At 38.7% G+C, this 244437-nt stretch overlaps 10 protein-coding genes and 2 long non-coding RNA genes across 21 annotated transcripts; 6 read left to right on the top strand and 6 right to left on the bottom strand.

Moving 5' to 3' along the window:
* Positions 1–5353: 5353 nt before the first annotated feature.
* Positions 5354–8330, bottom strand: LOC124167952 (thioredoxin reductase-like selenoprotein T homolog CG3887). Its single transcript, XM_046546021.1, is given in 4 exon segments — positions 5354–6423; positions 7578–7773; positions 7883–8012; positions 8129–8330. Coding segments are annotated over 4 exon segments (624 nt in total). The 5' UTR covers positions 8302–8330; the 3' UTR covers positions 5354–6298.
* Positions 8331–15301: 6971 nt separating this feature from the next.
* LOC124167716 (small integral membrane protein 4) lies at positions 15302–16022 on the bottom strand. The gene is made up of 2 exons (XM_046545722.1): positions 15729–16022; positions 15302–15605 (listed from the first exon to the last, which is right to left on the bottom strand). Exons 1-2 carry the CDS (start codon positions 15880–15882, stop codon positions 15532–15534), a joined length of 228 nt encoding a protein of 75 aa, XP_046401678.1. The 5' UTR covers positions 15883–16022; the 3' UTR covers positions 15302–15531.
* A 70-nt stretch (positions 16023–16092) lies between these two features.
* On the top strand, positions 16093–30817 carry LOC124167715 (protein YIF1B-A). The gene is made up of 7 exons (XM_046545721.1): positions 16093–16240; positions 18283–18423; positions 21652–21914; positions 23513–23649; positions 25592–25747; positions 28711–28804; positions 30238–30817. The coding sequence occupies exons 1-7, from the start codon at positions 16219–16221 to the stop codon at positions 30382–30384; spliced, it is 960 nt and encodes a 319-aa protein (XP_046401677.1). The 5' UTR covers positions 16093–16218; the 3' UTR covers positions 30385–30817.
* An 11215-nt stretch (positions 30818–42032) lies between these two features.
* Positions 42033–56140, top strand: LOC124168206 (NADH dehydrogenase [ubiquinone] 1 alpha subcomplex assembly factor 2). Its single transcript, XM_046546338.1, has 5 exons — positions 42033–42144; positions 42250–42382; positions 44277–44366; positions 53928–54076; positions 55990–56140. The coding sequence occupies exons 2-5, from the start codon at positions 42253–42255 to the stop codon at positions 56053–56055; spliced, it is 435 nt and encodes a 144-aa protein (XP_046402294.1). The 5' UTR covers positions 42033–42144; positions 42250–42252; the 3' UTR covers positions 56056–56140.
* A 5836-nt stretch (positions 56141–61976) lies between these two features.
* LOC124167735 (40S ribosomal protein S25) lies at positions 61977–63356 on the bottom strand. The gene is made up of 4 exons (XM_046545745.1): positions 63252–63356; positions 62941–63039; positions 62577–62760; positions 61977–62111 (listed from the first exon to the last, which is right to left on the bottom strand). The coding sequence occupies exons 1-4, from the start codon at positions 63252–63254 to the stop codon at positions 62032–62034; spliced, it is 366 nt and encodes a 121-aa protein (XP_046401701.1). The 5' UTR covers positions 63255–63356; the 3' UTR covers positions 61977–62031.
* Positions 63357–71342: 7986 nt separating this feature from the next.
* LOC124167733 (zinc transporter 7) lies at positions 71343–74126 on the top strand. 2 transcript variants are annotated; one of them, XM_046545743.1, is made up of 2 exons: positions 71343–71487; positions 71830–74126. In XM_046545743.1, exon 2 carries the CDS (start codon positions 71898–71900, stop codon positions 72966–72968), a length of 1071 nt encoding a protein of 356 aa, XP_046401699.1. In that variant the 5' UTR covers positions 71343–71487; positions 71830–71897; the 3' UTR covers positions 72969–74126. The 2 variants fall into 2 exon arrangements, with proteins under 2 accessions (XP_046401699.1, XP_046401700.1); XM_046545744.1 differs by having other exon boundaries at positions 71343–71545.
* A 6473-nt stretch (positions 74127–80599) lies between these two features.
* LOC124168223 (SNAPIN protein homolog) lies at positions 80600–84560 on the top strand. The gene is made up of 3 exons (XM_046546361.1): positions 80600–80934; positions 83801–83966; positions 84115–84560. Exons 1-3 carry the CDS (start codon positions 80783–80785, stop codon positions 84232–84234), a joined length of 438 nt encoding a protein of 145 aa, XP_046402317.1. The 5' UTR covers positions 80600–80782; the 3' UTR covers positions 84235–84560.
* A 10874-nt stretch (positions 84561–95434) lies between these two features.
* LOC124168321 lies at positions 95435–96420 on the top strand. Its single transcript, XR_006866903.1, has 2 exons — positions 95435–95705; positions 95876–96420. It is a non-coding gene; the product is annotated as an uncharacterized LOC124168321 (long non-coding RNA).
* On the bottom strand, positions 95925–105248 carry LOC124168319 (solute carrier family 25 member 45-like). Of its 6 annotated transcripts, none has more exons than XM_046546493.1 (6): positions 105157–105248; positions 104657–104772; positions 104478–104590; positions 104135–104396; positions 99013–99261; positions 95925–96805 (listed from the first exon to the last, which is right to left on the bottom strand). In XM_046546493.1, exons 2-6 carry the CDS (start codon positions 104691–104693, stop codon positions 96543–96545), a joined length of 924 nt encoding a protein of 307 aa, XP_046402449.1. In that variant the 5' UTR covers positions 104694–104772; positions 105157–105248; the 3' UTR covers positions 95925–96542. The 6 variants fall into 6 exon arrangements, with proteins under 6 accessions (XP_046402449.1, XP_046402448.1, XP_046402450.1 ...); XM_046546492.1 differs by having other exon boundaries at positions 104657–104776; positions 105157–105246; XM_046546494.1 differs by lacking the exon at positions 105157–105248 and adding an exon at positions 104990–105150 and having other exon boundaries at positions 104478–104607; positions 104657–104776.
* Positions 105166–203075, top strand: LOC124168318 (luciferin 4-monooxygenase-like). Of its 3 annotated transcripts, XM_046546486.1 has the most exons (8): positions 105166–105432; positions 115514–115742; positions 116945–117320; positions 148116–148287; positions 152073–152372; positions 161649–161876; positions 183836–184001; positions 202618–203075. In XM_046546486.1, exons 1-8 carry the CDS (start codon positions 105316–105318, stop codon positions 202737–202739), a joined length of 1710 nt encoding a protein of 569 aa, XP_046402442.1. In that variant the 5' UTR covers positions 105166–105315; the 3' UTR covers positions 202740–203075. The 3 variants fall into 3 exon arrangements, with proteins under 3 accessions (XP_046402442.1, XP_046402444.1, XP_046402443.1); XM_046546488.1 differs by lacking the exon at positions 161649–161876; XM_046546487.1 differs by lacking the exon at positions 183836–184001.
* Positions 203076–207662: 4587 nt separating this feature from the next.
* On the bottom strand, positions 207663–227806 carry LOC124167676 (histone-lysine N-methyltransferase 2D-like). Its single transcript, XM_046545660.1, has 4 exons — positions 227320–227806; positions 223908–224185; positions 223359–223499; positions 207663–208436 (listed from the first exon to the last, which is right to left on the bottom strand). Exons 1-4 carry the CDS (start codon positions 227804–227806, stop codon positions 207663–207665), a joined length of 1680 nt encoding a protein of 559 aa, XP_046401616.1.
* A 6838-nt stretch (positions 227807–234644) lies between these two features.
* Positions 234645–236028, bottom strand: LOC124168364. Of its 2 annotated transcripts, XR_006866919.1 has the most exons (4): positions 235829–236028; positions 235629–235754; positions 235354–235446; positions 234645–234879 (listed from the first exon to the last, which is right to left on the bottom strand). It is a non-coding gene; the product is annotated as an uncharacterized LOC124168364 (long non-coding RNA). The 2 variants fall into 2 exon arrangements; XR_006866918.1 differs by having other exon boundaries at positions 234651–234879; positions 235629–236028.
* Positions 236029–244437: the final 8409 nt, after the last annotated feature.

The following is a 244437-nucleotide window of genomic DNA, read 5'->3' as shown; positions in this document are numbered from 1 at the left end:
TATCTCCTGAAAAGTGTACCTCAGGCAGTCGCCGATCGAAAAAAAATTTCATAGGGGGGTCATTCCACCTCAAATCACTCTGAAATTTTCAAAATGACACCCACCGAGTCAGATTTTAATGAAATTTTTGTCACTAGCTACTATCACCTATCTAATGACCCATGTAAAATATTTCCTCTCTCACTCTCATAGTTTGCAAGATATGAGGAGTCGAAGTTTGAGATGTTTGCTCAGAAGTTGCGCTAGTGTGAGTCAAATTCCAGAGTGCAGGGCACAGGGTAAAAATTCATAACTCAGAAACAACATAATATATTTGGTAAATGAAGAGCAAACTTAGTGCATGTCCACAGTAATTTTATTTGGTACGACGCGTTTCAGCGACCTTACTTCGCTATCATCAGGTACAAAATGCCATATTTTCGTCAAGAAGTCATATATATATATACAATCATGCAAATGGGAGGGGTATATTTATGAGTCGGCGGAAGTGGGAGAGGGTTTGGGGGGGGTAAAGGATGGGGGAAGGGGGTGGGGAGGTGGTTGGGATACGTAAGGATTTGGAGTTCGGTTGAAGGTTTTGAGAGGGGGGAGGGCTAACAACGGGGAATGACTCAGGAACTCAATGTCATTCAAAAGATTTTCCTTGCGTTTTCTCCTCCTGGTAATTTCCCATTGCTCGAGTGCGTCGAGCCGACGTCCTTTTCCTTCGAAGGCCAGTATTTTAGGCTGGAAACTGCATGAATGGTTCTCGTTGATAAGGTGAGTGGCTAGCTGGGATTTGGTGTCTTTCTTATCAAAACATCTTTTGTGCTCTGCTGTCCTTACTTTGAAATTCCGACCAGTTTGTCCTACATATGTTGAATCACATGAGTCGCAGCTGATTGCATAAATGCCGGATCTTAAAAGAGGGTCCAATTTATCTAATGATTTGTCAAATAATTTTTTAAGCGTCACTAGGGAATAAAAACAGAATTTAAAACGGTCTCTCGGGAAGCACTTGGAAACTTTGTATGACTCTTTACCTACGTATGGTAGCTTCACCCACTTCTTTGTGTTTGAGGTCTGCTTAAGGTCTGTGATTTCTTTAATGGCTTTTTTCCTTCGTGAATTCTGCAATATCTTTTCAATTAGATACCCATCGTAGCCGTTAACAGTAGCAATGTGATGAATGTGGTTTAGTTCTTTGGCAAAGGACTCCCGTGAAAGTGGAATATTCATGAGTCTATTAATCATAGAGTGGAATGCTGCCATTTTGTGACTGAAGGCATGGCACGAATCAGATGGAATGACCATATCTGTAATATATTTGAATGAAATTTTGACCCCTCGTCTATCCAAGTACAGAGCTTCCATAGCAATGTTTTTTATTCCCCTTGCATTGTTATGTTAGCCATAACGATGCCAACAGTTGTTAATTAACCGATTTTTTTAGCTCAAAAACATTTCTTCATATTTTCAGAATTATCACCTAAAGGCAGAGTAGTTAACTCATCCAATTTTTTTTTAATTGAAGGTTAATATGTGCTCCAATATACTGTGAAATAAAAATGGTGGTGTTTTGACTGCCACTATGAGTATTCCAGGTTTTACTTTTTTTTCTGCCTCCGTGAGTAGGATTTTGGACACCTACTGTAAGATAATAAGTTTAAGTGTATCCATACCTTCGTGAGGATATATTTGAAATATTGGTAAGTAAATCTAAGACCAAATATGTAGTCTAGTGAATGTGGCTCTTGTTCATACAATTTTTTAAAATAACAATACTTGGCTTGTGGCAGCTGAGGGGAAAAGAGTCCAAATGGCTAAGAAATGTGAAATGATGATTTTTTCCTGGAATTTACCCATTTTTCAAGTGTTTAGTTTATGGAAAAAATGGTATCAACATACATTATACTCTTACTGTGCATTAGAGGATAAATGGAAATACTACTTTAAATAAAATTATTTAAATAATACACTTCAATGTGTTTAAGGCATCACCTGAACATCTCTGGAGGCTCTCTCGGGCAACTAAACGCTTTAAAGTACCACCAATTCCATTACATGGGGATTTTCCATATAGGTGCATTAATTTCAAGAATAGAATGTTTCAATGTATCACAGTGAGGGCATGATTGTTGAACTGTGTAGCATTGGAAAATTAACTACATCTGATTGCCACAAAAAAAAGCTACACACCAGTGGTGGAACTGAACAAAATTGAGATCATGAGTATGCTTGAATAACAGCTGTTATCTCTCAGAAGTGGTGTACCTGGTGAAGTCTCTGCGAACATCACAGAATATACTATTTGAAAAAGTATGAAACCTACCAAATATATTGTCTTGATCCTTTTAAGAGCCACAAGAAGAAAATATCAAAATCACTGAGAAATGTAAGTCTTGAATTTGCATAATAGGCCTGTAAAATCCCAACTCTTCGGAAATTAGTGCCAGGAATGAAAATATGCCAGCCATGTAGGGAGGAGTTATAGAAACACTCCAGGTTAGAAAATGAATTTCTGATGTTGAAACTAATTGGTTATTTAGTGTGCTCTAGAAATAATAGGGACTGTATACTGCGACATTGCTCTCAGTGTCCTTCAGGTGAAAAATAAAAGCTTACTGCTGAAAAAGTTTGAAGAATGTGACCCCGGAGATGAAGTTTCATACAGTTGGTGGTTTTCCAGTGACAGATCTCAATTGGTGAACTTCACTGTGACATTTGATGAGTACCTACCGATCAACTTAAATCGAAAGAGTGGAAAAACTGGTGCCCCATTCATTTATTACGAAGGTACAAGCAAACTACTTTAAGCAAATGAAAGAAAATCTTGGACCCCATGCAGCAGCTGTTCTCTTTGACTTCAGTGAGAACTACTCATATGTTATCCAGGATGAGGCACAAGGGTATCACTGGACAAGTGATAGTTGAACGGTAGACCCTGTTGTGATTTAAACTCGAGATCTCATGACTAAACAGCTTATTATTTCCAGTTTATGCATCTTGTCAGATGATTTGGATCATGATGTAGCCTTTGTTTACGAAACCCAAAGAATAATATTTTGCTTTGTCAAAGAAAATTTTACTTTGGTCAAAAAATTGAGTTACTTTAGTGATGGAGGACGGTACGAGAACTGCAAAAAATTTCTCAATCTTTGCAAGCATTACCAGGATTTCTCCTTAATGGCATCATGGGCATTCTTTGGTACAAGCCATGGAAAATCCCCATGTGATGGAATTGGTGGTACTGTAAAGCGTTTGGTTGCCCGAGAGAGCCTCCAGAGATGTTAAGGAGATGCCTTGAACTCTGTGGAAAAAATAACTAACTTCTGCAAGTGTAGAGTAGAAAATATCAAGTTATGGTTGATTAAAAAGGAAGCATTTCATAAACCTGACAACAACATAAATCCAGATTCTACAAAGCAAAATCCATTCCAGGGACACGTGGATTTCATGACTTCACCCCTCTAACTAAAAATGCCATTGGAGCAAAGAGGATAAGTTCTAATGAAAACTTCAGCATCACATTTTGTTTTACCAATAACCAACCAATGGCTGCAATTAAGTTTTCACAGGTCTTAACAAACTCATACATTGCATGTGCTTATGATGACCACTGATTTTTTGGATTATTGATTTCTAAATACGAGGAAGAACATGATGTGAAAGTGAAATTTATGCACCCATATGGAAAATCCCCATGTGATGGAATTGGTGGTACTGTAAAGCGTTTAGTTGCCCGAGAGAGCCTCCAGAGATGTTCAGGTGATGCCTTAAACACATTGAAGTGTATTATTTAAATAATTTTATTTAAAGTAGTATTTCCATTTATCCTCTAATGCACAGTAAGAGTATAATGTATGTTGATACCATTTTTTCCATAAACTAAACACTTGAAAAATGGGTAAATTCCAGGAAAAAATCATCATTTCACATTTCTTAGCCATTTGGACTCTTTTCCCCTCAGCTGCCACAAGCCAAGTATTGTTATTTTAAAAAATTGTATGAACAAGAGCCACATTCACTAGACTACATATTTGGTCTTAGATTTACTTACCAATATTTCAAATATATCCTCACGAAGGTATGGATACACTTAAACTTATTATCTTACAGTAGGTGTCCAAAATCCTACTCACGGAGGCAGAAAAAAAAGTAAAACCTGGAATACTCATAGTGGCAGTCAAAACACCACCATTTTTATTTCACAGTATATTGGAGCACATATTAACCTTCAATTAAAAAAAAATTGGATGAGTTAACTACTCTGCCTTTAGGTGATAATTCTGAAAATATGAAGAAATGTTTTTGAGCTAAAAAAAATCGGTTAATTAACAACTGTTGGCATCGTTATGGCTAACATAACAATGCAAGGGGAATAAAAAACATTGCTATGGAAGCTCTGTACTTGGATAGACGAGGGGTCAAAATTTCATTCAAATATATTATGTTGTTTCTGAGTTATGAATTTTTACCCTGTGCCCTGCACTCTGGAATTTGACTCACACTAGCGCAACTTCTGAGCAAACATCTCAAACTTCGACTCCTCATATCTTGCAAACTATGAGAGTGAGAGAGGAAATATTTTACATGGGTCATTAGATAGGTGATAGTAGCTAGTGACAAAAATTTCATTAAAATCCGAGTCGGTGGGTGCCATGCCTGGGTGAACTGACATGGAATGACCCAGGGGGTAAATCCCCTCCCCAGCTATGTTCCTCATATGAGTTCATATAAAAAACAGCTCAAAAGGTAAAGATAATCTTACTTTTTATTGATGGGGTTTCCCAAATTAGCAATGTACAAAGAAGGAAATTTGGTGATTTTAACTGCTGGATAAGATATTTAAAAAGGTCCTCCGCAATAATTCTAATACTCAATGCCATTTAAAAGCTAGAGAAAATCATTATTTAAAGGTCATAAGCCACCGTAGATACTAAAATCAAATTAAGAAACGGCTGTTTTATTAGTTAACTACAATCATGCGTTGATCAAGTAGAAACAAGTATTTCTGAGGATTTTCAGCCACAGGTTTTTTTTTAGGATATATGTCAAGTAAAATTTTATTTTACCAGGATTGCATCACTAACTTCCGTATTATGAAATGATCATGTTAGTCAAGAAGCACATGTACCCCTAAGAATGCATTCCTTGTGCTACGTAAGGCATACGAGTGTAAATATTTTAGATCTCAAATACCATCTAAAATCCATCTAGAAACCTAATTGTTCATTTCTACTACATATTTGTAAAATCCCTCATACATGAAGGTTACCTTAAGCTGTGCACATCAAACTTCACACTACAGAATGTTTCAGGTATTTCATGGGTATTGATGATGAAGTGAAATGACTACTACGGACAACAGATATTCAATTAAGAGCTTGTAATCATATTTGTATACTTAACGCTAGAGTTACAGCAAAGTATAACATTTCCATCAACAAGAGTTCAACTCTTAAATACTTTAAGAACACATAGTATACATAAAATTTACAATGCAATGAGGAGGTAAAGCAGCAAGAGGTAGTCATGACAAGAGAGCAGCCAATAGAGGCCTGAATGAAATACAGCATGACATATTAACTCAAGTCACAAATTGCACGACTATCAAAGAATGGGAGCCTCGGGCATCCTCCCACGTTTAGACACCGTTTTACGAGGATGCCGTCATATGCCAATCTTAATGGTCGCGACACAATGCTCGTGCAAGCATCAATGACTGAACTTTGCCAAGGCTACTCATTGGACTGCGGCTAGGAGTGGAATTTGAAATAAAAATCAAATACACAATGGGAGAATAGTCTGAGTCTATGTACAAAATTCATGGCAGTAACAAATAACAAAATTGCGAAGTATTCTTCCATAATTATTATATAAACAAATACATCAAACAAAACTGAGAACACAAAAAGCACTCCCTACATAAACCAAAATGTTTGAGTTAAAAAATGTGATGGCATAAATTACTTTCCAATTTTCAAGGAAATCCTAGAAAAATCTCAATATCCTCAAAACAAAACCAGATAAGGATTTAAGGTGGAAATTAGATTTAGACAGGCAAAACTCATTGGTTGACACAATTTTTGTTTCCAGATCTTCTTCTGTCCAATCATTTTCTAAGCTATGAGCCAGCGCTCTATACAAGCATCAATGATGCATGAACTGAGAATTTTAGATAGTTTAAAATCTAGAAATAATGGAATTCATAGAAGAAAGAAGAGATTAGGGAGAGCCCCTTTAGCCAAACCTCCAATAATTTCTTTGTTACCGTGACAAATCCTTTCGATATCTCAAGATCACAACCAAGCTCCTCTTATTGCAGGTGCACACCTTCACCCACTGGCCTTGTTTGAAACTGCAAGTGATTGTCTATGATCTGAAACAGTTCAGAAGGCTGAGGTATCCGTCCTGTCTCCAATTTCGACCAAACTGGCACATCTGCAAAAATGTAAGATCAAAAATTATATAAGAGGACCAAACATCAACATAGAAAAACAAAGAAATTACAATTACTGTAGACTAAAAGAGAATTCCATCAACTGTCAAAAATATTGAACTGTATAGTAAATTTCAATTCAAAAAGGTACAAGGGAAATACAGACCCAACATCATAGTTAAAAAAAAAAAGAAAAAGGAGATAATAAACTTAGAAATATTTTTCACAAACTACATAACTCAAAAGCAGTACAAATGCAATTAGAAACAATGATCGAATGAAGATAAGAACAAAATGAACATATTTCTTCGGCTGAAAATTTTTTAAGCGTTCAAACTTTGTGTAACTACATCCAAGTGTATTGGAATTGCTGCTTACACTCTTGATACTGACATGCATCAAAATTGAATAAGTGAAAGAAAATTTCAGTGATTTTACACACTGACAGAGTCAACCTTCAATATACACTCAACACACGCAGGATTCCAATGGCATTTTCAGCATCAATAATTTTACTTCTTCACTGGGAAGTCTTACGTCTTCACTAGCAGCGATTGTGCCAAGAAATAAAGACTTACATAACAATGTGGAGGAGAGGAATTCTACATGTACTACTTCACTGCTGAATATGTTTTCTCAAGCAGGAAATGAACACCCACCCTTCTCTAATTCAGAGTATGTCGTGCAATGTACAGAATCAGAAGAAAACATTGGAAATGATTGAAAAGATTTCAAGCTGATGACGAAATAGGAAATGTACCACTCCGTTCTGAAGTCACAATTGGTTTGTGGGACGGAAGCATACAAGAAAAGGATAACATGACGCACATCAATTTTACCAACACCATTGTGAAATAAATTTAAATAGGTCACGTTATAGTCGAACAAGGAGTAAGAGACGGGTAAATGTGTGAAAGGCTACTCAACAACCGAATTCTCATATTTAACCAATGAAATCATTTCAAATCTAATCATTTATGAGTTATTCCGTTGGTGAGAACCCATTGGCCATATTGTTAATACACAGTGTCGGCATTGATTCGAAAATACAAACATTAGGTCCGAAGAACTTAATGCTGCCATATGGCGCAAAGCGTCTCAATACTTGCAAGGTTATAATTAATGTATTAACGGAAAAATAAAACTTTTTACTAACCGTTGAAAGAAATTTCGAAGGCTCCCGTAGAAACAAGTTGTCCTTCCACAGCATTACAGAGGAAAAACAACATCATGCATGAATAGACTTTGTTGTTCACGCACCAAGTCCACCATCCTGGTACTGGTTGACGAATATAGTTGAAAATAGGAATACTTCCAAGGATACACATTATGAGCAATATTTTAACAACTCCCTGTCGAAACATAATAGGCAAAAAACACGTTAGATCAACAATTTATAACTTGTAATATACCACTTGGATCAGAACAATTAATTTCTTTAATTGCCGATATCGAACTTACCAGAAATTGAGCTAAATGAATTTTTAAAGCTGTTGGTGGAAAGTTGTCGCCTTCCACAATAATTTCGGGGTACTTCTGTTGCAGAATAGTTGCATATTGCTCAAATGCCTTCTTGTATCCTCACGAATAACTAGGAATTGTTATCAGAAACATTAATCCACAATACAAACAATAATAATTGGGTTAATCCAACGTTCAGCAGACTCTAATGAAGATAGTGACGATGCAATTTCGGTATTTACTTACCAATATAAAAATTTAAGAGTAGGGCCTATAAATTTATTAACTCCGAGTTTGGTTATAGGTATTTCTTTTGTATTGGTCGCCGCAATTGAAGACGGAAAAAATATGTCTTTCACAGTCAAAACGACAAAGAAAGTGAAGAGAGAAAGACATGACATTCTCGCCATGTCCGCCATGTCTCTTCTCGGAACTGACAACTGCTGGAATTAACAAAGCCAGTTTCAACACTCCAGTTTGACCAACAGAAAAAAAGTTTAAGATCCACAGTGGCGTTTTCGAAAACATCGCCATAAATGCACTATCGCACTAGCTTTGCATTATTACTTACGCATTGTAAGTAATATTGCAAAGCTAGTGCGATCCTCTTTCAGGCTGTTGTCCAGAGGAGTTGAAACTATTCTTAATGTAATGTAAATTATGCTAATGATCACTAGTAATAATGAATTCTGTGATGGTTTTGTGGGCTGATAATTTTTTCATGACTATAATACGAAATAGAAAATAACCACAGATATTTTTTTCTGCGAGGTAGAAATCGTAGAAATACATTGGCGTAACTATCGGAGGGGGGACAGATCCGCCAAAGCGTCAGAGAATAGCAAAATTATTTAAAACTATATAATATCTAGTTTAGACTTATAATGTATAAATTAATTTGATATATCTTTTCAATGAAACCTAAATTTGATATATACCTGACCAAAATGATATAATATGTTACTCCAGGCATGATTTTTTTTAATTTCCCGGACTGGGGGAGGGTGGTCGCTCCCCCATGGAGGGCGACCAACTTCTCTGATGACCTGCAGGTCCCCTCGCATCCCTCCCCCAAAGCATATCCTGGTTATGCTGCTGTTTTTATGATAACTAGATCGAATATCTTGATATAAAATGACCGATTCACCCTGCAGTGTCACATAAAAGACACTTTTGGAATGGAGGTGGGAAACCCTACCAACTATCTTCTTTGTAAACACGGAGTAAGTTCAATGGAACCTCAGAAACTTATATAACTGCAGGACCCATCCAGGGATGCTGACACAAAAAATATTGGGGGGGCCAAAACCAGGGATCTTGTCCCGTGAAGTTTTAAAATTAGTGAGTTTTAAGTTATTTAAGCATTTTAGAAGAGTCATATGATCAAAATTAGAATCCTGATAACTCTAATCTCAATATCTGGATACTCCAGGGAAAATCGACAAGCCTGAGACATTTTTTCCTCACTCCCATGACAAATTTTTGAGGGGCCCCATGGAGTCGGCGCCACTGGACTTTTCTGCAAAGGGCACATGTAGTTGAAGGCAGCAAGGTTGGCTTAAGGACCTTGAGGTTGCCATCATGTGAAACTCTGAGACTTACCATCATCAGCAGCAGCACCCAAGAAAGAAGACCAAGATGATTGAGAAGAAGGCATCAATGAATGTAGGGACATGAAATGTCAGGACAACGATGAGAGTGGGTAAGCTGGAAAATATCAAAAGGGAAATGGAGAAAGGGGAGGATAGATACATATCTTGGGACTTTCCTAAGTGTGGTGGAAGGATGGTATGGGGACTACTGGATTGATGGGCAAAGGGTTATATGTAGTGGTGGGGAGGAAAGTCAGCGAGGGGTAGCTTTGGTATTGAATGGGAAGCTCAGTAAGAGAATGGTATGTATAGATCAGGTAAGTGATAGGATTCTGGTGGAAGAAATTGAGGCGTGAATCACCGACCTTGGAGTGGTTCAAGTTTACATGCCCATCAGCAGTCATAGGGAGAAAGAATTAGATGGAGTATAGGGACAGCTGGTGGATATTATAAGGGAAATCCGAGGCAAGAAAATTCCAGTAGTGATGGGGGACTGGAATGGCCCAGTGGGGGAAGGGAGGGATGGATTGGGAAGGCAGCACGACAGGTGAGAGAAAGCAGCGGAATTTTTAAGGAGAAACAAGTTATTCACAACTAACACATGGTTCAATCATCATAAAGGGTGGAGGTACACTTGGAAGAGTGAGATGTGGGGAAATATAAAAGAGACATCATGGTAGGACAAAGGTTCCAGAAGAAAATGAAAAACTTGTGCAGCTTCCCTGTAGCAGATGCTGATTTAGACCACAACCTTGTGCTCTTGTAATGCAGCATAAAATCCAAAAGACTAAAGAAAATTAGTAAGGCAAGGAAATGGAACAGTAGAGGCACTGGACTATGAGAAGAAAAAAATTAGGAAAAAGTCGAAAAGAGTATCTGGGAGATTGAAAATGCAGAGACTGTTGGGAAAGGGTAGGACAGTATTATATATGGAATACTGAAAGTGGCTGAAAAGTCAATAGGGTAGTTTCCTTCATCAAAGAATACGAAAGGCATTGATTGCGATTCGTTACCCACCACTAGTGTATTCATAATATACAAGTTATTTGGCTTCAGAAATCCCAGTTTAGACAAATGGCAATGGTCAATTTTAACCGCATTTGAAAAAGGCCAGATTGGCGCCCATGCCATGCCACTCCACGTGACGTCACGGGGACCTAGTTTCTATACGAGTGGATAGGAGTTTTACATTGTCTGAGATAACCAATGCATGCATGAAGCAGAGAGCTCAGGGAAACATGCCTTAATAATGACCTATTAAAACTGCTTAAGGTCGGAAAGTTTTCTTCGTTTGATAAGGTATTAATAATTCTTATTTAAGCCAAGTGCTACCTGCTAGCACCTAGCTGGGAAAACACCTAGCTATAGGTGTTTTCCCACCATTCATACTTAGCCGTCGCATTTTCGCACACTTGAAAATTTTCACTTTTCATTTAATCACGAAATATAGATATCGTCATTGGAAAATCTAATTGTGTGAAATACGTACTCCAGGAGTATTAATCTTTCGATTTAGGCAATAAAAAAATAATAGGAAACCACCCTATTGGCTGTGATGAAAGCAGAAGGATAACAATGTAGTAGATAACAGAGGAAATGATAACAGAAATGGAAGAAAGGAGGAAGTGGAAGAACGTGGACACAGAGCAGTGCAAAAGGATGTATAGGAAATTAAATATTGGATTACCGCACGGAAATAAGAGGGTGAAGGAGGCTTCATGGAAAACACAGTACAAGGAAATGGAGAGGTTACAGAAGAAATGAGAGATTGGTGCATTGTTTGCCCTGATTATGTTGCAAATGAGAGCAGGCCATGCCAAAAATTAGGAGTAAAGATGGAAGGACGCTAACTGAGCAAGAAGAGGTTCAAAGTAGATGGAATGAGTACCTAAATGGAGGATCTATATGACAAATGGAATTGGCCCAAAAGATTGAATTAAGAGGAGTAAAGTGTGGTGAAGGAGGATAATCTTGGGCCAGGGATCTTGAATGTAGAAATCAAGAGTGTCCTTTATGATATGAAGGCTAGGAAAGCAATGGTTGAGGACAATGTGGGCGTGTGAGCTTCTGAAGAATCTAAGGAGGGATAGTAAGAGAAGGTTTTTCGAACTAGTATGCAGGATCTATGAGAAGAGATGTTGGCCTGAGGATTTCGTGAAGACAGTTCACATGATTGACTTCCTTGACCGAAAAGGAAGAAAGGTGTGGAATGGGGAGATTATAGGACTATTAACCTAATATGGCACGTGGCAAAAGTGGTACTGAGCATATTAAACCGACTAATGGAGGCGAGGGCTAACGAGGACTTGGGTAAAGATCATCAGTTTGGGTTCAGAAAAGGAAAGTCAACTCGAAATGCAATAGCGTTAATGAGATCCCTAATGGAGAGAAACCTAGAATATAACCAGTATGTGTATGCCTGCTTCATGGATTTTGAAAAAGCATTTGATGGACTGGATAAAGCTAATGGATATTTAAAGAAAATAGATGTAGATTGGTGGTATCTATACACCAATCTACATCTAATCTACATCTATCTATCCATGGCCCAGACTGCACAAGGGAGGGAAGCAGTTGGAGAATCGGGTGGGTAAGTGTTGGACGAGGAGTGAGGCAAAGCTGTCGACTATCGCTGTCACTTTTTAACGTGCATGCTGAAAAGATGGAAAGAGTGTCATGAAAGTGCATTGGAAGCTGGATTATAAGTGGGGAGAATCATATTTATATCAGTTAGGGGTGCGGATGATCAGGCATTAAATAGCCAGTCAGTGAGAGGGCTGGAGGTTCTTGTGGATGCTTTGGACAAGCTCTGCAAAAAGTATGGCATGAGGATTAATCACAAGAAGACCAAGGTTATCAGTTTTTGTAAAGCGTTGTGACTAAAGGTAAAAGTCAAGTAGGTAGAGCAGTTCAACTATTTGGGAAGCACAAAGAAAAACCTAATACAGGAATAAGGACGTGAGGAAGAGAATTGCGTTAACAAAGGAGGCATTCGTGAACAGGAAGGAGCTTAAAGAGGATCATTATGTAAGAGTTAAAAAAAAAGTTAGTGAAGAGTCTAACCTGGGGTGTCATACATAAGTTGGTTCAGGAAGCATTTGTATTCTCCCTTTTGATACAATTCTGCTTGTACAATGTAGAATATATTACTATGAAGAAAATAGAGAACAATGACATGTTTGTTTGTTACCAAAATTATAGTATTACCAGGCAAAGTACTTGAATACAAGTATGTACATTTTAATTAGCAATGAGGAGGAATTGATTGGTTTTTCCCTGGTTGAAGTTAGCCAAATGCATTGTGTGGTATATTGGGTGGTTATAAACATTGGCGCATTTAGGAGGGCACGCCCCCCAAGACGCTTAAAAAATAGACAAGATTTTCAAAATGGTTATCATTATGTTCGTTTTATTTTGTGTATTATGGAGCCTCAATAATTTTAATGCCATATTAATAACGTTCACATCAAAATAAAGAGAATATTGTATACATTAATAGTTGTATTTTGCTTTTAATCTCAAATATGAGAAGACAGTCAGACCCTCCCCCCAGAACAAAATCCTGGATCCACCCCTGGTTATATATATAGTTTTATGCTGGCAGACGGAAAACGAATGGCTTACGATGATGTTGATTAAAAGTTAGGCTATCAAAGGAAACTACGTTTAAAAAGCATTCTGAGTCAATTTTTTATTAGCTAATTCATCTTAAAATTTGAGGTGGCATAACTGTATTCTTTGTCTAAGAAACAGTAGGTTAGAAGAAATTCTTATTTCCTCACATGGTGTATCAAAGTATTGGTAACCTAGCTTGTATACCCTACATTCCTGATAACTGTAAAAAAAATTTGCAAGTCTATTAATGTGACCATTATCACATGGAAACCAGATTACGACGCAATACTCTTAAGATGAAACGAACTAAAGATTTATACTATACCAATAAGCAATAATTTTAAGGTCCATAAAATGTTTGGTAACTCTATGTATTAAGCCTATAAATTAGGATGCCTTATTGCAAATAATGTCTATTTGATCATCAAAAGTGAGATCATACTTCATGGGGACACCCTTAATCTTTGATGCAAATTAGGTTTTGAAGTGGTTTATTGCCCATAGAATATGTAGTTATATACGATTGGATTTTTACCCTAGCAATATGAACCTATGCTACATTTTCCTTGATTTACATGCATATTATTGTTACGGCACCATATGGTTAAACAATTAATTCCTTGCTATAGCTTACAGAGCCGCCCACAGACTTCATGTGGCCCAGGGTAGAGTTTGGATGTGATGCCTCCCTCCCCCGAAGAGAAATTGCACTTGAACTCTTATTAATCTAAATTATCAGCCCCTTAACTCTGTCGCGTGGGGCAGCCTGCCCTATCTGCACCCTCCCTATGGGCGGCCCCAGTAGCTTATTACAATCCTCAACTCCATAAACAATAATATAAAATTTTAAATCATCTGCAAATAACAATTTATGAAGAGTATTTACTAAGAATGTCAATCAAGTAGGTTTTAATGTAAAGGTAACCGTGGTGGTGGCATGAGGCATTGGTTGGTAGAAGAGTCTGGAGGAATTATGCTTATATCACAAGATTACAAATTAGCAGAGGAGTAGGTACTGAGGTTGAAAGGATACAATGTAGTGAACAGAAGAACAAGTAAAATTTGAGGTTCAAAGGAGAAGGGGAGAGAAGGTTACAAAAGGTAAGGCACGTGAAATGGTCGGACATGACTGTTTTATTCATTTTGTTATTTGATTTTGTGTATTCACTCAACTATCTCCAGTTCTTGTGTAGATGTATCCCCTTTATGGTATACCGCTCTGTTACGCCCACAAAGAAACAGTTGAACATAGCCATAGTTACACAGACTAAACACATTGGTATAAGTTACCATTGTTTCTGATGACCTCAAAATTTCCACATTTCTAAATTTATTTCACCATTTAAGGGTAAACACTTCATAGGGTTGATTCTGCTAACCATTAATGCGACAGTTGTTACTTAAAGCCTAAAAAATTTGGGCCACCTCACCACGAAGTTAATGAGACTGTACACCCCGGAATAATAATGGAGTACTCTTGCCCTGCACACAATGCCTATGTCAAATCACCATTTAAGTAGATTAATATTAGCTTAATTAATACCGTATGGGAGTATGATAGCCTAATGTAAAGAGTAATCAGCTGCTGACCTCCGAGTTTAGGGTTCATATGCTGGCCAAAGCCTTGGCACACCCTAAAAAAAGTCCTTGAAGTATGAGGTGGCCCTGGGAAAGGAACTGCCCCACCTGCCCTTGATTGGTGAAGTTCACATGCCTGTGGCCCATTCTGGTGTTTTCTCCTCACAAAGCCAATCGTGCTGAATAATTGAGTAAGTGAATGGTACCTACTTTAGTTACTACAAGTCTGCTTCGATATAACCACAAATTTTTCAAATTCAATTTCCCTGACAAAAATATCAATTTCTCCTAACTCTTTGACACCCTTTTCTATCATTATAAACCATTTTGAACATTATAGATATTATATGGGAAGTTAAAAAAAATTAAGCAGTACACTGTACTCAACCGGTGTGTATCAAGTAATCCTCCTATCTCAGTTAATTTCCATCCCAAAATACTAATTCTTTCGTACTAATTTACCTATCTTCTTCTTTTCATTCATTTTCACGCACCAATGACCTATTTTGAGACCAATAACATGGAATATTCTTCAATTCACTGAGATAAAAGGACCTGGAGTTGATGGAAGCTTATGGGTATGCATAAACTTCAAGCCAATAAGCAATAATAATTAATATAGAGGCCAGATAGGTAAATTGGAAAAAAATACATTATATTCTAATAAATAGTTTACATCGCCTACTTCGGCTCACCACGCAATTTAACTATTTCTTTTTGTACCATATCATCCAAGTCATTCAAGGGCTTGTAATATTCGTGGACTATTTGAGAGCCAGCAAACATGGATAACATGGCAGCAGTGAAAAACTTTAAGTAATTTGGCCAAGACGTCCCAGCAGGCATAACTAACACGGTCCACAATTAAACAACACTATTTCCTTGGTTCAGAGTCGACTCAGCAATCTCATGAGCCTTCCTTCGTTTGAAAGTTCTATCTAGAAGAGAAAAGGAGACAGGTTGCAAACGTTGTAACCTTGGATAAAAAATCACATAATCTACGTTATTACAGAATTCAAAAATGATATCCATTTTAAAATCGAAGCCAGAGCTCAACTTACAGAAATTTGTCTCTCCAAAATGCCAATTTATCATCGAAAATTCTAAGGCTGCTCCAAGGACAAAAAATAAAGGAAGAAACCTATAAATACCGAAGTACTTCTTTCCAGGCCATTTGTCAAGTAAACGCTGTAACGTGGGATTTGCCGTCGGCATTTAATATTCACACGCAAGAACTTTGAGACAAGATAATTGTCTGAAATAAGAGTCTTATAAGGGATATTGATAAAATCACACTAACTTTTCCGATTCATCTCGAAATTACGCCATCGAAAACAATTGCACACAACTATGCGCGATAGTTTTTCCAAGAAAGAACGGATCAGAGAGTCGAGCGGATCTGTGAACTGGTCTTTCCACAATACTTTCGAATGTCACATGTTTGGTTTTGTTTTGATGAGATGTGGCAATAGGGATTACATGTTGTATGTAATTTTTACGTGACGCAAGGACGTTAAATTTGTCATTTTCTCGGTCCATACTATTTGGAGAATGAACTTCAATGCTAGGAATCGTAAGTGTATTTTTTATTTTGACATTTGTATTTCCAGTGGCAAAATGTTTTTCTGCCGGGTGGTTTTTAGCATCATCACACAGTTAACAGCAGTTTTTTCAACTTTACTGCCTATGATTGAATTGAATCTAATTATTTCCTGTTTTAATTTTTGATGGAATTTACCGGTAATTATAGCCCCCAGGTTTTCATGTTGAAAACCAGATTGGCCTCGGTAAATGGCTGAAAAACCTGCCAGCTGCAGTTGCCTGTATTGCATTACCTCTTTTCTCCTTTAGATCTTATAGTCTTCCTTTATTTGATTATATTCGAGTTTGTGGTTATTAAATTACCTTTTAAGTGTGATGCATTTTTACACATGTCTAAAATTGGCCTGACCGTGGATATACCTCCGTTTAGAGGAGAACTAATCACTAGAATGGAGCGTCACGGTGAAAAGTTCTCTCGGTTTTCCTCTCCATTCATATTTTTTCACGTTGCCAAATGTTAAAATCCTGTTGTGTTTTATATAATAACTATATTCTCAGTGACTATGTTTTCCGTAATTCTTCCTTTTGCCTTCAAATTCGCCCTGTGAGATTCCAAGGCATCTATCCTTGGGCATCTTATCTCCATCCTTGTGTAGACTTTCGCGGTGTGGTGAAGATTCAGCAGACTGGTTTTCGGGGTTAGTATCGCGTAGATTCATCTCTGCAGACGACAGTTTCGCCGGCATTGCAGCAGGTTTCTTCTGGTCAATGAAGATTCATTGACCTGAAGAAGCCTTCTGCAATGCCGGCGAAACTGTCGTCTGCAGAGATGAATCTACACGGTAGTAACCACGAAAACCAGTCTGCTGAATCTTCTCTCCATCTTCAGCCTACTCTGTTGCGGAGTTAATATCTTACGAATGGCTATTTGGACAGGGCATAAAGTTTCATTGTGAAGAAGAAATATGGAAGCATGGAGGGAAATAATACGATAGCTATTAATAAAGGGAAGCGAGTAATCATTTGGGATGATATCCTGCTTAAAAGTTAACGAAAACGTTTTTTTTTCTTTTACGCATTAGATTCCATTAATCCTTGACAATCTGAAGTTGTCCACATTATTCACTATCACGTAAAAATGAGACCTTAATTTCCGACAAGTTCCACGTTTGAAGTTCCTCGATCCGAAATTCATTATTTAATGCAAGTATTGCCTCCCAAGAAAATTTCTATTTCAGGGAATGAAAATGGCAATGACTTATCATGTAAATTATTTGGGTACAGAAAACGCAATGATATAGGAAAATTTTTCTTTGAATGAAAATCAAATGCTAAATAAAGAAATTCAAGTCTATTGTCCATCCCTAGTACATATAAAAATTGCAACTGAGTGTGTTAATAAAAATTATGCCATTAAAAATATGTATGCATCATCTTCATGCTTTTCTAATTGGTATAATAACTCTAAGAGTTATGTTATTATCCTGAAGCTTTTTCCACATTATAAAATATTGACTTTCTTATTTATATAAAATATTAATGTTCTTGTTTTAAAGATCAGGGGAGTGTCCGTGTAACTTTTTGGATGGACAGCGGGAACGGATGTCAGAATCCCATTCTGACTTCAATACTATGAGAAACCTAACTTTGTCGAATTGACTTCATATTCGATCGAAATCAGTCTGATGTTCATGATGTATCTTCAAGGATAAATATTTCTGAGAAAAGAGCTTTGAAAACATTAGGAATGGATGCAACATAATTTATTGTGAATGTAGGCTGTCAGCAATATTGCACTATTAGTTATGTTTTTTAACTTGTGCTATGGTCATACAATGTAACCTGTAAATATAATATTTTAGTGTCAGATTCCCTGTGATGTAATTATGGGAAATATTTAATCATATTCCGTTAGAACTTGGGATTGGAAAATTATGTGGTAATCTCACATATGAAAATCTGAGGAATAGTACTTACATACCAAGTTATATGCATTTCTTTTTTTTTTCTTTTCCAATCCAAGTCTTAATAATGATTTTTTTTTATTTATGAATTTTTGTGTGTTCCCTTTAGCTTCAAGGGCTGGTGGCAGAAAGAGCAAGCAGTATGCTGAGCCTGTTAACAACGCATATCCACCTTATAATCCCTACGATCCCATGAACAATCCAAATATGCAGTCGTATGACCACCAGATGAGCAATCCATCATTTACAGGTATGTGGTGACTTCCATTTATTTATCTCTGGAAGGACACTTAAGGTCCATTTTTGACCCTTATTATCATTTAATGCTTTTGACTGTGTCAGTGAATGTTTGATCAACATGTAGAGCATACAGTAAAATAACTAGTTAACTTGATATGATGTGTTTGAAATTTTTTTTTACTTAATGATCCCCTCCCCGCGGAAAGGTATCGTTAAAGTACCTATTGTTCTTCAGCCTCAAGCACAAAGCATGATCGTATGTATTCATAAGGCCATCATCATTAGAGGCCACCTGCCTTAGTTATTCTCTCCTCCCTTTCTTGGCCAGGGGCATCTTCTCACTTCTTACACATTGTCTTGCATGCTCTTGAGTGTAATGTACTTATTCCCTTACATGTGCATTCAGGCCGCTTTCCAATCCACGTCGTGTGCACTCATTCCCCCTTTCTCCCTTGCACCCTGCTCCCATACTAAGTAATGCTCTTCTGGCGTCATAAAGTGTGAACGCAAATAATGCGAACTATTGACTGCAACGAAATGTGAAGCGCAGGGTAGTGTCAAGGACAACTGATGGTTGATTTAATATTCTCGGTTTGTTTTCTTTGTAATTTAGACTGCTTAGTACAGTAGATTCCGGTTAATTGGGACATATCGGGACTTGTGCATTTTGCCCCAATTAAGCGGCTGTCCCAATTAGGGGAACTATCCTGTTTATGGGCATAAAAATCTTTGAAATGATAGAAAGAAGACTAAAGAATGTTTAATGCAACATAAGTTTATTAAACTATAAATTTGATTGATAAATCAGCGAGTTTAGTTAATTAATTATCATTTTAAAGAGTTATAACAATTTAGCTAAAAATATTTTTCACAGCCTCGGGTGACGCTTAATGAATGTCTTATACTAAGTCCGATTAAAGAAAAGTCCTATCCTCTTATGGATACTATAAAAACAAGAGCTTTCAAAATAGGGCAAGAATAGGAACATTTGTGAAAAATAAGAGTAAATCAAAGGAGGAAAATAAAAAATAGTATTCTGAAAGCAAAAAATTTTAATTTCGTCGCAAGTACAGAATCTACGTCGCCGACTCATGGCCCAGTAAAGCGGCATGCTGCCCCAATGAAGCAGAGAATACTCTGGGATATTCCCCTATTCAGTTCTGTTCTCGGAGATCTGCCCCAATTAAGCGGCTGCCCCAAGTAACCGGTGGACCCATTAAGCGGAATCAACTGTATTTTGACTTTTCTGGCACCGATTGGACACTCTCTCTGCACATAATAAACACAAAATTACTCACAACTCCAGTTCAAGATTTCTGAGTTTTCCGTTGCTGCCATTTTCACGTCTGCTTCCTAGGAGGGCATGTTAACGAGGGAGCATCCGCGTTCCCTTGTTCACTTCCCCTTCGTTCCCTTGCGCCCTCGCCGATTGGATCCACCCTTGCCGTCGTCACATCCGTAAGTTGAGGAACGAAAAGTGCACGAAAGGTGAATAATTGCAAATTGGGAAACGGCCTGAGTCACTCCTGGTGGGAGGTAGTGGGGATTGGTAGGGGAAATATGCGTAATGCATTGGTTAAGGTGGGAGAGGGGTCGGGGAAGGAATATATATCGGTCACCTCACACAAATGTTTCTGCGATGTTGTGCAAATCAAAAGGAAAGGGTTCAAAAATGAGTCCTTGTTGCACAGAGGCTGCAAGTTTTTGCTGAAAGTATTGAAGTAAATCTAGGAGAGGAATTTACACTGCCTTAATTGGTGAAAAGTCACCATTTCCTTGGTCAATTCATGCAAAAATTAAGAAATAGCAAAGCACGAGGAGCTAAAGGGATTAAGAGTAACCCTCTTCTACTCCTTTATTTAGATCAAGGGACTTAAAAGCTGAGTTTAATACCAAGGTTTTTACAGGCGAGGGAGAAGTCATGGGATATGAAATGTTTCTGAATTTTGTCATTGGTATCAGGGAAAATTATTGTCATGATGCTTGAATGAAAACTTCTGAGCTATCTGCTAGCAGTTCTTCACTTCTTGAGCCCAGAGCTTGCACCTTTGACTGTGAAAGATGCTGTAAATTTGCATGAGGAAATATTTTATTATGATATCAAACCAGATTACCCCTAGCTTTAGGAATACAGCCCACTCCCAATGGATAATCCCAATGGCTAATGATGGTGAGAGAGAGAGTCGGCACAAATACCTAATCGGAAAACGCGGATAACCCAAACTTTCACTTAAATGTGTTGCAATATTCTTAATTTACCTAAAAAAACAATATATTATTATTTATGCAGTTTTTCTGTTATTTTAGAGTGCTTCTTGGACTCAATGAGAGCTTTTTCACCAGTTAATGATCTTTTTAGCGGCGATAACATGACTGTAATCTTAGTATTAATGCTCCATGTAAGGCCTGGTTTCGAAAACCACACATCTGTGGCTGCGTGATCATGGATGTAGAAAAGTGGTTTTAATAATGAAAAACACTTTGTTGTCTCCACAAAATTCACACAAATAGAATTCTGTGGAAGCAACAAAGTGTTTTTCATTATTAATATGGAGCCCTTCCACCACGTAAATGCTTCAAGTTTCGATTTAAAAAGTGGTTTGCACGAACGCTTCAAAACCAGTGCTCAACGTCGGAAACTACACACACCACGGTGTTGTGTCTCGAACAAGTTGCCCGGGTTGCAACTGCCGCAGGACGTGTATCGGTGATCACGGAGCGTGGTCGCGCACTGCAGAGCTTGGAAAACGGTGGTGGCAGCATAAAGTCTTCACCTGCCAACCTGAAGGTTGCGGGTTTGATTCTTGCCTGGGTACGTTGTTCCAGTTCAGGGCGTGAGTGTTTGTGAAGCCATCGTTATCGATTGTTAAAAATCCTATTGTGAATGACTTAAACGGGCTGTTTTTGCGGAGGTGAAGATAAAATAAAAAATAAAGTTATGGACTGTGATTAGATGTATTAATTTACATATGGCACCATAATTGACGGATATTTTACTGAAATTGTTTTGTTTAGTGGCCATTGTAAGTAAATATGTTTTTCAAAGAATTTTAGAAAGTAGTATTTTTAAATTTTTGAAATAATCTTATATTTATTTGACTCTCATTCCTAAAAAAAATCCTGTAATGACCTAAAGGAGAGCTTGAAAGAAGAGAGAGGAGAATGAAGATTTTTGTTAGTGAAATAAAATTCTGGAATCTTGTAACTATCCTGAATGCATACAATAATGCTTTTCCAGACTATCAAATGAATGCTCATCAACGGCCTTACCCCAACGCTGCTGACCAAGGCTTCTCAATACCTTCTCAGTTTCTGAGCGAGCCTCTGGTTACAAATGTGGCAATGCAGTATGGACACACAATTGTTGGCCAAGGAAAGCAATTGGTTGACCAACACATCGAGAAGTATGTTCCTGTTTCACGCTTAAAATATTATTTTGCTGTTGACACTGGCTACGTGACAAGAAAACTTTGTCTTCTCTTCTTTCCATTTACTCAGACGGTAAGTGCACCTTTGGTTTAAGGAAAATGTTATCTCAAATCAGGTGACCAACGCCAATGTCTCTTAAAGTTACATATGTACATGAAAAATACTTATGATGAATTTTGGTGGCTTTATTCAAGCTTAAAACCTAAACCATGGAAAGTCATGAACTTCGAACATAAGTGTGTGAAGCCATAGGGCATACAATGAAAATTCATGTACATAAATGCTTATAAGTATGGAACCAAAACACGTGGAGCAGTGTCCCTTATTTTGAAGATAATGCATGCATGCACATTTTGGCACATTTTTAAAGTAATTTGAAGGGATAATAAACAAATAGGACTAAATTAGTTCTTTCAAACATAACTTTATGGAATCTACTTGGCATAATGAAAAGTAAAGAAAACGTTGTAATTCCACATAAATATTTAATGGATGACCTAGGTTTTGATGTGGGACGTCATCATCTCATACAGAAGACAGACGATAATTCTCTTGTCTTCTGTGAATCTGTACCTGACGATGACATGCTGTGTCGCAACCTAGGTCGTACATTAAATATTTATGTGGAGTTAAAAAGTTTTCTTTACTTTTCATCATATAAATAGGACTTAATTAAACAATGATATGACCAATTCTTTTCTAAAAAAGGCCAGCTTTTATTTTCTTCAAATTTTTGCATTAGCTGGTTTTAAGTTTTTTCCATCAATCAAAAATGTAATGGTAGTGTTTTGATATAGTTGACCACGAGGCTGTCTGAGTTTGTTAACTCCTGTGGCAATTTTACCAAAGTTCATCAGTTCTTGATATCAGGCTATGTAAAGATAATATGTATGGGTTTACAAGAAGCCTCTACCAAATGATTAAGCACATTCCAAGGCTGATGCTGTGCCTGCTGGTAAATGTGGTTTATGTATAATGAATGTGGTTTATTTGCACAGTGACCCGGAAAGCCTAAGGCCCTTGGTTTGATTCCCAGTCCAGATGAATAGTTTCTCATGGCTTTCATTGTTAATTTCTCCATCGTTAACATATCAGGCTTAAAATAAACCACATGGACATAGTGATATATTACCATTATTAGCCTGCAAATATATGATATATGTGAATAACCGTCTGAGGAGTTAATGACACAATGGTGTATAAATCAGTCCACTTGGCTTGAGATTCACTTTCACTCTGGTTACTGTCGTTTTAACACATTCAGCACGGAGCACGTCAATTGACATGGTCCCGTCCAAGCCAAGATACGGAGCACGTCAATTGACGTGCTCTGCTGGTCAGGCCGGGAGCCCTTACTCCGCCTCCGTACATGACTAATATCCTCTTCTGAGTCTTCTGATCATGTGCATGGCCTTCAGCAAAGCTTCCCTCTTTCGACCCGTGTGCGCCGTTTGTAAATAGAACTATTTGAACAGAAGTTATGGCACAAAAACCTCTCTCTATTTTTCTTTCTTATTTTGTCGGCGGATACTGACGACATTCATGAAAATCGGGCCCGCATCGAATGTGTTAAATGGCACAATATTTGACGCATTACATTCAGGAATCCTAAATTTCCTGAGGATAGTGATAACCCTGGAGTTTGTACTTATATTTTCATTTATTTTCAGGACTGGTCAGTGAAGTATGAGCAGGATGAGCCAGTGCAGCCTCGATATGATATAAATGCACCCGATCTATATATCCCCACTATGGCTTACGTGACTTACGTTGTTGTGGCTGGTTTAGTCCTGGGCACCCAGAATAGGTAGGTGGAGGGCAGATTTATTTTTTTTTAACTGAAAAAGTATTCATGATTGTATTAGTATACTTTGTAATTTTTACAGATTTATTTCAGACTCTCTCAATGTGTTTCAGCACACTGTAAAATAATCATATGCTCTACCCCAGCACTTTGCAGGGTAGTATATTGGCAATATTGGAAGGTATTAATGAATGAATCAAGAGTTCTAGGTCTGATTAAATTTAGATGGCGAGTTATAAAATGATGGGTGCATACTGTGGCATTTGACAATGTATGAATGAACTAGTATACAGTAAAACTATGATTTTACACACTTGGATTTTACATCAAGTCTAGTTTTTACGCAGGGACACTCAAGTCCTCAAGGGAATTTCTGTGGCGAAACTTCGATTTTACGTCTTTTCTTGATTTTACACAGTTTTTTGATTTTGCGCAGCATAACCCCAGCCCCAAGGAGGCCACTAATTTTGATTTTACGTTGTCGCCTTTTGACCTTGCACAGAACAAACTCAGTATTGAAGATAATTCTAATCTCAAATTCATCTAATTATCATCAAGTTTCTCAAAGAATAACACATGCCTACATTAGGGTTCAATAGACCTAATCAAAACATAGGAATGGCATTACAATAAGCATCGAACGAAGGTAGACTGATGGCAGCGACAGAGCTTACCATTTACAATCCATGTTGCTCCTAATCATGTTCCCACTTAATTACTTCATATGTTCCGTGTGGTAATTGCGTATAATTGCATAGTCGGAGCCCCAGAACTGTTCGTATGGCCGTCTGCGAGATGGTAATGACATTAGAAGCTTTCAAGGCAATCCAAGGTTGACTTTCGTCCTTTGCCGGGAGCGTCTAGGAAACGATGCGGCTTCATTTATATCAATGTGTGGCAAAGATGAATGACATACATGATAATGAATGATAGACATGACGTCATGCAGTTGAGCGTGAAACTGAAAACATCACGAATCTAATTATTGCTTGTCATTATGTAATTTTTTTTAAATATTTAAATCAGACTGCAGAAAAAATGCTTTCTCCATTTGTTCATGGTGCCACAACCACTGTCCTGGAAAATTGTATACTTTTGCTTTGTGAAGTACCTAACTGGTTGAAAATGCAACTATGTAATTGGTCGCAGCTGAGGGGTATTCGACTCTCATTAATGGCTTACACTTGTGGAGAAATGCTTCGGAAATGGACAAATATGGATATATATATATATTAAATCAGTATGACACCACAGTTCAATCTCCATTTATTGAAGAAACAGTAGTATGAAAGAAATCCACGCATCATTACTTCATCAAAACAGTTTTGGCTGCAGCTTACCTCAGAATAAGCAAAGGTCATGTGGATATAGTGTGAAGTATATTCCTTGCTAGTTATAAGTTGCTGTGACATAGTACTTTTTATCCGCATAAATTCTTAATACATAAGCTCTTGTGGGGAACTTGCCAGCTGCCTTTGCTGGACCCATCTCTCCAGTATATGATATCTTAATGCTATTATGAGTTAGGGATCACGACATCATTCCGATAATATATTTTTGAAAATGTTCAATTATCTTCTAAAAGAATCTTGAAAAATTGGTGCTGATGTGTACCAGCATAACAGCAATTATAAAAATCATCTGACTCTGTCAAACTCTGCTCTTTTTTACCACTCACTCAAACAGGCCATTGCCAGGCCAGATATTGCATTGCTAAGATTAAAATGTGGTCCATTCTTAGCTTTTGAGCAAAGCTCTCTATTCTCTCAATGAATTTTTGGGAAACCTTGTATTGGATCTTTTCTTATTCTTTTATTTTGTTGAGGACTTCCACACCGTTTTTGTCTTCAATGTAGAATAAAGTATTATTATTTATATTACCATTTCATATTATTGTTACCGTCAGTGAGCATACTTACATGATTCTTTTGTACTCTGATTATAGGTTTTCCCCTGAAATGCTTGGGATTCAAGCAAGTTCTGCCCTTGCTTGGTCACTAGTGGAGATAGTTGTGGAGTTCCTCACCCTTTATATTGCAAATATAAAAACTAATTTAAAAACTTTGGACCTGCTGGCATTTGCTGGTTACAAATATGTTGGGTAAGTATTTTTTATTGACTCTGGATGTAATGTTCAAGTGACCCAATAAGCTGTTTGGTTTTAATCAATTACAGTCAGATCTGGATTTAACATCTTTGCATTTAATGTATTTCCGCATTTAGTTTATTTTTTGGGGTCCCAATTCATTCCATTTTATATAATGTAAAAATTATCCTCATTCTGCAATTTCCACGTTTAAGGTCTTAAAAATTTTTCCCACTCAAGATTTTTTGTCAGATTTAACATTTTTTTTTCATGACGGTTCTTCTTCATCTGCATTCCTCTGTGAATGCAGTACTGGGACCTCCAATTGCAACCTAGGTTATTTGTCTTCATGTAATGTTTCGCTCCTCTTCTGATCCAAACACGCTTTTTGTATCAAATATGATCTAATGGAGTTATGTCATCCCTTAACAGCCTGTAACAACCTTATCTTTCACGTCTTGAACTAGACTGCGATGATTACATGACGACTGATGACACGAGTTATTCTCCGAGGGCCACTACTGTGATGGTTTTCTGGGAATATTTTTCACTGATGGTTTATGCCACTTTCAACTCTACTCTCTATGGGAAGTCCATTGTTAATTCAATATTTATCCAGTCCACTACTTTCCTTTCAAAAGATTAGGCCCAATATTATTTGCGTAGTTCACCCATAGATTATTTTTATAATCCATTCCTTGGTTAGTTTCTATGGATGAACCTTGAAAGAACCGTGGAAGTATTTCCTCTGATATGATGGTGAGTTGAGAGCATTCTTTCTCTGAGGAGCATCACAATATTACATTGCAATTTTTATCTCCGGGAGCCCAAGTTACGATATCTGGATGGCTATTATTGGTGTTGATTCAAAGACCTGCCACTATTTTATGTCGAAAGAGAATGACAATCAGAGTTTTGATGCTTGAGCGTACCCAGCGAGGGCAGCTGCCCCCCCTCCCTCCCCCCTAGAGGTAAAAATCGCAAATGTCTGTAAGGAAAATAATATTTTTTCAAGCAAATAATTTTAAAAACTAATTTTCAACTAGAGCTGTTACAATTTTCTTAAAATGTTGATATCATTCACCTTTCCCATGCTTAAATCTTACCTACAACTTGAACAACCAAGGCTTGCCCCCCCTAGTTTTGACCCTGGGTACATTCTTGTTTTGAAGGCTGTATCGCGGTCCAGGACTCTAAATAAATCGCTCACGCTGGAAAAAAGTAAAATATATGAGCATGGAAAAATACAAAAATCCAGCTGGAATTCCTTGGTGGTTGACTTTTACATAGTAACTTTGACAAAATTTCCAAACTCCATAGGCAATGACAATTTTTTAGATTAACTCCAGTACTGTTAAAGATTTATAACCCTCTACTTTCAATAAATTTCCCCCACATCCCCCTAGTTTTGGACCCCCCCCCAATGAAATTCCTGGCTATGCCACTCTATGGCACCTTTTACTGTCTTCAAAATATATTATTTATTGATAGGAAGCCATTCCAATCATTACAGATCCTAAAACCTGAAGAAAATGGCTGGTCCTCATTTAGTGTTTCAAATTTTGTCCCCCATGAAAAATGTTAAATCAGGATTCTACTGTAATTGGATGCATATAAAACAAAGGTATCCCTCTCCTAACACTGTAGATATGTTCCTAAAAGGTTTTGTGTTAAGTGAGATGTGTAATTCAGGCAGTGCAAGTCACACTTGGGTGCAATAGACAGACTTTTCTGGTGACTCTTTTGCATCCATGAGCATCACCATAGTTGATGTGATACAGTCACAGAGTATTCACAAAGGACAAAAGTTTTAAAGTGGGTAACTCTTTGCTATATTTCCCGATTATAGTTGTCATTCCCATGCCTCTCTATCATTTAGAATTGAACCCGACAGCGGAAAGTAATTCCTCCATTGTTAATTCATATAACTTTCCCACTGCACAAATGGCAGAGTTTGAAACGCGTCAATATTCGTAGTCTTATGAGGTGTATTTATTCGAGTCAAAAATCTTAAGCAATGAGAGTACTTGAAGGAAAGTATATTTTTATCCAAAATTAAGCTAAAATGAAGCCAAGAGGCCGTGAAGTATGAGTAGAGCATGATATGATCCAATGATATGAGCTAATATACCCTATGATATTATAGATGACCTGACAATAGTTTGTACCCATAGTTTAACTCATTTGCTATATGTTTTGGTTAACTATGTAGTATGCATTTCAGTCTGAAGTTGGATATTTCATCCACTGTGCCTCTGGAACGATGTACATTTAACCAATTTCAAAGCCTAGCGTGTTGCCTTAATCCATAGGCAGAGACCATGGGAGAAAGGGGGCGGCCGGAAAGGCAGAACCTGGTAAACCCTGAGCACAGCGACGCTCGCCAAAGGAGGGAGGGGAGGGAAAGGACCCAACAATCGTATTTGAGTAATTAATCATGAATTACCTCGAACAAAATATATGGAACAAGTGAAGAGAGATGTGAAAGAGAAGAAATACGTAGGTGTGAAAAGATTAGCTGAAAAGAGAATAGAGTGGAGAGCTGCGTCAAACCAATCCTAGGATTGTTGACCAATGATGATGATGAATCATGAATTGTGGAGGAAAACCAGATGCTATTCTAGAAGTCTTTTTATGATAAATATGGAACAATTTAAGAGAATGCTTGTTGAATTTTGCAGTAATTAATGCTAATACATATGCAGCATCAGTCGCATGTTCTATTATTCAGCCTGGCCTAAAAATGGGAAATCTCATGTGATTTTATACTTGAGACAATTATTGGAAAATGTCTCTTGCCCCTGGATCACTATTCAGCTTGGCTGATTGTAATCAACAACCATGCCATTTTTTTAAAGGTTTTGTCTTACTTACTTAAGTACATATGATTGTGATAATTGCTCTTCTTGGCTGTTACATATTTCTTCTCTCATTTTTAATGATGATGAAAACTTTGTCATAATGTCATTTCTTTTCAGTATTATTTTTGCAGTGCTCTTGAGCTTGTTATTAAGAAAAGTGGGCTACTATGTTGGACTCATATACTCCAGCATTGCACTCGCATTTTTCTTGGTAAGTGTCTGAATTTGTACTGAGCGTATTCCTGTGTACCTTTTACTTTAATTCTTAAAATCGAAAGATTGAATAAGCATCTTTTTCTATATTTATTCACTGTATTTGTAGTTAACAATGAGTCAATTTTATAAATTAGCAACTGCTCTTTCTTGTGACAATTATTACTGAGGTGTCAGTTCTATGATATTGGATTCCCTCTATTTTATACTCAGTTCCAAGCATCTTTTTGGGTGAGAGAATGGGGCCGAAGCAAGTGTGGGAGGTTTCCCTTAGTTCTAGCCACTGTCAGTGAGTTGTTCGGAGAGGTGGAGTATTAAGAGGAGGGCACAGAGCACGCTCAGGAGTCACAGAATGTGTATATGTACTGGCATCTATGTGTTTAAGTAAAAAAATAAACTGTGGGTATCTTAGGTATAGAGTTGATTCTATTTTCAAGGATACTCCTTTGGATAAGAGCAATGATAATCCCTACTTTGTGTCCGAGGAGAAGGGAACCTTGCCGAAACTTGTCCCTGAGGGGGTGAAAGGCATACCTGCCTTATGGGCTTAGCTGGAAAAAAGGCAGAGGCACAAATGATATGGAAATTCAGCTAGTGGACTCACAAAGTTGGCTTGAGAAATACATAGATAATACATCGAATAAGCTTGTATTGTATCTAATGAATTAGATAAGTATTACTGTTAGCAAGCCGATGGAATATTAAGTACAGAGTTCATGCCAACTCTCCATTTTCATTTTCTCTGATTTCCAGTCCAATTTTAACAGGTTTTCTTTGACTATATATCAAACTCAAAGCAGTCATATATGTATAAGGATTTAAGGAAAAAGGCAACTAGGAATACAGCTAAATACTGCCTTGTAAGTCATCTCAATTGGCTTGTGGGGGAAGTGTTAGGTTACCAGCCCTTCGCAATGAAAAGTCCCTTATGGCATTGTTAAATATAATACACATGCTGTCTCAATAAGTGTTTAGCTGGGGGTGTCAGTTTACTGTCTGTTTACAGGAAAAGAAGGTGCAGAAAAAATGGCAAAGGCACCGATGGGATATATTTGGCTTGGCAACACAGATATGTAGTAGACACACTAAGTTAGGACAACTGAAGTCTGTGAGGGATTTAATTTCCAATGCCTTAGGCCACACTTATTTTCATGTGATTGGTTTCAGGAATGTCTATTGCTGAGAAACTTTCACTAACGCCCACTTTTTTTAGCCATATCTTGATCCTCACCTGCAGAGTTACTTGGAACTGAGTAATGCAACCGTTATGATTTTAAGTTGAATTTAAAAAACAGTACATATTGGCTCTTTCTATCCTCGTACTTTATTTTCATACTAATGTAACCCAGCGTTGATGTATGTAAAGCCTTCATTGTCTAGTTATTTTTGAGCCCCTTTTGTTCTCTTGATTCCATCCCTCTTTTTCTGCAGGTTCGAACTCTTCGTGTGCAAATACTCCCGGAGTCTGGTCAAAGTGCATACTCTGGTGGAGGAAAGCGGAGACTATACATTCTGTTGTTTGTGGCTGCCATTCAGCCAGTCATGATGTGGTTTCTGTCTTCTCATCTGGTCTCATAGCCTTATAGACATTGCGTGGGGGTGCCATATATGCCAAGAAACATCCTAAGTGTATCAGTAACTCTCTCAAGATTAGGGTTTGTGTGGACTCCATAAAGTTTTGCTTGAAGTTTGTCTTTCGTTGGTGTTCAATTTTGGTTTTAACTACTGAAAGGCTCAGTGAGGTGCAACAAGCAAAATTTGTTAATCTCTCTTCTTTGTTGAGGAAAATGAAATATTTTACGCTGTGAGTTTGGAATTGCAAATTATAGTATTTTTTTTGGAATCCAGCCTGGTACAAATGATTCTCTCATTGATATTAATTGTGGATTTATATTTGTTTTCTAACTTTGATTAAGTCATTGTGGCATTCAGATATTCATTTGAGTGATATATCAATTGTTTCTTGACCCATCCCAGGTTTTATGTACATTAAAGTTTAAGGAAAACATGACATTTCTTCTTTTGAGTGCTAATTTATGAATTTTATTCTATTGTATTGTAGCTGCAGTAGGGAAGCCCTCCATACTAATTATCTGGGCAACCATGTATGTTTTTTGTTGGCTTAGATATTCTTTTATTATATTGATATAAAATATTTGCATTTTATTCTTTTGGATTTTCTGGGAATGTTTAAATACTTCAACACTATATTGGGAGGGTTCTTTCGAACAGAACGTACCCGTAATTGTATCAGATTCTTAACTATGAAGGTACATAATATGTAGCAATGAAGGGACGATTTCTGTCCAGTTTATTTTTCTTACTATGTATGGTTTCATCCATTTCAATTATGTACTTCTTTTACTGTGGAAGTCTCAGTCTCTTCATTCCTATTATTGAGCCCTTCTACAACGTCATATCTTCCGATTTTGATTTAATTTACTATCAAGATATATTCAACTAATCTGTGACTTATTTGTTGACAACTATCAGAATTTGGTGCAAAACTTCATAAAACTTTGGCCATAATATATGTGAATAAGCTAGTAAAAAGTTCCATAAGTTTTTTAAAGTGCTTTTTGGTTTCTCCTTTCATTTAAGTTAAACTTGAGCCCTTCCATGTCATTAATGATTTCACTTTATCCTGGGATTTGCAATCGATTGTGTAGCACTGACTACAAATCGATTTGCAGTTAAAATTTGGAGAAAAAAAATTACATTTTCACCAATTCCAAGTTACGTCATTTGTAAATCTTACCTTAAATCATGTGTTTATATCTGCATTGGTCTAAGTCTATGATGAGCTCTACCTTTTGCTACCCAAACCAACCCTAAGAGTTGCTGATCTTGCTATTTGCAGAAGGCATTTATTTTAAGGAAAGAATACCTTAATGTATATTATTCTTCACACGTATTGATCTTCATATGAATTTTAGGATCATTTTTTAACGGAGAAAAAACCGTTTCAGGAGATTGGCCAGAACATCCAATCCTGTTAAATTTTTTGAACTAAATTTGCCAGCAGCTGTTAAATTAATATATGTTTTAAATTATTTATGAACCTTTTATTGTTGAAATCTGGAAATAATGAGAATTAGGTAATCCTTTGATTTGGATGAATGCTTAGCGGGATTCCCACCAGGTGAGCTATTATATCAGAGCTGACATTTCTGTTATCCTAATCTGAGTCAATGTCCTGAGAACAATGGCAGAGTTAGCCATTGAAACATCAGCTCTGATAGAACAGCTGACGTGGTGGGAATCCTGTGAACCACTCGTCCACATTGTTCGCCAGGAAACCACCAAGTCTTAACATCCTTTGATTGTCTATAATTTATGTATTATATTAAGTAATTGATTGAAGTTAATAGACGCTTATTTTCATTTATTCATTTTGGATTTTGTAAGATTTAATGTGTAAGGCATCAATATTGAATTGGCTTACATATTTTGCTTTAACCAGTCGAATTTGTCCTTTTACAAGTTGTAATTCCCTCTGAGAATTTTACTTTAAATAGTCATATAACGGAGCTCATCAATCTCGGATGACTAAAAGACACAAACCACAAAGAAATGTCAGCTTCCCTGTAGAAGATGCATATTCAGACCACAACCTAGTTGTAATAAGAAGTAATGTAGAAATTGAATAATTATGAAAATTAGAATTTTGAGAAAATATAGAATTTGAAAGCCCTCAAGGTGACTAAAAGCAGGTAATACCAGTAACTTCAGGAGGATTTTTTGTGAGATTGGGTGGCAATGAGATTGTGGGAAAGAGTTCGAACAGGAATAATCAATGCAACAGAGTGATCAAGTGGATAGGCCTTAATATAGATTGTAGAAGGATAAGGAAACTGTAGATCACTGGGGAATGAAGCAAGTACAAAAATGTGGATATAGATCTAGGGAAATCGATGTGCAGGGCAATGGCAAGAGTTCAAGCTTTTTGGAAAGGCCAATCAATCAATCAATTTATTAGTCGTTAAATGATATAAATCAAAATAGACATCGTCAAAAATAAAAAATATGTATAATATACACTTACAAACAATAAAACGGATTACTACATAAAAAACAATGTAAAGTTCACATATTAAAATAATAATTGGCCCATTAGTCACAAAGACCTGTGAAGTCCCCGGACATGTATTCTTCAAAAGAATATAGGGGTTTCCTACGCAACCATTTCTGGATCGTTTTTTTTTATTATTAGTGTCTTTTAGTTTCACCTCTCTTGGCAGTATGTTGAATGCCTTAATAGCCATGTTTTTAAAACTGTTTTTGGACTTTGACAATCTATAGAAAGGTGTATCAAGGTCTTCTTTATGCCTGGTGTTATGTGTGTGTACATCAGACCTACTAGTCATAATTGTAAGGTTGTCTTTGGCAAATTTTAAGAGCTCAAATATATAAAGAGAATACACAGTCATAATTCCTGACTGGAGGAAAAAAGGCTTGCAGTGGTCCATATGCTTTAGATTGAAAAGTGACCTTATTGCTTTCTTTTGTAGCAATAGTACCTTATTTGCCTTGGGAGCATTACCCCACAATATAATCCCGTAGCTGATGTGACTTTGAAAGTATGAGTAATATACATTCATCCATACTGCCTTAGATACAATGGGCTTTAATTTTCTAAGAAGGTATAGAACTCTACTTATTGTATTGCAAATTTTATCGATGTGGGTATCCCATGACAGCCTCTGGTCTAAGTGAAAGCCCAGGACCTTGACTGACTCTACTTCGTTGTATGTTTCTTTAAGTGCAAAAGTGTATGTTAAGGTCTTGCTCTTATTCAGGAATAGTTCATTGCCTTTGAACCATTCGTTAGCCCTGCTTAACATATTGTTGGCCGTTTGCCATGCAATGTTGTAATCTTTGCTGGAAGTGATTAATGTAGTGTCGTCCAAGTATAAAATGGGAGCTATTCTTAGGTAGTTGGGGAGATCGTTTACATACACTATAAATAAAAAGGGACCAAGAACAGACCCCTGGGGTACCCCACACTCAACTATTGCTTTTTTAGATAATTTACTATTATACATTGGGTGCATTCATCCAGGCTAGCGCTGAGCTAGCGAACAGCGCTTCTCGGGATTGAACGCTCTGCTGAGGGGTTCGCTACCTCCAGCGGACGCCATTTTCAACAGCGAAATTTTCCTATGCTCGTGGACTTAGCGGTGATCCCTGATTGGTTGCTATAGCGTGTTTACTGCAGACGAGGTTATTCGAACGAGGTATTTCGAGGTTTTTGTTGTTGAAAGGGAAACTGCACACTTTTAAAAAATAATATGGCCAAGGAGGATGTGATAACTCTTGAATTTACCCACGGTGGAAAGACCTACCATTCCAAAATATCTTCGGCGTTGCTTCCATTGATGGATTCCGGTAATCATCAATTTTAACTGTTCGCTCTATTGCTTTACGGTGAAGCTATTGGATGGACCAGGTTTCATGTATTACCAATCTTGAATTTTATTTTTAAACCCTATTTAATTTTATCATTTTAGACGACTCGTTCAGAAACAGCGTTTTAACGCAAATTATGAAAGCATCTTCGGACGGCGGGAAGGAGAGGAATGAAAAAAAAACCGAACAGGAAACAACTAGCACTTCAGCAGAAGATTTATCATTCAAATGGGACGATAGCAGCACCAAACTTTTAATTTCAGAATACAGGAAAGAAGCTTCAAAATTTCGTGATCCAAAAATTTAAAAAAATCATATTTGGCAAAAAATATCAAAGGAAATAAACTTGTTTGGCCACAAAACCACCCCAGAAGCCTGCGACCGAAAATTTAGGAATTTAAAAGTCACATACGAATCAGTGAAGGACAATGCAAACAAAGCGGGACGTGCAAGAGTCAGCTGGCCATATTTTACAGCGATGGATGAAATTTTTTCCCCAGATGCTACTATAGTATCTACCCACAACACCTCATTTCCTCTCTCCCTTCCAATCATCCTCCCGTTCAGCCTTCAGAAACAACCTTGCTTGCCTGTGCTTCACAGTCAAAACCATCCACATCCAGTGAATTAACTGATCCTGTCAGCAATAGCCAAACTAGTGAAACGAGGGAAGTTATTGATGTGAAACGTCGAAAAATGTCAGAATTGACAAACTTTAGAAAAAGATTCATTGAAGTTCAAGAGAAAATTTCTAATGAACTGGTTAGTTTGAATGAAACTTACAGAAAGAGTGTTCACCTTCAAGAAGAAAAGAACAATTTGCTCAGGGAAATACTGGAGGAATTTAAGAAGAACAGTGCTAATCGTTGACCAATATTTCAATGTTTATTTAAATTTTTCCTGTTTTTTATTCATTTATGATTGGTTGCACAATATTTTAAATACATTACACGTATTAACCAGAGTTGAGTATGATTTCATTTAATAACGTATTTTTTAATTACATTTTAAGCATTGTTTTTATTTTCCGTGCATTTAAAACTCTTGCCTATTCTCAATAGCATTTAATATTTAATATATTCAACATTACATTAGGGTGCAGGTTGAAAAATATCCCTCATTATTCTACTTCTCTTTTCGGCTGCAGTTGGCGCATTTCTCATCAGGGGCTCCGCTAAATTTCTATGTATAGCATTGTCAATGTTTTCTTCGTCTCCTGATGGTGGGTTTTCATAATTTTGATCAACTTCATGTTGAATCAAAAAATTGTGCAAAACACATGCTGCTGATACTGTCAAACTAGCATATTCTAGATTCGTGTCAAGGTATTTCAAACGTCTAAACTTCCCTTTCAGCCTCCCGAACGCCTGTTCAATTTTGCTCCTGGCTCCACTGAGAACAGTTAAAATTTGTTTGTTCATCTGTTAAATGTCCATTGTCTTTAAATGGCACAAGGAGATTCATCATGAGAGGATAGGCACTGTCACCGATTAGGTGGAATTGCGGAGAAATCAAGGGGTTATCCTCACGATTTATGTGGTCGTAAAAAGGGCTCACTCGAGCATCATGCACACGGCCTGGCATCCCTATAAAAATATCTAAAAACTTAAGTCTATGATCACACACTGCTTGCAATACAATGGAATGAAATGACTTCTGATTGAAGTAATCAATAGCATTATTTTGAGGACACTTTATGGGAACATAGCACCCGTCTATTGCTCCTATTATTCCAAGAAAACCAGTTCTTTGTTCAAAGTGTTCGGCGATTAAATGCGATTCATTTACATTTGGCCACTTTATGTAATCATTGATCATTCTTCTTAAAATTTTGCATATAATAATAATAATAAAAACATTTGCATAGTTTCGTCAAATTGAATCAAATTAAATTTACAGAATTACAGCATATCAAAAAGAAGAAAAGAAAAAAAAAAATTTGTTTACAATAAAGGGCCTCTGCCCTTATCATACAATACATTCATATCACATTATATATACATAAAATAGTACAGTTGTATTATACAGACCTTGCCTTACAGAGGACCCTCCTTGCAAAGCAAAAAAAACTCTTCCGATGCATAAATTGGTTTTTGGAGCATAAAATTCCTCAGTTCAGCTTTGAATTTATTCAGAGAGTCTATACCCTTAATACTGTGAGGGAGTACGTTATGCAGCTTAACCCCTTTGCGATATGGTCCATCTGAATTTAATGTAGAGGATCTTTGCTCAACATGTATATCCATCTTAGATCTTGTGTTATATTGGTGAATGTCACAATTTAACTCATACATGCTCATATTCCTTTTAACAAACAATATAGCTTCAAATATGTACAGAGCAGGAAGAGGCATGATTTGAGATTTGCAGAAATAAGGTCTACAGGACTCTCTGTAAGGCAGGTTAAAAATAATCCTTATGGCTTGTTTTTGCAAACGAAAAATTTTTGTACAATGATTTGATCCTCCCCAAAATAAAAGACCATAAGTTAATATTGAGTGAAAATTAGAGAAATAAAGCATTTTAAGAATATTAAAACTAGTACTAAGACGAAGATATCAATACGTATATTAGGTGGCCTGTACTCTTGGCTAAATAGAATCGGCCGCAGCATGCAAGAAAAGATTCCGGTTTTGACAACATCCAAACGGCAAATAGAACTTTTTTTTCTACCGGAATTACCGATTGCTTCTCCATTCTATTTCCTACTTCAATCAGAAACTGAAAAATATAATAAACATTGATGAAAAACCCATTCATGAGGGTCTACTATTAATAAAATTAAAAATTGAAATTTTGAACTTAATGATTAAATTTGAACGCTAACTAATAGCGTCAATCAAATCTAAACTATGTGAACTAAACCCATATTTTTACCCGATTATCATATCTTTTAGCGGTAATTTGAGAAACCCTAAGAACTTATCAAAAATATATACATGGAAATTGTTAAATACCTGCATGGTAATTCTCGACATTCGAAAATGTTCAAAAAAATCTTTAGGTGGATATATGGGAATGATATAGTTTCATAATAGTTCACATTCCGGACCGGTGTTTCCTCTTCTTCCTCAAGAATGTTTACAGCATTCGCGGCATCATTTAACTGACGAATTGCCGGTACTATGCCATTTAAAATGTTGTCATTATAATCGTCCAACTCATTAAATAAAATGTTCCGCACAATATCCATTTTGGTTGTTATCCAAATTTACTCCTGAAACTGTTGTCAGAGTGTCGCTTTTGGTTTTACATCATTCCGCCTTTACAGGCACTCTGATGTTGATGAGTATGCAGCCATTAATGTTGAATGAGTTCGTGATGTAATTGGTTACTCGGAGGAGCGCGTGCAGTGTGGAGTGCCGACTTCGAAATCCATATTGAAAAGCTGGAAGAATACTGAATGTTTCAGTATGATACAGCATATATTTTTGGATTAGCCTTTCCAGCATTTTCCCCATGCCATCAAGCAGCGATATTGGGCGGTAACTTGATATTGCGGATGGTGTTTTGCCAGGTTTCTGCAGACCAATAATTTTGGCTTTCTTCCAAGTGCTGGGGAAATAACCAATTTTTATGCAGCTGGTTAATATGTATGCTAGCAATATGCCAGCAGCTCTCGGTAGTTGTCGCAGGATTTCATTTTTTATGCTGTCCGGTCCAGGTGCTTTCTTCTTTTTTAAAATTTTGAGCTCATCGGCGATTGCTGATAGAGATACTACCGGCGGATCAGCAGCAACGGGTGGTAGAGGTGTTTCGCTGATTGCCAGTTGGTTTATGTTTGCAGCAATTTCCGTTGCTTCATTTGGTCTGAAGCAGTCTTCGAGGTAGTCTGCGAAACACGTCGCCTTCTCGGACTTGCTGCAGGCTGTTCCAGTCTCCGTTCGAATGGGCGGGACCGTAATGAGGGGTGCTCGTAGGTGCCTCGCCATCTGCCAAAGGCTGCCGTCATCAGTGTTAAGGGAAGACAGTTTCTTCTCCCAGTTGTACTGCCGAAAGTCAAGTACTGCAGCGTGCACCTTCCTTTTGAGGTCTTGAAATTTTCTTTTGTCACCAGCTTGATGTGTTCGCTGATATTTCTTTCTGGCCAGGTTTTTCCTTTGGATTAGTTGCTTTATTCCGTCGGGGAGATTTAAATAGTCTGGCGGACTGCGTGTCGTCAGCGGTATTGCATGATTTGTTGCCTGCTGTATGCTGAGTGTCAGTTCTGCAACCAGATTGTCCACTTGTTCTGGCGTGTCTGCGGAGTATACTTCCGGCAGAGCTGTGGTTATGTGTTGCCTGAATAAATTCCAGTCAGCTTTTGCAAGGTTTCGATGAGACGGTAGTGGCAGTTTTGAGGGCTTAATTCCAATGTGGCATATCACTGGATAGTGATCGCTCTCCAGAGATGGTATTGTACGACATGAGACAGAAACATAGATGTTGGCCAGTAGAAAGATGTCCAGAACGCTGCTGGATCCGTTGGTTGCATAATGCGTTGGCTGGTCAGGGCCTATTGCACGAACAGCACTTGTGGTTAGCCACTTTCTTAGGCTGCTGCCTCTCGCGTTTTGAGCGGTAGAGTTCCAGTAGGAGTGTTTAGCGTTGAGGTCTCCGCCGAGTACCGTTGGAGGTCCTTTGTTCATGAGTTCAGCGTAGTCTGCTTCGCAGAAATCATTCCCAGGTCTATGATACGCCGCAACTATGTTGAAGTATCCAGCATCAGTTTTTACCTGCACTATTGTAGATTCAACGGAAGAGTTGGTTTGGGCAGGAAGTTGGTGTCCAGTTAATCCGTTTTTTAATAAGATCGCGGTTCCACCGCTTGATCTCCTTGCTGGGTCTAGACCAATTCGGTCTACGCGAAAAGTCTTATATCCAGGAATGTTCCATTTTTGAGTTGGTGTTAGCATGGTCTCGCAGATTAGTGCAGCATCTATTTTGAATTCTTGAAGAAATGTCAGCAATTCCGGGGATTTTCTCTTGATCCCTCCATTCGCGTTCCATGTCGCGATGATGAGGCGTGGTTGCATCTTATTTTGTCTATGGAACGCGCTGGTTTAGGGCCGCGAGAACCTGAGACATCAGAGCCTGTTGCTGCAATAGTTGTTGTTGTATACTCTGCGTTACTGCAACGAGAGCCTGGATAGCCGCAGTCAGATCCGGTACACCTGGATTTGTATCTGGTGCAGGTGCAGTCTTTGATCTTCCCGCATTGATGCCCGGGAATTCCGCATCGGAGCATTGGTGGGGAGTGGCAGATGGCCCGCACGTTGGAGCGTTTACGTTTCTTCCCCAGGGGTTTTGTCGCCCAAGGGTCGGGATCGGTGCAGGAGTTGGCTTGGTTATGACTGGTTGCGCTTTTTGCTGCAATGCTCTCAATTTTTCCAATTGTTTTTTGTAGACTGGGCATTTCCGGGACATAGCCGGATGGTCGCCTTCACAGTTGCAGCAGGTGGCGGGTGTTGATTTAGGCACGGTACAGTCGGAACCGTAATGAGGGCCTGCACAGGACCAACAGCGTGGTGTTAAGGTGCAGTGTACGCTGGAATGTCCAAAGCGATTACAGCGATAGCACATTTGTGGTCTATCGTGTTTATAGGGAGTCAAGCGAAGATGGACTGGGCCGATTCTCTTGATCGCTGCAACATCTTTTCGCGTCCATTCAGCAGTGGGGCGGATCGTGATTTGATGAAGATCACGTTTTTCTTTGTTGCTGTTGAGTAGAGTTCTGACGGAAACAACCGGAACTCCTTCAGCTTCAAATAATTCCTTCAAGTAGTCAACGTCGAAATCTGCTTCTAGTCCGCGGACTAGATACGACGTTGTGCGGTCGTCTGGTAAGGCGTATGACACTGCTTGTGCTTGCTCTTTAGCTAGTAGTTGTTTCAGTGCAGCATGGTCCTCAAGAGTTTCTAGGTGTACTCTGGTAAAGTCTCGGCGGATGTCTAATCGGAATTCTCCTTTGACAACCGTTTTTATGAGCTCGATGGATTTCCTGTAGTCCGAAATTCCAAAGATAAGGTACGGTGGTGGGCGCTGACGTCTTGGTGGACGTTTAGGAGCAGCAATTTCTTCTTGGAGAATAGGTGCTTCTGGTGCTAATGCATTTGAAGCGTTTGAAGCTGTTGTTTCTCCTTCAGTGGATAATGCAACATATCTGTTGCTTGTGGCTACTTGTTTAGCGGGCTGCAGCATGGTAGGAGACTTACGGCCTCTCTTCCGGTTGTTCTTTACTGGAATGAAAGCTCCAGTAGGAACATATTCATCGTTTGTATCCATAAGGTCCGAAAGAGGGCCATTTTGGTCGCAGTTCATGTACATACGGTCCTTAAGAGGGCCGTTGGAGGTACTTGGCTGCGATTGCAGGCTTTCAAGTGAAGGCCGGGAGGCAGTAGGTGCTATTTGGCCATCCGGAGACGAAGTTGCAGTAGATACGGGCCTAAAGAGGGCCGGTAAGGAAGATCTTAATAAGGCCATTGCCGATTCGTCTGATGCAGCGGTTAAGGCATTGGCGTTTTCTTCGTTTGCTGATGGCGCATTGGTGACTAATTCTTGCTGCGGTTCCTTGGCTGCCATCCGGCTGCTGTAAAGCGTTGGATGTCCATCAATTGCAATGGACAAGTCGTCGTTGGAGGCATGGGCCGCCATGGATTCCATGGCGGCCAGTCTGCTCGTTGTGGAGGGCAGGGAGGGCTGGTTGGGGCCTAACACCCTAACGAGGGGACCCGGTCGGGTCCCCCAGGCGTGCAATGAGTTTTACCTCGTGCCTGGGGTAGCGACCGAGAAGACCTGGGAATTGTCACCTTGTGCAAGGCGCCGACCCGAAGGTGATAACCACGGTGACCAGGCTTGAATTTAGGAACAAGCCTAGCCAGCCGTGGCCCCCCGGGTGCCCTATTGGCGACGGGAAGGGCGTTGACGGGGCGGGTTTTCACCCGCTGATGCTGCTGATTTCGGAAATGGACCTCTTAAGGGCCTAAGAGGCCGATTTCCTTGAGGGCGCTCAACGTCTTGCGTGGTCAGGGTGCCCTGACGGCAATCTTGACGTTTTCAAAAATCTGGTCGCAAATGGTCCTCTTAAGGACCTCTGGCCGGAGAACGCGACGTGGCGTCCTCGACGGCCCGGGGGATGGCGCCGGTGTCGCTCGTAGGCAGCTCCGATGACGATGCTGGGCTGAGTAGGCAGGTTCAGGAGGCTGCTGGTAGTCCAGTTGACAGAGCTGACCGGCGTATCGTATCCCTGAAACTGTTTTCAAACATACGCGCGGTGTTATGTCGTTCCCTTGGCAACAGCACGGCGTTCACCCGAACCTAGCGCTGTTCGCTTCGCTAGCTCAGCGCTAGCCTGGATGAACGCACCCAGTTTGTTGTTGTCTGCTGTTGTCTGTTAAATAGAAAACAACATTGATATCTTAAGATAGAGTATTCAGTGTTGATATATTCAGTGACAATAGAGGATATGTAGACATATCTATATAAATAATGGAAAAGTTACATAATGGAGGATAGGTTGGCATAGTGTATTCTGAGGTAAAAATCAATATTTGAAGTTCAAGGGCAATGCAAACTTGTAGTTGCTAACGGCTTCCGGGTGCAGCTGCGTGTTGCGCTTTGTCGTGCAAACTTTCGCGACCGTTGCAGGGCGCATCATCAGGCGATGAATGAAATTACGGAATTTGTAGTTTTTTATGCCACCAGGATCTAAAATTATACCGCTGTTAATATTTTTATCTTTATTATATATCAAGTACTTATTTAATATTGGCAATTGAAGAGGGACGGATTGAATCGTAACAGGTGTCGTTTGAAAAGCCGCCCATTGTTAGCAGAAAAAGGCTGACAGGCGAACAACGACTGACAATCGAAATCGTCAAAATTACGAATGTCAGAAACAAGGCCCTTGGTCAGAAACAAGGACGTTATACGTGAATAAGTTATTTTCAGGTATTCTGTTGCTAACGTTTCTTAATTTTGGTATAAATAGGTATTAAGTTACATAGCTATCTGATGAATATACCCTGTTCTGTGATTTTAATTGGTTCGCTTTAGGAAATGTCTGGTTCACGCAGTATAATTGGGACTATAGTAAAAAATTTCATCCAGTCGTTTAAACCGAGGCAGCTGAAAGGAAATTTTGCCGGAAAGGATTATTTCGGCAACAAGTATTACGAAATCCCTGCAGGTAAAAATTCAATATTTTTTCTATTTAGCCATTTACAAGGTCAACTTTTGTTATCCATGCAGTGAACCATGGAGTCCATCAAGACGGAGACCAGGAAATTATTTTAGTGTTTACTAATTAAAACTCAACTCCCAATAATTATGGGAGAGGTTTCACCAAGTTCCAGTCTTGCCTAGAATTTTCCCGAAAACTTATTTTTCGTGGTTTGTTGGATATCTCTTACATTGCATTGTAACCTTAAAACAACCATCAGCAGCAGCTTTCGCATGTAACTTCTTTGCTTTCACTTACAAATAAAAGTTGTCTATCACAAATAAGGCTCAGAAAGAGCATAGCTGTGGGAGTGTTGGGATACTAAACTTGGTCTTCGCTGGGTGTAAATATGGATTGTGCAGATTTATTTCATGGTGTGCATTTAGAATGAAAAATCACAATTAGAAACAGGGGTATTTACGCGGCACGTGAGACTGCGGTTAAGCGTCAATTACACATTCTATTGATAAAGCCGAGCATTGTTCGCTCATGGTGTTTCTGGGATGCCTAACCAATTTCACCTTCAATTATGTATTCCAAGAGAAACATATGGACTTCATGGGGCGCTTTTGGTTCCCTTTCTTAACATGTTGAAGGATTTAAATTTGGGCTCTAATAAGTACAAATGACTTGATTTTCCTACTAATGACGTTCATCTAAGTTCAGAATCATCATTCCAACTATGCAAATGCACTGTATAATGCATAAGAATTTGTTGGTGTGGAAAGAGCTTTGCCAGTTGTGGCAGTTGTCTTTGGCTAAAGCTTTTTGGTTCTTGGAATGAACTTATAAAATCTTATTTCAAACTGAAGAGTGAAGGTTAAAGTGAAGAGTGAATACCAACACTTCTTTCGTGGGTCTCAATGAGTACCCAGGGGATAATCCTAGAACATTCTTTTTATTTATTTATTACTTTGCCAGTGAAAACAGCTCCATTGGCCTTTTACATCGGGGTTTATAAATTAACTGTCTAACGTACACGAACATTCAAGCCCTGGATAGTGGCAACCTACCCTGCTGGACTCGAACTCTTGACCTCTGGTGTGGCAGGCAAGGACTTGACCGAACTGCCTCCGAGGCGATGTGATATCAAAACAGCCTGCTAATTGGAATTCGTATGAAGTTGGTCACTACACTTACAGCCATTTTGATAACTGTTGTGCAGCATGTAATTATTCTTGTAAGAAAGTAAACCACAGGTAACATTGGGTTAATATGAAGAGTACCAAGACAGTTCTTTATTGGGTCTCATCGAATAACAAGAGGTTAATCTTAGAACATTCTCTTTACTTATTGCTGTACCACCAAAAACAGCTCCATTAGCCTAGTTTACTGTGGTACTCACTCTTTAGTTTATGATCTAAATGTGCATGAATGAGGTTTATCTACATATTTCCGAGGTATAATCACATGACTAGATTAATCATGTTTTTTTCAATTGTCCACTTTTGTGTATAATTTCTAATAAAATTGGGCCCTTGCCCATAATAAATGATAATAATTATGAAAAAGTGAAACTACTATAAAAGCCAAGACAAATAAACACATAATCACAAATGACCGATTAAATATTAATTATATAAACATCCAATATCCATACAGTCCATTTGTGCCCTCAGGTAAAATCAAACAAAGAGTTAATCATGTCTTGCTTGGAAAGCTGCCTTCAAAGAAAATTTTCTTGTATTAATCAATTTTTGGTACGTACAGGAAACTGTTTTTTAAAAGAAATATTTGTCTTTCATTATTATTGTAATGGATTGGAATGTAAATGTGAGAGTAAATTTATTCTATGAATTCTAATGTATCTGAATTTATCTGAGGTTATGAAAATAAATTCTATTCCATTTGTGATTTTCAGATCCACAGAGAGGCCGAAGAAAGCCTTCCAGATGGTTTGAACCCCTCGATAAGGAAGAGTATTGTCAAGAATTACCAGCTGAGTGGGAAGGTGATTATAGCATATGAATTATTTGTATGCCATTTATATTTCTCTCAATGGATCACTTTCTGCTGCTTTTCAAAACGTGTGTGCAATAAGGTGGTTTCAATGGTGTACAGGGAAATACACATTTCGTAATATCTTCCAAAGGTTAACCATAAAAAAATAATAATTGGTCAAAAAATGAGACAGGAAAAGTTTCAGCTCAACATCACAATGTTTTAACCCATTCTTCTATGAGATTTAACCTCTTCCCTACGCAGGGCGTGATTTCACGGCCTGAATTTTCTGATGCTAAAGAAGGAAGGCCGGATTTTCACGGCTTGAATTTTTCGAAGCAAAAGGCCAAAAACTGTGTTTTCACGGTTTCGTGGTCAAGCATGCCAAGTAGGTCCCAACCGCCATTAGGGTCCCTCGGCGCGAGAGGTCTGACCCTTTCCTATTGTCCGTGTGGGGATTACCTCGGCCCATTCCGTCTCTCAGTGTCCCACTCAAGGAAGGTGCTCATGGTCCCTTATTTGTTTATGAGTTAAAATAGCTAAAAACGTTCATGTTGCATTTATTGAAAATCAATGCGAGGAATTACATTCTGTATGTTCTGCTGATTGGTTACAAATTTTAAACGGAATTCTAGCGTTCATATTAACGGAGTTGATCATCACCTAGAACAATTTTTGGAGATGCTAAGGTTAGATGTTTAATTGTTATTTTTATAACTTACTAGCAAGTTTATAGGAGCGATATTGTAATGATTTACATCTAAAAATATACGTTACTATGTTAGCTACATTCTAAGTGTACATTTGCGGTGAAATTCGATAGAATATCCAATTTAACTTCTATGAAAAAAAGCCCTCGTAATGTAATAAAATATGATTCTCTCAGTTCTTTGTCGTGAGCCAAAATTACAGCGACTATTTTTAATAACCTCTTACCAACCTTTGAATACAAAGGTATTCTAAACGAATTTCGCTATAAATACTGATTAATGCATATCCTAAAAATTCGTAAATTTAATGTACCAATAGGGAATGTTTTACGTAGACACATGTTGTGAGAAGCATTCCATACCATTGCAGGAATAAGAACTGCTCTACACAGGTAATTACTCTCATATCTTGGTTCTCTGGTCAGGATCCATTAAGGTGGTCTGCCCTGTGCACCTCACGGGCTTATTTCGGGACACATTAGCACATTAATGTTTTCTTGGAAAAACTTATTATCCTCCAACTGGCACACCTATGAGTATATTGGTGTAAGTATTCTCCTACTGAAATATGTACGTGGAAGATGATAACCTCACTCTTCTCGGAAAAGCTCATTTGGCTATGATATAGTGCCGTTTTACTGAAAACCCTAAAAATAACCGTAGAACTTCGTTTAAAAGTTCCACAGGCATTGCAAAATGAAAGGAATACATTTATGAACTGACATTTAATGCAACAGTAACAATTAAAAAAATTAAAATTGCACTGGTAACAATAAACTGACCGCAAAAGTACGCCGGGATGGGCTGCCTTCGGGGAAAAGGGTCGAGGATTATATTTGCCCAGTTGCCGAGGAAAGGGGCCGGGACCCCGCTCGGAAAGGTCATTAAGGGGAGCAAGCCACTACCTGGATAGTCCCAAGCTGAGAAAAAACTCCGTACGGGGCGAAAAAGAAATTCTCAAACCCTTCGTAGAGCCAAAAGCAACTTACTGTGAAGGAGCTCGGCGCGAAAAGGTTAAGTTTGAAAGAATATGATTTTAAGCAAAAAATTGCATTTTTTTGTATGAAATTAATAATAACTATATATAATAAGGTAATTTATTAAACTGACATTGGTTTTTGCAAAACATAACACAAGCCAGATAATAACAATAGAAAAAAATTTGACACTTTATGTATTTTTTAATGTTATACATTGTATGATTGATGACAATAGCAGTAGAATTACAAACTGTTATTATCTCTCATTTTTCGAAAAATAGGAGGATAATACATATAATTTGTGCCTACTTATGAATGTGCCATAGGTAGTTGGCTCTTGGCTAGATGTAACCCTTAAAGTAATAAAAGATAAGAACACTCATTATGATAATTCCATTGTGAGTGTTAGAATATAATTCCCATTTGTTTCCTACATCCAGAGAGGGTGTGAAAATTTAGATAATTATTTCAATATCTTAGCATATTCTCCACTTTCCCTTTCAATTCCAGCCTTAAAAGTAGAGTACATCAATATATATGGTGAAAAAAATCATAAAATTAGTTTTGAAGCCACAACCAGCCATAGGAGCAACAATGCCTTTATTTATGAGGACCTTTGGGTGATACATTATTGAAAAGTGATGATGCCCATTACATGTCCGACGACGTCAGCTCTCAGAATTGATATTCTTGTACAAATTATGCAATAACTTCATTAACTGTCCACCATTATTGGAATTAATACCTTTTAACACCACATACCCATCCACCAGGAGTACTAAGTTATTCCTCATAAAATTCTGCAGTAGAAATTTCACTTTCCATTCCCCAATAATAAGGATGCTTTGGTTGTACAATACTATTATAACTAATGTTGATATACATAATGATACCGTTACTGTTTTTAAGAATAAGTGTGCAGAAATATTATTGTGAGGATGAACCTATGTACTTTCTTTATGTTTACGAAATTTTGTATTTTGGCGTACATGATGATACGGTTTTTTAAGATGAAGCATGTGGAAATCTTTTTTGCAAGACTGAACCAATGAACCTACTGTATTGTTGTTCAAAGTATACCGGAACTAGCCGCGGTGATAACTTTTACGGGAGTCACCCGCAATGCACAATGGTTCGAAAGATCCACAGAGAAAAAATCATTCGCCTTGACCGGGATTCGAACCCGGATCCCCCGATTTCCGGTCGAGTGCTTTAGCCAGTTAAGCTACCGAGGTGTCATTCTTCCCTGTGGATATAGGCGTCATTCTTCCCTGTCCGGTAGTGTCCGAAAAATATCCACTGGGAAGAATGACGCCTCGGTAGCTTAACTGGCTAAAGCACTCGACCGGAAATCGGGGGATCCGGGTTCGAATCCCGGTCAAGGAGAATGATTTTTTCTCTGTGGATCTTTCGCATTACTGTATTGTTATATATGTATTTGAATGTTGACAAACATAATGATACCATTACTGTTTTTATGAATGAGGTGTAGGAAATATTACAGTTAGAATGAACCAATATACCTGCTATATGTTTATATATTTGAATGTAGACATTCAATGATACCATTATATGTACTGTTTTTAACATTGAAGTGTACGGAAATATTAATGTAAGAATGAACCAATGTAATTACTTTATTTTTATATATTTATCTTTATTTTGTGCAATTTTGTAAAATGGGCCTTTGCCCGTAATAAATATTATTATAATTATTATTATATAAAATTCAGAATAGAACATAGACTATAGAAATGGCATCTGAAGCAAATTATAGTGGCTCATTACACAACCCACACAGCACAAAGTGAATAATATGCACATAATACTTAAGTAACTATCATGTGCACTGTTGTCGTTGCCGTAGTTATTCTGTCAGTGTAGTACATATTGTACCTGACACAGCTTGCACTCCACCTCCGTGCATGGAAGTTGATGCAACATATCAAACAGCCTGAAGAAATGCAGCAAAGTTACCTTTTCCCACGTGGAGCATACTTAAGCCAAGTCTTTAATATGAATCAGTTCCTTTCAAATCTTTGCTGCAATATTCCATAGTGATGAGTATATGCATAAAAGATTTCACACATTTGGGTAGTAGAGGTAGGATTTCATGTATGTAAACCAATATACCTACCAGAAAATAAAATAATATGTAATGGGCAAGAAATATGAAGGAAAGGTGACATCCGGTAAAACATTCTCTGGTGAGGGTATGTTAATAGTTTCCCTTAACCTCCACTTCTTGCCCACATTATAGAAATGAATTACAACGGAATGCCTACAGTCCAGCTGTCAAGAGTTGTCCGATGACAGGCAGAAGGGTCTAGTTTGGGGAAGGGGGCAAGCATAGAAAGGGAAACGCCCTCATTACGTGTAAACAAAAGGCTTCCGTGAAGAAGGGAGTCAGAAAGGACGACAAGTGTGAAGGAAGGACCCAAAGGGAAAATCCCTTGTTTCAGTGGTGACTCGAAGAAAGGGCTTGTTTTGGTGATTTAGGCTTGTTTCGGTGCTTCATATGCATGCGACAGCGTTGTATGAGTAGGTGAGGGTGTGGAGTGAGTTTGGGGAACAGAGATTGGCTGCAAACCGTGCTGATGCAGGCTTCTCCGCCCCCGCATTTGTGCTGTCATCGGACAGCTCTCGCCGCGTGGACTGTACTTAATGTGTGTAGCTTGAAACCTTTGTAATATATACCCTTGGTTTTCCTCCCACTTTCCGAGAGTTTCACCAGGAACCCCAAATCACAACAGTTGAAAGAAAAGATAAGAGGACAGGGGTCACAAATTCACTCCATTACAGCATCTTGAACAGGTTGTGCATCATTACATTCTAAAAATGCCATAGGTACCTTTAGTGAAATATGGTAACATATAAAGCTAATGAGTACCTGGTGTTAGTTTCACCAAAACATGAGGAAAGTTATTCAAGTTTGCATAGTCTTGTCACCAAGTCAATCATAACTATCATTCGAATGATTGCAATGAAGATAGCATTGGCAGGAAATACACAATGAAAAAAAAGAGTTATCAGAGTATTTCTTCAGGAAATGAAACTTGAGTTCTTTTAAACAGATGGAAGCTATTTATTATGAGATATCGAGGAAATATATGTGTAAGGAAGCTAATGATACAGATATCGATGGCTAAGTTCTAACAGCACGTATCTCAAAATTTGGCCGGTTCGACATAGGTATCTTAAACAAAGTGTAATAACATTAAAAAATGAAATTCAAGCAAAAAACAATTCTTTGTTGGCAAATTTATTCTTCGTTTTCAGTTGTTTGAATTTTTGGTTTTTAATTTTAGCGTACAATTAGAAAAAATTAAGGATTTTTTTGCCTTCCTGAAAAGTTGCTATTTTTGAGTTACGTGTTGTTAGAACTTAGCTATCGATATACTCAATGTATTTTCAGCAGACACTTTCAATCCAAAAATATGGTCATATCTCTAATAGGCAGCTAGGAAACAAGGCAGTTATTGTGACTTCTTGGGGTTTTTAGAAAGCTTCTCTTTTCTCCCACTCTTATGAGGACTTCTTGATTACTTTATCAGTCAATCCATTCAACATTCTTTGGTAGCAGCCCTTTAATATGCTTTCACTCTTGACTTCTCTCTACCTGTCAACGTCCAAGCCTTGCACCCATGGGTGAACATGATCCATATGTGGCATCTGATGAGTAATGCAATCTTAGAAGATTTAATCCGAAGGCTAAATTGCTGGGAGTGAAAGTTTTCGGTATTGTTATGGTTACTACGTTTTCAATAACATATGTCTTGTAGTTCAAATGAAGGCAATTTGCCTTTTATGGGGAATTTTACTCTCATAGTATCCATTCCGCCTCATCCATATTGCCAAACATAAGGCCTGATGTTGTCCCCTTTTTAAAAAAATTAAACATAATACCTGTGCCAGCTGTTACATTTTTTATATATACAAATAGAAACTTTTCTGATCATGTTAGAAACAATTATGTTCATGAATATTCAACAAAGCTGAGGGATCAGCTGCATATTTCTTACGTAAATGGAAGGAGTCCAGGCACTGGACCACATTATTTATGGCCCTGAAGTGTAACAAAATCTCAATAAAGCTTTAAACTCATAAAAATATGTCTTCATTTAAGAGGATTTGTCTTGAGTTTGAAATCGAAAATATTTGACCCAATTGATGAGTGATTTAGTGATGCCTGATGTGTGGTATGTGTCTTATCAAAATACATATATCTAAATATCCAAGTACACATTAAATACCCAAAGAATGCATCTTATTATAATATTGTTTGTTTTTATTCTTACATTTTATCACGTATTATGATACTCGCTTTCTTGTTTGTCCTTCTGGGAAAAATCTTGCAACTCAAATTTTGACCACTTCTTGATTAACTGGAGCTGAAATTTTCAGGATAGCTCATAATTGGATGACAATGCAATGCTCTATCACTTTTACCACGATTAGAATAGTACATACCTCGAGTAACATTTAGAAGTAAAAATTAGATATGTAGTTTTAAAAATAGCCACTTAAATCCAATGAATGGAGGTGCTGCAATCACAGTAGGTGAAAAAGTATCTGTTTGTTAAGCGTTAAGTACCTGTATATTTTTCTATTGTTTATCTTCAACAAGAGCCTGTGATTTTCCATTCCTTTTATGATTTGCTCTGGAAATTGGATATTGCTACGGGGAATTTTCGACTTCGCACATAACTTCTGCCATCTCTATGTCCCAGTCAATGATTGAATAAACTAAAATTTTCCACAAAACCATTTCAAATTGGAGGAAGAAGTTAACAAATTGAATTTAGAGATGAAAAGATTTTTAAGAAACGGGAAAGTGAAGGACTGCATAATAATACAGCTTGTTAAGGCATCAATTTCTATACATCAGACAAGGAAGGTTGGCAAGATAAAACAGTTTAATTAGAATCCATGATGAAACTCTTGATGGCTCTTCATGAAACTTTAACATTAGTTCTTGAGATCTCTTGCCGATTTAGAATGTGAATCCAGAAATAAATAGGTACCTAAAATGGTTGAAGTGCAGAATTAAAAGTGAAGTGAAAGAATGTAAAGAGAAAGTGAAGGCAGCAGAATGATACTGTCTGTTAAGGTATCAGGACAAGACAGGTTGGCAAGAAATAAGAAAATTTTATTAGATTGGCGCTTTCGGACCGATATGTTTTAATTAATTTTAACATAGCAAATACGGGGCCTGATAATTTTTTACAGGATATCCATTACGATGCTCGTGATGGAATTGTTGCATTAGCTCTTTATTTCTCTTGTCAATTAAAAATAAAAGAAATTATAAAAAATGTTACAGTCAGATAAATGATGAATGAAAGTGAACCGAAATCTATCCATTTTTAAAGGTAAATGGAAACAAATGTTCTCTCACGATGACTGCTAATTTTCGGGTTCTCCAGCCGCGTCTGTCGTTTATGGTTGACAACAGTTTCAGAAGCCATCCTGCTTTCGCCTTCAGGTTGAAGGTGAGAAGTTTTCATTTTTTGCCATCTTATATAGCACTGGCCGATCTCCTCCTGTGCGCTGATTGGTCAGAAATGTTCTTTTACTTGGTTCTAAAAATGAAGTGAACAGAAGTAAATGGAGAAATTATGACTATAATTATTATTTAAAGTGCTTGTATCATTTAAAGGCAATCCTTTCTTGCCAACCAAGTAGGCTCTGGCATTTTGTTTTGAGTAGCTTTGAAAACTTTTCTTGCTGCTTGAAATTATAATAATCGTTATCGCTGTCTGGTATAAAATACAATATTTGAGATAACCACTTTGTGGTTGTACTTAAAAGTAAAATCGATTGTAATAACCACTTTGTGGTTGTACTTAAAAGTTAAATCGATTGTAAATTCCTCTCCAACAAAACTAAAAAGTCTAAAATAATATTGACTGATAAAAATTGCATTTTTATAAAAACCTCATTTTCTTAAAAAGAAGAGTATGACTCCCTATGCCTTAAATTGTTGAAAATTTCAAACATGATCAAGGGGAAAGTAAAATAAGTTTTAGAAGAACATTTCAGATAACAAAAATGGAAAACGCGGTGTACATATGAGATTATAAAAAATATAACTGCTGGTCTATATTGTAATCCATCTTGTCGGGTTTTGGGGGTGGGGGAGGATTCTTTGGAGGGTTCGCTCAAGGCGAGCGGGTCGTGGTTCAGGAGTTAGGGGAGGTGGGGGAAACAAAAAGGGAAAAGTAGGTGTGGGGTGGGTTTCAATCGTTGAATGGAGGCTGGTGTGCACGAAATAACGAAGGCTTACATGGCAATTTACAATTTCAACAAAACTTTTAATACACAATTTAACTTTGAAATGAACAACAAAACACATAAATGGATTATTCTTCTGCATAAAAAAATAAAACTACTGCTACTGGCCAGTTAAATACTAAATGACAACAATTATCAAACAATAAAAGAAAAGACACTCTGTTTTTAACAAATGTTGGTGTAAATGAAAGAAAACGGAATAGTTCATGGAGATGGCTTCCTTGGCTGGCTCCGGTCAACGTTGCTGCATCTTCTCTCGCTGTGGGATGAGAGAATCTCTTCACTGGGCATCGTGGAGTGACGTTTTTCTATTTTGCGTGCTGGAAATCTCCCTCTCGCCTCATCTTTCCTTGCTACCGCTGTAATTAAATTCTAAGTCAACTTCCACGTCTCGCTGCGTCTCTCTCACTCTCATCCACAGGTTTACGGGAATGCCTCAGATGACCGCCAGAGCCTCCAGCTGCATCTCCATGCCGAATAGTCTCCTTTTCGCCGGCTGTACTCAGCTTTTATAGCCCCATGGGCCACTTTCTTGGGGTTGGGGTAAGGAGGAGAGATTCCGGATGGCAGGTTCTTCGACTCTTCAATAGGGGAGGGGGGTTTTTTGCCAAAGTTTGTGGAGGGTGGGGTTAGCGGGTTACATCACCTTCCGTTTGCTATGTGCAGGTGTTCTCTCGCTGTGGGGTGGGGTAAACTTACTGCTAGTCACATACACATAGGAAATTTCCGCTCTCGAACTAGGCGGAAGAGGGGGGGGGGGATGGAAAAATACGGCACCTGGGTCATTCACGCTTCACTTCACATGCACACGCACACATTCACACAAAATTACATAAGCCTTCCCTACCGCGTAAACGCCGATTTAGACGCCCATGAACCGCACCAAGCAGCATCGGTTACAATATATATCAGATTTCTCTCTTAGAAAAAGCAAATGTAATCTTACATGTGCACCACCTCTTTTGTTTTTAATATCTGAAATGTTCATCTAAAACTTATTATACTTTCTCCTTAAAGATATTTGAAATTTTCAATAATTTAAGGGGCTGTAGGGAATTATTTTCTCTTTTTTAAGAAAATGTGGCTTTTATAAAAATTTAATTTTTATGGTATGGTACATATTTGGAGGAGGCGACCGACAGCTGAAGTCATTTGCACCATGAGGGAAGGGTATGGAAGGAAGGATGGAGAGATACCCGGCGTCGGCATTAGCCTGCTCTTAACCAAAGGTACCAAGGGAAACACGGTTTTACGTCCCATCCAATGGGCGGAGTGTTGCGCTTGAAATGTTCTCCGCACTACACTCAAGCAGGGATCTGGCAGTCTCTGAAAATTCTCTGCCACTGCCGGGATTTAAATCTGAGCCCACCAGCCGGGAAGCCAAAACACTAGCCACCACACCAACTCGATCCCCTTGATTTTTATCCTTTAATATTATTTTTGTATTGATGTTTTACATCCAATGTAACATGTTACAACTTGATCACTGGGCAAATAAAACAATTCTTTTTATTCACTTATAATTAGGTAAAATAGTAGAAATGGTAAAATTTAATTTGAAATATATTCCTCTTTGTGATCTTTTAGCGTGGCTGAGGGGGAGACGGGATTTTGCACCAACTGAAGAGGAGCTCCAGAAAAATCTGGAGTTGATGAGAATGAAGAAACAGAATGCTTTGCTTATTGCTCAGGAGCAAGCTGCTGCCACGGACAAACTTGATAAAACTGAAACATTGGTAAGGCACTGACTGTAGTGTTAATTTATTTTAATACCTTGAAGCTAGTGCTTGTTATGCTGTACCTTAATGGAAAATTATGTACTTAAAAATAGGGGATTCCATTAATTAGTGATGTTATGTTCTAGTAGTGTCCATTATGCGTCATGATTTGTTTTTGCAAGTATGCTATGGAGGATCCAACACTCCACAGTCCAATAGCTCCCTTACACCCCCCAAAACCTTCTGACTACACTCCTCATGATAGATGACTCCTGCCTATATTTTTCTTGCCTACCAAATGTGGCCGCTCATCCATTTCGACTGATCTTTTTATTATGATAGCACTTTCATATCAATTTATTATATCACTTTTGCAAGCCTCTCGTATCTATTTTGAATAGACCCCCCCACAAATATGTTACAGGGCCTCTGTGAGAAAGAATACCTTGCACTAATTTCCAAACATTTTTTTACAAGTCCTCATGTTTCAATGCATCACACCATCATCAGACTACCTTATCTGCAAATCAATATGGGATATATGCACATATATGACATGGGTAAGCCGAGTGGTCAGGGAGAGTTAGAAGAAAGGATGAGGGAAGGGTTATGACTTATACCCTTTTCCTGAATATCCCTCCGTTAATCCCATTCATAATTCTCCTCAAACCAACGAAAAAATGGACAGTCATATGCCCTTTCCTCATTCTAGACCCATTCTCAATGCAAAACATTCCCAGCCCTTCCCCCATATAGCTCTCCCCAACCAATCAGCTTACCCAGAATATATATTCTGTGTTGTTGGACTGATAATGCTGTAGAGACCTACAAGCAAAAACGAACTCTGTGGCCACCTCTGTGAGAAATATAGATATCCCATATGTTCCCTACTGTATGTCATGAATATTTCCGAAGGTTTTTGACTGCCTGTGAGAATGATTGCCAGCAAACTGAGGAACTGCATTGCGGTCCATTTGCAGAATAGCACTCACCCTAGGGCTAACCTTTTTACAGGCCTGCTGTTGCCCCATGTTTCTTTCTGAAGGGGTTCCTTTCATACTGCCGGCTAGAAATAGGGAGGCCGGGTGAAACAAATGAACTTTTATGGAACGCCACCTCATTAATCCAGTTGTCTCCCAACACAAACTCAGATGGCCAAGTGCCATGAGCAGTGAGATTTCAGGTTTTGCAGTAGCTTGCAGGCCTCTACAAGATAGTCTTGTTGATTCTGCAGTGCAGCGAAACATGTGGACTCATAAAAACATCTTAATATTTGGTAATTAGGGCAAAGTATATTGTATGTCCTTGCAATGGAATTCCAAAAAAGCATTGAACTTTACCATTCATCTCATGTTCATGTGCCTTAAACAGCTCCTCCCCTCTTCCAGGCCCCCATATTTACAAATTATGAAAGAACCAACCTTACACATTACAAAAATAGAATAATTTCATTTCCTGCAGCTACGTTAACTGCATATAGTAAGAAACTGGGAATGAATAAATAGTTGTGTTTTAGTTGGTGCAGCCCCTTTGGTGAGAATCACACTTGAAGCAATTGTATGCTACTTCGCAGAGTGGAGAGTCTCATTGCTGGTGAGGTGATAACTCTAGGGGGTGGGGATCTCGGTACACATAATCAGGAGATAGTGCAGGCAAAAAAATGGTCCTTTTTGGACTGTAGTTGAAAATATGAAAATTTGGAATGAGATATCTAAGCAAAGGCTCATTATGTATGTGGAAACGTTGACAACTTTGCGAATGTGTTAGTTTGCGTCTTAAGTTATGGTTGGTACTGAGAATATTTTAACCATTTAGCAAGGTTAATTACATTCAGTGCCATAAATGTTATTTTAATTTTTCATGTTGAACTCTTTAATGCCTGCATGATTTATGAACTCACGGTGTACTCATGAAGTAAATATTTGTTACAGAGTCGGCCAACTGTTCCATTCCCTAAGTATGGCGAATATGAAAATTACCCTGGGGAAAAAACGTGATGGCAAGCTCCATGGGATTAAGATGTATAAAAATGTAAATAGCTTGTTTTTTTATTATTAAAGTTTATTTGTTTCAATTCCAGAATTGGCTCATCCATTCATTTTTCAAATTGTTTATTGTGATGGTTTGAAATAGAAAGGAATTTTTATTTTTGCTTTGAATTCGATTGCTACTTCTCATACTACTTGCAATGAAAAACTCCCAGGCTTAGCCCTATTGCAGATACCTATGTTGATGACAGAACTGACCCCTATGAGTGGGTCATCATAGCTTCTCCACCTCGCACATGTCTCATCGATCATTATCAACACCATTGAGTGGTTCTTTACTTCTTGCGGATGGTAACGATGGAATTTTCTTATTTCGAACATGGTGAGAGGACAGAAGCTCTTCTTCATGTGTATTAGCATGGAAGCTTTATCAAGCAGTACAACAACACATTTCATTACAGCTGAGTTAACATTTACTTTAGGGTCATTCCATGTCAAATCAACCAGGGTCCTATGTCAACCATCTCAGATTTTAATTATTTTTTCCCTGAGGTTAGTTTCAACCTTAGTTGGGAGAAATGCAAAATATTTAAGACCCATTGCAAGTGGGATTGGGTTGGTGTGGTGGCTTCCCATCCTGTTGGCTCTGGTTCGAATCCCGGCGGTGGCAGAGAATTTTCAGAGACCACCCGATTCCCGCTTGAATGTTGTGTGGAGGACATTTGAAGGACAACACTCCGTCCGTCAGATGGGACATTAATCTGTGGTCCCCTTGGCGCCTTTTCTTAAGAGAAGGCTAATGCCGATGCCGGTATTCTCTCCACCCTTCCCTCTTGGCAAAAATGACCTAAGCTGTCAGTCACCTCCTCAAAATACCTCTACCACCCATTGCAAGTAATTACCAAGATAAAATAATCCTAGACATTCCATTAAATAATAACTGTAGTACTGTGATGTGGAAGGCAAGGGGAAACCACATTATTATCCTGAGGAGTCACAGCTACTCCATTCGTTTTACATAATAACATGATGGAATTCTCTCAAGTAAAATATTCCGGAGGTAACCTAGTCCCCCATTCGCATCATCTGGCAGAGGCTACTCCTGAGTGTATATCAGTGAAAATTGATAGAATGTTAAGGACAGAGAAATGGAATGTCAGATTGTATCGCACCTGTGGTAGGCTGGAGAACTTGAAGGTGGAAATGAGAAGAATGAATCTCAATGTATAAGGAAACAGCAAAATGAAAAGGCCTGACAAAGGGGACTTATGGAAAGGAAGCTACTGAATAATATGCACAGGCAGGGGCACAGCTAGGAATTACAGCTGGGAGGGTTTAGGTGCAACTAATAACAGGGTGTGTGGGGGTATGGAATACCTACCAGGATAAGTGGTAGGTGCGAGATTGATGAATTACGGAATTGTAAAGATAAATGGTGAGTTTTATGGCATTCTGAGGGATATTTTAGTAATCCTTACACCATATTCTATTAGTAATATCAATCCAATTAAAAATTTATCTGAGCTCTGGGGGGGGGGGGGTTTTATTGCAAAATGGTAATGCTGGGGTGAGAACAATGATTGGAAAGTGTGTCCAAATGCATGTGAAGAGCTACCTGCAGTTTAATCAGTGGATAGTAATGGTGAAGATAGAAACAAAATGAATAGTTAATGTAGTGGTGAAGGTTTGCCTGCCTACATCAGATTAAAAAGATGATAAGGTAGAAGAACATCAAACAGATATCACGCAAGTAATGAAGCTGGTAAGAGGAGTGGAAACTCTTATTTCCTGGGTGACTGGAATACCATCATTGGCGAAGGTCAAGATGGAAGAACAACTGGAAAATATGTATGTATTAGAAAACCAAAATGATAGAGAAGAAAAGTTAAGTTGAATTCCAGTAAGAACACAGGCTAGTGTTACAACAATGTGTTGTCACCAACACATTTTTGAAAATTCCTATGCAAAGAAGACACATGCAAAATGCCAGGAGACCTGAAAAGATTCAGGAACCAGGTGAAGGACTGTAAAAGAGTTCCCAGAATCCCAGAAAGTATCCCAGGGTAGATATCGACAGTGATCATAACTAAGTTAAGATGAAATGCCACTAAAATTGACAGCTATATTGTAAAGAAAAAGCCTTGGATCACACACGGAGTCTTAGATCTTATTGATGAAAGAAGACTGAACTAAGAAAACAGGAAAGACAGGCTAATTACAAAGAATAGAAATGAGAATGGTCGTAGAAGTGAGAAAGGCCAGAGAATCTTGGGTAAAGAATACTTAAAGAAGAGAAAACTCTTGTGCATGGAAAGGTATAGACTGCCTAGGGGATAGTGAGGAATCACATTACAGAAGGGGCATAAGATGCAATACCCTATGGAACAAAAATGGAGAACTAATGAAAACGACCAAGTAAAGAGATGGAAAAAATATGTGGAAGAATTGTACAGCAGCAACATACTAAAAACAAAATCCATCAAGAACAAATGGAAAGAGGATGACATGGAAGCCCCAAACATAAGATCAGAATTTGATGCTGCAGTAAAGGCCTTGAAAGCTGCCTGCAGAGAAAAGGCCTTGGTCCAGCTGTACTTACTTGAAGTGAGATATATTTAACCAATGGAATACCCAAGGACTCCAAAAGGAGCATCATAATCCTGATTTCCAAGAGGAAAAGAGAGAACTGTGAAGATTTTAGGGCCATAAGCCTGAAAAGACATACATTGAAGATACTAACTAGGATCATGTATACAAGAATGGAAGGAAGAGCAGAGTGCTTCGATAAGGACCAATTCAGAGAAAGAAAAAAGGCACAAGGGAAGCAATATTGGCTGTTATGTTGCTCACCGAGAAAGGAACAGTGAAGAGCATTTGAGGACTTAGAGAAGTGTTTAGAACCCTGAAATAGATTAGAGTTCTATAAAATGACAGGTAAATCATCCAAAATTTCACGAAAACCAAATAGTTGTCATACTATCAGAAGCCAGGTGTGAAGAGGCAAGAAATTGGAAAGACAAGGCTGTGCTTTATCTCCCTAAATTTTCAGCACTTACATTGAGAAAGCCATTAATGAAATTTTGCTAGCCTAGTGTATGAATAGCCATGGATAAAAATTAAGCATAGTAAAATTTGCCGAAGACAGCTGTCACAGACAGAGAAGGATTTAAAGGTTCTGGTAAATATGAGTGGGTAAATAACAGCTGAAAATAAGCACGAAGAAAATTGAGATATTAGAATGTAACTGTAGAAGAGATTAAGTAAAGACTAACATTAAAATATGAAGAAAAAAAACTTAATGGGGTGGGTGAATTCTGCATGGGAAGCAGGATGACAAATTGTTGGAAAAGCAAGAGAGAAATTATCAGCAGAATAGTCCAGACAGAGAGGATTCCACGAAAACAAGCCCTGCTTACAGCAGGAAATTCATGAATCAAAGTGGGTGAGCAATATATCACCGCTTGAATTTGGAGTACACGTGTCTACAGAAGTGAGACATGGGCAATGACAGCAGAAGAGTAATCAATAGTGGTGGCTTACAAAATGTGGTGCTACACAAGCATGGTGAGGTGCATCGACCAAGTAGATAACAAGGAAGTCCTCAGGAGAGAAGCCCCAATAATAATAAGAGGAAAAAAACCTAATCAGCAGTATCTCGAGACATGATGGCCTGATAAAGACAATTGGATGTGGAGAATGAAAAAGGAAGACCACCATTAAAACATATGGAACAGGCAAGCGATGTGAAAAAGAAGAAATACATAAACACGAAAAAGTTATCTGACAAGAGTGGAGAGCTGCACAAAATTGATCCATTCTGATAGATCAGGATTTTTATAAGTATCATCATGTAGGTATTACAGAAGATAAATGAGGTGTCGCACCATAGTTAGATACCACCTATTTGCAGTAGATAAAGGAAACTTAAAAGTAGTTTTTCAGAAAACTGAAGGCCCAAATATATCCATGTCCAAGAGAACTACAGATCTCGACAGCCTATGTGAATTGAACATAGATCAGTTGTACCAAGGATTGATTACATGGTGATGACAACTTTTGCATCAAAATCTCATTAATTCGAAATTTAACCATACCATAGTTCAAGGGTAGGCTCTAAGTAAAATACTCATTGAGGTATTACTATCATTACAAATATTTAAGTGTCATAAAATGCAGCACTTAGTGATATGGTCTGCAGTCACTTCTCAAATGGTGTAAGGTGGACAGAACCACTGATAAATATAAAAGTAAAACTCCTTTGCTTCTAAAAATACAGAAGTATCAATAATGCAATGCTTCTCTGGCTCTTAATATCACACAGTACATTACAGTGCCAACAACAGGGCATTCTACCCTACAATGACTATATCAAAAATCATGCACATCAGCCATTAGAATAATAATATAGCATATGGCACTGTCTTTACAGAGTTAACCAATACCAGGGATGAGAGGCAATATAGCCTGCAATGGATTTTCTAGGGGATTGGGTTGCTGTGGTAGTGTTGTCTTCCCACCCTCTGATTAAGCCTGGCACAGAATATTCAGACTGTCCGATCTCCGCTTGAATGTTATGCGGAGGACATTTCAAGTACAACACTCAAGTCTGTCCAATGGGAGATTAAGCCGGATCTCCTTGACATTTTCCCTTTAAGAGCAGGTCGATGAAGATGCTGGGCTTCTCTCCACTCTACCCTGTTGGCGCAAGTGACCTCTGATGTCGTATGGCTCCTCCAAATACCATGAATTATCTAGAGATAAAACACATACCCACAATCCAAAATGCCTTCGCCACTGCAGGAACACTGTACTTTGTTATAAGCAGAAAAGTGCTTCCATGTTCCAGACTGTCCATCATTTGCCAATTGCAAGACTAGACATGGGGTTCCTCTTATACAATAACAGAATTTTAGACAAAAAATCGAGGCAAAGATCTGAAAGACCTGCAAGTTTCCCTTGGGAATACTACTTGCTTCGCAAAGAGCAGAAGTAAGGAACCCAATTAGGAGATTCCAATCAAGTCATTTCTTGCATCAGTTAGTCTGTCCTTAATGCTGACCAGAGTATTTTTCCCCAGCTTAAATATCAAAAGAATCATATCAACATGAATAGCATTTTATAAATGTGTCCACGAATATTCAAGTCTCTTGTAAAATAATGACCCTAGCCAATAACATGACAGTACAATTTTTAAGATTGCAACCCGAAGATGTCCATTTGATCACTTTGCTTTAATTGCTAATCAGGCCCCAATTATACAAAGGCACAGATAAATAGCCTACAGAATACCAATTAATAATAGTACAAAGATAGGGAAATGAGTTCACAAACAAGGAAAAAAAGCTACGCATGAAATAGGTGAACTGAAACTGGAAAAGCCTTGGGTGCATCAATAACCTTATTTACTAGAGACACCTTTAAAGATTTAATGTCAATTATCCAGCACGTAAGAGCAAAGAAATGGAACGTTTAATCACTTCTCACCTACTTAAGGCTAGGGAACTGGAATGCAGAAATGAATCTATGCCTTAGGAATCATCAAAATGAAGTGGTAGACGTAAGGAGTGCAAAAGAAGTTGGTTCTCAAGCTGCACATTAGATGCGATAGCACAGTAAAGGGTTAATCACTGATAACCCATAAAAGATCAGCGTAATTTAAAGTTTATCACTTGTGGTAGTTATCTTTGTTGGTAACATGAAATCGAAACTTGACTGGAAATAACCTGATTTAATCCTATTAGCCCCGACCTTTCATTTTCCTTCACTTCAAATACTACATAAGACGACATGAAATTTGTACCTCATGGGAATGTCAGAAATGGAAGCTCAAGGTAATCATAGAGTTATGACACATAGTACTATGCATTTTTAATTCGCCTAAAACTTGGGACAACTAGGTAGGAGGATAGAGGAAAAAATAAATGCATAGGGTGATTTTACTTTATATTGTAAGTTCACATGTACACAAAAAACCAATGAAAACACTTATGCAGGAGGATCATCCACCTTTGTCGTCCTGGTGTATATTACTTGGGCATGGTGTTTGATGACCTGCTTAATTTGACCTGTAACAGAAGAGAGAAGACTCAATTTTATAGACGAAATGCCTGTTTCATTGAAGAAGAAGAAACTAATCACCGAAAAGCTTTAACTACGCAAAATTTGGGACCTCGTAATCAGTAAATAAACTCTGATTCCACTCATGAAATAAGTTAGCGAAGCAAAATCGATGCATTAGGAGCCACAGACAAAGTTAACACAAAGCAAATTCTTTAATTACAATGAGCGAAAACAATCCTTCGTTGACTACTGAACAAATAAATCATTCCAGACTTGAGAGGAAATTTTTTCCTTGTAAAGAATTTCAAATTTTGACCATCGTCCAGATTAGAAGCTATTCTACCGAATTAGTATGTATGAATAATTTGCTGAATCGTGAAATAGATACATAACTTGACAGTAGCAGTTACTACGAGAAGGTTATTAGTTCAGAAAATGACACGATCGACCAAGGCTTATGCTCCTCTTACCTTTGCGGAGAAGTTCTTCCAGGGCACGTCTAGCTAATGATCCTCGGACTTTAAGCCTTTCGCTGACCACGGATGGAGTAATTAATTTATACGAGGGAACTTCCTTCAACAGCTTATCATACGTCGCTTGATCGAAGAGAACATTGTTGTTCAGCTTATCACGAACCTTTCCCTTGGACCACTTCTGCAAAGGAAGATTCGATACTTGAGAAATTGTGAAAAGAACAAAAGAGCAAATGCCACAGGAATTGTCAACTCAGACTCATTAAATCAGTTTTGACCAACATAATTAATTCTGGAAAGCTTTGTCATCATCAACCATCGAGATGGCCACATGGCTGATATAAATAAAGGAATTACGAACCTTCTTCTTAGCTTTCCCTCCCGAGCTTCCACCCTCTTTCTTCTTTTGGGTTTTCTGTGGTTGCTTAGATGCTCCTCCTTTGGCGTCTTTTTTGGGTCCCTGAAAATAATACAACACATTCCGTAAGAATGAGCACGAGAGATAGACCGCGTAATAATACACATTAGGTAAAAGGAGACATTATTTAAGAAAATACAACGACAGTAGCCTATAAAACAGTATACTCTATTTCACGCAGAAAAAGAACAGTGCCACATCAGGTAATCACGAAAATGTAAACTTTTTAACAATTACACATGCTCCCAACTCACCATGATGGCGACGTGAAAGAGACATGAACGGAAACTGTGAAACCGGAAACCCGCAAATCAGCAAGTCGGTGGTGCCATCTGGAGGTACGAGAGCGTTGTTGCCACGTTGTTGTCAATAGTTGAATTGTTTTCATGTCAAGCATAAATATCATATCAATATCGAGAATTTATTTAACACCCCTACGATATGAAAAATTAAAAATATTTAATTTAAGCAATTAGTAAACGGTGCAACGGAGTCATATAGAAATGCAATGTTGCACTCGTAGACACCGAGTGGCAGCCGAGTCGTTCTTAATGTAGAAAGAGAAAACATGAAAGCTAACCTAAATTTGGCAACAGCGCCCGTTGCAGACGATAATCATATACCGTGAAATATAAACGTACGATTCAAAAAGCAAGTGTAAACGTTAAATTGGACGAAAGACAGAAGAAATTGTTGTAACAAATGGAGCACGGATTAATTACAAGTGAAAAAAACACGTAGGAGTTTAAAAATTGTTATATGGTTAAATATATTTGACATTTCCAAGTGACAGAAAGTGAAAACAACCAGGTTAACCTCATATTTGAGTGCTAATATCTAGTTATATAATGAAGGGAACCAAAAAATGACGAGAGAGATGAATAAAGTTGCCTATTTCAAGTGAGAGAAAGTGATAACATCCAGGTTAACCTCATATTTGAGTGATAATATCTAATTTTATAGTGAAGGGAACCAAAAAATAACGATAGAGTTGAATAAAGTTGCCTATTTCAAGTGACAGAAAGTGAAAACATCCAGGTTAACCTCATATTTGAGTGCTAATATCTAATTTTATAATGAAGGGAACCAAAAAATGACGATAGATTTGAATAAAGTTGCCTATTTCAAGTGACAGAAAGTGAAAACATTACAGGTTAACCTCATATTTGAGTGCTAATATATAATTTTATAATGAAGGGAACCAAAAACTGACGATAGAGTTAAATAAAGTTGCCTATTTCAAGTGACAGAAAGTGAAAACATCCAGGTTAACCTCATATTTGAGTGCTAATATCTAATTTTATAATGAAGGGAACCAAAAACTGACGATGGAGTTGAATAAAGTTGCCTATTTCAAGTGACAGAAAGAGAAAACATCCAGGTTAACCTCATATTTGAGTGCTAATATCTAATTTTATAATGAAGGGAACCAAAAAATGACAATAGAGTTGAATAAAGTTGCCTATTTCAAGTGACAGAAAGTGAAAACATTACAGGTTAACCTCATATTTGAGTGCTAATATCTAATTTTATAATGAAGGGAACCAAAAACTGACGATAGAGTTGAATAAAGTTGCCTATTTCAAGTGACAGAAAGTGAAAACATCCAGGTTAACCTCATATTTGAGTGCTAATATCTAATTTTATAATGAAGGGAACCAAAAACTGACGATAGAGTTGAATAAAGTTGCCTATTTCAAGTGACAGAAAGTGAAAACATTACAGGTTAACCTCATATTTGAGTGCTAATATCTAATTTTATAATGAAGGGAACCAAAAAATGACGATAGATTTGAATAAAGTTGCCTATTTCAAGTGACAGAAAGTGAAAACATTACAGGTTAACCTCATATTTGAGTGCTAATATCTAATTTTATAATGAAGGGAACCAAAAACTGACGATAGAGTTGAATAAAGTTGCCTATTTCAAGTGACAGAAAGTGAAAACATTACAGGTTAACCTCATATTTGAGTGCTAATATATAATTTTATAATGAAGGGAACCAAAAACTGACGATAGAGTTAAATAAAGTTGCCTATTTCAAGTGACAGAAAGTGAAAACATCCAGGTTAACCTCATATTTGAGTGCTAATATCTAATTTTATAATGAAGGGAACCAAAAACTGACGATGGAGTTGAATAAAGTTGCCTATTTCAAGTGACAGAAAGTGAAAACATTACAGGTTAACCTCATATTTGAGTGCTAATATCTAATTTTGTAATGAAGGGAACCAAAAACTGACGATAGAGTTGAATAAAGTTGCCTATTTCAAGTGACAGAAAGTGAAAACATTACAGGTTAACCTCATATTTGAGTGCTAATATCTAATTTTATAATGAAGGGAACCAAAAAATGACGATAGATTTGAATAAAGTTGCCTATTTCAAGTGACAGAAAGAGAAAACATCCAGGTTAACCTCATATTTGAGTGCTAATATCTAATTTTATAATGAAGGGAACCAAAAAATGACGATAGAGTTGAATAAAGTTGCCTATTTCAAGTGACAGAAAGTGAAAACATTACAGGTTAACCTCATATTTGAGTGCTAATATCTAATTTTATAATGAAGGGAACCAAAAACTGACGATAGAGTTGAATAAAGTTGCCTATTTCAAGTGACAGAAAGTGAAAACATCCAGGTTAACCTCATATTTGAGTGCTAATATCTAATTTTATAATGAAGGGAACCAAAAACTGACGATAGAGTTGAATAAAGTTGCCTATTTCAAGTGACAGAAAGTGAAAACATTACAGGTTAACCTCATATTTGAGTGCTAATATCTAATTTTATAATGAAGGGAACCAAAAACTGACGATAGAGTTGAATAAAGTTGCCTATTTCAAGAGACAGATAATGATAACTTTGAGGCTAACCTCATAATTTAATGCAAATAATCTTATTTTAATGCCAATGGTAACACCAGCTTATGTTTCAGTGAAATATATATGCCTATTGCATATGAAAGAAAGGGATAACTAAATGGCAAACCTCATGTATACATTATTTAAAATATTATATTTCTTTGTGAAGGGAATGGCTTTGGGAAGTAATTTTTCCTTGTCAGCTATTTTTTTCTTTTTAGGTCTACAAATACCTGGTAATGAGTGTTCTATCATCACTTTATTTTTATTATGTTGTACCTAAATGGTTTTTCAAGGGACCAATGTTTGAATCCAGTTGAAACCTATTAATGTACAGAGTGAAAATACTATCAGCATATTTTATTACTACAAAAAATCCTTTCAAAGCATCATTGCAATCTTAAGTGTTTGCATAAATCTCACTTTAGTTAGTAATACTTAAACAACCATGCAATCCACTAAAGTTCTGTAGACCAGTACTCAGACAAGTGGTATTGTATAAACATTTAGGCGTATTATAGGCACGTCTAAAATACAGACTACATAAATTCATCACTCAAGAACATACCATGCTATAGTAGCATTTATGAAATAGCAGTTCTTTTAATTTATTTTAAAGGCATATTTTTTGACTATTTTAATTCGAAATGGAATCTTATTGTAGATAATTGAGGCTGAATTATGAGGACCTCTCTTGCCTATGTTTAGTGGCTGATTTGCCAGATGCATGGGGGCAGCTAGGAATTAACGCAGGTGGTGGTGGGGGTTTAGGTGCAACTAATAGTGCGATGTGTGGGGGGGGTTGTATATAATATCCACCAGGATAAGCGGTAGGTGCGAGATAAATAAATTGCTGAATGTTAAGATAAATGGATCAAAATGGTGAGTTTTACGGCTTTATGAGGGAAATTTTATTAATCCTTACACTATTCTATTAGTAATATCAATCCAATTAAGTATAATGGATTAAATTAAAAAATTTCTCTGAGCTCTGAGGTTTTATCCCCCATACCACCACCCTTGCTGTGCCACTGGCCATGAACATTTTCTCTACCATGTCTCATTGCTATAATGTGTTGCAGAATTGGGCATAACTAGGTATAAATACATGGCAGAGTGAGTGACATGAATTTCAAGAATATTTTAGTCTTCCTAGCACCCTTTTGAAAAGCAGAATATGGATTTAACAGCCATCTTTTGCATTGAAAACGACTTGGACGCTACACTAGCATTTCTCTGGAAGACAATTCCGTAGGTATGCTAAATAGGGATGAATTTTGGCATACTCTTTAAGGTTAGTGAAGGCTTTTATCGGGAGTGCAGCTCTTTACAGTGTGGAAACATGGGCACTTAGGAAGGAGGACGGGAGAAAATTGTGGACATGAAGGCAAAGAATGGAAAAGGTGTAGCGGATGGAGAGGAGGAGGAATGATGAACTGCTGCATAGGATGGGTGAGGAGAGGCAGCTCTTATATGAGAAATGGAGGAGACAGAAGGTATGGATGGAGCGAGTACTTAGTGGGAAGGGAATGCTGAAAAAAGTGTAGGATGGTTGAATGTTAGGTAAACGAGGGAGAGGAAGGAAAAGAATGGAATTTTTAGATAGATTGAAAGGGAGTAGGCCTTATTGTGAATTGAAGAGGGAAGTGGTTGAGGGAAGGGGAGACTCCCAGAATGCTTCTTAAGTACTCCAATGAAACCTACCTTAATCTGTAGAATACTATAATAATAGATAAGGCTCTTATAGCCTGTGTTGAGGTAGTTGGTATAAGTTTATTAATCATGTAGATCGCAGTAGTTATTTTAGTGATTATTGCAGTACTATTATAATATGTGGTTGTAACCATGTTGCAACCATTCATATGTGGCATGCCAATCAATATTCAGATTAAAATATAATCCAAGAAATTAAGTAGTGTCTTGTGTGGTCATTAGTATCAAATACTCTTTATGTGTAAAAAAAATCCGATGATGTCTTTCTTATTAGAAAGCCCCAAATTATCTTATTAATTAGGTGAAAGGCTGCAGTTATGGTTGAATATTCATTTGAGAATCCATTATGAGAAGGATGCCCAACTGGAAATTTTTCCTACCGGTTTCAGTAGGCTATATGCTTTTTGAAACATCCTACAGGGTTCGGTAGGAAACCGAACCCCATCTGTAGCCAACCGGGTTCGGTAGGCAACCAAACATCATCTGTAACCAACTGGCAACTGAACGTCATCTGTAGTCAAGCAATCACCTTCAGAAGCTCACCAGATTTTGTAACCTATTACGAATTTTTAACAGAGTCAAACAGTTAATTGAATATCTCATAAGACCAACCAGGAGCTCTTATAACCTCTGTGACACGAAACGCTATTAACTGTATCAAAACATTAACTATCATTTCATCTAATGTGCAAAATAAATCACTAACTATAACGTTTCAAGAGGGAGATTGAAAATACATATTCACTCTCTCACTGGAAATGCTGAGAACAGTACCGTATATGTCTGAATATAGTCCCCCCTTTTTTTCCAAAAATGCCCGTGATAAAAGTTATGGGAGGGGACTATATTCAAACCCATTTTTTTTATATTTTTTTCCAAAACTGAAGCCTCAAAATTAGGGGGGGACTATATTCAGAGGAATATGTTAATTATATGCACATAATTTACATACGGTTTCATATTCAAATGGAAAATTCACTAGAAAATAAGTAATGAACCCAATCAAGAGAATATAAAGATCAATTTCATTGAAAAAGTGATTAGAAACTGGCATCGTTAATTTTAGATGATTCATTTTATAGCAAAAGTTAGAAAAAATCAATCATTATAATGAAACTCATTTGATGGTTATTAACAGAAAAATAAATTCTAGTACTTTTATGCATTTATGTAATCACAAATCTATTTATTTTTTAATTTAACCTTTACATATGTAAAAGGTTACATTTTTCATTACCTGGATATAGTCATAACATAGCTTCAAAGACTTTAGAAAAAATAAGAAATGCCAATGGTTCTTTAATTTTCATAACCACTCCGAGAACCTTTTTCTATGGATGATATAAAACATGTTATGAGAGCTTTAGGAAAATGTCCAATCAAGAGAGAAAGATTTAATATATAACAGAGAGGCAGATATATAATTTTTAAATGGTAAACAGATAAAAAATGGCATAGGTATCCATCCTAACCCACAGACCGATTGTTGTCAAACACGTAACAATAACAATTTTAACTTAAATCAGATCTGAGGGAGCCAAAAAAAAGACAAATAAATAAAATGTGGATGGACAATATATCAAAGTAAGACTAGAGATGCAGTGAACTTCACAGATTGGCAAAATTGTTAATTGAAGTGATTGGAAATCTCTAGCAACTACCACACTGGAATACTATTGAACTTGATGATAAAATGAGGAATACTTTTGTTGACATCATTAATTGTTTGTAGGTTGATTGTATGCCAATCAGCTTTGCTGTGCTTATTTGATCTTAGAATATGGCGGCTAAAGTATTTTTTTCAAATCATTAGGTAATTTCAGTCAGTATAATATTCCTAAAGACTTAGCCAAGGCTAGTTGCTTCCCCTATGAAAAAATTGTATAAATCTGTTTCAAATTTTTATGCATTCTTATACATTGCCATGGCAATGTATAAAATTTTGAAACAGGTTTATACAATTTTTTCATAGGGGTTCTCATAAACACTAAATTGCTGAAGCTGCCCAAGTTTTTCAAAGTATTCCTATACCTCTGGTTTACCATGGTATAGTCTATCAGATATCTCCTCAAAACCTCGAGGTCCAGATCTGGACTTATCCAATTGGATGTGTGTACTTACACTGTGTGTGGACACTTAAGTGTAACTCTGCCCAGGAGAATTAACACAAAGGGGGGCTTTAGGCACAACTAGTTCTGAAGGGTCTGTGTGGTATGGAATACCCACTGGGGTAAGCGGTAGGTGCAAAAGAAACCTTTTAAGATAAATGGTTCAAATTGGTATAAAGTTTGCGGCTGGGTGAATAATTTCATGTGATGCTTGTGAGCCACCCGTCCCCCTCATATTAGTTACTAAAAATGCCATAATAAAATATATAAAGTTCAACAGATTCAGGACTCAATTGGTGAAAGTTAGGCATATTTAAATAAATAAAAGATCGTAGCACTTTTCCACAAAATTATTCCAAATATTTTGTGGAAAAGTGCTACCATCTATTATTTATTAAAATATATTAATAAAAAAACATTCTCTGAGTTCTAAGGGGTTAAATCCCCTAAAACCACCGCTCGCTACGCCTCTGCCTCCACAACTAATGTGATGCCTGGACCGTGGTTTTGTTATGACTAATTTGTACCTCCAACAAATTTCTTATTTTCTCCCCACTGATGGCTTCCCCATTTCAAGTTCTCCTTTTCCCCACCTATCTCTGACTTCCAGTCCATCGTAATTAGATATTTCCTCCCCAAGGTTTTTGGTTGAATTGATATGAAGATTAGATTAGCAATTAAATTAGGACCAACAGTTTTCTGCGTAAAAACGAGAAATTTGTAATAACGAGGACTCGTTAAATGAGAACTTCGTAAAAACGTGGACTTCGTAACAACAACGATGTCGTTAATTAAGACCTTCGTAATAACGAAGACTACGTTAAATGAGAACTTCGTAGAAATGAGACCTTCGTCAAATAAGAACTACGTAGAAATGGGGACTAAGTAAAAACGAGGAATTCGTAAAAACGACTGTACTCGTTAAATCGGATATCCACGAATGATTGCTTATCTACTTAAATTAGGAGATTTTAAAATTAAATATACGGTTTGCTGTCTAGTTATCTCTTTATTTCACTTGCAATATGCAAATACATTTCACTGAATCATAAGCTGGTAATACCGTTGAATATTAAAATAAGATATTAATAATTAAACATGACGTTGGCCGTCTTGTGATCACATTCTTTCGCTTGCAATATGCAAATATATTTCACTGAATCAGAAGCTGGTGTTAACTTTGACATTAAGATATTTTTAATTAGATATTAGGTTTGCTGTCTTGTGATCACTTTCTTTCACTTGCAATAAGCAAATATATTACACTCTTCCATCATTTGTTGGTTCCCTTAACAAAGAAATAGGTTTGTCGTCATCTGATCACCTTCTTTCAATAATTACTATTTGCTATCGTAGAACATCGGAATATCCATATAGAACACATTAACTATTGCAATGTATAGTATTAATACATATAACAATAAATAGCAGGGTGCATCTTAAAATTCACAATATAAACACATTTCAACAAGTATATCCACCGAAAGAACGTGTTTGTCAAACGCTTGGCGCCATAATCCCATTCCCCGCATTTTATAATTCATTTGTTTTTAGTTCCCAATGTGGCCATAGGGGCGCTGTCCCTTATGGAAATATGGCAACACTGCGGTTAGCATGGATGTTTTCTCTTTCTCCAGGGAATGAAAATCGTGGCAGCCGTGGTAGCAGACCAATGGAGAGTTCACTGCCGGTGATTGTAGAATTATTTAATGAAAATTGAAAAAATAACCATTCATAGTGCTAATGTTTTGCCATTCATCTCAAGCAGTCTCATATTTGGACTGCGACGGAAATATTATGAATGGTTAGTGACCAACTACATTTTCCTAAACTAAGTTAATGATATTACTCAACATGGAGTGGTAACTAATTATTTGATTCTTATGTGAACGATTCTTATTGAAATAGACTATTTTGTAAATGCAGAACTGTTTTAATCAAAGCACATCATTCCAAGAGTGTGCCATATTATTGATTATTGTGGTTAATACTATCATTAAGTGGAGTTAGCTGTCATTGGTTATGCTTGAAGGTGTTATGTCAGGGAGAGGGGTGTGAATTTTCCTGTAGGGAAGTCAATTTTTCTTGATAAAGAGTACCATTGAATGCATTAATAATACGATTCTCAATCGTTTTATTTTCCCAGAACTGTAAGCGGATTCACAATATAATAGTGGCCATCCTGCCTTTTGGACCTTTGTTTTGGACGACATCATGTTACCTGTGACTTTGAAAGATTCACCGAGATCTTTCTCCTCTCGGATGAAAGAAAAGGTTCAAGGATGGATGCGTTTGATCTTTTCCGACAGAAATTCGAGAAATCTATTTTTGTTCCTTCTATTGAACCTTACCTTTGCATTTGTCGAGTTGGCATATGGGGTATGGAGTAATTGTTTAGGTCTGATATCGGACTCCTTCCACATGTTTTTTGACTGCACTGGGTTGCTAGCTGGATTGGCAGCCTCTGTGATTACCAAGTGGCGGGCAGACGATAAATATTCCTATGGTTACGTGCGTGCTGAAGTGTTAGCAGGTTTCATCAATGGCTTATTTCTGCTCTTCATCGCCTTTTTCATTATGTCCGAAGCTGTCGAGCGGGCAATCGAGCCCCCCGAAGTGAAGCACGAGCGTCTTTTCCTGGTCTCCGTGGCTGGCTTCATTGTAAATCTCATCGGCATATACGCTTTCCAGCACGGGCATTCTCATGGTGGAGGCAGCCACGGTCACTCCCACGGGGGTCACGGCCATTCCCACGGTGGTCACGGACACTCCCATGGGGGCTCCGACAGCCACGGACACTCTCACGATGACAAGGGGCATAACCATCAAATGCTTAGCGGAAATTCTCAAATCATGAAAGGGGTCTTTCTTCACATATTGGCCGACACTTTGGGAAGCGTTGGTGTCATTGTTTCTGCGGTTCTCATGCAGACATTCGGTTGGATGATTGCTGATCCCATTTGTTCCATGTTTATTGCATTGCTGATTGCCCTCAGTGTACTTGCCTTGATTAAAGAATCGGCGATGATCCTGATGCAGAGACAGCCAGTGTCTTTGGATTCGCAGCTTCCAGGGTGTTACAGGAGGGTTTTGCAACTACCTGGAGTGCTTGGGGTCCACGAATGCCATTTCTGGACGTTGTGTTCGGATGTCTTCGTAGGAGCCCTCAAGGTCGAGGTTTCCCCTTCCAGTGATGCGCGGTACATCGTCTCAAGTACTCATTCCATTTTCGCTGCCGTGGGCGTGCGGCAGCTGTATGTGCAGGTTGACTATGCCCCCATGTGACCTCCCGTTGTGACATCTGTGAGATTTCAACCTTGAAAGTCCAGGTTCTTGGCAGAATTAAGCTAAATCTCATGATGTAGTTCGTTCTGAGAAGAGCTAAATGCGAATCAAACTGTGGGAATAGGGAGTGTAATGTGTGGTTTACTCGTGAGTTAGATGAAAGGTGATCAGGACGTTGCGTGAATCTTAATCGAAGTGCTATCATTCCACTACCCTGTGAGTGATTGTTAAAAACAAAGAATGGTGTGCGAATATGATGAATGGAGGGTATTGTTTGAGAAGCCTTTTTGAGCATTTAAATTAATTGCATTTTTATTATTTTTTTACTATCAATGGTCTTCCCCATTGCTGTCTCGGGTAGAACTATCTACTTTTCTTGTAATTGTAGCATTGTGATACGCAAGGTTGTCTTTTATACATATGCAGTATTGGAATCGTTTGCATCAGGAGATTTTTGACCATTTTTATGTAGAGTTGCCTATTCATGAAGCTTCAGATCAGCAGATAACTTCGTGTGCCCAAGGTAAGAAAAAATAAATTGTGACTATTTTTGTGAAGCATAGGTGACCCTGTCTGTCAGTGAGGACACTGTTGTGGATGTGCTACTACCACATACAGCCCTGTTGAACATACAGTTGGTCCAGAGAGAACCGTTTCACTGGCAAAGTGTACTTCTCTGGCCTTTGGACATTCATTCCTCTCATTCGAAAGATAATCTCTCATTTTAAAGTTAATCAATGGCATTAATAGCAGATCATAAGACTATTAATACCTTTAAGTTAAAATTCAGGTGCAGAATTGGTGATTGTGACGGTTTTTACTGATGGCAGCCATCCTTAACATGAAAGTGGTAGTGGAAATTTAGGAGTTTTTATGCGATGTTACTTTGAAAATTCAAATTGAAAAACAGGTGTTACAGTAGCGGTGGATGTTGTTGGTTGGAGTGTAAATTTGTTACTCTCATTTGTGTCAGAAAATGCCATTGTTTAATGTCTTGAGAATGATGTTATTCTTTTATTTGTGATGTTATTAGTTTTTTTTACAAAAGATATGCAGTGATACTGGAAGCACTATTGTTTAAGATATACATATTGGTTACTCCTTGGCAATTTCATTGTTTTGTTGCTCAGATGGTGTAATAAAATGAGCAGAATGTTATTAAGTATTGATTTAATCTTAGTTAGTGTTTGGGCGAGACATACACTTTCTTGCTAAAATCCTCGTCCACTGATTCCTTGCTCACAGCTCACTAATCTTGTCTTTGCATTACACTCGTAGCCCAGGCACCCACATGTGATCACCAAGAGGCTCCCAGCTAGCACTGAAAACCCTAACAATCCATGTGGTTACTTTGATCCTAAAACCCTGACATAGGAAACATATTTCCATACGGCTGCACGGATTGCAACCAAAGTTAGTGCATAGGTGCATCTCATACTCCAAAAGCCCGAAGCTCTACTTGTGGTTGTCAGATGCGCTCTTTACGTCATTTTCTCATTAACGCTCGTTAGTTCACGTCATACAACCTCTGTGGTTGGACATCCTGCTGGGTAGGCACACCTCTTGACACGCTCAAAGGAATATTAAACTCGACTCATTCGACTCTTCACTACTAATGCTCTTGGTGCAAACCTTTTGCTGGGGTGGGCATTAACACGATGTTTTCGGTCGAATCACATTCAGACACACATAATGATCAATATTGTCTATTGGGGTATAAGCTGATCACGTGTATGGTGTACTGAAATTGTTTTTTCCATTTGCTGTTATTAATGTATTCCATAGTCATATGTGCTTTGTTCCTTTGCCTAAAAATCCTGCCATATGACCATGAGTTCCAAGTTTCACACTTCTCTGGGTACTATCCTTCCAAGCAAAGCTGGGTGGCCTACTAGTCATTCTGATTATAATTGGCCAAAGTATAGAGGTTCTCAATGCCTGTTTACATGATAAATTAGCAGGTAAAAGTTAATGTATGTTTTCTTGAACGATTTTTGTAGAATGGAAGGTATACAAATGCATGATCCAAATTGGAACTGGTTATATTTTCGATACATGCATTTGCATAAGTTAGATGGGTACATAGTGCATTTTCGTGTTGATTCACATATTTTTGCATATGTAGACATTTACTCGTGTGGGTTAATATATTGTTTAAACTGGCCTTAAGAAGCCCCCAAGGGTTGCATTTGAAAAAATCCTTAGCATGGCTATGCTTTCACTTCTATGCGATAAACTAGGTCAAGGTGATATAAGAATAATAATAATAATAATTTTTATTGGTCAATAGTATTCAGAAATACATGGACCTCGTCAGATAAAAGTAGTACAAAAATATACAAGAGAAATGACATACAATCAAATATATAGGTTACATCAGAATACAATGTCATCAGTACTATAAGTAAAAAATTCATCAATAGAATATAAAGGATGAGTGACAAGCCATGCATTGGTCACCCTCTTGAATGTAGATAAACTGGTCATTCTAGCTGTAATGGGTAGGTGGTTAAAAAACCTAATGCTTTGATTAGGAAAGGAAGATTTGGTTTTCGTTAATCGACACTGGTTTATGGATAAGAAGTCCTTATTTCTCGTACTATAAGTGTGCGTTTCACATCTTTTAGGGAAGATATCAAGATTTTCTTTCACAAATATCAGAGCTTTATACACATACATACTATAAACAGTTAAAATTTTCATTTTCATAAAAAGAGGACGACGGTGATCCTTAGACAGGGATTTGGTGAGTATTCTAATGGCCTTTTTTTGTAGCAGAAATACAGATTTTATGTCAGGGGCATTCCCCCATATTTCCAGACCATAGTCTAAATGGCTGTTAAAAAATGAAAAATATATACAACGCATGAAATCAGAAGGGATTGTCAAGCTTAGCTTTCTTAGGATAAAGAAAGCTTTGGATAGCTTTTTGTTTACTTCAGTGATGTGATAGCTCCAGCTAAGTTTAGTATCGAGGTAAAACCCAAGTAACTTAGTAGGCTTCAGGTTACCTGAGGTAGGCTTCAGGCTACAGATAAGCTTTTGCATTTTTTTCCTTGTTTAGTAGAAAGCCATTTACTCTAAACCAGTCATCAGCTATTGCTAGATGATTTTCTGCCCTTTCTACAGCAGAGGCAGTACTTTTACAAATATCCATTAGGGTTGTATCATCTGCGTAGAGAATGCAATTAGAGGGATTACTATGCGGTAAGTCATTGATCATTACTACGAACAAGATAGGACCCAGGACAGACCCCTGAGGAACACCAAATTGAGTAGGGAGGAAAGAGGACTGCACTCCCTTCATTTCAACACACTGTTGGCGCTGCGAAAGATATGACTGAAAGAATGTTAACTCCACTCCTGAGGAGGAAGCTTATGGATGCTTAGGATATTTAATTTAGACTGTAGTCTATGCTCTTTAAGTACGGGTATCCCTCACTTAACACTGTACAAAGGTGTAGATGTATTCCTTGCTAAATTTTTCCTTAAATCCTTGTACATATTTGACTGCTTTGAGTTTGATTTATAGTCATGGAAAACCTGAAAAAATTGGAATGGAAATCAGGGAAATTGGAAATGGAAATTTGGTTAAAACTCTGTATTTAATCTTACATTGTTTGCTGACAGTAGTACTTTTCTGTAAGTATTTAATCAGTCTTGATGCATTTCTTTAGCTAACTCTTTGAGTTGCCCCAATTTGCTGTTGTTCCATTGGTGCCCCTGACATTTTTCCAGCTAATAATCCCATATAGCAGGTATGCCTTTCTCCCCCTCAGGGATGTGGTACAGCCCAGTTCCCCTCTCCTGGGTCGCCAAGTTAGAATTGTCATCATTCTTACATTTGAAAAATGTTTCACCACTGTTCTTAAGATACCCATGGTTTGTGTTTTTACTGTCTACATGCCCATTCGTTGGCATATTAATGGCTCTGCCTGGTTTCGCTAATAGTAGGGCCCTCTTCGCTTCTATAGCGTTGAGGTGTCTTTCCCTCGTCCCGTCCCTTTCCTTTCCCATAGGCGTTGATACATTTGAAAAATGTTTCACCACTGTTCTTAAGATACCCATGGTTTGTGTTTTTACTGTCTACATGCCCATTCGTTGGCATATTAATGGCTCTGCCTGGTTTCGCTAATAGTAGGGCCCTCTTCGCTTCTATAGCGTTGAGGTGTCTTTCCCTCGTCCCGTCCCTTTCCTTTCCCATAGGCGTTGATGGGCTCCTATCGCGGCGGCACCTCTTTTCCTTCCTCTCCTCCCCCTCCCCGGGTGATCGGGCGTATAAGCCACGGGCTTGGTTCCCGGCCCCGATGTGATGTATCCTTGAAGGGCTCCCCTGAGCCCTCATGCATTGTCTACATGCCGTACATACTAACCCAATTTTGAGGAATCTGGAACTATTCCCAATGTGTCCTGTTTATAAATGTAATCTCTGAAAGGTCAGTAATTGAAATATAATTTTAAGAATTTAAACTGTTTGGGAATCTATAAATATGTACTGAGAGTGGCTGAGTCGTTGGAAAGTGAAATAAGTGTGGGGGTAATTAGGGTCATAAGGAAGGAAGGGATCCGGCAAATGTTGGAGGGCTTACACGAGAGGAAGTTGGTCTGTGCAAGAAGGGTTCCAGATGAGATGGGGGGCCAGACGGACAGAAATGGACGTCTATAGACACACCTTTTCTCCCTTTGATCATCATCTCCTTAGACCCAAGTTGCTCAACGTTAGAGGAACCCGTAGGAGTTTGTCTGATTGCATGCATAATTCTGGTGGACTGAAACATAACATGTATGGATGCATGAATCAAATTATAATCTTAGATGTGGTACTGTCTAAAGGATTTTGAAATTGTATAGAAGAAGGTACAGTTTGCAAACGACCACCTTTTCCCTTTCCACTCCCCCCTCCTACACATTCCACTACTGCACCCTGGATAATCCCAAAGACATCAACCCAAGCCTTGGTACTGACCCTTTCCCACAAACCCCCTCCCCCCCCTTTTGCTTCCTTCCCTCGCTTCAACACTGACCTCACCCTCCTCCACCCCTCGACCATAACCACCATCGGGCTGGATATATAACCAAGTAAGAAAGTCTCTGTACCACTAGTCTTGAGAATGATACAGTACATATATCGAAACTAGTTGACGACAATATAGGTGTGTTTGTAGAAAAGCAAAGTTGTTATTTTTTCCTAACCTAATCAGAAGGAAGAATAGTACCACTTCTCCTCCCACAACTTTTGGAAGATATACACACACACCTGAATGGAATTGAATGCCTGCGGAACTATTATTGAATAGGTAGAAAGTGTGTTGTCAAAATAACTTGCTGAGATCATTCGATATTGTGACTCACTAAAGCACATTCCATAATGTATCCAGTTCAGTTACACATTGGTTGCTAGTTGCCATAGTTCCTCAGTAAGATTACAGGTTCTTTTCAGTTAAAATGTAGCTGGAGGCCCATAAAATTTTACCTGCACTCCTTCATAAGACGTTTTTAGCCTCTGTCCCTTTAAAAACTTCTTATCAGGTTTCCACTGTACATACTAACCCATGGTGATGGAAAACCCATCCAGGTGGGATTCAAACCTATGACCTCTGGATTATGTCTGTGAGGACTGTATCTCACTGTAGATGGTCAGATTGAGGGGTTCTCGAAAGAAGAAGTGGCTGAGAATGAGGAGATTAGAGGGAGTGACAGGGGCCGACGACATTATTCGGACATTTTTATGTAGGGGGATGAACCTGGAAGGAGACACTATTGGGGTCCCTAGAAAAACATAAACCCCAAAAAATCTTTCAAAATATATTATGCTGAAAACATGATTTAGTGACTTTATTTTCATCATTTTTTGTTGGACTGCACAAAATTTATGAACAATTGTACAATTAAAAGCACATTATGTTTACATTGTATAGTCATTATCATACTCATGTTGCTGAACTGCTTCATTTACAAAAACTGTATTGTTTTAAAAGTTACTATTTAAGCAATTAATATATCTGAATACTATTGTTAGCCTCTGGAGGTTGATTGATCACTGAAGGTGGAAAAGAGTTGGGGAAGGAGGGGGTATAGGGGGATAGTGCTGCCTGATGAGATCGAGAAAGGGCCAAGGAGGTCTAGGGAAAGAATGGGCCTGCAGTAATAGAGTTCTTGTAAGTGAGGGGACATATTAGTACTCAGTTATCTGAAGTGCCACTTAGGGCACTGCAGGGAGAGTGAGCACTTAGAGCTCTTTCGCCCCCCTCAGGAGTGGACTGCTTTGCAATATATTATTCTCAGCATATGAATGGAGGAAGTTGAGTAGGCAATATGTAAGGTCTTTTGAATCATATAGCAACACACCATTGGCCAACTAGTGCTAATATTTGTAATTCGCTCATCTGCTCCGGCAAGTACATAGTGATCAGAAAGACCGCTCTTGAGTAATCACCGAGAACTCACATGGAGCTGTTGCATTAAGCGGGAAATTCCACAGCTGTTGTGGTGGAGCTCTGAGCACTCTTCACCCTTAATGTGCCAATTAAAACCAAGTCTGTACCACCATTCTCCCCATCTCAAAGATATTTGTTGCTAATACAATGATCCTGGTGGTTTCCGACCAGGGAGGATTTTTGCTATTGCTGATGTATCAATGGGTGCACTCAGGGGGACAGGACTCAGCTCACAGCTTTGCAATTTCCCCCTTAATGTGACCACTATGTAGCAGCTCACTGTGAACACTCAGTCATTTCTCGAGGAGGGTTTTTCAGCCACCACTTGCCTGAGCACTTGTCACTGATAAGTGTGACTTCAATTTGTTTATTCAAGTGGCCAATTGTGTGTTGCTAGATGATCCAAAAGGTCCTCCAGCACCCTTTCAACTTTTTCCACCGAGGGAGGCTGAGGATATGGCAGTGGTCGACTCCTACGGTGAGCAAGAGGTCTGAGCTCTCTCTCCCCTGAATGCAACCAATGGCCACATCTGCTATTGCAAAATGGAGTGAAATCATCACTTCCTCAGCCCTGATGGAAACATCGGCCATTAAATGTCAGCGGCATCCATAATCTTGACCCAAATGGACACCTAAGAGAACTTTGTTATCATCATGCACCACTGAAACCTTTCAACCCTTCTCGAGTTATCTTTTTACTATTTAGCCACACACCGGTGGAGACCATCATGCACAAACGGAAGAGGATTATGATATCTTTTGGATCTTGTAGCTATGACACCCTTTCCCCCCAGATAAATAGTATATTATCACACTGTGTAGTGCTAACCTTTTTCGTGGAGATCCCATGAGAAATGTAGAGGGTATTAAGTAAAAAAATATACGGCACCTAATTATAGGAAAAGAATGCTATTTTTATGTATCCACACACGGTTTTGTATATTAATTAAGTTAAAATAGATAATTTTGATAAAAATTTAATTTATATATGTATTATGCCATGTGTTTTATCTTTTAAAAGCCGTTGGCTGGCTGTCTACTCGATAAGTTTAGCCAAGAACCCTATGTTTAGCTCTCGAAGGAACAGAGGTAACTCAAAATTTCCGGGAAATGGCGATAGCAGCGCCGCCAAAGATGCTGTGCTTTACGCTCGTTTGATACTTGCGGTGAAATAGTGTAATACATTCGTACAGATTTTGTTTTGCTAGTGGATGGGGCGGGGAGGAATGTGGTTTGAGTCAATCCGTCGATCGATTTTGTTTACAGGGTACAGTGATTTACTCAGGAATTATGTTCGGAAAATCTTGATAATGAAACTCTGATATCAGCTTTGGGTGATCTTATAAAGTTTTTGATTTGGGACATAAGCTTCACGCAATGGAATTGGACACGGAAAGCACTAACACATCACTAGATGACAAAACTGAAGACTACGGGGAAAATCCTACTAGAGATACCCTTGCAGAGGGATTTATTTGCTTGCTGAAACCCACAATTGACCAATTAGATGAGAGGGTGAAAGCTACAAGGTGAATATTTTGTTCTGTTTGGCAGTTCGTCGTAATGAGTTATGACGTTAGTTTTATTCTATCAGTGACTCCACTTGAGGATTGCGAGTAAAGTTTGACGAATGTTTGCAATGATTTCTTTCTGACGTTCTAAATATTACTTTTGTCGTTTTTCTGTAAAGTAAAATAACTTGATCTTTTTAAAATCAATGTCCCATCAATTTATAAGTAGTAGATCCTCTAAATTTAGGGTGACTTCACGTCTGGATTAGTCAGGGCATGTCATCCTTTTAATATGTTCATCCGGTGTCCGGGCGGATTTTTTAAGAATCAGTAAATGCTCTCCTTTTTGTTAATCTTGGGGGATTTCATCTCAAATCAGTCAGGCGGAGGGGTGTCAGGTGACCATCACAGATTTCTTTGATAGTTATATGCATATGTGAAAGTAGTCTCCTTATGTTGAATAGTGATCACTTTATCTCAGTTTAGAACTGAACTTTTATAAAGTCATTATCCTTTGAACATAGTTGAGTCAGGCCTCTGAGTAAAAAATGAAAAATCACATAAATGCTGATTCCTAAGGAACCATATGGCCTATAAAGTAGTGGTTATTGTTTCATTTTGAAAAAAAAATGCATTTATGATCATTCTGTCATAAATTTAAAGTAATAATAAGCAAATGGGACTTGTTTAAACAAAAATTAGTAATCATTTAGCGAGTAATTTCTAAAAAAGGCCACCTTTTATTTTCTTTGAAATTTCTCAGTAGTTAGTTTAATGTTCTGCTATCAATTAAAAAGAAAGAGGTAGTATTTTATACTTTTTGTTTTAAGGCATGTTTTCGACCCAATGCACTCCTCTTGTACACCAAGATTGCAATAATTCAAGGTGAAAAATGAAGATCCATTATATTATAATGGATAAAAAGTTCATATTTAAATGATTGGTAGCGCCCATTTACTAAATGCAATTTCAATTTGGGGAGTTCCATGGCATCAAATGTGTACAAACACCCACTCATACGGACTGGAAATGGTGGATGAGTCGCAATTTTCACAGAGTAATTTTCAATGGCACTTCACATAAGTCTTCTAATTTGGGCCACCTGGAGCAATATTCATGAATTATTACAGGGGCGGATTCAGGATTTTTTCTGGGGGGGGGGGCACAAGGGTCCGACAGGTCATCCCATATTTGAGATTTAAAACAAGATGCAACAATTTCTGTAAAAAAAATATTCTCTTGATGAATAATGAAATTAAATGATTGAGGCTTCGAAATACAAAACAATTGGATATACTCTCTGTTCCATGCGTTTATATATTTCATGTTCTTGTAAATACTAAAGAAATCTAACTCAACATGGTTGTACCCAGTGAGGGCAAGGCAGCTCCCCCCCCACCCTCCCTTGAAGCAAAAATCACAAAAGCCTTTAAGAAAAATCAGTACTGAATTGAAACAAAAGTATTAATCGAATTCTCTTTAAACCCACAAAAAATTATATGTATTAGTATAAGATATTGATACCTCCACTGCATAAACACTCAACAATCGCCCATCGAATAGAATCCGCTCATCTATAGATAGTAGCCCTTACTCATAGTACTAGATGAGTGGATTTGATTCGGTGGGCGATTATTGAGCATTTATGCAGTGGAGGTATCGATATGTAACTAAATTAAAACTATTTTTTCAAGGAAATGATCTCATTAACTAATGTCATAACTTGGCTTGCCCTCTAGACCATATGGCTTGCCCCCCCCCCCCCCCACTAGTCATGATCCTGGGTGTGCCCTTGTAACTCAATATGCTAAGAACTGTGACATTCACGATTATTCCACGAGATAGATGGATCAGCTGCATGTCTCTTAATTATGTACGCACTAGAAAGCACAGGTGCTGGTCCAAGTTGTATGGTCTTTCAAATATAAAACAAACTGCCAGCTCAAGGCTCATAAAATTGTAGCCTCTGTGTTTAAGAGTAACCTGCTGAGGTACTTGAAATTAAAAATGTAGTACATACTCAATTGATGTGTTAATTTTAGCTATTTAACAAGCGACCTGCATGTTGTTGATAACTGTGTTTATCCTGACGTGTCCTATATCGGTGTAACTATTGTAACATCCTGATCTCTGGACAAATAATACTTGTATTATTATTACACAAATAAAATGAACAAAATGATAACCATATTAAAAATCTTGTCTACTTTTTAAGTGTCTTTGGGGGGAGGGGGAGCATGCCCCCCCTAAATCCACCTATGAATGATTGCATGTAAATATATAGTAAATCTGTTAATAGCCAGTCAACACTTATCAAGTTCTGAATATTCATCAGCATACCAGGGCACTATACAAATGCAGAAGGGTATTTTCTCTGTTTTAATGTCAGTGGAATGCTTAGAGAAACAAATTAAACATTGCCTCAGTAAAAATTTATAATAAGAGTTCTGTTATAAAAATACAAAAATTGCTTGGAAAAATGAAATCCACTGAAAAATATACAAAATCATTGTGCTAATAAATTTTTATTGTTCTAAATTATGAAATTGTCATTATTTTTCAAGTGTCCTACTTTTTCCCCCATTATCCTCCTCTTTCTTAGTGTGCTGTCCTCTTTTTTCACCTCTTCGCATCTGGTAACCTTATATAAATTATAACCAGATATTATGCCATCTTTGAGAAAGCCCTCGATGTGCTGTGTTGGTGACTTAGCAATATAGGATTTTGATGCGATGGTGGTTGGTGTAACATGGTGAAACTCCTTCATGATACACAAAGGTTAAGAAAAAGTCTTTTTCTTAACCTTTGTGCATAGGATTTTGAAGTCAATATTGTCAATCGTGTTCTCCGTGCCTCTGTAATACTTTGCTTCATTTTTTTCCAGAATTAGCCAGGCAGAATTAAAACAGCAGATAGATAGCCTGGCAGACGAATTAAGGAAAATTGCTGAGTATCATCACTTATCGATGGACTTGGATGGGTATGTGCAGAAACTTCTTGGTGCGAAGCGACGTGTAACTGTTGTGACAAATATTCTGCAAAATACTCAGGTCAGTATTGGTCAGACATTTTTACCCATTGTCTACACTTGCAGACTAGGAGTATCTGAACAAATACATATGATGTTGAATGTGGTGTTGTGAGCAATGTAGTATTCCATGTTAATCTTGTATTAGAAGTTTCAAATTTATTTTTCAGGACCGTCTGAACAAGGTACACCAACTCGTTGAAAAGAATGAGCAGAAACACTTGCAAGAAAATTCCTCGGTGACCAAGTCTGCCTCTAGTCCTACACAAACTAACCCAAGTGTTCAGTGAGAAATCATCTGTATCCTACCAGTTCTAATGTGATAACGATACATGGAAGTTGAAATATGGGTTGTTAAATTATGTATATGACCTCCCATTGAGTGTCCTATTTGCCCCAGCTTTGTTGTAGTCGGAGGATTTCTGTTTGGAAAAATTCACAAACAAGACATTTGCTCGAGCTAGAATGGAACTCTAAATTGAAACTGGTAAGCTGTGCATATTTTATTTACCATCGTATATTTTAAGGCTTTGCTCACGTATTGGTGAATGCTGTAAATATTGCGTGGGTCATGAAAGGGCCATTTGTATAGTATAAGTAAAAAAGTTACCAAAGATCATGTTTTCTTTTGTCTGGGGAGACATTGAAGTGTACCTGATAACTTGAGGTTGTTCTATTTTTCATTTAGTCATCTGAGGCTCAATACTGGGTGAGTTATTCAAAAGCAGGTGATTATTCTATTGCTACTCATCCCTAATTATAATGCATACTTTAAATTAACATTGGTATTAGGAAGTGCACGATTAGTTGAATCCTGTTTGCTGAATGGAATGAATCATTGACCATAGGGGAGGTAGTTCTGATGATCTGAATTATTGTCAGAAATATTTTCCATGAGCTGCTGATCATGTAACCTGTCATAAGGGTTAAAAATTCTTTCTCTCTAATGTTACCTCTTGTGATTCCGAATTAAGTAATCCATAAGTTGCCTAGGAGCCTGTAAAAAAATATTTTTATCCCTTTTGATCTCATGGTCCAGGCTTAACCGGCGCTCAACTACTGTCGATTCTTCAAGTTTACATTGCTGGAAATGTCTGCATTGTTTCTTCAGTCTTGTAGAAGTTGATCGGCCTGTTTCACCAAAGTAGGCTTTGCCACATGAACAGGTGAAACTGGGGTGGTGTAAGAAATTTTAATTTTCTATTTTAAAGTTTTACGTGTACATGTTGAAAGGAAAGCTATGCTTGTCAAAATTATCATGGCATTTTGTGATGGCTGGAAGTGATGAATTTTTTTTAGCACTCTTAGTACAAGTAGCAAGTTTTTTATGAATTTTTTTGTTAGCTCCTCCTCCTTCAATAAATTGAATTACGGTAGCCTGAAATACCCATTACTATTGCAAAGTTCTCATATGACAGACTGGAGTGAGAAATGATATCTGAGACAAAAAATGAATTGCCAGGCTAAGAGTTTTTGTTTTTATGCTTTGAGTCCCATTTTTTCCCCTGAGCTCATGCAGGATAAAACATCAGAAAAAGTTGAGGCTAAGATTTTTAAGGAAGCTTCATGTACACCAAAATTGATGGAAGAATATTCGGCCTATAAAATGGGTTTGTTGTTGAGTAAACCAAAAATAAAAGAGGCCTGAAATTTTCTGTTTTTGATGATACAATAACTATATCATTCTTTCATTTTATCATACCAGTTGAGAATCAACAATACCTCTGCTATTACAATATATGCAAGAAGGTTTTTGACTCAAAATTATAATTCACTAAACTATGTAACAGCTAAAATAAAAAAAATAAGTACAGTCAAACCTCCATTTGGCAGACAGTATGGGAAGAGAAAAACTGTCTGCTATTCCGATAGGGCTGCTGTGTGGACAATAGGGTAGTTTCCTTCATCAAAGAAAACGAAAGGCTTTGATCGTGTTTCGTTACCTACCATTAATATATTCATAATATACAAATTATTTAGTTTTAGAAATCCCAGTTTAGACAAAGTAAATGGTCAATTTTAACCTCATTTGAAAAAGGCCAGATTGCCGCCCATGCAATGCCACTCCACGCGATGTCACAGGGACTTAGATGCTATATGAGTAGACAGGAGTTTTACATCGTCTGAGATTACAAATGCATGCATGAGGCATAGAGCTCAGGGAAACATCTCTTAATAATCACCTATTAAAATTGCCTAAGGTTACAAAGTTTCCTTCGTTTGATAGGGTACCTATTAATAATCCCTAGTTAAGCCAAGCGCTACCTGCCAGCAGCCTGCATCGTAGCGGCGCTCTTAGCCTCGCACCAAGGTGGCCTCTCACAGCGGCGGCTGAATACAGAATGATGTCACACGGGCTTTTCCCAGTATTCATACTTAGCCATCATGTTTTCACGCGCTTTTAAATTTTCACTTTTCAGTTAATCGTGAAAAATAGATATATCGTCATTTAAAAATCGAAAAGCGTGAAATATGCGCTCCAGGAGAAATAATTTTTCGATTCAGGTAATAAAAAAATTATAGATGGGCCGAATATGCCCAATTGTTTCCATAAAATTAAAATATTCCATTAATCAGCTAAATTCCTGTTCGAATCCTTTAACCACTCATCTGGGTGTTTAATTTTCCCATGTCCAACCTACGGTGGGTATTTAATTTTACACTGAAATTTAAGTTTTATTTTAGCAGTAAGAAGATTAAGCACAAACGTTTCATTATTTTTTTCACTATAGTATTAATATTTTCAGTATTCGTTTGAAATGTTGAACATTTGTGGATTAAAAATTAATTTTAATGATAAACATTAATTGTTTAAAAAAGCTACAAAGGATAACACCAGAATTATTCGTACAAGTGATGAATACATTCGCATAGAATGAATATTAACAATTTTTGTAAACATAGTGGTAGCAGAATGTTTAGAAAAATGACAAGTAAATTACGATGTTCGAAAATTTTTCATATCAAGGGGCAACGTAGACAACCACACCTTACACACATTTTTTTACTCTTTCCTCTTCTATGGTAAAAATTTTTCAATGATTACAATACTTCATCTCTACTCAAAAAACACTTCACAGTTTACATTAATATCAAATAAACGCTAAAAAAATGAAACTGAAGTATAAACGAAGAAAAAAGAAATTATAAATAAATGGTGCGGTAAATCATGACTATTGCTTCAAATTAGCTCCGCATCTATTTTTATAGTGCATCTGTCTTACAAAAGAACATTTATTTAAAAATTCAATGAATATATATTTTTAGAAATCATTTTGAACATGATATAATCTGAAGCATGGAGCAGGGCACAAGCCAACAGAACAATTTGAACACCAATATTTTGTTTCCTTCCTTTTCTCCTCTTTGAAGCACACAACACATCTTTTTGTGGGGCACTTTTTTGTTGTTGGGGGAACAGCATCAGGAAAATGTCTCTCGGTAAGGCGAGAAGGCTTAGGGGATTTAGATGGCCTTCCCTGGGGTGCTTGGGCATCTACTCCATACTTTGCTATTAGAATTTCAGCAAGCGAGATTAGAAAATCTTTTCGACTCAATTTTCCCTTGTTCTTTTTGCAAATCGCATAGGCATTCAACATTGCCATGTCCAACAAGTGCCGAAAAATTTTTTGATAGTATTTCTTTGGTCGATTTCTGGCAATTTTGTACATATTCATGAGTCCATCGCTTCTATCAACGCCTCCCATGTTTTTGTTATAGTCTTTTACCGCAATTGGTTTCACCACTTTTTTACCCCATTTTTCAGTTTCGGACATTTCAGTTCCATGAAACGTGCTCACCATTATCACGTCTCTTTTGTCCTTACATTTCATCACCATCTGTTTCCCACGAAATGGCGCCACCATTTCTCCTTTCTTCAATTTGGCAGATTTTACGGATTGAGGAAACTCCTTTCTATTTGACACCATCGTCCCAACCACATCCGTTCTATTCTCGGATAACTTGTCCACTAATCTAGGGCTAGTGTACCAATTGTCTAAATATATAGTATGCCCCTTACCTAGAAGCTCATCGGATAAATCAAGTACGATCCTGGCGGTGATATTTTCTCCTTCATATTTGTCAGAATACATTGTGTCCTTTCCCGTATAAATCAAAAAATTCCATATGTAGCCTGACTCACTTTCACAAAGCACAAAAAATTTTATACCAAATTTACTCCACTTTGATGGAATGTACTGCTTCCAAGAGAGTCTACCCTTCCACATCAGAAGAGATTCATCAACAACAATAGCCTGATTGGGCGAGTAAATTGATGAAAATTTATTTTTCAAGTACTGTAGCACTGGTTCAATTTTAAAAATTTTTCTATTGCTGACATCAGCATTGAAAGTTTTATTGTCCACAAAATGTAAAAATTTCAGAAGGAGAAGGAACCGTTTTTCACTAAAAACTTTAGAAAAAAGGGAGTTGCGATGCTTTCTCTTTTAGTAAAGTATATCGCATAATCGGGTTTCAGTACAATACCCTGTAGAATAAAAACTCCTAGCAACACTCTTATTTCATTCACAGTTGTCTCAACCCAACTCCGTGCCCTAGATCGCGGCTTCAGGTTAACATTTGCCGCAAGGAATTGCTGAGCATAAATATTTGTCTGCTCCATTATTATCGAGCACAGATTCTCATCCACAAATAATTCAGAGCATTTTAGGATGTCATCCTCAACCTCAACATCCACATTCAATTCAGATTTACCTGAGAAACTGAACTTCTCTCGCACTACCTCTCGTTCACACCAAACGTAAGGATACCCAAGTTGATTGGTAACTTCCTCTTCCAAAAGATCATCGTCTTCATCACTCTCGCTATCACTAATATCAGTGTTTACGTAATCGTCATCCAAATACTCAGAGGCACTTTCATCTTCGCTCTCTTCTAAAATGTTTATAATTTCTTCTGCACTTGGTTCAGATCGTTTTCTTTTACTAGATGAAGCCATATCAGAATATGTGAGCAAACCTTATGGAAATTATTCTTATTCTGAAAGCGAGAGCACTTCAAAACATTTATCGAAAAACTCACTAATTATTCACACTAGAAATCCCCAAAACCGGGAAACACTTTCCACTCCGAAGCTCAAAGGAAAACTGAGGACAATTTAGGCAGCTAAAAATATCAAAATCAGTTACTCCGCTCACATAGAATAATCGAGCAGACTGCGAAGGATTACAAGGGTAAAGAAACAATAATGCCTTTAGAAAAAAACACACTGCAGAGTAGAGAAGAGTACGAAATAAATGAGTCTTTCTTTTGGCTTATGCCGTCGACATAGCATACAATTTGCTTGTCAAGGAAAGAGGCAGCATTTGTATAAATGTAAAAGATCTCTAACACGCTCCTTGCCGCCGTATTTTCGACCTATTCACCCACTGCGGCGCCGCTTCAGTCATTATGACCGACGCAGAGGAGACTTATCTAGAGAGAAGGCTGGATTACAATACATAGTCTCTCCGTTTGAAAACTTCATTCTCAGATGGTTGCACTTGCCAGCTAATCGTGTTCATACCACTTTGTTGTTTATCCTGATATACGGTATGCTACAAGCGGCGAAAAAAGTTACTTCCTTCGATCATATCAACCGAAGCTGCGTGAAGAGAATGGGATCAGTAATTATGACCTAAGCAGCACGGAGCGTTTACAAATAGCAAATCTTTCAATAAAATACATGCAGGAGAGTGAAAATAATAGATACATTGGCTAGAAAATCGGAGAAAATTAAGGTATAAAAATACGTCAAGGGGCAATTGAATGCAACCCGCAATGCAGAGACAGAGCTATGCTACGAGATGCATAAGTACATTAAAAAAAGGTCTTCCGTATCATCTACCGGGCAGAAAGTGACCTCAATGAAGCCTTCTACGAGTTGCAGTAGGTGTGTAATGGAATATCACAACTAACCCATTGCAAATGAACATTAAATCGGCGTGGCGTATATATACGGCATACCCACTGAGGGTTACACCTCTCATGACGAATATATACGGCATACCCAGGTGAGTGGTTAAAGGAAATCAAAATAACTCCCCAAAATCTTGTGTTGCCTGCTGCATAGGCAACCGAGTCAAACATTCCTGCATTCATCATTTAGTATTCGAGGTATTCGAATATTCGAGCAATGATTTAATATTCGAATTCGATATTCGAGTTCGAGAAATCTGCTATTCGACCCATCTCTACACAAAACAAAAGTAATGATATAACAGTATATATACAGCCGATGTGGTGACTGACTGACTCATGGATACAAATTCCCAACCACTTCCAGACCTGCTGGAGAGCTGAAATTTGGCACACGTGCGGGGAACCTGAAATGATTCGGAGGAAAAATCCGAAAACCGGAAGCTTCAGCAACGTGTCGTCGCTAGGATGCCAAAATGGCCGAAATAGCCCTTTTTCTTGGGACGGTCTTTCGTTTTTATTTTACTGCGTGCGTATCGTACGTGCCACGTGGATGGTTAATGCACCTTTTGAAAGCTTATAAATGTGGTCACGTGATTATGTAACGTTTATAGTTTATTTTTAAGTTTATTGCTCCAAAAATGGCGTCCAAAATTTGGTTTTTCGAAAAAAATTTTATATCTTCCGCTCCCATCGACTTAATTTATGGTGTAGGATAACGAAAATGATTATTATATAAGCTCATAACATTGTCTACGAAATGTAGGTAACAATTTTCTTTCGTCGTCCTTGGTTACTCAGAAAAAAATTAAAAAATAACGAAAATTTCGATTTCCAAAAGATTAACACAGGATTTTGTCAATTTTAACCTGACCTATTTCTTTCAAACTTAGTAGTTACATACAGCTATGCATTATCTTTCAGAAAAAATAAACATTTAATAAATGATTTAATCGATATTATTATTAAAGTATTCTACCGATTAAGGTAGGTTTGCATGGAGTACTAAAGAAGTGATCTGGGAGCCTTCCTTTCCTTCCATTACCGCCTTCTTCAATTCACTATAAGGCCTACTCCCCTTCAATCTATCCAAAAATCCTACTCTTTTCCTTCCCCTCCCTCGTTTCCCTAACATTCTACCCTCTAACACCTTTTTCAACATCCCCTCCCCGCTGAGTACTCCCTCCATCCATACCTTCTGTCTCCTCCGTATCTCATCCAAAAGCTGCCTCTCCTCACCCACCATATCCAGCACTTCGTCGTTCCTTTTCCTCTCCGTCCATTTTACCCTCTCCATTCTTCTCCATACCCACATCTCGAATGCCTCCAATCTTCTCTCATCTTCTTTCCTCAGTGTCCATGTTTCGGCACCATAGAGAGCTACACTCCAAATCAAACTCTTCACTAACCTTTTCTTTAAACTCTTAGATAACGATCCTCTAAGAAGCTCCTTCCTGTTCATGAACGCCTCCTTTGCTAGTGCAATTCGCTTCCTGATGTCTTTGCTACTGTGTCCATTTTCCTCTAATGTTCTGCCCAAATAGTTAAACTGCTCTACCTGTTCAAATTTTTCCCCACCTACTTTGATCTTGAGTCTCACATTCCTCGCTTGCGATACTTTACAAAACCGCATTACCTTAGTCTTCTTGTGATTAATCCTCATCCCATACTCCTCGCACCGCTCGTATAATGCATCCACTAGAGCCTGTAATCCCCTCGCTGACTGGCTAATCAGCGCCTGATCATCCGCGAACCTTACCGATTTCAACATCATTCCTCCTACTTTCACTCCAGCTTCCAACTCGTCCCACGCTTCTCTTACCATCTCCTCAGCGTATACGTTAAAAAACAGCGGCGATAGAGGACAGCCTTGCCTTACACCTCGGCCAATGCTTGCCCACCCAGATCCCTCGCCCGCTACCCTCACTTGCGCAGTCTGGGCCATATAAAGATTATGAATCAGTCGTCTATCCCTCCAATCTACACCTATTCTCTTGAGAATATCCATCAGCTTAACCCAGTTCACCCTATCAAATGCTTTCTCAAAGTCCACGAAACAGGCATATACGTCTTGGTCATATTCTAGGTTCCTCTCGACGAGGGACCTCATTACTGCTATTGCATCACGAGTTGATTTCCCTTTTCTGAAACCAAATTGATCTTCGCCCAAATATTCGTTTGCCCTTGCCTCCATGCGTCTGTTCAATATCCTCAGTACCACCTTTGTCGCATGCGATATTAGGCTGATAGTTCTATAATCTCCGCATTCCACAGCTTTCTTCTTTTTCGGAAGCGGAATTAAAACCGCCTTCACAAAATCTTCCGGCCAACACCCCTCCTCATAGATGCTGCGAACTAGTTCGAAAAACCTTATCTTACTATCCTTCCCTAGATTCTTCAGAAGCTCACACGGGATATTGTCAACTCCTACTGCTTTCCTAGCCTTCATATCACGAAGTGCTCTCTCTATTTCCAAATCTAATATCCCCGGCCCAAGATTGTCCTCCTCCACTGCACTTTCATCCTCTAAACTCAATCTCTCCGGCCTGTTTCTTCCGTCATACAGATCCTCCACGTATTCCTTCCATCTACTCTGTACCTCTTCTCGCTCGGTTAGCACTCTCCCATCTTTAGCCTTAATTTTAAACATGGCTTGTCCTCTTTTGCCGCACGATAGCGACTTAACTTTGGCGTACAACGCGCCTACTTCTCCAACCTTCTGGAACTTTTCCATTTCCTCACACTGTACTTTCCACCAAGCCTCCCTTGCCCTCTTAGTTTCACGACGTAATCGATTATTTAGCTCTCTATACATTCTTTTTCCCTCCTCTCTGTCCACGCTCTTCCACTTCCTTCTCTCCTCCATCTCTTTTACCATCGCCTCCGTAACCCAAGGCTTCTTTGTCCTTCTGCTGTCAACGTAGCCAATTGACTTCTCTGCCGCATTAGCTATTCCAGTTTAAATATTATCCCATCTTTCCTCAACAGACTTCGTACCTTCAATCTCCCTTACACTGATGTCCACTAGTTCCCGATATTCTCTCCTCATACTCCCCTTCAGTGCTTCTACATTCCATTTCCTCACCCTCCTGCCTTTCATGAGCCTTTTGAATCCTTACATTGCATTTCATAAGTATTAAATTGTGGTCGGAATCCGCATCTGCTGCTGGGAAGCTGCGCGAGTTTTTCTCACTATTCCTAAACCTCTGTCTTACCATAATGTAGTCTATTTGATATCTGCCTACATCCCCTGGACTTTTCCACGTGTACCTTCGCCCTTTATGATGTTTGAACCACGTGTTTGTGATGAATAACTTGTTTCTCTTGCAAAATTCTGCTACTTTCTCGCCCCTGTCGTTTCGAATTCCTAATCCAAATTCTCCTATTTCGTTTCCATCCCTACCTTCCCCGACTGAAGCGTTCCAGTCCCCCATCACTACCAGATTTTTCTTACCCGGTGTGTCTCGAATTATTTCCTCGAGCTGTTCATACACCTCATCTACTTCTTCCTCCCTATGATTGCTAGTGGGCATGTAAACTTGGACCACCACAAGGTTGGCGGGCCGCGCCTCAATTTCTACCACCAGAATCCTATCGTTTACCTGGTCTATACCTACCACACGCTTACCCATCTTCCCGTTTAATACTAATGCTACCCCTCGCTGGCTTTCTTCCCCTCCACTATATATAACCCTATACCCATCACTCCAATAATCCCCCCCATCCCTCCACCTCACCTCGCATAATCCTAAGATATCTATCCTCCCTTTATCCATTTCCCTTTTGATATTTTCTAACTTTCCCGGCCTCACATTCCATGTCCCCACATTTATAGCCGACTTCTTCTTCTCCATCTTCTTGGTCTTCCATTCTTCTTTCTTCATTGCTGCTGCCGCTGATGGTGATGATGATAAGTCTCTGCAAGGATTTCGCATGTTGGCGACCCCGAGGACCTTGCCGACCTCGCTGCCGTGCCCGACACCCGCCCTTTGCAGACGGGTCCCGGGCGATGAGATTCCGAGGCTCATTTGGTTGTACTCCATGTGTTCAGGGAAGAGATAGTTGGTAGGGTTTCCCACTTCCATTCCAACAGTGTTTTTTACGTGACACCATCACGTGGACTACCTTTCGTCTGGCTCCTACCCTTCGACCTATCTGGCATGGGTGGCCCTACCGGGAATAATTTAGAATTAATCCCGTCAGTGCAGCTCTAGGGATCATAGGAACACGCAAGCCTTTCCACCGCGACAAGGTTGTAGCCCAAGGGAAAGGTTAATCGATATAACCGCGAAAAAATAAAAATTGCGGGCACTACTAAAATTTTCCAGGGAGAGATTTACTTTTTATTGTATTACTCACATAGGGGCAAATTCTCTTAGATATGATAGTGAATGGATGTGACCATGTAACATCGTCATCTTTAAACCCCCTAAAAAATTAAAATTTGCATATAAGTAGCCTTTTCGGGCACTTTTCGTCACAATTTTGCCGCTTTACCAAGCCGTACCAGTCATCGCTACGGAATTGATGTGGACGATTGATGACCCCTGGCAGTACAAACCTATAAACCCCCGGTAAACCCACATACACCCCCCAAAAAACAAAATTTTGCATATAAGTCTACTTTTTGGGTACTTTTTGTGACTATTCCACCGCTGGTACCCCAACAACTCATCCCTATGAATTTATGTGAACGGATGGTGACCGCTAGGGGTACACACATATAAACCCCCGGTATCCCCCTGAAATCCCCCCAAATGTAAAATGTGCCATTAAGTCTCTTATACCCCCGATCACCTCCTGGAACCTCGTCGAAAAAAAATAAAAAAAATTTAAAGTCACCTTTCCGAGTAGTTTTCGTCGCAATTTAGGTGGTGCCCCTACTACTTCTTAAAACCCCCGATAACCCCGTCAAACCTCCCAAAACTATTTTCCTAATAAATCGCCTCTCCGGGTAAAAGAATGGTCAGAATTCCACCACTGTTCCGGACCCCTAGGACTTATCGGCACGGAATTTATGAGAACGATTTGTGACCACTGGTTTAACACAAGTTTAAAACCCCCGGTATTCTGTTGGAACCCCCACAAAAAAATGAAAAAATTGCCATTAAGTCTTCTTTTATGGGTACTTGTCGCCACTATTACGCAGCATTGCACTAACCTTTCCAATCATCGCTACATGATCACTTCGGACGATTGGTGACCGCATTTATAACACATTGAATCCCCCTGGGCACCCCTCTCGGTGGAGAAGACCATGTATGAGGACTAAGCGGAGCAGCCGCAGGGGGGGGGGGGGGGGGTCCTCACCCCCAAGGCAGCGAAGCCGCCCCACAACGAGGAACGGCGAAGCCGTTCCGAGGAGTAACTGGCGTAGGCGAGGGGAAGCTTCTGTAACCCTCGGGCGGGCACGATGTACAAGTGGCGCAGCCGCACCTTAAACGAATAATGGTGAATCAGTTCCGAAATGCCCTTGCCCTCTGGGTGGCTATACCGACCCCAGACGAGGAGCGGCGAAGCCGTTCCGAATATTAAGCGGGGTAGCCCCAGGGGGGCACACTTAACCCCTGGGCGGCGAAGCCGCCTCTCAACGAGTAACGGCGAAGCTGTTGCGAGGAATGAGTGGGGCGCTTCCCTGTCCCCTGGCCAGCGAAGCCGCAGAGCGCAGCGAGTGATAACAGTATAAAACTTTGTCTATTTTTCAAGCGTCTGGGGGGGGCATGTGCCCCCCCCCTAAATCTGCCAATGGAGGGCAGCGCTGAGGCTAGGAGTGTGATGATGACCAAAGCCATTCAGTTTAAGATAAATGAATTCTGCTACAAATACTCTGTGCCCAGTGTTGGTAAGTACATAATCGAGTAAAAGTAATCGGATTATTTGTAACTATTACTTTTTACAAAATGTTAAAAACAAATGTTAATACCATTGATACTTACATCATACATTTGATGTAACCATGGCTTTGATTCCAAGTTAAAATTTTAAGTTCTTACAGTACGATTTGAATTTCAGGTGGTAAGGACTGACAATGAAGGAAATGGAAAAAGCAGTAACCACCAAAGGATATTGAACAATTTAATTAAACTTCAATACCAACATCATGTGAGCATAGGTACAGCCATGGTGCTCATTTGTCAACATTCAATCAAAATACATCATAACAAAAATAGATGTCATATTCAAGTAATACTAATCTCTAAATTTTGTAAACTTAAAAAAATATACAATTTGAGGAATAATAAAAATTTAAACACTTATTAACTCATCAAAATTGAAGATTCATCAATAATATCAATTTTAAGAACATAATTAAAATATTTTCTCCAAAGAAATATTATACATGTAGCACAAATTCCCCACATATACCTCTCAATATCTATTTTTCTACTTGGTCAATTTTTTTTAAATCAAAAGGCAGGCATCACATCATAAGAGAGAAAAGAAGACTTAAGCGAGGTAAGAAGCAGAAAGGGGGAATTCTCTGACAGTGCATACTAGAATAGTACCAGATCATATTTTAACAGCTTACGATATCACAAACAGCTCCACTTGCAACAGTTTTAACAATGTAATTCAAATTTTATAACAAGAGATAATAAAATTGTTTATAATCTAAAAAATTGAACACAAAAATCAACAAGGTGAGTATTAATGTAGGCAGTGTATCATCACAAAACGATCAGTCCCTTGTATTGGGAATACATTGTGGGTTGCATATATTACACATGATGCCCTCATAGGTCAAAAAACAAACTGCATTAACTGGGAATGCTCGCAACTGCAACACCCAGAATCCTCTCCCAAAAACAGTCCATCCATCAGAACGAAGACTCTTTCTAAAGCAGTCGTAAATGCCAGTATATGTTGGTTGCTTGAAATTATCAGCTTGTATTCTGGACTTCAAGACGTCAAGTGGCACTATAGAGCCCCAGCTGACCATTCCTATCAAATTTAGTAAAGAGAAGAGAGCTATAGGATAACTAAAGATAAGAGTAACTGTGAAAGTTGAACATGGATTATAACTTTATTAAAATGCTTGGACTGATAGCATAGAAAATAACCACATAGAAGAGGTTACTGGTGGCTGGCAGGCAAGAAATGTAAAATATAGAACCTATTTGGTGCTAAGGAGCATTGAGAAAAAAGGTCCATAAAAATTAAAATAATCGAAATAGATGTTCCATTACAGCTTTCCAACCTACCATGTAATTACATTCAATTACCCTTCTTTCTCCAACCTGTGGATGCTAAATGATGTCTCCATGTTCCTGGGCTTCACCGCGTGGATTTTTCTTTATGACGACAGTTTCTCCGGTATTCCAACCGGCGTCTTCAGGTCGAGTCCGACCTGAAGACGGTTGGAATACCGGAGAAACTGTCGTCATAAAGAAAAATCCACGCGGTGAAGCCCAGGAACATGGAGACATCATCTAGACAACGCCGCGGAAAACTACGCATCAACTTGTGGATGCTAAATCTAAAATTTTTTCTAAATAAAACTGTGAAGACTCTACTTCATCAGTCCACAAAATTAAGGCATAAACATGATGACTGCATACCAGCCAAACAAAAAGGACTTTCCAAAGATAAAAAAAAAATGAAATGCAACAGAAGTGTGTATCTTGATTCAGTAACATCAGAGCTTGATAAAGCCCTAAACCATTCAAGTAGAAAGAATAAGTCCTCTTCAGTGTAAAAATGTTCTACGCAGGTGCAATAATTGCATCTTCAAATGAAGACATAAATTTAACACCCCAAATCATTAAAACAATTACCAGATAGGAAGGCAATAACCACCTCTAGCACTTTCAGCCTGAAGGTAAAAATTTAACTTAGCCTGATCCAAATTATTTTGTCATTTCAAACTTTGTACTATAATACTCATATGTGTAATGATCAAACTTTGTAGTGTTGTAGTCTATCGGAAGCTGTCCAAGAATCACCCTCCATAAGGGATTATATAACCAATAGTTAAATAAAAAACAGTTAAACATTTACAGGCCTGATATATTCTCATTGAATAGAGCTTCCTTCGAATATGAGCGGTAGTCTGGTGGTTACCAGAAGGGAACCAAAGTCGAAGAGGCGAAGTTAGACTCCCTCTGCGCACAGTGTGCCTGCTTTAGTCGTTTGCGGTGGCAGTCGGACTCCATGCGGACACGACTCCCTTCGCGCACACTGTGCGCTGGAATTTTATGAGGCCAAGTCAGACTCCCGGTGCTCACGACTCCCTCAGCGCACAGTGTGCATGTTGGAGTCGTGAGAGGTGGAAGTCACACTCCTTGCGCACATGATTCCTTCCACATAGGTACACTTTCCGTGTGAGGCTCATCGCACGTTTGGTGGGTCAAAAGGAGCACATGGCACTTTTTTCGGGTAGCCCATTGCTCACCTTTTCAAGTCCCTTGAAAGATTCTCCTCATTAATTCTCTGGGTATTACTCTTAAGAATCTCATATGGCCCTTATTGTAATTTTCACTCCTGCATTTTCCATGTATCGCGAAAGAAAAAGGGTTGAAGATGCTCATGTAAAAGTTTTCTTTAACGGCAAATTCATGAAAATAATCCAAGACAAAAATGAAAATTTGTTCTAACACAAACAACTAGGATTAATCAAGGAAATTAAGTATGGATTGTTAACACAATCATGTAGTTTCGGAGATAATATTTTGTTAAGTACTACAGAATTTTTAAAATTGTTATCATCTCTAAGCACAAGAGATGGAACGCATATTCTGTCTTCCATGAAAGATATAATGTAGTATCAGCAGAAATAGTTCCTAAGCTGTATCCCCTGCTGAGCATTGTGACGCAATACGTGATTGATTTGAAATCAATTTTTCAAATTATGATCGTTTGTTCAGTAATCCCTCCCTCACCACCTTCCTCCCTACCCTTTCTTCCACTTCCCTCTTCCCCCTCCCCTAAACCCAGAAACACTTTGTTGAGTCGCACTGGGCGAGCGGCTCTCAGGAGTGTGCTGTGAGCGGTGAGGCAGCTCCACAAAAAGAGTCATCACTAGGCTGAACTGCCACAGTGACATGCATCAGTCCAAAGACCTCACTAAATCATTCAATCATTATAAGCAAAAGCTGGTGTGGTGGCGTTTATTCTAGAGTTTCCAAATCAAGAGTTTCCACAATACATACCAGCAATTCCTCCAGCAAAAACTGTCGCAAAGAATTCGACACGCTCACGTTCATTTCCACGAGTAAGTGATGAAAGTAACTTTTCATAGACCATAAAATATAGCCCAGATGATGGAACATCTCTAAGCATAGTAATATAAAATCCTTTGTAGCAACCTTTAATGCCAATTTTTTTATAAATCTCCGTCACACATTCCAGAGAGCTTTTATAGTTTTGCTGCTGTCTTTTCCCAAATTTAACATTTTCACCTGTAAACCAGAGAAGAAGAAAGATAAAAAAAATCACTCAAATGACATCATCAAAAAACTAAGAATTGGAAACATCATGATCACAAAAATGTTGTTCTAACTGTAATAATTTTTATCTATGTGTGTTTTAATCCCATTTAACATTTAGCAATCTTTTCTCTGACCCATTACCCTGTACTCATCATATAATTTAGATCCAAAAGAAGACTTAGTGTGCATTGCGTGCTTGTGTAAAAAAATTATATATTCCCACTTCTTTGTGCGTATCTGTCCAGTGCAATTGTTTATACAAAACTTAATACTGGTGATTATGCCATCGATGACAGGGAGCAATACTTTCATACAAGAATTTTTAATATTCCCCATAAAAAGTTTATAACAACAATACATTCTATTTAAGCCACTTACCATTATCGTAAAAGAAACTCCTGGAAAATATTAAGTGTGTACAAAAATTCACATTTAAAAGTAAACTGAGGGCATTCTTTATGATCCATTTACTTCATTCAGTCAATAAATTTATTCTCATATCTATAATGAATTTGAGTTGTGCAATTGATGACGTTTTATATCACGTAAATCAACATTATCACAATCTTCAGACAAATAAATTACATAATTGTAATTATTTCATCAAGAAAGAAGTACCGCATCATCCTACTCAGACAAACTCACTATTCCTCACCTGCATACTACGGTTACCACTAATTCGATACTATATTTTATTCTCTCTTTCTGCCAAAATAAATTGTTTCCCAACAGAAAATGCCCCATAAAATTTTTACTTACTTTACCCTCTAAAGGTGTCTTATTTTTCATTGACACAAATTTACTTTAAACTGGATAACTTTCTATATCAGACATCTTTAAAATTAATAATCTCACAAATTAAGGACATGGGTCAGTCATAATTTTTAATACAAACAAGGGAAGAATAGAGGAGACACACACCACAATCATCACAATGAATCCCAAGCACAGTGTGAATTTCTCTCTCCCAGTTTAAAAATACTATTTTTCCATGGCTTTGCTATCGACAGTGATGGGGACATGTTTGGACTTTGTCAGAGGCCACAAATACTAATGCCATTATGAATGACCTCAGACATTTCCTTGTCCAGTGGCAGAATATGCATCCCCTTATCACCCCATGACTATGTAGACAGTTTTCGTAAACAAGGTAAATGAAATTCAAATATGACAGAACGTTAGGTGTAGAAGCAAACTGGCATGAAGCATGCTCCAGATACATCTTAAATTATGATATCAGGATTTAATAACATCGATTTGCACTGAAACATAAAAAATGAGAGCTATAATTAAAACTACGAGTAAAATTCTGCGCATATTTGAGAAGTAAGATGTTGAGAAATCCCACAATTTTTTTATATTTTACTTTTAATGGTAGGAAAAATTCTCTAAGTTGACAAAATTATGTGACTTCTAAACAATTGTGACTTTTTTAGGTTATGCATCCTATTAAGTTTTAGACTTATTTCTTTCTCCCTAAGAAAATAATTAGAAATGACTAAAATTAAAGAAATTTTTAGCACTCCGGCCACATGTCCAAATCCCCAATGTGAATCATTTATATAAGCTGAATCTAACGGCATTTTTTTAAAAAACGAAATCCATATTACTGAATACCAGAGGTATTCAAAATAAATGTTAGAGTAAAGTAAATATGTTCTCAGGTTACTATGTAATTGACAACAATAATGTTTATATGAGAAGTAAATAAATGTTTATGGATTCCTAGTGAAGTGCAGAGTCTAAGCAATTCTACCACAAAGTAAAGTAAAAAACCCAAAAGGTTATGGGCCCAGGGCAAGAATTGCAGTAAAAAAAAAAGGAAAATTTGAAGAATAAAAGAAGGAAAAAAACGGAAAAGAGAGATGGCGATGTCAAGCGAAGATATTACGCACATACAAAAATTGAAGGACACAACAACTTACTCTATGTGGTCTTTCCAAATTAAAATCCTGTTCCGAGCCAAGGAAATGATAGAAGTAATTGAAGGTGAAGATTTAAAGGAGAAAAAAGATATGAATCAAGAAGAGACGCGGAGATGGAACATGAAAGACGCCAAGGCCCAATATTGGATAGTCTCAACAATAGATAGATCCGTGGTCCACCATATAATGACCTGTAAAACAGCTAAAGAAATGTTCCAGAAACTTAAATTAATATACGAAAAGGACACAGAGACTCAGAAATGTCAACTCCTACAAGAATTTTACGCATACAAATATGACAGTTCGAAGGACGTCATGACAAACATGAGCAATCTGCAAAACATTGCTTATAGACTGAACGGACTAAAACAACCCGTCGACGATCTCATGATAATGACGAAAATGATGTCCATCCTGCCAGACAATTTCCGGCATTTCTCGAGCGCATGGGATTCCGTGAGAGGACCAGATAAAACAATTGAGGACCTTTGCGCACGTCTTCAAATAGAAGAGTCGAAGCTGAAGACGGAAAATGAAACAGATGTGGTATCATTCGCGGCAAATTACAAAAACGGTAAAATTAATTATAATATAGATACAGTGTGTTTTTTATGCAAAGAAAAGGGTCATGTAAAATCCAGATGTCCTAAAAGAGGGTGTACAATATGCAAACGCACAAATCATAATGAAAAGGACTGTTTCTTTCGAGAAAAATCTTGCATAATATGTAAGAAAACAAATCATGACGAAAAAAATTGTTTTTTTAAAAATAAGGGTCAGAATAATGAAAAAAGGTATAGAGACAGGGACTCAAGAAAAGATAAATTAGCATTTTGTGCGGATTCTGAGGCTAACCTTAATCATAATAATATCTTTGAATTTGTGATCGATAGTGGCGCAACGAAACACATGGTAAATTCCATCGAAATGGTTAAAAATTTGCGTAAGTGCAATGAAAATGTAAGGGTTGCTAAAAAAGATTCAACTATGACAGTCAAAGGAGTAGGAACTCTAGATCTAAATAAATGTAAATTAAAAGAGGTGTTGTGTGTACCGGAACTTACTAAAAATTTAATGTCTGTTTCTGAAATCACAGAGAATAATGGAACCGTATTATTTACTAAGGATAGTGTTCAAATATTAACTGGTGAAATACCTATGCCAAAACAAAATATTGTAATAGAAGGTAAGAAAAGAGCAAATGGAATGTTTGTAGTTGATCTCAATGGAACTGATGAAGCCATGTTAACACAAACAGTTTTTTTGCTAGAGTATACAGTGCCTTACACTCCTCAATTAAATGGTAAAGCAGAAAGAATGAATCGTACACTTCTTGAAAAAGCTAGATCATTAATATTTGATGCAAACCTACCCAAGGAAATGTGGGGAGATGCCATTTTAACCGCAGCATACATTACAAATAGATGTCCGAGCTCTACTGTGGACAGAACACCAGTGGAACTGTGGTTTGGATATAAACCGAATCTGAAAGGGGTTCAGATATTTGGTTGCAAAGCCTATGCTAAAGTTTTGAAGCCTTTGAAGAAAATGGACAATCGATCAAGAGAATGTATTTTCATTGGATATGCCAGAAATGCATACCGATTGTGGGATCCAGAAAAAAGGCAAGTTTTTGTCTCTAGGGATGTGATTTTTGAAAAATCTCCAACTAAAAATAAAAGCCATATATGTGAAAATCAGCAAGATGTCGGGAGAGTTAGAATTTGTAATAGTATAGAAAATCTAGACAAGGAAAAAGAAGAAGTAGAGGAAAGTAAAGAAAAGAATTTAGAAGAATCTAGAGAGAGTGAAGAAGATATAGATGAAGATATGAGAAAAAATAATGAAAGGGAAGAAACAAGAAATAAAGAAAGAAATGAACCAGAAGTAAGAGATGAAGAAAGAGATTCAACCACACGAAATTTAAGACCCAGAGTAAACTTAAGAACGCCTTCAAGATACAAGAACTATGCTATGCGATGTGAGACAGATGAGGTGATGTTTATAAATTAAAAAAAAAAAAAAAAAAAAAAAAAGTTTGTGTTAGAGTAAAGTAAATATGTTCTCAGGTTACTATGTAATTGACAACAATAATGTTTATATGAGAAGTAAATAAATGTTTATGGATTCCTAGTGAAGTGCAGAGTCTAAGCAATTCTACCACAAAGTAAAGTAAAAAACCCAAAAAAAATAATTGTGCGAAAGATCCCCAGAGAAAAAATCATTCGCCTTGACCGGGATTTGAACCCGAATTTCCGGTCGAGTGTTTTAGCCAGTTAAGCTACCGTGGCGTCATTCTTCCCTGTGGATATTTTCGGACACTACCGGACAAGATGTAACTGGACTGCTGAGCATATGATGCCACAAGCAGTCCAAATCGACATAGAACACAAAGAGGTGTTCGCTCTAGTTGAAATGTAGAGAGGGGAGAATCGGTGGCTTAACTATGGGTGGGATGAGGGAGATAGATCCCCCCCCCCCCAAAGCCTCAGAGAAATAAAAATAATATTCAAAACTATTGTCTAGTTTTGACATATAGTAACTTTAACGTAACCTTTTAATGAAACCCAAACTTTAAGCACTAAAATTATGTAAAATGTATTTGCAGGCATGTCATTTTTCCAAAAAGGGGTGGTGCGTGGGAGGTCTCCCTTCCCCATCCCCTCTCATTCCCCCCAAAGCTGATGGAGTTGAATGTCAAAATAACAAATACAATCAGTCATATTAACTGAATACAGTTATTGGGTACAAATTCAGAAGCGATGACGAACCACAATATCCAAAGAGGGGACTATGGTCTGAAGATGAATCAAACTAAATTAAGAGGGGTTGTACCGAACATCTTGGAAGAACATGATAAAAGTATTTTTCGTTAAATTTGTTTTTCCCCTGGCACGAGAGTAAGTTGAAGTCCTTACCAGTTTCAGTTTGCATTTTGATCTTGACCAATTCCACAGGGCAGGTAATGAAAACTTGAGCAACACCTCCAATGCAACCACAAAGAAAGGTTTCCCTTAAAGTGTGATATCTTCCATGGGCGGTGAAAAAACTATTCACCGGCACTTCCTCATTCGTCCTAGGTATATTTTTAAGCGAGTACCCGTAGACTCCAAAGAAAACGGAATTAAGAATACCGGCCGATAATAATGGAAAAAGCAATCCTTTATAAAACGAAAGAAACTGAAACGACGAAAGGATAAACGGATGAGTTGCTTATTTACATGAATCCCAATGTTAGATTTGAAAGATATTTGTACTCACCCCTTCATATTTGTAAGTGGTCTTGATTACTTTAAAGACACTACTGATGCCTAATGTCTGCTGACGTACTTTAACAGTATCCATTGGGTGGCCAACCAGCAGTCCACTGCTGCCTAAAGACAAATTCTCACTTTAGAAGTTATCAAGGATACTCTTATGAAAAATAAGATCAATCTTACCCGCAGCCCATCCCGCCAAGAAATCACAGTAGGACATGATGAAACAAGTAGGCTATTGGAAGCCTACCAGCAAAATACTTCGAATTTCCTCAATTTTCGCAGCCATATCTCTCAGACTACCTTAAAAGAGGATGAAATTAAGGCATTTTTAAGTTACGCGCCAATTACCACGAGGTAGAATTTATCAATTATCACATTCGAATCCATTTCTACTTGTCCAGGGAAATCCCCAGAAAACTCGCACAACAGCAGAACAATTATGACAAAAATTAGGATAATATATTTACAGACGAGTCCGCTTTAAATAAAATGTCTAAATTAAAACAAATATACCAAGTAGTGTCCATAGCACTCCTTTTAATACCACGAATACACCTGGATATGTTACCGATGTATCATGATTTGAACAAGTCTCCAACGGGAGATCAAAACAAAAACAAACAAAGTACTGCCGATATGCCAAAGATGAACACGTGCCCTCTTGCTTTAACCCGATGTACCATTGTTGCCTTCGGGATGAAAATTTGCGATGGAGCTTATCATTGCATTCCGTTTGTTTTGAATTAGATAAACGCGAGCATGGCCAATCTTAGTTGACCTACGTGCTTGAATCACTGCCCCACACTGCCCGTTGATTGGAGTCCTTTCGGTACTCAGCGATGGAGCATGAGAATATTTTAAACGGTCCTCCAGCTCTCCCCGTGAAAGATCTTAAAAAACCACTGGGAGAATTTCTATTGGAAAGACTCACCGCCAACGGAAAAGCCGTAGCTCAAGTAAGTCATTTTTTGTAGGGAAAAAAGTGTCAATTATGCCTATCATGGTCACATGGTATGAGACGGAAAAATACTCACACAAACTGTATGAGTATTTTTCCGTCTCACAGTGCCCGAGTTCCTCCTTCTCGATGCATATTTCATAGTCACTGGTAGGTTTTACAGAGGAAATTGTGGCATCAAGTTGGAAGTTTATGTTCGGTGGGTGTAAAGTAAACCTCGAACTAGACTGCAGCCCATTATCATATTGGTCACGGTTCGTTTTAATTGTTTTCAGTAAGGATGGTGTTATTATTATGCGTTAAACGTGGAATTCTGTGAATCGAATGTAGTGGAAGTGAATCCAGAGGTGGAATAATTCTCGCGGCCACTGGGAGTATCCAACCTTAAAAAAGTTGCCATTGAGCTCTAGATACGCAAGTACTTATCTGTCGCAATTAGTTTCTTTAACCTCTGGCCATTTGATAGAAAATTCTATTTTTATCCCACTGGCGACCCATTTGAGTTCCGATAGCATGTCTTAAGTGTGTCAAGGTCCGTCAAGGTCCCATTTTCTTAGGGGTTCTCATCCCATAATTTCGCGTTTAGACTCTGCCTGTAAAGGATATATTTTTCAAATCGACGAATGATCAGTATGCATTCATTATAAATATGCATTTATAATTAGTTACCTATTTCAGCCGCTGTTAGTACGCTAGTACCCAAAATCTCAGTAAATGTTTGCTGTGCTTTCGGCGAGATTAGCGATGCCATCTCTTTATGGGCTAAACAAAGTGATGAAACTAGAAAAATTTATATTTTCCATCACTTGTAGCAATTATATAGCAAAAGAAAGTTGCAATCGACGTGAACTTGGTCCTTGAAGGCCAAACAGTGAAGCATACCGGCCTGAAATGTTTTTTAGGTTCATTATGCATTTTGATGTCAGGATTTAGTAACATTAATTTCCTCAGAAAACAAAATGAATGTTTGCCTGAAAACATAAAAATGAAAGCAATGATTTAATTCTTTTTAAGTGGAGGAAAAAATTCATTTCCCTGCTTTGCCAATGAGCATTTATGAGCCATGATCCATTGTCAATTATTATACCAATGGAAATAAAACACATTGATGAAACATAAGTGTGTTGCTGAGAATTTCCTTATTTCCTATTAACTATTCATTTTCAATGAACAAACCATTTGGAAATTGTAGTACTAAAAGGCCTGTTTACACGGTACATTAACACGTACGGGTTAATGTCTAAATGTATGAATGCAAGAATGAATGCCAAAATGCACCGTGTAACCACCCAACTTGTGCGAACACATGCACAGAAAATAGAACCTGTTCTAATTTGGTTCATGTATTTGTACATGTCCCGTTCCGGTCCACAAAAATCATTCACGCAAATGTACATTAACTCGTACGTGTTAATGTCTAAATGTATGAACGCCAAAATGTACCGTGTAACCACCCAACTTGTGCGAATGCATGAACAGAAAATAGAACCTGTTCTAATTTGGTTCATGCATTAGTACATGTTCCGTTCTGGTCCACCAAAATCATTCACGCAAACGTACATTAACTTGTACGTGTTAATGTAACGTGTAACCAGGCCTTAAGAGCAATTTTACCTTACAAGACGTTGAAATTCTTTGCTGATATATATCGTGTCTAACTTCTACTTTTTAGCATATAAATTGTGGTACTTACTGGATTTTATCATAAGCATGAGCTGCATAATTAATGTTAAATTAAAAGTACATGTTCCTCGTCCCTTATAACCAGTTCACTTAAAAAACACTGTATTTGTATTGTTAAGGAAGATGTCTTTTCCATCCTTCGAAGACTATGTATGCAAATTCCATGTCCAAACTGCTGAGGAAGTGGTGCGTATCAATGTGTTAAAATTCTAATGAATTTGACTGTACAATAATTTTGGCATTTTGAAAGCCATCTCCAATTCAACCTGACCCAGGACTGTCATCAAGACAGTGAGAGAATGCTGTCTCCCTCAAGATCTCCATACTTGTTAAACAGTATTACTTCAGAATCCTAGGCGGTCAGACAAACACGTGCTCTCCCTCTTTATTTCGCTAACCAGGTGCAGTACACTGGCATCTATGTGTCAGCATTGCCAACACACACATCTCTATCACCAACATCAATGAAAAACACCGCACTACTCCCCCCCCCCCTTTCATCCACACCCAGTCTTCAAAATTTTGGGAGAACACAGTCAAACTTGCTAAAGATTTGACTGCAAAACAAAATATAAGGCAAAGAAAAGTGAGCAACGTAAACGCGATGGGCTTTTTAATAAGTTCTTGTGGTCGTAAAACTCTGGTTGTGGGAACTTGTTGTGCAGGGCTGGACATTACAGAGTGCATTGGGTGCATTCTCAACAAGAGGGCACCGAGATATGGCTGTGGTCTTAGAATCCACAGCAGAACAGTGAGTGATGCGAGGGAACCATGAGTGAAGGAATAGTGGGAGTGGGTAAACCCACTGGTGTTACATGCACGAGTGCATCTTCCTTCATTTCGGCCTTGCAAGCCTTGTCCGAAACAATTGCACCCGGCCGAGCTGAGGGTACCTGATTAACACACAACTGCATAATTCTGTCAGCAGTTGTATCTTGAAGCAATGTTGGGCCAATTATTTTAACAATGGTGCCAACAAAGGGTTTATGATTTGAAGGCAGCCTTACTTCTACAATGTCATTTACATCCTGAGGCACTTTGGAGATGGTACTTCAGCATCAGGATCAGGCCTGACCACACTAACCAATGGTCTGGGTGTAAAACGTAACATTACCTCATCTGGGGGCATTTTGGTGGTGGTACACTGGGTGGTACAATTTGCTTACAAGAAATTTCCCAATTTAACAGAAACAGATAAGCTATTGTTTTTCTTAAGAGCTTTATCTAAAGTGTGATATAATGGTCTGCACATGGTGTCCAGCCAGTCCATTGGCTTCAGGTTGAAATGGTGAACTTTTAGATACTACAATCAAATTATTGGTGCAAAAATCATTAAATTCCAATGAACAAAATGGTGGCCCATTATCACTGTTTATTTCAATCGGCAGAACCCAAAAAGCAAGATCAAGTTTGTCATTCACATGACTAGCTGTGGTCTTGCTCATGTGAAAAACTTTCACCCATTTACTTTCTATAGCTATCAACACGCCACAGATAGGTGACATGATTTAGAAAGAAAAAATCTATGTGAATTCTTTCCCTAGGATGCTGTATCACTTTCCAGGGAACAGTTTCAGCCAAAAGAGGCTGAAATTGGATCGAATACAGGGAGAACATTGATTGACAAATTGTTCAATATCCTTATTGATATCTGGCCAAAACACTATAGACCAAGGCTTCAATTTCATCCGCACTATACCTGGATTTCCCTCATGTAACTGTGCAAGCATTCTAGATCTTAGCACAGTTGAAACTATGACCTTATCAGCAAACATGACATGTACATTCTTCTTCCACAGATAAGTCAAACCTAATATCAAAATAACGTTTAAGGTTAGTAGCAGGGCATTTCTCTGGCCAATCTTTGATGACCAGGGACTTAAGTTGACTAAGCAATGGATCCTTGTCAGTTTCTTTAATTAAGGTTTCACTGCTAAGTGGTAAGATAGGCAATTCATCTGTAAAACAACAGACATATTTGGCAAAGTGGTCTCAGAGGGTTTGCAACAGGCTTGATTGTACTTCCAAAGAGCATATAATTTTATTTTAACCATTTTCAGTGGTATTTTTTCTGGTTCCAGAGCCATACTCTGAAGAAGAAAATTGACTTATTTTCTCAGAAAAGAAAGAGCTGAGATTTAATCACAGCTTCAAATAATAATAATAATAATAATAGTTTTATTGGACATTAAACAAATTAGAATTTGCAATAGTCTTCGTCATACACATAGGAAATATCAATACACAAAATACATATGGCAAAATCGATTGGATTATGCATCAAGAAAGGACATTACAATTTCACTTTCGAAAAATTCATTAATGGAGTAAAAGGCTTTTTTCAATAGCCAGTCATGAATAACTTTTTTGAACTTTGTCACACTTACAACTTTAGCTTCTGGGGGCAATCTGTTAAAAAAACGAATTTTTAGTACATCAAATGAATTGCTGTTTTTGTTTAACCTACAATAGGGAACATCTAGGGTGTCGCTATTCCTTGTATAATGATTGTGGAAATTAGACCTTTTTTCCAAAGAGCCCAGATTATCTTTGACATTGCACAGGGATTTATATATATACAAGCCGTACAGAGTCATAATCCCAAGCTTGGAGAAGATAGGCTTGCAGTGATCCCTTGGTTGAGAAAAGGATATTATCCTTACTGCCTTCTTTTGCATTTTAAATAAATTATTGGCAGATGGTGAATGGCCCCAAAGTTCAATACCATAATTAATATGGCAATGAAACAAAGCAAAGTATATATTTGTAAGGTACTCTTTAGGTATCAAGTATACAAGTTTACATAGCATATAAACTGCCTTGGACAATTTACTAAGAGTGCCTACCGTATGTGGCTCCCAAGTCAGTTTTTGGTCGAGTTCAAATCCTAATAATTTAATGGTGGTCTGGGGATTATCAGAAGTGCTCAAAGAGAAGACGAGTGACTGGGTTTTATCATTGTTCAGAACCAGACCGTTCGCAGAAAACCAGTTTGAGGCTTCAGTAAAAAACAAGTTAGTCGTAGTGCTTGTATTAGTCAGGTGATTAGACTTGTGAATAAAAGTAGTGTCGTCTGCATAGAGTATGGACTTGCATGAGACGTTACGGGGTAAGTCATTGATTATAATAAGGAATAGAAGAGGCCCAAGGACTGAGCCTTGAGGAACTCCATAATTTAAATTCTGGGGTGAAGAAAGGTTATTATTGATGAAAACACACTGGGATCGATTGGTGAGATAGGATTCGAAGAGTTGTAGTTCAAGATTATTGAAACCATAATAATGAAGTTTTTGAAGAAGAATCGGCTGAGAAACGCAGTCAAATGCTTTAGATAGGTCGCAGGCAGTTAGAGAAATGGAGGATTTACTTGAAAAAGCATTTAGAATTTCATCAATGGCAGACTTAACAGCTGAGGTGGTGGAAAACCCTTTGCGAAATCCAAATTGCGATGGAGAAAATAAGTTGTTAACTTCAAAGTGTTCGTATACCCGAATCTTAATGGCCTTTTCGAAAATTTTTCCAAAAACTGGTATTATAGAGATTGGCCTATAGTTAGAAGGTAAGGTTTTATCACCTTTTTTATAAATAGGTATTGTTTTAGAAATTTTCAAAGCATTAGGAAATATGCCTGATTGAAAACATGAGTTCAGGATTAAAGCCAGCGGTTCATCAATAGTATTTGCCAGATGTTTGATTAAATTTACTGATATTCCATAAACATCCGTGCACTTTGAACATTTTAAATTTTTGATGATTTGACGAATCTCATATTCTGTAACCCACTTCCATTTGAAGGGGGATGTGATTGTTTGAGAATTATGGAGAAGAGGCAAGGCCAGGTTTGGACCCAGATCAAGATTTGACACGAGGTCGGCTATTGAGTTGATGTAATAGTTATTCATATCATCAGATGTAAAAGGTAAGTCAGAGGACCCTCCTGAATGACCAATTTCCTTGTTTATGACCTGCCAGGCTGCCTTATTACGGTTGGATGCATTACTTATAAGGTCAGAGTTAAAACTACGTTTTGACTGAAGTATTTGGTTATTGTAAAACAATTTATGCTGTCGCCATACAGTTCTATCTTCAACATTGCCTGTACGAATATACTTTTGACGCAGCTGAATTACTTGCGACCTTATTTCTGAGAGCTCAGGAGTAAACCAGTTTAAGGATCGCTTGGAATTATTAGTTTTTTTCACGAGTTTCTTGGGGAAGCACTGTTGGAAAAATAGCAAAAAAGTTTCAAAGAAGCAGGCAAAGTTATCGTTACCGTTGGCAAAGGTGAGCAGTGAATGCCAAGAAACATTTGCAAGGAGTGAAATTAATTCACAAATCCCTTCAGGGGTAATTGGACGGCTGAAGGTATGGGTAATTCTACCAGTAGTACTATGTTTGCACTTTTTGATTGAAAATTGAAATTTTAGTGATAGATGATCAGATAAACCAAGGTCAGTTACTAGGACAGAGTACTGATCTGTATTGAGGCCAGTAATGATGTTGTCCAGACAGGAGTTAAGTCTGGTTGGTTCAGTATTTGCACAATGTAAATTAAAAGACCCTATTAAAGAAGTGAACGCAGCAGAAGTACTAGAAGAACGGCGTATGTCCACATTAAAGTCACCACATAAAACAATTTCTAGACCAAGCTTAGACAACCAGGTGAGACTCTGCTCCAGTTGATTGCAGAATATATTAAAGTCGCCTGATGGAGATCGGTACACACATAGAACAATTACATTTAACTCTTTTATGGTCACAGCACACATTTCACTATGGATTTCAGTGGAGAACTGATTAACATCTAGTTTCTTAAACAGTAAGTTTTTCTTCACATAAATGATAGTCCCACCATTTTTTCCAGCAGATCTAGAATATGACGATGCTATAGTGTAGTTTTCAATGTTGAACAGAGCAATTTCTTCACTACATAACCAATGCTCTGTGAGTAGTTCGCCAAGGGCTCAGCCAGGGCTCTGTGAATAGTTCGCCAAGGGCTCAGCCATAGTATAGTAAATAGAAATACTTTTTCTCCAGTGATCACACTTACACACAAGTAGGTATTGGATTTGTTGTAGTACTTATAATAGGCATAAAATCAGTAAAATAAAAAGAAAATACCGTATAAGCGTGTGTAAGAGGCGCACCCCTATTTTGAGCATCGAAGCTATGGCTATGAAGAAAAAAATTTTGCAGCATTTTTTTTATACTATCGCGCGGTGTTGCAGACGTATGCCTGGAATTTCGACAGTTATCGAAATTTCCTCATTTAATACTAATTGAAAAAGGAAATTTTGATAACTGCGGTGGTAATAGCGGCATAAGAGGGAGTAGAAAGAGTTCCGATCCTCTCTTCGCATACGCCGTTGCTCTACGATGCTTGTCTTACTCACGAACAATTTTATTTAAATGCTCTCGCAGGAGTATTGCAATAGAATTGCAGCCGTGGAAATTTTTAAGGCAAAACACAACAGGCACATAGCATGAACCTTCCCAAGAGATTGGACAACAATCGGGGCAATCTGAGCGCCGTAGGATAATAACCTCGTCGTAGATTTAACGGAGCCACACTCGGCCCTCCATCAGCCAATGCCTCTGCCGTTTTTTTTTCCTTTCTGAGACCCCACAGGAAAATAGGAAAATAACAAGTTACAGGGGAACAATGGAAACGTGTTTCATCCCTACCCCATCTCACTAACTGACCTTGATCGATCTCCCAGTTTCTGGAGGCCAAATGTTAGGTGAGTCATCTACTGAGCCCAAAGATATCTCGATAGCTTTCAATAATTGTATGACACGCACGAGGTTCAAAAAAAGAAAGAGATCTAACGCGACGCATATCTGATAGAATTTAAGTTTTTAAGCTGTATTTTTTTGACACAAAGATTTATAGTTACAACAAGGCTACTAATATTCAAAATAGTCCAAACAGCACACTTTCGGAAGAAACAAGCGTAGCATGAGCGCATTCAAACAAGACGAGACGGACTGGTTACTTCAGGCAACGCAAACTGCGTATATCACATTTCTGTGCCTTCGCCCCTTCGCTTTGAAGGCAACAACGTCACATGCAAGATCGGACGTGTTCGTCCCTTGCTCCTTCGCTCATAGCCTCGTAGCTTGAAATACGGAAGGGAGGGAGCGCGCTCCTTCCCCTCGACCTCTCCTTCCGCGCTCTTCACTATAAGCATTTCTGATTTCTTCTGTCCACCATTTAGTCCAACAATGAACACACTCATTCGAATTTTTTAAAGCGCAGGTTTCGACACCAATATAATTTTCAGTTGCAAAAATTCTCATATAAGCGTCTGAAGATGATTTTTGAAAAATCACGTGCTCAGCGTAATGTAAATTGCTCGGCAAGACAGATCTTGACTACTAACCAGGTATGTCCTTCAAAACTATGCGTTTCTCTACGTTTGATAAGCGATTACTATATGCAGTATAAATGCTGCGGGATGCCCACTCGTGGCAGTAAATTTAGCGCGCGCTCCGGAGTGAATCACCCCGCGCGATCTTCCATGTTCACCTCTGGGGTACCGACGTGACGGCGCGATGCTTACAAGAAAAGCAAACGGGAGCATTTTAAAAATACGTCACTAAGGGAGAAACTCCCCTGCCTGCCGCTTGTTTTTGACCTAGGGTTTCAGATGACTGACTCACGCTGAAAACCAAGGTCACTCAGTTCCTCTTGGACTTGTGACCGGTAAAGGGGAGGGGGGAAGATAAGAAGTTTGTGTAAAAGGCGCACCCTCATTTTCGGCTGCAATTTCTGGGAAAAAAGGTGCGCCTCTTACACGCGCTTATACGGTAGTCGCGATATGCATACATAAGGATGTTGTTTGCAGAATAGGGTAGTTTCCTTCATCAAAGAAAACGAAAGGCATTGATTGCGATTTGTTACCCACCATTAGTGTATTCATAATATACAAATTATTTGGTTTTAGAAATACCGGTTTAGATGAATGGCAAGGGCCAATTTTATCCTCATTTGAAAAAGGTCAGATTGTCGCCCATGCGATGCCACTCCACGTCACAGGGACCTAGTTTCTACACGAGAGGATAGGAGTTTTACATCGTCTGAGGTTACCAATGCATGCATGAGGCACAGAGCTCAGGGAAACATGTCGTAATAATCACCTATTAAAACTGGCTAAGGTCGGAAAGTTTTCTTCATTTGATAAGGTATTAATAATCCTCATTTAAGCCAAGCGCTACCAGCTAGCATGGTACTCAGCTACCTGCTAGCATCCTCCGTTACTACTTACCTGTTCCTCCTCCGTTCATACTTACCTGTCGCGTTTTTTTGCACTTGAAAATTTTCACTTTTCAATTAATTGCGAAAAATAGATATCGTTATATAAAAATCTAAAAGCGTTAAATATGTACTCCAGGAGTAATAATCTTTCGATTTAGGCAATAAAAAAGTAATAGGAAACCACCCTATTACGTTAAACACTTCCAGTTATGTTGACGTTCTCAAAATATTCATTTAATGAATGGTAGCACTGTTCTAATAACAATTGTTTTAGATTCCTTGCGAATATAGATGAGGTTTTTGATGATTGAATGTAGTTTGGTAACAGATTATAAATCTTCGTGACCATTGCTAGAGGGCCATTGCAAGAGGTTCTTGTTTTTTGGTGCTTCACAATGAGGTTTTTTTCATTCCTCGTATCATGAGAATATATGTCTAAGTTGACTGGCACCAGGTGAAGGTCGTTATTGGTAAGGACAGATTTTATATCTATAAGTACCTGGGATTGTTAGTATTTTGATCTTTACCAGTAGCGGTTGACTCAGGGCTCTCATTGGTTTACTAAGCATGCATGTATTAGCTTTTTCTGGTTCAGAAAGATTTTTTTATAGTAATATCACTCACAAACACCAGGAAATTCTCTTCAAAGGTAAGCTGCCCGATCCATAATAAATTGCTACAAATGATCCAAGAGCGTCGTAGAATAAAGAAGCTTTTACATGAATTTGGTTGGGAATTGCTAGAGTCTTGGAGGGTAAGTGCTCTGCCTAGATTGTTTGAGCTACCAAGAATAAGTATCTGTCGAAGAAACAAGGGAGGGCATCATTTTAGTTCTTTTTATTTTCAGGTACAACAGAAAGGATAAAATTAGAGATAAGTAATGGTGAACAAGTTAGTGTAGGAATTTGTTTTTCCCCTGAACAATAAATGCCTCTAATAATTGTTGATACTTAATAGTAGTATTTTTATTCAATGTTAAACACAATTCAGCGTAATAGTCTTCATCAAAGAAAGCTCGTGCATGTACTACCCCGGCGATGATAATGGTGTATAATTATCATATTGTTTTACTCCATAAGTAGGTGACCTTGAATGAGAAATGCTGATTTTTGAAAAATATGAACCGTTTATTTTTGAGGTGGATGCCGTGACTGGAGTGGCCCGCACCTATGATGAGATTCGTGAGTACAGCTTGAAACTGGCTGAGGGCATGAGATATGGAAGGCCTGAAACGAACAGATTCCACCTGGCTGCTGGTGATGGCGTGGGCATATGCTCTGAGAATTCAATCGACTTCATAATTCCTGTACTGTCTACCCTTTACCTGGGAGGATGTGTTGCACCTGTTAACCCTGTCTACACCAAAAGTATGTATGGTAATGTAGTGATGAAGTTTTCTATTAATGCACCCTGAAATATCAATTTCCTTTTAAAGAAGAAGCTCCTACGCTGGCTTTTTCCAAAATTGTGCTGTTGGACTATTTTGAAATTTAGTAGCCTTGTTTTAACTATAAATCTTTGTGTCAATCAATTAGAGCTTAAAAAACTTAAATGCTGTCAGATAAACGTTGCGTTAGGTCTCATTCTTTTTAGAACCTCGTGCGTGTCATACAATTGCTGAAAGATATTGAGATTTCTTTGAGCTCAGTAGGTGATTCACCTAGCATTTGGCCTCCAGAAACTAGGAGAATTGAACCTGGTTGACAGGAAAAGGTCAATTGGTGAGATGGGGTAGGGATGAAACACGTTTCCATTGTTCCCCTGTAACTTGATATTTTCCTGTGGGTTCTCGGAAAGGAAAAAAAATGGCAGAGGCATTGGCTGATGGAGGGCCGAGTGTGGTTCCGTTATATCTATGACATGATTATTATCCTACGGCGCTGAGGTTGCTCCGATTGTTGTCCAATCTCTTGGGAAGGTTCATGCTATGTGCCTGTCGTGTTTTGCCTTAAAATTTTCCACGGCTGCAATTCTATTGCAATACTCTTGCGAGAGCATTTAAACAAAATTGTTCGTGAGGAGGACAAGCATCATAGAACAACAGCATGTGCGAAGAGAGGATCGGAACTCTTTCTTCATAGCTTCGATGCTCAAAATAGGGGTGCGCCTCTTACATGTGTGCACCTCTTACACACACTTTTACGGTAATAAACAGATTATCCCATAATAGCAGTTTCTATTTAGCATAAATCTATTAATCACCGGGCGGTGTGGGGATGCTTTCACAAAATGCTTCAAGTAAACCTACCTTATTGGGTAGAATACTTTGATAAATGAATGTTAGCATTAATGCTTATACAGTCATAGCCTAGGGTAGACACGGCAAGAGAAAAAATGGGGTTTTATAATGGTTTATCCCGCTTGAATAGGCAACTCACGTCTCTAAGTGACTTCCAGATTCAATCTCATTGGTGGATAACCACCATTGTTTTCTCATTGATCTCACGTTTTCCCACGTAGCGAGCGAGGAGCCAATTTACATACTATTAACCCAATGTAGGCATTTTCATTGTGTCATTAATTTCTCCCTCATTAATGTATCTAAACTCTTGTCCCTCTTGTTTTATAGATGAACTAGTGCATACATTGAGTATATCCAAGCCTAAGGTGGTTTTTGCCTCCAAGTTGACTCTGAAGAATGTTCTGGAGGCGGCCTCGGTTTTGGAATTTGTCAAAATGGTTGTGGTGATGGATGAAATACGGAGCGGTCGATTGGAGAATGATGCGTCTAGCCTCTCATCTGACCGTGTGCTCGTGAGGAGCATGAGCGACCTGCTTCACCCTGAGGAGCCCTTTGTCCCGTCCATCCCATTGGAGAGGGACCTCCCCAAGGTGAACCCCTCAGAGGACGTGGCCTTCATCCTGTGCTCCAGTGGCACCACTGGCCTCCCCAAAGGAGTCATGCTCACGCATCTCAATATTACTGTCTGCATTGAACAACTTGAGTAAGTACATATGGTCAGGGATGCCGACTTACAAAAAATATTGGGGGGGCCCAAACCGGGGATATTTCCCCTGGAAATTTTATAAGTAGTGAGTTTTAAGTTTTTTAAGCATTTTAGAAGAGTCACATGATCAACATTAGAACACTGAGAACTCTAATTTCGATATCTGGACACTCCGGGGAAAATCGACAAGCCTGGCACTTTTTTCCTCACACCCTTAACGAATTATTGAGGGGGCCCTCAAGCCCCATGGATGGCACCACTGCATATGGTAGAGCAAACCAAACTGAATCCAGTCACACACAAAAATGTATCAGGTGAAACTTACTTAATGTTGGTACAAAATAAAATAGTGGTGGTAACTTTCCACAAAACATATTTATAAAACTTAGGTTGTGTTTTTTAATGAAAGTGTAATGACTATGTGAATGAGAATCTCAGGTGGAAATTTGGGAAGAATGCTCTCGATGCCTCAATAATTAACGTTAATAATGCATCATGATGCCAAGGTAATGATAGCATGTTGGAGAAATACATAAGTTTCTTTTCAGAGTCCCTAAAAGTTATGGATCAGATTGTATGACTGAAAATAATATCCTTTTCATTTAATGTCTCGCTTAAAGTGACGGTACTTCTCTTGTATATTTAATTTCTTGACATAATGTTTACAATGCCTCTTGTGAGAATGCAAAAAATGTGAAAAAAAGCCATTTTAGTTACTTTAAATGTGGATAATATATATATATATTAGTGATGGGTCGGTTCGATTCTTTGATTCCTTGATTCTTGACCAAGAACTGGAATCGAAAATGAGTGCTTGCGAAGGTGAAAAATCGATCCGATTCCAGTAGTACTTCAAACCACAAATTTATATATGACTGCGTTTCCAACAGTCATTTGAATTTCCGCGCCATGTAATCGTAATAACAAAACATATCTTCTATGGATGTGCAAGTACTCAAAAATTCAAGTCAAGTCGAGTAGTTGGTACTCGACTCGAGCGTTTCGAGTAGCATTACAAATGTCGAGTCGAGCAGTTAAGGTTGCAGAGCTTTCGAGGTAATTAGGTCCAGCAATCTGCCGACAGGAAGGGCTATCATGAAACTCATGTAATAATACAGTTTTTAAAGCAGATATGTCATTCTAATGCCTTGACCGGGTAGTTTCAGCTTGCCGAATACACTATAGTTGTCGACATGGGCGCCGAATACCTTTACGCCAGCCGCGGTGGCAGATCGTCTTCCGACCCGGCGCACACTGGTCCGAAATCGGAAAAAGCTGGAATAAAGTCCAAAATGACCTTTTTTGGGGATAGAGACTTGAAACTTAGCATAAATACTCATAAATCATTACCAGATATAGATTTATATGTCATTTTACATAAATACGACCCTTTAGTGAGATACAGTGGCCCAAACATGACCAATTTTTCAATGCCATGCGAGATATCGTTTTTCCTCAAAAAATCTTCGAATTTATCCAGGTGGTGTTGCGTTGGTATGAGTTTTATGGAATAAAAAATGCATTATTCCTTTGACCTGGTGCTTTGCCTATACTTTCAGTGACTTTTGAAGATTTTGGCTCGCATCTGTCTGGTTTTACAATGCATAATGGCTGACCCGTTTTTCATGTGAAATTTGACATAAAGTAGACATATTTCGTTTACAAAAAATATAACTCGGAAAATTTGAACCACATAATAAAGTAGAGATTTCTGAAGAGTACTAACAAGGGGAGACCACGTACCTTGCTCCGCCTTTTTCAATGCCGTATTTTTTATGGCCTTCGGAATGGTGAACACATCCCTGAACTAGTAGTGGTTCCGTTGAATGGGCCTTAGTTTGGCTGTAATTAATTAATTTTCATGCGGTACTTTTCACAACCCGCATATAGTTTCACGATATCGCTCTCGCCTTCAGAAGGGTCAGGTGGGGTAGTGGTTAGCGTTCATGGCTACCACCCGGGGGGCCAGGGTTCAAGTCTCCGTGATGGCTTTATATTTTCTTGTCTTCATTGTGATCACACGGCGTCAACTTTTTCATTAATTTTAATTGCGACAAGCATAGACATAAGACTATTTTTTTATCACCATTATGACGTTTAGGTATTTAAGCAGTGTCATTTTCAACGCGGAGAAGTGATGGCTCCACTTTCTACCTAAAAACATAACGAAAGATTAACGGGGGGCTAAAGCAGTGGCTTTTTTTGGAAGAAATGACATTTGTTGGTGCATACCTTGATATTATATTGGAAGGGCTACGGAAGATTTTGAGAAGCGGCGAGCACAAGACACATTTGGTGTAATTGTTGCTTTTAACCCTCTAGCGGGCGCGACTGTTATTTCTTCACAACCGGGCGAATGGCGTACTTTTCCCATGTTATGTGCATATATGATAATACTCGATTTTTGTTAAAATTAATCTTTATTTGTAGAAATTAGTATAATCTTGTACATTTATAGGTGATACAGATATATAGGTACAGAGGTGGTATACGGCCGGTCGCCCGGCGTAATGAATACGCCACGTGTGACGGGTTCCTCTTGCTGATCTAAAAAAAATTAGCTACAATACCTCGAACATTGAAAACTCGCAATATAGACAGTCAAAGTACATTGTAGGAATACACGAGACCATTCTAGCCCAGAATGTACGTACGATGTTGAAATCCTTGGCTTTCGAAGATTGACGTATTTTATACGCCAGCACGTCCGGTCCAGGGTCATAAACTTTTATTTCATCCTATTTATTAATGAAAATTATATTTCGGAATGGTTCTTTTAGCACATAGGTACTGTGTAAGTAAACTCCCTTTGGAGTAAAGTGAATTACAAGTGTTCGAGAGATATGGCATTTTATATTCGTTTTGTGTTCTTATTAATTATGTCTGTACGCATGTTGTTGGTCGCCGCGAGCCTATAATGCCATGTGCTCTTGCAAGAGTGGTTTCCATTTTTAATGTGGAAGTTGATCAGTATAAGCAATGAAGAAATTAACAATTTGGCGCACACCAACCCTTGCTTGTGTAGTCGTCGTATCTCCGTGTTTGAAATGACACTGCTTAAATACCTAAACGTCATTATGGTAATAAAAAATAGTCTTATGTCTATGCTTGTCGCAATTAAAATTAATGAAAAAGTTGACGACGTGTGATCACAATGAAGACAAGAAAATATAAAGCCATCACGGAGACTTGAACCCTGGCCCCCCGGGTGGTAGCCATAAACGCTAACCACTACCCCACCAGACCCTTCTGAGGACGGGTGCGATATCATGAAACCATATGGGGGTTGTGAAAAGTACCGCATGAAAATTAATTAATTACAGCCAAACTAAGGCCCATTCAACGGAACCACTACTAGTTCAGGGATGTGTTCACCATTCCGAAGGCCATAAAAAATACGGCATTGAAAAAGGCGGAGCAAGGTACGTGGTCTCCCCTTGTAAGTAGAAATCTTGGAAAAAAAGTTTGCTACGACGGAAATAAGAGCGATTTTTCAATCGCGCATCAAGGCTGAGCTGCACGCCGTGGAACTCTGAGGTTCAGTAACTGAGGCCGATTTTTCAAGTTTAAAAAAACTTAAGTCTTGAAAATCGTCATTTAAAGCATGGATAATCGTCTTCATTGACTTAAAACACTAAACTGAGGATATTAAAAAGGATTATTTATAGATCAACTTGACCATTTAGCGCATTACTTGAGTGAAAATACTAAGGATTAGATATTTTTTGGAACCACCCCACACATAAGTAATATGGCTCAAATATTGAAGTAAAGTGAAGAGATTAAGTTGACATGCTTGAGAGAGAGAAAAATAAAATGTTTCTGCGAAATGCAACAACCGATACCCTTTCCACCTTCGCCGAGGTGAGTTGCGTGGTAGGGGGAGTTTTCACATCACAAGGCTCATTTAGCCTTTTTTATTACTGCGTCCGTCCGATGTGATATTCATTTGTAGCGTTTAGTTTCTTTCTTGAACTTAAAAAAACGAGTTTTTAAGGTTGATTAAATGACGTGAGAATATAGAATTTTTTTGGCTGTACAAAACTAAAGCTTAGTTCTATAATTCGTTTGCTTTGTCCTCTTGAATTCCATGAAGATTTAAGATCCATAAAAATCGTTGATAATTTAATAAAAATTCCAACGTTTTCGAAATCTTGCAATTTTGATAGGAAAGTACTTGCCCAGTCACACAAGTGTGTAGTAAAAGGCAATTTTCTGCAGGCAGTAATACTGTAACATGGAGATATCAAAACCTGCTGGCTGAGCATGTAGAATAATTGGTTTTTCTGCTTGAGAATTTGAAAGGGCCAAATATTTCATGATTTATATTCATAGTATGTAATCTTTATTATTCGCGATTCCAGCCCGGAAGACGCCAACTACCGGCGAAAAATGTAAGCAGCGCGATGGTGATGGAGTGGACTGTTTACGTGTAATTCATATGCCGAATATAGGCTGCGAAGTGCCTTATAGTACTCCCTGACGCCTATTGGCTTCTTTCCTTACAATCATCCCTCTTTAATAGATCTTTCGCTAATTGTTTCGCATTTCTGTGATACCTCCAAAACTGTATATTTTATGTAACTCTTAATTGTAACGTAACTGAATTTTCTGTTCTCACAACTCAGCCTCTCACGTATTCGAACTTCGCTTGCAGTCATTTCCATTATTTCTTCTCGGAAATGAACTGTAATAACCTCTTAATAAGTCTCAGTATTCATAGTTTAATTCCTTTCATTCCATCTTCTTTATTTTACTGTCGTCGTACATTTCATTTGTATCCTATATTTCATTCAAGAGGAAAATGATCGGCAAGGTGACTGTCTCTCGGCGTCATGGACGCGTTTTTTGGTGGAAATTCTTCCTCAAGAAATATTATTTAGGGAGAATGTGTCCTCAAAGCTAGGCTTAGGTATAGTTCCTGTTGGCGCTAAGGTGAAGAGAGAGGATCGCGATCCAAAACACATTCATTGTATTTTGATATCCTAATGGGAGACATGGTACAGTGAGTTAAGTTGAAACAGTTCATTAGATTAATAAATTTTCTTACTTGATAACATTCTTCGTTTGAGAACTCAGTGTCAACTTCACCTCATAAAATCAAAGATTCTTTATAGTTTTCAGCACTTAATCAAGCAGGATCATTAAATTATCTACATTAAGGTTAATAAACAGTTCTGTCAAGTTAATGATGATAGCATTCCATCCACTATCAAAGCGATGAGTACTTCTGCCTCAATATTTCTTTGTCCCTCAGATCCTGCCGAGGTTGAAGATGTCATAAAATCTCTCGCTAATAAATGGTCTGTCGGAAGTGATGGGGTACCTATGCCTATTATTAAGCTAGCTGCTAAAATTATTTCTACCCCTCTATCGGATATCTTCAATTTATCAATCTGCAATGGTCATTTTCCGACAAATTTAAAATTTTCTGTGTTATGCCCAATTCATAAAAAGGGATCTTTGAGTGACTCAAATACAGTAAACTCTTGATTTTACGAAGTCAGTGGGACCGGAAAATTGGCACTTCGTAAAATCGAGTTTCGTAAATTCAAACCTTTTTCATAAGTCACGAAAAAAATGTTCGCTTTTGTTTCTTCCGCCGTTTTTTGTCTTTAGTGGTCTTATTTAAACGTTTTCGGTGGTTATTCTCGTTATAATTCATAGAAAAGGCTTTTTTCTATCGATTAATGATGTGAAAAATCGTTAAATAATTATACCACCATAAAATTCCCATTTCTTGTTCATACTTCAACATCAGCGATCGCTAAAGAAATTCCCGACCAGTTTAGAAAACGTAATCAAATAATGAATTGCAATGTTTATTATAAGAATTTACAGTAATAAATTTGTGGTTAGGAGCCAATAGCTACTATTAAGTATGCAAAAGATAGATATTTGTTTCTGACACCCACTGAATTTTAGCGGCAGCCGGCCTAACCGCCATTTATGTCGCCCTCTATCGCTCAGTGACGAGAAAAAAAGAAAAACAAGGGTCTTAGCCCGTTTCCAAAATAACCTTCGTAAGTTAATATTTCGAGTTACTTCGTATTTTCAGCAGAATGTGCTCTATTTTCACTGAGATTCAATTACGATCATAAATAACGTAGGATGTGATTATCTTCTGGCGAATATTTGAAGTAAATTCTGTTTGAGTTCTCCGTCCGACTACTGTGTTCCATCATCTTCGCAGACGTTGCCATAAAAGACTTAATTCTTCATCAGGACTGTATTCTTCATACCGGGTGTGAGGTGATCTGTTCATGTAGTATGTTTCTCTCCTTTTATGCCGACAGGAGCAAGGTTCCAACCGAAAAACGACAGGAGAAACATCTTACAGTATCGGAGAAATATAGATAGAAACGTTATTATCCACATTGATTGTTTTCCTACAAGAGACGTTTTATCATTTCTCAACGTGGTTAAGTATTGGTTCACTAGCGTGAATTCCCAAAAAATGACACGCAAAAACCTGTACCGTCACCTCATTTAGTTTTCGTGTTCCTTTCTCCGCCGTATTGAAAGTTATGTAAAGGATCATTGACATAGAGAAAAGATTTTCTTAGTTTTAGCACTAAAAAATAGTCGCGCCATAATCGTAAATAAATATAGTGTGGAAAGAGCAAAGAAAATAATTTCAATTGAAAAGTCAGCTGAGAAGAAGAGAGACAATTATAAGCGCGGTACCATTTTCCCGATAGTGGAAGATACTTCTTCCGCCTCTCTCCGGTGAATAACTTCCCCCCGTTGCAGGTAAAGATGAACCATGCCCTTCTCCACAATCGGGGAAAGTTCCCAGTGGGTGGGGTGAGTGAGGTGGGGTAAGAGTGGGATGGGAATTGCCTGAGGGAAGAAGTGTGGTCATCACAAGGACTAGTGAAGGGGGCAGGACAAAGAAGGGTGGGGAAATGGCCTTCAGCTCTGCCTCAGTCTACTTTTGGGGGCCGTATTTTTTTGCGACGCACACAAGCTCAGTCACCTTAGGGAGGGAGTGAATGGGAAATGCTGGGGAAGGAGGGGTTTGGGATGCGTAAGGTGGGTGTCAGTAAGATCAGCCAAAGGCGGCAGGAGGGAAGGGACAAAGGCTTTTGAAAGACAGAACCCCAGCATGGGAGAACGGGGAAGCGCGTGAGAAGAAAGTTCATGGTTAGACTTGGAAGTGCGTCTTCATTACGAAAAGCCTGAAATATAAATTGGCGGTAAATAGAGCCTAATACTTTAGATATTTAAGTTGTTCATTCACAAAGGCCAATATATACACGAAAAGATATTATGGCGCGGATTGCATGTATCAACGTCCATTTCGGGATGTTATTAATTTCTGTTCCCATTTATAAAAGTAGCAAATAGATTTGAAAGAATGATAATCATGAATAAAAATATCTAAATCGATATCCAAACGCACATGAGCAAAATAGATGAATGTATACATACCGATCCATCGCAAGTAATACCGCTCAAGCTTCTTCCGGTACAGGACTTCAAAATCTTGGATAATGCCTTGGTCCAAGGGCTGGGACTTGCTAGTCGAGTTCGGGGGTAAAAAGAGGACTCGAACAGTAGCCAATTTTAGATCTCCCACGTATTTATGAACGGTGGCATTATCCATTATTAAAACAATTTTGCTGTTCTCTCCAGCAATTTTTCTCTGTAGACGTATAACCGTTTGCTGGAAAATTTCTCGGGTCATCCAGCTGTTTTTATTTGCATGGTAAAAAAACATGTTTTAAGCACCGTGGCCTTTCAAATTTCCCAATGACAACGGGCTTATTTTGTCCGTGCCCGTTTGGTTGACGCACAGCCCCACAGTAACACGCACTTTACTCTTTTTCCCCCCATGGCACCTTTGCCCTTTGAAACCCAGGGTTGCGTCAGGTAATGCATTAAAAAATAGCCCAGTTTCAGGGGCCAGCGAGGGTGAGCTCGTCGAGGAAAGGGTCCCGGATTAGGGACCCTTCGAAGTGCTTCGGCGAAAAGTAGTCAAGTAGTCTTCGAAGTACGTTCACAGCAGTGCAAAGGGTTAATTAGGGGTGTACGAAATACTCCGCGCGACCTTCCTGGCATGTTAAACTACGAATTATTGTCGATGCTATGTTTACGAACAGGCACGTAAATAGGGGCATAATGTCAGCCGCGATATTTTAACTGAACTCCTACTCCCCCTAAATTCCCACAGTGAGGTTTTTGGCGACCCATTTCTCTCCAAAGTTGCATTATCATTTACGATTTCGCACTTTTGATGGACCACAGTTGGAAGCGCTGATTTTTTAGCTACTTACGCTGGCGTAACTAGTTTTGTTGACAAATTTTTCGCCGTAGTTCGTATAAACGAATGCCATTTGTTCCTAGGGACCGAGCCGAGGTTCGTAAATTCAAAAAATTTCGTTTAATCGAAACTTCGTATAATCGAATAGCGCCATGTATTTAGCATAGGCTTTTCACCGGGACCGCAATATCACTTCGTATAATCGAAAACTTCGTAAAATCCTGCTTCGTAAAATCAAGAGTTTACTGTAACTATAGACCCATAGCACTACTTTCTGTTTTCTCGAAAATCTTTGAAAAACTCTTTTACAACCGTATCATTGTCTATCTGTGTAAATTTAATTTATTGAATCTCTCCCAACATGGCTTTATTAAAGGTAAGTCAACCATGTCTGCTGTTTTTAAGCTTGTTAATGACATTACTTTGAGTCTTGCCAACCAGAAAGCAATTATTGGGATTTTTTATGATTTAACAAAGGCATTTGATACTGTTAACCATTGCATATTGTACAGTAAACTTGTCCAAATCGGAATTAATGGCAATGCTTTAGCTTGGATAAAATCCTATATAACTAATCGTAAGCAGGTACTGCAATTAAACACTAATTGTAATGGTGATGTTAATCAGAATTACTCAGATGTCCTTATTTCAAATTGTGGAGTGCCCCAAGGATCTATTCTAGGGCCACTATTATTCATCATTTTTATTAACAACCTACCATCTCATCTGCATCAGAGTAAAGTCATTTTATGTGCTGACGATGCTACTACTCTGAGTTTTGGTAATAAGACAGGGGAGGTGATTGATATGGCACGCTCATCAGTAGCACAGATGATTGGCTGGTGTAAAAGTAATAACTTAAAATTGAATGGAAATAAAACATGTTTTTTAAATTTCCATCACAAAATTAGTCCTCCAGAAACGAGTCCTCTACTTAAGACTAATTCATCAACAGCCATTCAGCAGTCTAGCTCTACAAAATTTTTAGGGTTGAAATTAACTGAAAACCTTGATTGGCAATATCATATTGAGGATTTAGTTAGCAAAATGGCAACGGATATATATGATTCGCAAATTGGCTCCAACTACTTCATTAGAAATACTGAAATTGATATACTATGCCAAAATTCATTCTCACTTGGCTTATTGTGTAGTTTTATGGGGAAACACAAGTGCTGCTGCTAGGGCATTCTCTATGCAAAAAAGAGCTTTGAAAGTTATGGCAAATGTGTCGATCAGGTCTCCTGGAAAGCCATTATTTCTAAAATATAATATAATGACACTACCAAGTGTGTACATTTTTTACTGTGCATTATTTGTAAAAAAGAACCCTACCTTATTTTTACCAAACTCCTCGGTTCATGCCTATCTGACCCGTGGAAGTGAAAATATACATATCTTACAACAATTATGTGCCAAAAGAGGTCCACATCACTCTGCCTCGCTTATTTTTAACAAATTGCCTATGAGTATAAAACATATTTCAAATATTAATGTTTTTAAGACAGAATTAAAAAAATTTCTACAGCCTAAGGGTTATTACAATGTAAATGAATTTTTGTCTGATAGTTTATGACAACATGTATGTTTTGATGTCCTCCCTGACAATGTTCTATGTCACATGTTTGACCCATAGAACAATAAAGATATTATTATTATTAATATCCCCATCTGTAGTATGATACATGCAGATTTCAACAACATATAAATAAATAAACTTAACAATCGAATTAACAAAAATATTGTGCATGGGAATCACATTTTTACGGCTAATTGATTGAAAAAAACGCCATTTCTAACTGATGCAAACTTTCTTCCATTTTTAATCCCAGTTCTGCAGAAGTAGCTTCCCACAGAATAACCAAGTGATATTACTAGTTGACTCTCCTTTAGGGCATTCATATTATATTCTTTGGAGCTCCTCAGAGTACATATATGATATTTGAAATAGAAATCATTTATATAAGTACCTAGTTAAAATATTTTCCATTTGTTACTCTCCCTACTATGAGAGCAAAATAATAAACCACCACCTTTGATGATAATAATGTATCTTATTGTAACCATACGTCATGTACCATTTGGTTGGCTATGCTTCTTATATGTGCTCCTATTTCCTTGCTCCTTTTGCCTAGAAGAAGCTTCTCAGTATCAATAGGTACTCATATAGTTCTGATAGTTGTTCTGTAGACACTCTACTGATAGTTGTGTGTTGGTTAACATACTCTCAAATGATGACTTGAAGTCAGGTCTATTCTTATAAGGCCAGCTGGATGCCCTAACATTATTGATGAGAAGTGCTTATCTATAAGTCTCCAATGAAGAGTAAGGTGGATTAGAGAGGTTAAATAAGGTAGAAGTGCAATATGGATATGGTGGCTGAATAAGGCAATGCAATCATTTCTTTCAATTGCACCTTCTCCTTCTTCACTTCCTCCACTTATAGCTTATTTTACCTCTCCACCTAGAGATTTTTTGGCTTTTCTCCAGTAATTAATAACTAAACATCCAGTTGGCATACTTAAGTACAGACCTGACCTAATGGTATCATGCAGCTCCTGTACTTGTGAGTGACCATTCCAGCCCACTTAATTCTTTCTTACTTCCTACTTACTGACCCCTTTCCCTAAAAAAAATACTCAAAATAGACTCAACCTGAACGATTTTACTCTCAAATGTTGACTAAGCAATTCTTACTTGATGCTTCCTATCATTGGTGGTGAATACAAGTTTCATGTGGGGATGGCAATAAAGTATTTAGAGAGAGTTTACTTTTAGAGAGGGGTCTGAGAAGTACAGAATTTTTCTGATTATTGGTGGGCAATCCTTATCCCTAATTCCTACAACCGCTTCACAGAGGAAAAGACCTCTTTTAAAATGATGTACTAAAATTGGTAAATTAGAATGAAACAAACCCCAACTGTACTGATAATACATTCCTAATTATAAAACTTAATGGCACCCCTAAAAAGCCTATTTGGACCCTACATTGAGTATTTTAGAAATTAATTACCGTATAAGCGCGTGTAAGAGGCGCACCTTTTTTCCCAGATATTGCAGCCGAAAATGGGGGTGCACCTCTTACACAAACTTCTTATCTTCCCCCCCTCCCCTTCACCGGTTGCAAGTTCAAGGGGAACTGAGTGGCCTTGGTTTTCAGCATGAGTCAGTCATCTGAAACCCTGGGTCAAAATCAAGCGGCAGGCAGGGGAGTTTCTCCCTTAGTGACGTATTTTTAAAATGCTCCTGTTTGAATTTCTTGCAAGCATCGCACCGTCACGTCGGTACACCAGAGGGGAACATTGAAAAGATCGCGCGGGGTGATTCGCTCCGGAGCGCGCGCTAAATTTATTGCCACGAGTGGGCATCCCGCGGCATTTATACTGCATATAGTAATATTGGTGTCACAACCTGCGGTTGAAAAAATTCGAACGAGTGTGCTCATTGTTGGACTTAATGGTGGATAGAAAAAATCGGAAATAAGTGAAGAGCGCTGAAGGAGAGGTCGAGGGGAAGAGGGCTCCCTCCCCTCCGTATTTAAAGCTACGAGCGAAGGAGCAAGGGAAGAACACGTCCGATCTTGCATGTGACGTCGTTGCCTTTAAAGCGCAGGGGCGAAGGCGCAGCAATGTGATATACGCAGTTTGCGTTGCCTGAGTTTCCTTTCGGTTTCGTCTTGTTTGAATGCGTTTATGCTACGCTTGTTTCTTCCGAAATTGTGCTGTTTGGACTATGTTGAATATTAGTAGCCTTATTTTAGCTATAAATCTTTGTGTCAATCAATTAGAGCTCAAAAAACTTAAATGCTGTGTGGCATTTTTTTAGTGTCCCCCCCCCCCAAAAAATTTCTGGTACCCCCCCCCCCCAGAAATTCCTCGAACTTCCTCGAACTTCCTCCGAACTTATCCGCAGAACTTTTCCCGCTAAGGATTTTTCGCGCTAAGGTTTTTCGCGCAAAGGATTTTCGCGCAAAATCCTGTCTCGCAAAATCCTGTCTCTGAAAACCCTGCCTCTGGAAACTCAGCCTCTGAAACAGCCTCTGAAACAGCCTCCGAAACAGCCTCCGAACCAGCCCCGAACCAGCCTACCTGCAATGCAAGACTTATATAGGACTACTGCGGAGAAATACTTCTCCTTGGCAAGCAAGGGGAAATCTGTGCTAAGGCCTTAGTATTGCACTTGGAGTGAGAATTTTTACCATTGTCCTATCACAACTCTCTCTCCCTCCAACACCTCACCCCAGTATCTCCTTCCCCTCCATGTGTTCCAATGAACTATCCCTCTGATTCCTCTGATGTCTCCAACCCAGAAGTTGAGGGGAAAATTCTGGGTGCTGGCTGTTGTCTCAAAACCAGGGAATGGTGTTTTGCGGAGCGGCCGTTTCTGCAGGGGCAGTGACGCATCAGTGGGCGGTTGTTGAATTCGCCTGGCTACCCCTCCACTCCCTGGAAGAAGCCCTCCCCTCAAATGCTGTCTCGCCTTGCATAGGCAAGCTCTTTTTCTGGTCGTGACCTGCTGGGAGTCACATGTCTTGTGAGGCATGAGATTTTTAGAGCAATTTTCTGCTGGTATTTAGCTGGTAATGTTTCCTCTGGGATCATGAATTACTATCATTGTTTTCTGTAATACTTCTGATTTTTTGAATACTCTACTTTGAATAGATATCGTACGGTAATTACTCGTAAATTATTTTTGGCTACCTTTTTCTTGTGAGCTGTTTTTCTTGTTTGTGGAGTCTTACCCTGATCCAGCATGTGACCGACGGTTGGAGTATTTCCCTTGTCTGGACTTACGTGAAAAATCAACCAGATTTTACGACGTAACGTTACAGCTGTAAGATATACGTCGCGTTAGGTCTAATTCTTTTAGAACCTCGTGCGTGTCATACAATTGCTGAAAGATATCGAGGTATCTACGAGCTCAGAAGGTGACTCACGTAGCATTTGACCTCCAGAAACTCGGGGAATTGAACCTGGTAGACCGAAAAAGGTCAGTTGGTGGAATGGGGTAGGGATGAAACACGTTTCCATTGTTCCCCTGTAACTTGATATTTTCCTGTGGAGTCTCGGAAAGGAAAAAAACGGCAGAGGCATTAGCTGATGGAGAGCCGAGTATGGTTCCGTTAGGCCCTTTGCACACACACCAATTTTGGACGGCCGGTAAAATATTGGCCGATATTTTACCGGCGAAGCGATGCTTGCACACACGCCGGATTTTTACCGGTCAAACGATACGTTGCTAAGTTTTTGAGCCGGCGTCGGCGATCCACAGTGACAATAGCCGGCAGCTAACCGGCATTTTGCCGGTGCCGGCGTGTGGTCGGTACGTGTGCAAGCTCCAATGCTCTCCCATTGTTCACTATTGGAATGTGGACGGCCGATATTTTACCGGCCGTCCAAAATCGGTGCGTGTGCAAGGGGCCTTAAATCTACGACGTGGTTATTATCCTACGGCGCTGAGATTGCCCCGATTGTTGTTCAATCTCTTGGGAAAGCTCATGCCATTTGCCTGTCGTGTTTTGCCTTAAAATTTTCCACGGCTGCAATTCTATTGCAATACTCCTGCGAGAGCTTTTAAACAAAATTGTTCGTGAGTAGGACAAGCAACGTAGAGCGATGGCGTATGCAAAGAGAGGATCAGAACTCTTTCTACTCCCTCTTATGCCACCGCAGTTATCAAAATTTCCTCTTTCAAATAGTACTGTAAGAGGACATTTCGATAATTGTCGAAATTCCAGGTATACGTCTGCAACACCGCACGATAGGATAAAAAAATGTCACAAAATTTTTTTTCATTATAGCTTCGATCCTGAAAATAGGGGTGCGCCTCTTACACAAGCTTATACGGTATGTACAATAACAACCACCCATGCACTGGAGAGGATAACCATCTCAGGCAGTTCTTGAACCTTCAGCTTGCAAAGCGAGGCCTTTGCCCCACCACAACAAGGCCAGCATTATTGAGTTTAATTTACAAATACCCCTCGATGACTATCACTTGGTGTGACTGGACTCTTATAAAGTGATGGTGGAGTGGATAGATTAAATAAAGTTAAGGTGCAACATGTAGACAATAAACTATATTGACTCAGGATCAACTTTGTGAACACAACTTATTTTAACATTATAAGAATACAACAAAGTTGTTCTTGTCATCTACGATACTGTTGCAATTGCTAAGTTGGACTAAAATCTTCTCCATACTGCAACACTTTGTTTACAAGTACTTACCTTAACACCTACTTTTTTACCACTCCACTCCAATGTACTTTTATCATCACAGCCCACTTACTACTTTCTGTCAATGTCCTCGACTCTTTCCCCCATTATTCATCAAAATTAGCTAAAATTTAGTAACTAGATAAAATAGATTGCATGAGCTAAGGTATCAGCAATACCACAGAAAGTTAGGATGGCCCTAAGCAAAATTGAAGAAAATTTTATGTGAATTCAATTTTTTATTATACTTTTTGGACATTTTGAAAACACAATACAAGAAAGAGGTAGGTAGAGAGTACCAAGGTTATGAAGTTTATATGAGTGTTGACTATTAAGGAAGAATTAAGTTATGGGTTTTCTACTCAGATCAGGGATGTAAACTTGGGAGGAAAGAAAAAACATTTGTGGTACACTACATAGAAAAGTGGCAGGTGGATAACATAAAGGACTTTGAAGTCAATATAAAATAGGTTCAGTTAGCAAGCTGGTTCATAAATACAAAGCCATTGAAGTCAACAACAGTGAGGAAATTAAAATCACAGTTCAATCATGGGCCCAATCATCAAACAAGTGATTTCTTAGGAGGAGCAATGATAAAATGTTTATGAAATAAGGTTCAGATAGAAAGCAGGCTCATAAAAACAAAGCCATTAAAGTCAACATAAGTGAGGACATTTAAGTTACAGTTCAATCATTGGCCCAATCGTCACACAAGTGATTTGTTAGAGAGAGCAATGATAAAATGTTTATTAAGTAATGTTCAGTTAGCATGCAGTTTCATAATTACAAAGCCATTGCAGTAATAATAAGAGAGGACATTAATAGCACAGTTAAACTATGGGTATAATAAGAGGAATTTTTATGGAGAAACCTGTTTCAAATAAGGAATCTGAAGGGAATGTATGGGAACGGAATTCCTATTTCAGAGTTCGATAAGACCACCGAATAACATTGAGAAACGCTTAATTTCTCCTCATCGTCGTTTTCCTCGGTGGGACCATCGCCTTGTTAGTGTTTTCCATGACGCTTTACAAGTTGAAAATTACGATAGAGCTCTAAAATGAAGTTAATAGGGAAGTGCACTAGTGTTTCAAATGCACCAAATACATTTTTTAAATTAGAGTTCAGAATAACATAATGTCGTAAAACCACAGTTTAAATCCTAATAGTGAATACTTGATTCGAGATGACCGTCTGAAAAATGGAAAAATTCAAAGGCCGCGAAAACGGGTGTCCATGTTGAATATTGGCCGTGACGTCACAAGGCAGTAGCAGAAGGCAGCTTCTACACCGTTTAGTTCTACCACTATTATTGCATAGAAAAATTACAGAATTTGAGGGTATCCGTTTTTTGCTGTCTTAAAATATCTTCAGATTATATATGTGGCTGCTTCTCTTTTGAGTAAACGACTTCATAATTGCGTAATACATTAATATTCATTTACGTGTCAACTTCAAGTTTGGAAAGAGTAGTACGAATAGCACATTGAATCTTTAATAAATGCATGATGGCATTTATTTTTCGCTGGGTATATTTTGGCACAATGCCGTTTATCATGCCAAAATTTTTTTTGTAAGAACCGAGTCAAACTAATAAACCTATTTCAGACGTTTGCTGCAAGACTTATTCGTTGCGTATGTATTCACGCCGGCCGGAACGTTCGCCCTTCGCTACTAGAATCATGGGATGTTAGCCTTATTTCCGAGCTAGCTGGTTGTTGCAATGGTTCGCTGTCCAGGATGGGTTCAAGAAAAGATAATCTTGGTTGGGAGAAGGAAAATTCCAACGATTTATAAATGGTATACCAAACTTTGATGTATTTATGGTTACTGTTTTTTGAATACGGAGGACAGGTTCAACGCTCCATAGAAATGCGAGACGTTAAGGCTAATAAGGGGAGACCGCGTACCTTGCTGCATCTTTTTCAATTAGGGCGTTAGTTAGGCTGTAATTAATTAATTTTCATGCGTTACTTTTTACAAGTTATATATATAAATTCAAAATATCCTCAATTTTTCAAATGGGTTGGTTGGGGTAGTGGTAGAGTGCACGAGTCAAAGGGAAGATGTTACCCGAAGGACCGTGGTTCAAGTCTACGTTATGGCATTATTTTTTGTTGCCTTCATTGTGATCATACGGCGTCTAGTTTATCATTAATTATAATTGCAGCAATCATTGACATAAGACAATTTTTTATCGTCATTATGGCGTTTAGGTATTTTAGCAGTGTCATTACAAACGCCGAGATACGATGACTACAAGGGTTGGTGTGCGCTAAAATGTTAATTTTTTCTTTGCTTATACTGACCAACTTCCACATTAAAAATGAAAACCACTCTTGCAAGAGCACATACCATTAAAGGCTCGCGGCAAGCAACAATATGCGTACAGGCATAATTAATAAGAACACAAAGCGAATATAAAATGCCATATATCTCGAACACTTGTAATTCACATTACTCCAAAGGGAGTTTACTTACTCAGTACATACCTCAGTACCTTGTACTCAGTACCTACCAGTTTACCTCAGTAGCAGTGCTAAAAGAACCATTCTGAAATATAATTTCAACTAACAAATAGGATGAAACAAAAGTTGATAACCCTGGACCGGGCGCGCTGGCGTATAAAATACGTCAATCTTTGAAAACCAAGGATTTCGACATTGTACGTACATTCTGGGCTATAATGGTCTCGTGTATTCTTACAATGTACTTTGACTGCCTATATTGCGAGTTTTCAAAGTTCGAGGTATTGTAGCTAATTTTTTAGATCAGCAAGATGAACCCGTCACCAGTGGAGTACAAATTACGCCGCGCGACCTGCCGTGTACCTTTATATCTGTATCACCTATAAATGTACTAATTTCAACAAATAAAGATTAACTTTAACAAAAATCGTTTGTTATCATATATGCACATATCATGGGCAAAGTACGCATTTTGCCCGGTCGTGTAAAAAAACAGTCGCGCCATAATTCGTTAACCAAACTACTTTCAGTTTATAAATTACGTTGGTCTACGGGGAAGATGCTATATTTTGACTCAACACACTTTCTGATGTGACTGAGGTACCTATTAATTAAATTATTATAATATAAATATCAATTTGATCTTACAATACCTTCAAATGATCATCAAAACAGAATATCATCGATAGGTAAGAGTCAGGAGCAGCCTTGAACCATTTATTCCGTATAGCTTGTGCTTAAGGCACGGGAATGAATATCTTCTCCATGCTTTTGTTTCGACGTCGAGATGAAATTTGGAACAAAAAATCATTTAATATTCTATTTGGAATTCATGTTTTCGGTACTAGACGACATTTTTAGGAAGCAAACTCCACCGATTCCCGGAAACTCTCACCGCGCTAAAGAAGGCGACGGAATACAGCGATACTCCACTGGTGACTACTGCCTTGTGACGTCACATCTCAATCAAGATGGAGGCACTGTGTTTCAGCGCAACACGAAATTTTCCGACTTTCAAAACGTTTTAAAGTGCATACCCCAGATGCAGAAAATAAAAGTGACTATACTAATGTTTCTTTTTTAGGCTAAACTTTCAAATTCAGCAATAAAAAAAAATTAGTGCACTTCCCTATAATGAACCAACGGAATAGATAAATGTTCACCAATGTAATGGAGAGCGGTTCAAAAAACGATATATATTGAATGAAAAAGAGCACTACATACACTACGATACTACGATACCTATTAACACGATAGATATTAAGGAAAAATATTACAGATGATGGAGCAAAATAGCCATATAAAGCTCGTTGCGATCTAATCTAGCAACATACTTTATCACCAATGTGTCTGCCATCTTGGAAAATTACGTCACCGATGCTAGCGCCGCTAGTGGTGATTTGAGTCGCCAATAGCTGTGAAAATGACTACTCAGGGCTCTCCCTTGTAGTTTGGATACATAAGCATATATGGTCAACATATTACTTGGTGTTAATTAATTTCAATTGTGTCTATGGAACTATTGAAGACACATTAATGGGGTGGTTTCCAATTATTTTTTTATTGCCTAAATCGAAAGATTATTACTCCTGGAGTACGTATTTCACGCTTTTAGATTTTTTAATGACGATATCTATTTTTCGCGATTAAACGGAAAGTGAAAAATTTCAAGCGCGCGAAAACACGACGGCTAAGTATGAATGCTGGGAAAACTCCGTGTGATGTCGTTCTGGTTCCTGTTGCTGCAAGTGAGGTGACCTTGGGGTGACGCTTTGAGCACTGATACGACGCAGGATGCTAGCAGGTAGCAGAGTACCCTGCTAGCTGGTAGCGCTGGACTTAAATAAGGATTTTTAATACCTTATCAAACGAAGAAAAATTTCCAACCTTAGCCAGTTTTAATAGGTGATTATTAAGACATGTTTCCCTGAGCTCTGTGCGTAATGCATGCATTGGTAACCTCAGATGATGTAAAACTCCTATCCACTCGTATAGAAACTGGGTCCCTGTGGCGTCACGTGGAGTGGAATCGCATAGGCACCAATCTGGCCTTTTCAAATGGGGATAAAATTGACCATTGCCATTCGTCTAAACTGGGATTTCGAAAACCAAATAATTTGTATATTATGAATACACTAATGGTGGGTAAGGAATCGCAATCAATACATTTCGTTTTGTTTGATGAAGGAAACTACCCTATTTTCATTCATCTCCTACTTCTGACAACAACCATCAATGATCCTCATTATATTTTCCTTCTTACATTAGGCTAGACATTCATCATAGAAAATTGGAGTAGAATACAGTGGAACTTGGTTAGTACGTTTCTGAAGGGACCACGAAAAATGAACGTACTAACCAGGAAAACGTACTAACGAGGAAAGTAAATAATAGCAGTCGGGGTTATTGCAATCAGTGAAAAAGTCGTCATAATTACAATTACTATCAGTAGTTCTCATAGGATCGCCTTCCTGAACTCTTTTCACATTTAAAATCAAGAAAATGAGCGCTACCATGAAAAACAATACCATCCCAGTAAACACGTATGACTCATGCATGAGGTCATAAAGAAGTCTGACGAATTTGTAGGACTCCTTCAAAAGAGTCCCAAATGGCCTCATAATGATGTCTCCGTGAGGTCATATGCACTCGTATAGGAATTCTTTTCGCGGTCTCACACGACTCTGAAGGAGCTCATACAAGAGGTCTTATAGGACTCCTATAACAGTTCCAATATGATATAGGCGCAAATGTGGCGCCTCCACGAGTGTGATAATGGAACTACCTGGAGAACCAGAAAAATTACCCACTTCGTAATAATTCCGATAGATGGCTTTGAAATAGCCTACAAAAACGCCGGGGCCCCTGCCAGCCCATTAATTAATATTTCAAAATACTTTACGCACCTTATTTAAGAAAACTCTCCGATGACATAAGTACCCGACGTATCCAATTAAAATAAAGCAAAATAATACATTTAATGAGAACCATAGGTGGAAATAAGGCAGAGAAACAAAATGGAATAGACAACTTCATGATATTTATAAATTTATTCTTCATAATATTAAGTCAATAAACAAACATCAAGAGTTTTTGAATTCTTCCTATCTGCATACTTTACGCGGTCTCCGCTTGATACAGCCACTGCCTCTCCACTCTCTCCTAGGCGACACTACTTGCTGATGTCGGGTTCCATTTCATAACAGAGGCTGAAAAAAAACATTGAACTTAAGTTTGTTGAGAGTTATAATTGATAACATGATAACATCAAATAAACCAGATAAAGACTATTTATCTCATTAGCAGTCCCTAAATACTCCCAGGGCCGGTTTTAGCACCGAAGATGACCGTTTTAACTTGGTTAATTTTAGTAGTAACCGAATTAGTGAAATACTTTTGATTAACTCTTACACTTAATTACATTCCTATTGCATTAGAATGCTCTTAGAAGTTAACTTAAATACATGGTGAACGTTATTTCCATGCTTTATCGTTCCATAAGTTACATTACGAAGTGAAATCAAGCAAATTATAAATCGGTTAGCACTTTTGTTTGTTTACGTCATGATTTTGAGAACTGAGAAGTTTATAAACTTCAATGATCTTAGGGAAAACTGTTTTATGAACCCGAGATAATAAAAACACTGCTTGAACACGTACTAGATATGATCGAGATAGTGTATACTAGCAAAGATAATTTAAAATGCGATAACAGCAAATTTATAAGGATACGATGAATAAATGAAATGAAACATGAACAACAACAAAGGCACGTTACAAAACGTGTTCCACCTAAATATTTTACATGAATATTTACCGATACTCAATGATAAGCATGAACTTAACCAGCTTGGAAAATAGTAAAATTAATGGATTTTCTCATTAACAAGTGGATAAAGAATCGTACACATAAAATCATTGAAACTTACCTTCCAAGACTCCGTGCACGTAACACATCATGATGTCCACAAGGTTCGTGCCGATCTCAGATCCGATCGAATCCTGATTCACGTTCGTAGACACAAGGAAAAACACGAGCAAGAACTAGGCCATGGAGTACACACGATATTAATCATAAACTAGACGTCTGAGCTCAAGGCAGTAGAATAACACGACAACACAATGGCGGACCTAGCGGAAAGTGGAAGTGTCAGCTTATTTAATAGAATCGGAGGGAGAAGTTTATGAACCCATCTTTTAATATAAAGAGTTAATTGAAGGAAGAAAAAATATTATACACGCAGAAATATATAATTACGATTGAAATTATAATTCATTAACATATACATGACTTGATTTTTCAGGCCTCATGTGTGTGAGATCTTGAAGACCCCATGAAGTGTGAGGTCTTCAAGACTTTATGAAGTATGCGGTCTTTAAGACATCATTCATGTGACCTCATGAAGTGTGAGGTCTTAAAGGCCCTTTCATGTCTCTTAATGTGGAATCTTAAAGGAGTCCAACGTATGAGTTCATATAAGACCTCATTACGAATACTGTGTTGACTGGGATGTGAATAAAAATCGCAATTTTTCATGGGCATCCCGGAGACGATTTCATGATTACGGCGTCTATCTCCCGTGATTTATCCTATATATATTTACAGAACGAGGACGAGTGAAGCTCAGAAAAGCGAAGACAAGTCATTTTTCTTTCTCACAGCGTACTCGGAGAATATAACAATAACCCGGAGTAAGTCAACTGGTTTTTTAAACATAAAAATTGGGCAAAATTATATTGACTTTCAAATTACGGCAACAGCCGTAGACATTCGCTTCTGGAATGATACCTTTTCGATTGTAAAATCGATCGATATATCGACTGATGACACGCAAGATTATTAGATTACGACGTAATTACAAGAAAATTTTATATTAAACAGTTGAAATTTATTTTCAAAATTTGTCTAATGTCGTCTGCTTTCGTTCCGAGATCAATTATTTTTAAGCTAAGCTTCGCGTGGAGATCCTGAGGATCGTCTGCTCCCGCAACAGTAGTCAAGTAAATACGCACGACGTCGAGTTTATGGAACAGTACTGCTTTAGATAATGTGGAAATTGTCTGACTCATTTCTTCATCATGATAACTCGTGCAATAGCAGCAATAGGGAACTTGCATACATTTCAGAAACAGTTGTGAGCTCCAAAATCATGTAGAAATACATGTTTGCGTTTCACAGTGAAAAGGTTTTATTACTTTTTGATGTCGTTAGCGATATTTTATTCATTAAAGTTCAAGAGAATTTTCAAATACGAGTGGGACTCGAAAACGCCCGATGATTGGCTAGCGGCAAATTGACGTCATAGTTCAGTACGAGGGTACGAGGAAGCGAAGGAAGCAGCATAGGCATTTGGACACAAGCGACGGCTTGGTTGTGAGTCATTTCTTAGTTCCAGTACAGTGAGTCCTCGTTTAACGTCACTTACCGTTCCTGAAAAATGTGACGATAAACGAAATGACGTTAATCGAAACATATATCCCATAAGAAACAATGTTAAAAGTGAATATCGGCTTCTATACGCGAAAAAAATTTAGCGTATCATATCTGGGGCATTTTTTACGATGGGAATTCGATATGGTGGTCGCCCGGGCAACATCGTCGCAATTAAAGGATCCAACCGATGTGCATCTGAAATGTTTTATAGTTCATAACAAAGTGAGACTTGCGTATAACATTGGCGAAAGCGTATACTCATGTGAAATGTGTATTCTTTTGGCAGTCCGGTAGAGAGTCTTACGGTGAACTTATTTCCACCTCGAAGCTGTCGATGATACTTTCAACTTAAAAATACCTTGCCTGGAGGGTGACAGGAAGCTCTGAGGAAGCCAGACTATTAATGTTTCAATTTAGTAGCGATAATATAGACGAACTTCCAACACAATCTACCATCTTGTAACTCAAAACCCCGAAACCACTTCCTATTCTGCAGAAAGAATCGGTCAATCGCATTTCGATTAATATAATAAATACAACGTCTTCAGGTGTTAATAAGTTACTTTTGTAATTAGAAGGCCTTCCTAAAGTAACATTAAAATTTTAATATTTTCCAAACAGAGTCTTTAATACATTTTGGGAGCTTTTCTCACGATATATCTGAAACCTACTCTAAAGGCGAGCTCATCGTCATTGCGATCGGTTGTCACTTAAAAATTCCGTATCGGAAATCCTAGAGGGATGACCTTCGACGATGACCATGATCACCTGCACTCTCACTATCACTGGAACCCGTGGTGAAAATATCATCCCAATCCAATTTCTATTTGGTTTTAACTGGGAAAGAGCAACATAGAACTGCACATTCTTTGGACAACTTTGGGTTTGACTTTCCCTCAAACATCCCATTTCCCCTGTGGTGCACATCAGTCCTATCTTTATACGATAGCCTAACAACCTTTAAATGGATCCTTGGTTTATCCTGACAACCAACTAAATGGAAATTGCTGATCCACACGTCTTCCTCTATCTCCACAGTTTCCAAATCAAGGGCCGCGGAACATTCCTCATTGTGACTCAACTTTTTCTGAAAAGCAAGCCGGCGTAGAATAAAATTAAAGAATGATGCGATTCATTTTTTGTGACCACCTCTGGATTCCATTCTTTTTCCATCTACAACTTCCTTTATCTTTGGGACAAGACGATGTTTAAATATTTTCATTAATTTATAACAAAATATAAGTTCTAAAAATACCCAAAAGCCATTTTATTAATCCGCACTGACGAGTGTAAATTAATGTGGAAGATGAATGCTGTAGACGTAGTAGTTTTCCTTAGGTTGAGTTGCAAAGTTCATGAAGTTGACAAAACGGCTAATTTTTCGGTGCGCGGAGTCATTTATATTGCACTGGCCGTGTCTATACATTTTTCATTTTTTTTGTAATAAAATAAATCAGAATTTAGGATAAAATTTCCTTTAAAATGACATATAGTTCATTATAATAGCATGCAGTGAAGCCAGGGTATAAATTTGCAAAGTACTGCGGCACATCATTTTGACGCCGACAGTAGAAGAAAACGCTGTCTTCTTGGCTGGCACTCGAATGCATGAGGATCAACGTTGCTCTATATTTTCATATTTCCTCCCTTGATTTGAAACATCATGGAATTTTCTATGTCCTTCCGTAACTGAAATTGAACAAGTACCTTAATAATTTGAGTCCATCGTAACCATCGAGAAACACCTATCTCGATTTTTGTTGTGAAGTTGAGTTTTTATTCTACGGCGGCCGAATTATCGAAAAATCTCAGTTTCAAGTTATTCAGTCAATGAAATATGGAAATATTATTTATATTAAAGTTATCTTCGCTCACATAGCGCACGGGTTTATCATTCCAATTATTATACTCTTATTTTTCCGTAACGCTTATCCCGACAGACGGCATGCATCGAGGCTTTTCTTCTAATTTCCTCCGTGGGAATGCAGACGAAAATTTTTTCTGGGGTGTTATTGCACAGAGGAACAATGCACCACTTGTAATTTTTCCTTATTTCAGCCATGTTCTCCTTTAAACGCAACGTGGCTCTTCCAAACCTGCAGTTACTGGGCTTGGATCTTGGACTCGTACTGAACTATGACGTCACGGCCAAAGATTAGTGGGGGCGGTATTTTTTAGCCCGCGAAACTCGGGAGACTTTTGGGAGTCATTTTCTAGGGTAAAAACTGAATTTTAAGCGGAAAAAAGTATATTGCGGTACTAAGTGTTTACTGTTGTATATCAGCATACTGTTTATAAAAAGTATGCAATTTCCCTATTGCCCACTCACGAACTTTGTGCGCAGCAGTGGGCACTCCCAAGCGCTCCAAAGGCAACAGAAGGTGAGGAGCTCGGGGTGGGGAAAATTGGGGCTTCTTATTGGTTGTAGTTTTTCATAGTCAGACATTCCCGAAAAATGGCCGCATTTTATTTTTCATCACGTCACAAGAATTCAGAAATGCATTTGGATAAATTACGGTAGAAGAAAGAGATGTGGAATGAATGGAAGAATGTTAATGACTAATGATAATAAATTAAATCATGAATTCAGACGTTTGCGACCCTTAAGAAGACACTAGAGAACGAATTGCGGGTTGCGTCACGGCAAGCAATTGAGCGTACTAACCAGGAAAGCGCAATTTTTTCAAACGTACTAACCAAATTCTTTTACCTGTATTTTGTTCGGATGGTACCGGGACCGAGGGAAATCGCCGTACTAAGGAGGAAAACGTACTAAGGAGGAACGTACTAACCAAGTTCCACTGTATATTGTAGTATCCATTGCTGTATTGCCTGGTTCAGAAATTATCATACTCTACTAGACTCGATGCTCGTGAGTAATTTTCAACTCGACTCGAGATCAAAAAGTGCTACTTGCGCATCCCTATTATATTCCGAAGGAGCAAATGCAGACTAGGGATCCTGGGACAGGTATATGGTCAAGATACAGTGATGCATTTGGAAATGTACCCAAAGTCACCATAGCAAAACACTGTTGAAGCTGAAGTGGAAGCTTATTTATCAGAGATGAATGCACCACCAAATTCCTTCCCTGGGAAATACTGAAAGACTTGTCTCTCCTACCCAAGGCTGAAAGTATTAGCGAAGAGGTTTCTTGCCATACCACCATCCACTGTGTTCAGTGAAAGACTTTTTAGTTAGGCAGGAAAAATATGTGATGTAAAACGCATCAGGCTTTATCTTGACAGAGTGAAGATGCTTTGCTTTCTGAGCAAAAATTTAAAGTCTGTAAAAGGAGACTAAATTCGTGAGACATTATTGATAATGATAAGATATGTTCAATAAAAGATAGATATTAAAGGAGATACTTTTATTTTAAATTTAAACATGAGTGCTAATATTCTAAAGTAATACCTGTGAGGTAACACCACTTTTCAGGTATTTTCTGTTTTGAAATTTAGCTATTGTATTTTAATTACACAGTGATGAGTGATGGTTTTCCGGGTTTACACCGCGTTGATTCATGTTTTTGCGGACAAACAAAAAAAAAACATTAATCAACACGGTGTAAACCCGGAAAACCATCACCAATCAACTCACCGCGGAAGCCTCCGTAATAATTACATAGTGATGATATGAAAGGTGCTTTTGTCAACTGATTCTTTCACAGAGTAATAATTTTTGAAGTGGTTGTCTTGTTGCCTGGAATTAAATGATATTTTTCTTGGAGCCTATGGTGTCAAAATCGATGGAATCGGTATCGGTAGGATCGGAATCGATTGTCAGAATCTGAATCGGGATCAGAATTGGTAAAATTTTCGAATCGACCCATCACTAATATATATATATATATATATATTTACAGCATGCATAGGCTCTATGTAAATGCATGAAAAGTATTATTTGTGCAGAAATGTGATCAGTATTTTGTTAATTGTAGCGATGTTTTAACTATAAAGCCTGGTATCATAAATTCCTCTTTTTAGTGTAAGTATATCATTGCATAATCATTAGAAAAAGCAATTTATTGATCATTGAAAAAAATAAATATGCTCTCTCAAGGTATCCTCCCAAGAGAGGCATTCCCTGTTGTAATCCAGAAATTTCTAATGGGAAATCAGGAGATCGTTCGTATCTTGGTGAACTTCAATATCTTATATTTGCGAAAGAAATTGGAAATAGGATTTCTTCTGCCATCAAGTCCTTAGGATATACTCCCATGCCTTGCATAGCACAATTTCGATTAGTGCAATTTCGATATAGCGCAAATTTGTTCCTCTGGGAAACATTGCAATGCAGTGTAGCCTAATCAAAAAACTTTAACGCTCTCATGATAAAACGTGAACTTGCGCTAAGTACTTACAAAATTGCTATCATTTTATGCATATTAATAGTATTGCTTTCCTCAAATCTTATTTTTTGTTTATATATTAATGGAACTCCATTGCTGTGCAATGGCCAAAAGCATTACTTGTCATTGGGTCCATATAGCCGGCCTATCGAAGTAATTTATCCCTTCTCCTTGACAGAATGACAATAGTTGGTAATTTAGATCATTAATTAAGCATGGAGCTAGTTGAAATGAGTTTTTTTTTAGGCAATACAGTTTGAGACGTAATTTCTACCATCATAGGTTATTGGGGGATTGACTTCCAGGTAGAGGGTCTACATTAAAGCCTTCAAGGTCATCGGTAATCACAGGGGGGAAATGGAGTGGTGGCCGAGTTGCGTATGAATAGCATCAACACATAAAAGGGTCCACAATAGAATCTCAACACAATCTTCATTCCATCCCAGCAGTCGTAGGCCCTCTGCATCTCAGGAATACACAGCAATACAGTGCAGCAGTAGAAGGTGATTTCCGTAGAGCCATACAGAGTAAAAACCAAGAGAACAATGGCAAAATATAAGATGCGGGTGGAAAAATCAAGAAGTTATCGAGAAAAATCATAAACCTAGAAGAGAAATTGAAAGAGGTCAATTGCTTAGAAAATGGAGAGCGTCAAAGCAATATTGCACGGAAGTTTAAACTCATGATGCCTGACTCTGAATAAAGATGAAGTCAAAACATCAGTGACCTCAGCCGCACCAATTTCAACCAAGCGGTCAAGACATACGGAAAGTTCATTGTGAATCTGTACAAAAAGACGAGAGTGGTAATCGCTCTGAGACATTTAGTGAAAGCTCCGGTTGGTTCCAGAATTTAAACGGCAAGCAGGTATTTTCAGTGTGGCGATATCAGGTGAATATGCAAGTGTTGATAGCGCAGTCACCGCAACATTTTCTGATGAACTCCAAGCTGTGATTGAAAGTGGCTCCTTTTCCCCCTCAACCAGTTTTTAGTGTTGACGAGACGATATTGTTTTGGAAAAGAATGCAATCTCGTTCATTCATTTTCATGGAAGGAAAACCTGGGTCAGGTTTCAAGGCATTTTAAGACTGTTTCACGTAGCTGCTAATGCCTCGGAGGACTTCAAATTAAAATGATTATTATCATTCATAAACTCCACTAGCTATGAAATGGCGTTCAAAGTAGCATCTGCCTGTCATTTCGATGAGCAGCAAAATGGCCTGGGTGACAATAATTGTTTTTAGACTGGTTTGAAAAATATTCAACTGCCGGCAATGCATTACGAATCCTTGAGATAGCAGATGTTAGCCCACCCACACGACAGGAGGGAATTTCAAATGCACGTACAAATTTTTTTAAACGTGAAATATAAGTCTTTAAATGCATTCCTACTATCTTTAAAGACATTTTAAACTATAAGCATTTATATAAATAAGGTTTTCTGAGGCTATTTATGGGAATGTATATGGTTTAGAGGAAATTCGATACCCAACACCTATACTACCAGGAATGCATCCCTATCTTTGCAATGTTAAAACTAGAGATGTGCGAATAGTATCCGCGAATACTCGAATACCTCGAATACTAGAAAGTATTCGATATTCGAGATTTCGAATAGTTATGCGAAAAGTACCGCCTCGAATACCTCGAATACTTTGAATTTCGCGTCATACACTGTCGCACGCACGTCGTTGGTAGTGACTCGGAAAAATGTAGAGAACTGTAGTCATTTAGTGCTCGCAGCGCCGTTTTACGCAAGTTGACGAATTGGATCTAATTCGTGGATTTTAGCGGTGAAAAGTGTTCGACGAGGGGAACCGAAAATAGTCGGGTGAAAAAATCCGAAAATCCCCGATTCCCCCCACCAGGAGAAACTCAGTGCCGTGGGATAGCAACCTTAGGGCATTTCCCACGATCCTCTATCCTCCTCCATTCAGCACTCGCCTCAACCACTGACGCTTTCCTCTTCTCCGAAATCAAGCAAAAGGTCCCAGCTCGCGCAGGGATCGCATTAAGAAGACCCCTGCTTCGAAAAAAATATCGAGTTACGAGAACAATAAAAACGTGTTTCACGCCCTCCCCCCTTTTCTCACCCACTGACCTTTTTCTGGCTACCTGCTTCTAAGTTCCCCATTTCTGGAAGTCAACTGCTGTGTGAGTACCGTGGGATACTTACATTAGCGCATTTCCCAAGGTCCGGTATCCCTCTCCATTCAGCACTAGCCCCCCTCTGAGGCTTTCCTTTTCTTCAAAATAAAAAAAAGGTCACAGCTCGCACAGGGATCATATTACGAAGACCTTAGCTTCGAAAAAATACGCGAGAACAATAGAAACGTGTTTCGGGCCCTCCCTTTCCTCCCCCACTGACCTTTTTTTTCCTACCAGCTTCGAAGTTCCCCATTTCTGTGGAGGTCAACCGCTGCATGAGTCATCTATTAGCACAAAGGGTGTCTAAGAATGACTTTCGTCAATTGATGTTACACCTTTATTGAATTGAAATATTAGTAATGTGCGCGTAATTTCAAAAAGAATAAGACCAAACACGACGTATTTCTGAGTTTATTTAAGCATTTTACGCAAAGAAATAAATGTCAAAACACGACGGAGACTTAGCATTCTGGCGAAACTCGATATGAGCAGCAGAGCTTCTCGGAAGTTGATGCGGTATTTTTTTTCCGAAAACATAGATCAAGTTACAATTTATGAGTGGTGCAATAAATCTTTATTGTTACAGTCCCAGACCAAGGGATATTTTCTCAGGATATTTGGTTTCTCCCAGATAGCAATTCCAATTCATCTTCTTATCTCATGAGAACTCCCAAAGATGGACGGAAAATAATTGAAGAAAATCCGGTGGAAAAGAGCTTGTATTTTACAAAATGCCTCAGATTGTCAGCTAGCACTTGGCAGCAGTAGTGGGGGTAAAGCGATGTTAGTTGAATTAATTATATGCCCAATTGTTTCCATAAAATTAAATTATTCATTAATCTGCTAAATTCCTGTTCGAATCATTTTAAGGAAATCAAAATTACTCCCCAAAATCTTGTGTTGCCTGCTGCATAGGCAACCGAGTCAAACATTCCAGCATTCATCATTTAGTATTCGTGGTATTCGAATATTCGAGCTATGATTTAATATTCGAATTCGATATTCGAATTCGAGAAATCTGCTATTCGACCCATCTCTAGTTAAAACGCTCTCGTATAACACAAAGGCCCCAAGGACCTTGCGCTATACGAGGCATGGGTGTAAAGCATTAGGGCACTTCCTTTTTTACATTCCCACGTAATTTCGTTTGCTGTTGAGGATCGAACAGTTTTTGTTTGGACACACGAGAGGAAGGAAGATGGGGAAGGGCTAGCGGGCACATTCTTCATAGAATTTTAGGTAAAAATCAAAACATCTCTCTCTGTGGTCTTCAGAACTCTTTTTTTACAGGCAATGAAGAAGGGCTTCGCTTGACTCTCGGAGTGTATGTTTTCTTTGAAGTGGGGACGTGGTTCAGTGGCATTGCCAAGTTGGTGTCAATTTGGGACTTGGAAAATTTTCAACTCCTAGGTGGTAAGATTTTTGTCAGGGACTGTACTCAACCATATTAGGCATGCCTTCATGGAAGCATCCTTAATTCATGCTGATTTTGGTACTTTCCACTTAAGTTTGGAATTCCATAGGATGTATATTCATTCTATTTCCATAAGTGTTGTGAAAAAATGCCAAATAGCATCTCAAATACTTTTTTCAGAGCATACATAGTCAGGTTAATGGTAAAGATGTAAAATGGTAAGGGTAAAGATCTCCTATGCTACCCTAGAAATTGCATATTTGAATCCTGCCTGAGTGGTTGCTGTATGTGAGTGCCAAACTATGTAAGAGACGACAGCACAGGCTTAATTTTGCTAGTTACATAAAGGCATGATTATTATTATCACTTAATTGAAAATGGCCATGCAAACAACAAGTGCAAAGAAGATACACGCTTAGCAACTTGAAGGAATGTTTGTTGGATCACTTTGTTGTGTTAGATGATTTTAGGGATGACACTTTGATTGTTGTAGGGATGAGAGGACTTTGGGCATTTCCCAGCTGAGGGTCAGCCTGGCCATCTTGCCATTCTTTCACGGCTTTGGTCTCATCAACTTGCTGCGCATGACGGCGCTCGGCTTGAAGGTGGTCGTCATGAATCGCTTTGAGCCACAAGTATTTTTTCGAGCCATCCAAGAGCACAAGGTGCGTATGTATGTACATATTTATGTCTTTGTCCTTGCTCTTTCCTCTTGTGTTGTGCCCTTGATTGCCATGGCAGTTCAAAGGCTTTGCAAGAGAACCTCTGATTTGTGAAACCTCAATTTGACGAATTGCTTTTTCTCCCCTTTACGGGTTTTTGGATTTTGGTTGGTAATTAAAATCTCTGATGGTTTAACTTTTTTCATTTACGCCAATGTTTTGCTTTGAAAATAAAAGCATCATCAGGATTTCATAAATTTGTTTAAAGTATTGATTGGATGGAATCGGAGCTGAGGCCATATCGTAACTGACAATAATCAACTCCGAAAGGCCATGGAAGGTGGAATTTGCTTAATTAAAGTGGTCAAGGAAAGAAAATCAAGCCTCAATGGTATTATTTTATGAATTGCCCAGCCACTATCTTGGAGTGATTCAGTCTCTGTTTAATGAAGTCCAGTGATTTTCCGTGTCAATACCTAAAAAGCGAGCTCAGAAACATTTCAACGAGAAGGGGAATTTGCATTCAACATACTGCTTTCACTTCATCAAAGTCTGAAAAACAGATTACAGCAAAATCTCTTAAGAACAAACCGCTGTACAGCAAAGCACCCATTTTAAGTAAAAACAGAATTGTGGACCTAATTTGACTCGCATATGCTTTGTTTGCACTTTCACTCTCTATACACACACCTCTTTGCAGCTAACATTTCTGTGCAATGAAATTAATTTTTGGCACTGTAAAAGATTTTTCACCTCTTTAGAAGAAAGTAATAAGATTCAGGAACTGACGCACTGAGGAACGTTCCCAATTTTGCATTTCATATAAGGTGCTAAGTGCAGATTTTCTGTGAATGGCTTACGAAATGATTTCTGTTTCATTATTGTGATTTGCTTTGTTTTGAAGACCATAAATAAGGTCCATTTTGAAGATAATGCTTTGAATTTGGACAATTTTTGGAACCGCAATTCAGCTAAAGTGACTCGCTTGTAGGTGGCTATTGTGATGTCAAATAATTGTCCCAGCCATACCTGGCAAAGACAAATCAACTTACGCTTTAGCAGCAGTATGTGACATAATGTCTGGGGCAAAGGGGAATCCATTGATGCCATGTTTATATATCATGAATTTTCCTCAGAGATCAAAATTTATTTAGTATAGTATTTGAGCAGTATAATAGTGGAGTGAATAGTAAAATATTTTTAACTCACCCAGTAATGAGTTTTTGTTGCATTAGAACTTATTAGCCTCTATACGACAAACACGGCCATGTAACAAAATATTTTATTATATGTTTGTTATGAAGAGGTTTGCCGCATGAAAAAATTCCCAGGAAGATTCAATCCCAGGGAATCGAACCACTGACCTCCAGCTTTCCATCCCATTATGCTATTCAGGTTTCTGAGTTTCCATGGTAGTTTTACTGAGGTTCATAGTGTTAGGTTTTACATGCTCGCGGTCCATCAATGGCATTGCAATCCAAGGGAACATGGGCTTCAAAGAACACCCTACCCTAAGGAGGACCCCATTCCACTGCTAAATCCACGCTTTGTGGTAAATGAGGAATATTTCCATTCTGCCTTGTGAACATTTGTGAAATCCACATTAATTTCTGTGGGGAATAATTAACCTGGTCCGGGAATGAAACCGCAGACATTAGACTTTCCAGGACACTATGCTGACTACTATGCTATTGAGGTTCATTGTGTATATCACAGTATATGCTTGAAATTTATCCTATATTTCATAGAAATTTAGTGAGGTAATATTTTTTAGGTTTGTCGCACTCCTTAGTGTCAAATACATTTAACCCAAATGCACCAAGGCAACCTCACTTCTTCAATGGGGAACTTGCATGGGTCGTCGATTGCTCTAAAAACTATTTTGAATAAGAAAAATGGATACATTAGCTCACAAAAATACCTAAAGTTTCTCCATTCACCATCAAAAGAAATAAAAAATTGAGATAAATTTCTTTGAGCCGACCACTGTTTGAAGACACGTGAGCATTGCTGAGGCCAGGCGTGACATCATAGGTGCCTAAACAACCCTAGGAAGTTGGGAAATATACTGAGCGCATGCTGTAAAATTTGTTTTGAGGGAGTATTTAGCCGCTCATCGTCGCTTTATTTTGTTCTGTTATTCTTGGGCAAGTTTTCCTATTGCTATCGTGCCACAATTATTACTTGGGATATTAATAATGCAACATCGGGATGATGAAGTACAAGTGTTTCACTTCGTATGTTTTAGTTATCAGAAAAATGGATGATAACGTTGCCGCTCGTTCGAATAGTACATCTGAAATTCATCTACATCTACATAGCACCCGGCAAGCCGCCTAAAAGGCGTGTGGCATTGGGTGTTAGGGCACCAGCCTTTTTTTTAGCACACCAAAAATTGATGCCACGACCCTCATGGACTATGTTAAAACAAATTATTGCTATACGTCGGCGGCAAATCGAGATGTAAAAGAAACTTCTTATACCGATCGTAAGCTTACTAGCTGTTAGGTTGATTTTGTTGAGCTTGTTAGGTCGATAACATCAACTTACAATTAACGTATCCCCCCTTCCAATGGCCATGGCTCAGACTCCTACAACGATATTATTTAGGTACTATAAAATCTTTGGATTAACTGCTCCAGTTTTATATTTTATGTCCTTACTCAGGTATTAATATTATAAATAATACAAAATATGAGGGCTTCCGAGCCTCTATCGTCGGATATTTATCTTTATATAGAAAATAATCAACATGTCTCACAAACAAAGCTCTCACAACTGCTGGCAACTATTACAAACAATCACAACAATTGCTTCGTGTGATGTTTAGGCACCTTTGACGTCATCGAGGCTTCGTCGGCAGTGGCTTGGGTGGTGAGGGAATTTTTGGTGCGCTTAAAAATTCGTTATATTTATCATTGAAGATCTCACGAAGGAAAAATCATATTTACATGCGGTTTTCTTTGTTGAATTCAGAAAATAATTTTCTGTCCGCCTGTGAAATAAAAAAAAATTCATGCAAGTTCCCCATTGCACTGTTTCTCAAACTTAACGAATTTGAGAACTTCCACTTTTTTATTAGAACTTCCTCTGTATTTCATAGATCTGCCACCTAGTAAAAATATTGAAAATAATCCCATTCAATTTGAGGAAAATATTTTGGGAATTTTCATTATTCCTTTTTATGAACTTATTTCTAAATTATACTTTTTGAAAGGAGAGATACAGTTGTTCTCTGAGTCATGGGCTAGTTTGGTTCTTGAGAGTGTCTGCAAGTTACATTTATGTGTAACTCAACTTTTTTAGCAGTTGTTTTGTTTTTGGCATCAGTTCGGGTCCGATTGGCAATCCTAAGAACCAGTGGAAGCAGCAACTGAAGAATTAAACCAACCCATCCCAATCTAATGACAGATATGGGCTGTAACTGAGGAAAAGTAACCTAGTTAATAATTATGATCACATTTTAGGTATTTTTTACTCATAATAGTTGCATTTGATGGGTAGTGTGTGCATAGTTACTTTTTGTATTCGTAATTAATACGTGTAACTCTAGCTACTCTCTAAATTGTAAACCATAATAGTAACTGTAACTAGCTACTTGTTGTAACTGTGCTTGTTACTTTTAACTGATTGATAATTTTAAATAGTAACTTGAACTGAGCGCTGTTAATTTTTTTGGTACTAAACCCATCTCTGACAAATCCCAATAATTAATGCAAGTTTCATTTTCTGTGCTTTGTATTTATTGTGATTTAATTGTTCTTGTCATTTCCCATTACATATGTCAGGTGTCAACCCTTTCTTTAGTTCCTCCTCTCCTTGTGTTCCTGACTAAAGAACCCCGAGTGGACAAGTATGATTTGTCCAGCATCAGTCAAATATTATGTGGTGCTGCACCGTTAGGAAGAGATACGGAGGAGAGAGTGGAGGCGATTATCAACAAGCAACGCTCCAGGATTGGTGCTCCACCATGCACTGTGCGTCAAGGATATGGACTCACCGAGACAACTCTTGCAGTAATGTTATCCCCAGAAGTTGGTAAAAAACCTGGATCGGCTGGAATTCTCAATCCTGGGATTCAGTGTAAGGTGAGTGGATTTCATTTGTTTCCTTTTCCTCGGTAGTCCTGTCATAATGGAATCAAAAAGGGCCTTGCTGGGAAAGATCTTGGATTCACAATAATTGCCGTGGGTAAAAGAATCTTCTGGACCAGGATTGAACCACAGATCTTTGGCTTTACAATTTACTGAGCGGACCACTACCCCATCTAGGTTTGTTGATACCCATGCCATGTCACCCAGGTTTATGGTACTTGGTATTTGGGCCCTGTGATTCATCAAAAGGTTTTTCCAATGGTAATCATTGGGATTGCGGATGGTGAGTCGACATTTAGATATAGAGGTTAGCTGCGAGATAAGCGAGTTCTCTCGTCGAATAAGCAGTCGTGGACAAAAAGCGGCGGTATTCTGCGGAGGTATTGGGCTACCCTTGGGTAAGGTAGACCATTTAAAAGATACCAAAACCTGTGAAGATACCGTGACTTGGCGACTGGGGGCCGCCAACAATTATGCCTCTCATCACCCGGGGGATAGGGCAGCAGCTCTTCTTCACATGTGCGAATGTGGAGACCATACTGGTCGGTACAGCGACACACATTCCACTACGGGCGTGGTAACATTTACTTTAACGGCTGTAGTACTGCGATGTGGAAGGCAAGGGGAAACCACCACATTATCATCCCGAGGAGTCACAGCTACACCACTCAATTTATATAATGACATGATGGAATTCTCTCGGGTAAAATATTCCGGAGGTAAACTAGTCCCCCATTCGGATCTCCGGGCGAGGACTACTCGAGAGGGTACATCGGTCAAACAAGATAGAATGTTACGGATAGGAACATGGAACGTCAGATCACTTCGTACCTGCGGTAAGCTAGAGAACTTGAAGGTGAAGATGCGAAGAATGAACCTCGATGTATTAGGCATCAGCGAAATGAAGTGGCCCCAGGAAGGAGACTTTTTGAGTGGAAGCTACAGAATGATACACACGGGATCGCTAAATGGTAATGCTGCAGTAGGCATAATGCTTAGAAAGAGCGCCGGGATGCGTGTTAAAAGCTACCTGCAGTTTAATGAAAGGATAGTAATGGTGAAGATAGATACTAAACCCGTAGCTACTGTAGTGGTACAGGTTTACATGCCTACGTCAGATTATGAAGACGAAGAAGTAGAAGATGTCTACCAAGATATAGCGGAAGTTATCAAGCAGGTAAGAGGGGAAGAAAATCTTATTACTTTAGGTGACTGGAACGCCGTCGTCGGCGAAGGTCAAGACGGAATAATAACTGGGAAATATGGGTTGGGTAACCAAAATGAAAGAGGAGAAAGGCTACTTGAATTCTGCACGGAGCACAGGCTAGTGGTTGCCAACACTTTATTCAAAAATCCCCTGCGAAGAAGATACACGTGGAAGATGCCAGGAGACCATAGAAGATTCCAAATCAACTACATTCTAGTGAAACAAAGATTCAGGAACCAGGTGAAGGACTGCAAAAGCTATCCAGGGGCAGATATCGATAGTGACCATAACCTAGTTATGATGAAATGCCACCTTAAATTTAAAAAGTTGAAGAAAGCCATGAAAAACATATGGCAGGTTGAAAAATTGAGGGAGGTTCAGCATCAACTGGCTTTTAAAGAGGCTGTAGAAAATAAAATAGGGGAGGATCCGACCAACAAACCAATGGAAGAGAGTTGGAAAACCATTAGAAGTGGTCTGCAGGCGGCAGCTGAGGAAGTTCTTGGTAAAAGAAGAGTCGTTATGAAAAAACCATGGATCACGCAGGAAGTATTAGATCTCATTGAAGAAAGAAGAAAACACAAGGCTGCGAAAGCAGAGGAAGGACAGAATCGTTACAAGAGGATAAGGAACGAAATATGTCGTAAAGCGCGGAAGGCTAGAGAAACGTGGATGAAAAGCATTTGCAAAGACGTGCAAAACAATTTTAAACATGGGAAAGTAGAGGTCGCTTATAGGATAGTGAGGAACCACTTTAAGGAAAGGAGCGTAAGATGTAATACCCTTAGGGACAAAAACTGAGAACTATTGATTGAAAATGAAGAAAAAGGGAAGAGATTGAAGGAATATCTGGAAGATTTGTACAAAGGAATCGTCACTAACGGCCTCCGGGTGCAGCTGCGTGTTGCGCTTTGTCGTGCAAGCTTTCGCGACCGTTGCAGGACGCATCATCAGGCGATGAATGAAATTACGGAAATTGGTGGTCAATCGTACAAAGGAAGTCGCCTCAGAACGAATGCTATCGAAAACGAGAGGGAAGTGGATGCTGATGACATGGGAGCCCCAATTTTAAGATCGGAATTTGATGCGGCTGTAAGAGACCTCAGGATAAATAAAGCGTCTGGCATTGATGACATTCCTGCAGAACTAATCAAAAATTCAGGAGAGAAGACGTTGAGCCAGCTATACAAAATCATTAGTGAAATGTATACGACAGGTGAGATACCAAAGGATTTCGAGAGGAACATTATAATCCCTATTCCTAAGAAGAAAAGAGCGGAGAAGTGCCAAGATTTTAGGACCATAAGCCTTACTACACATGCATCAAAGATACTGACAAGGATCATCTATAGAAGAATAGAACGAAAAGCAGAAGAGTACTTGGATGAGGACCAATTTGGATTCAGAAAAAACAAAGGCACAAGGGAAGCAATATTGGCCCTAAGACTGCTCATAGAAAAGAGAATGGAAAAGAACAAGCCAACATTCGTTGCGTTTGTGGACTTAGAGAAAGCATTTGATAACTTGGATTGGAGCACAATGCTTGGAATCCTAAAGGAAATTGGGGTTCTTTATAATGACAGAAGAATCATCCACAGTTTATACAAAAACCAAGTAGCCGTGATAAAATCAGGGCCCAGTTGTGAAGAAGCAAGAATTAAGGAAGGAGTGCGATAAGGCTGTACATTGTCACCCGTAATTTTCTACGTTTACATTGAAAAAGCCATTAATGAAATCAAAGAAAAGGAATTGGGAGTGAATATCCATGGAGAAAAAATTAGCATGCTAAGATTTGCCGATGACATAGCCGTTATAGCAGAAACAGAGAAGGATTTGAAAAATATTCTGGTTAATATGGGTAGGGTAATGAGTAGATATCAACTGAAAATAAGCACGAAGAAAACCAAGATCTTAGTATGCAGCAGAAGAGAAGAAGTCAAGACCAACATTAAAGTAGGGAGGCAAAAACTGATAGAGGTGGATGAATTCTGTTATTTGGGAAGCAAGATAACTAATGACGGGAGAAGCAAGAAAGAAATTATCAGCAGAATAGCCCAGGCGAAGAGAGCATTCCACCAAAAGAGAGACCTGCTTACAGTGGGAAACTTAAATATAAAAGTAAAGAAACAATTTATAAGAACCTACATGTGGAGTATGCTCCTATACGGAAGTGAGGCATGGACAATGACCGCAGCGGAGAAAGCAAGGATAGAGGCCTTTGAAATGTGGTGCTACAGAAGAATGATGAAAATCAAATGGATCGACGGAGTTAGTAACGAGGAAGTCCTAAGAAGGGTAGGAGAGAAGAGAAGCCTCATGAAAACCTTAATAAGAAGACGGAACAACCTTATAGGCCACATCTTGAGACATGATGGCCTGATGAAGACAATTGTCGAAGGACAGGTGGAAGGCAAGAATGGAAAAGGAAGACCTCGAACAAAATATATGGAACAAGTAAAGGGAGATGTGAAAGAGAAGAAATACGTAGGAATGAAAAGATTAGCTGATAGGAGAACTGAGTGGAGAGCTGCGTCAAACCAATCCTAGGATTGTTAACCAGTGATGATGATGATGATGAATCATTGGGAATTCAAAATTTAAGTTTCAATGAGCCTCCTCACCTATCCTTTCACACTTTTCAACGACTTAGCATTAGGAAGACATGCATATAGCTGAAACACATGTACATTATCAAGAGAAATATTTTTTAGTACTTCTTGAAGTTGGCCTAATTCATCAATTTTTTTGTATTAAATTTGCGATTGTAAAATGTTTATAAATATGGAAAGCTATAGTTATAAGTGACCTGAGTGGAGAGCTACATTGAATCAGTTCTTGCATAGTTCTTGACTTAAGATTATGAAGTTTTTATTCTTCTCATCTTTCTCTTCAATGGCACCACTAGCGATATATTCCCCTTGTATCCACCCTTGTTGATTGGTATTTCATTCTCTCCTTTCACCTCAGTGTATTTTCAGAACTTTCACATTGAGAAATGTCCTATATTACTTCCTGAATAAAACTTCCATGTCATTCCCCTTTTCCTGATACATAGCCTTGAATTCAGTTACTGGCTGAGATCTGTTTAAATTGGAGTGCAATGGCTGGTTTATGGAAAAAATTAAATACTGAACTAGTGCAAGGCCCTTGTGCGTTTATATTAAAATTGGATGCAATTTGATATTGTTCTGATGAACCAACTACAGTAAACTCTCGATTATACGAAGTCAGTGGGACCGGAAAATCGGCACTTCGTAAAATCGAGTTTCGTAATTTCAAACCTTTTTCACAAGTCACGAAAAAATGTTCGCTTTTGTTTCTTCCGCCCTTTTTTGTCTTTAGTGGCCTTATTTAAATGTTTTCGGTGGTTATTCATGGTAGAATTCTTAGAAAAGGCTTTTTGTTATCGATTTATGCTGTGAAAGATCGTTAAATAATTATACCTTCATAAATTTTCCATTTCTTGTACATACTTCAATATCAACGATCGCTTAAGAAATTCCCGACCAGTTTAGAAAACGTAATCAAATAATGAATTGCAAAGTTTATTATAAGAATTTAATGTTATAAATTTGTGGTTAGGAAAGAATAGAAACTATTAAGTAAGCGTAAGATAGATATTTGTTTCCAGCACCCATGGAAATATTAGCGGCAGCCGGCCTAACCATACTCTAAGGGCCTAACCGCCATTTATGTCGCCCTCTATCGCTCAGTGACGAGAAAAAAAAGAATAACGAGGGCCTTAACCCGTTTCCAAAATAACCTTCGTAAGTTAATTATTCGAGTTACTCCGCACTTTCAGCTGAATATGCTATCTTTTCAATTAGTTTTTCATTGAGATTCAGTTACGGGCATAAATTACGTAGGATATGATTATCTTCTGGCGAATATTTGATGTAAATTCTCTTTGAGTTCTCCGTCCGGCTTCTGTGCTCCATTATCTTTACAGACGTTGCTATGAAAGACTTTATTCTTCATCAGGACTATATTCTTCATACCGGGTGTGAAGTGCTATGTTCTTATAGTATGTCTCTCTTCTTTTATGCCGGCAGGAGCAAGGTTCCACCCGGAAAACGACAGGAGAAACATCTTCCATTATCGGAGAAGTAAAGAGAGAAACGTTATTATCCACATTGATTGTTTTCCTACAAGAGACGTTTCATCATTTCTCAACGTGTGTGAAGTATTGGTTCACTTGCGTGAATTCCCAAAAATGACACGCAAAAACCTGTACATTCACCTCATTTAGTTTTCGTGTTCCTTTCTCCGCTGTATTGAAAGCTATACAAAGGATCATTGACATAGAGAAAGAGTTTCTTAGTTTTAGCACTAAAAAATAGTCGCGCCATAATTGTAAATAAATATAGTGTGGAAAGAGCAAAGAAAGTAATTTCAATTGAAAAGTCAGCAGAGAAGAAGAGAGACAATTATAAGCACGGTACCATTTCCCCGATAGTGGAAGATACTTCTTCAGCCTCTCTCCGGTTAAAAACTTACCCCCATTGCAGGTAAAGATGAACCATGCCCTTCTCCACAGTCGGAGAATGTTCCCAGTGGGTGGGGTGAATAAGAGTGGAATGAGGAAAGAAGTGTGGTCAGCATAACGAGGGGTGAAGGGGCAGGAGAAAGAAGGGTGGGGAAAGGGCCTTCAGCTCTGCCTCAGTTTACGTTTGGGGGGCGTATTTTTTTACGACGCACTCAAGCACAGTCACCTTAGGGAGGGAGTGAACAGGAAATTCTGGGGAAGGAGGGGTTTGGGATGCGTAAGGTGGGTGTCAGGAAGATCAGCAGAAGGCCACAGGAGGGAGTAAACAAAGACTTTGGAAAGAAAGATCTCTCGGCATGGGAGAACGGGGAGGCGCGCGAGAAGAAAGTTCATGGTTAGAGTTAGAAGTGCGTCTTCATTACGAGTAGCCTGAAAAATAAGTTGGTGGTAAATGGAGCCCAATACTTAAGATATTTAAGTTGTTTATTCAGGAAGGCTAATATCTACACGAAAAGATATTACCCATAAAAATCTGTTATTTTTTTTCTTTTTGCCCTACTCCATCGCCGCTTCCGCCATGGTTTCTCACTTGCATAAATGGGTATTAAATTGGGGATCTAAATCGTTAGCTAAATCAAAATATCTTAATGTTTGGAGGGCAGCGTGTACTTATTTTTTATTTGGTGAAATTACTTCCTCACTTTCATCTTTGTCGTCACTGCTATTATGACTAGTCCCGGCCGCTGCTTCTTCTGATGTAGGTACTGGCATCGCATTGTCGCAAGCCTGGATATCATCGTTTAGGGCAATATAATTGTTTGATGTTGCGCGCTGTGCTCATCCTGCTTTGTCCAAGTATTTTTCAAAATCATCTTTTAAGCCTCTTATATCCTCCGCGATTTCATCCGCTGCAGCTTCCTGAAGGTATAACGTAACGAATCAACCATAGCCCTGATATCGTAGCAGTAGAATTACTAGTAGGCTCATTATATCAATTATTAACCTCAAGAACATCCTCATGATGCGCTATCAAAGGGAATCCGGCCGATTTCCAGCAATTTGCGATTGTAGTGGAGGAAATCAAGTACGTCTTTGAACCGTGTTTCTGCGATGAAAAATAACAATCTTATTAACTTGGCCATTTTAGCAAAGTCAACGAAATCATTATTTCTCATCGCAGAAACACGGTTCAGAGACGTCCTTGATTGCCTGATTGGCAGGAGTGCGATGCAAACAATTATTTTTTGATGATGGCATTGATTGATAGATTTTCAAAATGCAGTCAGAGCGGTCAATTTTGGGGAGGGAGGCCCCCCGCTCGGAGGGTTGAGGAGAGGGGCCAGCGAGGGTAAGCTCGTCGAGGAAAGGGTCCCGGATTAGGGACCCTTCGGAGTGCTTCGGCGAAAAGTAGTCAAGTAGTCTTCGAAGTATGTTCATTGCAGCCCTCCTTGCGAAGTACCAGGTACGTTCACAGCAGTGCAAAGGGTTCAGTAGGAGTGTACGAAATACCTCGCGCAACCTTCCTGACATGTTAAACTACCATGTATTGTCGATGCGATGTTTACGAATAGGCACGTAAATAGGGGCATTATGTCAGTCGCGATATTTTTACTGAACTCCTACTTCCCCTAAATTCCCACCGTGAGGTTTTAGGCGAACCCTTTCTCTCCAAAGTTGCACTATAATTTATGATTTCACACTTTTAATGGACTACAGTCGGAAACGCTGATTTTTTTAGCTAACTGCGCCGGCATAGCTAGTTTTGTTGACAAATATTTCGCCGTAGTTCGTATGAACGAATGCCATTTGCTCCTGGGGACCGAGCCGAGGTTCGTAATTTCAAAACATTTCGTATAATGGAATAGCGCCATGTATTTAGCATAGGCTTTTCGCCGGGACCGCAATATCACTTCGTATAATCGAAAACTTCGTAAAATCCTGCTTCGTATAATCGAGAGTTTACTGTACACACTGCCTTACACTTTGTATTAAACTTGAATTTAGCTGTTTTTTTGGTACCTTGATGTGTTCTCTTGGACTTATTCTTCCATTCCATTATTGTATACATCTTACTTTTCTTCCTTTAATTCATTCTTACACAATTAATTTTTGAGCTAGCAAAACACAAGAAAGGTGCATGGTAAAAAAATGATTGACACTCTGGACATTCTAAAATTTGCACTTTTATTTTTTATTAAGCTCCAGAACAATCATTTTTTCTTTATTTGAATTTCAAATGGTCTCCACTTCATTCTCGATGGTTAAAATTGTTGATATTTCGTTACTTTTAATGAGTGAAATGAATTTTTGTCCTCAAACCACACGCCAAAAATTTTTATTATTGACCGCATGTATAATGAAATATTTGCTGATACACCTAAAAGTGCCGGAGCATTCATTTGTACCGATATTATTTGTGTCCTCTCATTATATGTGTCTTTCAAAATTAGATTTTTTGTAGCATTATAAGCAGCAGTCACGTTAGCAGATTGAATTCAGAACTGATTTTCTGCTTATTTTGTTTTTTTTTTTATGCTACGCAGTTATATCACAGGATTATTCTATAGACTACCTCAGAGTTTACCTACCAAAGTTTGTGTCCAAGTTGAAAAACTTAATAGTTCAAAAATTTTATTTATTATTTGAAAATATTTTAAATGTGAGTTAAAAGAATCTTACTTCAAAATATAATGTATGATAGAAATGATTTGCTCACATTACCTCAACAAGAGAAAACACATGCCGGTCAAAGTGGCCCCTGCCACCTCTTTAAGGCACGGGAAAAAGTTGGTATACACTTGTACAGGGCTCCCTCTCTCAACCTTGAAAACCTTAAAATGTAAAGAAGCCGTGAATTTTGTGCACTGTGAATAAACCTGATAAAAAGCCATAAATTTCGTAGTAAACCTTAAAAATCTCTCGAACTCAATTGTGGCACTACAGCTGACTGATCAATAGAAAAATCAAAATGTCAATCATGTTTCAAGGTCAGTCACTAGCAGACACTGTCCACGCCTTTATCTGCACACGTATATTCGAAGCGCAATAATTGTCCTATATGCCATGACGACACTTTGACCTTAAGCCTTTGAATAGAAGACTGGTAACCAAAGTTTTCATAAACCCTGGCCACTCACAACCCGTCACAGGGCCTGAATTTTGCTAACTGTAGGTGATGTCATGAGAGATAGCACTTTCATTGCTGCATTTGCATTCACTGCATCTGTCGTTTTTGTTAAATTTTTAGTTAACGTGCAGCCTGTGATGGTCACGTTATCAATATTTCTGCCTAAAATTGTCATTAACAGACCGTGAATTTGATGACATTTAGGCCGTGCAAACTTGGAAAAAAAACTGAATTTTATAATAGGGTGGGAAGCTATAGCTATAGTAGGAGCCCTGTTCCAGTGCTAACCCAGTTATATGTTAATTTTTTCTATAAACCTATGGATACTTTTATCTCACGCTAAGTGCTCTCTGCTGTTAATTTATTGCTAATTTATCCTATAATCTGGCCTTAACTTCCAAAGTGTCCTAGGATTACTTCCTTTTCCTTATAATTTATTTCTTTGTGCAGGTTTGTGACCTGGAAACAGGTAAGGCCCTGGGGCCATTCAAAGAGGGTGAGCTGTGTTTTCGCAGTGCCCTCACGATGAAGGGTTATAAGGACAACCCAGATGCTACATCCAACATGATAGACAAAGATGGCTGGCTTCACTCTGGGGACATTGGCTATTATGATAACGATAAGCACTTCTTCATTGTAGATCGATTGAAGGAGCTGATTAAATACAAAGGATTTCAGGTAATTGGTAGCTATAAATTTGATACATCCGTATGCCCATTAAGATGGATAGATAAAGTAGATTTTGGTTTTACATGGGTCTTAAAAGACAAGGCTAAATCCTTGGTGTAGTTAGCCTATTATATTACAGGAAGATAAGTACAGTAGAAGTCTGTTATAATAATAATAATAATAATAATAATAATAATAATAATATGCTTTATTAACGGGCATAGAAACCCTGTACAAAGTTACAATACAGTGGAACCCCGATTTATCGTTCCCGCATTCATCGTTTTCCCGCATTCATCGTTCGCCGCTCCTGGTCCCAAATTAAGTTCCATAAAGACAATGTAATTTTTTCCCACATATATCGTTCCCCGAAGTATCGTTTTCCCGCATTTATCGTTTGACGAAAACGAGACGAAGTGTTTACAACGTGTTATTTATGGCTAATAAGGACAGACACATAGTTTGAATCTTCCCCTGTCGACTGAAATACGATAGGGAGAAGCTGAGTGCCGTGGGGAAGCTGAGTCACATTATCGCATTTCCCAAGATCTGGTATCCCCCTCCATTCAGCACTCGCCTCTCCCAGTCTGAAGCTTTCCTCTTCTCCGAAATAAAAAAAAAGGTCCCAGCTCGAGCAGGGATCGTATTACGAAGACCTTAGCTTCGAAAGAAAATATCAAGTTACTCGAGAACAAAAGAAACCTTATTCAAGCTTCCCCCTTTCTCGACGGCTGACTTTTTTTTAGCTGACCTGCTTTTAGGATCCCCACCTCTGGATGTCAACTGCTGCATGAATCACCTATTAGGCGAAAAGGTGTGTAAAAATGAATTTCGGCAATTGGTATTTTACTTCTATTATATTGAGATATTAGTGATGTGCACGTAATTAAAAAAAGAATGATACCAAACACGACGTATTTCTAACGTTATTTAACCATTTTAAGCAAGGAAATAGTTGGTATAATAAGATGGTGATTTCTGTCGAATATCGATATCCTCGCAGCTGATAGTGAGCTTCATGGCAGTTGATGCGGATTTTTTTCGAAAACAGGGCGTCTGGTTACAATAAACAAGTTATGCTACAAGTCTCACTTGTCTGAGGTGCTAACGAAGCGATGTCTTCTCAGGATATTTTGTTTCTCCCTACTAGCAATCTGAATTCATCTGCTCATCTAGAGCTACGCTACTTATTGTTAGAAATGAGTGGGTAAGTTGCCTTCTCTATAGGATAAAAAATTTAATTGCGCAGTCATATGGTCATGCTTCACCCTCTGCAGTAAGCTCTGCTTACGCTGTACGCGATATCATTAGTGCCGAACTTCACCTCGTACGAGTGGTTCCGTACTTTCCAGGGTGGGTTGGCTTAAAACCGGCGAGTATTTTCCGTGTGGGTTCAATAGAGTCCGGTTTCATTTTTATTAGTTTTATTCTTATTCGTCTGCGGACCATGGCCCTTCCGAAGGCACAAGTGAGAACTTTAAAAGGCTGAAAATAATTGAAGACGAAGAAAAGAATCCGGGGCAGGGGTGGGGGTAAAGCGAGATCCCTGGTGAAAACAAGAAGTGGGATGAAGCCGAGGATCAGGTGGGCGTGCCGCTGACGATTAACGCCACATTGCCTCAATCATATTAAACATTTGATTGCAAGAAAGGAACATTTCAAATAATAAACTATTTTTGGCCTTCTTAATACATCCTATAGCCAATCACTGCGACGGCGAAATCAGTTGTTTGAGGCATAACACGCACTTTTCTCTCGTAAATACGTGTACTTGAAATGGCATTTGATGGATAAGAATTTTTACGTCGAACAGAAATGCATAATAGCAGTGAAAATTCCGAGTGGAGTGAAACATATTTTTAGCAAGGCGGCGTGTTCCTTCAGGATATTTGAAAGAGATATAATCCAAATCAACAATATGACCTAAGTGTTTCGATAAAGGAATAATATTCCGATAATCAGCTAAAATCTTTTTTGAATCCATTAATGAATGTCATAATTCGCAAAAATCCAGCGTTTCCTGGGGCAACCCGGACAACCATTCCCGCATTGATCGTTTTCCCGCATTGATCGTTTTCCCGCATTCATCGTTTTTTTCATCCATCCCCCTGAAAACGATAAATCGAGGTTCCACTGTATATAAAAAAATATAAACCAATACAATAATATAAAAAAGAAAAGATATACATTCCTTTATAAAAGGATGCAATCAAAACTCAATTTGGGGGAAAGCAATAATTACTGAAGTATCACACATTTGCCTAACTGTAGACTTAACAATGTTTTTAAAAGTGTATAATGGAGTAGCAAAAAAGTCCAGGTTACTGTTAGCATTGCTATCTCTCATTGCACGGAAAAGAGGTAAGAAAAAAGAATAGTTATTTCTTAAAAAAGGAATTGTGAACAGTGAAGTGCTTCGAGATGAAACTGTTGGAACTCTGAGGGGTACAAGAGAAAGCAATGTTGAACATTTAACATGATTATTTAATATACAATATAGAAAAATAATGGCAAATTGTTTTCTCCGCAGATGAAGGGAGGCTAAATTAATAAATTCCATTAGGTCATTGCGGTCACCAATAATCCCATTTAGGTGAAATTTATAGGCAATAATTCTTAGGAACTTATGTTGCACTTTCTCAATAACTTGTACATATTTAACATAAAAGGGACTCCAGATAATGGAGCAATACTCAAGAATAGGTCTCACTAATGCTATGTATAGCAATCTAAAACAGTTAATGTCATTGAAGTCCTTGCAGGTTCGGCCAACGAAACCCAACATTCTGTAAGCTTTTAGTGTAATATTCTCTGTGTGTGGGGCAAATGATAATCTGCTATCAAAAATAACACCAAGATCTTGAAAACAATCGAATCTATCTAATGTATAGTCAGATATATTATAATTGAATTCAACTTTTGAATTACATTTACTTATGGTCATTGTATAGCACTTATTCAAGTTCAATTCCATTTGATTACTGTTGCACCATTTCACCAGGTTATTGAGGGAGTCTGTAAGTACAGAGGTGTCCTTAGGGTCATTGACTTGGTAATAAATTTTTAGGTCATCAGCATATAATAAGTATTTCACCTGATGCATATAGTTGCCAATGTCGTTTATAAAAAGTAAAAAAAAGCAAAGGTCCCAAATGGGATCCCTGAGGAACTCCACTAGGGGCACAAAAGGAAAAAGATTTAATGCCAGATATCTTAACCATCAATTTTCTGTTAACAAGATAACTTTGAAACCAATTAAAAATGCTTCCAACAATGCCAAATGCTCTTAGCTTAGTCAACAGAAGGGGGTGAAGAACCTTATCAAAGGCTTTTCTAAAGTCACAATATATAACGTCTACTTGAGTATACAGATTGAGCATTTGTGTGACATCATTCTGGAAGACAAGTAAGTCAGTGCATGTGGATCGACCACTTCTGAAAACGTGTTGCTCATCCATTAAAATACAGTCCAAGGTAGCACTAAGTTTATCTGTCACAAGGCTCTCCAGGATTTTGGCAAGGGCAGATAACAATAGGCTGATAATTTGTGACATCTGTCTTGCTACCACCCTTATGTATAGGAATAACGTAACCACTTTTAAAAGATTCGGGGTGAATTCCACTACTTAATGATTTGTTGAATAGAATATACAATGGGTAAAGTAAAGACTCACAACAGTATTTGATGATTAGTGGTGAAATGTTATCAGGTCCCAATCCTTTAGATGTGTCCACTGATTTTAGCTTAAAGAGTAAATCTTTGGTTGAGATTGAGAGAGAACTAATACAGTGAGTCCTCGTTTAACGTCACCTACCGGTCCTGAAAAATGTGACGATAAACGAAATGACGTTAATCGAAGCATAATATCCCATAAAAACAATGTAAAAATTGAATATCGGTTCCTAAACCTCAAAATTCCTATGCGAAAAAATTTTAGCGTATCATATCTGGGGCATTTTTTACGATGAGAATGCCAAACTATGGCATAAATACGAGTTCCTGTCTTCATCGACGACAATAGCAGCAGTGACATAAATCCTTCTCCATTTTTGTATCTTCCCGCATTTGCTTTTCGGCTTCGCTATAGTGCGGTCCAATGAATGCTACCAGACGCTACAGACCGGGGATCCGGTGCTCCGGTCCATAGGCCCTCGCTACGAGAATTTCTTTTCGGACAGGTCAGGAGCGAAATCAAAATGGCGCAAATGAGCGAGGGCGGGCAAACTGGGATTATGAAATCGAAGAGATGGTTTTAATTGCGAATTGAGGCGGGCGGGCGTCGCCTGGGCATCATCATCGCTGAAACATCGTCGCAGTAACAGGAACCAAAATTATTGTGAACATTGTTTTCTTGGACATTGTCGTGGAAATGTCTCTGATGCTAAAATTTGCCAAAACCGTAATCGCAATTAACAATATACACACCGTTTTACACTTTGAATAGACTGACCGTATTACTGCCCATGAAACAAACAACCTGTAACGCCTGCCACTTCGCCTTTTTTCTCGCGTGAAATTTAAAATACGTGACGTTATCGCAAAGCGAAGGGGCGATAAACGAATCACGGTCGTAAAATTTTCGTGACGTTATCGCGAAATGACGTTAAACGGGGTGACGTAGAACGAGGACTCACTGTATGTACTGAGTTCAGAAAGTCAGGCAAAACTGGGCACGTGGGTTGGGCTTAGGAATACACAGAAGAGAAATGTGTGGCACACAGGTTGCAGATATCTTGGATATAATAACCTCTTTGGTCACCTAAGAACATGTCAGTGGGTAATCTATGTGACCTGCGAAGATTGTTTACGTGGCTCCAGAAGTACTTCGTATTAGAAGATATGTTTTCTTGAGTGGACTTAATGTAACTCAAGTAACAATTTTTGGCCATCTGCTTACAACGCTGTCGAAGGTTACAAAATTTAATATAACACTCAAGATCTCCAGTTGATTTATAAGACTTATGAGCTATTGTTTTTAAATTGATGCAATTTCTCAATTCAGTTGAAAACCATTTGGGATAGTTACTACTTTTAACCTGGATTACTGGTGTAAAACAACAAATTAAATCATTTAAAATTGAGTAAAATAGAGACATACCTTCATTAACACTAAGGGGGCACAGAAGTTCAGCCCAGTTTATCACTTCTAAGTGACTAGAAATTGAAAGAAAATCACAATTCTTAAAATCATACATACTAAGACAATCAGGAATGTTAGCTGTTTTAGTCTTAAGGCTAAGTCTAGTAGATATTGGGGGATGGTGAATATCAATGGGAAGTAAACTTTCAGTAGCTGAGATGATCATCTGGTCTTGACGAGATGAGAAGACTAGATCGAGCAAAACCTCTCGGTGATTTGAAACAGTATTGCATTGATACATTTCACAGAAAGCAAAAGATTCCCCTATCATACTACAGATAGGGTCATTTGAATCCTGTAAGAGGCCGTCACACCAACTTGCACTGGGAATATTGTAATCACCAAACAAGATAAACTGATTGCAGTTAGGATACCGATGAACGACACTTTCGACTGTTTCACAGTGGGATTGATAAATCTCAATTGACGATCTTGGTGGAATATACACTACACCGATACTTAAAACATTATTGTTCGCAGTGTTAATGGATAAAAACAGTTGCTCGACGTTTGTATTTTCAGTATCAATTTGAGAGGCTTTTACACTGTTTTTCGTGATGATCATAACACTACCACCACTACTAGTATTTGGATCACGGTCTTTTCTAAATATATTATAATGTGGCAAGTCCAGTTCTGAATCATTAATGTCTTTCGTTAAATTGGTTTCAGTCAATATAAAAATGTCACACACGGAGCTATAAATCCCCGTTCGCAATTGCACTATTTTTGATCTTATACCTCTCACGTTTTGGTAATAGCAGTTAAGCTCGTATAATTCAACTCGTTTTTTGAAGGCTTATTCACAATTTTAGGAATTCCTTTGACATATTTAATGGTAAGGTCAGGTTCACCGGCCGTAATACGAGCGTTAAGCTCTTCCCTAAGTTTTTTAACATACTGTCTTTCTGTAAATGTTTTGTCTCGTGAAATTGAAATGTTCTGCACTGCTCCATCGATTCACTGTATTTCTTCCGTCCAAAGTTTTTAAGTAACTGATTGATGTCCACGTTTTCCATGAGGTAAACTTTTAACGGACGAGGCTTGCTGTTCCCAGGTTTCCCCAGTCTGTGATGGCCTATATTGCTGATCTTGATATTAGGGTCGATCGCTGTCATGAGATCCGAGATTTTCTGTCTATCAGCACCATCATTCGGGGTTTTGCCTTCATTAACTCCAAAGATGATCAAGTTCCTGCGGCGATACTCCCTTTCGTTTATCTCACTGATTACCGTTTCCATTAATTCGGGTTGGACGACGCCAGAAGTTGACGATGATTGTAATTTCAATTGTAGCTCACTCTTTAACTGGGCAACCTCATTTTTCAGTTCACGCACCAGTGTTTCCAGCGTAGAAATTGCCGTAACTTGATCATTACTACCCACTTTTGGCGAAACACTGTTGACGTTGATGCGATGATTCGGCGTAGTTGGAGCCGATTTAGGATTGCACTTAGTAAAGAACCAATCTAGTTCAACATGGCTAATATATAACTTGAAAATAGAATCCTTAAGTTTCGAACACTTTCTATGATAGAGGGAGTCACAGTTACTGCAAATTATATGTTGGTTACTAGCGTCAACATTTCTTTTGCAAACAGGACAGTCAGAGCGGTCCGCCATGTTGACGATATATATGAGTATTATAATGAGTATTGCCTTTAGTGAGGGTAGAGTGAATAATTTGTTCTTGGTTGGTCCATTAGGAAAAGCATAGGGATTTAATATGCCCATAACGAGCACTCATGTTTGTGCTAGCACTATAACAAATTCATTTCTCCGTGGATGTCATCCAGGATGTACAGCTGTCAAGATAACCCCGCTCTAAGTTTCAACTGCAGGGCGGTTATAAGCTCATTTTTTTAAGACTTATTTCATTAGACTTATTTCAATTTCAAAAATGAGTGCCTAGAGAAATGGATGATCATGCTATGAGTGGATGATACGTAGATTGTTATGTAGCTTTTAATTGTTGTAATACATTGTAGTAATTAATGAGCACTTCAAACTAAATACAGTAAAACCTCTCTTAAACGAAACGCAAGGGACCGAAATTTTGCAGTTTCGTTGATCGGGAGTTCGTTCCCCAGAGGTGATATGCACGTTGCATCATCCTAGGGGCTCGGAAATTGAAGCAAGTCTGCATGCGTTATCTTCATTCTACCTTCGCATACTTCAAAACAGTGTTGATTTCTTCCGCTGCAATGCAAATCGCAGGCAATAGACCACATTTAGGAAGCCTCAGTTCGTATTATTCAATCACTTCGCGTGCTTTTTCATCGGTTTTCAAAAATGTATGCAACATAGCAGTGAGCGCGAGGTCATCCCTTTATTCTCAATATTTGAAATAGAGTACATGTATTCGCGAAGTTTACACTGAAAAATTAAGAATTCGATAGATTTGACCATTACTAATATAAAGTTAAGGTAACAGCGCCAATTATAGCTTCATCATGAAATTTAGATCGCTTTACCATAATGGCGCGAGTTGCGACTTTCATCGACCCATTAAAGCGCAGTGGGTGGCAGCATTTCTTTATAGTAGTGGAATCCAGAAAACCCCATAGCAATATTTGTGGTCGCGGGCTTCGTAAATAATTCATTGTACTAGCATCATTTCCATCGCATTCCGGATAGACAACTGCCGATAAGAAAACATCTTCAAAGGCCTTATGCAGGAGTTTTCGAAGTAAAACACGTCACGATTTTGCAAAATGAGTTTTCGAGAAATTATATTCTGCAACCCTCAGTTCGCTGGCTTCACGGATAACGAAATTTGAGTCTATTCTTGTGAACTCATCAAACGACCCTTCAATATTCATGTCTTTTGAGGGACCCTGCCAGGATTCACGGATTTCGTCATCACTCTCCATCGCGCGGTCGCAGTTGACTGCGAACCGGATTGACAACTCCCGATAAGAAAACAGCTTGAAAGGTCTCATGCATGAGTTCTTGAAGTAAAATAAGTCACGATGATGATGCTGTTGACTGCATACCCGGTTTTTGCAAAATAACTAAATATGGTGACAGGTGCGACACGCTTCCAAGCTTTGTAAAGCCGCTGCATTACCTGCAAAATGGTCCTCTTCAATTTGCCGATCCCTTAAATCCATTCGACAAACCAAAAACTCCACTAAAATCCGACGGTAATGCCACTTTGCCGCAGAAATGACCCCTCGGTCAAGAGGGTGCAACTAAGCTGGTGCAGTTGGGGGGAAGAAAATAACGCGCACATTTCTTATTGTTAGTCCTATGTTGGGGCCCGTGCAGCGATCGAGGAAGAAATCTACTTTCCCCACGAGTGCATCAACTACCGCCAACCACCGCTGAATTAACCTTTTCCCTACCGTACACGGATATATACGTGTGGATGTTTCCTGACCCGGGAGACGACGGGCGTATATATACGTGTGAGATTTTCCCGGCCAGGAGATCGAAAGCCGTATATGTACATTCTCTAGCTCCTCCCCTTTTAGGACGGTCGTGGGTTTACGACGTCTTTGTCTCGGGACCCAACGCTTCGGGGTTTAGGATTAACCCTCGGAATCCGGGAGCAGGTACCTGGACCCTTCGTCTTTTATAACCCCTCTCAGCGGTACGGGACAACAGTCATTCGATTGTTTATACAGTCAATTTTCGAAATAAATATTTGTTCATTTCTCAAGAAATATACACTAAGAATTGAATTATTTGTCTTTTGAGCAGAGTTTACAATTTTTAAACGAAATTCTACGACAAATATTAACTTATATCTCGAGTTATGTATAAACATCTGCATGGAAATTGTTGCTGCAATGAATGCGTAAATAATGGCCTTAGAACTTCGTTTAAAATTTGACCATGCTCAGATAAAAATGAGGAATTCAATTCAAAGTCTGTAATTTACGTGCAAGCAACAATTATCCATTTGCTAAATACATATAAGCAATACATAAGTTGACCGCGAGCCAATGCCGCAGGTATGGTCGTAAACCCGGAAAGGAGGGAGCACAACTACTCTCGGAGTCCGAGATAATGGGAAGTCCCTGCATGGAGGGGTCGAAAAAGGTTCAGTGGGACCCTTCTTAACGAATGCCCTCCAAAAATGCTCCGTACCACGAGAAAGAAGAGTCTCTTGGGGCTCAGTATAGCAGTCATGCTAAGACGAAAACTCCGCCGTCTCGAAAGGGTTAATCCCGCTGTCATTCATGGATTTTTGCTGCTACCACAGGGGTGAGGCATCACTCTCACCAGTGGCCCAGTCTAAACATGGTATGTTTAGATTGTGTCAGTGGCGTAGCCAGGGGGGAGGTTCGGGAGGTACAAATATTCATTTGAAAAATGAATTTTTTTCGATTATGAAAAGCGTTAAAATTGTATTCATACTCTCTACTTAGTAGTACAAAGTTAGTACCCTGTTTTTCAAAAATTCCCCCCCATGTTTTGGACCCCCCCTGAACGAAATTCCTGGATACACCCCTCAATCTATCATTCTTAAAACAGCGGGGATTCATGTACTTCCCCACTTAAAACGGAGGTAACTTCTCCGAGCCATCACTATTGGTGCTTAGGAGTACTTAAAAACGTTCTTTGCTCATTTTTCCCCCGCGGCCCGCCTATTACTTTAGAGTACGGTCAGGAAGCAAATTATAAAAAAAGCGCTTCGTGAGCATTAAATATGTCCTTGAAACTGTTTCTATTCAGCTATCCATTCCCAACTTCTTGCTTGCTCCTGCAAGATGGGCCCTGAAATGGGGATCAGATCCAGAAAGATAGTTGAAGACATTTGTTGATCGACATTGTTAATGGAGCGTTTTTGGTTAGGCCCCTGAGACGCAGAGTTAACAATTTCCGACCGTTATGCAAGAATTGTCTACAGTATTATGACTGAATGTCATTCTTAATTGCGATTGTCGTCTTCTTCATGCAACAATTGACGGGTGTCGCAAACCTTTTCCTCTGGAGAAAATCAACACTGCTTCATATCACGTTAGGACATCGCTACTATCACGAACAGACAGACAACGACCTTAAGTATAAAGCACTCAGTTGGAGTAACGTCGAGATCAATGGGAAATGTTGGCTTTCGTCTCGTAAGTGCGAATATTTTTTATCCAAGATTGCGGCAAATGCAAAAGTTTCTCCTATTTTTTAGATGATATTGAAATAAACAATTTGAATGAAACAAGAGTAACTACTGAGTCATATATTCAAGATAATTAAGAGAGGCAAATTTTGGCTTTCATCTTCTAGCGCGCACATTGTATCTTCCGTAATTTTGTTAAATTTTGAAGAAGTTATCCAAGATGGCGGCGAGTGAAAAAAATACTTCTCGGAATTAATGCGTTGTAATTCTGTAAAGTAACTTAAACAACCGTCAAAAGAATGCGAATGAAGTACATAGCTCTAGATATCATATCTTTGAGCGCGTATATATTGGGACATTGAGTTATTTACGAAAGTCGGCATTAACATTTTTCGCAATTTGCCGCGAGCCGCGAGTTGGGGTCAGCGGAAACACACCACGGAAGGCTATGGTTACGGTTAATAACGACGATTCTGATTGGCTTATTCAGTGGAAGTCTCTGATTGGCCCTCCAACGCTACGAATATTAAATTATTCATATGAAAATAAAAATTTTACCCGAAAAATTGGTTATTGAGAGGTGAATTTCACTCGATCGCGCCAGAATTTCATTTCGTTGATCGTGAGTTTTCGTAAAAGAGGAGTTCGTTCATCAGGGTTTTTCACTACTGTGTTTACATAGGCAATTGGCCGGACCAATAGCATTTGTTCGTTGAACGGAGTTCTTCGTTTAGCGGGAGTTCGTTAAGGTGAAGTTTTACTGTACATACAACTGCATAATTATGGGCTGGAGGAATGGACAATCCTTCCATTATCTTGCGAGGTTACTTTCCTGAAGCTGGGCATATGACTACGAGACTTTTTCACCCCTGAATGGGAGGAAGGGAAAGAGAATGAGGGAAGGAAGTAATGACCATCAGCATTTACTGGTTGAATTTGTCTGTAATTCTATTTATTTACTTTTTTTCTTCTATTTATCTACTAATGCTGAAAATGTAGAAAGCTGTAAATTTATTTTCTCATGGGCCTCAGTGCTCACGAAAATAAATGAAATTACTATTATTATTATTATTATTTAGTGAAAGCGCTGCTTGGTTCCAGAAATTCAAATGCAAGCAGGTATTTTCAGTGTAGCGATATCAGGTGAATCTGAAAATGCAGCGATAGCACAGTTGGCGCAACATTTTCCGATGGAATCCAAGCTGTGATTGAGATTGGGTCCATTCCCCTCTGCTAGTTTTTAATGTGACGAAATGAGATTGTTTTGGAAAAGATTACAATCTCGTTCATTCATTTTCAGGGAAGAGAAATGTGGGTCAGGTTTCAAGGGATTTATAAACCGTTTCATGTTGGTGCTAATGCCTCTGAGGACTTCAAAGTAAAGCCAGTTATGATTTATCATTCAGAAACTCCACCAGCAATGAAAGGGTTTTCAAAGAGCAATTGCCTGTCATTTGGATGAGCAATGAAAGAGCCTAGGTGTCACAACAATTGTTTATAGACTGGTTTGAAAATTCGTTAACTGCTGGAAATGCATAACAGAACCCTGAGATAGTATGAATTTTTTCCTAGATGTTAGCCCATCCCCACAAAAGGTTGAAATTTCACAAGCGCGCACAAATTTTTTTTAACGAGAAAAAGCGTCTTTTAATATGTGCCTACTACATATCTTTAAAGATATTTTAAACCATAACTGTTTATCTAAATAAGGGTTTAATAGGCTATTAATAGGAATATGAATGGTTCATAGTTGGGATGGATGGATCCAGGATTTTTTTCGGACCCACATCTGGATTGCATACTTGATTTCAGATGTTGGATCTTCAGATATTTCCGGATCCAAATGCATTTTTAATTAGCTGATATAAAACGAAGTAGTTCAGTTTTTTCTGGGTACATACAATCAAAGGAATGCTATATAGATTTTCATACACATTTTTATATTTTTACTGGAAAAAAATAATTTTATAAGCTTTCAAGTTATTTTTTAAAAACATTAATAATAATAATAATAATATCGTTTATTTTCGTAGGCACTGGGGCCCATGAGAAAATATAAGTACAGCTTTCTACATTTCACATTGAGATAGATAAATAAAAGAAAAAAGTAAATAAATATATATACATATACAGTCAAATGTGAACAGTGCATATCGCCTAGTGCATGAAAAAAAAACAATACAATATTTTCGACAAAAAAATAAATAATCGCAGTTAGATATAACACACTAATTACAAAATTTAAGGTGACAAACAAAAGAAATATGAACAAGAGATATGAACATAAGAAAGTGAATATAAACAAGAAATATGAACATAAGAAAGTGAATATAAACAAGAAATATGAACATAAGACAGTGAATATAAACAATAAATATGAACGTAAGAAAGTGAACATAAACAAAAGAAATTTAAATTGGGGATAAGGAGGCATTCTTCAGAAACCCATATGTGCTGTGTTTAAACCTATTGATATTTGTACTGCTTCTTATTTTGGCTGGGAGAGAGTTCCATATTCGTGAGGCGGTTACTGTGAATGATTTGTTCATATGAGGCGTGTGATGTTTTGGAATATGGAGGTCAATGTTATGATTACGGGTAGGTATATTATGAACCTCAGATTTTCTAATGAATTTCTCGTACAAGTATGGCGGGTAACCGGTCGTTAAGACACTAAAGGCTAGAGTTATTATGTGAAGGGTGCGACGCTCTTTATACTTAAGCCAGTTAAGGCGGTTGTAATAGTTACTAATATGGTCCCATTTTTTTAAATCGTAAATAAATCTTACTGCTGAATTCATGGCCAATTGGAGTCTATTATTGTTTGCGTCGTCTAGGTTAGTGAATAAGGCTGTACAATAATCCAAGTGAGGGAAGACTAGTGTTTTAACTAATGAAATTCGTATGTCGGGTGTAAGTATTTCTCTGGCTCTGACAAGTTGATGCAGTGATCCCAAAAATTTACGCCTCACATAATTTGTTTGAGGCTTCCAGCTAAGGGTTCGATCGAATATGACTCCAAGGTTTTTTACCGTTTCCTCATAAGGTATATTGTGGCTACGGAGTCTTATTTTTGGTAGATTTTCATGGTCTAATTGGGAAAAGAAATAATTGCTCCCTATAATTATTGCTGTTGTTTTCTTGTCATTAAGAACCAAATGATTGGCCTGCGCCCAACTGTTAATTCTCTCGATGTCCTCATTGATAAGTGCGATTGAATTAATAATATTGGACGGCGATGAATGATGATAAATTTGAAAATCGTCGGCGTAAAGGTGGTAGTCACAATGCATGAGGACATCAGGGAGGTCGTTTATAAAGAGAGAAAAAAGAAGTGGGCTAAGAACTGAGCCTTGTACCATCCCCATGGGATTAGGGATCCAATTTGACTGTAGGTTACTACTGACCACCACTGCTTGAGTGCGACCGCTGAGGTAAGATCTAAGCCAGTCAACAGCACTCTTTGAGAAATTTAGGGTACTCAGGTTGCGTAGGAGCAATTCATGGCAAACGGAGTCGAAAGCCTTGGTGAAATCGAATAATACTAAGATCGTCACCTGGCGATTGTCCATTGCCTCACAAATGTCCTCGGTAATTTTTAAGAGTGCAGTTTGAGTGCTATGTCGACCACGGAAGCCAGACTGCAAGGGGTTTAGTAAGTTAGCAGTGGATGTATATGAGCTTAATTGCTGAAATACAATCTGGTCAAATATCTTGGCAAAAGCACATCAAATTCCTATCGGTCTGAAGTCATCAGGTGTAGAGGGCTGGGGGCATTTAGCAATAGGGTGTATAAGGGAGTGCTTCCAGGTTGCAGGATAGTGTGCCATTTGAAGTGAGGCATCTATTATATTTAGGAGCGAGGGCAAAATGACTGGTAAAGCCTTCTTAATGCAAGAAATGGGAATTTTATCATGTCCTTTGGCATTGGAGGTGATTTTTTTGCACGCTCTAAAAACTGAGGACGATGAGACATGTGAGAAGAAGAACTGATTATGATTCGCTGGAGGTGGGATATGAGGTTCGAGGGAGATTTGCGGTTCACTTTTGACAAACTGATTATTTAGGACATCTGGATGGATATTTAAGATATTGTTATTGGTTTTAGGAGGTAAGATTCCAAGATTACGAATGGATTTCCACATAGATTTAGGATCGCCCTTTTTTCCTAGAGTGCATTTGAAATAATTTTTTTTTGCATTGCGTATCATACTCTTCACTTGGTTACGTAGGGTTTTGTATCTAGTGAGAGTAGCCAGAACTTTATATCGCCGAAACATTGCTCGAGTAATATTTCTTTCTTTTATCTCCAGTTTAATTTCCGGTGTGAGCCATGGTGTCGGGGGATGGGTGACACGTACACTTCGGATTGGAGCATGCAAGTCCAGTGTGTTGAGTAGGAGGGAGTTTAACTCGTTAACTTTGTCGTCCACAGAAATCAGTCTGCTGATAGAAGACCAGTTAATCTGGCATAGATCGGTGATGAACTTTTCCTCGTCAAAATTTTTGAAGTCTCTGAAGGTTACAATTTTTGGCGTAAATGATGGAATTAACATTTTGTAAGTAACAAAGACTTGGTCGTGGCATGAGAGTGGCGGATCCGGTGTTTGACCAGAGAACGTAATTTTATTAAGGTCATCAACACAGATAATATCTAGGAGAGAGCTGCAGCTCTTCGTATGACAGGTTGGCATAGTTGGCACAATATTCAAACCACACACTTTTATTAGGTTATGGAGGGCATCTTTATCAGCTGTTTCTTTTAAAAGATTGATGTTGAAGTCACCCATGACTACTCGATTTACATAACTAGGAACAGTATTAACAAGAAAACTTTCGAGTTCGGGCAACCCGTTTGTCTTTGGTGGTCTGTATACAACAGTCGCTAATAATTTTGAATATGGACTGCTAATTTCAAGAGAGATATACTCCAGTTGATTATCAATTATATTATCAGATCGACCCAAATCTTTGACTTTTAATGATGAGTGTACATATATACCGACCCCTCCTCCTCGTTTTCCTTCACAATCATTTCGGTATAGTACAAACCCAGGTAAGGAAACCATTACAGAGTCAATCGATTCGTTTAACCACGTTTCACTCACACCGATTACATGAAAAGTGTTTGTACAATAGTAATGTCTGAAATCATCGATGTGAGCAATCAATGACTGAACGTTGACATGAGAAATTCTCATTTCCTCATGCGAGGTGGATGTTACTGGTAATTGTACTGGTACCCTTATTTGAGTATCTATAAAAAATGATCAAGATCTTCCTCTTTACAAATAACTTTTGCGGGGGATCCTGTCTCTTTCCTTGCCTGAATATTCCCACCCCTAACCCAGGCAAACTTGATTTTTCCAGCTTTCTTCAAATCTCTTGTCAATGCAAACAGCTTTTTGTTGACCATTGTGAGTGACTCATCTACGTATATTGGGCTGGAGGAGTCCATGCCAAGGTCTCGGGTATTGAGATCCCTGCGTGTTCGTCGCTTGTTTATTAACTCATCTCTAACAAGTTGTCTTGTGAAACAAACAACAATAGGTGGGATTCTGGTGAGACCTTCCGCATTGTGAGAGGGGCGCGGTCTGAAAACTTGGTCGATATCTTCAAGTTTCATTTGGACACCTAATACCGACCCTAGCTTTAGGATTGTACCGGTTAAACTGTCACCGGTGTTGACCGGGACGCCACGAATTTCAAGAACGTTTCTTTTACAGTCTTGTTCGTTTTTGTTAATTTTAACTTCAAGGTCACATATTTTCTTTTGAAGGCGTCTATTCTCGGCTTCCACTGTTTCTAGTTTATTACACATCACTGATAGTTCCTTCTGAACCGACTCAAAGCGCTTCGACTGGTCGCTTAAGGAGGCACTGTTAGCACTCACCAGATTAATTAATTCCTCTTGCTTGCCCTGCAGAGCGTTCATGCGATCGAGGACTTCTTGCAGCATCGTGCGCACAAGTTGACTATCGGAAGAGGTGCCCTCGGAAGACTCAGGTCTCGGTGCAGCTACCCTAGGATGACCCGGCGTTTTGGTACGACACGCGTCACAGAACCATTGTCGGCACTTCTCACTAAGTAACTTGAAGTCATCATCGGATATTGAGAGACATACTGGATGATAGAAGTCACCACATTCGCCGCAAGTGAGCGATTTTTGGTCTCGCTTAATGGGTTTCACGCAAACACTACAGTTAGGCATTTCGCAAGAGCTTTCACGAGCAAGAGAGACAGACAGCGATCCGCACTGCTCGAAGGATGGACTGAGACTGTTGGACTGAGAGAATATCTTTACATGTTGTCTTTGAGTCTTCCGTGGCATAAAGAATTTGTGGATTTCTCCATTTTGCGGGTTATCGCTGCATTTCGTGGTCAGAGGTGATGACAGTTTCGCCAGCATTCCACCAGGCGTCTTCAGGTCGAAGTGGTGCTTTCAGTGTTTTTTCCACGTATATATAACTCTCCCTCCTCGCGGTCACATTGTTGTTGGCCGGTTACCCTTGCTGGATGAAAAAATATTTTTGGATGCGATGGTGAATTAGACGATCGACGGGAGTCTTGGCCATGAAATATACAGAAAGCCCACCCACACTGACTGCTATCTGAACGCTTACTCACACCATCATCCATCCCAGAAGGCTTCACTGGTGGCAACACTATTGCACCACGCTTACAACATCTCGGATGCAGAATCACTGGCCAAAGAAAAGGAGCACCTGATGACGACCCTCAAGAGGAATGGATACAACAGAGAAATGATCCTGAAAAGGACTGCGCAAGTAGAGAAACGCAACAGGACCCTAGACAAGGAGAAGCAGCCAAATGAAAAGCCAGAAACATATGCTACCATCCCGTACGTCACCGGCACAAGTGAAAAGATCTCCAGAATCCTAAAGAAGAGGAAGAAGAAGAAGAGCGTCGTGACGAGATTCAAATGCGTGATAAAAATAAACCAGATCATTCCAAAAGCAAAAGACAAGATTCCAAATAATCTCAACGAAGGGGTATACCACAACCGGCCAACAACACCGTGGCCACGAGGAGGGAGAGCTATATATACACGGCAAAAACACCGAAAGCACCACTTTGACCTGAAGACACCTGGTGGGATCCTGGCGAAACTGTCATCACCTCTGACCACGAAACGCCGCGATAACCCGGAAAATGGAGAAATCCACAAATATCTTTACATGCTCAGGATCTAAACTGTTACGCTTGTGTTTGGTAATGAAAATAGGTTTCAATTTTCGTTCATACTTGTGTTTCACCCACAGATGCTTCAGTTGAGGTGAGTTGGATTTTTCACTTCTTCAGGATAGTTTCATACCACTGTGCATACACATGGTTCTCTTTACGTCAATAAAAATGTTTATACTCAATGAAAGATATTTTTACAGTATATCATTAAATTAAATTGCAACTGTGCTATCTGCAACTCAATTAAAAATCTTTAGAGCAACATTAAAGTCACAAGTGACAAGTTGCAGGAACAGAACGAGACGATCGCTCAGCAAGAGGAAGGGGTGGGCAGCAGAAGTGCGTAAAGGATTGGTGGAGAGGAAGGAGCATGCTCCCTCTGTCTTTCAAGTTACGAGGCTACGAATGAGGGAGTCAAGGACGAACATATCAGATCTTGTTATTTTGTGACGTCATTACCTTCAAAGTGAAGCCGGATGAGCTATATGATATGTGCAGTTGGCAATTCTAGGCCATATCTTCTTGTTTGACAGTGCTGATGCCACTCTTGTTTTTGAAGTGAAAAATAAACAATCTTGGTAACTTTTCACTAGAAATTTTTATTGGTGTGACGCATTTCATTGCTGAAGCATCATTTTCAAGTATCTAGTGTACCTAGTACTTGAAAATGATGCCTAAGCGTTGAAATGCATCATACCAATAAAATTTACCATTGAAAAGTTACCAAGGTTGTTTACTTTTCATTTCAACATGGATTTTCACAAAGTTAAAGCCAAATTGATTGATTTCAACTTTTGTTTCTTTGAAAATTGTGCTGTTTGGACAATATTGAATATAGTTATAGTCTTGTCGTAACTAGAAAACTTTGTTTCAGTCAAGTAGGGCATTAAAAAAAAACTAAATACTTTCATAAATGTTTTGCGTTTGGATTCATTATTTTTAGAATTTCGTGCATGTAATCCAATTGCCGAAAGATATCGAGACATCTTCGGGTCCAGTAAGTCACTCGCCTAGCATTTGTTCTCCAAAAGTGGAGAATTGAAGCAGGTAGGGTGAAAAAGGTCAGTGGGTGACATGGGGTTGGGATGAAGCACGTTTCCATTGTTCTCGTGTAATTTGATATTTTCCTTTGAAGATAATGATTTATGGACTGAGTCGTCTCGAAAAGGAAAAAAAATATTAGAGGTATGGGCTCATGGGGGGGGGGGGAGGGTCAAGGGTGTTTTTTTTAATCTGCAAAGTAGTCACTTTTGATGTGGTTGTTATCCTATGGCATTGAGATTCTCACGGTGGTTGTTCAATCTCTTGGGAAGAGTCACACTATGAACCTTTCGTATTTTGCCTTAAAATTTTTCACGGCTTAAAATTCTTTTGAAGAACCTCTAAGAGAGCTTTTAAACAAAATTGTTCATGAGTAAGACAAGTATCGCAGTGCAACGGTGCTTGTGGAGAGAGTATTGGAACTTTTTCCACTCCCTTATATGGGACACTGCATTCACTAAAGCATAAATTTAAAATTTTGGATCCAGATCTGATGCCTTCAGTGAATTTGGATCCCAATGAAGGGCATTATCCGTGGATGTTTGGATCCGAGGTATTCAATCTGACCATACCTAGGTTACAGGCAATTCGATACCTACTACCTCCTATGCTACTGGGAACGCATCCCTGTCTTCCCAATGTTAAAATGGTCACAAATTCACACAAATTCGATTAGCTCAATGACCCCAAGGAATGCATCCCTTGTGCTAAACAAGGCATGGGTGTATTGAATTTCCATCTGTTGGACAAGCACGAGTCATGGGATAGATAGCAGATTTGTCCTCAAAATTGTTAGCTAAGTTTTTGAGGACATTTTTTGTTAGCGATATCCACGTCTTTAATTGGTGTTAATACCAATGTTAACCTCAAATGTTCCAGAGGAGAGCCACATTGTTCCAGTGAGGATTAGCTTTGTTGTGGGGAATATTAAGATCTCTGTGAGGAATCCCTATGTTTAATCTAGGGAACAGGAGGGAAATACCACTTTTCACGAGGGAGGTCCAACATGCTAAGTGGAAAATAATTTACGCATCGCTCCATGTTCCATCACTTATTTGGTTGGGAGTGCGTAGACAGAGTTGCTTGATTGAAATGTTGCATTGAGCCTTGCTCAAATCACTCTACCACTGGGTCGCTGTGTATGTAGACATTCTCTAGCCAAGACCATTAATTCCTCCTAAGGAGCTAGGTCATAAGTGTAAGGCATAAGTGGCTAGCTGGGAAATTCATTGCTGGAACTTGATTGGTAGAACCAATAAGAAATGAAGAAGCATTAGTGAATCCATTTATTCAATCAGACCAGGATTTGGATACAATACACTTAAGTATCAGCATAGTGTTCAAGATAAGACTATTGGCAATTGCTAGAGAGATGTTTAATCCATATGTTGATTCTCAGAGGAAGGTTATTAAATTCTAAATTCTGTAATGATTGTAGCATCTTATTCACAGTGAGAATTGTACAGAATATTGGAGGAAGTACCAATAATCATTTCATGGCAGCCCAACTATCTTAGTTGTAATTAAGAGAATTTGAGAAAAATCTCCCTTATTTTATATAAAAATGTTATTTAGTGCATAAAATCCTGGGTACATTAAAAATTTTTTCTCGATTTGGTTAGGGACATGCATGTTGAAGTTGTTTGTTCAATTTGATTGCAATGTGAAATGTTTGCTGTAATTTTGAGCTTTATCTGTTTGACAACTTTAATTATGGTATTTTATGATTTTGCATCATAATTTATTATGTAGCTTTAGTAATCAAATGGCAGGTTACAAAATTTCCTGTATCACTTTCAGCTGTTTTCATTTTTACATGAGGAGATAAATTCTTATCTTTCCAGTCTTTTACTTTAGTATTAGTTTGCGTTCGGATTGCGTGATTTAAGGTGAGTGTATGCTTTGTTGGATTGAGATGTGTGATCATTGTTTTAGAAGGAACGTTTGGTTTACTGTTGTGTTAAGGGGTTTACAGTTCGCTGAATGTTTATGTTCATATTTGTAGCTTCTTTTTGTTTTGTGTGTAGCTGGCTTTAAATGTCTTATTATTAGCTAGTTGATCACAAGTTCATTCCTGTCATGTTGAATCCTCATTCTAGTGAATTAGCTATGATGAAAATAACCGAGGATACTTGGCGGTAGCATTTAAAACTATCTGTTGGCACGCTCAGGTCCATCGAAGGCCAACGGTGGGAATTGCAGATAAATATTCCTCCCCATACGTAAACCCTTTATAGGCACCTGGCTTTTCACACTCTGACATGGCAAGTACATGGTGGCTCCTTTTCACTGCTCACACAAGAGCAAACCGAAAGACCCAGTTGATAAGACTCTGACACATTTTCATTTTAACAGCAAGAGTGTGATCTGGGAGTGCCCTCCAAAATAGTGATTGGCCACACATAGAGAAATTTTCAAATATGTATTAATCCTACTTATTGTGTTTCCCATTCTTTGATATCCCATTGTTTGCCAAAGTTATAGAGTCACCGTAAATTTTATCAACACAACTGTATGAAGAATTTTCCAACGATCAATCCAAGCTGGTAAAATATCGTCACGACTCCCTAATTTGTTGTCATTTACACCACTTTGATGAGCGTTACCTTCATTAACAAGGGGATTTCCGTGTTCCAGCGAATGAACTAGAAATTTTATGAGATCACCAACTCACAAAAAGTGGGCGCCAACCTGTCTTTTTTTCATTTTTATTTCACGAGAGAGTGGGGTTGGTTTTTTTTTATCATAACTCATTTTAGCCTTAAGTCTAACAAAGTCTTTCGAAGAATCGCAATTTTGGGTTAGAGGGAATGACCCAATTGAAAACTGATTTTGATCCCTTGACTCAATGACTATAAATACCAAAGTATCCCCAGTTTCCTAGAGTATTTCAAACAAATATAAGGCTTTGTTATGTTTGGGGTGCCTAATATGGTAGTGCACTAGTAGCTAGCAGCCTGTCTATGATAGTACCTCACAATTATGCTGGAGATGCCAAGCACAGTGTATGGTCATTGTTCAACTCTGTACCAACATGCCTTTATTCGGTCAAGAATATTTGGTGTAATGAGTTCCTAGCAGTAAAGCAGCAATGAAAATACCTGTGTCATATTTACTTTAAGTAGCTTGATTTTTGTATTATTAACTAAGGCCTTGCTTCGCATTTTCCTTTGCAAATTATTTGATAAGAAATCTGTGGATTGACCATTTATAAATGCTGCAGTATTGCTTTGTGGTTTGGCAGTTTGTGGATTGCATGAAAATCAAAAATGGGTTTATTTTGTTATTATTAACTATAAATGTTGATTTGTTTTAATTATGGATCTTAAACAACCCAAAGCTAAGTTTAACCTGGCTACCTGAATATTGGTGAGCAAGTACAATTGATGCACCTTTAATTTGAATGAAAAGTCCTCCAAAAGATTAGTTGTGCATTAATCTATGCCCAATTTTTTTAATTTGTGGGAAATTTGCTGCTACGGATATAAATTATGTCTGGTGATGGCCATTTCTCAGGTTGCTCCAGCTGAGCTTGAGGCTTTGTTGCTGAAGCACCCATTGATTCAAGATGCAGCCGTCATAGGCATTCCTCACGAGACGGCTGGAGAAGTTCCAAGAGCCTTTGTCGTGAAACAGAAGGGAGCCAAACTATCTGAGAAGGATGTCATTCGCTTTGTTGCCAGTAAGTTCATTTCCATAATTCAGTTTGAGTTCATCTTCATGGGATGGCGATACCGAGTAGGAAAGACCACTGGTAACCTTCCCAGTTAAATCTTATCATAATTCAGTGGAAGATTGTTTGTCTGATATTCTTAACTACAAAAATAGAAATTGGAAAGTTTTATCGATTCTTGCTTACTTGATTTTTCATGATGTGTTAAAATGATGGCCATTTGAGCTATAAACATTAGAATCCTTGTGAAGTCTTTTTGACTGCAATTGAGATTTCACATGGGCACATCTCCTTTATTTTTTGTTAGAAATACCTGGCACCAAATATTTGTTCCAAGTTCTTAGAAGTCACAGCATTAAAATTGTCTAGGAGGCGTTTATCTTCTAGCACTGGGTAAATATTGGGCTAGCAATGGATTACTCACTGAAAGTAGAGTTTTGTAAGTCATCATGGAAAAAATTCCCAGAAAAACATGGTTGTAGCTGCCCTTTGATACAAACTCGTGTCTTTAGTCTTCGTGTAAACATTGAAGTGAAGCATAAGGTGTTCACTGGTGATTTGAAAATGACCTAGCACCATTAGAAATAAATTAGCACAATGAGTGTCTGGAGTTGGGATCAGAAGGGGGAGTGAGAAACATTATGTTAAGACAAATAACCTGACTTGAAAGTGAAAGGTCCTGGAGCTGCGTTTATAATAATAATAATTAGAGATGTGCGAATAGTATCCGCGAATACTCGAATACCTCGAATACTAGAAAGTATTCGATATTCGAGATTTCGAATAGTTATGCGAAAATTACAGCCTCGAATACCTCGAATACTTTGAATTTCGCGTCATACACTGTCGCACGCACGTCGTTGGTAGTGACTCGGAAAAATGTAGAGAACTGTAGTCATTTAGTGCTCGCAGCGCCGTTTTACGCAAGTTGACGAATTGCATCAAATTCGTGGATTTAAGCGGTGAAAAGTGTTCGACGAGGGGAACCGAAAATAGTCGGGTGAAAAAATCCGAAAATCCCCGATTCCCCCCACCAGGAGAAACTCAGTGCCGTGGGATAGCAACCTTAGGGCATTTCCCACGATCCTCTATCCCCCTCCATTCAGCACTCGCCTCAACCACTGACGCTTTCCTCTTCTCCGAAATCAAGCAAAAGGTCCCAGCTCGCGCAGGGATCGCATTAAGAAGACCCCTGCTTCGAAAAAAATATCGAGTTACGAGAACAATAAAAACGTGTTTCACGCCCTCCCCCCTTTTCTCACCCACTGACCTTTTTCTGGCTACCTGCTTCGAAGTTCCCCATTTCTGGAGGTCAACTGCTGTGTGAGTACCGTGGGATACTTACATTAGCGCATTTCCCAAGGTCCGGTATCCCTCTCCATTCAGCACTAGCCCCCCCTCTGAGGCTTTCCTCCTCTTCAAAATAAAAAAAAGGTCACAGCTCGCGCAGGGATCATATCGCGAGAACAATAGAAACGTGTTTCGGGCCCTCCCTTTCCTCCCCCACTGACCTTTTTTTTTCCTACCAGCTTCGAAGTTCCCCATTTCTGTGGAGGTCAACCGCTGCATGAGTCATCTATTAGCACAAAGGGTGTCGAAGAATGACTTTCGTCAATTGATGTTACACCTTTATTGAATTGAAATATTAGTAATGTGCGCGTAATTTCAAAAAGAATAAGACCAAACACGACATATTTCTGAGTTTATTTAAGCATTTTACGCAAAGAAATAAATGTCAAAACACGACGGAGACTTAGCATTCTGGCGAAACTCGATATGAGCAGCAGAGCTTCTCGGAAGTTGATGCGGTATTTTTTTCCGAAAACATATATCAAGTTACAATTTATGAGTGGTGCTATAAATCTTTATTGTTACAGTCACAGACAAAAGGATATTTTCTCAGAATATTTGGTTTCTCCCAGATAGCAATTCCATTTCATCTTCTTATCTCGTGAGAACTCCCAAAGATGGACTGAAAATAATTGAAGAAAATCCGGTGGAAAAGAGCTTGTATTTTACAAAATGCCTCAGATTGTCAGCTAGCACTTGGCAGCAGGAGTGGGGGTAAAGCGATGTTAGTTGAATTAATTATATGCCCAATTGTTTCCATAAAATTAAATTATTCATTAATCAGCTAAATTCCTGTTCGAATCATTTTAAGGAAATCAAAATTACTCCCCAAAATCTTGTGTTGCCTGCTGCTTAGGCAACCGAGTCAAACATTCCAGCATTCATCATTTAGTATTCGAGGTATTCGAAATTCGAGGTATTCGAATATTCGAGCTATGATTTAATATTCGAATTCGATATTCGAATTCGAGAAATCTGCTATTCGACCCATCTCTAATAATAATAATAATAATAGTTTATTGACGGGAAAATTACCCAATTACAAAAATGTACAATTATCATAAGATTGAAATATTTTTAAGCTCTTAAAAATACAGGAATAATCGTATAAACTTGCTGTAAAAACCAACAATAGAAAAAATAAACACAGTAGTTAAGAATAAAGATTGAACAGTCACATATCTCTTAAACAGTGTGTTACATTACGTCGTAAATCTGGTTGATTTATCACGTAAGTCCAGACAGGGGAAATACTCCAACCGTCGGTCACATGCTGGATCAGGGAAAAGACTCCACAAACAAGAAAAACAGCTCACAAGAAAAAGGTAGCCAAAAATAATTTACGAGTTATTACCGTACGATATCTATTCAAAGTAGAGTATTCAAAAAATCAGAAGTATTACAGAAAACAATGATAGTAAATTCATGATCCCAAAGGAAACATTACCAGCAGAAAATTGCTCTAAAAATCTCATGGCTCACAAGACATGTGACTCCCAGCAGGTCTCGACCAGAAAGGGGGCTTGCCTATGCAAGGCGAGACAGCATTTGAGGGGAGGGCTTCTTCCAGGGAGTGGAGGGGTAGCCAGGCGAATTCAACAACCGCCCACTGATGCGTCACTGCCCCTGCAGAAACGGCCGCTCCACAAAACACCATTCCCTGGTTTTGAGACAACAGCCAGCACCCAGAATTTTCCCCTCAACTTCTGGGTTGGAGACATCAGAGGAATCGTTCATTGGAACACATGGAGGGGAAGGAGATACTGGGGTGAGGTGTTGGAGGGAGAGAGAGTTTGTGATAGGACAATGGTAAAACTTCTCACTCCAAGTGCAATACTAAGGCCTTAGCACCGATTTCCCCTTGCTTGCCAAGGAGAAGTATTTCTCCGCAGTAGTCCTATATAAGTCTTGCATTGCAGGTAGGCTGGTTCGGAGGCTGTTTCGGAGGCTGTTTCAGAGGCTGTTTCAGAGGCTGTTTCCAGAGGCTGAGTTTCCAGAGGCAGGGTTTTCAGAGACAGGATTTTTCAGAGACAGGATTTTGCGAGACAGGGCACTTTGCTACAGGGCCCCTTTGCGCAAAAAATCCTTTGCGCGAAAAAACCTTAGCGCGAAAAGTTCTTGGCGGGAGAAGTTCTGCGGATAAGTTCGGAGGAAGTTCGAGGAATTTCTGGGGGGGGGGGGGTACCAGAAATTTTTGGGGGGGGGGGGACACTAAAAAATGCCACATCCTCTGTGGGAAAATGACCACAAAAATTGCTTGAACTTGGGGACCAAGACACGTCCACCAAGAACTGATTAATGCCTAGAAAACTTATCGAGGCATCACAGGTCCACTGGTTTTCACTGGATGAACCCCCACTGTTTAACCCCCCATGGAATTTACAAAAAACCATTATTCAGTGGTTAGAATTGAACTGAATATTGAAAAGTTTATTGATTGAGACAATAGTATTCAAGAAATATCACTCAAAAAATAGTTTTGACAAGAACATACATTTTTATCACTCTGTAAATAATAACCTCAGAAGTGATGTTTGGAATTCAACAGAATTCTTAAGTGAGTAACATGACATAATTACAAGAGTGAGACAAGAAATATTGCTGAATTGATATAGAGTAGATTATTTAGTATTACATAGCAAGAAAATAAAATTAATAATCAATATGTCATAAAGTGATGCTTGTTTCGGTGAACAGTGAATCAAAATTACAAATAATTACCATCAGCAACTAGAAGGAACTGGGAAGATTTTTATTGGTATAACACCAGGATATCTTTACCAAACTCAAATGTTCCTTCTCTCATCAGAGATATTTTGTGGTTTTTTTTAAAACCAAGTAAAGCAATACAATAACCAACCACTTAGTAAATGGGCAAGATTGGGTTGGTGAAGCAGTTGGGTTCATCAGAACCCTGGGTTGTCCCATTAGTTGGGTTCAACCACCTTATCAAAAATCAACGATTGACAAAAAATGGGTTTTAAGTTCTACCCAAAATTCATATTGCAACCCAAGAGAAAGTTAGGGTCGACCAACAAAATATATACCCCATATTATATAATCATTAAGTACAAGTTTATTCAAAAATACGGTTATTCACTAAATAATTATTAGTTATCAAAATACCAGCAAAAATATTCAGCATAAAATGTGTCTCACTTAATTAATATACATTGGCATTAGTATTTCTCCCATTTAAACCCTCCATGTTTGTAAATATTATCAGTCCATAATTAATTATCAATAAAGAATCCTCCAAAATTCAACAAGATTTACATAAATGACAATAGATTGCACTAATTTCCTCGATTTTCCAATAATTATTAATATTTACAAGGCATATGGTATTCATGTCAGCTATTGAACAAGTACTGACTAAATTTAATCAAGATGTGTATATATATCTCTCAGTATTAATTAAACAAGTCAAAAAAGAATCATAGGCGATGCTAACAAAATGAGAACTGCATATTGCATCAACAAAAGAAATCACTCTAAATTTCACTCTTCAATTAACAATAGAAATGAGAGCTACATGCTGGTTGCGACAAGATGAAAGTTCATACTTGTCGGGCGATGAAGGTCGCAACTCAACGCCAAAAGCCACACTAAAACACAGTAGGCAGTCTTAAGATCAGCTGATCAATTCAATCACTCAGCCATCGATAGAATATTGAACACTGCAAAATCACGACACTTATCACTGTCCAGAATTGTGAGAATGTCCATAAAGTCTTGGTGGAGGAAAGGTGACACAAAACACAATTGAATCTTAATAACTGGGGCCACCTCCACAGCTTATCTGGAAACGAGCCATCTCGGGGATTTCCCCCCAAGTTAATCTCCCGTCCTCTCCCTCCAAGCACCCATAATTCCTCCACCTTACCCCATCTCACAATCACAGTAGACCAACACTAAATTACATGAGTGAATTAAGCAGATGAGAATAAGCAAGTACAATACAATATTTCAGAACAATTTCAATTACAAGCATAGAAATAGACTTATTAATCATTAATCAAAACAATATTATTAGGAATCAATAGAAATACAACACCGAAATCAAGCATCAAATAGTATTTGAGAGAGCAAACATTAGCATTCATTGAAAAAAAAAGAATAAAAAAAAAATCAATGATATTTCTCTCCTTTTAATTACTGGAATTAGCAATGCCACCATGATATGCCTTTAAATGAGAAACATGACAAATTTTCTCTTTCCCAGGAGAAACTTCCAGAATAACTGTTACAGGAGAGAGATACTTTTTAAGGACGAAAGGTCCTTTCCACAGAGGTTCCAGTTTTGCCATTTTCTGTTCACCTTTAGAACTGACAGGATGGTTTTTGCAGAGAACAAGATCTCCCACACAGAAAGTGATTTGGGAGTGAGATTTATTATAGGATTCTTTATACCTGTTTCTGGCCTTTTTTAAATTAGCAATAACATGATTCAGGCAGGCTTGTCTGTCATTATCGCTGAGATCATTCTCGAATAAAGATTTTGGAATGTCCCACTGATTAATTAAAGGATGCTTAAGTTCTCTGCCGAAAATTATTTTGGCAGGAGAATAACCACTGCTCTCATGAGAGGCAGTGTTCAAGGCAAAATTTAAGTCAGCAAGCATAGAGTCCCACATATGGTGAGCATTATTGCACAAAATAGCAAGTGCAGATTTTAGATTTCTATGCAATCTCTCTACCTGATTAGAACAGGGATAGTATGGAGAAACAAAAATTTGCTTAACCCCCAGTTGCAAACACATCTCCTTAACGGCATGAGATTTGAAAACTTGTGCATTATCAGAAACCAAATATTTTGGAAAACCGAATTTTGGAAACACTCTTTGAGTGAGTATTGAAACAACCGAACCGGCCGTAGCCTTGCGAACTGGCTCAAGAAAACAAAACTTAGAAAATCCATCAATAAGAGAAAGTACATATTGGTGTCCACCTTTAGTCAGAGGTAAAGGACCCACAAAGTCAATATAAAGTCTTTCCCAAACTTCAGAAGGATTGTGCGACGATAGCATGCCAGGAGGTGGAGCATTTCTGGGTTTACAAGTTTGACACAGATGGCATTTTCTGACCATGTCATAAACCTCTCTTTTCATATCCTTCCACCAAAAGTGTCTGCTAATCTTATCATAAGTTTTAGCCATGCCCAAGTGAGCAGACATACTAGAGCAGTGAAAATATTGAAAAATCATAGGCCTCAAGACCGTAGGCAAAACAGCTCTTCCTCGCTTAATTTTAGAATTCCCATAACATAATAGCTGTCCCTTCAGAAAATAGTTTTTGTCGTTCAAGGAATTATTATTAATCTGATTGAAAATATCCTTTAGAACGAGATCAGTTTCTTGGTGTTTTCGAATGTCGACAAATGACAAAGGCAATTTATGTAACACACAAGAATAAGGAACAGCTGACTCCTTATGAGTGTTAGATTCCACATCTAAATGACTATTTGTAGATGAGGATGGCTCAATGCGAGAAAGACAATCTGCGACAGAATTAGATGCTCCTCGAACATGATGCACAGTGAATTTATAAGAGGATAATTTAAGAACCATCCTCCCTAATTTGCCCAACTGCTTAGGATGAGAGAAAAGCCATGTCAAGGCACCATTATCAGTGTACAAGTGAAATGGTTTTACTTGTAAGTAAACACTGAATTTTTGAATTCCAAAATGAATTGCGTGACACTCCAATTCATAAGAAGAAAATTTACGTTCATGTTCCAAGAGTGCCTTACTAGCGAAAGCCACAGGGACAAAATCACCATTTACTTTGTGATTCAAAACGGCACCAACCGCCAAATTACTGGCATCGACAAATAAATGAAATTCCTCGTCAAATCGAGGGAAAGATAACACTGGTGGATTGGTGAGAGCTTTCTTCAACTGGCAGAAAGCCTCATTTTCAACGGCTGTCCATTGAAAAGGAACATTTTTACGTTTCAAGCGATTCAGTGGCATAGAAATTTCAGAATACCTTGGAATAAACTTGCAGTAAAACCCACAAAGTCCAATGAATCTGGCCACTTCCTTCACATTTCTGGGAACTGGGAATTGTTCAATTGGTCTCACTCTCTCAGGATCAACTTGCAAGGTTCCATTTGTGATGAGATGGCCCAGAAAAGTGAGTGATTCCACACCAAGCTTAACCTTGTCCTCGCACACCGTCAAACCGGCACTGCGTAGTTTGTTGAGGACAGCATTAACATGAGATACATGGTCTTCAGCAGACTTGGAATAGATACACAAGTCATCAATATATGGATAGACACATGAATATTTCAAATCGCCCAATACTTCATTAATGAGACGAGTGAATATTTGAGGAGAATTTACAAAACCAAATGGCAATCTATTATACTGGTACACTCCGAACGGCGTCACAAAAGCAGTTAATTTCTTAGAATTCTCAGATAATGGTATTTGATGAAAGGCAGAATTGAGATCAAGAACAGTAAAATATTTTGCATCAGCAAGATATTGGAATGCATGTTCAACAGAAGGTGTTGGATAACCGTCTGATTTAACAACTTTGTTCAACTTACGGTAATCAACCACTAATCTTTCAGATCCATCCTTTTTAGGCACTAGAAAAGCTGGCGAACACCAGTTTGAATTGGAAACCTCAATCACTTTCTTATCAAGTAAAGATTGGATGTGCTTCTTCATTAAATTTGCCTTTGGAGGTGACAATGAATAAGGATGGGATCGAATCGGAGTAGAAACTAGCAGTTCAATTTCGTAGGTCATAACAGATGTGACCCCCAATTCTTGAGAAATCACATCAGGATACTTTGACAATAAACCCTTCAACTTATCACACAGCGTGAATTCAGTGGACGACAGAACATGTGATTCGGATGAGTTACTAACTGGCGCCGATTTAAACGCTTCGCAATTGTCCGTAAAAGAAAAAAGAGAATTCGGGGCAATTTCAAAACTGACGTTCGCCGGACGAATAATCATCTTTGAATTACAAATGAAATCCACACCCAGTAACACGGGAAACGGGATTTTAGCTAGATAAAACACGTGGTTCCAAGAAAACTTGCCTATTTGAACCTTGAGTGAGACAGAGGAATTAATATGAAAAGGCTGCCCCGACACAGTGATTAAATCGACGTCAACATTCTTACGAATAACCTTTCTCCGGCAACATTTCAGAGAAGCAAAGAAATCTTCATCACACAGTGAAACTGAACACCCAGTGTCAATTAAAGCCTGGCATGGCATAGAATGAAGATTAATAGATAATATTGGCAATCGAGTCGAACACTTGTCACGGACGCTCATCAAACTCACGGCAGGCTGAGTAAATCGTCGTCTTTTGCGACACTCGTTCACTTTGTGGCCAGGTTTATGACAGTAAGAACAATTAATAGGAAAAGAAACTTCCCTAGGCGCACTGGAAGAGGCAACAGAAGACGGATTCCTAGAGATACGATGGAAAGTGTTGGAATATTCAGCACAGTCCATTAAATGTTTAGAAGCCTGCGTGATAACAGAGTCCAATTCTACAAATGTGTTAGGCTGATTTGAGAACATAATTGCAGATTTTGTTAAAGGATTTAACCCTTGAATAATGAGTCGCACAATAGAAGACTCGGAATACTGCAAACCCAGCACCTGAGTGGCATTACGCACAGAACACACGAAATCGTGGGGCGTTTCGCGAGGGAACTGAAATCTCTTAACTTTCGTAGTGATCAAGCGATCAAACTCTCTGTCACTAACAATTCTAGCCCAAACTTTTTCTGTGATTTCAGACCATGCGAGATTCAAGTTTAACATAGACAACCAAAAATGACGAGAGCTGGCAGGAAGTTTAGATACTACAAGGTACAATAACGTTGACAGAGGAACCAAAGACAAAGAAACGATTTCATTAACTTTTAACATGAAATTAAACCAATTCTCACTGTTTGACACTTCAAATGGCGGAAAATCACTGAGTAATTGTTTGACAATTACTAACCCTTCAGAAACTGGCAATGTCTGAGAAGCAGACATTTCGTGAGAGACGTGAAAATCACTGCTTTCCTCGTGCGTTGTGCGAGGTGGAACCACTTCTAAAGAAGATTCCCGTTCATTATTAGAAACTTCACTTCCTACGGACACATTAGCCGTACCCCTGGCCTTACGATCCTCGCCCGTGGTTAAATAAGTTTTTTCGTACGGGTTGTCAGTATTACCTCCAGGCATTTTGAGAAGTGAAGTGACGACAACGAGAAAAAGAGAGAGAAAGAGCGAGATATAAAACTATCTATCATTACTGGAAGAATCCAATAGGAAAAGAGGGGTGCGAGAATAACTAGCTGCTATCCAAACTATCAAGAACATTACGAGCATTACGAACATTAATGTCAAATGGCATATGACCACGAGGAAAAGTCGGCAACACTAGTCACGTAATCCCACACGAACCAAAAAGCACTTAATGGAACATAAAATAACTCACTTTTAAGAGAAGAAACAACCAGAAACTGCAAAAAGTGGAGAAATAGTGGAGAAATGTCACCATTGTCCAGCACTCGGAGACCTCGACGAAAGGACAGGAAATCGAACCTCAACTCTGCTACCAAAATGTTACATTACGTCGTAAATCTGGTTGATTTATCACGTAAGTCCAGACAGGGGAAATACTCCAACCGTCGGTCACATGCTGGATCAGGGAAAAGACTCCACAAACAAGAAAAACAGCTCACAAGAAAAAGGTAGCCAAAAATAATTTACGAGTTATTACCGTACGATATCTATTCAAAGTAGAGTATTCAAAAAATCAGAAGTATTACAGAAAACAATGATAGTAAATTCATGATCCCAAAGGAAACATTACCAGCAGAAAATTGCTCTAAAAATCTCATGGCTCACAAGACATGTGACTCCCAGCAGGTCTCGACCAGAAAGGGGGCTTGCCTATGCAAGGCGAGACAGCATTTGAGGGGAGGGCTTCTTCCAGGGAGTGGAGGGGTAGCCAGGCGAATTCAACAACCGCCCACTGATGCGTCACTGCCCCTGCAGAAACGGCCGCTCCACAAAACACCATTCCCTGGTTTTGAGACAACAGCCAGCACCCAGAATTTTCCCCTCAACTTCTGGGTTGGAGACATCAGAGGAATCGTTCATTGGAACACATGGAGGGGAAGGAGATACTGGGGTGAGGTGTTGGAGGGAGAGAGAGTTTGTGATAGGACAATGGTAAAACTTCTCACTCCAAGTGCAATACTAAGGCCTTAGCACCGATTTCCCCTTGCTTGCCAAGGAGAAGTATTTCTCCGCAGTAGTCCTATATAAGTCTTGCATTGCAGGTAGGCTGGTTCGGAGGCTGTTTCGGAGGCTGTTTCAGAGGCTGTTTCAGAGGCTGTTTCCAGAGGCTGAGTTTCCAGAGGCAGGGTTTTCAGAGACAGGATTTTTCAGAGACAGGATTTTGCGAGACAGGGCACTTTGCTACAGGGCCCCTTTGCGCAAAAAATCCTTTGCGCGAAAAAACCTTAGCGCGAAAAGTTCTTGGCGGGAGAAGTTCTGCGGATAAGTTCGGAGGAAGTTCGAGGAAGTTCGAGGAATTTCTGGGGGGGGGGGGGGTACCAGAAATTTTTGGGGGGGGGGGGGACACTAAAAAATGCCACAAGTGGAAATAGACATTATCATTATACACAAGAACAAATTATTTAAGTCAATGCACAAACAAAGGTAGTTTTCTCTTTAAATTCTTTGGATTTAAATTACAAAGGTCAATGTTACTACATTTGTAGTTAATGCTCCGCATAGTTCTGGTTAAGGGTGAGTGGAAGGTGTGATTTCTATTAGAATGAGGGAGTGAAAACATGAATGTTTGCCTAGTGTTTAAAATGGGGGCATGGAAAGGGATCATTTCTACCAGATGAATAGAGTCAATGTCTCCATGCAGCAGACGGTGAAGGAATGTTATGTCCTGGTGTAATCGACCGGTTGCCAAAGGTAACAGATTAAGAAGGGACAGTGTTAAGTCATAAATAATAGGGAGGATGTTAAATCTGTAGGATACTAATCTTATGAATCTGCGTTGCACACTCTCAATAGCTTTGATGTGAATGTTATAGAACGGGGACCATACAATAGAGGCATACTCAAGAATAGGGCGGATTAAAGTGCAATAGAGGATCTTATAAGTATGAATATTATCAAAATCTCTTGAAATTCTGAATATGAAACCCATTGTTTTAGTAGCTTTTATGACTATGGATTGGATATGATACTGAAATGTCAGGGATGAATCAAATGTAACACCTAAGTCACATATTCTACTAACTCTAGAGATAGTAGCATTATTTAAGCTATAGTCGTACATAATTGGAGAATTAATTTTATGAAAGGTTATTACATTACATTTTAATGCGTTTAGTACCATGAGGTTATCATTACACCATTTTTCAAATTTGTAGAGACAATTTTGCAATTTGTTACAATCCTCAAGTGATCGGATGCAACCATAAATTTTTAAATCATCAGCATATAGTAAGTACTTGAATGGATGCAGGGGGAAGTTGATATCATTAATATACATTAGGAACAGAAGTGGCCCCAAATGTGACCCTTGTGGTACACCAGAATTGGCAGTGAAGACAGAGGACAGAACTCCGCTCACTTTAACATACAAGTTCCTATCAAGTAGGTAACTTTCAACCCAGGCTAGAAGTTGACCACTTATACCATATGCTTTTAGTTTAGCAATTAGAATTTTATGATTAATTTTATCAAATGCCTTTGAAAAATCTGTATAGATTGAATCAACCTGAGAGTGCTGGGACATGGAATTTATTATGTATTCTTGATATGTTAGGAGGTTAGTTACAGTGGAACGACCTGGCCGAAATCCATGTTGCTCTTCCACTATCAACGAGTTTAAGTCAGGAGCTATTTTGTCTACAATTATGCTCTCAAGAACTTTGGTTATTACAGATTGAATTATAATTGGTCTGTAGTTCGACACATCAGTTTTATCTCCGCTTTTGAAGATGGGTACAACATAACTAGTCTTTAGTGCACTTGGGACTGTGCTACTTTTCAGGGATTTATTAAACAATATGAACAAAGGATAGGCTAATGAATGACGACAACTTTTTAGGACGATTGCAGGAATGTTTTCAGGGCCAGTACCCTTTGTTAGATCTAGATGAGACAGTTTGCTGATAATGTTTTCACAAGAAATGTGAAGCTTGCTCAGATTGAGTGTTGTGTCATAGTTAGGCATAACTAAGTTGTCAGGCTGTTGATTGCTGTAAACTTTGACAAAACAGGAGGCAAATAGGTCAGCTATTTCTTTATAATTTTCAGCAATCATATTGTCGTAGGTCATGTGGTGAGGAAATTTGTCCATCTGTTTGGTATTCTTGACATAAGTCCAGAAATATTTAGTATTATGTGAAATGGATGATTGAACCTCGTCCATATACTTAGAGTAGTACTCTTTAGATAGGATTTTGCACTTCCTTCTGATTTCAGAAAATTTTGCATAGTCTAAATGACTCCCAGTTCTTTTAAACGTTTGATGATGCAGCTTCTTAAGACATATTAAATTTCTGAGCTCAGCAGAGAACCATTTTGGAAAGCCATTACTTTTGATGTTAATGATAGGAGTGTATAGTTGGATAGCATTGTGGAGGACACTGTAAAATGAGTGAGTCGCGTTATCAATATTTTGATTAGAGAGTATTTGGGGCCAATTAATATTGATCAAGTATGTAGTTATCAAGGCTTTCAAAATCACAGGCTTTGAAGTCATACAATTGCATTGAATACTCAATCAGCTCAATGGGGTTGGACAAGCACACATCAAAGTGAAGGGCGGGATGATAATTATCGCAGACAGTAAATGGATCACATACAATATCACAGTGTAATTTGTCAGAGGATGTAAACACCAGGTCAAGGAGTGTTCCATGCTTATTGTGAACAGAGTTCCTTTGAGAAAGCCCTAAGAATGACATACCGTTAATAAGGGCCCAGGCTTGGTGATAGGATGGATTATTGTCCGTAATATTTAGCCAGTTCACATTTGGCACGTTGTAATCGTGGAAGAATGGTTTATGGAAGAATGCTGATATTGAAGCTCTATCGGATTGAATTACTGGACTCTTGCTTAACTTTGTTGTGAATACCCTTGTTGATGTTCAAAAATTCAAAGAAGATGGATTACTCTATACTCAATGAATTTTTTACTTAATCGTTATAATGGCAGTTGTGTGGTTAGTTAAATTGCTCGCTGATGAGAAAGCAATCCAAACACCGGAAAAATTTTAATTCTGGAATACCCGTGATCCTGTGTGTGCCAGAATGTCGATCTTCTGCAGGAATGATAATTTATATGTAAGACCATTGGAACTCGTGATGATAAAGATTTATTGTAACTTTAAATATTCCATTAAATTTTACCCAGTAAAAAGTTTTCCAACTTTAGTCGCTTGAGCGGCTTTGAGATTCGACATTAAGAGGTAAACTTAACTTGTGAAAGTAGATTAAAATAGGAACTGTGGATGTATATAGCAAGCATTGAGAATGAAAGAGGAAATTTATTGCATTTTTAATCAAACGGAAAGGGCAGACTAAAAAAAGAAAACATCGATGTGAGACTCACGCTTTAATATAAGCTACAGCCTTCAAACGTAGAGGGCAGATTTAAAAAAAATCAATGTGAGAATCATGTCATAACATAACAGCTCTAAGAGCCGTAAAGTTTAAAGTTTTACAAAAGCCTGGTGTATTTTAGAAACAAAAACCTCTTGAGGCCAAGCCTTAAAACCTGCAGTCGTTTTGGTGTAATCCAATCTTGATTTTAAATCACAGAATAATGCAAATAGCCAATTTAATGAACTGCAAGGTTGTCCAATGTGATTGAATTGACTACATGTTACTTGTGCAGGCAATATGCATACCACCCAAGCACACTCAGCAGAAAATTTCTGCTATGTGCTTGCAACCAGGCTCTCAGTCGTGCTTTATGAATTGTTTTTGTATTTGTTGAACATTGAGAAAACCTTTGTGATTGATCCGTAGTCTCTACAGTGAAAGACTTTTGATTGTATTTTTCAGTTACTTGTGGATTGATATTTAGCTCATTATGTTTACCAATGAAATTAGGATGTATAAATCAAATTGGCAAGCTGTGGTGGATGTAATGGCCTGGCTAGATTAACCTGAGAAATTAGCCGTGTCAGTTTCCCAACAGGCTAGAGATTTCAGGTCGGGGGATTGGATTGATGTGGTGGCTAGATTGTTGTCTCCCTGTGCATGAAACTCAATGTTGTTTACTAAGTTAAGGTTGATGTTGATTAGTTTTTTTGGGGGTGAATGTTACTTTAGCAGAAATAAAGTTTTTTAGTGTTCAAGAAGAAAAATTATATAAAGAAAGATTCCCCCGCACTTTTTTTCACCACTCCTTGTACAGTGGCGGAAAAAATTAACTCAAAGATCGTTGGCGTCTGAGAGCGGCCAGTTCAGGAACTACTTGTCTTCCAAAATTTTGCCCTCGTAATGCTCTCATACAACCGGGAGTTTTAAAAGCAATATATCCCTTATACCGGGGAAATAATCATACCCGTCGCATTATGACAATGCGCAAAAGATCCAGCTATGAATTCTTCGCCATATTCTCCGAAGTATGCTTCGCCCTCGACTCACCTACAATGGAATCTACTCTCGTCGGGACATCATGGACACAGCCAAAATATTGGGCATTGAGACTGCCTTGGAACCCAATCGTTCCGGTGGTGTAGTGGGTAAAGTATCATGCTTCGAATCAGAGGTACCACGGATCAAGTCTCAGTGACGGATGACTTGATCCTGCACACTTACACTGTAAACATTTTTCTGATCTTAAAACTTCGCAATAGCAATCAATAGGTTCATAGGACGTTGCATGGCTATTGAATTCTTACGTGCTTATTTATTTGTTGAAATTCAACCACCATATTGCATAACCATTTGGGCAGTTGACTGTGGAGTGAATTTTGACTACCATTTCCACGTCGTCCAGCACCGCTTCAAGGCCATTAACCATTAGCTGCATGTGCGATGTGTCACGGCCTACGCCTCTTCTCTCCTTCAAGGGAAAACTCCTATGGAGTTCCTCAAAGCAGAATGAAAGCACTTTTTTGAGCCACCTCCGAGAAATCAGTTATTTGTTTTCAGTTCAGTATTGCAATGCTTTGCTCAATATTCTACGCCCAATAATAGTTTCCCAAGGATTATATGGGAACAAATTGTAACATACTGCAATTGAAAAGAAATGCGAAGCCGAATTGATTTAGGTAACGGAATATGTAATGGCCATTTTAAGGTTCAATAATTTCTTTCATGTAGTTATCCGAAGAAATTGATTAATGTGGTCAGTAAACGATTTCTTTCATAGTGAAATGAGAGGAGTAAATAGAGTTTTTTGAACTTCATAATGTCTTTAAAACTTGATTTATAATCACAAAGATGATCCATATGAACGCATATTTGATTAACAACATCAATTAAAAATTAGATCTTTATTAAAATAGATGTAACTGAACTAAGCGTTAAATATTTTTCAATTTTATAAACTGACATAAAATGAGAATCAGAAAAGTATTATAATTTTCACTTATTGAAAAGTTATTTAGGAAACTGGAAATATTATGGAAATTTGAATGGGTGGAAAGGAACTTCATGGAATTTGACTCTATTTTTGAGTTAATAGAAGGGAATGAATATTATCTAGAATTTGTTTCCGTGGTAATCGAATTATTATTATTATTTCCTTGCTACAACTTGATGCATCTCATGGACTGACATACTATTTTTCTTTGTGAATTTCTGGTTCAGGCATATTCAATCAATTGATTTTCGAATTTATTTCTTCTAATTATAGTGAATGTTTCTTTTGTTCAAATCCGATCTTTGATGTTAGCTTTCTTTATCAATTCCTGCATAATTCTCCTCTTCTCTGAAACACACATGCTGCACCTTGCAGTCATTTACCCGTCTATTCCATTTTTGTGTCCAAATCGTTTTCCGCAAAGTATTTAATGTCCACAATTAAACTCATTTACTTTTCTTTTGCTACATAGACTGCTTAGGAAGTCCATCTTTGATGCACATTTCAATTATGCAACAATCATGGGAGTAAACCCTTCGTAAGAAAGTGAAAAGAAAATGTCTGCTGCATATGAGGTAAATTTTTTGTAAGCATTACGTGGCTTACTGGATATATATTTTTTCCTAAGGCAATGGGAAAATTCGACCACACACTTAATTTACGGGATGGTCAAAAAACTCTATCGCTGCTCTTCAATGAATAGAGAATACTGGAAATTTGGACATAAAATGAAGATGTCACAATGAATGGTAATTCATGTAATTACAAGAATAAAATTTCTTCATTGATAAGCAAAGGTAATGAGAAATCATTTTTATTTTTTAAAAAGTTAGTTTGTAAATTAACATAAATGTCTTACAACTGCATTTCTCACGCGAAATTACCTCGAATAATTGAGTGTGAGATCTATTCTATTCCTTAACCTATGTTGAGTGCTAAAAGTAATCAAAAGTTCAAAGTAGGGATTAAATAAATAGCGGAAAACGCAAACAGTCCAATATTTCTATTACTTCGAAATAACATTAGTATTATTATTTTTTTTCTTTTCTTGACCTTATTTAATATATAATATGGTATTTCCTGGAGTATAGGTCATTTAAACAAAAGTTAGCAGTCAACGTTTCGATTTATTTTCTTAAATCATCTTCAGGTCTATGTTAGAAAAAGTGTGAAACAATATAAAATACAGAGAATAAGACGATACACAATATTTATGCATAAAGAAGGAACAATTGGTTTTTTTTTAATATAATACAATATAATTTAAAGAAATATGTATATATAAACATATATATAAGAACGGAATGTAATATACAAAAAATTTTGACATACCTCTAAACTTTGAACATATTTATTTATGTTTTGTTTCTAAGGTATTGCCACAAATACATACATATTTATATATACATATTTCTTTAAATTATATTCTATTATATAAAAAAAAACCAATTGTTCCTTCTTTATGCATAAATATTGTGTATCGTCTTATTCTCTGTATTTTATATTGTTTCACACTTTTTCTAACATAGCCCTGAAGATGATTTAAGAAAATAAATCGAAACGTTGACTGCTAACTTTTGTTTAAATGACCTATACTCCAGGAAATACCATCTTATATAATAACATTAGTTCCATAATAATGATGAAATATTTTTAAAATGTATGCGTAATGCTCATTTTGTTGGAAAATTTAAGGGTAGGTCTAACCTCTGTTAACTTAACCATTTGCTCAATGTTTCTGATGAAATACATACGCGGACGCTCAAAATTACCCTATTGAGAACTACTGAGTTTGGGCGGTTTGATGTTCTGCCTTCGCTCAGCTCTGCTGAACTTCCGAGGAATTTTCTCTTGAAATGATGGAGGAGTAGTAGGCCGTGACACATTGCTCATACAGTTAATGTTTGGGACCTTGAAGCTGGGTTGGACGGCGTGGAAATGGTAGTCAAAATTCACTCCACAGTCAGCTGCCCAAATGGTTATGCAATATGGTGGTTGAATTTCAACAAGTAAATAAGCGCGTAAGAATTCAATAGCCATGCAACTTCCTATGAACCTATTGATAGGTATTGCGAAGTTTTAAGATCAGAAAAATGTTTACAGTGTGTGTGTGCAGCATCAAGTCATCCGTCACTGAGACTTGATCCGTGGTACCTCTGATTCGAAGCATGATACTTTACCCACTACACCACCGGAACGATTTGGTTCTAAGACAGTCTCAATGCCCAATATGTCGGCTGAGTCTATGATGTCCCGACGAGAGTAGATTCCATTGTAGGTGAGTCGAGGGCGAAGCATACTTCGGAGAAAATTGCGAAGAATTCGTAGCTGGATCTTTTGCACCTCGTCATAATGTGACTGGTATGATTATTTCCCCAGTATAAGGGATATATTGCTTTTAAAACTCCCGGTTGTATGAGAGCATTAAGAGGGCAAAATTTTGGAAGACAGGTAGTTCCTGAACTGGCCGCTCTCAGACGCCAACGAGCTTTGCGTTAATTTTTTCCGCCACTGTACATAGTCATCAGATTCATGACCGAGATTGATCTGAGTTTGACTGGTAAAAGTAATAATGGATAGCGTTAACCTCACATATCCAAATCAATGTTAGGATTGATACACTTGAGTGAGTGATGGAATGTTTTTTGTTGGTTTCTTCCAGAGAATGTGTCTACTCAGAAGCAACTCCGTGGTGGGGTATTATTTGTGGAATCCATTCCAAAGACGGCTAGTGGTAAGATATTGAGAAGGGAGCTGAGGGCATCAGCTAAGTCCAAACTTTGAATTTGTTTTTGGGGACTGCTCTTGCCAGTTTGTTACTGAATGCCATATTTTTATATTATAGTACATATTGCTTAGAGTCAACTCATATTTTCTTGTTGTTTGTATTTACACTCATCTCCACCACCCTGCTTTAGGGGGAACTGGCTATTTTTGATTCTAATATTGTTATGTTTATGTTAATTGAAATGAAATATGAGGATAACTTAAAAATTTAGCCATCGCATTTTCTAATATTTTGTAAGGCCAAATCAAAGTGTAATGATTGATATTATACGTGTTGATGTACTGAATGTTTATCATATACTTTTATTATGATAAATATATTTTAGTAAGCAAGCTGTGATTGAATTATTTTCATTCAGAACTGAATTATTCCTTCATTCCTAATTATGAAGTTAGTGAAGTGTAATTGGTTTTGAGGCTCTACTATCTTCAGAAAATGAAGTGAGATTATATAAATGCCTTCCTAGCTGCAATCTATGACGCGACATATTAAAGCAGCTGTTAATGGCTCATGAAGAGTGAAATCTTTCTAACCTACAAATGCTGGTGCTGAAAACATGGCAACTTTGTTTTGTGTGCATCCAAAGGTTTGTTATACCGATTTGATGAGGGGGTTGGCATAGTGTTGTGTAACTCTTCTTATGTGATTTAACATTCTAACTTAATTCTCAATAACATAATTTGACACAGTGATAGAGTACCTGGGTAATTTTGAATTTTTTTCTTGCCCCTGTCTGAAGTTAATGATACCTGTAGCATGTTTAATTCACTTTTTGATGTTAAATTCTTGATTTTTATTTCCGATAATCAATTAAAAAAATGAAGATGTCACTCCTGAAAAAAATGCTTTGCTCATCAGGAGCATTGAGGGACATTTATGCGTGATAGATAGATGCGTTGATGTGGTGGGGGATCAGCTCCCAGGGCACTTAGACCTGTAGGTCCATTGTGCTAACCACCGTTAATGGATCACCCAAAGAGGCCAATGTCCTTAGTGAAGGACAAAAGGTCCCCAATGGGAAGATCTCTTATTTCCTTGGGCTCTATAAAAGGTGAGCCCAGGTGTCTATATCGAGTCCTAATGATTGCAGGGCACTTGCATGTTAGATGGGTGGTTGTTTCTTCTCCCATCTCGCACCATCTACACCTATCTGAGTCTGTTACCCCCAGCAGGTGCATATGTCTCATTACATGATAGTGTCCCATAAGCAGGCCTACTACCGTCTGCAATTGACTTCTGTTCATAAGGAGAAGTCTTCTCTCAAGTCAAGGAGAGAGCTCTCCTATAAGAGTTTTTGCCTGATGTAGCCCCGGTGTTTCTCACCAGGTCTTTGAATGTTGGGTTGATCCCCACACTTTGATTGCAGCCATCCCCATTGAGGGGGCAACTGGCACAATTGGTTCTTGACCAATTGGGTTCTGTTCAGCGCCGGCCTTAGCCAGTTCATCCGCCTTCTCGTTTCTGGTAATACCTGAATGTCCCGGTACCCAGAAAAGTTCTATTTTGCAAGGGCCCAAAATATTGAGTGCTTTGTAGCATTCAGCCAATAGCTTGGACCTGCACCAAGGTGAGTTCAGGGCTTTTAGAGCAGCCTGACTATCGGTGCATATATGGATCAGTCTCTTGTAGAGACCTGTCTCCTCAATAGCGTGCACACAGGTTAGGATAGCAAAAATTTCTGCCTGAAACACTGTGGCATATCTTCCTAGGGGAACAAATATGCTCCTAGGGGGGGATTGGCTGTAAACACCTGCCCCTGCTTTCCCTTCTTTCATGGAGCCACTGTGAACCACACACACACGCTCCACTATGAAGGGTTTTCCCCTCTTCTTTTGCTCAGCATTCCCTGTTTGGAAAGTGGGTTTTAATAAGAGACGGTGAAGAATTGAACGTAGCCATCATGGAATCCGACCCCATCTCAAAAATGGTGCCAGACTCCCTCAGTCCCGTCCACTGTTGTCCGTGTCCAGAGAAATTTCCTCTGTCATACCACATACCTAGATTTCTCAATCTGTATAACGTGGCTCTTGTATGAACCTCCACTTCCACATAGAGTGGAGCTAGGTTCAGCAGAGTTTCCATCGCCAAGGTTGGAGTCGTCCTCATTGCTCCTGTGATGCCCATGCAGGCCATTCTTTGTATGTGGTTAAGCTTATTCCTAACAGTAATTTGTTTGGTCTTCTTCCACCATACAATTGAGCAGTGGAGGAAACTAGGTTTCACCACTGCATTATATAACCAGGTAATGGCTCTGGGTTGAAGGCCCCATGATTTGCCAAGGGCTCTTCTACATGTCCATTGTGAGGCGCATGCTTTTTTGAGTTTGCTATCCATGTGCTCTCTCCAGTTAAGCTTGGAATCTAAAATGACTCCAAGGTATTTGACCAATGAGGACGGCTTTAGCCTCTTTCCCAGGAAGTAAGGGGAAGTAAATCCCTCTCTTTTCCTCTTCTTAGTGAAGAGAACAAGATTGGTCTTCTCTGGGTTAAAAGAGAGTCCTGTTTCGGAACACCACTGAGCTGTTCTATCCAGGGCTTTCTGTAAAAGCTCGCATACTGTGTCTAGGAATCTGCCTGAAACCAGGATCACAATATCATCAGCATATCCTTGTGTGAGTACACCGGCATTATTGAGGTTTGATAGTTAACTGTCAACTACCATATTCCATAGTAATGGGGACAACACCCCACCCTGTGGACACCCTCTTGTCACAGCCACCGTCAGTGAGCTCCCTCCAAGGCTGGCGGTAACAGTTCTCTGCTCAAGCATGTATCTAATCCATCTCACAATTTGTGTATGGATTCCATGCCTGTCTGCTGCCTGGCAGATTTGTTCAAAGGTTGTATTATTGAAGGCTCCTTCTGTATCTAGAAAGGCTCCAAATCCATACAAACCATGTTACAGTATATTCTCTAACCTGCAGACTGGGTTGTGGAGTGCAGTTTCCACAGACCTGCCCTTCTGGTATGTGTGCTGATGTGGATGCAGAAGATGGTCCCTAAGGATGCAGAGGATGGTCCCATCTCTGATATACCTATCAACTATCTTCTCCAGCATTTTCAGCAGGAAAGACATTAAGCTAATGCCCCTAAATGAGCTGGCCAAAGTGTAGTCCGTCTTCCCTGGTTTTGGGATAAAGACAACTTTGGTGGCTCTCCACTTCTTTGGGATATACCCATATTCAAGGCAGGAGTGGAATATCCTCACCATGGGGAGTAATACCAGCTCCTGTCCCTCTTGAAGAAGTGCCAGGAAAATACCATCTTCACCGGCCGATTTGTAAGGGCTAAAACTCATTATAGCCCATATTGTTATTATACATATCATATTTAACGATGCTGGAGGCCAATCTCCAGTCAGTCCAAGCAGGATGGGTGGGAGGCTTCCTTTGTTGCATCTCCTCCGACTCTTTGGAGCCAGGAAAGTGAGTCTCTAACAGAAGTTTTAATGCTTCCTTGTCAGAAGACCTGTATTCTCCCGAGGGATGCAAAAGAGACCCTACTCCGGCTTCCGGGTCTTTTGCAATGATTTTATGAAATCTTGAGAGTTGTGGAACTGACTCCACACTCTCGCAAAAGCGCCTCCTAGATTTCTTTTTAAGGCTTTTAATCGCTGATTCGTACCTACGTTGGGTGTCCTTAAAGGTTTCCCAATCTTGAGGCAACCTAGTTCTCTTTGCTTTATTAAAGAGTTTTCTTGTCTCCTTTCGGAGACTTTCTAACTCTGCTCCCAACCAGGGTGGATTACCACTCTCTTTCCTGTTTTTTAGCGGGCAGCTGACTTCATAAGAGGTGATGATGCAGTTCTGCAGATGTTCTGCAGCTGCATCAATCTCCTCCACTTTGTTAAATTTTATTGGGAATAGTCTGTGACAGGCTATCCCTTAACTAGTCTCGCTACATCTCCCAGTTCATGCTCCTGGGATTCCGGTATGTGGTTCGCTTTTCAGCAGCTTACAAAAGAGTGAAGAGAATATGCCTGTGGTCTGACAATGAGATCTCATTGGACACTCTCCATTCACCCCCTGAGCTCACGAGTGTATTGGTGCAAAAGGTGATGTCTAATACCTCCTCCCTCAAACTATTGGAGAATGTGGGTAAGGAGCCCCTGTTGAGCACCTGCAGGTTTTTTGAGTTAGCATCACACCCCACCATTAATTTCAGACCATTAGATCTGCAATAACTTACCAACCTCTCCAGCTCCGCAGATGGTGGCAGCTCCGGAGAGTCATACGGTGGGTAGGAGGAACAGGTCACAACCCTCCTCATGCTGGTACCAGTCCCCAGAGTTAGCAGGACTGCCGTCTGGTCCCTGGAGGTAAATTGAGGTAAGAGCATGGCTCTCAACCCTTTAACAAAGACACATGTCCTTGGTTTATCAACATTGGTGCAATGAAACATTTTACCAGATGCTGTACTTGTTCTTGGATCAGAGCAACGTTGACCTTACCTTCATAAAGAATCCTTTGCAGGACCCCTGAGGCGGCCTTGGAGTGCTAGAGGTTGGCCTGGAGCATAGAGATGCCTGCCATGGCTAGGTCTCCACTCCCTCCTTGCTGGTTGTGGCAGCTTCTTCATCAGGGGGTTTCGGTTTATCCGTCCCCCCTGCAGTTCCCAAGAAGGCAACCTCGACTTTGCTGAGGCCGATGTGCTTCTGAAAGTTGGGCCCATATATGATGTCGGCTCATCGACACCCAAAATGAATCGGGTGCCCTTTGCCAACACCTGCCTGTTGTACATCCTCCATAGGCTGATGTTAAGCCCAAGATTGATGCATTTAAGTCTCTCTTGAAGAGGCTTGACCTCTGGCTTACTGTGTCCTGGGACCCAGACCATCTGTCTCCTCCTCTTTATGAGGGTGTCCACCTCAACACATTTGCAGATGGTTCCTTCTACAGGTCCACATCTGTTCAGTGGCGGTCACCAGCCACGACGCCGAGTGGTCGTTGCAGTAGGCAACCTCTTCAACCAGGCAATCTTTATGAGTCTGGTACCCATAAAGAATAGGAGCTCCTGGCCCTCTGGGACGGCGTCCCAGATTATTTCCAGCCGCCCCTCAATCTCTGAGATCCATTCCTCCGTCACCACCCCTGTCAGGTAGTTGTGAGGAATGATGGCCATCCTCTCAAGGTCCTTGGTGACCTCTGCATATGAGGGTTTAACCCTCTTATTCTCTCGCACCTTGCCAGAAGGAGTGTTGCAAGGGGTTCGGCTCCGTTTTGCCACGGCCTTCGGGGTCTCCGCACCAACCGCAACCCGCTCAGGGCCCCTGCTGGGTACATTGTCCCCAGCAGTACACCCTTTTGCAAGGGGGGGCGCAGATCCCCCGGCAGCCTTAGCAGCCTTTCGCCTCTCCCTCTTCCGCAACCTCTTATCCCTCTTAGCGGTGTTCTTACTCTTGGTGAAGAGCCTCCTCATATCAGAGGCCACACTCCCTAAAGTGGAGGCACCAGAGTCGGACTCCACTGCCATGGGAGTATGGGGTGCCTCTTTAAGTGTTGACTCCGAGGAGTCTGATAATAAGCCCTCCTCCTTCCCCAAGGGGTTGGAAGTAGGGCCAGCTTTGGTGGGGATCCCTGAAGGGCCCCCCGTTGTCAGGGTGGTTGAGTTGCTCCCGGCTCGATCCCCACAGGGGCTCATCAATAGGGCCTCCTCCTCCTGCCCAGATAAAGGCAGAGACCGCCTTGCGGCAGCCTATGATGAAGTTTTAGATTTCATTATGTCCATAATTAATCCCACGAGTAGCTAGGGAATTATAGGTCCACCCATACAGAGCCCCGCTTGTATGAGTAAGGCTAAATAAAACCGGAGGTCACCTGGTTTCCGGAGTCACCCCTGCTAAAGACTTCTAACCCTCCGCCCCACAGACGTGGTCACCTCGGTGCAGGGGTCCACCGTAGTGAAGGGAGCAGTTTATCGACCAGCCAGGTCTATATCCGTCATGTTCTGCAAAAACCAGGGGCACCTCTACACCACGCATGACAGTCTTGGCAGGCAGCAAGCCCGAAGGAATCGAAACTTCGATCGAAAATCGAAGGAAGTCCGAAATTCGAAAATCGAAGGAAGGAAACTTATCCTTCACCCCCCATCTATGCGTGACAATGATGTGAAATTCTTGCCTAGGTTCCTGCGGCAATGCTCATGATTATAATTCAACCAATTAAGGAGTATACCCATGGCATATTTATGAAGTATTCTACGAAGACTTTCCTTTTCACTTCTCCAAAATTCCTACTCCATTTCACTGTCTAAAAATCTGATTCTATTCCTTCCTCTCCCTTGTTTACCCAACATTCTACCCTCTAACACTGTTTTCAACATCCCCTCCCCACTCAGCACTCATTTCATCCATACCTTCTCTCTCCTCCTCATCTCATCTATAAACTGCCTCTCCTCATCCACCATCTCCAGTGCTTCATTTTCCTCTCCGTTTCCGTCCTTTTTACTTTCTCAGATACTCATGATGAACATTTAAATTTTTGTGGGAGAAAGATGCAGTGAGTCTGGGGTTTTTTAATTTTTCTTCTTATCAAAGTCAGTCCTACTCCTATGTGCAAACTTTCAGCTCTCCAAATCTTTCGGAAGTGTTCAAGAATTTATCATTATCGATGAGTTTGTCACTCAGTGACACAAGGGGCTTTTAATGTCATGGACGAGCTGCATTTGTTACCTTGGTCAGAATTTCTGATTCTCTCGAGCAATTTCCCAACAGGAGTTCGATGCAGCTCCTTTTTTATTTTGGCGTACGTCTAAATCAACCTGAATGCTAAGCTGTGGCAACACAACATGCAAAGAACCTCCTTAAACCAAACCCCCTCACTACGAAGTTAAGATATTCCCAGTCAGGTTAAATGTGTTATTTGGAGGTTTTACAGTACATCTTCATAATTTTTATATATGAATGATTGGCATGTTTTAATTCCATTCAATTTATTCTTGGAACTTTACTTTCATTGTACATTTTACCCTCAGCAAACAATTAAGCTTCTAGACTTAGTTGCAAGACTTAAGCAAAGGACATCAAGCTAGGGGCACTTGAGTTAAGGGCTTCAAACAAACCTCTGACACATCTAGAGACAAAATTATCAGAACTACAGTTGGCAGAATCCACTATGTGAACCATCAGCAGGTACCCTGGCATTGCGGTTGTCGCGATTTAAGTACAGTGAAACCTCTGTTCATGGACACCACTGACTTACCCACTCCTCAGAATTAAGAACAAACTTCAATTCCCTGGCAGAAAGATATGCATTTGTTTAAGAATTGAACATCTAGTATATGGACACAGACTCCTTGTTGGGCACAACTTTTCTCATAAATGGACACCATCACATCCATTTTCATTGGAACATGTGAATAAAGAAAAATATGTCTGTAAATGAGTGGTTCATTTTTATGTGGGTAAGACAAAAATTGTTGATGTTCTGCTTTCTGATCTATTTCTAAAAAATAGAATTTCTGGAAAAAACGATTTTCCATTGAAAAATGCATTCATGCATTGCTGGGGAAAAGAGAACGGCAAAAATTTGGAAACCAGTGAAGAAATAGCAATCATATGATGAATGAATGAAAGGGTTTATGGAATACCTTCTTCCAAATTTTAGAGAAACTCATCCATATGTGCATAGGATCCTCGAGCAAGAAGTTGGCTACAAGTGGTACACAGCAGTCTACAGATAGCACTACTGGCTGAAGGAGAGTAAACGGAAGGGTGACCTCAAATGAATTTTGGATATGCAAACAAAGGGACACCTCAAGGAGGCGTCCTTCACTCGAGATCTTTTGATTCATCATGCATATAGAGGTAAAACTGCTGTTGCTGGTGGCCAAATTTAAAATTAGAATCTGCACTCAGCATTTAATTCATGAACACTGAAAACTGAGGCATCAAAAGTATTTGAGCTTCATGGTTTCATGGTACAAATATTTTTTTTAAATGGTCAACTTTATTTCTTATGCAGTCTTTTAAAATTTTCAAATGTTTATGTAGTTCAATTTCCCATTCATTGGTTGAAAGTAATCACCTCAAATATGATCATTTATTGATGATTGATGAAGTTCCTCTTTAATTTAAGCTCAAGGAAGAAAACAATCATGCCTTTGTGGCATTTTTTAGTGTACCCCACCCCCAAATTTCTGGAACCCCCCCCCCAGAAATTTCACCGAATCTCCACCAAACTTATCCGCTAGAATTTCTCCCGCTAAGGGCTTTTCACGCAAAGGTTTTTTGCACCAAGGATTTTCGTGCAAAGGCCCTTCGACTCAAAGGCTCGCAGACTCTAAGTCTCTGAACTCTTGTCTCCGAACTCTGCCCTCCGAAATCTGCCAACCAAACCAGCCATACCTGGAGATCAAGACTTATATAGGTAGTACGGCGGAGGAATACTTACTCCTTGGCAATCAAGGGGAAGTGGGTGCTGAGGCACAAGTATGCAGTTTGGAGTGAGAAGTACTACCATTGTCCTATCACAATGCTCTCTCCTTCCAACACCTCACCCCACTATGTCTTTCCCCTCCTTGAATTCCAATGACTTGCCTCTACCACCTATCACCCTACTTGGTTATGTCTCAAACCCAGCAGATAGAGGAGAGAAAATCCGGTGGTACGCGGTTCTCCCCCAACCCCAGCTAGGATGATGGACGTTTTACGGTGGTGCCTGTCATCAGGGGCGCCTACCGGCAGATTTACTCGGATGCCGCTAACTGAACATCGCCCTATTACCCCTCCACTCCTTTGCGGATTCCCTCCCCTCCACCCTGACACGTTTCGGAGCTTGCAAGCTCTCTCTTGCTTCGGCGCTCGTGGTGGATAGATGGCTCGGCTGTGATGGGTGATTTCAGCAAAATTATACAGCTTGTACTTAGTTTTTGGTTATGTTCCCTATGAGATCATTAGTTATCTTCGTTGTTTTCTGTAATAATTCTGATTTTGAATATTTCTACTTCTAATACATATTGCTTGAAAATAAATCGTAAATTTGTGACAATAGGGTGGTTTCCTTCATCAAAGAAAACGAAAGGCATTGATTGCGATTCGTTACCCACCATTAGTGTATTCATAATATACAAATTATTTTGTTTTAGAAATACCGGGTTAGACGAATGGCAATGGTCCATTTTTATCCTCATTTGAAAAGGGCCAGATTGGCGCCCATGCGATGCCACTCCACGTGACGTCACAGGGACCTAGTTTCTGCACGAGAAGATAGGAGTTATACGTCGTCTGAGGTTACCATTGCATGCATGAGGCGCAGAGCTCAGGGAAACATGTCTTAACAATCACTTATTAAAACTGGCTAAGGTCGGAAAGTTTTCCTCGTTTGATAAGTTATTAATAATCCTTATTTAAGCCAAGCGCTACCAGCCAGCAGGGTACTAGGCTAGCCGCTAGCAGCCTGCGTCGTATCAGCGCTAAGCCTCGCCTCAAGGTCACCTCGCAGGGCGGGAGGGGGAACCAGAAATACGTCACGCGGAGAGACTTCCCGACATTCATACTTAAGCGTCGCGTTTTCGCGCGCTTGAAAATTTTGACTTTTCATTTAATCGCGAAAAATAGATATCGTCATTTAAAAATCTAAAAGTGTGAAATACGTACTCCAGGAGTAATAATCTTTCGATTTAGGCAATAAAAAAATAATAGGAAACCACCCTATTGTTTCTTGAGTGCTGATTTCTTGTTTGTGGAGTCTTTCTCTCAACCAGCTGGTGACAGACAATTGGAGTTCCCTGTGTCTAGGGCTTACGTTAACAATCTCGAAGATTGACTGACGTAACGCCACACCTTCATGGTTTTCCTAAAGATCTCAACTATTTTTTATATCATGCAAATCTTCGAAAATTTAAAATACGGAAATGAGAACTTCTACGTTTTCCTGTTTACATGGTCACCGTGACAGTTTCTGTTTGCAAAAATAAAGTTTTATATTTGAGAGGATCTTGGAGGAACTTCACCATTCTGTCAGGATCAAAAGAAATTTAACTACTGGTGTTATCTAATCTATACTATGTCATCGCTATCTATACTATGTCTATCTATACTATGTTATCGCTACAAAAAGTACTATTTTTTCTGTTTTAATTTAAGCCTGAAGCACATGATCATTTTATCCGTCACTTCCGAGTGATCACTATAGCAATCACTTCTCGCGATTCGATCACACTAGCGATTCAATCGATGGATTTTTCTTCCTCAAAGGAAAATGCACTAGGATCCCTAGAACATAAATTGCTTACGCTTGGTTTCGCTAATACAGTAGGGCCCCCTTCACTTCTATAGCGTTGGGGTGTTTTTCCTCGTCCCGTCCCTTTCCCTTCCCAGAGGCGTCGGCGGGCTCCCATCGCGGCGGCGCCTCTATCCTTTTTCCTTCCTCTCCAGCCCCTCCCCGGGTGATCGGGCGTATAAGCCACGGGCTTGGTTCCTGGCCCCGGCGTGTTGTATCCCTGAAGGGCTCCCCTGAGCTCTCACACGTTATAGCAATCACTAGAGGGATCACTCGCAAATGATCGTCACCGGCTATTGTTATTCGGAATCATCCTAATGATGAGGATTCCCATTACTTTTTTCATCACACATCTAGTTACTTTTTCCGATGCTGAAACCATCACTAAAACCCCATATCAGCCAATAGAATGCAATATGGAGCGTATAATATATGGAGCGATTGTAGTGCAACATTTGGCAATTGTGGGAACGACATAGATAAACAAACACGATATACAATATTTTTTTAGTGCGGGTCCTATGACAACGAGCTCTGCACCTCAATAGGGAACTTGCATATATTTCAGATATAATCAATAGCCCCAAAATTATATAAAAATAGATGCTTGCATACCTCGGTGAAAGTTTTTTTATTATTTTATGACGTGATTTGCGATATTTAATGCATCAAAGTTCACGAGAATTTTCAAATTCAAGTGAGAAGCGAAAACGCCCGATGATTGGCTGGTAGAAAATTGACGTCATAGTTCAGTACGAGGAGGCACGGCGGCACGGCCGTAGTACTTGAATTGAATACATGCGACGGCGTGGTTATGATTCATTTATTGAAGTGCAGACGTATCGGAGTTGTTCATTGTGACTTCAGGGCTATTATTTGATCTATTTCTCCTCCATTGAAAGCGATAGATTGCGTAAAGATGAAGGAATATGGTTTTCATAGGCTGATCCTAGCAAGCTTCCTGTTACTGATTCCATCATGATAACAGGGTATTTTAGTGAAACTGTAGACTTCGTCGGCGCGGAAAGTCGATGCCGAGAAATGGAAAGGTAGCTGATGTGCATCTGAAATGTTTTATAGTTCATAACAAAGTGAGACTTTCGTATAATATTGGCGAAAGCGTATACTCATGTGAAATGTGTATTCTTTTGGCAGTCCGGTAGAGAGTCTTATGGTGAACTTATTTCCACCTCGAAGCTATCGATGATACTTTCAATTTAAAAATATCTTGCCTGGAGGGCGACAGGAAGCTCTGAGGAAGCCAGACTATCAATTGATAGTTCTACTCGCTACTAAATTGAAACATTAATTAACATTAATGTTTCAATTTAGTAGCGATAATATAGACGAACTTCCAACACAATCTACCATCTTGTGACTCAAAAATCCTAAAGCCACTTCCTATTCTTCAGAAAGAATCGGTCAATCGCACTTCGATCAATATAATAAACACAACGTCTTAAGGTGTTAAGAAGTTACTTTTGTAATGAAAGCCTTTCTAAAGTAGCATTAAAATGTGAATATCTTCCAAACAGAGCCTTTAATACATTTTGGGAGCTTGTTCTCACGATATATCTGAAACCTACTCTAAAGGCGAGCTCATCGTCATTGCGATCGGTTGTCACTTAAAAATTCCGTATCGGAAATCCTAGAGGGATGACCTTCGACGATGACCGTGATCACCTGCACTCTCACTATCACTGGAACCCGTGGTGAAAATATTATCCCAATCCAATTCCTATTTGGTTTTACTAGTGTAAAAATGGGGATACTGGGACAGTCGCCATCTTGGATTTTGTCCACCATCTTGAATTTTTTGTCGATGGTGCTGCCATCTGGTAAAAAAAATGAATATCGAAAATCGAAACTTTTCGTGGATGAACCTCAGAGTAAGGATTGGGGTAGAGGGCGCTTTCAGGCTGCGCAGTAGCAGATGCTTGTAGTCAACATGGTTACCACGTGATCGTGGGAAGTAGTGCGGGAATCCCTTGTGGGAAGAATGGGGAAGTTGCATGAAAATTTTTTCATCGAAATAATACAGGATTCTTATAGCAAATTTCACCAGGAATACATTTTCATCAATCAAACTTCTCGTAAACCATTGATTTTATCATTAAAATGCATTTAAAACAGTGAAATCCGTCTGCAAACGCGAAGTTAGCTCTAATTGTTGGTGACGTCATTTCTCCCTACGTCGTTATCGTTTCGCATGCACGGCCGCAGAAGCTACAATGAAGCACTCGTTGAGTAAGTGAATATCTCGGTATTTTTTTAATTCGTGTTTTCTCTGAGACATGTTATGATGTTATTTAGTGACGTAAAATAGTTTTTATCTATTTTCTATTTTCGTAGAAAAGGAATATTTGCGAAATGGAAGACGGTTTCGTGTAAGCTGTTGCGATAATCTCCCAAAGGTGGATTTCATAATGATGGCTTTATATTTTAAAAATAACCAGGACTTTTTGGCTGCATAATTTAGAGAAGTGAAGGCTTCGCGGTAAGTTTTTCTAGTTTTTTTTACCATTAATGGGCCAGCTTATACGAATACAGAAGTAACTACTTGGCCTCTGTTCAAAATTTCTGCATGAAATATTGCTGCATCTAGTTACTGCTAATGTAGTTTATATGATATGAGTTATGATTCTTTGCTTTCAGTATATCAGCTTTTTGATTTAGTATGTTGTCAAATGCTTTCTGTGCACATATTTAAGGTAATATCGCTATTTTTGAAATGAAAAATACAACTTTTTTTTGAAAAATGGTTTTAAATGAATCGTTCAAAGTGTTTTCCGACGCTACCTTCAAATTTTTCCCAGCATTGTGGCAGAATCCGAATATCGTTACGGTAGAATTGTTTGTCTTTCTAAGCTACGAGCTTAAGCTCGTATCCTGTAATCCTGTTTTTCACCAAATGGTTATCAATGCAGGAATGAAGGACAAGCTATTCTCACAATATTCTCTGACCTTTCTTATTAGTCTCTCTACATGTATCCTAAAGCTTTCTATTTGCTTAGTTAGCTTAACTTCATCTTTAGAGATCTTTACATTCTTGGAAACACTTGATGGTCTAATTAACTCTCAATTTTTACCACTAAATGAGTAAGCAGTTTGTTTGAAGCCGCGATCTGCCATTACCCCACAGCCTTTTGGAATTTGCTCAAGAAATTCAGTCGAAGAGAAAACTATCTATTGCCCGGCCACCATAACCCCTCGAAATGAAATTTTCTAAAGAAGAATCATATGATTTTTTTGATTGAGTTTAGATAGAAATATTTGAGCTGTAAACATTCCATTAATTTTACAGTCATGTTAAAAGCTGATTCCTTTGAAATAATTGCCTTTGAAAAACATTATTTCTATTTTTCTGTACTATCAGCAGTATAATGAACTGATTGCTGTAAATAAAACGATTTAGAGTTACCTTAGCAATTCACTTTTTTCGGTTAATTTTAGCATTATACCTTTCGCAGCGTAATAAACTAAGCGCAGTTTGATATACTTATCGTAGTAAAAATATACTCAGCTATAAAACAGAAAATGCGTTATATGTCACTCACTGCAGTGAGGACTGATCTATTTTTTATACTCCAATTCAGGTTAAACTTTGCCAATTTAGGTTACCTGGCTTTTCTATTTCTAAACAATCAATAATTGACACTACATGCGAATAGCGAGCGGGAAAGGGAATTGGCATATTAAGCAACATCTTTTTTGTCAAACCAAAAAACTAGATTTTTCAAAAAACTAACCACTGGAATAATGGAAGCAGAGAAAGATTGTGCCTCTGTCGAGGGCGATACATTGAGATCTACTGGGCTAAAATATTGAAGGATTCGTTGAGTCTAATTTTCTTTGACATAACCATGAGAAGTAATCCAGTCTTTCGTGATAGCAAATTGACAATAAAATAATTTTCACTGGCTAATCTTGAATACAACACTGGCTTTTTTCCATAAAAAACAAAGTATACTTGGCCCTTTGGCTACATATCTCCCTGTCTGATTCCATGTCAGAGCTGCTGCTGCTGCCGCCAAATTAGAAATCACTTATCACACTCTTCTTCTGTGGTTGAATGGCTAATTTCACTAGCTGCAATACCATCTAGCTTTTACAGGCGGAAGAACCTCATAGGAGAATTAGCAGCATTGGCAGAAACAGGTTTTTTTTAAATACCAACAGCTTTTGTTTTTGGCTTCAATTGGCAGTACTTTTCCTGACCTCGACTTTCCACCACTTCCTCAGGTTGTATTTCCTCCTGTGGCACATAGTCAGTTGATTGGAGGAATTAGTGGTTATATATCAGTGAGTTTCTTACACATTTTACGCTCCTAGGTAGCCGATATGGTTTTTATGGAGTTCAGATAGGAATACTACGCATGTTAATCAATTGATTTCGGAGAGGGGCAAGGTAGCCTACTGCAGTGGCACAGCGAGGGGGGTTTGGGGATAAGGCCCCCCCAGAGCTCATAGATATTTTTAAGTTTAATCTATTTTGCATAATTGGATTAATATTACTTGTAGAATAGTGTAAGGATTAATAAAATATCCCTCAGAAGGCCGTAAAAACTCACCATTTTAAACCATTTATCTGAAATATTTTCTGGCGGAGGGCCCCCGCATCTCCCGCTCCCACCCTGGCGGGTAAGCCATACCCCCAGGCTTCCCAGTAACAATTGCGCCTGTAACCCCCCCCTGGCCTTAATTCCTAGCTGGGCCCTTGGCCTACTGTATGAACCCTTTACGTATTCTTATCATGATTAATCATTGATAAATTCAAAAATACAATAATTTTCTACTACGACGGCCGTTTTTTTCAACCTTTGATAGCTCAGCAAAAACACCATGCAAGCGACCGGCGGGTACTGCGCAAACAGGGCAGCTGCACGTCCTCCGCACCACACGCTCAAGACATTTTTCAACATAATTCTGTTGTAATTACTTATAAAGATCTTTAAAAACAAATTCCGTCGTTTTCGTTGACAGATCGTTCTTCCTCTTTATCGCTTCAACCCACTACATTCTTCTCGCTTCATTATTCATGACGACGAATATAATCTAATATAACGACGAATATATCTAATGAAGTGATTTTCGTGATGTATTTGAACAAATAGGCACCACGTAATATTTACAATTCGACATAAAAGCACTTCACGTAGGTAAAAACAACTTCTCCCGGGCATAGGCCTACCGCAACAATCTCCGAACTCCACGCCTCGGACGTTTGCAACTCTGTTTGGGGAGAAATGACGTCACACCTCTTGGACACACTACTTTCGCTCGCACCCCCCACTCCTCCATTTTGACCTTTAATATCTCGAAAACTACCGCTAGTAATGAAATTTCCCCCGGTATATATTATTTCCTAGAGGTTTACGACATTTTGACAGAGTTTTTAAAAAATGTGAAAATTCCCCATTGTGGGAAGTGTGGGATGTATATGCTGTATATGCGGGATCTTGACTACATGCGCAGTAGCCAAAGCGCACTCTCCCCCATCCTTACTCTGAGGGATGAACTTAGGATACTGGGACAGCCACCATCTTGGTGATGATGGTCCGAGGGTGGAGAGGTTAAGTGATAAATTAAAAGAATGGATAACAATAATTATTTATTTTCATAATATCAATACAATTCTTCAGTCTGCGTTGTGACATCTCTCACATCCTTATTTATTTTATTTTCCCACAAAATTTCATGCCGTGTTGTCCATGGTGCTACTTTTTGGAAAATTGTATATTTATGCGCGATTCTTCGATTCCTCGACCATTTATAACAGCGGAGGCATTCATAATGGGGATATACGTCTAGACCGGTCTGTGAATAATTATTCATGGAAAAAGTATAAATGAAATAACTTTCCCACAAGTGTTGGTAATATGAGAAACTCATTGGAAGGCACCAGTATAGTACAATTATTTCTAGAGGACCATCTCGAGGATACAGAGACATGAGTATTTGGGAAAATTTTTGTCAAAACATCTGAAGGGGATGGGAAGGGTTTGGCAAAGGTTCTTTATACTTGGTAATGAAGGTTCTTCGTGGACTTCATGAATGCGTCGCACAAGAGAGTTGATTGAGAGCGACTGCAAATTGAGTGGGCTAAACTTCACCATAGCTGGCCTGTACAATGCGGTCGTCGTATTCACCAATTTGTTCAATTTCTGAAATAAGCAGAGGAAGGAGGAAATATAAGTAGGAATATGGAGAAATAAAAGTTTGAAAAACAATTCAATTATTATATGTATTTTTTCATGTTTTTAAATATGGTGCAGCACGAGCATACAAAAACAAAGTAAAAAAATTAAATTGAATTGAAGTCCTAAGAAACTATCAAAAACAAAAAATATATCCGTATAAAAACTAAACCAAATTCTAAACTAAATAAAATTCACAAGTCTGCGTTGCAAAATCTCTCACATCCTTAAAAATTTTATTTCCCCCTAAAACTTCTTGCTGCATTGGCCATGATGGCACATTTGGAACACTTAATTTTTTATGCACCACTCGTGACTTCTTAGAGGATCAGTAACTGTAGAGGCATTCGTTATGAGGGTATCTGTCTTCTCCGGTCTGGGAATAACTATTCATGGAAAAAGTATATATGAAATAGGTTTCCCACAGGCGCACGTAGTACGAGACTTGAATTGGTAGACAACCGAATTGAACAGATATCTGTGGTGAACCTTCTTGAGTAAACAGTTTAATGAAATTATGGGAAATCTGCTCATCAATAAAACGGGATGGGATTTGGAGGGATCGACAAAGGTTTCTCAGTAATGAATCTTCTACTGGGTGAACTCCATAAATGGAATGCACAAGAGACTTAATCGAAAGCATTTTCAAACTCAGTGGGGTAAACTTCACTCTAGCCGGCCTGCACTCTGTGAGCATCTTGCTAACAAATGCGTTGAATTTCTGAAATAAGTGAAGAAAGAGAGGAAAATAAGTAGGAATATGGAGAAATAAAAGTTTGAAAAACAATTCAATTCATTATATGTATTTCCCATTTTCAAACATGACACAGCAAGAATATAAAACAAAGTAAAAAATTTTATTGAATTGAAGTCCAAAAAAATGCCTCAAGTATCAAAACAAAAATATATACGCATAAAACTAAACAAAAAATGCAAAAAATAAAACATAAGAAATGAAATTACATTGAACAGAAATCCCATGAAAAATCAAAAATTTTATATATGTAAAGCCTGAATCACACGATCATTTTTTTTCGTCGCGAAAGTGATCACTATCGAGATCACTTTTCCCGTCGCGAAAAGCAATCGCTCTTGCGATCATTTTTCTGAATCACACGGTCACTCCCGCCGTCGCTTTTCGCATCATTTCCAATATCAGAGCTCGTTGTCATAGGACCCACATCACGAAATTATATAGCGTGTTTGTTTATTTATGCCGTTCCCACATTTGTCAAACGTGGCGCTGCAATCACACCATACGGTCATGCTATCTGATTGGCTGATATGAGGTTTTAGTGACGGTTTTAGCGACGGAAAAAGCGACCGGACGAGTGATGAAAAATAGCGATGGGAATCCACATCGCGATCGCCATCGCGAAAAACAATTGCCGCCGACGATCATTTTGCGCAGTGCTCGCGATAGTGATCACTTTCGCGACGAAAAAAAAATGATCGTGTGATTCAGGCTTTAAGCAAAAAAATATTAACAATGTAATGTTTATGCTCTTGGAGTATAGGTCATGATAAATTAAACTCACATTTGGCCAACGTTTCGGAGATTTATTCTCCTTCCTCAGGGCTCTTAATTATAATGAATGTTTACAAAGAAAATAAATAAATTAATTAAGTGGTTACAAAAATTTGAATACAATTGTGCAGTACAAATTCATTGGTAAATTAAAAATTGTGTACAGAATTAAACAACATACCTGTGATAGAAAAGTTTCGTTACTAGGCTAAACATGGTTACTTATAAATTTTGATTCATTTGTTAACAAATGGTATCTAAAGCCTGAATCACACGATCATTTTTTTTCGTCGCGAAAGTGATCACTATCGCGAGCACTGCGCAAAATGATCGTCGGCGGCAATTGTTTTCCGCGATGGCGATCGCGATGTGGATTCCCATCGCTATTTTTCATCACTCGTCCGGTCGCTTTTTCCATCGCTAAAACCGTCACTAAAACCCATATCAGCCAATCAGATAGCATGACCGTATGGTGTGATTGCAGCGCCACGTTTGACAAATGTGGGAACGGCATAAATAAACAAACACGCTATATAATTTCGTGATGCGGGTCCTATGACAACGAGCTGTGATATCGGAAATGATGCGAAAAGCGACGGCGGGAGTGACCGTGTGATTCAGAAAAATGATCACAAGAGCGATTGCCTTTCGCGACGGGAAAAGTGATCTCGATAGTGATTACTTTCGCGACGAAAAAAAATGATCGTGTGATTCAGGCTTAAACAATTTTAATTTCGATGAATTAAATAATAATAAATTTTGCTAAAAAAAGCTATGGCTAAAAAATTTAACAGACATCACCGTTCCAAGTAATATAGCTAATTTCCTTAGCTTAGGTCCTAAATTTGCTCTCCCCTACACAATGAAAGACTTTCCGATGGTACAACTATTAGCAGACATTGACAACATTATATTTGATCTAAAAAATTCATCCATTAAAAACAAAACTAGGGCACAATGCACTAACATTATAACTAACTATATTCAAAGACAAATACAGCATTCAAAATCATCAAATTTACTCAATATACTTCATAAAACTAAGATTAAAAAAAAAATAATCCTGCTATAATTGTTCTTAAAACTGAGAAATCTAACAACACAGTAATAATGTATAAACATGAATATGATAAAAAAATTAAAGAATTGCTTGATGATAATGATATCTATACGGAAATTCCCAAAAAGAAAAACTTTACCACTTCACTTCAAGCTAAAGTGAATACTTTTGTTAAAAAGCTTTTTAAAGAAAAGAAAATAGACTAAAACGAAATGCACACTAATAAAAAACAATGGCACTCCACCTAAACTGTATGGTTTAGTGAAAGATCATAAACCAAATATACCTCTAAGACCGGTGGTAAGTTTTGTAAATAGTCCTACATATGAATGCGCCAAATTTATTGCAAAAATTCTTACACATCTATCCTCAGATATATACAACATTAAAGACTCCTTCCATTTTTTCAATAAAATTAAACAACAAAGAATTCCCCTAAATTATATAATATGCTCACTTGATGTAAAATCATTATTTACGAACATACCACTAGATTTATTAAACAACATTGTGATAGATAATTGGGAAGTAATATCCAATCATACACTTCTAAACAAAGAAGAATTTACTGAATTATTTGATATTGCTGTTAATCAAGGCTATTTGCAATATAAGGATCGTCAATATCGAATGAATGATGGAGTACCTATGGGTTCCCCAGTGGCGACCATATTGGCTGACCTGACTATGAATTACCTCCTAGACAATATTATCGCTAAATTACCATTTAATATTCCCTTCATTTACAAATGTGTTGATGATTTATATCTAGCATTACCCAGTGATATACACGAGAACACAATTTTAAATTATTTCAATTGCTTCCATCCTAAATTGCAATTCACAATAGAATTTGAAAATAATTGTCAAAAAACGGAAGAAAAAATCTTCTTTACGTCTTCGTTACAAATAACTATTTTATTCGTCTTCTATATCCCAAGGCCGTAACAACAATCACTTTTATATTGGCAACGTAAATAAATAACAAAACAAACATTCATCATCACCTTGAACGTAAAAATGCAAAACCCTACAAATATTAATTTTCACATTACAACACCTCCCCTCGTTCGAGGATGATGGAAAGGAACACAAAAAACATCACGCATAAACAATACGTTGGCAACGCCTATTCGAATTCCACCCAGGCGCTGCTTATTTTGTTAATAACGTATTCTAACACCTCCCCTCGGGATTGACAAAATAATAATTTGAAATATAAATCTCTAAGCACTCCTTAAGATTTAACATCTTACAAAATTCTTTTGTCTTAGTTCCTGACAGTGGCTTTGTCAACATGTCAGCGACATTATCTTTTGATCTGACTAACTGGAATGAAACCTCCCCTGTTTTTACCATCTCCCTGATACAATGATACTTCTTGATGTATGACATATAATCATATTTAATAATACTTCTTGATATATGATATAATGACACTTCTCCGCATCTGGTCCACTCAGTGCCTCCTCTGCATCCTCCGGAATATTGCTATCTGGACCTTCTGCAGCAGGGACAGGTCTTGGGATTCCTCTGTCTCTGAGACCTATGTGGTAGACCACCTTCCGCTACTCCTTCATAGGCAGGCTCATTTTCACAGGCGATGATTACCTCCCCTGGCCCCTGGATGGGTGTCACCTCCTCTGGCTCTCCACCTCTCGCCTCGAGCTCCTCCCAAGTCATCGTCTTCTCCTGCTTTCGTTTTTCCATCTCCAGTTGTTTCAAGGTGTAGTCTTTCTGTGATTGCTCTTCCTTCAGGCGTTTATTCAATACAGCCATCAATTCCATTAATCTGAGCTTTTCAGCCTCAGCAGCCTGCATCATGGCTCTTAAAGCATACTCCGAGGACTTGAAATTTCCGGATCTCATTGCGGCAATTACCAGTGAGTTATCATTTGAGCCTTGAGAAACATTCATGCTATGGAGGGCTTCTTGTAACTTTTCTACCATTATATTTTTCTTCTCCAGTGTATCTTCCAAATTATTGACTTTTGCCTGTTCTTTCATCAGCTGCATCGTTAAATTTTTCTTTTCTTTCCTATGTTCTTCTGCCATTGCCTTCATTTCTAATTCTTTCTCCTTAATAGTACTATCTTTGCTCTTCAAACACTCATTTAGGAATAGTATTAGCTGGTCACCATGCTCTTCCTTGGCCATTACTGTGGACAAACGACTTTTGAAGGCATCCATTTCTGCCTGGTCAGCCGCTGATATTGCCTTACTAACTTCTGCTTTCCTTTTCAAATCGCTGGCCTCTTTCTCTGCCTCCTGAAGCGATGTCTCCAGCTTTTCTACTTCAGCCAACCTCTTCTCCCGGTCCATTGGTTCAAGGTGTGTGTGCCTCTTTGCAAAAGAAACTCTGGAAGCCTTCTTCTGCTCGACTACGATTCTTTCCCCTTCATGGTGCAGGTGTCCCAAACGGTTGTGCCATGTTGTTGCTGCAATTTTACATGCTTTCATACCTTCATGTTCTTCAGCTTTTTTTCTTATTTGTGAAATAGAAGCACTCCCTTCAGTAGTGAGGTAATACAGGAAACCAACGCGATACCCCTGGAACAGAGTAGCTTCTTCGTCGCTAACAGTAGTCTTTCCGTCTCTCCTCACAATGGTCAAGCCCTTCTCTTCTAATTTCCCTTCCGAAATCAAATTGTCTTGGAGGCAAGGAATATATAACACATTAGTTAACTTTATTTTCCATCCACCACATTCATTCGACATCTGGATGGTCACTGATCCTTGACCTTCTATTTTTAGTGATGTACCATCACCCACAGTTACTTCTCCAGAGAGGGGTTTGAAATCAACAAACAAATCTTTCCTAGGGCTCATGTGATCCGATGCTGCTGAATCCAGTATCCATATGCCGTTGTTTGCATGGTTTGGATTTCTTTGCATGCAGAGTACTTTATAGCCTCTTGATACTACTGATGCTGATGACTTCTTCTCTTCTTCATCTTGCTTCTGTATGGCAGGACAAAATCTTGCAGTATGCCCCTCCTTTCCACATGTGAAACAAATGTATCTCCTCTCAATAGGTTTCTTTGGAGCATTTTGTGATTTATTTTCACTGCTTACTTTAGGTATGTTTGGCTTCTTCTTTACCTTGAGAGCCTTGTGTTCTTCTGTCTTCGCGTAATACTCATTTTTCATTCTCTTCTCTTCTAGCAGGAGTTGGGACTTAACATATTTGGATGTTATGTCTCCTTCATTTGTTCTGTAAATACTTCGTATAAACCCAGCATATTTTTCTCGAGGCAGACCCATGAGGTAGAACGCAGCCAGTGCTCTATCCGGGAGATTAATGCCACACTTAGTAATTTTACGGTTGTAATTCTGGATCTTGCTCATGTACTCCATCATGGAAAGGTCTTCCGTTTTTTCGGTATTTACCATTTCCTTTAGGAACATTATCTCCTGGAACACGTCGTAAGTGGTGCACATGTCTCTTAATGCTTCCCACATATCCTTCGCTAGGTCCAGTCCCACGATATCATCCAAAAATGAATCATCTACGTATTGTATGATAATGGCTCTGGCCTGTTGATTTTGTCGCTGACGGCGCCTAACCTCTTGTGGTGGGAGTTGGCTTTCGTCTTCCATTTCTATCTCGTTTCCATCACTGCCGAATGTTATGTATGGATGGAAACCTTTTACCGCTTCCCAACAATCTTTCTTCATTAAAAAAGCTTCAATTCTTACAGCCCATACATCGTAATTATCGCTGTCGAGTATTGGGATACACGTCTTCTTTTCTTCCGCCATTTTTGATGATTCCGAACTTACAAAGAACAATTATGGGGTTCACTTCTTCTAACCTCAAACGTATTCGCCGTTCACACCATCAAAAGAAAAACTTGGCTTCGCATCAACACTTAGTGCAACTAAGTCTCATAATCTGTCAAAAAACGGAAGAAAAAATCTTCTTTACGTCTTCGTTACAAATAACTATTTTATTCGTCTTCTATATCCCAAGGCCGTAACAACAATCACTTTTATATTGGCAACGTAAATAAATAACAAAACAAACATTCATCATCACCTTGAACGTAAAAATGCAAAACCCTACAAATATTAATTTTCACATTACAACAATAATAACACTTCCATTCCTTGATATGTTGACAATTAGAAATCAAGATGGATCCATAAGTGTGGATTGGTGGAAGAAACCGCATAAATCAGACAGATATCTAAATTTTCAGTCTCATCATCCTCTACGACATAAAATAAATATAGCCAATGCACTAAAATTTAGAGCGCTAAATCTGAGTGATAAAAATTTTCACAAAAAAAACTTAAAAATAATCGAGGACATTCTAATAAAAAACAATTTTCCAAAAAGACTCATTCAATGTATACTACAAAAAACAACACTATATGTCCACAAACACAGAATTCACCAAATAAATTAGCTTTCACAAACACAATAACGTCCCCATTCCGTGGAATCATTTATATAAATAAATTATCTGAACAACTTACTAGAGTTTTCAAAAAAATAGATTATAAAATTGCACACAAAATTTCTAACACGCAAAGCAGACTTCTGTACACAAAAATAAAATCAGAAACCCAAAAAAAAAAAAACTAAAAAGTAACATAATATACCACATACCATGCCTTGATTGTAATAGTTGTTACATTGGTCAAACTTCTCAATATTTAAAGAGCCGAATACCCCTGCACAAATCATCAATAAATAATAAAATCACTCCGTCTGCTCTTGCAAATCAGTCTAGACTATAGCCATCATTTTGATTTCGAGAACACCAAAATTTTAGACATAGAAACCAATTTTAAGAAAAGATTATTTAAAGAAATGTTTTACATATCAAAATCAAATAACAGTTGCAATAAAAGATCGGACATCGAACACCTAAGCAAAATTTAATATTATTTAATTCATCGAAATTAAAATTGTTTAGTATAATTTAGATACCATTTGTTAACAAATGAATCAAAATTTATAAGTAACCATGTTTAGCCTAGTAACGAAACTTTTCTATCACAGGTATGTTGTTTAATTCTGTACACAATTTTTAATTTACAAATGAATTTGTACTGCACAATTGTGTTCAAATTTTTGTAACCACTTAATTAATTTATTTATTTTCTTTGTAAACATTCATTATAATTAAGAGCCCTGAGGAAGGAGAATAAATCTCCGAAACGTTGGCCAAATGTGAGTTTAATTTATCATGACCTATACTCCAAGAGCATAAACATTACATTGTTGTTATAATAAGGAAGGTCAGGAGAAGAAACTTTATTCATTGAAAAAATATTAACATTATTCACTCGAAAATAGAAATATAAAAATGATATTGAATTAAATGAACGAATTAAGTTTACTAAAGAGTCCACAAAAAACACAGCACCACGCAAAATATATACAAAAAAACAAACAAATGATCACTTTCTAAATTTTTCCCCTACTACCACCTTCTTTCTCACACACACCACATCATCATCACCCACGGGCCCTCGTTTTAGACACGTGATAACAGATGGAGGAGGTGACGGTGTAGCGGACTCGAATCGTGCCCAAATACTAGATGATTGTCGCACTTGCGAGCCCGCACATGATGTCGATGGCCACTGAGTCTCCTCCTCCGTCGACCACTGCGAATCGAGCACAACGACGGATGGTGGTCTTGTCTCTGGCGTTCTTCAAATGGTGGCGACATCGGTGAATCTACCGCTGGTGATGATGCAGGTGGTGGTGGTGGTGTCATAGGCTGCGTTTCCGGCGGTAGACTGTAGTGTGACGCACGTGGTGGTGATGAGGAGGGCTGCGCTGCTGGTCGGAACGGTGATGCAGCTGGTGATGCCGATGAATGTGGACGAGATGCGGGCTGAGGTCGTGGTGGCGTTGTTGCTGGCAGAGGGCGTGGTGACGTTGTTGCTGGCTGAGGTCGTGGTGGCGTTGTTGCTGGCTGAGGAGCTCGAGACCGGTTCATCTCCGAAATTGGGATGAGCGGAGGTGGAGGTGAAATTGAATCTCCCGACGATAAGTCAAGCGCAGCCTCCTCCTCAAACATCGTCATCAGCTCATCCATGAACGCATGGCCCCGAGCAATGTCTTGGGTTAAACCCTAGTGAAATGGTGCTTGGGATATGCTGCTCTCCGTTCGGGCTCCACATGCAGCTACTTGAGCGATCGGTTTGCACATGGAGCACTCATGTGCCGACCGATCCACAGTTATGAGGGGCCCGCAACAGATCCCGCAGACAAGCCGCGGTATGCTCTCTCGCGATGTGTATGTAGTATGCCGCAACTCCAAGCCAGCAAGCACAACATCTTGGTTCCTTAATCGACACCACCTATACATCGGCACAGTGGATCGGGGCTCCGTCCGCTGCATAGCGTGGTAAATGGTAGCCTGAATACAAGTGAAGGACTCCATGGTGACTGAATAACGTGCTTTCCTGCGCAGCCTATATAAGAGGTAGTATCACGTGGTATTATTTGATTGCGAAGGCTCAGGCTATTGGAGGAACGCCCCATCCAATGAGCTCACATTTACGTAAGCAAGCGAGTCCAGATGGGGGGAATTAAAGATTATCAAGCGACATTGACACGTGTGGATGGAGGTTTGACGCCAGCAAGGCGGACGATGAAGGTTAACGAGCGACCCTCATAAAATTTAAACGAGCAGCTGGGGACCACTAGAGCAAGCAATTTAAGATAAAAGAATTTCTCTTAACATACTTACGATAGCCTGTGAGATTGACGTAATTAATTTCGAGGTCAATAAAAACACACCATCTGCCTCTAGCTTGAACAAGAGGGTGGGTGAATGTGTGGGGGGATGAGGAAAATTTAGTATATAAAGGCGTTGCAGGACCCTCTTAGCCACACTCACAGCAGCATCCGCAGCAGTAGCAGCATCTTGCCTGAACGAGAGAGGAAAGAGTATCCAGAGGAACAGCCCCGAGAGAAAAGCGTCACACTCACATCAGCATCTGCAGCAGTAGCAGCATCTTGCCTGAACGAGAGGAAGGAGTATCTAGAGGAACAGCCCCGAGAGAAAAAGCACCAAGTCGACGCTTCCTTAGCCGTTCGTCAGCTGAAAAGCAGCCCTAATCATATCATCTATTCTCGACGTGAGTATAATAAAAAAATAACTGTTAAAAATATTTAATTACATGTCCCTTAAGGACATAGCTAGAAACCTTAGCTAAAATGCTCGATTATTCTGTTTCCTTCAGATGGACGTAATCAAGGCCAAGCTCCTTCTCCAGCAAGAGGAGGTGAAATATCTCAAGAAGGACGAGCTGAAGGAGGGACAACAATACCAGGTGGAGAAGCTATTGCCAGTCACAACAAAATACGGGAGCACATTATTATGTGACATCATTTTCGAAGGAAGTAAAAGAAAATTGTTCCTCCCCAAGCATTTCAAGTTAACGCACGAAGAAATCGAGGCGTTCAACGCAAACGCTTGGGGAATTGGAATGAAATTGTCTAGAAAAGACAATTCAATTATCATTTTGTGAAACAATTCATCTTTGTAATTCAAAATTGACTCTTCCAAGAATTGTAGTAACAGAAAATAATAAAGAGGAACTAATTTTGTTTCACTTTTGAAAAATATTTCTTTAAATCTTGTTTTATTTATAAAAAGTCTAAAATAAATTCAGGTTTCTTCTGCATAAAGCCTAATTCTCATATCAAAAATTTCATTTCAAATGCAAATGCCAGCCAGACACAAATGGAAGAGATGGTGTTGTGTCCGGTATGCTACGTGTATTACCACCCAAGGCACATAGCCGGTCATGAGATGTCTGAAGTCCATCGTCGTCGCGCAATCAGACAAGTTGGAGGAGGTGCTTCTTCTCCAATGGTGGAGATTGAACCAGCGGTAAAAGGACGACTTAAAACCTATTGGGTGAGTGGCAAAGGAGAGCATACAGACTTTGTGATGTTTTTGAACAGCAATAAGAATTTGCTTTTGGAGAAAGTTAAAAGTTGCCTCAAAGAAACGGCATTGAAAATTAACATACTGGTGAAAGCTAAATTTCATAATGATAAGAATGAAGAAAAAGTAGATACACAGGATAGGTGGTTTAAGACAAAGAATATCAGTTTTTGAAGCAGATGATGTGAATGGAATTTTAGAAACGCTCTTTGCGAAGTTACTGAAAGAGAAGTCGGAAAGCTCAGCTAAAGGATCAGGCTGGTCACTGAGTGAAAAAATAGGTCTAGAATTCCGGATTAACAGATACAAACCGCTCAGAGGGTCATCTTTCATCGATCTTCCTGCCAAAATTAAACTCACTCACTCAGTCATCAATGTAAAGAACGAGGATTACTTTTGTTTCAAGTATGCTATATGGGGGAAGAAGTTAAGAATGCATGCTGAACGTCTCTCAAAATATAATAATGATGAGTTTTTCCAAGGTTACAATTGGGATTGCATTGAATACCCGGTAGAATTATCAAAAATTGAGAGCGAAAGTTCCATTTCAATAAATGTTTTTGGTGTGAGTAAACTTCTCTCGGGTTTCCCACCGGGTTAAAGGCTTCATAATGGCCGACGTTTCGAGCTCCGACTCGGCGCTCATCATCAGGGCTACTGGATGCTGTGATGCGGGAATGGGCCTGCTTATACGCTGCCCTCCTCCGGTCAGGTCCCTCGGGATTGGCTGGTAGTTTCCCGCCTGGTGGGGTTGACTCCGGATTGGTCTGTCCGTCGTATCGTCCTTTCCCTGTATTCGGTCAGTTTTTTCAGAACGGGTTTCCAAGTGCTGCTAAGGGAATACCCTGAATCGCGATTAAAGTTCTTCCTCTCCAGTTTAATTTCGATGGCTTCTTTGGTGAGACGGTCCCAAAAACGGGCAGGCCCATTCCCGCATCACAGCATCCAGTAGCCCTGATGATGAGCTCCGAGTCGGAGCTCGAAACGTCGGCCATTATGAAGCCTTTAACCCGGTGGGAAACCCGAGAGAAGTTTACTCACATCATTCGCCGGGAAAGCATCAAATCTTTCTTCAAATGTTTTTGGTCTTGATGAAAAAAATAATGTATACCCAATTAAAGTTGTCGATCAGGAATTAGAAGATCACAGGGATCTTCTCTACTTAGTCGAGAAGGGCAAGACGCATTTCTGTTGGATTAAAAGTTTTAGCAGGCTGATCCGGTCTCAAATGTCAAAGCACAAAAGTGCCTTACACGTATGTAAGCGTTGTTTTAAACCTTGCTATTCGAGTGAAGCTCTCAGAGAACATAATGTCGATTGCAGTAGAAATTCCCCAACAAAAATAATACTTCAAAATGGCGATGATAACATCTTAAAATTCAGAAACTTCTCGCGTTCCTCCGGAATTCCGTATGTTGTATACGCTGACTTCGAATGCATTCTAAAGAAACATTCCAGTTGCTGTCCCAATGATGAGCATTCATATACTAATAAGCAGCATCAACATGATGTGATGTCCTTTTGCATGCTTGTTGTCTCACATACTGGAGAGGTATTTGAACCAATTCTATACAGAGGCAAAGATGCGATGGAAGTTTTTCTTGCAAAGCTTAAAGAAATGGCCCTTTTCGCACGAAATATATACAAAAAACTATACCAATTGACACGTTGACGGAGACTGAGAATATTGCTTTCACTTCAGCACAAATTTGTCATATATGTGGAAATGAGCCCGGAACGGATAGAGTGAAAGATCATGCTCATTTAACGGGCGAATTTCGTGGGGCAGCCCATAATACTTGTAACGTGAATTTCCAGGTTCCTGACTTTCTGCAAGTTTTTATTCACAATCTCTCCAACTACGATGATCGTACCTCATCTCGGCTTTGATGAGATGAAAATATCATGCATCGCTAACAATGAAGAGAAATATATTTCGTTGGCAAAATATGTAGATGAGTCATTTTCCTATCGTTTCATCGATAGCTTTAGGTTCTTAGGAACCTCCCTTTCTAAATTGGTTAGGTCCATTCCAAGGGATAAATTTACAAGAGTAGCCAAGGCTTTTGGTGATAAAAGCGATCTCATGATGCGCGAAGGTATCTTTCCCTATGAATATGTAGACTCATGGGAAAATCTCGATGAAGTTAGTTTGCCTGATATAAAAGATTTTTACAGTACTTTAACGGAGGAAACTATTAGTACACATGATTATGAATTCGCTCAGACGGTTTGGGATAAATTCAATTGCAAATCCCTGGGGGAATATTCCGATCTTTAATTGCTAACGGACGTTTTGTTATTAGCAGATGTTTTTGAAAATTTTAGAGACGTATGTTTATCAACGTATGATTTAGATCCTGGATGGTATTATACAGCGCCAGGACTGTCTTTTGATGCAATGCTCAAGCATACAGGGGTGGTACTTCATCTTTTAACAGATTATGATATGATACTTATGATGGAGAGGGGAATTCGTGGTGGTATTAGCCAATGTGTTAAAAGGTACTCTGAAGCTAATAATAAGCACATAACGGAATTTTACCCTAATTTAGAGTCGAAATATATTGCATACTTTATTTTTTTTTTATTTAGGGGGCCATTCTGAAATTCCCCCCCCGAAATTTTATGGGGGACTACGACCCCTTCTGTGGGGTCAGGACGCCTCCAGTTACAGCCGTGCTTGAAAGTAACAAAATCTACATAAAAAATTAGGGGGTCATCATACACCCCCAGAATTTTTATAGACGGTCGGGTCCCCTGAGACTCCCTAGCTACTACGATGTCGCAGACATGCTTTAACATAACTAAATTTATAACAGAGATCTAAGGGGGTCTAACCCCCCAGATTTTCTAACGGGACTACGGTCCTCCCGGGGGGGACAGAACCCCCTAACCATGACTTTACTTGAATATAAATAAGTTTATTAACCCTTTCACTGCTGTTCAATCTCCGGAAACCTTCCCCTCACATGCGGCGAAAATGTTAAAATGCGTCTCCTGGGCCCATGGAGCAGGTACTTCCAGGATGGGTGTGGTACACCCTCCGAAGGGTCACTAATCCCCGACCCTATCCTCGACGAACTCACCCTCGCAGGACCGTCTCATCGGCCCTAGCAGCGGGGCCCTACCTCCGGAAAAGTGACCGCTCTGACTGCAATTTGAAAATCAATCAATCAATCCGATCATCGAAATATGATAGTTTTCATCGCACTCCTGCCAATCAAGCAATCAAGTACGTCTTTGAATCGTGTCTCTGCGATAAAAAATAACGATTTTGTTAACTTTGCAATAAAACGTGGCTGCGGACTACCGGAAAATGGCCATTATATCAAAGTTAACAAAATCATTATTTTTCATCGCAGAAACACGGTTCAAAGACGTACTTTATTGCTTGATTGGCAGGAGTGCGATGAAAACAATCATATTGTGATGATCGGATTGATTGATTGATTTTCAAATTGCAGTCAGAGCGGTCACTTTTCCGGAGGTAGGGCCCCAGCTGGTAGGGCCGATGAGACGGTCTAGCGTGGGTGAGTTCGTCGAGGAAAGGGTCCTGGATTAGTGGGTCCCTTCGAAGTGCTTCGTGGAAGTGCTGACCGTATGGCAGGGAGGAAGAAAAAGTACGTCCACCGCAGTCTGTCGTGCGGACGTACTAGGTACGTCCACAGCAGTGAAAGGGTTAAAAGCTTGGGGGTCTATAACACCCCCCCCCCCCCCCGAAATATCATGGGGAACTACCACCCTTTCGATCCTGATTGTATAAACAGCTAAGGGGGTAGCGGCTCCCCCCCGAATTTTCAATATTCATATTTGTATTATTGAATTTGGTCACATGGCAGGCATGCGTTCGCAAACTAATATAATATTTCATGTACTTCATATCCAAGGTGCGTATAATAGGAGGTGGTCTCAGCTGAAACTCCGTGCGGGCGTGACGTCACGAAGTTCCCAACGTAGACGTATGCCAGGGAATAACAAGCAGGAACCGGGTCGTGATATCGCCTTTCCGCATCAAATTCTTATGAGTTACAATAAAAAATATCGTTATTAGCCATCAGATTACGTTGTATATTCTTCCGGAATGTCCCTGTTTCCTTTTCAATCGCATCATAAGACTAGCAAAGTAAGCAGAATTATCGTATTCTACATCCTATAGTTTCATCCATAAAATATCGCTATGTATCATGCTATTTGAAATTATAAACTCATAAGAGGAATAAGCTACCGTAAAAAAATAGTTAAACACGTATTTTATTTAAGTATTTTTAGCTTTAAAATTTAAACTGTAAACCAGGACTGCAGATTCGTAGCCACTCCAAAATTGCAAATGGAATTCTATTGATATCAAGATAAAACATTTACATGTAATGTAAATGTGTCACAACTATTATTTTGGCTAAAAATAAATATCCTCTGTTAATTGAAGACCGTAATCTGAGCTAAGTCAGCACCAGCAGTAGTTAATTCGCCACAGAAAAGTAATTAAGGGGAAACTATAAGCGTGCCTTAGACAAGTTTTGATGCTTTTACAGGACGTTTTTCCGGGTATGGAACTTATATATTAGCATGGTAAATCATATCTGAAAGTACTAGTATTAATCTCATGCCCACAAAGTAGAAATGCTTACAATGGAATAATTTGAGCTTTAGGAAAGTAAAATATAAGCTGAGAAACAAGATCGAAGGTATTCCGCACATAATTTCCAAGTAAACTTCTATTAAGGTAGTGCAATGAACAGAATCGAGCACGAATCTGGTGAATTTTAAGGGCTGACTAATTAGAAATATTATCACTCCCCGAAATAAGACAAGAACAACTACGGAAACCACAACCTAACATGCAGTACATGTGCTTTTCATGAGAATTGCAGCATGGATAACAGCTGCATCAAATGGAATCACAGACATAGGTGTTAAAAAGGAAAACAATTCACATTTTTCAAACTTATATAATGTACACACATCTCAAATGTTACATTTTCAGAATGATATAAGAACGTCATTGAAACTATAAGATATCATATATTAGTTAATAGATACTTAATATTATTTATACAAGCAATGCAAATTAAGCAACATAAAAATAAATCTTAAGTACCAATGATGGAACAATTCTATTGAAAAAGTTTCAAATTAGTGAGAGAACCATAAATAGGAGATGAAAGCCGCCACGCATATTCCATTAATTGTGGCTGGAATAGCTGAACCTGTAATTGAAAATGTGTATTAATTGCAGAGCTTGATTAGACCAAAAAAAACAAAGAATTTAATAATTTCAATGAATATCATCAGAGTGATATATACATTAAATGGTCAGTATCATCAATCATCATACATTCTAAAACCTTTGGATCTTTATCAAACATGCTATCACTCAAGCTTCGAATTCATCTTTCAAGGTTTGTACTACAAGAAGACAATGATTGAGCACTTTCAATTTGCAGTATTAGCAATATACAATAATAACAGCAAAATGAAACTATAAAACATAATAATATGATATAACCATTACACAACAACCATTTTTCCTCGGCAAAAAGATTTCGATATTTACCAAAATATCTGCATTTATAATTATATTTAATAACTACAATCATAAAAAACTAATACATTTCTCAATCATGACCATTGTATTTTTTATGACTTCTGAAAATAATAAGGTATAAAACCTGGCAACTTACCAAACAGCAGAATAGGTAGATGAATTTCACATTCAATAGACATTTCCAATCATATCCACAACTTAATGTTTCTCACCATGAAGATATAAAAACCTGAATGAATCAAAATAAAACCATAACGGAATGTTAACTAGACATCCTTCAATCACTAACAAAACATAATAATTCTCTAGGTCGGCCGAAACAAAATTAAAAAGACATTTATGGAAAGAAACAAAATTAAAAACAGGATTTCAGAATGGCATTGAATTACCTAATGGAAAAGCCAAACTTACCGGCGGACAGAAGAATGACCTTAGGTACTACATTGATAACAATCTTTGTGGACTACTGATATACATATTCCTCACGGACACATTCAAATAGGTATAATACGAATCAGGATGAAGCGATAACTATTTCTGTAAAAGAAAGGAATTGTTATAAAGGATCCTCAGAAGGGCAGTGAATTTATCTTTAACAAAACAATACTTACCTGTCTAAAGAAATATTCTCAATTATTATGAAGTTGCTTCAACCTCATATTCAAGTTACCCAAAGATTTCAAGTCAAAGTACATTGTAGCCGCAAATTGCTTACACGGCTGAGCCACGATGCTAGGAACCCTAGGAACTCTGAGGTAGCGAAAGGCAATGTGGAACTTCGTGACGTCACGCGCTTCCTCCCCCACTTTCACCTGAGACCACCTCCTATTGGGGGTGCGTGAATTAGCCATGAGAATCTCATTTTTCGCAGAGTTATTTAAGTGGCCGAGTAAGTTTTGTAAGTTCTCAATGGGTAAATAATACTATATCATGAATTCTAATTACCATGAAAAACTCACAACCGACAAAACTTTGTCGGTCGTGAGTCTTTCATGGTAATTAGAATTCATGATATGGTGTTATTTACCTATTGAGAACTTACAATTCATAATGATTCGTATCAAGGATCTCGCTACGGTCGGTAGCTATCGATTGTGTTGCGTTCGATACATTTTTCGATCGTGCGAGTTACGATATATCTAATGTCGACCTAATCGATTGAGATTAGCCTGAGTGCCGTGTTCCTGCGCGCTTCGTATCCAATCGTACGTGCTTAGTAGCGGACATTCACATGCTGCGTACGCGCTTCGTCGACAGGCCGCGAACGGCAATTATCCATTGACGAAAAGCGACGAAGCGGCATAGTATCCCCTTAGTCAATGGGTACTATGTACATACGAATTAGATACGGAGGGTTCAGTGCCGTCTGGGGTGGTATTATGTGAGGTTAAGTTATTGAGAGTGTAACAGTAGTGTGGGAAAAATAGACCTAAAATCTATGCTATCATTTATTTACTGCGTAAATGGTGCAACAACATCAGCCCATTTTATTGTGGATTAGTACAAAAGTTGAACATTATAATGGCCATATTATTATGGCCATTATAATGTTCAACTACGTTCAACTAATGTTCAACATATATATATGGCCAAATTCATGCAAAAAGTAATAAATATTCAACATTGTAATAGATACTAATCATTATATGTGTTAATAGATTACCCACTGTATGATGTGAATCAATACGGTGAAGCCTAATGAAAATGAGCACATACGTGATGAACATTGCTTTTCGCAGGCATTACCAGTCCTTCCTATGCAAACTATTTCCAAGGTTGTTCCTATTATTTCTGCCATTTTTTCAGGTTGAACTATGATGAGCTAGTCAGGTGAAGCAGCTACAAAATAAAAATGTACTCATGAGAGCTTAAGCATTTGAACTGTGGAATGACTGCCGGATAAATTAAGGAAGCAAGTGACAGTCTTATGAGGAATACTGCCTAAGGGTGCGACTCATAGACGACACTGAAATTGCTCACTTTACAAAGTCTCTCTTTACGGTAAAGTGAGATTTTAGCTAAAGTTCAGTAGTATCAATATGGCGATTCTGGGACAAGGTCAAATTAAACGTTTCCTTTCACTCCCAGTGAATTCCAGACACGTGCCGAGGCCATAGCTTCTCCTACTCGAGTTGAATATGTTCTCATTAGCAGTTACCAAGGTCTTAACACGTGTGGTTGCAACGTGACTCCTCCCGCTCCCGCATATAAATGACTCCCGAGTGATTATTACCTCATTCAACGTTAACATGGCCTCCAGAACTGTTGCTGAGCTGCGAAGAGATCCCGAAGCCTCCCTGGAGGACACCAATCTCCGGGTGGAGAAGCAGTCAGATCCGGATACTTACATCGTGTACATCCCTCAACGAGGCACAGATTTTGTGCTCTCGGTACTTTTTAACGAAGTTTACTACTGCGTATTCCGACACCAGAGAAAGATATTTGAAGTGATCGGACATAAAGTGACTTTCTCCGGCTTCGAGAATGAGAATGGTGTAGTGGAGAGATTTAACATAACGAACCAGGATGACATTACCGATCCGGAAAAGCGACGCCTCGCGGACAAGCAGCACCCAATCATCTGGTTGGATGTGTACGAGTGGTACCAGCCCCGAGTCTACGCAAAAGGAGGAGGAACGAGGACTCAAAGTGATTGTATTGACGGACCAAAACCTGTGTGTTATACAGACCATAGAAAATCAAAAGTGGATTATGGTACCACAGACGCCATTAAAGGTACTCGTCTGAGAGTGAAAAAGTTTATACTCAAAATTGAAGTTGATATGTATATTTATTAACAATAAATATATTAAATACTATATTATGTGTTTTTTATTTCCAAATGAAAGACCAGGGCAAATTTTAACAACAAAAGTTTATTTTCTTCAACCACACACAGATGAGTTTGTTACATTGTTCACCATATACATGGTTTCATAGTTCATTTCCCCACTCACACTTATGTTATAATCCTCTGGAAACAATTGAACAGCACGTCTGAGGGCAGACAGTCCATTAACACTCTCGTTTAAATAACCACATTCGATTAAATATCCCCAGATACAATCATATTGTCTCAATTGTATAGCATCGTAAATGATCAAAGTGAACATGATGATGTAAAGCAATAAAATGATACAATTGACTAGAAAATCTAACATATTTTATTTCGTATACATCAATCAGCTAGCTTAAAACAATTTTTTCTGGCACATTCTAGATTACCATCCATATGAATTTCAATTAACACCTTGAGTGCGGAATGACGTGATATCACGTCATGGTGCGCTATCCCCTGGTGCTGATGACGTGATATCACGTCATGCGTACCCCGAGGGTTCCGGCCCTCCGTAAGGGCTCGGTTCAGTTCTATTATGACATTTTGCCCCCCTAAGTTGCTCAGCAGGGATCTAGCAGCGCATTTGTGAACGCCGTTTCAAGCAACCTTTCCTGGGAGGATCGGGAGAATTTTTTTCATTAATCTTAAGGTAAGCCAATTTCCATTCATTTACCCCCCTGTATTTTATGCTATTATTTTTATTTCTTTTTATTAATACGTGAGTATGACAAATTTTATTTGAGTTTTATATTACAAATGATAAGTATTTACTATCTGGAACTTAATTATGCGTGTTTATTAATTTTTTTCTGTTTTAATAATGTTTAGCGAGAGTATAGATATTTTTCCATCCTTCCTTTTTTTTCTTCTTGCGAGCCTAGTATTTTTCGAACCGTTATTGTCTGATGTTAATACATTTTATTCAATCAATACATTAAGTACTGTGATTCGTTAAACTTTAATGTAAATTTGAAAATGCCATTACATTTTTTTTATGCAACGTAACATATCTCTAACCAATGCACCTTTCCTTTGATTGTCAGTGCAACTCCTGAGCAGGGAGGGGATCGACAAGAGGCAATGTTACGAGAGTGAAGGAAGTTATTTACGGAAAAAGTGTAAGTTATTTATAATATTTATTGTTGATATATGTATATTATGCACCTATAAACATTCTTATTATAATTGCAAAAAACTGTTTGCACATTATCCCATGGATTGGCGAAGATGTGCTAAGGAGTTGCTTTATAAAAATGCTTTTATTTTCTCGATAACTGTGAAATCAATGGCTTATGGGTGCTTTCAATTCTTTGTCTCGCCATTGTGAATATTTAGTTCCTAAACATAGTTTTACATTAGTAAAGCTGTTTGTAGCATTTCAGCTTTGGCCAATTTCACCGAGTGTGTTTACTTTGATCCTGTTATTTATCGGAATTTTTACAAAAAAATACATTGTATTTATTCCAGATGGTACGGAAGCGAGGAGTAAAACGGAAAATTTTTCATGCTGGCCGGTAGTCGATGCCGCCTGAAAGAGGTGAAGTTCTATATTCATCAGCTTTTGCAGATGATCAGCAATCTTCGACCTTCCATCAGGACCTGCAGCCATCGACGTCGAGGGAGGAAACCTCCGCAAGGGCACAAACATTTCCTTCTTAACTCTCTGCCTTCTCTAGAAGGGGGAGCTCCAGGAAGAGAGAGGGATCAGGCATTCTCTGAGGACTCCGAGCTAGAAATTAGAGAGGAGGAGGGTGGGGAGGAGGTTGAACCCTCACAGTCTGGTACTCCGTTGCCTCCTTCTACGCTAGATCCCTTTATGTCAATCACTAGCCCATCCCCTTTGTCCTATTCTTTCCGGAACCCTCAAGCAATACCGTCAGTCCTTCTCCATCCGAACGTCCTTCGCGGTGGACCCGTAGTTCAGTGACCCCTCAAAATATCACTTTTATAGAAAACCCAGCTCTCAGCACTCCACCCCCTTCCAACGACCCAAGTGTTTTTGCGTCTCTTCCCAGACACCCTCTTTCGTATACAGACATACTTTCTCATAATCTTCGAAAAAATAGGTTAGGAATTGGAAACAATTGACCTATGAAGAGTTTTACCTTCATAGGCCTAATATTTCACAAGGTAAGTATTCCTATAACCAATATATCTGACTAATGGAGCACTGCTATCTTGTTTGACCTGCTTTGCTTTCGAAAATACATGAGTCGTGATTGATTCTTAAGCATTCTTCAAGCCCAACATTTTTCACCGAACACCGGCCCAAACGATTCAGAGCCTGAGTAATTCCTCTTAAAAATTCGTCCCTTTTAGATTCATTTCACTTCTCCATTGATTCCCTAAAAATTCCTTCCCGAGAGCTATGCACGCTTTTTCATTTATCGTGAACCCGCCGGAAATATTTCCCTCATAAATTCCGTCTTTCTGTCATTAGATCCTTTATCTTCCATCCTACATTCCTTATCCCAATCCACTTTTACCATCAATATCTCAATCTCACTTCCTTGAACTCATCCAAGAGGAAGTTGGCAGAAAGAAGAATCCATGGTGCAAGTATTGCACTATTGTGGTGCAAGCACTCTTGGGCGTAGGAAAGAGACTGCAGATATCTACATTGGCTGCTAGGTCTCCTCTACTCTGTCCCGAGCTTTTTTTTCTTTCATAAGAAGGCATAAATAGTATTATATATTTTTGTATCATATATTGCAATAGCATTATAGGTTAAATATATTGTTATAAAATTTGTGAGAGAGGTATTTCCTTCATTGGTAAAACATACATGACTGTACGTAGTTGTATATAATATATATTTTTTAAATGGTCATCATTTCGATTGTATTGAATTTGTTTTGGGTAAATAAAATATTTTTTTCATGTCATGTGCTCCTTTTTTCAATAGACTAGGGCTCTTACATAAATAAGAAGTAACTAGAGATTTCCAAGCAAGATGGAATTAATCTTTCCCTCGTGTAATTAGAAAGAAAACGTATCGTTGCTTTCGGTAATCGGGTAAGTAATAAGGGGCATAGATGCTGCAAATCTACTCCTAGCAATACGTATTATTGAATGATTTACTCGAATTGATATTATTATGCACCAAATGAAAAAATATTATTGCGGTAAAAATTTACATCATTTTCAGATTTTCACAGAATATTCGCAGTAAGAACCGCGATACGTGGCCTAAATGAAGATTACTTGTAAGATGATTGCTTGCAAATACTATTAGTTCCAGTTTTTATGCATTAATTTCTAACTCGGTAACATCATATTGCAAAAATATGTTATTGGCTCGAGTTCAGAAGATAGTAATGAGGAAGTTATGGGTTGATTATTTCTGTTTCCACATCCATTTTTATTTCGGCAACGGAGTCAATACCCCAATGACCCTAAAAGGACACGTATCAGCAAAATCTTTCCCCATACCTTCCCCATCTTTATGATGTGCCGATGGCACTTCCAAAAAGGTAATTCCTAGTTCTCACAAGTGGACCGAGTAAATCTTACTATCACCCCTCGCTTCATCTCCGTACCCCCTCCAACCTTAGAACAGCCGGCAGGAGTGGTGCACGTCAAGAAACACCCTAATACACCGTCGGAAAATAATCTCGAAAGCAGAGTGCCACCCATCTTAAGCACCTGCAGTAAAGGGAATACATAATGGTATGTGAAAACCATTTTTGTTAAATATCTAATGCTTACGGGTGGTCGTATGGGAAGAAAGGAATTGCAGCTGAAAACATGAAACGAGTGAAGGAATTTGTGACGAGAATAGTGGCTTCAGAAGAAAATGTAGAAATTATTCAATATTATCGAACGCTACCCCGATACTTAGGATTACTAGTACAAGGAATACGCCGAAATATCTTGCGCAGAATTAATATCACAATCAAACAGCTGTTCACGGCTATTCCTTGTACTTATAACTTGCATTACATCCATCTAAGCCAAAAATTTCCGTATGGCAGCGGCAAAATACCAATGGCGATACCAGTAGAACAAAACAAATTCATTTTCCTCGCATTTTTCTGGATACATATCGCAGAAAAAAAATTGAAAGAAAATGGTGGCGCGGGGAAAAAGCCGATAGTATGCAACCCGCATTACGTTTATATCCCGCTGTGCGGGTGACGTGATGTCACGTCATAAATAAAAAAAATCATAGCTAACAAATTAGGGCCAAGAAATTTTTTTCATTATTTTTCCCAGCTCTTTTGGCACCCTTGCATGCGTCTTGCATTAAAAAATGACAGCCGCACCGGGGGTCGATTTTGAGTTTTACATGGTCAGCATTGAAAGTGTTAAACAACCCTCTATCGTGGTCAATTTCGTGAATGAAGGACACCCATAAAGTTCCAGATTAGCCACACAAATTCCCTTGGGAAGAAGACTTGTTAAGAAGGCAGCTTTTTGAGCACCCTTTGTGAATAGATATTTAAAATGTTTAGTATAATTGTGAAGTATACTCTCCAGTTCTGAATAATCCACATCTCCAGAGTATTCGCACAAGCCGTGATAGTTGTTTCTCAGCCAAGAAGACTTTTGTAAAAAGCAATCTCTGTGGTGATTTAAATAACCACGTATTACAGCATTTATTCTGGACAGCGATGATTGCCAATTCTTTAACAATAAAATTTCCATTGCTGCCCGAAAATCCTTGAAATTCGACAATGGCACCCATCGTGATGTATGTCCAACTTACAAGGTTTTTACGCCCAATGCCAGGGGTTCAACTTACATCAAGACTCTAACTTACGGAACTCTCATTCACGCCAGAGGTTAGAAAGCCTTTCACTCACACTCAAGCTGACAACTTTTGATTATCAGCCGAACCATACGCTATGAGTACCATCTCTAATTCAAGTCTTTCAAAATCACAATCTGTGATATTCTTTGCTAATTTTGTGGCGAGAAAGTGTCTCACTTTGTCACGACTAGCTGAAAGTCTCTGGAGAAATAAATCGATCAGCTTGAAGAGTTTCACAAATGCAAACCACTCATCTTCCTTTAAATTAAAGGTCTTTTTAATAACCAAATGCGTCTTCCCAAAGCATATGCCAAACAGGAAGTTAAAAAATGCTTTTCTCCTTTGTAAAAGAACAAATCCACGTCTTTTTCACAGTTCAAGATGTTTACCCACTCGCTTTGTGAAACTATTACACTTTTTTTCCAACTTGATTAAATTGCACAACTGATTCAAAGTCTCTACCAGGATCGTAACCAATACACACTCTTTGTCTTCGTTTTGTTCAAATAATACCCAGTTTGAAGAAGTAAATTGTCCGATTGTCCAATAGAAGGAATAAAATTTCCGGCAGGTTTCTTTCTCTTCACCGGAGGAGACTGATGGTCTGCATCCACCGATGACTGCATGACGACTGACGTATGGTGACGTAATCGTCCTTATTTAGAGGTTGATGTAGGAGGAGGGGTGGGGGAACAGTCATCCGGGCAAGGATCAACTTCGATTTTGAGACGGTTATACTGGAACCACTGGGCGAGAGAATGTGCATCTCTCAATGCGCAAGTGCTGTTGCGCAATTTGTGACAAGGATTGAGGCAGGAAAAGGCAGGAAAGGAACATTTTTCGGGAGGGGGACAGTTTAACTCTCTTTCGAGAGAGATGAAAGTGCGTCCCGTGAGATCGGTCAGTAACTCACACTCTGCTTCGCTGAATGCGTAGAGAGCGGTTGCACCCTCAGTCATAGCTTCCAGGGTAGTTGAAAGTTCGGTGTGTGAAATGAATCCCTCGTTGAAGGATGTCTCATCTCGTTGTAAGGGGTCTGGGAAACGTAGCTTCTTTCCTCCAGCGATGAGCTTCCCATGTTTCTTGAAACTGCCCCAAAATAAACTATTTGAATCGACGTCGACGGCTGCAAGCTCCGTCACCCCGCCTTGGCTATAAGTCACAGATGCCACGATCTGCATTCTGCGGCTGTTTCTTCTCAAATAATCACCTCCTCTTCCTGCTCATCGTATTTATTCGGGAACAGCACCGCTGAGCTCTGGGATGACATTTGGCCCCCCGAACCCGCTTGAAGGTCTGATGAAACAGCTTCAGGGCTCGGCAATCGTTGAGATGAGGGATGGTGTGATGAAAGTGTGTGAGGAATTTGTGTAGTGTTTGACCTAACGATTTACTAGCGGTATAGAGGCAGCAGTATTCACCGCAAATATCCGAACGAAAGCTTTGAATTTGAACGTGATTGCGAGTGACTGAGAATGACTTTAAAAAATTACTTATATTTGAAACAAAAGGAGGTAAGCCGCAAGAATCGAAATACTCTGCATAATTATTATGTAAATAGACTGCAACCCAGTGTGAACCCGGTAATTTAGATGGATCTAAATTTATTATGTAAACTCCATTTCGTG

Source organism: Ischnura elegans, chromosome 11 (assembly GCF_921293095.1).
Source record: "Ischnura elegans chromosome 11, ioIscEleg1.1, whole genome shotgun sequence".
Lineage (NCBI taxonomy): Eukaryota > Metazoa > Arthropoda > Insecta > Odonata > Coenagrionidae > Ischnura > Ischnura elegans.
This window is presented reverse-complemented; position numbering and strand designations above follow the sequence as displayed.

Coding starts and splice junctions, on each gene's coding strand:
- LOC124168223 (XM_046546361.1), top strand. CDS start 80,783: ATGGAATTGGACACGGAAAGCACTAACACATCACTAGATGACAAAACT. Junction 80,935..83,800: donor GAGAGGGTGAAAGCTACAAG/GTGAATATTTTG, acceptor ATTTTTTTCCAG/AATTAGCCAGGCAGAATTAA. Junction 83,967..84,114: donor ATATTCTGCAAAATACTCAG/GTCAGTATTGGT, acceptor TTTATTTTTCAG/GACCGTCTGAACAAGGTACA.
- LOC124167716 (XM_046545722.1), bottom strand. CDS start 15,882: ATGCCGACGGCAAATCCCACGTTACAGCGTTTACTTGACAAATGGCCT. Junction 15,606..15,728: donor TTTTGGAGAGACAAATTTCT/GTAAGTTGAGCT, acceptor TTTCTCTTCTAG/ATAGAACTTTCAAACGAAGG.
- LOC124167733 (XM_046545743.1), top strand. CDS start 71,898: ATGTTACCTGTGACTTTGAAAGATTCACCGAGATCTTTCTCCTCTCGG.
- LOC124167676 (XM_046545660.1), bottom strand. CDS start 227,806: ATGGATGAGCTGATGACGATGTTTGAGGAGGAGGCTGCGCTTGACTTA. Junction 224,186..227,319: donor TCGACATCATGTGCGGGCTC/GCAAGTGCGACA, acceptor GTAAAATTGCAG/CAACAACATGGCACAACCGT. Junction 223,500..223,907: donor TCAAAAGTCGTTTGTCCACA/GTAATGGCCAAG, acceptor AAACGCCTGAAG/GAAGAGCAATCACAGAAAGA.
- LOC124167735 (XM_046545745.1), bottom strand. Junction 62,761..62,940: donor GAGGGAAAGCTAAGAAGAAG/GTTCGTAATTCC, acceptor CTTCCTTTGCAG/AAGTGGTCCAAGGGAAAGGT. Junction 62,112..62,576: donor GGAAGAACTTCTCCGCAAAG/GTAAGAGGAGCA, acceptor CTTCTGTTACAG/GTCAAATTAAGCAGGTCATC.
- LOC124167715 (XM_046545721.1), top strand. CDS start 16,219: ATGAACTTCAATGCTAGGAATC. Junction 16,241..18,282: donor GAACTTCAATGCTAGGAATC/GTAAGTGTATTT, acceptor TGTTCCCTTTAG/CTTCAAGGGCTGGTGGCAGA. Junction 18,424..21,651: donor GAGCAATCCATCATTTACAG/GTATGTGGTGAC, acceptor ATGCTTTTCCAG/ACTATCAAATGAATGCTCAT.
- LOC124168318 (XM_046546486.1), top strand. CDS start 105,316: ATGGAGCATGAGAATATTTTAAACGGTCCTCCAGCTCTCCCCGTGAAA. Junction 105,433..115,513: donor ACGGAAAAGCCGTAGCTCAA/GTAAGTCATTTT, acceptor TTTATTTTTGAG/GTGGATGCCGTGACTGGAGT. Junction 184,002..202,617: donor TGTCATTCGCTTTGTTGCCA/GTAAGTTCATTT, acceptor GGTTTCTTCCAG/AGAATGTGTCTACTCAGAAG.
- LOC124168319 (XM_046546493.1), bottom strand. CDS start 104,693: ATGTCCTACTGTGATTTCTTGGCGGGATGGGCTGCGG. Junction 99,262..104,134: donor CAAAATGCAAACTGAAACTG/GTAAGGACTTCA, acceptor TCTGGTTTACAG/GTGAAAATGTTAAATTTGGG. Junction 96,806..99,012: donor TTTTGCTGGAGGAATTGCTG/GTATGTATTGTG, acceptor TAAATTTGATAG/GAATGGTCAGCTGGGGCTCT.
- LOC124168206 (XM_046546338.1), top strand. CDS start 42,253: ATGTCTGGTTCACGCAGTATAATTGGGACTATAGTAAAAAATTTCATC. Junction 44,367..53,927: donor ATTACCAGCTGAGTGGGAAG/GTGATTATAGCA, acceptor GTGATCTTTTAG/CGTGGCTGAGGGGGAGACGG. Junction 54,077..55,989: donor TTGATAAAACTGAAACATTG/GTAAGGCACTGA, acceptor TATTTGTTACAG/AGTCGGCCAACTGTTCCATT.